The sequence below is a fragment of the Pipistrellus kuhlii genome, unplaced genomic scaffold (genome assembly GCF_014108245.1).
Source record: "Pipistrellus kuhlii isolate mPipKuh1 unplaced genomic scaffold, mPipKuh1.p scaffold_m20_p_20, whole genome shotgun sequence".
NCBI classification, from domain to species: Eukaryota; Metazoa; Chordata; class Mammalia; order Chiroptera; family Vespertilionidae; genus Pipistrellus; species Pipistrellus kuhlii.
This window is the reverse complement of record NW_023425516.1, coordinates 8,812,320-9,079,770: the sequence shown is the minus strand read 5'-3', so window position 1 is coordinate 9,079,770 and position 267,451 is coordinate 8,812,320. Positions and strand designations below refer to the sequence as shown.

Here is a 267,451-nt window from a genome sequence, read left to right as displayed (position 1 = left end):
TCCAGAGTTTCTTCTGCTCCGTGATTCATTCTGTGGCCATGGGTCAGGCTGACCTGACTGTCCGTTGGCCATTCAGCTGTCCCCCTGATCCCAGCACAATGGAGGGCTCAGGAGCAGAGACTGTAACGCAAAGCAGAGTGGGAGCCAGGCCCTGCGACACCAACCATGTCACCCGGGGCAAGTCCCTAGCCTCTCACCCTCAGAGGCCTGGGGTGGGAGTGAGATAATGGATGTGATGTACTTGGCACACACTTGGCATTGAGTAAACATTCGTGAAAACCGACGTACCCACATAGCAGCTTTCTCTCCTCCTTCCCACTTGATGCCCTGGTATTCTCTCTCTCCCTCTTACACTGAGAGAGAGGAGGTCTCTTCTCACCAACACACCCCGACAGGTACCACCAGAGCCATGGTCGGCAAACTGCGGCTCACAAGCCACATGCTGCTCTTTGGCCCCTTGAGTGTGGCTCTTCCACAAAATACCACGGCCTGGGCGAGTCTATGTTTAAGAAGTGGCATTTGAAGAAGTTCAGGTTTAAAAAATCCTGGCTCTCAAAAGAAATTTCAATCTTTGTACTGTTGATATTTGGCTCTGCTGACTAATGAGTTTGCCGATCACTGCACCAGAACATCAGAAAACAGTCTAATAGGAAGCTGCCCTTCTGGGCTCAGGGAGTAACAGGGGGTGGATACGAAGAGGCCACACATCTCTTCACTGTCTATTTCCTCCACTGATGACCACACAAGATGATACTGGGTGACCCATCTACAGGAACCCACGGGATGGGAAGAGCAGGAGGGCTGCGGAGTGCCCCCCCCCACCCCGGGCACTGTGGCCAGTGGGGTGTGGCCAGTGGCTCGGACGCCCCTGATTGCACAGACTCAATGCGGCATGATTCCCACAGGAAGGAGCGAGTAGAAACAAGTGCATAATTACAAGAAAAAAGGAATTTTTTTTTCTTCAGGATACAAATTTTGTGCTAACTTTGTTAGTTATTTTAAGTTATTTCTTATGTTATTGTGAATAGAAGTGTTTTTCTTTTATTATATTATTCATTGAATTTATTGGGGTGACATTGGTTAATAAAATGATCTAGGTTTCAGGTGTACAGTTCTATACTATATCATCTGTATATTTTTTAAAAATATTATTTTATTGGTTTTTTACAGAGAGGAAGGGAGAAGGGTAGAGAGTTAGAAACATGGATGAGAGAGAAACGTCAGTCAGCTGTCTCCGGCACACTCCCTACTGGGGATGTGCCCGCAACTAAGGTACATGCCCTTGACCAGAATCGAACCTGGGACCCTTCAGTCCTTAGGCCGATGCTCTATCCACTGAGCCACACCGGTTAGGACTCATCTGTATATTGTATTGTGTGTATTGTGTGTATTGTGTGTATTCAACACCCCAAGTCAAGTCACCATCCATCACCATGTATCTCCCCCCACCCCCACCTTTACTCTCATCTACCTCCCCCTCTGCTTGTCATCACCATGCAGGAAATTTTATTTTCAAACACTTAAGTATAATCAGTTGTTACTGCAAAGGAAAAGGAATAGAGCGGTTGTAAGTAAGACGTCTCACTAGCATTTCCGTGTGCAGTTTGATTGTCGGGGAGCTAATCCAGGGAGCAGCAAGCGGGACCACGGGGAAAGAAGAGAGAGTCAACGCTTGTGCTAACCATGACATTTCCTTCCCAGAAGGTCTCCTGTGGGTGCGCTGTTGCCATCCTTGCTCCCTGTCCCCAAAAGTATCTCTTCCCTCTCCACTGTGTGGCCCTCTACCACATTTTGGGGTATCCACTCTACCTCTCAGGGTGCCTCCCAGCCCCAGGCTCACCCCTTCCCGATGGTGAGCATCCCTCCAGTGGGTTGTGGGGCCATGGAAATGCGCCCTGAGCATGGGGGTCTGGCCCTGCTTTCAGAAAAGGCTGAGTGGGGCACCAGCTCGAAGAGTCCTTGGTTGGAGAGGAGGAAGCACCCCCCACCCCCCAGAGCAGCTCTCCAGGGGGGCTAGGATGTGTGAACTCTGGGGAGGGGATGGATATGTCAATTGTCCCTCCCTTGGATCACCAGTGGTGGCTCTACTGGCTCCTGCCCAGCTTGGTGTCTGCACCAAGGGCTGGCACTCAGGCTGTTCCAATGGCTGGAGCTCTCAGAGGCTTCAGCAGGAGAGGCATTGGGGTTGTTGGACCCCCCGAAGGAGACCCCTGCCCTGACCCAGGATCAGCGACGACCCAGTCAAACGCAAGAGACGGCACTTGATGCAAACAGCAAGAGGGTTTATTCCAGCGCGCTGGGGCCTGACCTGTTACTCACAGGAGCAGCCAAGTCAAGTCCCGAGCAGAACTTCTTACAGGCTTATAAAGGCAAAAACCGCAAAGTTAGAACAAAGGACAAGGGGAGGGGGTCTTCCAGAAAGAGGGACAGGAATTCCTTGAGGGGAGGATAGACATTATCACAAGAAACAGGGTGGAACCGCCGCAGGACATTGATAATACATCCAGTTTACTACCTCTAGGGGCTGAGTCTGGTGGTCTGGTGCTGTGTTGATAATACCTCTAGGGTAGGGGTGTCGAACTCAATCAGAGAAGGGGCCAAAATCTAAAATCCAGCCTAAATCGTGGGCCGAATGGTTTACTGAACAGTCATAAACTGTCATTGTGATGGAAACGCAGCGGAGTGCAGTGATGACAGCGCGGTGCGGGCCACATTGCAAGGCCTGGCGGGACGGATTTGGCCCGCGGGCCTTGTGTTTGACACATGTGCTCTAGGGGCTGAGTCTGGTGGTCTGGTGCTGTGTGGCTCATACCCTGTTTTTCCTGGGGCAGTTCTAAAGGTCACATTCTCACGGGAAGTCTGGGCTAGCAGGGGAATTTTTCTATATTATTTCTTTCAGCCTCTACAGGGTCTCAGAGGACAATTTGGAAAAAGGGCTTTCCCCACCCAATTTCCAGAGGGATTGGGGGGGGAAGGCTGACTTCTGTGCTTGAGTTGTGGGTTCACCCTCCATTCACCCACTTACCCTCCTGAGGCCTGGAAATACACACAGACACCCACAAGCCCAAGCCTCTTGTAGGTAAACATCAATTCTCAGAGACTTAGGAACGAATTCCTAATGAGGAAAATGAATGTTTTCTTAAGCGCCTCATTCATTTGCAAGGCAGGTGCCAGCAGCAGCACAATGGGGCCAAAGGTCCAATTATTATGCAGAACGTGTAGGCATCTTACCTCAATCCACCCCTTGCCTCCCCACCTTCAGACGGCCCTTTGGGACCTGCTGGGAAAGGGGAAAGAGACCGTTGCTAAGCGACCACGGGGCGGGCTGGGCTGATGAGCCCCTTCTCCCAGATGCATCCTGTTGCTCGTGATGTGCAAGAAAAGACATTCCACCTGGTGGGACCCTGCACCTTCCCCCAAACCCGTGGTCCGCAAACGGAGGCTCGCAAGCCACGTGCGGCTCTTTGGCCCCTTGAGTGTGGCTCTTCCACAAAATACCACGGCCTGGGAGAGTCTATTTTGAAGTGGCCTTAGAAGAAGTTTAAGGCTTAAAAAATGTGGCTCTCAAAAGAAATTTCAATCGTTGTCCTGTTGATGTTTGGCTCTGTGTGGACTAATGAGTTTGCCGACCACTGCCCCAAACCAACAAGACTCAGCTCCTCAGTCTCTCCCGGACCAGGGTCTTCATGGAGCCATTCTGCCCCTGTCCTGCCCACCTGCTGCTCCTCCTGCCTCTGCTGTGCCTCTGCTGTGCCCAGGGAGCCCTGGCAGCGGGCACCTGCACCCTCCTGCTTCCCGGGCTTCATACTAGCCCCGCTGGTGGCCACCGGCCTCCAAGCACTGGCAGCCACAGCCTCTGCACTGAGCTGCGGAGCCAGGTCCACAGATGCTTTTTCTTTAAAGAAAGTTGGAACATTTAAAAAAAAAAAAAATATATATATATATATATATATATATATATATATATATATATATATATATAAATATATTTTATTGATTTTAGAGAAGAAGGAAGATGGAGAGATAGAAACATCAATGATGAGAGAGAAACATGGATCAGCTGCCTCCCGCAGGCCCCTCCAACTGGGGACCGAGCCCGAAACTCAGGCATGTGCCTCTGGCTGGAATCGAACCTCGTACCCTTCAGTCCGCAGACTGACGCTCTATCCACTGAGCCAAGCCAAACATTTCAAAGACATCCTTATGGTGATTAACTTCCCAGCAGGCACAGCGTGGATACACAGGAGGTCTTTGGAGGTGCCTGTGTGACTCAGGGGGGAGGGGGGCACACGACAGGGCAATCCATTCACTCAGGGACAAGTCTGAGGGGGTCAGAGGCCTGAACAGGCCCAGAAGCAGCTGGAGGGAAAGCAGGCCGACTTGGCACCTCGAACCCAGTCCTGGGTCCCAGGAGGGGGTGCAGGATGGATGATGGGGGTGAGAGTGGCCCATCAGGGCAGTGCTGCCAGGGCGCCAAGCAGAAGACGGGAAACAGCAGGAGGTGGGCGCAGCACACTGTGTGTGCTAAGTGCATGTCACAGGGCGCCTGGGTCCATGCTAACGCCCTCAGGGCTGGGTGTTGTTCTCCTCCAAGTGCCCTGGTCTCTAGGTCAAGCTCAGGCCCAGCTGTGATGCCAGGCCCCTCCGCCCATCGCCTCCATGATGGGGTTACCAGGAAGATGGCTACGGCCTCCCTGGGTGATGGCGCAGAGGAAATGAAATCTAAGAGAATTCTAAGTTGAAAATGTGGTGAGTTGAACAAATGTTGATTTTGGCTCCCTCCACAAAAACCAGGAATAAAGACATTTTTTAAAAATGTATTTAAGGCGAAATGCATCAAGACAAAGAACAGGAAAGGAGACAAGGGTGGTCAAAGGGACTCCCGCAAAGCTTTAGGGTGGGGGGGCGGGGGGGCTGGGAGACAGGGCAGGGCAGAGCAGCGAGAGCGGAACCCAAGGCCCAGCAAGGGAGATGCCCCTGGACGCCAGCTGCAGGCCCGCAGAGGCCAGGCTGGCTACCCAGGTGCGGCTGATGGCAGCTGCTGGGTGAGGCCGGAGCCAGGGAAATGGGTTGAAAGTCTTGATCCAAAACAGATTCTCCAGGCTGGGGTTTCCTCAGGAGCAAACAGCGTGTGGCTTTGTAAAGGGGCCTGTGTGAGATCTGCAGCCCAAATAGGAGATCCAGACCCCCTCCCTCCACCTCCACGCAGCACCCAGGGGCTTCAGGGCAGCCATGCAGGCGAAGGGCCGGGCTTCTCACGTGGAAAACTCAACAGCTGAGAGGAAAGACCTTGAGCACTGGCACCTGGGCATCGCCTCACTGGCTGGATCAGACACAACCTCCCTTTTCCCCTCCCAGCTTCCTAAGGCCAGCAGACAGGAATCTAAGGTGTTAAGGGGTGGAGAACCTTTTTTTTTTTTTCTGCCAAAGACCATTGAGATCATTATAACATCATTCTCAGGCCACACAAGAAGATCAACGTAAAAACCAGCCTGCCATATTTGGTCAAACATTTCATTAATCCACCCCCTAAGGCCTTATGTGGCCCCAGGGCCAGATGTTCCGCACCCTACAATTCAGAGGGAACAACCAAGACAAACCATAAAGGGAATTTGGAGTCACCAAGGCAAAGCAGGGAGTAAGATAAATTCTGAAAACCCACACTTAGCCCCTGAGAGAAAATACTATATTGTAGATATGAAATAAGAACAGGAAGCTGGGGGTGGGGGGAAGATTCTAAGAAGAGAGAGCACTTGAAAATTAAAAATATTATAGCAGATGAAATGATTGGAAAGCAAAGCTCAGGATTCTTTTTAAAAATATATATTTTAATGATTTTTTACATAGAGGAAGGGAAAAGGAGAAACATCAATCAGCTGCCTCCTGCAAACCTCCTACTGGGAATGTGCTTGCAACCAAGGTACATGCCCTTGACCGGAATTGAACCTGGGACCTTTCAGTCTGCAGGCTGATGCTCTATCCACTGAGCTAAACCGGTTAGGGCTCGCAGGATTCCTTGTTAAGGATTAAGGATAGGACTCATGGAGGAACCCTGCAGAGTGCCGCTCAAGCCAGGACAGCTGGGCAGAGAAGGAAGGATGGCCAGTGGCCTGCTCTTCACACTCCTCTACTGGGAGCTGGTCTAGGGTGGGGCCCTGGCAGGGCAGAGGCCCAGAGGACTATGCTGGGAGGTTGGAAAGCTAGAGGGCAGGGCCCTGGGGACTCCAGTTCTACATCGCAGCGTCCCTGGTTTGTCCCGTTGGTGCCTCTCACACTTTGTTCTACATTCTCAGTGGCTCACACATGTCCCCATCACATCAGAAGTCCAGACAAATATGTTCTCATGTCCCCAGCCAGTCACCCTCTGTGCTCACTGAATACTCAGGGGACGAGGGGAGGGTGAGGTGGCAGGCAGCAAATTCCCCTCACACAGGTACCTGACAGGGACTTGGGCCCCGGCTCACGCATTTATAAGGGTCAACTTCTTGTCTTGGGCACGCAAACCCCAGCTCTGGAAATTGCCAGCCTCTGCAATGACAAGGCGCAGTGCCCCGGGCCAGTCCCTTGACCTTGAAGTTGATGCCTTTTTAGCCACATGGACTGATGTGACTGGCCCTGCATCTCACCACCTGGCTCAGAGACCTGACGCTGTGGCACAGTCCTCAGGACCCATGGTCCCCAGAGGATGGACCTTGAACCCCAGGCCCTTCTAGAACATCTAAAATGGGGGTTCCAAAGAGAGGCTCTCTCCTGGGCCCCCCCTGTGACTTTGGGTGCTAGGTTATGAGGATTTCATTTGGGGGAGGAAAACCGCTTTAGAATAAGGTCCCCAAACCTCAAGGTGACCGCCTCAGGGAGCTTTGGGGAGTAGGAAAAACACTGACCTTGAAATCAGGACATCTGGGTTTGGAAGGGCTTTGCCACTTCCTAGCAGGGCGCTGCTGTGATGGGGGGGGGGGGGGGGGTGTTGGGGGAGGAGTGTTACACGGCATCTCTGAGCCTCAGTGTCCTTTCTGGGCAAGGACAAATTAGACTAATCAGCCCGGCTGGTGTTGTTCAGTGGTTAAGCATCGACCTATGAACCAGGAAGTCACAGTTCGATTCCCAGTCAGGGCACATGCCCGGGTTGCGGGTTCAGTCCCCAGTGTGGGGCATGTAGGAGGCAGCAGGACCCCCATTGTAGACTCCCTTTACCAGCCTCATCCTCTGCAGAACACTTTAGTGAACATTTTCCTACCGGGTCCTTTACACAAGGGAAAGCAGCTGCAGAGGAGGGCTAGGGATGGCCCGGCCTCAGGTTGGGGGTCAGGTTATTAGGTCTGTCCTCGTTACCCCAGCTGCCCTGTGATGAAAACAGAAGTGATAGGAACGTGGGCTCTTCCTGTTCCCCATCCCCATGCATGCAACCTTCCCCCTGCTCCTGATCTCACCCACCCCTCTGTCCCTGAGCCCACTCAGTCCTGGCCCGCAGGTCCTCAGCACAGGAGAAAATGCCCAGCCGACCACTCCCACCAACAGCTTTGGGGCTTGATTCCTCCCTTTGCAAAAGGACACTGGGGCAAGGTTCTGGCATGTTCTCCGGATGTAAGGGGAAAACTGCTCAGTATGTCCTAATGTTACTATCAAGGGAGGCAGGTGGTCTTTGCCTGTAACCCTCTGGAGCTCCACGGAGCTCAGGTGATTCAGTCCCCCAGCACAGTGGTCGGCAAACTCATGAGCAAGCAGAGCCAAATATCAACAGCACGACGATGGAAATTCCTTTTGAAAGCCAAGGTTATTTTTAACTTAACTTCTTTTAACGCCACTTCTTCAAAATAGACTCACCCAGGCCTTGGTATTTTGTGGAAGAGCCACACTCAAGGGGCCAAAGAGCTGCAGTTTGCCGACCACGGCCCTAGCAGGTGTGCCCACCATCACACAGATTGAGGGCCTCTCATACGGAACCCACCATCCCCTGCCCCGGAGAAACGTCACAGGGCCAAAAGGCCAGGGAGGGGCTCAGGGGCCGTGGGCTGGGAGGGGCAGGGCTGCAGGGAGGACAGAATAGGAACCTCCTCTGGACAAAGCCTAAGCCCTTTGGGTCCTCACGCAAAGACTGAGCTTAAGTACCTGAAGGAACAATGGGCCCAGGTGTGCGCTGTGAATCAGGCACTTTGTAGCAAAGGCAAGTCTCATTCCACAGACCTCAATATTTCAGCCCGTGAAACATGGCCTTCCTTCTTGTTCAATAGCCAAGGCCAGTAACCACCCAGTCAGTCTACATCCATGCCCTTTGCTGGGTCTGGGTCCCCCCAGCCATGTTCTGATCCTGGTGTGTCTTCCCACCCACTCTCTCCCTGTGGAGAAGTGTGTTGACCGTGCCATCATGGGGTTCTCTTTCCCAGCACAGTCACAGTGCCCCCCGGAAATGAACGAGTTAGCAGTCTCGTCCAGACATCAGGAAGCTGAGCTTTCATGCAGGCTCTTGGGACTTCCTTGTGCTTGCAGCCAGGTGACTGGATTTGCAAAGGGGGCCGTGGCAAATGGGAGACCGTGTCACCTTCTGGGGTCTCCTGAAAGACAGCTGGTGTGACCCCCTCGCATCCCCCTCAGCTAGGTGCCCTTTCTATAGACGCTTGTGTAACGATTCATCTAACTGCTCCCACAAGGGCAGTCGCCCTGGCAGGCCGGGGTCACAGCGTTATTCATCCCCGCACGTCCAGAACCTGGCAAGGGTCAACCAATGTCTGCAGGTGGATGATTAAAAGGGAATGACTTGAGTATAAAGGAGGTACATTAAAGAAATGCTTCTACTTTTGCTTTCCTCTGCAATCCCAGTGAAATAACCGTCTTTCAAACAGGCATGAACCCTCAAGGGTAAAGAGAACTAGACAGGAGACAATAGCAACATTTTTGAAAATCAGATGCATCCTACATTTGCACAGGAAAGAAGAAGAACAGGAACCAGCACAGGTCACACTTCAGAATCCCCTGAGCCCGAGCTACCTGCAGCCCTGTCTCCCTCTGGGGGGAGCGGGGTGGGGGTGGGGGGGAGTGGTTTGAGCAAAGCAGCTAAGAGAAGGCAGGCCAGGTGAGTCCATTTAGGCAAGACAGTAGTTAGACTTCCAGATCCCTTTCCTGACTCAGCGCAGGCAAGAAACTTCTCCCGGCCCCTCCTAGCACAAGACCGGAGATTCCTCCTCTGGTGAGGGTAAAGCAGAGGGCCTCCGCATAGAGGGACACACAGCACCATTAAGAATTGGCTTATCCCTTTGTCCCCGCAAAAGGAGGGCTAAGTACACAAATCCATAGATGTCAGGGCCCCCAATTCCCTTCCGCAACGTGAACTCAGAGGTGAGCAGTCAGGACTTGACCCTCCAACAGGAGGTTGGGAGAGCTGTCCCTGAGAAACCTGACTATCCCCGCCCCCCTGAAAAAAAAGGGAGACTACTAACAGGGGCCCCTGCAACGAAGTGGCCCAGAGTATCCCCCAGGGGCCCTGATGCTGTCAAGCTCCAACCTTTGGCTAAGAGCTTTCTCTTCACAGGAGGGTTTTTTTTGTTTTGTTTTGTTTTTTACTGGATTTCAGATGAAAGCAAAAGTAGAAGCATTTTTTTTTTTTTTTTCAGAGAGGAAAGGTGTGGCAAGCCAGCACAGCCATGGCATATGCAGCCCCACATTGGGTGCTTTATGTGCCTGCCAGCTCAGCCAGGTTCAGTGAGCCTGAGAGGGGGCGGTGAAGGATTGAGAAAAGACAGACGAGAATGAAAGCGGGTCTCGGTCGGACACTGTCCTCTCTGATGGAGAGCCTTTCTGATAGAGAGCTAGCAACAATGCCACGGACTACAAGCCGTGTCTTTATTTTATAGCCGATTCCACGAGGCAAAGTAAGGGCGTGGTTACAAAGTCCTCGTGGGTTTTGAATCTACTCAATTACATGCACCTGAACTCTATCAAGCCCACATCACTCAGGCACGTGGGGTCACGTGTTCAGACCATAGGTTCAAGCTCACAACTACAGCCATGATTGTGCTGGGAGGGCTCTGCCCTCCAAGCTGGGACTTGCACGTGGCCATGAGAGGACTGTGCCCTCTCATTAGTCTGAGGCTTGAACCTGTCCAAACACTGTAGCTGCTCTCCACAGAAAGGAGAGGGATAGAGAGACAGAAACATCAATAATGAGAGAGAATCGTTGATTTGCTGCCTCCTGCACGCCCCCCACCTGGGTTCAATCCTGCAACCTGGGCACGTGCCCTGACAGGGAATGGAACCGTGACCTTCTGGTTCATGGGTTGACCCTCAACCACTGAGCCATGCCAGCTGGGCTAGAAGCATTTCTTTACCAGATATTTGAGCAGCCAACACACACAGGAAAGAAGTGTCTTTCAGGGAACAGAGACTGTGCAGGGAAAAAGAAAGCTTCCAATAGAAAAGTGCTACCACTTTTTTAGAGAGCTAAGTTCCCATCTTCAATGACAATCTCTAAAATGGAAGCATCTGGAAGTATTACCACAAGTGTGGCATTTAGGGATAGGTGGTAAAACCGAGGGGAGAAAAACAGCCCAAAGAGATGAAAGTCGTAGCCCTGGAGATTGGGAGAGGGGGCAAAAGGAGACTTGACTGTTTTCATATCAAACTGGTTAGAACAGTGGTCGACAAACTGTGGCTCGTGAGCCACATGCGGCTCTTTAGCCCCTTGAGTGTGGCTCTTCCACAAAATACCACGGCCTGGGCGAGTCTATTTTGAAGAAGTGGCGTTAGAAGAAGTTTTAAAAAATGTGGCTCTCAAAAGGAATTTCCATCGTTGTATGGTTGATATTTGGCTCTGTTGACTAATGAGTTTGCCGATGATTGGACCGTTAGACCAATGTGATGCTTTGGATATATGCATAATTTACTAAAACAAAACTTAAAGGTAAAAACAAATGAATGAGTAAATACAGAGGTGTACAGTTTGTAGTACCTGAAACAGAGGATTTATTCTTGTGTTACTATTTCTTAATTATATCATTTATTTGTATTGCACCTGTAAACCTACATTTGCCTACCCCTGCAATGCAAGCCTCCTAGTCAGAAATCTCAACCACTAGATGGTGGTGTTGGCCACTTGTGGAAACGGAGCCAAGGAAGGGCCAATGCTAGCCAGACGGCATTTCCAGGGAGTTTTCTACAAAACAGAATAAAGTAAGATCTTCAGCAATAAACTTAGGAAGGGATGACATCGCTTATCTCCTTATTTTCAAATATCCCTCTTCATGGAATGGGAAGAAAAAATAATTTTCCCCTAGAAGTGCAATAATTGAAAGCTCGACTCATGGAGGCAAAAGCAGTCTTCTGAAACACAGGTGTGGAGCCAGTAAACTCTGCTGTGCAGCCAGCTGTGGTAAATGTCTCTCTCAGGCACTCAGGCCTGGAGTCATGCATAGGGGAATTCAGGAACAGGAAGCTTGCTTTAGGAAAACCAAAGCTATTGGCATTAATGACAGAAATCAATGAAATTGAGTAAAAAATGGCTTGGGGCCCGGCCAGGCATGCCTCAGTGGTTGAGCGTCGACCTATGAACCATGAGGTCATGCTTCCATTCCCAGTCAGGGTGCATACCTGGGTTATGGACTCGATCCCCAGGGTGGGGTGTGCAGGAGGCAGCCCATCAATGATTCTCTCTCATCACTGATGTTTCTCTCTCTCCCTCTCCCTTCCTCTCTGAAATCAATAAAAAAAAATTTTTTTTAAAGAAAGGTGGCTTGGGGATCCTCACCTGATGGGTGGGATGCATATCTATCCGGGAACAGAGGCGTGTTTAACACATTCCGCAACACTGATGACCTCTGGGTAACCTGACCAGTGTTTCGGTTCTTTTTCCTTGGCTCTGCTTCCCTTGACTTTTCTGGATGTGTGATCAGCAGGAACTGTGGGCACATCTTTCTTACCCTCTGCTGTGCTGAGCACATCTTCATTAGGTAAATACTACTATGTAAATAGTAATAAACGAGTCTGGTACACTGGCTGGAAGCCCAAGATCAAGGTGTCAGCAGGGTTCATTTCTCCTGAGACTGCTCTTCTTGGCTATCTCCTGCTGTGTCCCCACATGGTCCTGCCTCTGTGTGCACACATCCCAGTGTCCATCTGTGTGTCCAGTTTATTTTTCTAAGAAATAAAAAAGCATGAATCAAATTGGAGTAGGGCCTATCAAAATAGCCTTATTTTAAATTAATCACCTCTTTGAAGGCCCTGTCTCTAAATACAGCCCTATTCCCAGGACCAAGGTGTACAAGCTCCAGCATCTGAGTCTAAGGATTGGCTGGGGGTGAGGTGGAGACACACAGTTCAGCCTACAACAATGAGAAATGTAACCGCCATCTAACAAAACTGGGTTCTGAAATTCACTATGAAGAAATGTGCCAGCCCTGGCCGGTTTGGCTCAGTGGATGAAGCATCAGCCTGTAAACTGAATGGTCTCATGTTCGATTCGAGTCAAGAGCATGTATCTTGGTTGCAGGCACATCCCCAGTGGGGGTGTGCAGGGGGCAGCTGATCGATGTTTCTCTCTCATCAATGTTTCTGACTCTCTATCCCTCTCCCTTCTTCTCAGTTAAAAAAAAAAAATCAATAAAATATATATTTTTAAAAAGAAATGTGCCAATGGGAGAACTCTTTACTTGTGTGGGCCTCAGTTTTCTCATCTGAGAAATGGGGATGATTCTACCAACCTTCCTGGGTTGCTGAGAAGATGAAAAAAGCTTTTACTTCTGTGGCGCACTTTGCAGAGCTCCGCACACAGTAGTAGGCACTCAACTAATCAGAGCCGCTTCTCATCATTCCCCTGCACTTCACCTGCCCTTGCTCCCTGCGCCGACCTCTTTGCCTCTCGGGGCCTTTTCTCACACACCAACCCTGGTACTCAAATCCCACTCGGATGTCCTGACTCATTTTATGCCCTTTTGCTCTACAGTCAGCACCAGCCCCCAGCTCCCCCTCGCCCAGCTTTGCCAGTGGCATTATTATTATTATTATCTGTTCTCCACCACCAGGCTATCCAATTACCACCTACGAATTAAAACTCCAGGTTGTGAATTTTTCAGCTAACTTTCCCTGCACCTGGGCTGACCCTCCCAATTAGGATGCAAGGCATTTTAGATCAAAGCCCAACCTACTTTTTAGTTTTTCCCACAGCACCCATCAAAGCATTTCAAACAGAGCAGCCTTCGTGAATCAATTAAAAAAGTCTATGGATGTGAAAATACTTTAAAAAAAATGGTCAATATTCACCAGTGTGTGTGTGTGTGTGTGGTTTTTAGCATAAAGAAATCATGAGAGAGAAACACGGGATTCAGGTAACTCACTGTCTTTGGAGGGAAGAGGAGATGATGGAGCAATGCTGTGCTGTGTTTTTCAAGCTGAGTGATAATCGCACCATTATTGGTTATGCTCTTCTCACACCTTTTTGTACCCTTCCATATTGCAAGTTGATAGTTATTCATTGACTCTCATCTGCTGTTTGTACCTGGACTTCTTAACACGCACAAGTCCTGGGGGAGGGATTCTCCTGACAGGCGAGAAAACACTGAAAGCATTTGTTTTAGAAGAGTCTTCGTTCGGGCTTTGGAGTGTAACTCAGCAAAGCCTCTCAATTAATCTCCTAGCTGGCTGGAAAGATGGATGAGACATTATGAGCCTCACAGATGCAAGTGGATTTCTATAAATAGGAGGGAAAAATAATTTCCTGTGTGTCCTCATACAAAGGAAACTTAATTGGGAACGCATCTCTGGCTCCATGAAGGAAGGTAGGAGAAGCAGATGGCAGACAGAGCAGGGTTCTGCCCTCTCACTGACCTGAGAACCCACAGTCCTACTCCGTTGCCTTCCACACTTCCTCGTCAGTTCTCAGACAATGAAGGGCCAGTAGCATCCTCCAAGACCCCAGGAGTTCTTTATCATGTCCCCTACCCTCAGAGGTCACCTGTGCTCTTTGGGGAATGTAAGCGTGACAAAGTTAAGGCTCCTGTACATTTGCAAAAACCAGTCAGGACTAGAACTCCCATAATTCTCATTTTTCAGGTCTCAACCAAGAACTGGACCCAGGCGTCCTGTCTCCAGGTCCAAGGACTCATCACTGTGGGAATGACATTTCTAGACCACCCTCCATTGTGCTTCAAAACCAGCTCCTCCCCCTCTTACAGCCCTCAAAATCAGGACAGAAGAAAATTCGTGATCTTTATGCTACATCCAAAGTCACTGTCACCCCAGGAAAGAACACCTCATAGGCTCAGACATGTGTGCAGAGTGCGTCTCACCGACCATGGAGCTGCACAGCCACTGCCTCTCCCAAGAACTGGGAAATTAAGACACGAAGAACCTTTCTCAGAGCATTAAAGCAGCAGATCAACATGCAATGGATGAGCAGGAACACAGGCTACATCCCCTGAGGGGACTAATAGACAGCCTGGCTAGTCAGAAGCAATGCCAGCCACGCTGAGCAGTCCATCCAGCCCTCTACAGAGAGAGGGAGGGGAGGGGAGGGTTGAGGAGGCAAACCCTGACAGAGCCTCACCCTTGATCCGGGGAGGGTGCCTGGGGCGGGGGGTTGTGTGCACGCTGGTCCCGACATAAGGCGTCTCCAAACCCATAGAGAATGTTTATGAGCTTATTTGAGCCAAACTGACAACATTTGCTAGGAAACACAATCTCAGTGGAGTGAAAATATGCTCCGGAGAATGACAGTTTTACAGCTTATTTTATATGTTCGAATCAAAGGAGGAGATATGGGCGGGGGGGAGGGGGTTATATAATATTCATGGGTGGTGGGTTAAGGGGGTGGGAGAAAGCAGAGCAGGGATCAGGTAAAAAGGCAAAATGGAGAACCCATCCTTCTTTTACACCCGTAGGTGTGGGGGCAGTTAATGGTTAACATTGACAGCAGGTGGAGGTGGCATTCAGGAAACAGGATAACAGTGAGGGCTCTGTGGCTTCTGCTCCAATGCCAGTGGTTGTGTGAGAGAGTGGGTGGGGGGGAATTGGGGGGTCTGGAAAAGGGGATTCCACTGAGATTCAGTGGTCTGATCCCTTAGCTGCACAGGGCAATTACTGCTCTCTTCCGGTAAAGCTTGATCCTTGTCCAGGAAGCTACGGGCTCAAGACTGGACTACGTGCCACGATCTGCTTTTGGTTGGGGATCTCTATGTTCAGACCATCCTGTGTGCTTGCTTTTTGTCTCTGGTTGTGCAGTCCTCCTGAGCTCCTCGGGTTTGGTATGGGGCCCCCCTATTTCGCCCACTCTGGTCTATGGGGACGGCAAGAGGAGCCCTGAGGAGGCACCCTGAGACGGCCCTCCCTGTCTCTGGAGGCTGCTGTGCTTACAGAGAGGGCAGGCTTGGTGCACTGTCCCAGCGACCAGCATCAGTCCCCTAGGAACTTCCCCCGCCTTGTCTTGTTGACACTGTCCACCCCATAAATATTCATGGAGCACCTGTGCTGGGTGCAGGGCCACAGCAGAGAAAGAGACCGTCCTAGCCCCTGCCTGGTGCAGCCTTGGATCCGGGAAACACTGGTGTCACAGGCTGCATCACTGTGCCTGCTCTCCCCCCTACCCCCCCCCCCAAATCTCATCCAGAGAGACACACTCAGGGGTGTTGAACCCAGAAAGTTGGCAACAGGCAGAGCAGGGTCCTAGGGAGCACCAGCGGCTAGGAAGGGCCACCTGAGTGCACCAGTCCTCAGAGGAGCCTGTCCCTTTGCGGGGCGGTGGCATCAGCAGCCGCTGTGCAGCTCGAATTCATGGGGGGGGGGGGGGGGGAAGAAGCTCGCCTTCCTCTCTCCTGGCCTGGGCAGGAATCCAGAGGGAGGGAGCGGCCCTGCCCCGCCCGCTGAGCATTCAGGGAGGACTTCCTGTGCGCCTAGCAGAGCTGAGCTCGGATAGCCTTTCTCGCTATCCTAGCCCAGCCTGGGGCCACCTGTCCCTGAGAGAGCGGCCAGGGCCAGGGGGTGAGGGAGAGCCCAGCAGGCACCAGCAGACTCGCTTCCTGTCTCTGGACCCGCCCCCCCTCCCTCCGGGGCGCTCCAGACCCTCACTCCACCCACAAGAGCGAGAGCGTCCAGGCTGTGGCTCCCAGACTTCCCGGAGGGGGTTCCCTGCTGCCAGGTTCCAGCTAAAGAAACGCAGCTATGTCCTCCAATCTTTCTCTCTGAGCCCCAAGGAGCGACTGAGCAGCCCCTCCCAGACCCCAATCCCCATCCCTGCCCTCCTAGGTCCCACCCTCTCTCTGCAGGCTCCACCGCACCTTAACCACGCGCTCACACTCATGCCCGCACTCGCGCACACACACATGCACTTGCGGGCGCTCACACACATGCACACATGGGCACAGAGAACCTCCGCCATCAGCATCTGCAGGAGCAGGGCACACCCGAGAGCCAGGGGGGAGAGGGATGTGGCCCGCCCCTCGGGTTCTCCCTCCACCTTGCAGGTCTGAGCCACTCAGAACTGCCGGTATCCCCTGGTCACGTGGGAACCTGGTCCCCATCCTCCAGCCCCACCCCTGCGGTGCCCGTGGCCCCTTTAAATCAGTTATTACTCAGAAGTCCTTTCATACAGGAGGCAGAAGGGGAGAACAGGGGGGGGAGAGGGAGGGTGGAGGGAGAGAGGGAGAGAGGGAGGCGACAGAGAGAGAGAGAGAGAAGCCTCCAGTCCCTCGCCAGAGGAGGGAGTGACCAAGGGGCTGGTGGGGAAGGGACAGGATGGCTTGGGAGCCTCTGCCAGCCAGCAGGACGGGGCAGGCAGAGGCTCAGGCGGCGTCCCAGGCTGTGGTGATGGCGGGGGCTGCAGAGCCCCCTCCAGGGCCACGCCCGCCCCTGCCCAGCCTCTAGGGGACACCCCAGAAGTTAGCATTGGTGCCACACTGAGAAGCTGCCACTGCAACAAGTAAGTTCTCTTCCTTGGCTCCTCCATTCCTCCCGCCCCCCCTCCCCCAAGCACGTGGGGCGCCCTGTTCCCCTGGCCACCGGCTTTGACGGGGGACCAGCCTGTCGGGGGAGCTGGTGGGAACGAGGGAGGGTTTAGGGTGGTTGGGTCCAAAGTTCAGCCATGAATTCTGGCTGGGAGTTGGCCCTCGGAGGACTGTAAGCCTGCAAACCTCTCTGTCCCTCTCTGTCCTGGCACTCCAGCAGGGGTTCCTGCCCACCCCCCAGACCCCCATCAGGGGTGTTAGAGGCCAGGGCAGGGGACAGAGGGACATCATGCCCTGGAAGGCAGCTCTGCCTTCAGATGGGAGTGCAGGGGTGCAGTGGGCTCGGGTGGGGGTGGGAGGATGAGCTCCCTCAGCCTCAGATCCTCAGCTTCATCTTGCTTGCTTTCAAGTCTGGCCAAATGACTGTGTGGCCTTGCTATGCGTGCCCTCTTGTGCCTGGGCACTTCCTGCGTGCCTCCCCGGCTCTCTTTAACCATCTTTCCGATTGTGCTTCAAGGCCACGAGTCAGGGTTCAAGTGCAGGGAGAGGGAACAGCGAGAGGGAGCAGGGCAGGACATGGCCCTTATTCCCATTTCCCCAAACCCAGGGGTCCCCCGGGCTGCACCTCCCTTCAGACAGGCCTCTCTTCCGGGCTTCTGTAGGGTGGGCTCCCCAGACCCTATCTGAGCCTCAGAGGTCCAGGCCTTACCCCCAGCATTGGGTCAGGGAAGACCAGTCCAGCAACACCCATGGGTACGTCCGTGTGTGATTTGGGTCGGGCTGTGCCAAGTACCTTACTCTCTTTTGATCCTTTGAGTGGAACAGAAATGATCACCCTCCGTCTCCAGGGGAGGAGTCGCTGGGGCTTGGGGCATGCGGCTGAGTAACTTTGGGATGTTTGCAACTTACAGGGAGACTTTCACCCGAGTCTCACTCCCATGTTTTCACCAGGAAGCTATGTGCCCCAGGGCTCTCTGGCTCACAAAGCGCTTCCCACATGGGAGTGGGGGCGGGGGGAGAAGATCATATTTATGGTGTGGTGTCCTGGGCTGGACACATGCACGTGGCTTCACCTGGGCCCCGTCCTGGGCTGGTGGTCAGTTATCTCACGGGCTTTATGGATGACACCGGAGCCTGGAGAGTTCTGAGCACTCTACACCCTGTCCTCCAACTTTTTTTTTTTTTTTAATATATTTTTATTGATTTTTTACAGAGAGGAAGAGAGAGGGATAGAGAGTTAGAAACATCAATCAGCTGCCTCTTGCACACCTCCTACTGGGGATGTGCCCGCAACCAAGGTACATGCCCTTAACTGAAATCAAACCTAGGACCTTTCATTCCGCAGGCTGATGCTCTATCCACTGAGCCAAACCGGTTTCGGCTGTCCTCTGACTTCAAACCCAGAGTCTTTCTGAGATCCAGCATGGGGGTAAGGGTTAGGGAGACGGTTAGAGTGATGGTCCGGCACTGGGACCCCAAACTCCTGCTCTGACCTGAGATGGCATCACTGCTCAGAGGCGGAAGGCCAGGCTCGCCAGGGGCACAAGGAGACGGGGCATGTGCTTCTCGGCAACAATAGCAAGGAGTTGTCACGTACCGGTTGCTTACTGTAAGACCTTAGGCATCATGTATGTGCGAGGGGATTGTGTCTTCTTTTCCCAGCCACCACTCTTCCCACGCTCCTCCTCTACCGCACCCAACCCCAACCCCCAGCCTCCTGGACCCAAACTCTGAAAGGAAGTTCCCAGGATGGAGGCAGATAACCTAAGGCTTGGGGTGGAAAAAAAAAACAAAAACAAAACAAAACAAAACAAAACAAACAAACAAACAAAAAAAACAGTCATTCTTTTACCTCGGGAGGAATTAGGGGTTCGGGCTTTACCAAGTGTTTATGGTGTTTATGGCTTGTCAGACCTGCTCATTCATTCTGAGATTGATAAGAACGTATTACAACAACCGGAACTATTAATATTATACACAGAGGGCCACCTTCGGGAGGGAGAGATCCCAGAGAGAACTTGCTGCACACTCCTCCACGCACAGGGCCCACTCCTCCCCAGCCCCGTCCTAGATCCCCCAGCTTTCAGACAGAGAGGGGAGGTCCCACAGCCACAGGGGGTCCTGTCCTCTCCAAAAGCCGCTGTTCACTGTGCATCCTCACGGTGTGTCTCATCATGAAGTAACACGTCTAAGCAGAGAGAGCCTAGTGCCATCCAGCAAGCACTACAGCTAGGGGAGGGGAGGGGAGGGGAGAGGAGAGGAGGGGAGGGGAGGGGAGGGGATGCCTTCTCTGGCACTGAGTGGGGTCCCAGTGGCATCCCCAGCATGGGTGCCCCGATCCTGTGGGCCCACCCCAAGAGACACAGAGCTCTGTCCACTGTGGTCCAGCAGAGGCCTCACTGCCCTGCAGAGTGTGCAGGAGGCACTCTCCAGGGCCTCTGCCAGCGCCCACCTGGGCCCCTGTGGGAAGGGGCTCTGGTCACCTGGATGCAGCTAACCCTCCAGCAGACGAGAGACCGGAGGGGCCATTCTCCACGCTTCATTCGCTCTTAAAGGCACCTGCCTCTCGACACCGGTGGGCAGCTCGCAAAGGGTGCACTGAGCATTCGCATACCTCAAATCCACGTCTACATCTATATATTGGTTTTAAATCCGTTCCTCAGCCGTTTATTTGACCACCTATAAATGTGCCAGGAAAAATTCCGTCCTGAAAGCCTCAGAATGTGATCATTAGAGTCAGATTATGCCTTCCACATAGGAGAATGTTATCAAAAGCTTGCATCTTTGGGCCTAGCCGGTTTTGCTCAGTGGATAGAGCATTGGCCTGTGGACTGAAAGATCCTGAGTTCGATTCCTGGTCAAGGGCACGTACCTCCGTTGCAGGCTTAAATCCTGGCCCTGGTTGGGGGGCATGCGGGAGACAACCCATAGATGTTTCCCTCTGTCTCTTCCCTTCCACTCTCTCTAAAAATCAATGGAAAAGTATCCTGGGGTGAGGATTTAAAAACAAAAAAACAAAAAACAAAACAAAAAAGCTTGAGTTTTCTGATACTAGTAGAGTATTTAGCCTGGGGGTCGAGGGAGGGGGGAGGTAAGGAGGGGGGTGGATGATAAAGAGGAGGAAGGAACCCAGGCATCCATTCCGTAGCTGGCAGGTGCCCTTTCCACGGGTCTGGGCTACAGGCAGGCCTTTGGGAGCCAACAGTGCTTCTAAAAGGGCCCCGTCGTCAAATGTCTATTGAGACAGCCATCAGCCAGGAAGAAATTTTTGTTTTTCCTAAAGACGAGATAAGGAGAACTTGAGTGCAGATGCAAAGAATTACAGAGAGACACTTGGGAAGAAAATACCCGGATGTGTTTTTCTGGGACACTTGCAGAGTGGCTTTCTCTAGAAGACCAGAGCGGACAGCTTCCCCTCCCTAGACCCCACTGCCCAGGGACAAGGGACGGGGTGGGGGCCCTGCCCGCCCAGCACAGCTTATCTTGTTCCTCCCACCTTGACATTCTGATAAGGGAGCTATTCTCGTCCCTGGAGCCCAGCTGGCAGCGGCCCTTGTCAACAGCCGTGTTAAGTTAAATGTCAGAACCAGACCCTCAGCACATGACCCCGGGGAACCTGCCCGTGTGCCAACTTGAGGTTCCATTATCATTCCAGCCCCGAGTGGGCCTGGGGCACAGGCTGGGACTCATGGGACCAGCCTGGCAGGTGGCAACAGCACTTCCTAGTTATCAAGGGTCAACCCATCTGGCGGCAGGAGGCTGGGGTGGGGTTGACAGGAGACATGGATTGGGAGGGACAAGAGTGATCATGACAAGCACCCAGTCGCTCACGCTCATCTGCTGTGACCCACTTGTTGGGGCTACTCCTCTGCATCTTGTCTTATCATCCTCCTAACAGAGCCTTTTACAGAGCAAATGCTTTTTTTTTTTTTCCTTAATTTTTTTTATTAAGGTATTATGTGTACACATATCTTACCATTGACCCCCTACCCCACTCCCATACATGCCCTCCTTCCCCAGAGTTTTGCTTCCATTGGTTATGCTTAGCTGCATGCATATAAGTCCTTCGGTTGATCTCTTATCTCCTCCACCTCTCCCTAACCTTCCCACTGTAATTTGACCGTCTGTTTGTTGCTTTACTGTCTCTGTATCTATCTTTTTAGTCATCAGTTTATAATGTCCTTTATTATCCATAAATGAGTGAGATCCTGTGGTGTTTTTCTTTCATTGACTGGCTTATTTCACTCAGCATAATGCTCTCCAATTCCATCCAGGTTGCTGCAAATGGTAAGAATTCCTTCTTTTTTTTTTTTTTATGTCAGTGTGGTATTCTGTTGTGTGGATGTGCCATAGATGCTTTTCATTTTGATGAGGCCCAAATTCATCAGTTTTTTCTTTTATAGGCAAGGCTTTCAGTCTAAGAACTCTTTGCCTGCTCTTGATCTCATAGAGTTTTTCTCATATTTCTCCCTAGAAGTTTCCTAGTTGCATTCTTTACATTTATGTCCACGATTCACTCTGCGTTAACTTTTATTTGGAGTCTGAGGCTTAAAGGGGCAAGGTTCACTTTTTTTTGCCCATCCTCTGGTACTATTTGTTGAAAAGATCATCTTTCTTCCACTAAATCCCTTTGCACTTTTGTCAAAAATCAATTGAGCACATCTGTGAAGGCCTATTTCTGGGCTCTCTGTTCTGTTTCATTGATCTCTATATCTGCTTCTTTGCCAATACCACTGAGTCTTGATCACTGTAGCTATAGAATGCTTTAAAGTCAAGTAGACTGACTTCATGCATTTATTCTTTTTTAAAGGTGTTTTACCTATTTTAGAGCCTTTGACTTTCATATAGATTTTAGAATAATCTTTTCTATAGCTCCCAAAAAAAGAACTCATGTGAGATTTTTATTGGAATTATATTAAATCTATATATCAATTTAAGGAGAATTAGCATCTTTACTGGCTTGTGTCTTTCCATCTAGAAACACAGTTTGTTTCTCCATTTAGTCAGATACTCTTTGATTGCTTTCATCAGCATTGATGGTTGACAGCAGTCCTTTTTGATCCACCATGACCAACTGTGTGCCCTCATGTCACTTAGTTTCTCAGACCTTCATTTTACTTTCTGTAAAATGGGTATAATAATACTAATATGAAATGACATGGGAAAGGTTCAATAAGACAGCAAATGAGAAATGTCTGGCTTTATGTGTTCAATGGCTTATTTCCCTTTGACTGATTCTCTTACCTATTCGGTTCTTTTCTTCTTCCCAACTCCCATATTCACTTTCACTTCTCTTCACTGTCTTTTTTCTTCATTCATTGTCTTCTTAACCTTCTTTCATTCTCATCCCCTTATTCTAATTCTTTTCACTCTGTTCTTCTCTTATCTGCCTGGCTTTTCCTGTTTCATTGATACTCCCGAGATAGTTGTCAGATTCCTGTGTATTGAGTCATTTTGGGGCATTCTCTTTTCCTTGTTTTTCTTAAACCAGAGTTGGACCTCAGGGCTGGTCATCCCGTGTTAAAATCCAGATAAACAACACTAGCCATTTACTCACCATATCTTGTTTCTCAGTTTCTTCATCTATGAAATGAGAAAAACAGGACCTATCTCATGCCTTTTCTGAAATGATGAAATGACTTAATACATGAAAAACATTTAAAATGCAATCTGGCATATGGTAACCTCCCAGAGATTTCAGCTATCATGATTAGACTCTTACCCATGATGCCCCACGTCTCTGGTCCTTCCTCACTGGCTCCCTGACCATCTGCCACCTCCCATCTCTTTTACTTGCATATAAGCATATTCATGTTCACACCCTCTTGCTCTCTCCATCCTGTCTTCTCTGCACTACACCCATCTCTAATTCCCTAATTGTCATTGATAAACTGGCACTAGCCCAGGAAATGTGTCCCTTGGGCTGCAGAGAGGAAACAAGTGGTTTTTCATTTTGATTTAATTATTCATCTCCTTTATTATTTACCGCAGAATACATACTCACAGCCCAGGGTAACAATGAAGAGAATGTAGCATGGCTGTGCAGCTCACTTCCAAAGAGATAACAGGCTTACAAGGAAAAGTACTGGATACACAGGTACAATCCTGGGGGAAATGGGAAATAAATTAGATTTCCATGCCCTTTTATTCATCTTTTTTTTAATTTTTTTATTTATTTTTTTACACATCTTCTACAAGGGCTTGGGAGGGGGAGGCTGCCTCGTAGCCAGTAAGCCACGGCCAAGTGTTAAAATGAGTAGGTGTAATGCCCTCGAGTGGCCCACGGCAGCCTGTCAAGGAGGGAAATGAAATATTCCACCTAAAGCAAATGTGCATCAAACCAGTCGAGAGCCTTAGCCACAAGTACATTGGCTCAATAATTAGCTACACATGAATATAGCTATGATTTTATGTAATAGTAATACTGGTATTATTTCACACCTCATACCTGCTCTTCCATAGGTGCCTTGGCTCAATAATTAGCTGCATCCTGGGCATAAAACCAGCCCACATGGTCTCTCCCCCGCGCACCCCTCCCTCCTGCACACAGCCCCAACAGCCCTGTCTCCCCAGGATGCCCTCATTGCTAGCACTCAGCACCCATTACATCTTAGCCAGAAATGGCCCTGGAGGTGGCCTGCCCCCCCTGCTGTAGAGAGGGCCCCCCTCCACCTTCTCTGAGGTATTTATAGCCAGCAATCTCTGGGCATTGATACCACCTCCACCAGCAGGGGCATGGAGGCCCAATTGCTTACCCGGAGCGCCCTCGGCAGCGAGTCTGCAAGGGCTGCAGCTGGAGACGAGAGAAGGCAGCCAGGCAGCGGATGCTCTGGTGTCACGGCAGCCACCTGCACAAAAGAGGGGCGAAGGGAGAGGGAGCAAGGCTATGGACACAGAGACATGCTGTTTAGGACCTGGGAACCAGGATGGTGGGAACTAGGGGACTCCCACACCCTCTCCGCTATGGTGTGTGAGTCCCAGATTGGTGTCCTGGCTTCCTTTGTACTGAGAATTGACAGACTCATTAGCGCAAACAGGAAAGTGAAAACAGGGGCAGAATGTATTGACGTTGCCACGACTCCTAACACCACGCTCCGCCAAACTCAGAGTACAGCCTGGCGTGGGCCCCTGAGGATAGGCCCCGCCCAGAGTGTATATTGGCAGCTGACCGATTGAATCTGACTCACAGACATATTTTCCTAGGCTCGCTCGCTGTTTCATTTTTAAATTCGCTGGCAACATTTTTTAAAAAAAAGGGATTTCATGTGTAAAACTCATTCCTAGCTTTTCTGGAAAAAGAAAGCGGGAGATCTTGCAGCACCAGCTCCACCTCCTTGCATGGCGAGAGCTTCTGTACTTAGATTTCATGTGTGTTCAGCTCCCCTCAGTCCCCACCACTTCCTATTGTATGCCCCAAACCCAGAGCAAATTATGGTGGCATTTACCATGTAATGCTTTTCCTAAAATAAAGAGTTATACCTTTTAAAATCTTTTTCTCTATCAAGGCCTCTCATTTGGATAAAAGTAGTAAAAGTGTCCCATTCAATCAGCCAGCACCTGCGGTGTCTGTGTTGAAAGAAGAAGCCGCTATGGTCCCTGGCCTCCCTCCTCTGCCTCTGTAGGCGGCAGAGCTCGGTACCGACTTCATGGGTCTGGTGATTCCACTGCACACCCCACTCAGCTAAGATATTCCCGAGTGCCAATGTTCACCCCACTCCCGACAGAGGCAGACACACTTAGATGGAGTGAAATCCAGCCAGGGTTGTTAGGAATAAAATTGGTGGCTGTCCGTTAGTGGTCTCTTCCTTGTAAGGGGCCATATTGTTTGTTAAACAGAGACACTCCTGGGAGTTAGTGGTACTCTCTGATGATTCCAGGACAATAGATGTTCACTGGGACACGTGGACACCCTGTCTCTTTGGAGCAGTTAGCGACCTGTGGGCATAAATATTGCTGTAGTTAGAAAAATCCAGGAGCAGCTGTGAGCACTAAGAGGTGGCTTTTAGCTCTGGCTGAAAGCAGGAGGGTAGGGAAGGATACAGCCCCAGCAGGAGCAAGGGGGTGGTCCCAGCAGGGGAAAAGGGGCCCCCAGCTCTGCTGCCCAGCCTGGCCACGAGGCACAGAGCAGTAAACCATAACTGGTTTCCTGGCGCAGATCAGCACATGTCATCTGGCTGCTTCCTGGCCACGTGTGTCAGGGCCTGAGTCCAGAGGCTCACAACCACAGATGAGCTGGTCAAACCCTTAGGGTGGAGGAGGAGCTACCTCAGAGGGAGGCAGCGGTACTGCCATGAGAGGCTGTGGAGTCAGAAGGCCCTGTCCTGCCACTTAATAAGGGAGTGGCCTTAGGCAAGTCACTAAATCACCGCCTTGGTGGTCTGTCTGTAAAGGTGGCCACTAGTTGGACTTCCTTCGATTTAAGTGTTAAAGGAGACAGTGCACAAACAGCACCCAGCAGAGAAGACACAGTGGGTGCCCTATAAATGGGCCTCTGGGGTGGTACTGTCTGCTCCCAGGTTCTCAGGGCAGGAAGGCTCCTCTCAGCCTCCTACACCAGGCTCCCCGGCTCCTGCCCACCAGGATCCTAGCACCACCTGCCCCCCTGCCCTTCAGGCTTCCTGATCCTCTTAACTACCCTGACTACCCAGTCTCCTCCTGACTACCCTGTCCATCAGCTCCTCCTGCCCACCCTGGCCACGCAGAGCTGAGAGCTGCTCCTGGGTCTCAGTTACTCCGTGTTACACTGTTGCTTGTGTGTTACTGGCCATAACCTGAGCTCCTCGAAGGCAGAAAATAGAGCCGTGGCCCTCGGCCCAGGCTGCCTGTTAGCCTGGGGTCAAGTGCTCCTGCCTGGGTCTCAGGCCTCAGTGAGGGCCCAGCTCCCAGCTGATCAGGATGGGCCTGGATTGAGGACCAGGGTGGGGACTGGACTGAGGACCAGCGACACCCACATCACCGGAAGTTCCTTGAAAAACTGCAGGTTCAGGAGTTGACATAAAAAATGTCCAAACCTGTAGAGTTTTTATGAGTTCATTTGAGACAGATTGATGACGATTGCCAGGAAGCAAAATCTCGGTGGACTGAAAAAATACTCCAGAGAATGGCAGTTTTACAGCTTATTTTATACATTAGAATAAAAGGGGGATATTTAGGGGGGGTACATGATATCCATGGGTGGTAGATTAAGGAGGCAGAAGAAAGCAAAGCAGGGAAATCAGCTGGGATTAGATAAAAAGGCAAAAAGGAGAAATCCTTATACCCTCGGGTGTGGGGGCAGTTAATGGTTAATATTGACAGCAGGAGGAGATGGCATTCAGGGAACAGTGAGGGCACTGTGGTCTCTGCTCAGGTGCCAGTGGCTGTGCCCTGGGAGGTGTGGAAAGGGAGATTTCTCTGAGATTCGGAGCTCTGATCCCTTAGCTGCACAGGACAACAGACAGGCTGCCTTCAGGCAAAGACTGACCCTTGTCCAGGACGCTACAGGCCAAGGACGTGGCTGCCTGTGGGACGCATTTTTGTTTAGGAATTTTTACCTCTGTGTTCTCTGAGTTGAGGAGGCCACAGTGCAGGTGCCCCGAGGTTTAGGTTTTCCGTCCACACTGGGAAACCCGACTTACTGAGTCAGAGTCTGCATTTAGCAAGATGCTGTGATGGGAAGTGAGGGGAGGCTGGTGCAGCACTGCCCCCTCTCCTGCCACTGCCCCCAGCACCCAGCACAGTGCCCACTGGCAGAGGCTCTCCAATGGGGGCTCCACTCATTGACGGACTGAATGAATCTGTGCCAGTTTCCAAGGGATTTTCACACTTAATATCTCCTGTGCTATCACCTAGATTTTTTTTTCATTTTAATGTATTTTTATTGATTTCAGAGAGACAGGGAGAAGGAGAGAGAGAAAGAGGGAAACATTAATGATGAGAGAGACTCATTGATCACTGCCTCCTGCACGCCCCCCATTGGAGATGGAGCCTGAAACCCAGGCCTGTGCCCTGACGGGGAATTAAACCACGACCTCCTGGTTCATAGGTGGACACTCAACCACTGAGTCACAGCAGCCGGCCTCACCTAGATTTTTTTTTTTTTAACTCAAGTTCAAAAAGTAAGACCCTAAAACATCCAAGAATTAAAGACTAGACTCCCACCTAGGTTGATGAGAACAAATAGCTGCGAAGGGAAAAGGGTTTTAAATAAAATACCAGATGGGTTTTTAAAGATTTACTACGCCCGGGCTCTTTTCCATTAAAGCTCAGGATGCACAAACAAGAGCGGGTGCTGCTGCTGTCCTTGCCCTGAGGTCGGTGATGCTGGGAGCGGGAAACCAGGTCTGGCCCCCCGGGAGGAGCCAGCCCAGCAGTGTGCTTTGGGCACATGAGCCCTGGGTGGCTGAAGCCGAGGGCTGACTCTTCCCTGGCTAAGAGGGACTCGGACACCGGCTTCGGGCCTCCCTCTTGTTCCCGAGACAGGGCCTCCTGTCTGAGTGGGAACGCTAGAGGCCCTTCCTGCCTCCCTGGACCTGCCGCCTGGCGTCTACAGCTGGGCTTGGGTCCAGGAAAGACCCTGTCCCTCCAAGCATCTGATTAGGCCGGACCCATCCTAGAAGGGATTTCTTCAAGTCACCTGGGCTGTAACATGATCGAATCATGCCAAGGAAGTGCCCTGTCCCCAAGTCTGGGGGAATATCCCTGGGGAACGAAGGCAGGAGCCTTCTGAACATCTTAGAATTCAGCCTTCCTATACCTAGTACATAGTCTATTGCTAACCCCTTTAACTGTATTTTTATTGTTTAAACTTTAAACTATTACAGATTTTCCCACCCACCCCCTTGCCCACCTCTACCCAGCCCCAACCCCCCTTCCCTCTGGCCAACATCGCATTGTTGTGTGTGTCGATGGATTATGCATAGATGTTCTTTGGCTAATCCCTTCACCTTCTTTCATCCAGCCGTCCCGCTTCCCACCCCCCTGGACAGCTATTGGTCTGCTCCATGTATCCACGCCTCTGTTTCTATTGATATATCCTTCATCAGTTGAGTTTTGCCATCACGCCTTTAAGGCTCCCTGCTCACCTGGAGGACCTCTGAGGGCATTGGGGCAGCCTACTCACCAACCTGTTTGGAATATTTTCATGTCTTAACAACCAGTACGGCCATGGAGATTCCTATAGAACAGTGTACAAACAGCTTACAGTGTGAGATCTGAGTATGTTTGTTTCCCCCAGCCACTCTTCCTCCACCATCTCCCCGTACCCCTCATCTCAGAGAAGGCAGACTTGGACCCAGAGTAGGAAAGGAAGGAGGTGTCTGCTCTTCCCATCTTCACGATAGGGAAACTGAGGCTGAGAAAAGTCTCCAAGCCCAGCACACTGTTCAGGAAACCCAGCTGCCAATCAAGGGCAGCTTCTATCTAACTCCTGAGTTTTAAGAGCGTCCTCCACAGAGTCTCCTTCGCTGGGGAGGGAGCCTTGGAATTCTTCACACTGGCGTCCATTGCCGTGGATGTGACATTCGTTAATGTATCCCTTACAATGCAACTTCCTTTGATGTTGTCTCTTTTGATTCCCCTTGTATTTTTATGTCAAAGAGATGAAACCACTTTGTTGGACTTTTTCTCCAAGAGCTTTCATCATGTCTCAGCACAGCTTCCCACTCAGGGACACAGGGAGGACTGAAGATGAAGAGCAGGGAGGGGCTTGATGAGGTTTAATAGGATTTGCTCAAATGGGTGCCCCTCCCTGGTCCTGTGTGCGAAGTATGGGTGGGGTACCCAGGCAGGACAGTCTCAGCCTTTCTCCTTGCTCCTCCCTCCACAGGCAGTGCCCAGACCCCTGGGTTCAAAGAGGTGAGGCTAGAATATCAACTACACAGGCCTGCATCTGCGTTCATCTTAGTCAGTGCTTTATCTCCAGCTCTTAGCACAGGAGATAGACTGTAGTGGTTGCTCAGCTAATGATGGCTGAACAGATGCATAAATTAATAGAATGGCTCTTGAAAATCTCATGATACAATGTGATATGTCAGTTATCCTATCTAATAAAAGAGAAACATGCAAATTGACTGTGCCGCCACTATACCAACAAGCCATGCCCACCAGCCAATCAGGAGCAGATATGCAAATTAGCTCAACCAATGTGGTGATTAATTTGCATATGCAGGTGCAGAGAGAAGACTGAAGACAGCTTAGAAGGAAGCCAAGCACTGTAGAAGGGAGCGAAGCTGCAGAGAAGCAAGCAGTGTGGTGGAGACTGGAGGGAAGCAGGTGGGGCTGTGGAGAAAGGAGGGAAGCAGGCAGGGCTGTGCACATCTCCGCAGGAAGCCTTATTGCAGTAATCTTCCTGGTAAGGGCCTCTAGTCTATATAACAAAAGCCTAAGCAATCATTACAGCAGAACGACCAGTGGCTATGAGGCACACTAACCACCAGGGGTAGACACTCAATGCAGGAGCTGCCCCCTGGTGGTCAATGCACTCCCACAGGGGGAGCACTGCTCAGTCAGAAGCTGGGCTCATGGCTGGTGAGCACAGCAGTGGTGGTGGGAGCCTCTCCCACTTCTGAAGCAGCACTAAGGAGCAGCAAGCCAAGCATTAAGGAGTACCAAGCAGGTGGGCGGTAAGAAACAAAGAGTCTCAAGCTGTGAGAGGGCACAGGCTGAGGGAATCCCCCACCCCAACCCAGTGCACAAGTTTTGTGCACTGGGCCTCTAGTATCTCAATAAAGAAGAATCTCACTGCCCCTGAATATTCTTTTGATTTGATGGGCCATAGCCCTGGAGGCTAAGGTTTCTAAAATGCATATTTCACTTGCTCTTTCCTTGATAAAATCTGGGTAGTAGAGGCTCCAAGCCTTTCAGCTCCAAGCTTGCCCTGCAAATTGGGGTAGGGTGCTTTCCATTCTCAGATGCTTAGGCCTCTTTCTTCCTGTTTAAAATGGATTAATGGAATATTGTATTACATTTCAACTCAAGGAGAGTTGATGCGTATACATCTACATTTATACTTACATGTAGGTTCCTATTCAGATATTCTTTCCCTGGATCCCATAATGGCCCTGGGGACTGGACGGGCAGGGAATAGTATTTGCATTTTATAGCAGTACACGGAGGCCAGGGCAGGTAGAGACTCTGTCTTTGGATCCCAGAGCAAGTCTGAGATCATCAGGAAATGAGACCAAGGACCACAGCTTCTGGATGTTTCTTTCAAGTGCAGCTGAGCAAGACCCAGGTCTCACCTGGGCTGAGCGAGGAGCCGCTTCTGCAGATAAGCTCAGGCCCTGGGACTGGACTGGAGGGAGCCCCCTTCCCCATCTGCTGGCCACCAGTGGCTTCCCATCTGGGCCGAGCATCCTAGAGAACCTCTCTCTGCTTCCAGGACAGCACGAGGCCTCCTCCTCCAAGAATACATGAACATGTGTTTAAAAATAAAGAGGAAATAGTGCAGAAAATCGGCAGAAGGCTGTTTTCCCCAAAGAACTGAGGGCAGGAGAGCAGAGCACGCTTTCCCAGGTGCCCTAGCCAAGGACTCCTCTTGTGGGCCCTGCGCCTGCCTGCCCAGCTTCAGGGGTTTGGGGAGCCCCAGCAGCATTCCCATCTGGGTCCAACCGCTAAGATCCCAGGGGTATCTTAGCGGGGCCTTGGTGTTATTCCTGGTGTGTCTCACTGCTTCTGGGCATCTCCCATGGAGTTTTCCATAAAAGTCTCCTGCCGCTGAAACCGGTTTGGCTCAGTGGATAGAGCGTCGGCCTGAGGACTCAAGGGTCCCAGGTTCGATTCCGGTCAAGGGCATGTACCTTGGTTGCGGGTACATCTCCAGTAGGGGGTGTGCAAGAGGCAGCTGATCGATGATTCTCTCTTATTGATGTTTCTATCTATCTATTCCTCTCTCTTCCTCTCTGTAAAAAAAACAAAAACAAAAACAAAAACAAAACATATCTATATCTATATCTATATCTATATCTATATCTATATCTATATCTATATATATATTTTTTTTTTTTTAAGTCTCCTGCCTGGGACATAGCAAACTCATGCTGAGATCCTGCAAACAGCACCGAGCGCATCCCTGATTTGCCTTTGTGACTGTCGAGTCAGGAGCAGGAGCGGCTGGCCATGTGCAGAGTGGGAAATGGGCAGTGGATGTCCCACACAAGCAGCCTTCCTGTCCCCCTCAGTGAGATAGCTGGAAGCTGCTGCCATCGCCCATCAGCGAAGGCAAAGGTCTGCCAACATCAGCTTCCTCGCGTGGCCCATAAGGCAGCTGGCTCCGTGGTTAGGGGACATCCATCCAGGTTGTCCTGTCGGGGATGCAGTTTCTGGGGAAGGCGAGACCCCAGGATATCAAGAAAAGCTTGTTTATGAAGAGGTAGAAGGACTGACTTATAGCAGTCCTGGAGGTGGGTTCTCCCAGGATCAGAAGGTCATAGAACTTTCTGGAGGGAGCAGTTCATCAGTCTACGCAGGAGCCGTAGAACATCCACTCTGCGGGCCATGTACGGTGGGTGCTGGAGGGTGGGAAACTGAGACCCAAACCTCACTCAGCCGCTCTCTGCCTGAACTTCACTTTCTCATCGGATGTTGGAGAGAGAATGACAACACTGGTCTGACAACATTGTTGTGAGGACCAGAGATAATCTTCTGGCATCTTAAACGGGTGTGAGCAGAACATCAGGAAATCTGACGGAGTACCACAGCTTCTGGGTGTTTCTTTCAAGAGCAGCTCAAGCTCCAAAAACGTTTTTACAGCCTTTTAAAAACTTTATGTTTGAGATATAACTGACAGAACATTGCATTCGTTTTAGCTGTACAATATAATGATTTGATATATGTATGCAATGCAAAATCATTACCACAGGAAGTCTAGATAATGTCCTTAGCACTTCAGCAGACAGTCACAATATTTTCTTTTATGTGAGAGCATTTAAGAGCTACTCTCAGCAACTTTCAAGTATACGATGCAGTATTGTTACGTATAGTCACCATGCTGGACATTGCACCCTCGGGACCTGCCTTATAACTGAAGTCTGTGCCTTTTGAACCCTTCTTTAAAAAAATTATATATATGCGTGTGCACACACACTCACACACACACACACATACATTGGTTTTGAGGGGGGGGGAGGGAGAGGGATAGAGAGAAACATCAATGAGAGAGAGGAAGTCATTGATTAGCTGCCTCCTGCATGGCCCCCACTGGGGATTGAGCCAGCAACCCAGGTATGTGCCCTGACCAGGCGTCTGCTCCGACCAGGAATCAATCCATTAGTTTCTGGTTGACACTCAATCACTGAGCCAAATCAGCTGCCAGCCAGATGAACCCTTCACCCATTTCTCTCCCTCCCCCTCCCTCCTGCCTCCGGCAACCACCAAGCTTACATTCTAATGGAGGAAAAGAGACTATTAGAAGTAAACATGATGCATAAGCAAACAACGCAGTATTTATGACAGAGAGTACGAGATCCTACTCCGATGGGTTGTTGTGGATATAAGTAACAGCCCATGTATAACATGTAGGCCATGCAAAGAATTTAATAAGTTATTGCAATTGTAATTTTTAAATAGCTCCCAAATTTCTTTAACTCCTTTAACCATCATTCTAGTTTGCAACTAGGAACTGCTCATTGATTCCTTCAACAAACACCTATTGACCCACTATTATACCTCATTGATTCCTTCAACAAACACCTAATGACTCTCTATTATACCTTGACCCTATAATAGTCACCAGAAATACAAGTCAATCATTAAGAAAACATGTTCCCACCCTAACTGGTTTGGCTCAGTGGATAGAGCGTCGGTCTGCGGATTGAAGGGTCCAGGTTCAATTCCAGTCAAGGGCATGTACCTTGGTTGCAGGAACATCCCCAGTGGGGAGTGTGCTGATTGATGTTTCTCTCTCATTGATGTTTCTAACTCTTTATCCCTCTCCCTTCCTCTCTGTAAAAAAATCAATTATATATATATATATATAAAATGGAAACATGTTCCCGTCCCTTGAGAATCCCACAGTCTAGTCGACTGTCCATAGTGGAGTCGCCTTGGCGAGCTCAGAGGTGGGAGTGACCTTGAAGTCCTATGTTTCTAAGAATCAGAATAGTCCACTTCCTGATGATGTCTTTATTCTTAATGCAGGTGTCCCAGCGATGGCCGGGGACTCGAGGAATGCTATGAACCAGAATATGGAGATCGGAGTCACTGCCAGAGACCCCAGGAAGATCCCCAAGCAGGCTCGCGATTACGTGCCCATCGCCACCGACCACACCCGCCTGCTGGCCGAGGGCAAGAAGCCCCGCCAGCGCTACATGGAGAAGAGCGGCAAGTGCAACGTGCACCACGGCAACGTCCAGGAGACCTACCGGTACCTGAGCGACCTCTTCACCACGCTGGTGGATCTCAAGTGGCGCTTCAACCTGCTGGTCTTCACCATGGTCTACACCATCACCTGGCTCTTCTTTGGCTTCCTGTGGTGGCTCATCGCCTACATCCGGGGCGACCTGGACCACCTCGGGGACAGGGAGTGGGTTCCCTGCGTGGAAAACCTCAGTGGCTTCGTGTCCGCCTTCCTGTTCTCCATCGAGACGGAGACCACCATCGGGTACGGCTTCCGGGTGATCACGGAGAAGTGCCCTGAGGGGATCATCCTCCTCATGGTGCAGGCCATCCTGGGCTCCATCGTCAACGCCTTCATGGTGGGCTGCATGTTCGTCAAGATCAGCCAGCCCAAGAAGAGGGCCGAGACGCTCATGTTCTCCAACCACGCGGTCATCTCCATGCGGGACGAGAAGCTCTGCCTCATGTTCCGAGTCGGGGACCTCAGGAACTCCCACATCGTGGAGGCCTCCATCCGGGCCAAGCTCATCAAGTCCCGGCAGACCAAAGAGGGTGAGTTCATCCCCCTGAACCAGACCGACATCAACGTGGGCTTTGACACTGGGGACGACCGGCTCTTCCTGGTGTCGCCGCTCATCATCTCCCACGAGATCAACGAGAAGAGCCCTTTCTGGGAGATGTCTCGGGCCCAGCTGGGCCAAGAGGAGTTTGAAATCGTGGTCATTCTGGAAGGGATGGTGGAGGCCACAGGTAAGACACTTCGTCTTCCTTAGCTGTCTCACACCCAGGAGCTTAGGCCACTGGCAATGCAGAGGGTGGAAGGTCCCGCTTGAAAGTCCAGAGCTGGCAGAGTTCACCAGCAGCTCCCTAAAGTGTGACCTTGTGGCTCAAGGTCAAGCAATAACAACAGCTGGTGTTCATCAAACCCTCCCACCTTCCAGGCCCAGCTTTAAACTTTGCAACACATAAGATATCATGTAATGCCCTCCCGTAGCCCTAAGAGACAGTGTTCCTGAGGTCCCAGGTTAGGAAACAGAGGCACAGGCAGGCGAGTTATTATTTCTCCAAGGGAGGTGCTACTGAGTTGTAGGATCAAGATTCACACTGTGGCAGGGACCCTAAAGTTGTCACTAGTTTCCAACAGGCTAACACACCTGCTTCCTCCCAGCCTGGCCCCGGTGCCAACCCGAGAAGAGCTGTGTGATCTAATGACTTCGGGAAACACGGGGTTAAACAAAGGGGACCTGGTTCCTAACAATGGGACTTGAAGGCGGCTTTCCATGCTGTGAGGTGCTTGGTGAAGAGGAAAGGGAGCTGCATTTCCCAGACTCAGGGATTTCCCCAAGTCTCAGAATCTTTTCTTTTTTCTTTAATATATTTTTATTGGTTTCAGAGAGGAAGGAAGAGGGAGGAAGAGATAGAAACATCCATGATGAGAGAGAATCATTGATCGGCTGCCTCCTGCACTGGGGATCCAGCCCACAACCTGGGCATGTGCCCTGACAGGGAATTGAACTATGACTTCCTGGTTCATAGGTCAACACTCAATCACCGAGCTATGCAGGCCTGGCTCAGCGTCCTCTTTTTGAAGAGACACCTATGTGCCAGACCTATGGGAAGGGGGCTCTTCTGGCTCCTCCCCCTGCCTCCAGCAGCCTTCTCCCAGCTTCTGGCTCAATGAACACTGGGTGTGCAGAGAACTCTCCACATACGTGTAAGCCCAAGCAGTGCCCTCTCCACAGCCAGCCTGGCATCTCCCATCAAGGAGCCAGTTGTGTGTGCATGCATGTGTGCGTGTGCGCCTGTGGGGGGGGGGGGGAGGAGGGGAGGAGAGGAGAGGGGAAGAAAGGGAGAGGCATTTTCTGCCCAGGTGTGTCTATTCAAAACAATCCCCATATGTCCTAAATGCCCGTCTGCTTCTGTGTGTGCACTCACTCTGAATATCTTTCCCTGCCTCTGTTCTGTTTAGTCTTCTAGATCTCAGTGCTGTTTTCAGGAACCATGTCCATAACTCCGGCTGTTCCAGAATTATCCACTCCAGTGTCCAGGAGCCCATGCCAGAATCTTCCATTTAATTTGTTACTTTCTGTCTAATACCTTGAGTTCCTTCAGGGCAAGGACTATTTCTTATTTAGCTTACCACAAAGTAGATGTTCAGCAAATGCTTGATGAATGATCAAGTGTGGGTAGATGGATGGGTGGATAGATGAATGATGGGTGAATGGGTGAATAGATGGATGGATAATTAGATGGTTGGATGGATGGATGGATGGATGGAGGCATCAGTGGGAGAAGGAGTGGGTGAATGAAAGAATAGATGGATGATAACTGCAGGGTTGAATGCATGCATGCCTGTGGGCAGTCCTAGTGTAAGTACTCTCTGTTCTGCAGGCATGACTTGCCAAGCGCGGAGCTCCTACATGGACACAGAGGTGCTCTGGGGCCACCGGTTCACGCCAGTCCTTACCTTGGAAAAGGGCTTCTACGAGGTGGACTACAACACTTTCCACGACACCTATGAGACCAACACGCCCAGCTGCTGCGCCAAGGAGCTGGCGGAAATGAAGCAGGAAGGCCAGCTCTTCCCGTGCCTCCCCCCCAGCACCCCTCTGCCAGGAGGCTGTGCTCAAGCAGAGCTGGATGCTGAGGCTGAGCAGGATGGAGAGGACCAGCTGGAAGGGCTGAATGGTTCCCGGGAGACCAGGGGCTTGGTGTAAGGGCTGCACTCTCCCCACAGCCTCCCTCCCTGGCTTCCATGAGCTCAGAAGCTGCAGCGCCAGGGCTGGGGTGAACTCACTGAGTGCCATGTTTGGGGACTCTGTGGGGAGAAGTAATATATCCAGCCTCAGAACCTCCCAGCTCAGGGCCTCTCCAAACAGGTGTCCTCCCCGGATCCCCGAGGCAACGCTGCCTCTTCTCTCCCAGCCTCTGTGGGCCCTGGCTGAGGGCCAGGCCAGGATGGGATTCCCACAATGAAAGTGGCCTCTGACCCCATGCACCTCTATCAGCTAGCTTGGAGTTACCTCTCTCCTTGGGTCTCACAAACCAATGGGCAGCCCCCCTCTAGGATGGACAGGTAGGGAGGGCAGTCACTTCCAGCCCCTCATTCCTAACATCCCAGGCTCATCGTGGATTCAAAGAGAAGAGATTCTGCCCTCTTAGATGCTCAAACACCCATCCTAGACGGAGGTCACAGGCCTCATGTGTCAGGGTGGGTCCAAGTCACGCAGGGATGGCCTTTCTGATCTGAGACCCACAACCACTATGGGGCGCTGCAGAGAACAGGGCCTTGATGGTGTCTCGTGATCCGTGAAGGGTGTGTGTTTCCTCTGTTGAGCTCTGCGTGTCCAAGGCCGCCTGCTGGACCCTTCATCTCCGTAGTGTGACTCTCAGAGGGTGGCCTGGGCCACGGAGCTCCTCTGCGTACCTGGACTGTGTCTCGGCCCCTCGTGAACACCCCCAATCACACTGTGGCCTGCGCATACACCCCACTCCCATCAAAGGGAGAACCCAGATGCCCAAGAATCTCAAAGTACTTCTACCCTTCACCGTGGTTTTCTTCCACTTCTCACAGAGCCTGCGGTGGCTCCTGGGAGAAAGGAAGAATGGCGTCCAACCAGGGAAGGGAGAGGGAAGGACAGCAGAGAGAAAGGCAAGCAAGTAGCATTGCTAAGTAAAAGCATCAGCACTCATCATCTATCGTTGACTGAGGTGTCTAACTTCAGGGCTCAGCACATCTTTGTTAACCAGCGAACTAGGGGGTGGGAGGCAAAACCGAGAGGTGACTGCAGAGGTAGCTGCACCGACAAGCCCAGGAGGGACCCACTCTCAGCTGGTAGTGCCAAGAAACCCCAGGCCCGCCCTCCAGTGGACAGGGGTTGAAGAAGGCAGCGGGGCTGGGGGAGTAGGGATGGTGCCCAGGGAAGGGGGAGGGGAGGGCTGCCTCCTCCCATCTTGCAAACATGGGGTGAGAGGCATCAGTGGATGAACATTAGAGAAAAGAGAAGGGAGGAGCTTTGAAACTGACAGCTGTACAGTGTTTCTCTTCTCCCATAGAGATGGCTCAGAAAGAGGACAGGCGGATGGATGGACAGACCGACAGTGCAGATTGTCATGTTAAAGGTGGAGCGAGTCCATATGTGTTGAGGCAGACAGAATTCTGATTAGCTGACCTAGACCTGGAGCGAGATTTCAAAGGGCCCCCAGCCTTAGAGTTATGAAGGCCACACCATCTCCACAGTGCTCTACTGGCCTTTGGAAATAGAAGCATAATCCAGCCCTAAACGTGAAGCGCCCTCCCTAGGAGTCACAGCGAAGCTGCCCGAGGCAGAAGGTTGAGGCCCAGAAAAGAGAACTGCGTTTGGTCCTGGGGCAGGTGAGGACAAAGCAGGCAGCCCAGGATGTGGACTGGTGCTCCTGGCTGCCACCCTCAGGGCAGCGGGGCCCTGTGCTTGGGCACACAGAGGTGGTCTTCTCCAGGGGCATGGCACTGAGCCAGGGTTCCAGGCACCCTTTTTGGTGAAGCAGGTGTTGGGATGGGCTGGAACCTGCCCGTGATCTGTGACAACTGGCCACTTCTTGCACATGACTTAACCCATGCCCTGCCTCCCAGGAGGCCTTGGGTCTCTTGGAAATCGGGAGCCGTAGACACTTGGTTCTTTTTGTCCTGACTTTGCCCCAAACAAAAACAGCTGGCCTGCGGTCTTTTAGGAGCATGCCTCTTTTAGCAACACCTCTGCCCAGGCACCATTCCCGAGGGCTGCTATGTGCCCAGCGGTGGGTGGGGCACTTCACCTGGGTGGTTGCCCTTACATCTCAAGACATGGCAGAGAAGCCCTTAGAAATCCTTATTACCAATGAGGCAGCTGAGGTTCAGAGGAGTTAATTAGTTTTCTCAAGGCCACACAGATAATGACGGGTGCCACGCGCCTCCCAAACAAACCCAGATGGGCATCTTCCTGCACAGCACCCAGGTCTGGGGCATCTGGTGGAGCTCGGGCAGCAGGAATCGGATGCCCCGCCTCTCCAGATGGTGGGTTTGTGTGCTGTGCTGTGTGAGAGAGCAGCAGCCTCCATCCACCAGCGGAACCTCCTTGGCAGGAGAACTGGTACATGGCTTCCTCTGATTCCTAGAGAATCAATGAGCTGTGGGGAGACATTAGATTAAGGTGACCAGACGTCCCGCTTTTGGCGGGACGGTCCCGATTGTTAACAATTTGTTCCGTGTCCCGTGGCGTTTTAAAAAAGTTTTTTTAAAAAACAGTTTTAAAGTTTTCTTTAAAAAAAAAAGTTTTTAAAAAGTCCTGATTTTTGAAAAGAATCTTTCCAAAAATCAGGACTTTGTTAATATGCCGTGGGACACGGGATGCGGGACAAATTGTTAAAAATCCGGACTGTCCCACCAACAGCGGAACGTCTGGTCACTTTACATTAGATGGGGACATACTTCTCCAGGAAGAAGCCAGTTAAGCTCTGCTCAAGTGTTTCGCTCTGTGTAGGATTTGTGAGTCTTCTTACTAAAAGGAACACCACCGTGCTGTTGAGAATTCATCCAATAAAGTGGATTTGATCTTACCACACTCTTCCTCGTCTAAGCAGATGACCATGGCCTTCCCACTGTGTGAGGCGTGGCTACAGTGTTTGGACAGGTCCGAGCCTTGGGCTGAGGAGAGGGCACAGTCCTCTCGTGGCCACGTGCAAGTCCCAGACTGGAGGGCAGAGCCCCCCTCCCCCCAGCACACTAATAGCCAACAGCTGTAGTTGTAAGCTGGCACCTATGGTCCGAACACCTGGCCCCTTGTGCCTAAGGCTGCAAGTAAACAAAGCCTGATCAGGTGCATGCAATTGAGTGGGACTGAAACCCACCAGAATGTTGTAAACACCTTGACCAAGCCCTTACTTTGCCTCATGGAATCTGGCTATAAATAAAGACACAGCTTGTAGTCTGTGGCACTGTCGCTAACTCTCCATCAGAGAGGACAGCGTCTCACCCAGACCCAGCGTTCATTCTCTTGTCTGTCTTTTCTCAATCCTTCACTGTCCCCACTCAGGGTCACTGAATCTGGCTGAGCTGGTGCGGCACATAAGGCGCTCTGGCACTGAGTATGCCATGGCCGTGCTGGCCCGCCACACCAGGCCTCTAGTTTGTAATAAAAAGCAAGAACCTGAACCTTCCCCTCAGCAAACCCTCCCTGGCCCAGGAGGTCCAGGCTTAGCCCATGCCGGTCAGAGGACTGGCCTCGACACTCCCTGGCTGTCTCTGAGCACCGTGTGAGATGACGGCCCGGAAAGTATGTTCACTCCTTTACGGCAAATCCATGTCTAGGAGGGAGTTTCAGAGACAGAAATCCTGTCGAGGTTTTTCCAAGGGGACTACTTACCTTTCCTCAGGACTGCTGGGAAAGCGACCTGAGCCCCCGTAGTGGAGGTACAAAGCCCAAACCACAGAGGAGGGCTCGGTGAGAGTGGACACATCGGCCTACGCGCTGAGCCTCCCTCTTGCGTGGACAAGTTGCGGGCTGAGGGGGTGAGGTTGCTGGAAGTAAGAAAGTAGTGACGGGCACATGCAGTTAGGATCCCTTGATGGGCAGGCGCCTACTGTCACTGTCACAGTCCACAGTCCACAGGCTACGTTGGGAACCTCACAGCTTTCACAGCCGGAGCCTTGTTCTCCGTGAACCTGAGGAAGCGATCAGGGGGTCATTCGGGAATTCGCCAGCCTCCGTCCCCTCGCTGAGGGACAGCCCAGCTGGGTCCGCTCCGCAGAGCAGATGGGCAGAGGGGAAATGCTTGCTGAACCCAGACTGCATCCTGGGGGTGGGAACGTGGCTGCCTGCTGCCCTGTGCTTCCCACCCAGGAGCCGAGTGGGTGTGGCCCTCACCCTCCGTCCTCTTCCCAGTGAGCACCAGGCTGGGATTGTGCCCAGGGGACATGCCCCATGTCCCCAGGCTGGTCATGTGAAAAGAGAGACTCCTGCAAGGGAGCCGCTCTTGTTTCCCAGAATCCCAGCGGGACCACAGTAGCAGGAGGTCCTGGCCATCGGTCCCACCGCCGTCCATCTGTCATTCCCTCCGGGCCCAGCGGGGTCCTGACAGCGGCTCACTGTGTCAGAAAGCCTGGGCCGACTCCGCACAGTGGCCAAAGCGTCTGGGACTCTGCCAGGGCCTCAGTTTCCCTACACACTCCTTCACTGGACCACCACTGAGTGAGCGCCTCCTATGGGCAGGAAGCAGGAACGGGCACCAGGGACTCAGCCACTATCAAGACAGATATCCCCTCCCCAGTGGGAGTTACGGTCCGCTGGGGGAGGTAGAAAAGCACATAGACAGTGAGAGTTTGCAGTAGGGACATGAAGGACATAAGGGGGGCATGGAGGTCAAGGGCAGCAAGAGCACTGAGGAGGGACCCAGGGACTGTCCCTCCAAGGAGGGGCCTCGAGCTGAGGCGTGAACTATGAGCAGGAAAGGACTGATCAGGCAAAGTGATTGATCCTGTGCAGGGGAACGGCCTGTTAGAAATGCTCTGAGCTGGAAGAAAAGGATGGAGAGGCCGCAGTGCTGGGATTTGGGAGGTGGAGCGGGGAAAGGTAGGGGATTCAGGCCCGGCCTGCCTGGGAGATACGGTGAGTGTGGACTTAGTTCCCAGTACACTGGGAAGCAGTGGGAAGGATTTTATGGGAGCCGGGACCTTTGCCCTTCTACGGCGGCAGAGTGTGACTCAGGTGCATGTGGCCCTTTTGGTCCCCAGGGGCCCCAGGCTATCACTGGGCCTCTGTCTGAACCGCTCAGTCTGGCTGCACCCAACCTTGGCCTCCAAGACCAAAAAGCCGCAGCTAATTCTAACTACTCCTCTACAAATGGTTCCAAGTCATGCACTCAGCAGTCTTTCTGAGCCATTGAGAGCAAATGCATCGACTGTTACATGTCAGATGCTGATCAGATTGCTGACTTAGGAGTGCCACAGACCTCACCCGTGTCCACCTGGGCCTTCCCCACCTGTGCCTGGCAACAGCCTTCCTCCCGAGCCACCCACGCTGGTTGCCATGCGGCATGGGCTGGCTCAGCTTGCCCAGAAAGCCTTCCTGAGCTCGGCGCTGACCTTGGCAGCTCAGGTCTGCTTCAAAGAGGCGGCGGGCCCTTCTCACCGCCACGCTTCCAGGCAGCAGCCGCCAGGGAGAAGCGGTCTCTCTTCAAAGCCTCGAGCGTGTCCACCTCAGGAAGGAAATTTCATTCCTGCCTCCCACTCCCTGCCTGTCCTCCGAGAGCTCCTGCAAGGACAACAGGCCCTGGTGAGGTTAAACTCACTGTTCCTTCCTCCTCTGCATATGAAATAAGGCTGCACTTTTAAAATGAAATAGAGCTCTGCCAGGTTGCTCCGTTGCTTGGACCATCGTCCTGTACACCCAAAAGGTTGTGGATTCAGTCCCTGATCGCAGCATGTTCGCGAGGCAACCAATGGATGTTTCTCTCTCACATCGATGTTTCTCCCCCTCTCTCTGCCTCTCCCTTCCTCTCTCCCTAAGATAAATAAAAACACACCCTAGGGCCAAAACCGGTTAGGCTCAGTAGATAAAGCGTTGGCCTGCGGACTGAAAAGTCCCAGGTTCGATTCTGGTCAAGGACATGTATCTTGGTTGCAGGCACATCTCCCTCTACCTGTGCAAGAGGCAGCTGATCGATGTTTCTCTCTCATCGATGTTTCTAACTCTCTATCCCTTTCTCTTCCTCTCTGTAAAAAATCAATAAAATATATTAAAAAACAAAACAAAACAAAAAAACACTGCGTTATTAAAACTAGAATGCAATCAAAGAAAAGTCTGATAACATTTAAAAAAAAACAAAAAAACCATACCCTCGGGTGAGGATAAAACAATGAAATAAAACCTTTTCTGGATGGAAGAGTTCGGTGGGATTAGGTTGTGTCCATAAGTCCTTCCAGGCCACCCTTTTAGGCCAGACTTAACTCAAAACAATTGACTCACTCATTCAGCCAGCACTGGATGTGCACTGTCTGGTCTGAGCATCCTGCCAGGAGCCAGGCAAACAGAATTATATGGGATATGGTCTCTGCTCTTTGGGGGCCACGTTGGATGGAAGGTTCCAAATTGATCGCTCTGACCAGTCTCATTGGCCAATTACCTTCACGTTTTATTGGTGCAGACAAATGTTGGTGACTACATGAAAGAATCAGGTAAACATACATGAGTATGTTTGTGAAAAATTATTCAAAGAAAAGACTCAACATTCAAATTCCATCTATAAAAATCAATGACTTACCATCACACCAGTATTAATGATTTATACATTTAAAATGTCCTACTGAAAGATAGTCGTGCCCTAGATGGTTTGGCTCCGTGGATAGAGCATCAGCCCATGGACTGAAGGGTCCCAGGTTCGATTCCGGCCAAGGGCACATGCCTGGGTTGCAGGCTCCATCCCCCGTGGGAGGCGTGCAGGAGGCAGCCCATCAGTAATTCTCATGATGGCAGGGCTGAGCTCTGGCAATTAAGAAAAGGTGCAAAACAGAACAGAAGTTCAGGATGGTGCAGCTGGGAGAGTGGGTGTTGACGGGGCCCTGGTTCCTGTGTGAGTCCTCCTTGCCTCATCAAATGTGTCACACAAACACAGAGCTAATCTCAGAGGCCATTAGGAGGTGCTGAGAACGGATGAGGTGTGAACACCATGGAGGGGCTTTCATACCTTGACAGGCGTTAATCAGTAAAAATAGAGGAGGGATGGCAGATGAGAGCTGAATAACTAGCCCCAGGCAGCACAGAGCTCTCTCCTGGGTGGTCATGCCCCCGGCAGTGTTGATTGTAGGCATTTCTCACCTTCAAATAAGTTGTTTATCACATTTGTCTTCAGCATTCTAGGGGATGGTCGGGGATATTGAGTTTAAAAAGTTAATATTTGCCCTGGCCAGTTTGGCTTAGTGGGTAGAGGGTCACCTGCAGACTGAAGGGTTTTGGGTTCCATTCCGTTTAAGGGCATGTACCTCAGTGCAGACTCCTCCCTGGCCTGGGGGCTGCTCGGGGCTCGTGCAGGAGGCAACCAATCATGTGTTTTTCTCACATCGATATTTCTCTCTGTCTTTCCCTCTCTCTTCCACTCTCTCTAAAAATCAATGGAAATATATCCTCGGGCGAGGATTAAAAAAAAAAAAGCAAGTTAATATTTGAAAAGTGCTTAGAACAGGGCCTGAAAACATAATGTTAAATATAATAATAAAAACAATAGCAATAATAATGTTATCCTCAACAAGCAGGACAGATAAGCCTAGTTTTTCAGAGTTATCTACTAATAAGTCATTTAAACTCTGGTTTCTGTTTCTTCATTGGAAAAAATGAAAATATCCCTGCTTATCGAGCAGGGTTGCTGCGGGGATAATACAAAATACTGTTGTAGCCTTTGGCTCAGCCCAGCGGGACTTCGCAGAGAAGGGGAGGAGTCTCCCCAAGGTAAGGATGGTCTTCAACTAATGCAGTGTCTTCACCCCAGGAACCTTCCCATAAGCCACTGGGATGGTGAATTTGCATGTCAACCAGGTTGGGCCACGGTGCCCAGATATTTGGTCAAAGATTATTCTGGATGTTTCTGTGAGGATGTTTTGGATGATTAACATTTAAATTCATGGACTTTGAGTAAAGCAGATTGCCCTCTATAATGTGGTGGGCCTCATCCAATCAGCTGAAGGCCTGAACAGAACAGAAGTCTGCCTCCCTGAACAAGAAGTAAACTACAGCCCTTAGATTTGAGCTGCAGCATCGGCTCACTCCTGGGTCTCCAGCCTCCTAACTCGTTTTGCAGATTTTGGACTTGCCAGGCATGTGATCCCGTGATCCAATTTCTTAAATATGTACATATATATAATACGCATATGTTTATATATATACACTAGAGGCCCAGTGCATGGATTTGTGCATTAGTGAGGTCCCTCAGCCTGGCCTGCACCCTCTTGCAATCTGGGACCCCTCGGGGGATGTCAGAGGCCCAGTGCACGGTTTTGGCCCTATTCCGGCAGGGCAGGCTAAGGAACCCCACATGTGCATGAATCTGTGCACTGGACCCCTAGTATGCATATAAGATCTTTCTTTATCTCTTCCTGCCCTCCCCTCATCCCTCCTTCCCGCTGAGATTCACCAGTCTGTTCCATGTTTCCATGCCTGTGCATTAAGTGTCTACTTTGTCAGGTGGCAAATTGGAGGAGAGGCCAGAATGCAAAGATCCCTGAGGTTACACGGATGAACTGAGAGGACATCAAATATCTTCATTTGCTCACAGCCTGGGCCTGCGAATTGACTCAGTAAGCAGATTTCACACTCCAACCGGGTACTGGGCAGTCACTAGGGACCACAGGTGGCTGAGTGGAAGATGGCGCCTGTCCCCCCAGCCTCTGTGGCCTTGGGGACAAAAACTGAGTGCCTGGAAACTTGGGAGGACAGGGGAGCGAGCTGAGCCAGGACATGCCCTGCGGGGTGATTTCGGGGATGGTTTTTCCTTCTCCGATGGTTCATCCCCTCGGTATTCATGGCATCCTGGGGGCATTGCACCTCAGCAGCAGGGTGCCGCTGCCACTCTGGTTCCCATGGAAACTGAACTAGGACAGGAGGAACAAAAGGCTCTCCAAGGTCATCGGAGCAAAGGAGAGCTGAACAGAGACATCAAATCACCGGGTACCTTCCTCCCCTTCTCACTGAAACAAGGGCCCTCCATCAGCCCCATATGTCTGGGCCCCAGGCCTCTGGGGGTACAGGTGGAAGACACGGCCACTGCTAAGGTCCCCCACAGGGCACCACTGCTCCCCTGATTGGCTCACTGGTCAGGCGTTTCCCAGGATGTCCTCAGGAGGGGTATCCCACTTGCACCTGGCACCTGAACCACCAGGATGGAGGAGAAGGGGAGCCCCCCGGATGCCAACAGATCCTGGGAGGCGGCCTGGTAGAGTCAGAGGGAGCTGGGGGCAGGGACCAGCATGCTCTGCTCTCCGCTGCTGAAATCCTTCCCCTCCTGGTGGGGTTCACAGCAGTCCCCTTGCCCCTGACCCCGGGCTATGCAAGCCCCTCACACTGGCACCACCTGTTCCATTCCAAGGTCGGGGATTACAATGACAGCATTTTTTCCCCGTGGTGCTCAGTGTATGCGCAATACGCAAGCTGTTTCACCCAAGGCGCTGCATGATTTGCTTAAGCTTCTGTAACATCAAAACATGCATTAGAAAAGCCCATGTTATCTGCCTGGTGAAATATTCCTTAAAGAGAAATAATGAACAGGAAAGTGCCTGGGCCCGGGGAGGAGCGAGCCGATCCAGTCTGAGAATCTCCAATGGAAGCTCTCAGATTCAGGGACAGAGACAGAGGGGGTCCTGTCACAGATGAGAGCCTGACAGGACACTGTCCAGGGCCCGAGTGCATGAGGGAGGATGGTAGCCACCCCTCTACCTCCCACTTCTGGCTCCCTCTACCTCCTTCCAGTCCTCTGCCCCCCGCCCTTCCAGGGCAGCTGGCCCCTCCTGGCCTCCAATGGCCCCCTGTGTGCCCGCCCCGCTGCCTGGAGGCCCCATTCTTGCTCCCTCTCTTACATGGGTCTCTAGAGCAGTTCTATCTGGAGCCAGAGCCTACCCCTCCCCACACCCCAAAAAACAACTCCCCACCCTCAAGCCTGGCTCCTGGCAGGCCTTCCCCAGCACCCATGACCTCCCAAGGCCCCCCTGGAGGAACTGCTCTGCTCACCAAGGTGCCCAGAGAAAAGGCCAGCGAAGGCCACCAGGCCCCTCTGGAGGCGAGGGAAGCAGCAGCCCATGGAATCACAGGCAGGCAGGCCCCAGGGAACCTGCCCATAAACAGCCTTGAGAATAAAAAGTATGTCAACAGCACCACCTGGTGGCTCCTTCAAAATAGACGCATTTCTAGGTAGTTTGCATGGTTACAAAAGATAGCCCTTTCCTATAGGGCTAAGCCTAGGCAAAACAAAGTTTTCTCAAGGTTATTGTTGCCAATGATCTCTTTCTTCCTCTGTTTTATTCTGTCAGTTATGGCTTACACTCAATATTATTCTGTATTAGTTTCAGGGGTGCGGCATAGCAGTTAGACAATCATGTACGGTACAGAGTGGTCACCCCGATATTACAAGTGCCCACCATAGTTACTATATTATCAACCACATTCCTTATGCTGTGATTTACATCTTTGTGACCATGCTGCAACTGCCTATTTGTAATCCACCCTTTTTCATCCCGCACCCCCCCCACTCTTTCTTTCTTAAACATGACTCATTCATTCACATTCATTCAGTAAACCTATTTGAGAACATACCATGTGCCAGCCTCTCGTGGAGCATATAAACCAATGAAGAAATAGAGACAACTCATAGATAAACCAATAAGTAAAATGAATGTCTGAGGGGGAAGTGCTATTTGCAGAATTAAGAGGGTGATGCGATTGCATGGCTACCTCAGGCTCGATCCTAAAGGAAGTGGTGAGATCTTAATGAAGAGTCAGTCTCCTATCAGAACATTGTAGGCAGAGAGAACAGCTTATACAAGGAACCTGTGAACAGGCTTGGTATAAAAGGAAAAGAAATGGCCAGTGTCATCTGAATTCTAATGGGGGGGGGGGGGTAGGGAGAAAGAGGGAGGGAGAGAGGCAACAGAGAGAAGTCGGGGCTGGGTTGCTAGATAGAAGAGTTTGGATTTAATTGTAAGTGCTATTGGAAGACTTTGAATGGGGCAGATGCCAGGATGAGGGGTAGGGGAGAATGGTGCACTGGCTCAGCAGTAGAGTAGGCAGCTCCCAAATGACCCACAGGTGGCCTAGGCCCATGGTCTGCAAACTCCGGCTCAGCTCGCGAGTCATGTGCAGCTCTTTGGCTCTTCCAAAAACACCACAGCCTGGGCGAATCTATTTTGAAGAAGTGGCGCTAGAAGAAGTTTGAGTTTAAAAAATGTGGCTCTCCAAAGAAATTTCAATCGTTGTACCACTGATATATGGCTCTGTTGACTCATGAGTTTGCCAAGCACTGGCCTAGACCATGGCTGCTTAGGATTTCACAAATACAACAGGGCCTCAGGGGTGGGCGGGGCTCCAGACTTTACTCCAGTAACACGCCCAATGACTCAGTCCCACCCACAATTCCTTGCCCAGTGTCACCCATTGTGTCCATCACTTAGGATCCATGAGAACAAGTCTAAGTTCTTTTCTTCTAAGAGTGCTGCATATATTTAGGTTGACTCTCCTGGGTACCACACCTCCTCTCCTCATTGCAAATGGGTTACAGGTTAGCTGATGAGCAGGTGAGCAGGCGCCCTTCCAGATGCTAAGGAGGTAGGTCTTTGGCCAAGCGCCACATTCTCTAAGATAGGGGACAAAATGTGTCCCTCTTTATAAGGCGGGAACATCCCAGTTGCCCTGGCCAGGTAGCTCAGTTGGTTAGAGGGTTGTCCCCATACGTCAAGGCTGAGGGTTCGATCTTGGGTCAGGGCAATACAAGAAGCAACCAGTGAGTGTGTAAATAAGTGGAACAACAAACCAATGTGTCTCTCTCTCTTTTTCAAGTCAATAAATAATTTTTTAAAAGGAAACATCCCAGATATCCAAAAAGATTACCTTAACAAAGGAGATGATGGTATTAGTAATTCTTAATCCCTTTACCCTTTTTCATCCAGCCCCCCCCCCCCCCGCCACTCTTTCTTTCTTAAACGTGATTCATTCATTCAGCAAACCTATTTGAGAACTTATTCTGTGTCAACCTCTCGTGGAGCATACAAACTATTTATTTGCAGTGTCGCAAAGTAATTTTTTAGTCCAACATTGGATGCTTTTGCCTCGCCCCTAGGAAGCTGCTCTACATGTTTTAATTGGTTTGTTCAATGTTTGGCAGAGAACATCTCTAATCCGAGCATGGACATCACTCAGCGTCGTCCTCGGTGCTATCCACAAATAGATGGATATGCTGAGTAACTACAACATATTTTTATTATTATTTTTTAATGTTTTTGTTGATTTTTAGAGAGGGAGAGAGATAGAAGCTTCCATGAGAAACATCATTGATCGGCTGCCTCCTGCACTCCCCCTACTGGAGACTGAGCCCACTATCTGGGCATGTGGCCTGATTAGAAATCAAACCAGTGGCCTCTTGGTTCATGGGTCAATGCTCAACCACTGAGCCACATCGGCCTGCAACTGCAACGTATTTTTAGAAAACAGGGGCTTCCCTAATGCTGAGTCATGCTGCCCCACTGGGAAGTCCTATGCCAACTCCTGAACCATGTCCTTGCCGAGGCTCTTCCTGCAAAATGTACCTCAACCGGGTGAAACATCAGCTTTGCAAGCAGATTGAGCTGACTAGATTACATCCTTGGTGATATCTATAGAGGTATAGATGCCTAATATGCAAAGTGTCCCTTTGGGAGTTTGACTGACAGGGAATTGGGTTGCTTGCTATGATATGTGCTGACCATCAAGGGATGGCGAGGAATGAAGGGAGCCCCTTTGGAATAATAATCCATTATTTAAATACTAATCACCCCCGTCCATCACCCCATCTCGTTTGTGATCACTCCTATTGGGTCAAAAAGGAAGCACACACAACGAAGTCTGTTTTAACCTGAAATAGTTTTGTTGATATTGGAGTTGCGTTCCAGTGGGACATTTGCTGGAAACCACAGAATTCTCCGTCTGGATGATCATAGTACAAATGCCCTTCTCTCCCCTGCCCCGACCCTCCTTCCCCCCCCCAAAAAAAAACAAAACCAAAAACAAAGAAGCAAACAAAACCCCAAACCCACAACTCGGCTTCCAATGAGTTTTAAAGAAATGAGACACTAAATATTTACATGGGGACCGAGAAATAAGTCACAAAACTATTTACAAAAATACACAAGCCATATAGGCAGTTCACAATGTACACGGGTTCACAAAAATATTAAGACATAAAAAAAAAACAACTATATAAATTAAAGTGCAAGAACTCAAACGCAGGGTCTACGGCATCCTAGGATGCTTCTCTCATGCAGGCCATGGTTGAAAAATCAGGTTTTGCTACCTCGGAATCTACACTGTAAGACAACCATTTCAACCTCTGAACACGTTACAGCGTGGATTGGACACGGCAGAGGCCCACACACACAGCGTGTCTTGTGCAGTTAATGCACCATCCCCAACATTTTGGCCACACACAGCGCTGAAACTCACATGCCTCTCACCACCGGCAGTAACCTCCTGCCATACTCTTGCTATCATTGCACACTCCATTCAGACAACGCTTTGCCCATACTGGATGGATGGGTGGGTGCTGGGCCAGGCAGGGGACAGACACAAGGCCTAGGCAGGCTCCTGTCAGCAGAAGGGGCGGATTCCAAACCCACATTCTGTGCATCGACTGCCGCCTTACATGTGCGAACCGCCTCTCCACCCCCTCCACATCCTGTACAGGTGAGTCCTGGAATTTTCAACCTGGCCCTGTGTTCTAAAAATGCTCTCTTGTCATTATAAATATGTGCAGTCCTCCCCGGGGGGCCATCCAGGGGTTGCATTTAAAAAAAAACACAAAACGAAGACAGTAAGCGATAAGGCTCAGATGAAATTTGGTGACAGGAGAATGGCACCTCTGGGACCATAATTTATATAGTTAGCAACGACTCTGGCCGAGACACCCCGGGGAATGCTGATTCTGACCAAACCACGTACGGTGGCAACAGGATCTGGCCAAAGAGAAAACCTGGGGACGGGATTATGGAAATACCAATAGAAATAGGGGTTAGATTATGGAAATACCAATAGAAATAGGGGTTAGATTATGGAAATACCAATAGAAATAGGGGTTGGATTGTGGAAATACCGATAGAAATAGGGGTTGGATTGTGGAAATACCGATAGAAATAGGGGTTGGATTGTGGAAATACCAATAGAAATAGGGGTTAGATTATGGAAATACCAATAGAAATAGGGGTTGGATTGTGGAAATACCGATAGAAATAGGGGTTGGATTGTGGAAATACCAATAGAAATAGGGGTTGGATGCATAAGGCAGCTCCATTTCCTTGGTTGGCATGTTCCACGCCACTGCGGGAAAGGAACGATCCTTCATCGCGCTCTCTGGGAAGTCGCACAGGCGGACTGTGCTCAGGTAACCTGGCTCACAGTGATATGCCATCCGATTTCTACCCGATGGCCTTGGAAAGGGGAAGACGCGGGCAAAGTCCCTTAAGTAACAAACTGAAGTTAAGGCTGTTTCTACACACACCAAGTGCAACAATGCTGGACTGGACCTAGAGTTGGCATTGCACACCCATACGGGTAAAATGAGTCATTTCTCTCTGATCAAAATATTTACGTGATATGTTTGAGCCCATAGGACAGGAGTAAAAGAACTGCTTTGAGGAACTGGCCGTCGCGTTTAGGAAAGACTTCGGTCTCAGGAGTCTATGCGTGTGACCGCAAATCCACGAGGATGAAGACTGGAGAGGAGTGGGGAAGGGGGAGCCCTTCTGGACTCACATCCTTCTAAATCCTTTTTCTTTATACTAAAAATAATATATATCTCTATATATATTGCTTTGGGAGAACAAATGGTATGAAATGTTTTACCAGGATGACACTTTACCAAATATTGAGGGGGGCGGGGGGTGGGAACACCTGTCATTAAAGCCACCTATGTCCTCATCACAGCAGCTCTCTCCGACGGCCATGCTGCCAGGGAGAACTCAGGGCCCTGTGACCACAAAGGGCAATGGGCTGCCTACTTGATAAAAAGGTGGTTAAAGTAAAAAATAAAATAAAATCAGCGCCATCTATTCATCAAAGACCAAACTCCTGGGTACTGAGCGGGAGCCCGCCAGGCTGCCTAACTCAGACTCTGGGACAGCAAGGGAATCTGTATCTTTAAGGGGCCTCAGGGTTTCTTCTATCAGGATCCTGACGGAATCCCTCTGATCAATTTGGGGGCGGGGGAGAACACTGGAAAACCTTACCAAGTACTTTCACATATAAGTAAAGTGTGTTCTTCTTAAAACTTTATTTCTTTTCCTAAATATAAACCCTTAAAATGCACTCACACGTTTTTTTTTGTTTGTTTTTATTAAATAAAAAAGGAACTGGCATGACTCCTAATCTTTATACAAATTCACAGCAATAATAGCAGCATAAATTTAGCCTCTTAAAAGATTTCTTCCTTTGCTCTAAATACAATTCCAAGTTTTTTCTTAAAAAAAGCCAGAGCAGCGACCATCCAGTGAATGGAATGAAAGCCCCCAGGTGTGAATGTATAAAAATCAAGTGTCCCCTAAGAGTCCTGGAATGAAATGACAATCGAAAAACGCGTCCTTGGGAAGGCTCGCACGCTGGGGGTGAGCTGAGAAAATGGAATCGCGTTGGGCTGGAAGGTGCCCCGTCCAACGCGAATCAGGAATGCGGGCAACTTTCAAAAGAAAGTTCTGGGAGAGGGGCATGTGTGACATGCCCACGGAGTTATCAGAATGGGACCGGAAATGCTGGTGTCGATGGCAGTTACAGTAGACTGTGACAGCGGAGGGAGTGAGCAGACAGTGCGCCATTCCTCAGGGCAGACACGTCACTGCCCGGAATGGGAATGCCCACGGTGCCACGGGGCTGGGCACTACCCAGCTATTGCAGGTTTGGGAACAGGGACTACGGAGCTACTTTAAGAACTCCCGGGAAACCTGCGGTCCGGTTGAGAAACAGAAAATGAACGTGTAGATTTGCCATCGTGATCAATTACGTGTCTAGCTAGTCAAACCATGCTGGGGGCTGTTTTTATTTTTAATGGGGAAAAAGTTGCTTTAGGGAAACAAACGGTGTGAAATGTTCTTTGCTAGGGTTACAAGTCAACTAACGCTCGTTAAGAGAAAGGGAAACTGAAGGCAGAGGGCCCACTGGAAGCAGGGATAGGGCTCTCTGGTGCTACCAGTGGCCACCCTGGCGCCACCTGGGAATGTCTGCTTCTGCCTTTGACCTTCTCTTCCCCGGGGACCTGAGCCTGATGGAGATCTGAGCCTGATGGGGATCTGAGCCTGTTCTCGGAGCCGAGACACACCTGTGAGAAATAAGGATGGGCAGGACATGGGGCAGCGTGGGCCGACACGGTGTGACTATGATGACTCTTCACTAAATGCTTAGTCTGACTTCCTGTATGTTTTAGTCAGATTCTACTAAAGGTTCCACTGACTTAGCGGAAGGATGGGGGGTGGGGGTGGGGAGTTCTTAGTTGGAATTTAACGTGAAACGGGGAGAATGACGTGGGAACGGAGTGCCAGCCTGAGCCGGCGACACGGGCCCGGGACACACATCGGCAGGAATGCAAAAGGAAACGATGGCAACTGCTCTGAGATGCACAGCCGGCACTAGGAAGGACAAAGCCATGTCCAAACGCAGGCAGTCCTCGGGCTGGGCTCTCACGGATTCGCACTACCGGGTGGCGACGGGCTCCCTACCAGGTTGTCAACACCCTGTGCTTGACAGCCACTCGGATCTCATCTAGTGACAAAGCAATGAGTCCTTAGAGGCGGAAATGAAACAGGAAGGGGAGATTTCTCTTAACTATGTTTTGTTTCTGAATGTGGTTGTGGGGAGTGGGGGGGGGGTAGCTTTTTTTTTTTTTTTTTTTTTTTAATCTTTTTGGTTACTGAAAAAAAAAAAAAAAAAAAATAGAACAGTCCACTGTCCAGCAGAGGCTGCTTCAACTCTATTGCTCTCTCGGGGGCTCATTCCGCATGGACCTGGGTTTCAGGGTGCTGCTGCAGGGCCAGCTCCGCGGGCAGGAAGGCGCCCTGCCCCAGCGCGGTGGCGTAGGTCCTGCTCTGCGGGTGGGCGAAGCTGGGGGGCAGGTAGGCCCCCACGGCTCCCCCCGCGAAGCCCCCTCGCTGGAGCTGGGGCGGCGAGTGGTAGCCCTCCAGGTTGTCGTACTGGGACACGGTGGCCAGGCTGCCCTGGCGCCGGCCGTGGGCCGGGTACTGGCACAGCGCCCCGGGGTCCCGCTGCTCCCCGCTCTGGGTGTGATGGAGCTTCAGGCTGTGGCTCCGCTCGGGCTTCGGGGGCGGGACCGACGCCTGGCCGAGCTGCGGCTCGTCCTCCGTATAGCAGTCTCGGGGCTGCCTGGCCCGAGGAGGCCTCTCCAGCTCTTTGCAGAGCCTCGCCGCCTCCTTGTGGTTCAGCCGCAGAGACTCGGGGCCCAGGGTCATGTACTTCCCTGCAGAGTTGTGGTGGTAGCTGGCGGGCTCGCAGGCGTCCGGGCTCCCTTTGGACCCGTAATCCAAGAGGCCGGCCCCCTGAGGGTGCGGGGGCCCATTTCTCGGCTCGCATGGGTGCCTATGGCTTGCTTCCTGGGGTGCCCTGTGCTCGGGGAGGCCGCTGCCGCCGCCGCAGCCAGTGTCGTGCAGCTTGCGGTTCCTGAGGCTGCTCTGCTTCTGCGGGAGGGACGGTTTCTCTGGCTGCCCGTTGCCGTGCCCATGCCCGCCGTGCCCATGCCCGTGGTGATGGGCCCTGTCCAGCTCGGCCTCCGGGTGTTTGCGGTAGAAGGGGTCTCCGCCCTCGGGGCTGAGGGCCTTCCCGGGGGGCCGGGGGGCCTCCTTGCCCTCGGCCACGGAGAGGAGTCCAGTTTTCCCAGGATCGGATTTGCTGCGCAGGTGGATGACATAGATGCCGCCGCCCAGCTCCTCCTGCAGGGCGCCCGGGGGGCCCATCATGTTGTCGTACTGGGACATGACGGGCCCCTTGACCTTCTGCCGGGCCCGGCTCTCCCTGCGGATGGACTGCAGGCGGTACTTCTCCATGTCCTCCAGGTCCCACGAGGTGTAGGCGTGCTTCCCCTCGCCGGCCGGGGACACGCCCACAAGGCCGTGGTCATTCCCGGGGAAGTAGCCGGCCAGGGCGGCCCGGGGCCGGGGCGGCGGGAGCCCGGCGGCGTACCCGTACCCGTACAGGCCCTTGCCCTGCAGCCGGGGGTTGTGGAAGGCGAGGTCACGGCCGGGCAGGCGGTGGTGGTGGTGGTGCAGGGGCCGCAGCTGCACGGTGCCGTAGGCATCCAAGTCGCACAGGGCGCCGCTGCCGCCGCTGCCGCCATCGGGGCCGCCGTAGTAGGCGGCGGCGGCGGAGGAGGCGGCGGAGCAGCCGGAGGAGTAGGGGCTGTAGCGGTAGTGCACCCGGCCGTTCTCGAAGTAAGGTTGTAGCTGCGTGACGTGGTAGTCGGAGGAGCGGGCCTGCGACGCCGGGTATGGCTTGTACGGGTACAGGGGCCGCGGGCAGTAGGCCGCCGGCTCGTCGTCGTCGGGGGGCACCTCCGTGCGGGAGATGGGCACGGAGCGGATCACGGCGGCGGCCGGCGGGGTGTGCAGGGACTGCACCCTCCGGATGGTGGGGTACACGGAGGAGATGTCTTCCGGGTAGCAGCCGCCCCGGACGGAGGAGCTCAGGGAGGACACGTACTCGACCCGGCCGCACGGTGGCTTGGAGGGGGGTCCCGAGGAGGACGCCGCCGCCGTGCTCCTCCCCGGGGCCACGTAGGTGTTGTAACGGGGGCCGCCCAGGGAGGCGGGAGGCTCGGACCGGACGCCGTAGGCGGCGGCGGCGGCGACTACGGCGTGGGGCGGCTCCAGGCCGCTGTGATGGGGGGGCACGCTCTGAGGTCGGTACTGGTGGCAGTTTGCGGGGGTCATGTTGAAATGTACACAGTTTTCTGGACCGAAGGGCTCGGGGGCGATGACATCGGGCCTCGTGAAGGCGGAGTAAGGGGCTTTCGGAGGCGCCGCGTGCTTCGGCTGCGGGACGGGGAGCGGCAGAGGCAGGACATCATCCCCGAAGGGGTGGTACCCGGCACCGCTGGCTGCCTCCACGCCGCCGCTGCAGTGGATGGAGGCGGCGGCCACTTTGCTCTCCATCGTCCGGGCGGGGGGCACGGGGGCCGGAAAGCCGCAGGCGGCGTGCACGGGGGCGGACTCCGCGCGCAGATGCAGAGGGGGTGCGCGGGGGCCTTCCCGCAGCTTCTCGGGGAGGCCTGGCTGGGCAGCAGGACACGCGGTGGGGGCCGAGGCGGGGCACGGAGTGGCAGCCCCACAGCCGTCCCCCGCGAGGCCGGGGGCAGGATCCTCTGCAGAGGCCCTGGGTTCCGGGGGCCTCTCCGGAGTGGGAACGACTCCTGGGACCTACGGAGAAATGAGGACAAGCGTGAATGTGTCTTCCGTGCTCCCCTCGGGGGAGTCAGCACCATCACAGGGATGACTCACAAGCTGAGGCTGGGCGGGCAGCAGCCTGGAATTCCCCTTCCAGAACCACAGGCACCCTGTCCCCACAGCAGGGACATGGCCTGCGGGGCCACCTGACAGGGCAGCCACCTTCATCGTGAGGTCTGCTCTAGCTGCTGATGGGTTTGAGATGGGAGAGGAGGTTTCCTATGACAGTCTTAACGTGCAGACCAAAACAGAGGTTTAATCAAGTAATAGTCACGCTTCAAAATCTATGCCGGGCCGAAACCGGTGTGGCTCAGTGGATAGAGCGTCAGCCTGCAGGCTGAAAAGTCCCAGGTTCAATTCCGGTCAAGGGCAGGTACCTTGGTTGGGGGCACATCCCCAGTAGGGGGTGTGCAATAGGCAGCTGATCGATGATTCTCTCTCATCGATGTTTCCAGCTCTCTATCCCTCTCTCTTCCTCTCTGTAAAAAATCAATAAGATATATTAAAAAAAAAAAAAAAAATCTATGCCGACTCTCTGTCCAGCTCAGGCTCGCCAGCAGCGGGAACAATTTGCTAAAAAGAGAGAGGGGTTCTCTCTGGAGAGATGTTTGAAGTGAGTTGTAAGCCCCAAGGGGCACTAAACTCTGGGGTGGCCGCAGAAGCTGAGGCTGCCAATACCCCAGCTTGAGGTGCAGCTGTAGAGAGAGCATCCTTCCCCTGCAGAAGACTAGACAATACTTCAAGGTGACCACAGAACACCTCGAGCATTTTTTTTTTCCCTAGGAAGAAACCTTAGCATTTTGCGTACAACATTGTCTCATCAAGACTGGTGCTCGCTGGGCTGCAGAGCCTGCTGCTTCGCGTTGAAAAAATGAGCTCACACTTCTAGGAAGTCTGCAAGGCAGAACGCCTGACACACGTCCTGAGACTAAAGCGCCCGTATCGGGCACACGGGAAGAACAGGCGGGCGAGGCTCAGTGATTTCAGTGACTTGCCCGAGGTCACCATGAGTCAGTGCCGGTGCCGGGAGAACCACCGTGGCCCAGATACCCGGAGCCCCGTCTGACTCACTATCACCCCTGGTATCGCTCTGAGGAAACTACCCAGAGGCTGGCTGGCGGGAGGCAGGAGCGGGCAGACGCGGTTAGGCCAAGGCCATTGTGTAACTGCCCCTCCTTCCTGAGAAAAACCGGCGTCGAGGAAAAGGCAGATCCCAACCTCCAAGGGGAAATGCTTCGTGAATACCTGCCTGAGGACTGGAAAATAGATACAGTGCCCGACTCCGAGGTAACACACCCTGCTGAAAAGTGACAGACCTTTGCAAAAAGTGCCTTTCCTTTCCTTGACTCCCCCGCCCACCTCCCCCCCCCCTTCTTACCTTGTGGGAATTATTGAATCCTACGCAGGCGCCTGCTGGCCCCTGCCCCGGGGCTGGTAACGGCTCTGCCGGTCTCTGGGACGGAGGAGCGGGAAGAGGGCGGTGGGTTCTGTGCGGACGCTGAAGGGTGGCAGCAGCGGCAAAATCGGAGGCGGCGGCAGGCTGCTCCGCCGGCTCCCAGCTGGCTTCCCAGGCGCCGGTGTCAGCCGCAGCAGCGGCTGCGTAAGCCAGGCTGGCTGTACCCACAGGCTCCTCGGGGGACCCGGCAGGAGGGTAGGGTCTGTCTCGAGAGGGTGTGGGAGATTTGTCAGTCAGTGGTGAGGCGTGATGGGGCTGATCCACGCTTGCCCCGAAATAAGAAGGCGGCTGATCATCGCTGTAGAAGTGAACTTGAGTCTGGTCCTCGTCCGCAAAGGAGACGGTGGGCCCCGTGGTCTTCCCAGGCTGGTCGTCCTGGAAACCGATGATATGCTCGTCAGACTTGGAGTCTCTTAAGGGAGCTGCAGTGGCGCTGGCCTGTCCCGGGCCACCCGACGTGCAGGCCGGATGGGGCTGCTGCCCGGGCTCGGGGGCGCTGGGGCGGGCTTGGTCCCGGGTGGCGGCGGCGGCGGCCGTGTCGGGCAGGAGCTGCTGGCAGCTCCCGGGTGCGTGGCTCGGGAGGAGAAAGTGCTCTGCGGGCCCGTCGGCTGGCACAGGGGTCTTGTCCAGGGCCACATGAGGGCGGTAAATAGGCAGGCTCTCTTCGGCGGTGGCAGCCACCGCCACGTCTCCGTAGCTCGCAGGCTGGCAAGCGCCGGGCCTCTTCAGCGGCTGGGTGGAGGAGGCTTGCTGTGCGGACTCGGCTAGTGCCAGCGCCAGCAGGCGGGCGACGTTTTTCGGAGGCGGTGGCGGTGGGATAAGAGACACTGAACTGACGGGAATGGCCTCCTGAGGGGGGTCATGGGTAGCTGCTCCTGGTGGGGAAACTGGGAGAAAAAAATGAGAGTGAAAAGGCAGCTGTGTTATCCCAGATATGGAAAGCCAGCACTCCCCGCTTGATCCCTAAAAAAAATAATAAAAATAAAAATAGGTGCCTTCCGCATTCCACGGTCTTCCGTCCCACATGCAACATCTGCCGCAGAAACATCTGTTCGGAGGAAAACTAACACCGAGAATGGGGGAGGCCTGCCCCTCCTGAGTCCCCCACGTGGCTCAGGCAAGATGGCTTATCACACAAGCTCCGCGTGCTTGCCGATGGCTTAGGATGGTTTTGCCGGTGGAGGCTGGCTGGTGAACACGGAAGGCTAACCGACAGGCATTTTTACCAGAAGAGGAAACAGAATCAAGAGCTAGGAAGTCGTGCAAAAAAAAAAAAAATCCAGGGATTCCGACTGTCCAAAGAGGCCCGTGGACTCTGTGGAGTCGGACGCGGGACCAGCGGCCCTTCTGGGGTTTTGTGTGATTTTTTAGCGTTAAGGCTTGGAGCACTGGGCACCGCCCGGAGCCACAATCTCTTGGACTAAAAGGGCAGGTGCGAAGTGGAACTCTCCCTTACAAGGCACAAGGTGGTGCACGGACATGAAGATCCTGCTTGGCTTAAGGAAAGAGTGGAGGGAAGCACACGGTACCTGTCGGAGCCTGTCCAGAAGGGAGAGCCTTACTCTGACCGTCGGACACGCACGGCTCCTCCTCTTTCTCCTTCGCCGGCACCTCTGCCTCCGTGGCCACCGCTGCCGCCGCCGCCTGGCCTGGGGGCTGGACTCCGGGCTCGCAGCACCCGTCCAGGGCCTCCCTCTCGTCTGCCTTCGTCTTTCCTACCCGGGGAGGGGACCTAGTTCCCACTCCGACGGCGCTTTCGTCGGTACCCGTGTGCCAGGCGGGAGGGGATCGTGTCTGGGCTGCCGTGGCGGAGGCAGTGGTGGAGGCTGTGGCAGAGGCCACGCTGATGACCTCGGACACCCGAGGAGGAAGGGTCACGGAGATGGGCTCAGATATGTTCATGGAAGGGGATTTGCCTAACTTGCGTCCGATGTTGGGCGAGAAGGCGTAGACGACCTTCTCGGTGAAGGAGGACGGCTTGGCCGACTTCTCCTCGCCCGGGCTCAGGTCCAGGGTGAAGAAGGGGCTCGGCGTGTCCGGCAGAGGCGACACGGGCTCGGAGCTGGCAGTGCTGCCCGGCGTCTGGGCCCGGCTGCCGCCAGCGTCCGGATCCTTCTTATTGGGGCTCGGTCTGTCCTTGGGGTGTCCCGTGGGGGAGTCCGAGAAGGCAGCGGCGCCGCCCTCGGGGCCCTCGGCCTCGGCCCTCGGGGGGCTGCACTGGAAGGACATGGGGTCGAAGTCCAGGCTGGCCACGCCCATGTCCGGCGGGCTCAGGTCCACGTCCTCGGCGGACGGGGGCGACACCAGGGCGGGGATGTGGAGCAGGCCCAGGTCCTCCTCGCTCTCGTTGTCGTGGGGCAGGTTGTCGTAGGAGTTGCACCGGTTCCCCAGCATGTCCCCGTTGAAGGAGGCGCTCAGGGCGTCGCTGCTGGACCGCGGCCTCCGGGGCCGGAACAGCTTGGGGTCACCTGGCGGACAGACAACACGCTCTCAGTGTGCACGTCACAGGGGCACCCCCACCGGTCACCTAGCAGGGGACACACGAGGGAGAGGGCACTTCTCCTTTCTTTCTTCCTTTTTTTTTTTTTTTTTTTTTTTTTTTTTTTTAATATTTTATTGATTTTTTTACAGGGAGGAAAGGAGAGGAATAGAGAGCTAGAAACATCGATGAGGGAGAAACATCAATCAGCTGCCTCCTGCACACTCCCAACCGGGGATGTGCCTGCAACCAAGGTACATGCCCTTGACCGGAATCGAACCTGGGACCCTTCAGTCCACAGGCCGATGCTCTATCCACTGAGCTAAAACGGTTAGGGCCACTTCTCCTTTCTTTCTTTCTTTTTTCTTTTTTTTTATTTATTTTATTGATTTTTTACAGAGAGGGACAGGGATATAGAGTTAGAAACATCGATGAGAGAAAAACATTGACCAGCTGCCTCCTGCACACCCCCAACTGGGGATGTGCCCGCAACCAAGGTACATGCCCTTGACCGGAATCGAACCTAGGACCCTTCAGTCCGCAGGCCGGTGCTCTATCCACTGAGCCAAACCGGTTTTGGCCACTTCTCCTTTCTTACAGGTCTCTTGGGGCTCCCAGACGGGGCTCCCAACCCAAATGCTCAACAGGCACCTCTGACTGACGTGATGGGAGGGAGAAGGCAGCAGGTGTCCGTTTCCATCAGAAAAGGACTCGGAGGCGCCAGGTTCTACCCCTCGCCCAGCACTGACTTTTCGGCAAGTTTTTTAAATTTCTTTTTGTCTTATTTTATCACTGACCTCACACATGACTTGTGAGACAAAATCAATCCCTTTATTTTTATTATTTATTTTTAAAACATTTTATGGGTTTCGAAGAGGAAGGGAGAGATAGAAACGTTAATGGTGAGTTGATGGGCTGCCTCCTGCACGCCCCCTACTGGGAGATCAAGCCTGAAACCTGGGCATGTAGCCCTGACAGGGAATCGAACTGTGACCTCGTGGTTCCTAGGTCAATGTTCAACCACTGAGCCACACCAGCCGGGAGGAATCATTCACTTTAAATAGTGCTTTGGATATACAGCAACAGAAGAGGTTTTTGTTTTGTTTTTAGTGGGGAAAATCTTCATAACCTTCAAATTTCTCAGTTTAAAAAAATCCCTACAATTCTATAAAGTATTAGCATCTGTTTAGTAAGAATTTCGTTTCAGATACTTAAACAAAAATAATTCCCTTCCTCCCGCCCCCACCCCTTCCCGCCCCCCCACCCCCACCCCTTCAGAGCAGGCTCTACGTCTCTCAGGCAGGCAGTCCTCAATGCCAAATGCTTTGCCAAGCACCCTCACTGGGCATTAATACATATAAATGGTTAACTTAAACCAATTCGCCCATTCTTATGCAAATTGAATAGCAATTATATCAAAAGTGAAGAAATTAGAGACTGGTACTATATTAAAACATCAATGGAAAACACTAGATAGATGCTAGTATTCTTAAGAAGTGAGGCTCTGTGGCCTCTTTGTTAAGCATGTGTTTATAAAACATACTTGCTCGTTACGTTCTTTTCTGAAATACAGAATAAAACGACTGGTGCGTTTCCTCTTACCATCGACTGCATGGAGAGAAGTCAGAGACTCTTCGCTCTTAGCGGATCGGAGGGTTCCCTCGGCCCTGCCACCTTCAGAATCAAAACCAAACAAGGCGAGTGTTAGTCTTTGTGACGGTGAAAGGGAGCAGTGTTTTTCTCTACAACATACTTACACTTCCCAGAGGGGTCAGTGTACATTTTGACAACCATACTCAAGTCAGCATCATGCTACCTAAAGTACTGTTGTTCTCAAGTGGTTGCCTTTAGGGGAAAAAAAATCCCTTTTCTAAAGAATTACAAACTCGAGCTTAGAGATGCATTTAAAAACATCCTCCTTTTATAGTTCCTAAAGAGGAGTGTGAAGAGTGATGCCATACTGGATTGAGGCTAGGTCCTAAACCCAATGACTGGTGTGGCGTCCCTTTAAGAAGAGCAGACACAGGTGGACAGAGGCAAGTGCCCTCTGAAGATGCGGCGGAGACTGGAGGGATGCCACCACAAGCCAAGGGATGCCGAGTGACACCGGAAGCTGGAAGAGGCAAGGCAGGGTTCACACCTAGACAAGGCCCTGCTGACACCGTGACCTTGGACTATAGCCTCCAGTAGACAGCATATCCTATCGGAGCGAGTCGAGTACAGGTTCAGAGAAAGAAGAGACGCCACAGCAGCAGGAGGAGGTGACCCCTCAGCGGGCCAGCTGCCCTGGGCCAACACAGGACAGGGCCGGGCACTGACCTTTCAGAGCCATGGCCTTCATCTCCGAGGGCTCACTCTCATTGCGCTGCAGCTTCCGCTTGGAAACGGACGACGACTTCCCCAGGTTGAAAAAGGAGCGCCAGCTGCCCACGGGGGACTTTTTCATTTTGTTCTGAGGCCTCCTCCTGCGAGAGGGAAACACTTTCGTACTGAGATATCCAAGGGGGCTCTCTTTACTCGGAGAAAATGAACAAGTGACGGGAAGGAGCAGAGCCAGAGAGCACAGCTGAACACGCACCCACGGTCACACGCACACGCTCTGAGCGGGCAGCTGTGCGGGGCAGCTGAGCGTGGAATGGGAGCTGACTGCGTGGCTTTCCATACTTAGCCATTAGGGTCACAAGGGAGTTCTCACACAGACTGCCACACTTAGCACTACCCTCGCAATCCGGGAAATAAGCAAGAGGAAGACGTATCTGGGAATAGGAAATAATAAAACTCCAGAACTGGAGCTAAGGAAAGTGATCTTAGGTCTGAGTAAAGTGAGGGAAGTCAAAAAACGAAGAAAAGGAGTAAGAACAGTAACTGGCATCTATGGAATGCCGGGCACTGCGCTAACTGCCTCCATGGTCATATCCCACTTAAATGAGATACAAGCATATGAGGCAGTTGCTACATTCTCCTTTCACACCTAAGGAAGTTACCACACTGAGCCACTCAGTGAGCCGCCTTAATGGTATAAAGCTAGTCAAAGACCTGTATCATTTTTCCTAACAATTTTCCCCGTACAATGGACTCTCTCTCTCTCTTTTTTTTTTTTTTTTTAAGACGACGAGGTGTTGCCATGCTTCTCGAGAAACACGCCTCTCAGTCCCTAGGACCGTGGTTGGCAAACCGCGGCTCGCGAGCCACATGTGGCTCTTTGGCCCCCTGAGTGTGGCTCTTCCACAAAATACCACGGCCTGGGCAAGTCTATGTTGAAGAAGTGGCATTAGAAGAAGTTTAAGTTTAAAAAATGTGGCTCTCCAAAGAAATTTCAATTGTTGTACTGTTGCTATTTAGCTCTGTTGACTAATGAGTTTGCCAACCATTGGGCTAGGAAGTCTCACTCACAGCCAGAAGAGCACGGGAATGATTGCCTGGGATGGCCCGGAACCAATGCAAAAATAGAGAGACAGGAGAATACAAAGGCAAAGGTAAAACTGGGAGCACACACACCATGAAATCACAGGTACGAGGACTTAATGAGCGCTACCTTTCCAGCGGGAAATCGATGATGGTGTGAAACTTCCCCTGCAGCGCGGCAGGTCCTTCTCCGACTTCAATGTATTTGTTTTCCGTCACGAGCGGAGAACTGATCTGAGCTTGGGTTCTGGCCTGGGCTTCCTCCAATGTCAGCAGCTTGGTGGATGGCGAGGAAATGAGCAGGGACTTGGGCCTGGAGAGAGAAGCTTTGGAAAAAAGAACAAGAGAGTCAAACGTTTCTGCCTGGGGGGGAAGTGTAAATGAGTGTGTGTGTGTGTATCTCAATCTGCTTATCTATCTATCCATCTATTATACCTACCTACCTGTCTTGTTTCATATCTTCTTCATTCCGTTTTTTAAATGGCAAAAATAATAGGGCTTTATACTAAGTGAGGAATAGAAGGTGACATTCCAGATTGTTAGCAATCACACACACACACACACACACACACACACCCACACTTAGAATTGTTAAGTAATGTAACTATTTTCCTTTCTTAAGGCCTTGCCTGGTATCACCCAGTACTTTTAGTTATGGAAAGAATTTTTCTGCTGCTGCTCCATCTTACACCTTCACATCCACCAATAATAAGTAACAGGGCATATTTTTTAATGTATCCTGAACGTAACTCACAAAAGGTCTAATATGTAGCATTAACAAAATAACTGGTAAATTGTGCATTTTGGGGAAATAGCCATAAATTAGCTGCTTTCTGAGAAAGACAGAATCATGAAACTGAGATTTTAAAAAATGCAGGTTTTTCCCTAGCTGGTTTGGCTCAGCCGATAGGTCAGCCTGGGAACTGAAGGGTCCCGGGTTGTGGGCTCAATTCCCAGTAGGGGGCATGCAGGAGGCAGCCTATCCATGATTCTCTCTCATCATTGATGTTTCTCTCTCTCTCCCTTTCCCTTCCTCTCTGAAATGAATAAAAATATATATTAAAAAAAGAAATGCCGTTTCCATGGTTCTAGAAGTGGAGGTGCACATTTCTGCCAGGAACCCACTCTGGCCGAGCCGCACCTGCCCCTTCCTGGATGACCTCGCTGATCTTCCCGCTGAAGAGGACGTCCACGTGGTTGAGGATGAACTCGACGACCACAGACTGGATCCTCACTTCCATGAAGGCCGCTGTGCCGCTGAAGCAGGCCGACTCGATCTGTTTAGATCTGTGGGGCGGATAAGATTGCCATCAGCATCAGAGATAGCCGCCTTAACGGGCATTATTTTAAACATGCAAATCCTTTTTTAAAAAAAATTTTTATTGACTAAGGCATTACACATGTGTCTTTATCCATCCTTGTACTCCCCGACTCAAGCCCTCACCCCCGGGTGTCTGTGTCCATTGGTTCTGCTTATACTAGTTAGTAGGCATGTGTACAAGTCCTTTGGTAAACCCCACAACAACCAGAGGAAGAAAAATGCTTTCCCTGGTCTCGGCTAAGTGCCACTGGCCTGTTTTGGGGAGATGCATATGAAAAAAACAGACCAGTTTTACTTGAACAGGAAAACTGAGGAATTGGACTTAAGGAACACTGATGAACTAGACTCTCCAAGACGACTGGATCTACTTAAGGCCAAATGTCAAATGCAACTTACCTGAGCAGGTTTGGAGCCCAGACAATTGCCAGGTTTTTTGCATGCATATTTGTGATGGAACAATAGTCAGCTAGAAGTGACAAGTGTCTCATGAGGAACTCCAGTGTCCTAGAAAACGAACCACCACACATTAGCAACAACGATAAAACCCATCATGGAGCAATATAGAGCATAAAAGCTCTACGAACTCGTAAGTTTCAATGACGAAAATGGAAAAAGAACCATACAAACTCCAGCAAATTGTGTGCTGCTCACTAGGTTTAAACATTATTACCACAGAACTAACTGTCAGAAGATGAGTATGAATTTTATACCTAGGTATAATAGCCACATCTACAGAATACTGAAGAAAACGTCTAAGGCAAGAAACAAGCTTCTGACAGGACTGGCTCTGAGGAAACAGCCTGAGTTTTTTTTTTTTAAAAAAAACCCTTTAGGAGTATTTACTCCTGAACCCGCCCCTCCAGCTTCTAGACAAACAATTCCGTGAAGTTATGCTGCTCTAGTTGTAGCAGACACACTCTGTGTGGCTTAGACACATTTTGAACTCCAGGGTGGCTCAGTGGATGTGTTCACCTATGAGCCAGGAGGTCTTGGTTTGATTCCCGGTCATGGCACATGCCCAGGTTGTGGACTGTTTTTATCTCTTTCTCCCTCCCTTTTCTCCCTGAAGTCAATAAAAACATTTTATATATATATATATATATATATATATATATATATATATATATCTGGTCAAGGTCATTTACCTTAGTTTCGGGCACATCCCCAGTGGAGAGTATGCAGGAGGCAGCTGATAAGATGTTTCTCTCATCAATGTTTCTAACTCTCTATCCCTCTTCCTGCCCCTTTGTGAAAAATCAATACAATATATCTTTAAAATTTTTCTAAAATAAGGAGGGCTACAAAAAGGAAACCAGCAAACAGACACCCAGCAGTGAGTCCATATTTTGGATTCAAGCAATTCACAAGTCTTCACACTTGTGGACAGACATCCAGTACCTTCAGCAGTATTTCTCAGTATCGCAAAACAAACACACAAAGGAATAGGTTTAGTCAACCATCCATTTGCTCACTCATGCATTCATTTATCCAACATTTATTAAAGCCTATTGCATGCCAAGCACTGTGCCAGGCCCTGGGATACAGATAAATAAATATGAACGTATGGACAAATTGCGTGGCTCAGTGTTTGAGCTTTGATCTGTGAACCAGGAGGTCACAGTCAGGGCACATGCCTGTGTTGCAGGCTCAATCCCTCGTGGGGTGTGCAAGAGCAGGCAATCAATGGTTTACTCTCATCATGCATGTTTCTCTCTCTTTCTCCCTATCTCTTCCTCTCTGAAATCAATCAATCAATCAATCAATCAATCAATCAATAAATAGTTGCAAGTCCAAGAAAAATCAACCAGTCAGAAGCCCGTAGGATGAAAACACGTGGCTGGAATTCTGCGTGGGGTTTACCTGTAGTGTGGTGGGGGCAGCTGCTGGATGACGTCATGAATCTTGATCAGCCTTTCTTCATCTGTCGCTGCTGAGACAGCATCCTGCAACCATCGTAATGCAACATCAACCAGGGGACTTTGTTGGCAAAAATCAAAGTTCTTCCCTTTACAATTTAGCTTTCTTCATGCTCAGATAAATCATTCTATCTACTCTTTGGCGCTGAGTGATGAGGAAACATCATGTGTAGCATCAAGGAAGTAAACTTCCCCCCAACAGGTGTTCATTGAAATCTATTAAAAGACTAATTTTTTAAAAAAAACTTTATGGTCACCAACATTAAGTGTGATAAGAGAGTTAGTGGTTCAACGTCAGAAACTAAAAGAATGACCATGTGAAATCAGCCAAAACTAGAAACCAGCTAGCAATGACTGTTTTGTTGTTTGTTTGTTTGTTTGTTCCTTTAAAGGAGTCATTTTAGGCATGGAACTATTTCTTACCTGGCCAAAACCATTTTTTTACACACTTTTGAACAAAACTCCACACAGGACTTGATTTAAAAGTGACTGGTACTCACTGAAAACTTCTCATATAGCTGGTAGGTGAGCAGAGGGTTGGGGAGCTCTCGGAAATACAGCTTGCAGAGGGAGCCCACGGAATGGATGTCCTGGACGTAGGGTTCTTTTGTCAAGTCGGGGACATGTTCAGAGTCAAACTCATGGCTAACAAAGACAGCAGAGCGACAAAACTATTTTATTAAAGGCAAAGCAAGAATGTTTGGAAAAGCACAGACCCAAATATAAAACACAGACAAATAAATATAAATGGATGGACAAATGTGAATTGATATTTTTATCTCAGGGAATTAATGGGTTTTTTTTCCCCAGCAGTTTGATCATATGTGTTTGATCATATGTGTTTTTCTATGTGAAAATTAAGGGCGTAGCTTTAATATTAAAATGGACAACAATCACATAAGAACCGACCCAGAGATAAGGAGCCATGGGTCAGACTGTTGGACCTCAGAGGGAGGGTGGGAATAAAAGGGAGAGATCAACCAAAAGACTTATGTACATTCACATGAGCCTAACCAGTAGTCAAGGACAATAGGGGAGTGGGGGCATGAGTGGGGGGGATTAGAATAGGGGGTTGAGGACAAATATGTGATACTTTAATCAATAAAAAAAATTAATTTTAAAAAAGATGGACAACAATCTCTGAAATGCATATGAATGAGCAGCTCTTAATACACAGATCTAAAAACAGGACTCCGTTCCTCATAGTTTGAATATGTGTTATTTCAGCAATTTTGGAGACTAGGATTGAGTGGCAGCTGGTCTGTGAGTGAATAGCCATGCCCGGAAACTGCTCAGCTATAGGAAGTATGGCCCAGGGGTGGTTTATTAAAGACGGATAAGGAAGCCAGAGACAATATCCACCAATCCCCAGCCACCACCACATGGCAACAGACGGTAAAATCTGTAGCGCTGATTTTATGGAATAAAGGTTGCATTCAGAAAGCCAGGGACGGTTACGCTCAATCTCCAGGAGGTTAATTAATATTAATCTACAGGCACGAGACCACTCATCAACCCAAAGGATTAGTGTTTGTGGACTCATTAGTGAATGTGAGGTTTGCTGCAGATGAAAGTAAAGACTGAAGCTGTCCTTCGTACCAGAGTCAGGTGAAGTACTTTCCAATACGTATTCCTGAAAATAGAGGTGAGCTCTGTGGTCAATTAGGATGTTAAAACCTAATTGTACAGTAAACGGCAATTTCCATGCACCACCGTGAAAATTAAAGAAAAATAACACATTAATAATAGCCCAGAAGCGAAGAGATGGAGTAAAAATAAAATCTCGATTGCTGGTATAAAGGACACCGTGATCTTTGTCTGGGGAGATGATGAGAGGATGTGAAATACATAACACGTGCCTATTTGAGCATAGAATACAAAACAGGTATCCAAGGAGATTAAAAAGTTTCCCTCGACAATTTTAATTAGGAATGAAAGACTGATTCTATTAATGCTATTAATTCTATTCAGATAACGTAAACTTCATCTGTCATGGTTGTCATGGGTTCAAATTCAATGGCTAAAGTCATCAACTATTGTAAAGAGAAAACATACAAGGACTGACAAGGGGAAGGGGACGTGGTGTTCTGATACTGTAAATGGATATAGGAAAATATACACACACAACAGTATGTGTATTATTGCCTATTTTTTTCTAAGCTATCTTACTGAATGACGGCTATCCATGGAAGAGACTTAATTCTGAACTAATTTCATTTGAATGAATGGCAATAGGAAGGAGAAAGGAGATGCCACAGGAGGTCTTACCGAAGCCTCTGGATATTGGAGGCAACGCCAGAGAGGCGATATATCCCGTCCACAATGCCATATCTCTCGATGAATGCCGTGCAGCTCTGAAGAACCTGGGGGACTGGAGAGAAATTGGAAAGGCGCCGGTTAGATTGGGAGGGCTCCCCGGAGAGTCACCAGGAAATGAGGAGATCTTAGTTCTCATCAGCAAAATAAAATTTGTGAGTTAAAGTGATGGAAGTGGAATTTTAATCTACTTCAAAAAAATGAATAGGGCATGTTAACTTAATCTCACGTCTCAACAAATAATTGCCATTTTTCACTTTTAAGAGAGTTTATTTTATCTTTTCATAGTTCGTGCTCCTTCTAATTTTATCTAACAAACAAAACACCAACATAATGCAAAGGTCGAGGCAACTTCAGGAAGATAAGACCTTAATTTCCTGCCTATCTTTACATTATAAGTTCTGACCTTTTGACTTAATATTATCAGCTCCTTAGAAAGGGCACCCCAGCAATACTAAGTTGAAAGAAAAGATGGGGACTGTCTGGTTACTTCAGTGAATATCTGACACCAATGGCCAACTATTCGGGGCCGACACTCTTACAAAGGACGTTCAAACCATATGATAAAAGTTTTTTTACATAACCATTCAAAAATGTACCACAGCTGAAACTTTAACTTTGTTTTGCAATACAGACTGGTAAATTCTTTCATTTGATGGTATTAGTTCAAATCCCCGAAAAGAAGTGCTTGGACGAACACTATTTGCAAAGAACGTTGCTAAGGGTTCTGAAATGACATGTAATGGAATCAGTTTTACCACAGGCTGATTGGTCCAAACAAGAGTTCCTACACCGCATCACACCCACATGATAACAAAATGCTGCTGAAAGAAGTGATGCTAATCCAGGACCTGCCGCCCATGTATAACTGCAGACTTTTCCTGGGTTTTTCTGTCTTCTGTTGTCCTTCCCGCATTCTACCTTTTAGATTGTCAGATCCTGTAACTTACATTTCAAGCAAGCTCCTTAGCTTTAAATGAGTTTTTAAGCAGCTGTATTATTGAGTATGTAATATGTGCCAGGCTAGGTGCTCTATAATGGACACCCTCACTTAATTCTCATGGAAACCCTATGAAAAAGTCGTTTCATCTCGGGATGGCAGCTCCCAGGCCAGCAGCATCTGTGAGGCATTATTAGAAAGTGCATCATCGTGAATTTTTGTTGGGAAAATATAATTAACTAAGGAATTAATTTCAGAGGTTTTTTGGACCTTATTTGTTTGTTTGTTTTTTTACCCCAGTGAGCTCTGATTACAAAACCCCTGGTTGTTTTTGTTTGTTTGTTTTGTTTTGTTTTGTTTTTGGTTTTTTTTTAATCTATTGTAAAAAATAGCTGGGGAAAAACTCGAACACAGAAATAAGTTCAGACTACAAAGTTTCCTCACCTTGAGTTTTAAAATAGATTTTATATTTTGTGCCAAATATCATTTTACCGAGTTTCCTAGAGTTCTTGCTTTTTTGTTTAACAAAATCTCACTTGCAATTTCACTGTAAGAAAATTCAGTTTCACATATGTTCAACAAAATAAAACAAGTCCTATACGAAACCGATGACATTTGAAAACTCTGTTCCACTAAAAGAGATCTTATCATAGTTAGGGAATGAAGGAACCTATAGTTATCAAACCTGCTTGTTGACTTCTTAAATCTTGGAAACCATCCTCTCCTATTGTACTTATTAAGAATGAAAACGCACCAGAAACTTCTAAGTACAACTAAAATGTGCTGAATCGATGTGTGAAAGCTAATGAGCAGAGCAAACTGGAAAACACTCCCTCATATGAATGATCGCATTCAAGCAAGCTTGAACGAAAAGAAATACAAAAAAGAAAAAAAACCAAAAAAATCTGACTCTATCACTCAGGGTGCCCAAGTAAATGACAAATTAGTTTGATCTATCCCAAAAAGGTGCCATATGGGGAGATTTTTTTGAAAAACCGGTTCTGTGAGTAATTGTGCTATAACCTTTAATTAACTCAATTATAAGCATTATGGTTTGTGGGAGCTGAAATTGTAAGATCTTCTTGAGTGAATTCTGACACCGGGGATCACAAATAAAAAGAATTCTTAAAACGCCTTGTCAGGCTCCTACACGAATTCTTACAACACCCTGCTACAGAAGAAACAGGTCAGGCTTTTCTCCTGATCCCACAGGGAGGTGCTCAAAAGTTCACAAAGTGTTAACAGGATAAGCTTTCTATAAAGTCGATTATTCACTAGGAATACAATCCCTAGAATGAGTCACGTAGCAAAACATTATACTGATATGGGCTTCCTTCTGGTGCATAATCTATTTTATATATTTATATTTTATATATTTTAAAGTCCCAACTAACAGAGTAATCATGGGAAGAATGATCATACACATTATATACCTATCCATGTTTATATCTCCTTTCTCCTCACAATTACATATGTAAAATATGGACATATCATTCTTCCTCCTCAGGGATATTCTGTTTTTATTTAGACTTTTAAATATCCTATCCCGTTTAATAAAAAGGCTAATATGCAAATTGATAGAATGGCCACTATGACGCGCACTGACCACTAGGGGGAAGACGCTCAATGCAGGAGCTGCCCTGTGGTCGTCAGTGAACTCCCACAGGGGGAGCACCACTCACCCAGAAGCTGGGCTCATGGTTGGTGAGCGTAGCAGCAATGGGGGGAGCCTCTCTCACTTCCACAGCAGCGCTAAGGGTGTCCGACTGCCAGCTTAGGCCCACTTCCCATGGGGAGCGGGCCTAAGCCATCAGTTGGACACCCCCCAAGAGCTCCCAGACTATGAGAGAGTGCAGGCCTTGCCGAGTACACAAGCTGCCGAAATTAAAACAGAAATTACTTACCTAATCTATTGCACAATTGGTTATAGAAAATCAATATGCAGCGGTTAGAAACGAGAGTCATAAGAATGGGAAATGTATGTTTACCTTCAAAACCGGAATTGAGAAGGTGCTCCCCCAGGTCACAACCAAACACCCTCTCTTTCAAGATCCCCCGCTGCTTCAGCTTCTGTTTTGTTGGTCGAGACTTCATGAATGTGCGTAAGAAAGTGATGAGCTTGCCGTGCTTTTTAGATACTGTAAAACAGGGAGAAGGGAAAAACATCTGAGCTGTGGCAAGAGGTGACATTTTTTACATAGTACGAAAAGCAATGGAGGTCTTGACAGGTGGACCGCAACATCGTGCATTAAAAGTACACTTTATAGTCTGTAGAAATTTTTAGCAGTTTAGGGGACAGTTATGTACAATATAAAGAACATCACAATTTTGCCCTTTCTTCTCACCAGCCTGTGATTTTACTTGATGGGAATGTGAGCAACTATAAGTCTTGTAACCCACGACTTCTAAATCAAATGGTAAGCCAGCCATTTCCCCAATGCATACCTACGGACACCCCCGAATTATGACCGATATCTGAGCTTCACTCTAATACACATGTGTCAAACACAAGGCCCGCGGGCCAAATCCTTCCCGCCAGGCCTTGCAATGTGGCCCGCACCGCGCTGTCATCACTGCACTCCGCTGCGTTTCCATCACAATGACAGTTTATGACTGTTCAGTAAACCATTCGGCCCGCGATTTAGGCTGGATTTTAGATTTTGGCCCCTTCTCTGATTGAGTTCGACACCCCTACTATATCACTTTGGAGATCTTCATAATAACTGAACCTGAAAACGTTGTGAATGTGGTTTTACTTTCTAGTCAACTTCTAAAATATTTTACTTGGTGATTAGGAATGTTCATGGCGTTTATAATCTGGAAAGTAAAACAAAAACAAAACAACTCCCTCTTTTTCATCTTATGAAGAGGACAATCCCATGAGGATACAGAACATACTTGTCAAACTAACTGCTACATAAACACAAAGCACACACCCATAAAAAACAAAACAACAACAACAAAAAAAACATTAGCTCTTCCATTAACATTCATCTTCTAGGGTATGCTAAATATAACCTTAAGTCCTCTATAGATGAAGGCAAGAGATAAGTAAACAATATTTCCACTGGTTGATACATGAGAAAGACAACAGTGACAAAACTGAATGCAAACAAATCTCTAAATACAGCTTACAGGGTAAATTCCTCTAAAATTCCACACACAACAAATATAAGCTCAGCTGGACAGAAGACTGTGTTGCCCCTGAAGACCTGCCCATGGGACATGGACATGGACTTGGAAGTCAGTGGTACTGATTATCTAACCCTGTGTAAACTTAGGCTAGTGTGTGTGTGTGTGTGTGTGTGTGTGTGTGTGTCTTTATTTTCACAGAAGAGTTTAAAAACTAAACTAAAATAAAAATAACGATTTTATAGAAAACGAGTTAGTAAAATTATCGTTAGAGGAACAGAAATCTGGAATGCCGTCAATAATCTCATGAGACTTCCCTGAAGGAGACAGCGTGGGAGTTGTGTTAGACAGCCAAGTGCTTATAAAACATCTCAACAGAGGAGACTGCACTGCAGCCACGGGTCTTAAGGTCAAAGTCTACCAAGTACGCTGGATTAGAGACATGAAAATGATAACGCCACTTCCACAGAAAAAGTACCTCAACAATAAAACACAATCACTCCGACTTCTATTCCATTTTCCTGTTCTAGAGTGAAAATGGGACACATGCCCCAATGTAGCTGCCTCCATATTAGATATGACAGATTTCACACCCGCCATCTCTCTTCAAACCTGAGCTGAACCCAACCAAACCGGTCTTTCCAGTGGCTGAGAGCTTTAACAGTATGACCACAGTATCTCCAACACAAATCTTTATGACACCAATATCCAGTTTACAGAGCTACCCTCACAGCAGCTCCGTGAGCCCCAGTGAACTTTGACATGGAGAAATGGGGCACTGGGTGTCTTAAATGACCCAAGGAAGACATTTCTCTAGCAAAGCCCCAAATTTTTTTCTTTCTTATAATATTTCACCTAATCTGGAGTTCTCTAAATCCGGTCTCAGAAACCTCCTAGACTGTTTTAAACTAATTTCTCAGTACATTAAAGAAAGATGTTTGGGCCAAAACCGTTTTGGTTCAGTGGAAAGAGCATCGGGCCTGCCGACTGCAAGGTCCCGGGTTCGATTCCGGTCAAGGGCACATCCCCAGTGGTGGTGGTGGGGAGGGGGGGTGTACAAGAGGCAGCTGATTGATGATCTCTCTCATCGATGTTTCTAACTCTCTATCCCTCTCTCTTCTTCTCTGTAAAAAAATCAATAAAATATATTTTAAAAAAAGAAAGATTGATGATTGGTGCCTGTTGATGACCTCAGCAATGTGATTATTTGATTACATGCATCACATTCTAAGATCTGTAGCAAATTCAGAGTCAAGCTGACAGGCAGTGTCAAAAACATAAATTAGGCTTTCTAAGTCATCTTAGAAAGGGCTGGCATAAAAACTCAAGATAGACCTTTTAAAATGCTGCTGTTTTATTTATATTAAGTATATTAGGCTTAGCACTTTTTAAATTATGTATTTTTCCCCATGAAAACTTAAAATAGTAGTAAGGAGCCCTATTATAACTATTTTACACAACATACTTACACTATTTCCAGGACTTAGTGCATAAGTGTACTATCTTCTTTAATTGTAAAAGCCATTTGCAGCTGTTGTTCAAGCCATACAATACGGCTACTGTTCGTTTCACTGATTTATTTGCTAGGAAGACCTTGGTGAACAATATAATGGTCATTTCTAATATTATTTCTATACTAGAGGCTGGGTGCCTCAGCTCAGCCTGCCCCCTCTCTCATAGTCTGGGAGCCCTCAGGGGCAGAAGGTGACCCAGGTGATCAGGGTAAGGTGACGGCCCCATCACACCTCTGCTGCTGCCACTGCCGGCAGTGCAAGCCTTGGCTGACCCTGGGCGGCTGGGCAGCCACCACACGAGTCTTGCCTGCACCTCAGCCAACCCTGCTTGCCTGAGCCTCAGTCAGTGGGGGATGCAAGAGGACTCGAGGCCCCACTGAGCTGAGGGGACTCTGGTGGCAGGCATGCAGAGCGGCCGTTCCCCTTCCCCCCATTGTGTGCGCCACAGTCTTGTGATGGTGTGATGGCCAATTTGCATATTACCTCTTTATTATATAGGATAGATGCGATATATTTTATAGAGGTTAATTTGTGAACTAGGTTTAAGAATTCACTCTAGGAAAAGGGGGGAAAAAAGTAAATATTATCTATGTAGGTTCTGACTTTAGAAAACTTGCATCCCACCTGGGTGATGCTCAAATCCCCAGAACCCTCCTGCCTCTCGGAGAGCTGCTGCGTGTGGTCTCTGTTTCAGAGCAGGAATGCAGTAGCTTCAGGCTTGGATGCCATCTCTCCACACCTCCTCAAGATGTCCAAAAAAATCTTTAGGAACATTTGAGTGTTAAATCTTGATATGCGGCTTTAGTTATTGTGGAAGAAAGTACATAATTGTTTTTATCACTGTTTTATAAGCAGCTTTGGAGGAGAAGAGACGTCCATTCTCCCAGTGCATAACAGCTGCACGCGACTATGGGGACTTGTCTCGGGGGCCAGCCCAGGGATGACGTCTGGAATGGGGACGGCTGTAACAGCTCTGCTATCTGCACATTCCATCCTCAGAGGGAGGACACCAGGTATTTGAGAAATGTCATGAACACCCAATGCTAAACTAAAAATAACATGGACAGTAATGGCTCTTGGCTCCTGGTTGAAAAACCAGGAAGCTACTAACAATCACATTAATCAAATCGGCTTCCACTTACTCACAAGAGAGAAGAGGAGGTATTTTCAAAGCCCTTAAAAAACAAAACAAAAAACACACACATATATTTTTATTGATTTCAGAGAGGAAAGGAAAGGGAGAGGGAGATAGAAACATCAATGATGAGAGACAATAATTGATTGGCTGCCTCCTTGCAGGTCCTACACTGGGCAAGAATCGAACTGTGACCTCCTGGTTCATAGTTCTACCTACACTCGACCACTGAGCCACACCAGCTGGGCTGAAGCCTTTGCTAAGGTATGACAGCAGGGATCCACAATACAAATCTGTAGTAAGTTTTAGAGAAGATCTTTCAGACGCAGAGATAAGAACCATTCACCACGAAAAAGAGAAACAGAACGGGAGCAACTAATTGCTTCTTTAGATCGGTGGTCGGCAACTCATGAGTCAACAGAGCCGCAGTTTGCAGACCACTGCTTTAGATTATCTGCCACCACTCCTATGTGGCCAGACACGCTGATGGCTAACTAAAATATTTGGGTATTGGAATGAAAATGGATCTTTCTTCCCCTCACTTAAGGATGAAACGAAAGCATATCATGCTGCAGCTCTCCCTAGAGGACACAGAGTGATACATGAGAGAGGACATGCTATGTTAGACCTTAGGAGTCCCTGTTCCCTGGGCAAACCGGTCACAGGTTAAAACACCCTTGTTATTTACAGAATACATTTGCTTTCAAGGCGCTACGCATTTCCGTAATAAATATCAAAGAAGGTTCAGCTGAAACCGGTTTGGCTCAGTGGATAGAGCGTCAGCCTGTGGATTGAAAGGTCCCAGGTTCGATTCCAGTCAAGGGCATGTACCTTGGTTGCAGGCACATCCCCAGTAGCAAGTGTGCAAGAGGCAACTGATCGATGATTCTCTCTCATCGACGTTTCTAACTCTCTATCCCTCTCTCTTCCTCTCTGTAAAAATCAATAAAAATATATTTTAAAAAAAAAGAAAAGAAGAAGAAGATTCAGAGTTAGCTTGAGTGCTTTTTTAGGGAGATGTAAAGAAGCTATGCATTTTCTTTGGTAAAACTGATATTGATTTTTATTTTAAACATTTAAATAATAAGGGGTTGGTGTTGTTCCTTAACTTTATAAAAAGAGCAAATTAAAAAAAATTTGACGTGGTGACTGTACCACCTCAGTTATATAAGACTGACTAAATAGCACTTCTAAATGCAGAACAAAGATTTGCATTTGAGCAGAGGCGAGTGGGAAGAGACAAGATGTGGGTATGAATCCCGACACTCAGATCCCAGCACAAGAAGGATGAATATGATGTAGGCTCTGAAAGTAACTCTGCCAAGGATTTTTAAATAATCCGGTTCCTATTTTTCTAAGACGATCTAGCACCGTTTGACAAAAGTTTAAAAACTAGTACTTCCACAGGAAGACATGTATTTATATGTTTCCTGTTATAAAATTTAAAATAACTATACCGTCTTGGGAATTTGGTAGCATCAAAGGTAAAGGACTATCCAAAGTAATATGTGAATTTCTAGATGTCTGAAAACTTTGGTCCTTAGGCTTAACAGTGTGAAAACTCTCTTGTCTGGAAATTTTATTTTATTTTATTTTTTGCTTTCTTTTTTTTTTTAAATAAATCTTTATTGTTCAGATTATTACAATTGTTTCTCCTTCCCTCCCCATAACTCCCTTCCACCCCACCCTTTGCCCTTACCTCCCGCCCCCCCCATTGTCCTCATCCATAGGTGTACGATTTTAATTCAGTCTCTTCCTGCACCCCTCATACCCCTTCTCCCCTGATAATTATCAATCCACTCCCTTTCTTTGCCCCTGATTCTATTATATTCACCAATTTTAAAAGTTAGACTAAAAAGGAGTCATATTCACTCTGATGTCACACTCTCGCACTTGGTTAAGCTATGGAGTTTGGTGCAGAGCGCTGCTATGTACGTGGTTTTTATTTGCTTCTAACGTTGGGTTTTTTCCTTTTCTTTTTTTCTTTCAGGAGCTGGAGGGAAACGTTTCTATATTCCAGAGCATTGAACTGATGATGAAGACTATCAAAAGCAAACATCTTGGAATTTCCCCTACGAAAGACCTCACCTTTGGCTTAGGGAACAAGGACACGGGCTTCTGTCTGACAGACCTGAGGGTTCGAATCCTCTCCAACAGCTTCCCAATCTCCAAGATATTGAGCAAATGACCTAGTTAAGTCTTTCTCAGCTCCCTCAAATACACAGTGAGAATGACAATCATAATACACATCCCTCAGGGTTACTAGGATGCTTTCGTGAAATGACATATGTGCCCAGCGCTCACTCAATAATTGTGGATCCACAGGGGTGATGTTGATGACTGCAGTGTTTCTTCACCTTTGCACTGAGAACCTGTAGGATCCTGCATGGTGCAGAGCTAGCCAGAACCCAAGGCTTTGCAAACCAGGTGCCATGGGCCCTGGGTGCACCTCCCCAGTCAGGACTGGGACCCTCAGAAAGGCGCACACACAGTCACTTCCCAGCCCTCCTCCTGTCATGCTCTTACATGTAAACTGAACCTCAGAAATCTCCGACTTCTGCCCTCTTCCACTGAATTCCTTATGAAGTATTACTACACACACGGTAGATACTGTAAAAACGTTCTGGTCTCAAACCACGAACAGGAGCTACACGCATAGGGGATTTTAAAGTCGAAAGTGAAAAAGAGCTCTAATGTTTGAAATCCCCTCGTTTACGGTTTTGAACATTAAAATATTGGTATTATTTAAACAGTAGAACTTTCCTGGCGGGGGTAATTGGGGGGTTGCTCAAATTCTTAACAGGGTTAGCTGACCTGGGCTTCAGAGAAAACTCTGGTGTCCCTGCTGTGTTCATGAAAGGGCTAAAGAAGGTCCACGGAGTCGCGGACTGCCATCTCAGGGGCAGAAGGTCCCTGCAGGAAGACACAGACTCGCACAGGTATTGTATGGCCAGAGCCAGCGAGCCTCACTAGTGCCAACGAGGAAAAAAACCCACAGCGCTGGAGGTAGAAGGGCAGGAGGACGACTTCCTCGTGCTGATCTGAGCAGCCTCTGCCCAGTCCTTCTCAGCAAACCCTGTGTGCTGCCTCTGGTACACTAAGCCACCGGGAAAAGATTTAAATGCGTTGTAGACTGGGGGCTTAGGAAGCACAGGCTCTCTTCATCATAAAAATGTTCATGCCTTCACTTAAGGTCTGGAAAACATTAAGGAAGAAGCTGGTTTCAAAGAGAAAAATGGGTAAATGCCCGACTAGGAAAGAGATGCATTGCCCAGTATGTATGTGATACAACCTAATTCCAATAATAATAATAATAATCATCATCATCATCATCATCATCATCCCTCTACCATCATTAAGGCTCAACGATTCCATTTCTGGACACTCCAAGCACTAACCAACCATTCACTTAAAAGCAGCCAAGGACACACATGCCCAAATAAAATGCAAAAACAGTTACCGTGAAGCATTCCGGATTCTGTCGAGGGAACCTCTGAGTACCCAGTTGAGGGAGCCTTACCTTCTGCTGTGGCTCAGGTCTGAGGATCAATACCTAAGGCTATTCCAAATGGCTGCACTCAGCAGGGGATCCACCGGCACCGGCAAGCAGCAGCTCTGCAGTCCGTGCAGATCGCCTGCTTAGACCTTCCCAAGTCCAAGCTCTCAGGCTCCCACTCGCTCTGTCTCCAGGGCCCCCATCGGCAGCTTTTAGCTCCTAGCAAGCCTCGCCCACTGTGTGGGGGGTGAGAGCTCACTGTGTGGGGGGTGAGAGCTCCTGCCTGCAGGGCTTAATCCTCCCTTCTCCTCGGGTCCTGCTCCGCAGCCTCCCCCAAGAGCCCCGCCCAGCACTCCCACTGGCAAAACAGGCTGCTCCCGCCCAGCCCTGGCCCAGCCCCACCCCAGCCCTAGGCCTCGCCAGGTGAACTTCCTGCTCCGGAACCCCCAGCAGAACTTGTTGTTCGCTGTTGTTTTTACTCTTTGCAAAGCTACCCTTGGGCTGGGAGAAGTGGATCCAGGGGACAGGATGGCACTGCAAGCCCCACTAAGAGAAGCTATGGATGGTGCAGGAAGTATGGCCAGTAAAAGGCTCACTCCTTCCATGGTAGCAGTGGGCTAAGAAAGCATACCCTTCCATATCTCTGCTGATAAGAAGCTGCAGCTGTTGTTCTAATAACATGTTTTAAAAAGTGTCCATTCGGAATGCCTCTGTGTGAAAAACCCCGACAGACAGCAATCTCTTGAGCATCTATTAGAGGGTATAATATAAGTTGCTTGTTTGTGTTTTTTCCCCCCAGAATTGAAAATCTAGAATTAAACAAATTTTCCTGAGTGAGGCCTCCTCCTTTACACACTGACCAACTGTTAAAACTGCACCTTGACTTATGTAAATACTTAAGAGAGAGTCAATATTTATAAGAGGCACTGGACTGTTAACCCTGTTCGAATTGTTGGAAGAAATAAACGAACTGGGAGAGATGGACATCTTTTCTGTTCCAAAATGACTTTTTTACTAACACCAAGGTAAATCCCCATCGAGGAACGTGTTTGTAACAGACACAGGAGCGTTACACGGTGCACATTCTTTATAAAAAGCTTCATTACAACCCTAGGAAGCAGATTCCAGCATCCCAAACCAGAGGGATCCAGCCCCTACTGGGCCTCACAGGTAGGAGCTGTCTGACTTAAGATCCTTAGGACCCTGCTCAAGTCTTCCCCTACAGACCAGGCTTCCTCTTACCTTCCTCTCCACATACAGCTCTGAATACTAATTGTTTATAAATGGTAGGGCACAGTAAGGGGGGGGGGGGGGGGGGGGGGAGGAAAACAACAACAGTGAATGGATGTGATTTTAAAATATGAAAGGCCATAGAGAACTCTACTATGCAGCAGGAACAAAGAAAACATGTTAACTCTGACCAGTGCAGAGGCTGTGGAGCTTCCCACTTTACTGGTGTAGGAAATGGGGCTCTTAGGTTTATTCAGGATGGAGGACTCAAAACCACCCTTCTTTCGTGGACATTTAAATGAGAAGCACCCCTCCTCTCACCTTTTTCTTGGTCAAGGGATGGGGGGCCAGGGCAAGGGAAAAGAAAATCGAAAGCTGAAGAAAAGGCAGGAAGAAGAAGGGGGTGGGGAAATCCATGCAGTAGAAAAGCTATCCTGGGAATACTTAGCACAACGCATAATCCCCTCCTGTAACCCAACATACAAACACAGGGCGGGATAAACCTCCTCCACAGCGCTCTGCAGAATTACTTAGTAACAGGAACTTGAACTTGAAGCCCAAAAGGCTGCACTCTCTCCGCCACCTGGAAATGCGGGGTAAGAAAAAATGAGTGTGCAAAGCTGGTGACTCCAGAGTGAGGTCTGTGATCTAGCTCACCAGGATTTGGACAATGCCGGCTTTCCGGTTTTGGTACTGCCTTATATAGTTGTGTGAGATGTGACATCCGAGAGAAGTTGAGTGTTTTGAGTGTATGGAACCTCTGGGCTGCTCTGGCAACTTCCTCTGAGACTAATAATTAGCTCAACAACGTAAGAAGCTAAAATATATGGCGGACTGAGAGGCATTCTGCTCTGTCACTGAATAGATGATGATGGCACAGGTGAGGTCACTTGTTACGTTTCTCTCATTGTTAGCAGACTGTGTGGGTCCTGTGAAGGACTGTGTAACTTCCGCCACCACAGAACAGGCTCAGGCTCCGTGACTTTGAACTCTCCCTGCTTATGGCGCTCCATGGTGTAATTACACATGGAGACCAGGCTTCCTCACCCGAGTTTGTGAGACTCGTCCATGCTTCAGAGAAGTCTACTGAGTAAGCAGGCCTTTATTTACCCGCTCCTCCGCGGACATACCTTTGAATTTTTCTAGTTTTTTGACAATTAGGAATAAGGTTGCCGTGAACGTTCTATACAGACCTAAGAGTGTATATAAAGAATGCTTGTCCCACCAGCGGGGTATGAGAATTCCCACTGATTTATATCCTTACCAACTTTGGGTGTTGCTACTCTGAAATGTTAGCCATCCTGGTGGGTGTGTGCATGAGGCAATAAGGTTTTAACTTGCATTGTCCTGGAGATGAACAATGTTGAGCATCTTATCTCATGCTTAGTGAGCATTTGGGACATTTGCTGTGAAGTACCTGTGTAAGTTTTCAGTCATTTAAAAAAAAATATATCAGTGTATCTGTCTTCTTATTTGCTTCTTTCCACAGCCTGGCTGCCTCATTTTTTTCAGATACATGCACTGCCAGTATGTTTCCACTTTGTGATTTGCCTTCCTCACTATATATATTTTTTTAAATATATTTTATTGATTTTTTACAGAGAGGAAGGGAGAAGAGATAGAGAGCTAGAAATATCAATGAGAGAGAAACATCGACCAGCTGCCTCTTGCACATCCCCTACTAGGGGTGTGCCTGCAACCAATATACATGCTCTTGACTGGATTCGAACCTGGGACCTTTCAGTCCGCAGACCGATGCTCTATCCATTGAGCCATACCGGTTTCGGAGCCTTCCTCACTATTTTATAGCATATTAAGACAGTGTTCTAATTTTAATTTTAATTACTAAGCTTTTTAATTATGTCTGACTTAAGATCGTGAAAATATGACATGAGGATAGTCTACTGCATTACTTTTCAGTAGTTTTATCTTTCATATGCAGATGTATAATTCTCCTGGAAAGGGTTTTCTGTATGGGGTTAAATAAGAACCAGATCTGTCCAGGTGACCTAACACCATTTACTGAAATGACTGCCTTTTGACAACGCAGGGCAATGCCACTTCTATTATAAATCAAGGATCTGTGTACACATGTTCGTTTCTGTTCTGTTCCACTGATCTAACCGTCAATCCTTATGTCAATACCAGTATCTTAATTAGGGAAGCTTTAACAATAAATCTTGGTATCTAGTATAGTAAGTTTCCCACTTTCTTGTTCTTCCAAATGGTCTGGAGTATTTCTGGTTCTGCATTTCCATCTACATTTTAGAATCAGTTTTCAATTTCCACAAAAATCTCAACTCAAAGCTTGGGACATTTATCAGCCACTCCACCCTCCTGGGCTCTGAGCTCCAATTTCTGTTCCCCCAGCAATGACTCTCTCTACTCTACCAGCAGATACAGGAGGGAAAGAAAGTTTCCATCTCCTAGTCTCACACTCCACAAGATTTCCTTCTGCTTAACCTTACTCAGTACCTGCTTACTGCCTTATTCATTCTCAAATGCTTCAAAGAGAGAACTTCATTTTGGTCCAAATTTGCTAACTCTTCTCAAGGAAGGTTTGTCTAAATTCCCTAGTCCTTCATTTTTAGAAGTTCATATGTCAAGAGTAAGCTTTGCTTTTATTCTGTCTTCACTTTTTCTCCCCCACTGTCCTCACTCTCTCCTTTCCTTTCCCGACTCCTCGTTCTTTCTTTGTGGAGGAAAAGGTAAATAATATCAGAAGATGGGAGAATTCATCTTTGGAGACTATAAAAAAAAGACCCAATGTTGATCCTAGAAATGAAATGACTGAGATGAGAATGTAAGAACTTATTAGGTGCCTTGAGAGATGCTTACACAGAGGACAGAGTCCGTGAACTCTAAGACAGGTCACTAGAAAGTACCCAAACCTGAAAGAGAGGATGTGTGAGTCAATATCAAAGAACATAACTGAGCACTGATGTGTAAAGGAAAAGGGAGACAGAGAAATGCACAAAAGAAATAAATGAAGAGATAATAGTTGAGAGCATGAAGAACTTGAAGAAAGAAATCAATAAGCTCAGTAAAGTCCAAACAGGACACGGTGACCCATTAATTTTACTTTTATGTCCACGAATAATTTAACATTTGGGAACGTTAAGAATTGCTCCAAAGGGAAACTGTTTCCTATCACCCTCGTTGTGTGGTGATATAGGGAGCTTTGCATTTCAGTATCAAACTATAGCTCCATCTCTCAGATCTGGCATCCAGCAGGGACAGATGGCGATGGTAAAAATAAACTGCAGGCAAAGACCGTTTTAAAGTGTGAAACAAGCCTGAGGCTGGCAGAACTCACATCGTCCTTTACAAAATGTATCAAGAAGGTACATTTTCCCAGGACAACCCTGGATGTTGCTCTCAGAAGAGAAGACATGAGCTTCTGAAGGGGTGCTGTCACTCTGCGTCATTACTGATTTTAGAATTAACAATGCGTTACGAGTCTATTCATAGACACCCGTTTCCCAGAAACACCAATAACTGATTAACTCGCTCACGTTTTAAAAGCTTCTGGATGCTATCACAATTAGAAATGTCACTTTCTCATTCAAAACACGAGAAAGTTTTTAATTGATACAGTTTAATACCAATATTAAACTAATATTTAAAAACTCAATTTATAGTATGTCTCTGAGGCAAAATGATCAAAGATGAGGCTTCATAGCTAAGAAAGTTAAGCTTGTAGAACAAAACTGTGTAAAATAGTGTACAAGAAATCACAATAAATTTGTGATGTTAAATTGTAAGAACTTCAAAGCATTGACCACACTGTCACATTAAAACGTTCCAGACTAAATACTCTATAGGATTTGGCAAGATAATATCACCCCCCCCCAAAAAAAAAATTGGCATTGCTTTAATTATTTGTAAAACAATTCCACATATTTATATTGCACTATACACATGCTATATAAGAAATGCTGTTTAAAATAGTTTTGAAATTCACAAGCACTGATTAACTATACATCCCCTTCATCTGTTAAGTTTTAGTTAATCATTCTATTTCCATGTCCGTTCTTTGAAAGTATTTTTCTTTTATCATTCTATTCATGAAGAAACTATATTTCTACTATGTACAATAATTGTAAAAACAAATAATGACAAACAGTTCTTTAAAGTTGTCTACAAGTTTGAATGAACATAAATCTTGGTGAGATGACCAATAGAGAAATTAAAAATCTCTTAAAATCAAAGCCACATAAAATTAAAGAATGCATACTAAGTCGATGAATACAACGTCTTGCAAACAAGCTCCGTGTTTGACTAAAAGAGAGAGCCTGTATCTTTAAGCAGCTGGTGAAATACTCACCTGGTTTTGGCACTGAGTTGGTCACTGACTGGGGGACTTTCTGATTAATTAACTCCACACAGTGTCCAGGGAAGAGTCCCACCTGAGAAAAGCAGCAAAGAGATTGTTCTAAACCAGAGAGCAGAGCAGTGTGTGACCAGCGCCAATTCAATTCCCACAATGACTCCAGAGTCCCTCCCAACAGACCCTATTATTCTAAGACTAGATAACAGATGATACCAATTACACAAACAAATAATGAAACAATCTGTTGCTATGAGTATAGAGCTGTGTGTTTCAACTGTAGAAATAGCTAAGTCGGAGCTTTTAATTTTCCACACCTTTTTACACCAATTAAAATATTGAGTCTATACTAACCTATGCAAATATTATTTATCATGTTTACTTCTCAATAACCTACTCTGCTGACATTTCAATCTAGTTGCATTACTATCTCTACTATGAATTTTTCTATTTATTATCTTCCCTATGATTTTATGGAAACCTACATGAAGCCAAGTTCAAACTTTTTGTACATTTTCTCTTCATTCTTCCACAAATTCATGAAAAAAAAAAATGACAAAACTAAAATAAATGGGTTAAACAACTGCTCATTTAAAATCCTGGTTCTTACTGTTATTGAAGAGCTAGTGGTACGTGGATAAGTGGGAAAGCAAGAGAGAGGAAAGAGCCAATCTCGCAGGGGTGGCAGAATCTGGCTTTGAGAAATACACCACTGCAACCTGGTAGAATTACTCATGGCAGAGGTCAAATCCTAAGACGATCAAATCCTGGGAAAATGCTGAGCACCAAGTCACCCAGAGAGACTGTACAGTGCAGCCAACAGAATGACTACAGAGAGAAACAGCCTGGAAACGAGAGAAGAAAAAAAAAAAAGGCAATCTTTCCCCATGTTTATTGATGTTTCCTTCGAGAGGAATATAACCGAGCTGCCACGCAGCAGATGTGAAGGCTGGAACATGAAAATCACATCACTCTGCACATCGCTCTGCTGACAGACTCTGGGGAGGCATGCAATGGTCTCCCGAGACTGTGACTCATCCTGGAGCAGCAGCATTCCCATCTGTGTAGGATTATTCTCACGCACTCGTTTGCCGCATTACCGTTTCAATTTCTGGATCAATACTTTATGGTTGTCCTTAAAATTATAAAGATGGAACCAACTATCATGAGCAAAAAGGGGGTTATTAGCAATTACCAGTTTGGTCGGAAAGATCTGAATTGGGGATTATTTGTTTTATTCTATATCACATTTCTTTGAACTTCCTATTGTACTCAACAAGCAGAAATTCTTCCAAGCCTGGTTAGAAGCAGATAAGAATCAATGTGACAGATCCTTCCCGTTCTCTCTTACACAAATCAGTTATTGCGAGAAGGCATGTGATATAACAGTTAACAAGCACAGCCTCAAGAGGAGCAGCACATGGGGTCAGCTCCCGGTCTGCAGCTTACTCCACCGGTTTGTGACAAAGATTCTCTGGTTCAGTTTACTCATCTAAGCATAATGATAGCACTGAGTTCGTACAGGTTGTTATAAGGATTAAATGGGTCAGTGTAAGGAAAATATACACAGTAAGCACCTGCTAACAGTTAGCATTATTCTCCCAGGGTGTTGGGTGCGAGAAGACCTAGAGGGCTCCAGCTCCTTCCTTAGATTGTGGTCGGCAAACTGTGGATCGCAAGCCACATGTGGCTCTTTGGCCCCTTGAGGGTGGCTCTTCCATAAAACACCACTGCCTGGGCGAGTCTATGTTGAACAAGTGGCGTTAGAAGAAATTTAAGTTTAAAAATGTGGCTCTCCAAAGAAATGTCAATCGTTGTACTGTTGATATTTGGCTCTGTTGACTAATGAGTTTGCTGACCACTGCCTTAAATGAATAGGGGACATAATACCGCCTTTTACATGTGTGTATCAAGTGTCCTCACTATCAAATATTTCCATAAAAGCCTAATTCATGTCCATTTATGAACATTTCTGCAATCTGCTATGGAGAAAAGACCAGGCTCTAAATTAGCTCACACATTCACTAAGACGCTGTGATCTGGAGCAAATGTCTGATGCTCTGTTTCAGTTTCTTATTCATTTGTAAAAGTCGGGATAATATTAGATAATTGTGTGAAAGCAGCTAGCCCAGTTTCTGAATTCAAGGCAGCCAAGGGGAAAAAGACAGTAACCTACAAAGGAAAGCTACCAATCAAAAGACATAGAGTAGCAGAATAGATTTAAAAAAAAATAACAAAAAATAACCAGAATCCAACTACACGTTGCTTTCAGGAGAGACCCTTCTCAGCTACAAAAGCAACATAAGCTCAATGTGAATGGGTGGAAGATGATGCTCCAAGCAAATGGTATCCAGAGTAAAGAAGATGAGCCAAAACCGGTTTGGCTCAATGGATAGAGCGTCGGCTTGGGAACTGAAAGGTCCCGGGTTAGATTCCGGTCAAGGGCATGTACCTTGGTTGCGGGCATATCCCCAGTAGGGGGTGTGCAAGAGGCAGCTGATCAATGACTCTCTCTCATCGATGTTTCTAACTCTCTATCTCTCTCCCTTCATCTCTGTAAAAAATCAATAAAATATATTTAAAAAAAAAAAAAGAAGATGATGCAGTCACATATATACCAAACAAAGTAGATTTCATGACCAAAAAAGGGAAAAGAGACAAATACGGACAAGTTATAATGACAAAGGGGACAATCCATCAAGAAGACATAACATTTACTAATATATAAGCACCTGCCCTAGCCAGTTTGGTTAAGTGGTTAGTCAGTCCACAAATAGAAGGGTTCTCTCTATCTCTCTGTCTCTCCCCCTTCCACTCTCTCTAAAAATCAACAGAGCCCAGTTGGCATGACTCAGTGATTGAGCATCAGCCTGTGAACCAGAAAGTCACAGTTAATTCCCATTCAGGGCATATGCTTGGGTTGTGAGCTTGATCCCGTGTGGGGCATGCAGGAGGCAGCCAATCAATGATTCTCAGCATTGATGTTTCTCTCTCTCTCTTCCTCTCTCTCTCTTTCTTTCTGAAATCAATAAAAAATATATCTTTTAAAAATCAATGGAAAAATATCCTTGGGTGAGGATTAACAAAGCACAACAACAAATATATATATTGCAACTTCAAAGCATTAAAATATCTAAAGCAATTATTAATAGACCTAAAGGGAGAGATCATTAATGAATAGATCATCCAGACAGAGTCCAAATGGAAACACTGACACAGAGCAGTTGGACTGAGTAGATGTATTAGACATTTCCATCCAAAACAACAGAACGCACATTCTTCTCAAATGCACATGGGACATTCTCAAGGACAGACCATATGTTGGGACAGAAGACAAATGTAATAAATTTAAGAAGACTAAAATCATAACAAGCATCCAGTGTGATCAAAACGGTATGAAACTAGAAACCAACAACAGGAAGGAAGCTGAAAAAAAATCACAAACGTGGAGATTAAACAACATTCTATGGAACAACTACTGGGTCAAAGAAGAAGTAAAGGAAAAACTACAAAAGATACATAGAGCCAATGAAAATGAAAATATGACATACTGTAATTCTTGGGATGCAGCAAAAGCAATACTAGAAGGAATTTATAGCAATACGGGCCTACTTCAAGAAACCAGGGCATATACAAATAAAAACCCAACATTACAACTTAAGGAGGTAGAAAAAGAACAAACCCCATCACTGGCCGGTATAGGTCAGTGGTTGGAGCGTCGGCCAGTGGACCAAAGGGGAAATGTTTAACAATAGGCTCTTCAGGGAGAAAGGTCTTGATTTGTGGAATTTGCTGTGTTTACAGCGTAAACACTCCCACCTTGGCTGGTTGGGAGCAGCCAGCCCAACACAACTGGATGTGGAGTTGGGAAGAGATGCAGGACAGCCCGATGTGCAGCATTTTTACCATTTTGTGCATGAGGGGAAGTAATCAGTACAGATACCAGGCAAGTAGCTAGCATGTCTTTAGTGTATACTCTCTTTGTGTTTAATAATAACTCATTTACCTATAAATGTATGTGCTTTATTGTTTAATAATGGCTAGGGTTTGATAACTGTCCTACAAAATTCCCAACAACCACACCGCTGGCTCCAGCTCACCACTACTCTATTCTACTCTCAGGTCTTGCGCCTGCCCTGGAAATAGGCTCCCAGCAGCTTGACAAGAATCCGCGCTAGGAGAACAAGGAAGGAACTAAAGGAAACTAAAGTCCTGATTCTTCTCATCTTCGACCTGGAGGATACGCTCACATTAGAAAGAATACAGGTTCCGCTACAAAAAAATGAAGACACCATAAACCATTTTGGTACAACCTAGAGCAATGGTCAGCAAACTCATTAGTCAACAGAGCCAAATATCAACAGTACAACGATTGAAATTTCTTTTGAGAACCACATTTTTTTTTTTAACTTAAACTATACAGGTAGGTACATTGTTATTAACTTAATTGGGGTACTCCTAAGTTGGCCTTTGCTAAAAACTCAAGGGGCCAAAGAGCCGCATGTGGCTCGAGAGCCACAGTTTGCAGACCACTGACCTAGAGGAAGTGTTGGATACGAAGCTACTGCAATAAAATAAGCCTAGAACCTCAGTGGGAAGGTAGAGAGATGGCTATGTAAGGAGGAAGCCTACGCCTCACTGTGGGCTGTCACCGAGCAACATCTAAAAAGGAATTTCAACATCGCAATGTGCTTACCGCTAACTTTGTCCGGAATTCCTGCCTCCATGGTTTATTTATTTAGTTTATAGCTAGTGAAACTTTAGGGCTGTTAGCATCACAAAATATTTTTTTTAATTAAGCTTAGTCATGTACTGCTCTTGCTTCTAGGGACATGCAGGCATTTTCACCAGTGGAAACCGTTTGGCCTCAGTTTCCAAGTTCCTCATTTTCTGAGGACAGCTTCCTACCGGGACAGGCCTCTAATGTTCACATTCCATAATGAGTGAAGTTCAAGTTCAGAGACTTCCCAATCCCTGCCTTCCTGTACTCCCCCCACCCCCGGTACCTATCTCCCTTCGGATCTCTTTGCTTTTATGGCCAGGATGAACCCTGTGATAGTACCCTTCATTTCCTTGTAATATTAACCGTCTGCCAAACCAATCCAGCAAAGCAAAAATGGAGTCAACTAGAGATGGCACGCCTCTCTATAGCTGGAGAAAAATCATATCACTGAGGAGATTCAAACAGAGACACATTCATAGTCTCTCACCTGAGACATGCCGGTTATGTCTCCCCACTTCCCAGACTTTCTCAGAGATCCCCTGCTCTTTGGGGTCTCCATCCAGTCTTCATCAGACCACAATTTAAGGAGTCAATCAGTCTGTCTCTTAAGATTTTTAACTAAATCGGAATTTTTAAAAAAATATATTTTTATTGACTTCATAGAGGAAAAGAGAGGGAGAGAGAGATAGAAACATCAATGATGAGAGAGAATCATTGACTGGCTGCCTCCTACGCACCTCCTACTGGTGGATTGAGCCCACAACCTGGACATGTGCTCTTGACCAGAGTCAAACCTAAGATTCTTCAGTCCACAGGTTGACACTCTATCCACTGAGCCAAACCAGCTAGGGCACCAAGTCAGAATTTTTAGTCATCTCCATTGAGTTGTTAAAAAAAAAAAAAAAAAAAAAAAAAAATATATATATATATATATATATATATATATATATATGTATATATATATATATATATTAGTTGTTATGATATATATATATTAGTCATCTCCATTGAGTTGTTATAATATATATATATATTATATATAATATATATAATATATATTTTTTTAAAAAAAAATTTTTTATTTAATAGGATGAGGCCAAGAAGCAGTAGCTGCTATAAGCAAAATGTAGAAGCAAATTCCCTCAGTTCCTTATTTCCCAGTTTCTGGTTCCATTTGCTTATGGCCTAATCATTCTTGCTCTGGGCTTTTTAAAGACAGTCCTATTTATACCTCCCCTGCTCTTCACTCCCCCACTCACACCCCCAAAATACCACATTGCTGCTGGTTTCTTTGCCTGATTTATACTTCTCTAAACCTGAAATGCCAGCTCCCTAATTTCTCCTCTTGGAAACATTACTTTTGCAATAGAACATACAGACTTGAGACTCAGAAACAAGGTCAGGGATCAGGATATAAATTTGGGAGTTGGGTGTATAGATGGTATTTTAAGCTAAGGGAGTGAATAAGACAGTCTAGGACAAGGAAGGTAGAATGAGAAGGCAGTCCAACCCTAAACTTTCAGGTCAAGTAGAGGAGGACGCGATGCAAAAGAAGACTGAGGAGATAGGACTCTAAGAGGGTGGTATCATGTCCATCAAGAGAAAAATGTGTCAGGAAAAGATTAATCAAATACTGATAACAGTTTAAGTAAGAGGAGTAATGAAATGTTATTTCTGCATGAAGCCAAACAGAGGCCACTTGATGCAAGAGAAGAAAACACTCTCTTGATATTGTAGCTGTACTCTGAAAGCATAATAATTTGGACACTCAGTATATATATATCGCTTGGTGCATGAATTCATGCATAGGTAGGGTCCAGCCAGGCTGGCCAGGGGGAGGGAACATGGGCGGTTGGCTGGTCTGCCTGCTAGTCTAACTCCTGTTCAGGGGGACAATTTGCATATTAGCCTTTTATTATATAGGATATACACTGAGCGGCCAGATTATTATATATTCAGAGATCATAATAATCTGGCCCCTCAGTGTTTAATAAGTCTTCAATTAGGATTTGTTTAGTCCTCCAACCTTTTCTTCTTTTTAAGATCTATTTTATTTTTTCTATTCTAGTCCTTTGCATTGCATATGAATTGTTTCATCTGCTTATCAATTTCTACAAAAGAAGTTTGCTGAGATTTTTACTGGGATCAATTTAGGGAGAAATTACACCTAAGCAAAATAAAAATGTCCAACACACACACAGGGCGAAACTCTCCATTTATTGGATACTAGAGGCCAAATGCATGAAATTTGTGCAAGAGTAGGCCTTCCTTCCCCCAGCTGTTGGCACTGGCTTCCCTCGGTACTGGCTTCCCTCTGGCACCCATGACCCAGCTCATAGCCCTGGCTTCATCTGGAAAGTCATTAGGTTTAATTAGCATATTACACTTTTTAAAAAATATATTTTATTGATTTTTCACAGAGAGGAAGAGAGAGGGATAGAGAGTTAGAAACATCTATGAGAAAGAATCATCGATCAACTGCCTCCTGCACCCCCCCCCCCCCCCACTGGGAATGTGCCCACAACCATGGTACATGCCCTTGACCGGAATCGAACCCAGGACTTTTCAGTCCGCAGGCTGATGCTCTATCCACTGAGCCAAACCAGTCTCGGCAGTATATTACACTTTTATGGTTATAGATTCTTTAACTTCTCGCAGGAATGTTGTAGTTTTCAGTAAACAGATCTTTCGTTTCTTTTTTCAGATACATCCCTAAGTATTTCATATTTTAATGCTATTATAAATGAGTTTTATTATAATTTCTGACTGACATTAATGCTGCTAATCTATAACAAAATTCTCACACAGTTGTCCCAGTATATTTTAACTATATATTGTGTGTTTTAAATACATAAATTACTTTCCTTTTTTCTTCATTGTATTATATGTGAAAAATTAAGCTGACTTTTTTGAAACTGTGTTTGTAGGTAGTTATTTCATTTGTACATTTATGTCATTTGTACATCTCACTTCAGAATCTTAAAGAAGGAGTTTAGAAAATATTTAGCATAACAAAAGCATTATAAAAGTTAAGATGAGTTTAAGAACTATTGCTCTGAGCCATTTAGTAAATAGTTTTCATGAAACTAAATGTTAAGCATCATTTGGTAGGACACATTCTGATGCTATAAATTAGCAAAAAGCTATCAAGGAACAAAGTTATATCTATGGCAGCTGCTAATGGCTCCGCTAAGAAAAATAAAACCAGCAACAAGAAATAATAGAAGAAAGTAGTTAAAAAATGTGCATATTTTTTGTGATTCAAGGGGGGAAAAATATAAAATTGGAACTCCCCAACCTTGTGTTCTGGTCCTGGCAATACCACTACCTAATGTCTTTGTGAGTCAGCACAATGTATCCAAATTCCTTTAGCTCTGGAATTCTGTAATTTTTAAATGACAGTGTAGGCCCATTTGATCCACTATCTTCTTCTTCACTACAGAAACCCATGACTCACACAAGTAGACAAGGAGAAGCCACAACTGGCTCTTCAATTTACTTCTATGACCTGTTCTTTGCCCAGAATCCCTAGATTTCTAAGGCTCTGACACCAAACAGCAGAGTAACCCTGGTGAGATGTTTCACCCTTCTCTGCTTCTGTTCTCTCATCAGTAAAACAGAGATAATCATGGTACCTCTCTCGGAGTTGTGAGAACTAAAGGCTAAAACACTTAGAACAGCTCACCCGAGAATCGCCCTGCAAGTGTTACGAGTCACTTCTATTCACAGTGGCACACACCTCCTCTCCCCTTGAAATTATATAACGTTACAGATGAAAAATTACAGTACCCGAATCCCCATCAATGAACTGGAAAGGAAATATTCTGCTCTATTTAATTCTGAGTAATGAAAAGTGCAGCTCTGGATTCCGCACGTACAGATGGTGGGCTTTATATAAATAATGAGGCAAATAGGCCTTCTTCCCTTCAACTACCGCAACTGGGCAAGGTTTCCGAATATCTCCATGTCGCCTAATGAATACTTTTCTGAAAATAAGTTATTGGAAACCACATTAAACTCCTGAGATAAGAAAAATCTTATTGTCCAAGAATTGCTTCTCTGAGACTTGTCCACAAAAGCACTTAAGAGGACAGCTAGCTGTAACTGCGAAATAAAATAAATAGCTGGTCCTTGACCACCCGGTGGAGAACCAGGGGAATGCGAGCTGTGTGAAAAATCTGCCCATCTCTCAACGAAATGTATCCGCTAGGTGAGCCCCCCAAATGTGTTGTGAGAAGATGTTTCTGGGGGAGAAGAGAACATTGGCTAAACTGTGCTGGATTTCTTGCTTGACCTGGGCACAGGTTACACAGCCAGGGGCTAGCTCAGGGATTCTCACATTTTGCTCTTCAGCTGAGGAATCTGATAAAATTCAGATTCTGTTCCCCACCCCCCAGATTCTGATTAGGAATATCTAGCTGTAGCATGGTTCTCAGCTCTTTCTGATGCTTGTGGCTCCCAAAGAAAAGAGACAAACCAAGACATCAGGGTGGTACACCTGTGTGATGCCTTTAACCTACCAAAAGAAGGCTTCCCACACTTCCAACAGGAGTCTATAGAAAGCCACAAAAGCCAATGCCATTTAGTAAAAAAAAAGAAAAGAAAAAAGCAAAGTGTATTTTTTGGCTAAAGTACTTTCTATGATTAAATACCTCGGAAAACAAAAGATTCAATACTCCTTATGAGACAAAAAAAAAAAAAAAAAAAAAAAAAAAGAACAGATTTCAGAATTTCAAATTACTATAGTGAATATAACACTTCCTACTCCCAGAGTTTAAGAAAAGACAGGGAGTCGTGGTATAATTTAAACACAGGGATGAACTAATCCTTCTGTTCCCACTGCTAAATGATGACTTAGGCCTGTTGTCGGCAAACTGCGGCTCTGGAGCCGCATGTGGCTCTTTGGCCCCTTGAGTGTGGCTCTTCCACAAAATACCACAGCCCGGGTGAGTCTGTTTTGAAGAAGTGGCTTTAGAAGAAGTTTAAGTTTAAAAATTTGGCTCTCAAATGAAATTTCAATTGTTGTACTGTTGATATTTGGCTCTGTTTACTAATGAGTTTGCCGACCACTGGCTTAGGCTAAAGCAATACTCAGACTAGAACTTGGGAAATGCCAGTCTCTATCAAGCACAGGCTGACTCGGAGTTCACCGATAGCACAGAGTCAGCACCGAGTATAGGAGACTGGACTGAGGAACACCTAGACCGGAATCCCATCCCACAACCACTGAGACAGACTTGAGGGGATTAGGTCCTAGGAGTTTTATATTTTAACATGTTCTCCTGGTGATTCTTAAATACACTGCAGTTTGAGAATCTGGAGAAGGGAGAATGGAGAGAAGCATTGGCAATGGAAGGATGAAGATGGCAGTATAGCATCTTTAGTATATTAATTAGTCAGTGCTTTTCCTTGGACAGACTTATTTGCAAACTAAAATGACAATGCAACACCACTACCCAGCTTTTAGGATGGCTAAAATACAAAACCACGTGCAGCTATCAAATGCTGGGGAGAAAGCCTAGCAGCAGCATCGCTATGGAAATGACAAGGTGGTATAACCATGCTGAAAAACAGCTGGGTAATCAGAGGCTTCGCATAGGACCCAGCAATGCACATTGAGTCTTTGCCAGATCTAATGCACTCCTGGAGATTCATCCAACAGAGCTGAAAACTTATATCCACACAAAATCCTGCACACGGGTGTTTACAGTTAGAACAGAGTTACTCATAATTGCCCCAAACTGGAAGAAACCAAGAAGTCCTTTAATAATAAACTCTGGCACATCCATAACAGTGAATATTAGACAGTGATTTAAAAACAAGAGAGAGAGATAGACCATTAAGTCCTAGCTAGTGTGGCTCGGTTGGTTAGAGCATCGTACCAGTACACTGAAAGGTGGTGGATTCAATTGCCAGTCAGGGCACATTGAGTTTGTGGGTTCTATTCTCAGTCAAGGCACATGCCCAGGCTGCGGGTGTAATCCCTGGTCAGGAGTGTATGATGTGCCTCTCTCACATCGTTGTTTCCCTCTCTCTCTCTTAAATCAATCAATCAATCAATCATATTTTAAAAAGAGATTGGCAAACCATAAAAAGATATGAATAAAGCTTAAATTCATTTTGCTAGGTTTGAAAAAGCAACATACTGTAGAATTCCAACCACATGATGTTTTACAAAAGGCAAAGCCATGCAGACAGTAACTGACCAGTGGTTTTCAGGGTCAGGAGGAGAGTAAGTGGCACATAGGGCATTGTGTTCAGTGAAACATAAAGCAAGATGTTAGTAACAGAAAAAACTGTGTACGTGTGGTATTATATGACACTGGGTACTATCTACTCGATTACTGTGTAAATTTGTACTAAATCTAAGTCTATTATTTGTTTTGTAAAATAATAGTAAAATAAAGTCACAACACAGCGATGGTACGGCATCAGTTGCCACACATAGTCATGCCCTGACAGGAGGCCTGAAAGGAAATAAGCAACCACGTGACTGAGACAAAAGACCAAGTAGAGTCCATGTGAAATGTCAGAGCACATCAGCTGGGGCGGACCTGCGGGTGGGGACACCTAGGACCTGCATGTCGACAGCGCGCAGTGAGAGCAGCACACCTCAGTCGCCTCCACCTGGGAAGCGGCGGTCACATCCTAGCAGAGTGGTCTGCTCTCACTGGTCTCCATCCTTAGGAAGACCACCGGCCATGCCACCTCTAGGCCAATCCAAGCCCTGTCTCCTCCCGCACTATTAGGAAAGACAGGCTTCCTGTCCCTGTGCTTCCTCTTTGATCTACTTCACAGAGCCCAGTCAAGCTGGCCATCCAATCCCAAGGGCTATTCTATGTCTGGCCAGTCCACCTGGGGCATGTGGACATTGTGTCCTCAGAAGACGTACACAAGACTCAGCACTCAAAAGCCACTTCCTTCGAGGACCTTACAGGGAGCTTTCTGGGCTCTAAGCCTCCACTCTTCTTTGAGTACCAGGGCCTGCCTGTCCCTTTGGACTGCTTCAGGGAACAGTGCCCAGCGCCATGAAGACCTCTGTCATGAATGAAACAAAGGCCTGACACCAGCCTGTGAGCTTGAGGAGGGCAACTTCTGAGACGCTGCTCTGCTCGGCCTCCTCCATGCCTGGAACAGCAGGGGGGCCAAGTCCACAGTTGCTTAATCTTTGTAACATTCTAGTCTGCAGTCATGGCCAATGCCCCCATGCTCTGCCCACCCTCGGCCTAGGGCCAGCCTGGCTCAGGGAGGGCCCTGCTGCTTATCAAGTCTGCGTCAGAGTCCCTGACCGCCTTCACACCAGCCCCAAAGGAGACCTCAACCACCTCGCCATTCATGACTGGCTGAAACCTCTTGGCATTTTGAAGTCCCAGCCCCTGCCTAGTATCTCAAAATATATTCAAAGGTAGGGTCTTTAAAAAGGCAATTAAAGTTAAATTAGGTCATTTAGATGTGTCCATTCTAATCTGTCTGCTGTCCTTCTAAGATGAAATTAGGATACAGGGACTAAGACACTGAAAATGAGTGGACACAGAGGGGAAAAAAATGCATGTGAGGACAGCAAAAAGGGACCACCTGAAAGTCAAGCAGTGGGGGTTCAGAAGAAACTGGGCTGACAATAACCCTGACCTTGGACTTCCAGCCTCCAGAGGCTGAGAAAGTAAACTTCTGTTGTTTAAGTCACTCCGTGTGTAGTTAGTGATTATGGTAGTCCTAGCAAGTAGATGAACCTTAGAAACAAAGCAATCTCACAAAAATAAAAGATGATGATTATTCGCATTCTGAATCTACAATACATCAGAATATATGAAACATCAGGAATTCCAACAATTTACATTATAGAAATTTTTAAAAAGTCAAATTCACCTTTCTAAAAGGAGTCACATAAAAAATGTCCTTATATAAAGAACAAGTTTATCTAATAATCCCTTTAGCATGTTAACTGCATTTTTTTGTTGTTGGTGGTGGTGTTTCTTTTGTTTTGTTTTTGGCATTTTTATCCTGAATAATCAGCTGAAGACTAGCTGAAGAGAACCTTGATAACCAAGGATGGAAAGTAGAGACTTCATAGAGACTAACAGGAAGAGAGGAGGCACAAAAGAGCTGACCTGGCTCCCACAGACAGTAATTGAAGTTCTGAAGAACTTTCTCAAATGTAGGGGTTGCCACTGAGAACTCTGGGATCTAATCCCCAAACCGGGCCCCCAGCAAAGAGAACCAGAACTGAGAAAGGTGCCACATAACATCTGACTATGAAATGCTGCAGGGTTACTGTCTGTCAGGGATAGATGGCTGGATATGCAATCACCCTCTTAAAGGGCCAACACACAAAATTTTGTGTATAGCCTTGGGCTGTGGCAGAGGGAGGGCAGAATTGATGGAGATATGTGAACAGAAGCCAGAGTTGGGGACTCTAGGTTTAGATCTTATAAGGTAGGCACCCAAGTTTCCTGTGCTGAGTCATTCCCTCACAAAGTAGAGGTCATCTTTCCAGGCAGATATTTGCTATCCAGGAGATTTTTGCTTGGGAGGAAGACAGCTGACCCAACCTATTGGGAACCTTCTAGCCACACCTGTGGATGATTGCCTGAGAGCTACTCAAGACTAAATCCAATCAATCTGCAGGCAGAGGCAGGTCTCTGGAAGCTTTGAGTCTTTGCCAGATCTAATTAGTCAGAAACAGCTGTCTTTCGCTAGAAATTGGGAGGCATAATAGATCTACCTATTACATAGACACAAACTGAAACAGGCATCCAAAATGGGGAGACCAAAAAACAACCCCCAAATGAAAGAAGATAATTCTCCAGAAGAAGAGATGAATGAAATGGAGATAACAAGTTTATCTGATATAGAATTCAATTCAGAATAATGATGGTAAAGATGCTCAATAGTATGAGAAATCATACAGTTACTATGAAAAAGGAACAGTCTGAAATAAAGAATTATACAGCTCTAATAAAAAAAAACACATTGGAAGAAATACACAGCAGATTAGGGGAAGCTGAGAATCAAATCAGTAAATTAGAACCCAAGGTTGAAAAAAATCACTCAGAGAACCAAATAAAAATAAAAAATAAAAAAACTATTAAAAAACAGGAAGACAGCTTAAGGGAGCTGTGGGACAACATGAAACATAACAATATTCTCACAATAGGTGTGAAAGAAGGGGAAGAAAGTGAACAAGGGATAGAGAACATGTTTGAAGAAATAATGGCAGAAAACTTCCCTAACATGGTGAAGAAAAAAGTCACACAAATTCAGGAGGCACAGAAAGTCCCAAACAAGAAGAACACAAACAGGCCCATGCCCAGATACATAATAATAAAAATGCCAAAAATTAAAGACAAAGAGAGAATCTTAAAGTCAACAAGAGAAAAGCAATTTGTTTCCTACAAAGGAGCCCCTTAAGGCTGTCAGCTGATTTCTCATCAGAAATTCTATAGGCCAGAAGGGAATGGCAAGAAGTACTCAAGGTAATGAAAAGCAAGGATATGAAATCAAGATTACCATATCCAGCAAGGCTATCATTCAAAATAGGTAGTGAAATAAAGAGCTTTCCAAGAAAGAAAAAAAAGAAAAAAAAGAAGAAAAAAAAAGCTAAAGGAGTTGATATCACCCTCAAGCCAGAACTGCAAGAAATGTTAAAAGAGCTGCTGTAATGAGAAGAAGAAATAGAAAGAAACCTTTAACTGGCTTTATAAAAAGCAATGTTTTTATTGGTTTTAAGAGAGCTAGATAGAAACACCAATGAACAACAAAATTGATTGACTGCCTTCTGCAAAGCCCACAATCTGAACCTGGCACGTGCCCTGACTGGGAATCGAACTAGCTACCTCTTGGTGCATGGGTCAGTGCTCAACCACTTACCCACATCAGGTGGGCTTAACTGGTTTTTAAAAGTTCAAATTATAAAATAGCCTTTGACATAATATATCTACCACAAAAATATAAGGAGTACTAGTAACCTAAACTAGTGGTTTTCCAGCAGTGTTACCTGTATACGCTCCACAGAGGCCCCTTTGGGGTGTCGCAGGAGGTCTAAGAGAGATCAATCAGGCATGTTCCATGGGGCATAAGGCCCAGAGTGCCTGACCAAACTAACCAGGACAACTCCCCCATTACGTGTTCTCACAGTGAAGTTCAATGTAAGTTACATGTTTTCACAGTGAGGTTCAATGTAAGTTCTGTTTGATTAAAAGTTCCATTGTTGTTGTTGTTGTTTTTTAATTATGAAAACCAGTGGACTAAGCCATTATTCCAGTTATTTCAAATTTAAAACTCAGGATAGAAAAAGGATCTAATCTATGATTATCATATACCGAGGTCCTGGAACAACATGGTTTCATTCAATGTCATTTCATTTCGTTATAAAGTTGATGAGATGCCGTAGGAATATAACTGTTCATAACAAATTAGCCTGTGGTAAAACAAGCTTTGTTATAGAGTTTCAATTGAAGTCCCAGGACCTATTGACCAGAACACATGGGAAGTGAGTACGTGGAGTAAATTACGACTATCTCCCTCTCCCTCTCTCAACAGAATATCTGAGACGAGATCAGCATATGCTCAAAATTTTACCTAACAGGAGTAAACACTGTCACAAGTAACCTGAAGAGGATTTTTTCCAGAAACAAGGTACTAGTCATCATGTAAAAATGTAACCCGTGGTAACAGCGAAGTTTCCACCAGCAGCCTGAATGTTTTGCAGCCCACGGTTGCTTAATCTTTGTAACACTCCTGTGGACTGCAAAGAAAAGATGTTTCTTCTCTAGAGTAGGAAAGTGAGGTGGAGAAGATCAATAAGAGGAGAGTCAATGTAGGAATCACGCTCAATGCTCTTCAGACCATGTGACTAAGCAGCCCCGATTAGAGTCAAGGGTCCAGAGGTGGGGAACATTCAGCCACTGCATGCAGAACTCTGATGGCAAAGTCTACTGCCAGTCCATGCTGTAAAGCAAAATATTACCCAAGAACCAAGAAAAACTGCTCTTTTGCCTTTTCCACACCTGATTCTCCACTGCTCACCTGAAATCCGTGCTTGCCTCTCCACCACGTGCTCAGCACTTTCGGGGGCATGTCGATCACAGAAACGATGTCGCCCACCTAGGAGAATAAAACATAAGGGAAATGTATTCAGTCAACTTTTAAACCAACTGTTAGGACTCGAATCTAACCTGAACTGGAATGCAAGGGTCAAAGCACCATCTTCTTCTCTGGCTAATTTTTCTGAAAAAAAAACACAAAAAAAAACATACTATCTCTTTTTATAAAGAGGTTAATAATAATGTTAACCATCTGTTAAGGAGAGGGCTACAAAAAGTAACGCAGCACAAAGACTGGGATCAGGCATCACCTGAGCAGTGACTGCTGGAAGCCAGCTTGATGGCGTAAGATTTTGGAAGGGTTGGGCATCACACCATTAGCTGTTACAATCCTCTCTTACTGCTGTTTCTGAAAGTGACCAAATCTATGTATATATATATATATATAAAAGCCTAAGTGACCGGCCAACCGGCAGATCAGCCGGTAGCTATGATGCACACTGACCATCAGGGGCAGACGCTCAATACAGGAACAGAAACCACAGGAATGGAAACATGGAACAGACTGATGAATCGCAGAAGAAAGGAGGAGTTGGGAGGGGAGAGGGCAGGAAGAGATTAACCACAGATCTTATATATGCATACTAGAGGCCCAGTGCCAGATTTGTACACTGGTGGGGTCTGTGGGGATCAGGCTGAAACTGGCTCTCCAACATCCCCCAAGGGGTCCCGAATTGTGAGAGGGCACAGGCCAGGATGAGGAACCTGACCAGTGCATGAATCCATGCACCGGGCCTCTTGTTCACTATAAAAGGCAGATATTCTCATATTTATAGCAGCAGCAGCTTCTGTTAACACCACAGTGAGCAAGCACTTGCCACGTGCCAGGCACTGAGCTGAGCACTTGACATTGTCTTAGTTAATCATCTACGACAGGCCTAAAATGTCTACAATCCCTGGGTTATTCTTAGTAAAATTTGATGACAACTATACTTCTTTCCATAGAATGTACAATAGCTTATCCCCTCACTCTAAAAACAAACAAACAAACAAACAAAAATAGAACTAGTGAGTTTGCACAAACTTGCACAAAATCATAAATATAAAAAGGCAATAACCATTTTTAATACCCTATTTAACGGAAGTTACATTCTTCAATCAAAGCAAGTGAAGCTCTCTGTGACAGAGCAAAGTTAACTAATTTTAGATTCTACCCAGCAATGTGACTAAGGTGTCTCATGTTGCTTTAGCAATTTTTCACAATGAATATTATAAGTCAGGGAAGAGTCACCTTCCCAAAGCCACGTTTGCTAACAGACTTGGCATCTTTCAAGATCTACATTCCTCGGTGTATAGAACCTAAAAATTAAGTTTGAGAACAGTTCAAATTCTATACAGTAAAAATTTAGATTGATTTTCCTTCAACCGAATAACTGTTAGCATTTTGGTTTTTATCTCTCATTTGCCAATATTAAAGAAAGGAATGAATTCCCCTCCTTTTGCATTTGAAAGCAGGAAATGTTCATTTCCCTTCCCACCCATCCAGCAGCTCTGTCTTTGAACAAACAATGAGAAAAAAAGAAGTATCATTGGGCATCATTTTTGAGGTATGAAAACATAAAATAAGCAAAAAAAGACTGAGACCTGGCTTTCAAGAAGCTAACAGAGACCAACAGAAGAAGAATTACGAGTGGATGGAATTCAGTGATACGTCGGTGATGAACCAGGCGAGTGGTTCAGAACGGCATTCAATCCAGGCTTTGGGTGGAGATGTGTTTGCGTGGACTAGGGAAAGGAGAGCAGGAATGACTTTGAAGACAAGGAAGTCGAAATTTTCAAAGACGAATACAGTCACTTAAGTGAAAATAAATGGCATGCCAAGCAAAACCATAGTGAGGTATGAAAACCTGGTGCTTTTCATTAAAAAAAAAAAAAAAATGATTAACACGGTGAAGGATGAGGCTGAGCTAACACAGAGCAGCCACTTTAGGCGTTTTACCTCTAAGGTGAGTTCATCGGGGGCCCGAGCAGTGTACCTCTTGATAACATGGGCTGCACCGACAGCAGGAGTGTTGATAGACGATTCTTCATGGACCAGAAGGTGATTGCCCTTGTTATCAATCTACAACAGAGACAAGTGCTATGAGATGGTTAAAGACATGACACTTGCAAAAGTTTCTTTGGCATTCAACTTGATTTAGGGAAACTATAACCCAAAAAATCTTCTGAAGAAAACATATTATCATTTACTGAATGCTTAATGTAGGACAGTCATTGAGCTATTCATATGACATTATGACTTAATTTAATCCTCATAACTCCAAAAGATGTTAATCATCATTCTCCTTATTTAAAGATGAAGATGCTAGAGCTAAAAGAGGTCATGTAATTTGCAGCAGATTAAATCATTTGTCCGAGATCACCCAGACAATAGTGAAAGAGCCACCAACATCTCAATACAAGCTGATGTGGCTCTAAGTTCTGCAGTCTTTCTACTTTCCATCCTGCCTTCCAGTTTCCAATGGGAGAAGAATAATGTAACTCTGCATATGCAAATTACGAAAATATATGTAACGTATTTTATTGATATGTAATAGATATTGTATCACCCAAGACTTTTTCTTTTTTTCTATTTTGTTTATTCTGCTTTTTAGATTCTACATGTAAGGGAATTCATGTATTTGTCTTTCTCTGACCTAGTTATTTCACATACCATAATAATTCTAGGTTCATCCATGTTGTCACAAATGGTGAGATTTTGTTCTTTTTATGGGTCAGTAACATTCCACTGTACACATACCATTCGACTAGCAATAAGATACTTAGGTTGCTTCCAGACCTAACCTATTATAGATACTGCTGTAAGGAACATAAGGGTGCATATATCTTTCCCAAAATTAGTGTTAAGAATTGCAAGGTCATATTTTTAATTTAAGTGCAAGGTTCTATTTTTAACTTTCCGAGGAACCTCCATACTGTTTTCCATTGTGGCTGCAACAATTTAAAATCCTATCAACAGTGCACAGGGGGTTCCCTTTTCTCAACATCCTCGCAAACACTGGTTGTTTCTTGATTTATTGACAGTAGCCAATCTCACAGGTGTGAGGTGACATCTCATGGTTTTAATTTGCAATTTCCCTACTGATTAGGAATGTTGAGTATCTTTTCATGTGTCTACTGGCCATTGTCTGTCTTTAGAGAAATGTCTATTCAGGTCCTCTGCCCATTTTTAATTAGAGCATTTTTTGTATGTTTTTTTTGGGGGGGGTGGGGGGTTTAATTTGTAGAATTCCTGATATATTTTGGATATAATGTGTTGTGTGGTTCGCAGATATATTCTCCCATTCAATGGGATGTCTTTTCACTTTGTTGATTTCTTCCTTCCCTGTGCAAAAACTTTTTAGTTTGATATAGACCCATTTTTTTTTCTATCATTTCCTTCAAGTACACAAAAAAAAAATTGCTAAGAGCAATGACAAAAATGTTTACTGCCTATGTTTTCTTCTATTAGTTTTATGCTTTGAGGTCTTACATTTAAGTGTTTAATCCATTTGAGTTTATTCTTCCATATGGTGTAAGAAAGACATCCTTTCTTTCTTTATTTTTTTCTTTTTTTGCATGTATCTCTCAGTTTTCCCTGTACCATTTATTGAAGAGACTGTCTTTAGCCCATTGTATATTCTTGCCTCCTTTGTCATGATTAGTTGACAACACAGACATGGGTTTATTTCTAGAACCTCTATTTTATTCCACTGATGTATGTGTCTCTCTTTATACCAATAATAATGCCACTTCTATTATTATGGCCTTGTAGTATAATTTGATGTCAGGTACTGTAATACCTCCAACTTTGTTATTCTTTCTCAATATTGCTTTGGCTATCCCAGGTCTTTCTGGGTCCATGTAAGTTTTAAGGTTATTTTTTCTAGTTTTATGGAAAGTGTCATTGGCATTTTGATAGGGATTGCATTGAATCTACAGATTGCTTTGGGTAGTGTGGACAACAGGTAATTATTCTTATCCATGAGAATAGTATGTGCTTCCAATTATTTTTATCTTCTTGAATTTCTTTCTTCAGTGTCTTAGGCACTGATACCTTGGGCTGCCAAGTCCAGTGTAAGGCTAGGACCACTTGCTCCTAAGGGGAGACCTGCTCAGCTGAGATATCCCTCCCAGTTTGTAATTGCCACATCACAGGTGCGGACTTGCCTGTTCCACATCTCCATCCCTCCTACCCATCTCAACATGGCTTCTTTTAAACATCCTTAGTTATGGAAATTCTTTTTCAGCTAGTCTTCAAGTGGTTCTCAAAAATGGCAGTTCTAGAATTTAGCTGTAATTCTTACGGCTATGTGAGAAGGTGACCACAGAGTTTTCCAACTCTGCCATCTTGAACAGAAGGCATTCGAGACTTCTTAAAATCAGATCCTTTAAAAGGTTAGTTGTCACTTGTTCATAAATAACTGGAAAATATTTTCAATTACTAACCAACTGAAAATATATATACACACCCTTCTAAACGTATACATTAATATGTTAAGCACCAAAATAGTATTAAAATTAGTTGCCTGGATTAGCAAAGAAAGATTTCAGATGAAAAAAAATATTGAATGTGTCACATCTATATCCTTCCAGAAGCTAGAACAGACACCATTTCTTTGATTCCTTAAATTTAAAGTTATCAGAATTAAACTATTGTTAAATTTCTTAAGTAGATAATTTAAAAAGAAACCTTAGTGAGAGGTGAATTAGATAATACCTCCATCCAAGTGAGGGCAGGTCCACAGTTGATCTTGTTGCCAGCGATAGTTGAAAGCCGGGACAAGTAAGCCATAAGCATCTGAGTGACAGACTGAAAGGAAAGAGAAGATACAGTGGTAACTCGGAGTACAGATACTACTCTCTGTCAGAAGAACTGCTGCAAATTGGTTGTTTTAAGGGAAAGGGCAGCTCTACAGATTTCTTGGCATTTCCATAGTTACAGAGGATTCTTCCCAGAGAAACAGTTCCATGAACTGGAACCACAGGCACATACATCGTAATCCCCTGCATTGCACAGAACTTTGGCTTCTAATTTTATTGTTTTTTCTTTCAACTTTTTGTATTGAAAATATAAACAATAATGATAGCAGAGTCATAGTAGGCTCCTGCCCAGCTTCTCCCAGCTATTCTGAGACTCTTTCTCTGTAATATCCCAGCTATAGCAGGACAGCCATGTTCATACATGGTTCTATGCCGTGGGCCAGCTGATTGGTCCAGGAATGTGACATCACATGAACAGGGCTAGCAAGCGTGACTGTAAGGAATCAGGAATTAGGATACAAAATTTCAGCTCAGTCTGGCTGCTGTCTTAACATAGACAGAAACCTGGGACCCACTGGTGGTGACCATGTTCAGAGACAGTATGAGAGAGAAAAATATAGCATACAGACAGATATGGGAATGGAGACAGAGAAGCGCCCAGATTTTCAATGACACGAAGGAATCAGTGGCTCTAAGATGTTCCCTAGACTCTGGTGTAGGGCCAGTTCCCACGTGACTGATGATGTTTCTACCTTACCTACATCCTTAACTGCTGTGGAATTAATTACAGAATTGAAATGGCTTCCCCTCAGGACTTGGATGAGGTTTGGTAGTGTTTCCAAGCATCCACTGCAGCCGCAGAGGCTTGTTCTTTTGAGAAAATCTGTGTTTTGCTTCTAGAAGCTTTTCTGGTTCGTGTTCTCTCTCTCTCTCTCTCTCTCTCTCTCTCTCTCTCTCTCTCTCTCTCTCTCTCTCTTTGCATTTTGAAGTTTCACTACATGTTTCTAGAAGTGTGTCTTTTCCCTCATTATATCAGCACTTAATGGGGCCATTTAATCTGAAAACATGCCTTTTTTAGCTTTAGGGGACTTTCTTATATTATTTATTACTGACTCCTGATGAGAGGGAACTAGGGACTTCTCCATCTAGTCTCCAGTTTCCTGACTATTCTCTTACGTTTTATTCCTTTTGGGGCTGTAGTCTCATCAAGCTTGATCTTTCAGCTCACTCATTCTCTCTTCATCTGTGTCAATGTTGTGTGTAGTTCAGCTATTCAGGTTTGTTATCATTAAAATTAAGTTAGATTACTCTGTGTTCATTTCTAAGCTATTTTATTTTGATAAAATTCTTCTCTCATTCCATGAATGTGATTGCTTCACTTTCTCTCTGAGTGTAAGAATCATGCTCCTCAGAGCCCTCAGTCTGCCCCTCTCAAGTTATTTTGTTGACAGTCATGCACCTCTTAACTGATGGGGACATGTTCTGAGAAACGCATCCTTAGGCGATTTCATCAGAGAGTGCACTTACACAAACCTAGACGGTACGGCCTATTGCTCTGAGGCTACAAACCTGCACAGCTTGCTACGTACACAACAACACGAGATTAAATCAAGCCCAAGAGAAAATGAGGCAATCGAGAGACACGATAAATATGAGACCAGTGAGGCTGCTGCCGGGATGACACGGCATATTGTTTTATAGCAAACTTTTCTTATAAGTAAAAAGAGTTCACTGTAAAACAACGATAAAAAGCATATTACGATAAATACATAAACCGGCAACATTTTTATTATCATGATCAAGTGTTATGTACTGTACATAACTGTACGTGCTATACTTTTATTTTTTATATGGCTTTTTATTGATTTCAGAGAGAGGAAGGCAGAGGGGGAGAGAGAGACAGAAATATCAAGGATGAGAGAGAATCATTGATTGGCTGCCTCCTGCACGCCCCCTACTGGGGAGCGAGCCTACAACCAGGGTATATGTCCTGACCAGGAATCGAACTGTGACCTGTCAGCTGGCCATGTAGGTGCTATACTTGTATGTGACGGGCAGCACAGTAGGTTTGTTCACACCTGTATCACCACACACATGTGAGTAATGCATTGCATTCTAATGTTATGACAGCTATGTCGCGAGGCCTTAGAAAACTTCAGCTCCATTATAATCTTATGGGACCTCTGTCACATATGCTGCCCATTGGTGACCAACTATTATCATGCAGCTCGCAATTTAACGCTATTTTTTACCTATAAGGTTTCTAGCTTATCTGTCTTCTTGCACATGTATTTTATGCTATAATTTTTGTCCTCAAAGTCCTTATCCTCTGTACTTTCAAACATTCTTCACATTTTTTTATTTCTGATGTCATATTAAAAAAAATCTCTTCCCTTTAAAAAAATTTATTTCATTCTTTTATATCTTCACTGAAATTTAAAGTTATTTAAATCAGGAATAGTTATTTAAAATTTAAATCAGAAAAACTTGGCAGGTGTGCAGGCGGATGCAAAGACATAGCCGGTCATAAAAACTACGCAAACAGGATTGTTTTAGATAATATGCATTTATTTGATTATTGCTAAAGTCAATTTCTTTCCTTATTTTTGCTTCTATATTGTATATTCTCTTTGGAGAATGGTCTACTCATTTATATAGTGCAATCTGAGGGTTTTTTATTTGCTTGTTATAAGATTATACATTGAACCTACTTTACTAAACATCTTACCCAGCATTGCTAATTTTTCAGTCATGAAACAAATAACCCCAGGAATCACCCTGAGTGTTCAATCTAAGATTTTATTTGGTATGCAAGCAAAAATGTCTACTCATTTATGTAGAGTAATTACCTCTGGACTGTCCTTCAGGGCATCAGAACGGGGAAGCTCTGAGAGCTGGGAGAACCTTCGGTCATAAATACACAGATGAAGATGCTTGTCAAGTACTCGAAAATCTTCGTAACTTCTTTTAACAATCCAACTTTTGCCCTATGGGTAAGCAAAAAAGGCTCCTTTATTATGAACCAAACCTTTATTATGAACCAGTCTTTATTATGAACCAAATCTTTTTCTAAAATGGCATTTCATTCAGAGGATTTTAAATTTAATAATGGAAAGCTTCTATTAACTTGATAATAAGTAGTTAAAATCCAAAACAATGTACACATGAGTTACATGACAAGATCAAGAATAAGGCCCAGGCATTCCCTTTTATCAATGCTTTTCAACACTATACTATAATTAGTAGCTAATGCAGTAAAGACAAGAAAAATAAATAAAAGATACAAATTTGGAAGGAAAAAATAAAACTGCCTTTGTACACATATGGCATGATCGTCTAGGTAAAATATGCAAAACAAAATTGACAAAAAAACACACACAACAACTCCTGAAGTAAATGATTGAACAATAAAATTCGAGGATAAGGTACAAAAGCATATTGCTTTCGTATATGCAAGCAATGAGTAAGTGGAATTTTATTTTATTTTATTTTATTTATTTATTTATTTTTTAAATATATTTTATTGATTTTGTACAGAGAGGAAGGGAAAGAGATAGAGAGCTAGAAACATCGATGAGAGAGAGTCATCGATCAGCTGCCTCTTGCACACCCCCTACTGGGGATATGCCCGCAGCCAAGGTACATGCCCTTGACCAGAATCGAACCCGGGTCCCTCAGTCCCCAAGCCGACGCTCTATCCATTGAGCCAAACCGGTCTCGGCAGTAAGTGGAATTTTAAATTAAAAACACAATACTGTTTACATAAGCATCCCTCCCTGCCAAAATGAAATACTTAGGTATAAATCTAACAAAAAGTGTCCAATATAAGATCTACATGAGGAAAACTTCAAAACTCTAGAGAAAGAAGTAAAAGATAAATAAAAGGAGAGATATACCATTTTCATGGATAGAAAGACTCAATATTGTCAAGATATCAGTTCTTCACAACTTGATCTATACATCCACAATGCTACACAATCAAAGCCCCAGCAAATTATTTTTGTGGATGTCGACAAACTGATTCTAAATTTTATAAGAAGAGGCAAAGACCAGAATAGCTAACAGGTTGTTGAAGCAAAGCTAGAGGACTGACATTATCCTACCTCAAGATTTTCTGTAATGTGAGATATTTACAAAAGAATAGACAAACACAATGGAACAAAATAGGCAACCCAGAAACAGACCCACCTAAGCATAGTCGAATGATCTTTGACAAGAAGCAAGGTCATACAATGGAGAAAAGACAATCTTTTAAACAAATGGCACTGCAACAATTGGACATCCAAACAAAAACAAATGAATAAATATACTGGTAGACATAGACTTGACACCTTTCATAAAAACTAACTCAAAGCCGAAACCGGTTTGGCTCAATGGATAGAGCGTCGGCCTGCAGACTGAAAGGTACCGGGTTCAATTCCAGTCAAGGGCATGTACCTTGGTTGCAGGCACATCCCCAGTAGGGGGTGTGCAAGAGGCAGCTGGTTGATGATTCTCTCTCATTGATGTTTCTAACTCTCTATCTCTTCCTCTCTGTGAAAAATCAATAAAATATATATTTTTTAAAAACTAACTCAAAATGGATCACAAAATGCAAAACAATAAAACTCCTGAAAGATAACATAGAAGAAAACATAGATGATCTTGGTTTGATGATGACTCTTCAGATACAAATCAAAGGCACAGTCCATAAAAAAAAAAATAAAAAAAAGAATTGATAAGCTAGACCTCACTGAAATTAGTATTTCCCACTCTGTCAGAGGCATTGTCAAAAACAAAACAAAACAAAGAGAAACAACAACAACAATAAAAAGAAAAGCCACAGAATTGGAGAAAATATTCACAGAAGACATATCCGATAAGAATCAAAAATATTGAAAGAACTCTTAAAAATCAAAGATAAGAAAACAAACAACTGATTCAAAAATGAGTCAAACACCTTAACAGACAGACACTTCACCAAAAAGATAAACAAGTGACAAACAGGCATATGAAGAGATGCTCTTCACCACCTGTCATCAGAGAAATGCAGACGAAAACAACAAGGACACACCACCGCACACGCATGGGAATGACAAAAATCCAGAGCACTGATAACACGGAAGCTGGAGAGGGTGTGACCAACAGGGACTTTCATTCATTGCTGAAATGGCACAGCCACTTTGGAAGACAGTTTGCCAGTTTCTTACAAAACAAAACATGTTCTTTTTTCTTTTTCTTTTTTTAATATATTTTTATTGATTTTGTACAGAGAGGAAGGGAGAGAGATAGAGAATTAGAAACATCGATGAGAGAGTCATCGATCAGCTGCCTCTTGCACACCCCCACCATGGATATGCCCGCAACCAAGGCACATGCCCTTGACCGGAATCGAACCCAGGACCCTTCAGTCCCCAAGCCGACGCTCTATCCATTGAGCCAAACCGGTCTTGGCAAAACGAAACATATTCTAACCATCAGGTCCAACAACTGCACTCCTTAGTGTTTACCTAAATGAGCTGAAAAATTATGTCCTGTCTACATAAAAACCTGCAAATGAGTATTTATAGCAGCTTTAGTTATAATTGCCAAAACCTGGACGCCATCGTCAGCTGATGAAGGGATAAACTCTGCTACATCCAGACAATGCAATGTTATTTGGCAATAAAAAGAAGTAAACTACGAAGCTATGAAAAAAAAAAAAGGAAACTTAAAATGCATATTACCAAGCAAAAGAAGCCAACCCGAAAATGCTACATGTTGTATAATCCCAACCATTGGACGTTCTGGAAAAGTCAACACTATCTAGCCAATAAAAAGAGCTGTGGTTACCAGGAGTTACTGGGAAGTGAGAGACCAACAGGCGGAGCACAGATGACTGTCAGGGGAGTGAAACTATTGTGTGTGACACGATAAGGGTGGATACATGTCATTATAAATGGACTCAAGCCCATAGAATGTACAACACCCTGACTGAGCTCTTGATGACATGTCAATGTAGGTTCATCAGTTGTAACTAATGTACCATGTTGGTAGGGAATGTCCGTAGTAGAGGAGGCTGTGCATAGGTGGAGACAAGGGGTATAAAGGAAACCTATACTTTCCACTCAGTTTTGCTGGGAACCTAAAACTGTTCTACAAAATAAAGTTCATTAATTTTAAAATGTAATCCTGTTCTCTTTCACCTAAGCCATCTGTTGATAGAAATAAATATCAACAACCAACCACATAAATGCAGTAACCTTCACCGTCCCAACAAGTCAATGATGAATATTGGAAACCAAAATTCATCTCTTCATAGATCAGTGAATTGATTCCTTTCAACTTTTTAAAAATGCCTGTGTGCCAGCAAAAGTCTGCTTTTTATAAAAATTTTCATTAATGAAATTAAAAATTTAATGCATAATTTACAAATCACCTAAAATCTTATTAAATTCACCAAGTAAATTGTAAAAATAGTAAAACATCCCACTTTTGGCAGATATAAAAAGACTTTAAATTTCATATGTTAAAAAATAGCCTTAATCACCCAATTTCCAAAATGAATGAACAAGGCAGCTGATCAGAGCATTTTAGAAATTCAATTATTATATAAAGAACAAAACAAAACACATTACATACATCTGCCTAAATTGTAATTTGCTGCTAACTTCTAACCTTAATAATTATTACTATCAAGCAATTATTGGTATTCACATGTAGCAAAAATCAACAATTCTTGACAAGGCTGTAAAAGAAGATAAGAGAAAAAAAATATATCCCAATGTGAATAGGATCACATTTCTAAGACAAAAATCTGTTCTTCTTTTTCTCATTCATTCGCCAGATATTTCCTGAGAAGCTAAACAGAATTGCACTGGAGTAAGCATTAGAGATGCAACAGAGAAAGGACCATCAAACTTCCAACTTCTTAGAATTTATTTCTATGAGAAAACAAATGTTTTTATTGGTTATTGTTTTATTTTATAATTGACAGTATTACAGATGTCCCCCAATTTCCCCCTTTCTCCCCTCTTCCCAGCCCGTCTCACCACAGGCCTTCACCACACTATTGTCTGTGTCCATTGGTTATGCATAGATGCATACAGTTCTTTGGTTCATCTCTTTCCATCCCCCCAGCGTGGTCTCTCTGAGACCTGTCAGTCTGTTTCATGCCTCCATGCCTCTGGACCTACTTTGTACATCAATGTATTATGTTCACGAGCTTCCACTGATAAGTGAGATTATGTGATGTTTGCCTTTCTCTGTCTGTCTTATTTCATTCAGCATAGTACTCTCCTGGTCCATCCATGCTGTCACAAAGGGTAAGAAATTCTTTTTAACAACCGCATGGTAGATATTTTTGAAAGTAAATATATACATAAATGAAATACTGATAGTTTTGTATATAAAGAAATAAGCAAGAACCTACTTCATTAAGGGTGGCTGGAAAAAAAAACCTTCTGAGGATGTGATTCTAAACTGTATCCTGGGGGACCAGGGAAAGGGATTGGGTAAGGAAGGGCAAAGCGTGGGAAATGGGAAATAGCTATAATAATATATACATGTGTGTGTTTGTTTTTTTTAATGAAAACTGGGAAGGAACTAGACCCAGCAAGCGCTCAATGTGAAGAGTCAGGGGCTGATCGAAGTTCAATGCCCTGGGCAAGAAGAACTCAGGGTCTCCCGGGAACTGACTGAAGCCCGTGAGGCCCAGCAGAGGAGAGAAGGCTACGGAGACACGATGGAGAAGAGACAGGCAAGTCCAAGGGTGCAAGGTCCTCCCAGGCCTTGCTAAGCAGTAGCTTCAGTTTCTAAGTAAGGTGAAAACCTATTGTAGAGCTTTAATCACAGAAAGAACATATTTCAACTTACACTTTACATCAGTTTGGCAGTTTAGACGGTTATATTGGATTCCGGGGCGCAAGCACACATGCTATCACAATGGCTCAGCAAAGAGGGAGTGGCTTGTGCTAGCTTGGTAATATCAGAGAGAGAGAGAGCGAGAAACAGAGACAGAGGGAGAGAGAGAGATAGAGAGGAATTCTAGAAATATGTGTTCTTTCTGAGCACAGTCTTCACCCATGTCCTGGGAAATCTCTTTATCATGGGAAATTTATCTGGGGGGAAACGGTGTTATGAATCGCATTTCCCACGGTAGGGTGAAGTTCAGGGATATGAGAGAGACCTGCTTTCAATCTCAGCCTGGCCGTGTCCTGGATACAGGACGTCACACAAGTTATGTAACACCTGTGAGCAGCAGCTTACTCATCTCATCGGGAACCTGGGAAGAGCACCACCTACACGGCACAGAAGAGGTGTGAGGTTTAAGTAAGGAGGTTTGCATTTTGCATCAGCCTGTACATGGTGTGAGTTCAGAGGCTCTGCAAATGTCCATGTGCACGCCCCGCCCCTTTAAGAACCGCATTTTCCAAATGGGCCAAGTGGAGGAAATATTTGATACCGAGAAATACATTTCTAAGGGTGGGATTTCAAGCACCAACGTACAGGAGATATTTCGAGATAGGAAAGCATTCCCCTAAAACCGTTTGCCTCTCCAACCAGGGCATAACGAAGCCTTCACATTACTGTAAATATTTATAGAAAACTGGATCTTCAGAAAAGTAAACTATTATATTCATGAATTCTGGCTAAAATACAGAGGTAGTTAATACAATCCAGCTGATTCAGCATGAAACATTCATTTCAACCATAAGGCTTCCTAAGAGACAATAAATACACAGTGTTTTATGAAGCCAACAATTATTCTTACAGTGACAAAACTGTACTTACAGAGGGTAAGTTCAGAATAGGATTTTCAATAGAGCACACGATAGAATAAATTCTTGCAATAGCTAGGTTTAAAATTGCCATTTTAAAATTAACTTTTAAAGGCTGATGTTTGCTTATTTGCTAAAGAATAAGACAGTAGACTACAGAATGCTTTTAAGACTCACTACCACTGACATTTCACTTATAATTGCTTCATTCTATGTAATGCTTCACTCAATATAATTAGTGGCAGGGTTTATCTAATTTTAGTTGTGTGTTTTTTTAATTATTAAATTTTCAACATCTGGGACAATGAAAGTTTATCCTACATCTACCTTGACATATTCCTGAATTTCCTAAGATATTTTAAAGATTTCATTGATTTCAAACCATTATAGAAACATCGTTTCCTAAAAAGTGGGTAAAATGCAGAGAAAAATTAGTATGATTTTCAGAAAATAAAACAAAAAAACACACAACATATTCCCATTCAGATAAACATCATGATACAAACTGGAAAAGCATTGCTTCGTCCACATTAGCTAACTTGTTTTTTCTACCTAATACTTTTTTCTTCCATTTTATTTACTTGGAAAATAGAATAAAAAGATGAGAAAGGAAATATCTGAACCTATGTTGGTTAAGCCAACTTATTCTAAACTAGAGGCCTGGTGCATGAAATTCATGCATGGGGTGGGGGGCGGGGTGTCCCTCAGCCCAGCCTGTACCCTCTCACAATCTGAGACCTTTCAGGGGATGTTTAGGCCCGAGCCCACAACCGATAGTCGGATATCCCTTTAGAAATCCGGGAGTTCTGGCTCCTAACTGCTTGTCTGCCTGCTTGATCACCCCTAGCTACTTGCCTGACTGATTGCCCCTAACTATTCGCTTGCCTGCCTCATCACCCCTAACTGCTCCCTGAGGGGCAGGCCAGCCTGGGAGAGGTGTTCTGGTCTCTGGTTGTCCCACATTTCGGTTGCTGGGCTTTTATTACATAGGATAATAATTCATACAAGAGAAAAGCGAATGAGAGCTCAGGCAGGACATTAAACATCAATTCTTCAAGGCATCCAGGAGAGCAGTGTAACCCGTGGTTACCACTGGGCTGAGCCACACCAACATGGATAACTGAGGTTGTATGACAGTATCTGCTCAACTGCATCGGGCCCTGCCATGTCAGCTGTTAACTGGTTTTACATCACTCGGCCTACATCGCCTCTTGGCCTGGAACATAATCCAGCCGGTCTCACTTCTCCCTCTGATGCTCTTCATTTGAAAGTTGCAGTTCACATTCTCTCTGCAAGTGTCTTTATTCATATATACATGCTACCCACACCTGTCCACTTAAGTCATTCAGAGAAACCTAGATGGCCAGTTTGGGTCCCTTTATTAATATTTGGGATATGTTCACAAAGTTCACAGTAGCCACCCAGGTACAAATCATATTAGAAAATGGTGAAGGAATGAAGGGGAAAAAAACCCACTAGGCTAAGGTTTAAATCTTGGTCTTTCTCTTTAAGTTAACAATCCTGAGTCTTGGATTTGCCATCTGTAAAATGGAAACCAGACTATGAACCTCACAGGTTGTTGTAAGAATGAAATGACAGACTGCATGTCAGAATATCTGATTACTACACACAGGTGCCCCCAAATGCCCACTGACTCTGGACCAATTCCCTAGAAGAACATAGTTTGCATGTATAGGGTCACAATTTAAAGAGAAATTAAGACTTTAGAGGGCAGAGGCAAAGGCACGATTAGAGGGTTCGAAGATAAGACCTAAAGGAAGCAGTTAGCACTTAACTTATAGGAAGGGAGGTCACTATTTAATTGGCCATTATTTTTTTTTAATATATTTTATTGACTTTTACAGAGAGTAAGGGAGAGGGATAGAGAGTTAGAAACATCGATGAGAGAGAATCATCGATCAGCTGCCTCTTGCACACCCTCTACTGGGAATGTGCCCGAAACCAATGTACATGTCCTTGACCAGAATCGAACCTGGGACCCTTGAATGTGCAGGCTGATGCTCTATCCATTAAGCCAAACTGGTTTCAGCATGATTGGCCATTATTTTTAAGATAAAAAAGAGAGTGGGTTAAGATGAAGGGCCAAGGATTTGGGTTAAATAAAAAGAATTTCAAGAGCACATTATTAAAGTGAGAAATTAGCAAAGATACAAAATGTGAATAAATAGCTTCTGAGATGAATAGATCCCATCAGTGGTATGAGCATATCTTACTTGAAGACGAGGCAACCCCTCCCCTGCCCCAAACACACACACACACACACACACACACACACACACACACACACATCTGTTGTTACCTGGGAATTCCAAGGAGAAGCAGGAGAAACTGGCAATCGGAGAACTGAAGTCCTCAGCAGCTCCTGCTCAGATTCCCTACAGCTCAGAAAAGCCACTTCAGGCATTTGGGCCTCAATTTCCTCATTTGCAAAATTAGAGGGTTTGATTGTGAGTCTCTCTTAGTTATTAAAAAAAGTAGAATTCTCGTTGAATATGGTTTGTGGCTGAGCTACATGGCAAGAATACAGGAGGTGAGCCATGGGCAGGCAGCAATGACTGCTTACGCTGAGGCAGAGCAGTGTGGTGGCATTACTACAATGCAGTAAATTATGGCTTTGGTGTTCTAAACAGCATACCAAGGAGTCTAAAATTTTCTAAGCAGTTCGGCAAGATGTTCACTACCAGGAAACAGCCTACCTATCTAGGTCACTGCTCATGGCAGCATAATCAAATAACAATTATACATTCTACTTTGTGTTATCAAAATACCACAGATTACTTTTGAAGGTCATTTTGAAAAACCAGCACAGATATTACTGACACTGTATTTTGCTTATGAGAATAAAAAAACATTCGCATTGTCAGAACATGTGGAAATTAATAGTGAGAAAAAAAGATGCTAAACAGTGCTAGACTATAGAGGGATGAATTCATTATGACATGTGTCAACCAGGTACTCTAGATAAAGAAGTTATGTTTTTCTCATAGATGTAGATGTAGATATATAGATATAGATATAGATATAGATATAGATATAGATATACAGATATAGATAGATATCAGAGAGGAAGGGAGAGGGAGAGAAATCAGTGATGATCGGCTGCCTCCTGTACTCCCCACACTCGGGATCAAGCTTGCAAACTGGGCATGTGCCCTGCCTTGTAATTGAACTGTGACCTCCTAGTTTATACTTTGATATTCAACCACTGAGCTACGCCAGCCGGGCAGATGATATGTTTTTTATTCGTCTGTTAGTAAAGGTTCATCATCAAAGCTCTTAATATTCTCACTGAAAATTTAACTCACCAAATAAAAATATTTTGTGAAATACAACATGAAACTTAGTGGTTTACAGTTGAGAGGACAGTCAATCCTATATAATAAAAGGCCAGCATAATGACGGGAACCACCAGAGACCTGAACCACCACGGCCCCTCACATTAGGTAGGGGCATCAGGTAGGCAGGCAGAGTGGTTAGGGGTGATCAGGAAGGCAGGCCAGCAGTTAGGAGGGATCAGGTAGGCAAATGGCCCCTCTCTGGGCTTGCTCCACCTCCCAGCAAAGAAAGAGGGAGGTCCAGGCCACCTTCATCAACTCTGTGGCAGGTGTGCGGCCGACAGTGATCACCCCATAGAGCACATGTGTCAAACACAAGGCCCGCGGGCCAAATCCGTCCCACCAGGCCTTGCAATGTGGCCCGCACCTCACTGTCATCACTGCACTCCGCTGCGTTTCCATCACAATGACAGTTTATGACTGTTCAGTAAACCATTCGGCCCGCGATTTAGGCTGGATTTTAGATTTTGGCCCCTTCTCTGATTGAGTTCGACACCCCTACCATAGAGGAAGGCCTAGGCCAGCTAAGCCATTGCACCCCATGCCTGTCACCTGCAGAGGGAAGCCACTGGTGGCAGGGGAGAAGGGGGCAGCACTACACAGATGGCAAGCAGTGGCAGGAGCAGGAATGGGGCAGGCTGCCTGCAGCCCAGGGAAGGAAAGCCCCAATAGTCTCTGATTTCAGGCCAGGTCTAGGGACCCTACCCGAGGGTTCCCAGATTGTGAGAGGGTGCAGGCCGGGCTGAGGGACCTTCCCCCACCCCGAATGCACAAATTTTGTGCACCGAGCCTCTAGTAGAACATAAAAGGAAAACTCACTTTCCAGGTGCATACTCTGACACTTAAAAGCACTTAAATAAAAGAGCACTTAATTCTGAAAGGCTTTCCTTAAGGTTACCTGGACCACATGTGTCAAACACAAGGCCCGTGGGCCAAATCCGTCCCGCCAGGCCTTGCAATGTGGCCCGCACCACGCTGTCATCACTGCACTCCGCTGCGTTTCCATCACAATGACAGTTTATGACTGTTCAGTAAACCATTCGGCCCGCGATTTAGGCTGGATTTTAGATTTTGGCCCCTTCTCTGATTGAGTTTGACACCCCTAACCTGGACTAAGAACTTCAGCATTTCCCATATGAGATAAGCCTTAGACTTTCCCAGGTTATTTAATTTTGAACTTCAGGTACATAAATAATACTTTGGGAAGGAGGGGTAAAATAAATGACCCACAAAAAAAACAAAACTAAAAACTATGTATACAAGTAAGTTTTGGCTAATTCAAAAACAGGCAAAAGGCTCAATAAACATAAACTAAAACTATATTAATTGATTATTTGGTAGAGGAAATAATCAACGCTACAAGTAACACATCTTAAATCTCATTAAAAGCAAGTCAAAACTAGCACAGTTCTAAAACAAACACACATTCTACCATTACACCAAAGTGGAACTCACCATCCTGGTTAGAAACATGAGCATCTCAGGCAGAGATGACTGTGAGCTCTTGGCATCTAACCATAAACAATAGATTCTCCTCACTCTTACAAAAGGATTTTCATTGAAGTTTGTAAATTAAACATCTAGAAAACTGATTCTTTTAAACTGATTGTGTCAAATCTGAGTACATAGAGAAATGCCAAAAAGACTACGAGAAAAAAAACAACACGCGTGTATTTCCATATTCAACTCTTTCACACTCACAAGTGTCGAAAGCCTTAAAACTTTCTGAAAATGCAAAGACACGCGAGCTGTCATATCAACTGTGCATTTCACTTGGTTCTGTATGAACGCATTTATTCCCTTTTTTTTTAAAGGACACCAGTCATTTTCTTTAACAATAGCCATTCATCGCCCAATTTCCTTTCAATATTGTACAAGTAATTTTCTGTGGATTCTATTAGGCAGTGTGAGAAAAGCATTCCAGAAAGGAATTTAACCGGGGCTCAAAACTATCCTTAGTACATCTTATGTGAAATGGAGAACGCAGCCACGAAATTACCTGGCAGGCGATGTGCACGAGGTAGACCAGCTCTTTCGATTCACAGCCGTTCTTCGTTACGTCATTCTGCTCTTCTGACAGGGAGAGCTGTGGCAGAGAAGGAAGGGCAGAGGGAGAGAGATGCCGTGATTAGTGAACAGGAACAAGCGGAGCGTTCAGTAATACTTGCGTTCTCACATCACCTTGATTTCTACTACTTTAAAAAGAATTCTACTACTTTAGGGCAGATAAAGATTTTAAAAAGGATGTGATTCTAAAAATGGTAGCTTATATCTACACAAACATGTGCACAATAGCAGCAAATAAGACACATCTGCTCCAGGGCAGGTCTTCGTGCCCTTAATTAATTTATTTATTTTTATTTTATTTTAGAAATAATTTTAATTTTTTTTTAAATATTTTACTGATTTTTTTACAGAGAGGAAGAGAGAGGGACAGAGAGTCAGAAACATCGATGAGAGAGAAGCATTGATCAGCTGCCTCCTGCACATCCCCTATTGGGGATGGCCAGCAACCAAGGTACATGCCCTTGACTGGAATCGAACCTGGGACCTTTCAGTCCGAGGCTGATGCTCTCTCCACTGAGCCAAGCCGGTTTCGGCCATGCCCTTACTTCATAGCACAGCGGGAAGGAAGGCAGCGGGAGCCACGGAGAGGCAGGTGACCAGCTGGTCTACCTGGGCTCAGCTTTATTACAGAGACTGCGGACTGGGGGTCAGAGAACAGCGTGGGCTATAGATAAGTTTTACTGTAGACTCGCCATGCAGGTCTGCACACTGAATTTTATTTTTATCTGAACCACAAAATAGCATTTAGAAACTGAGTGGTGTTATATGGAAAAATATATATATATATATATAGATTTCTAGGGATCAAGAAATCTGAAGACCCATATTCTCACATGGGCAACAACGGGCCAGAGCTGAGAGGTGACCGGGCCCTGTGAATGTGTGCTCCAAGAGACTTTGCCACCGAATTGATTCCTCTTTATTTCTTCATCGACATCAAGGCTGAATGTTCACAGCCATCCATCGTGCTGCTTGCTTTGCTATTTCTTAGCCCACTCACAGCACTCACTCACTCACCTTATCTGCCTGCCCTAACGAGGGGTGTGCATTGGCAAACTCTGTGCCAGAATCGGACAGCCCTGAGTTCAAAAGCAGCTGGTTGTGTAATATTGATCGTCCTACTTAATGTCTCATCTGGAAAATGGAGATGATGTCACCATAACTATTCTCGAGTTTTTGAATATTAAATAATATTAATTAATTACTCACTGAGGCACCTGGCACTCAGTGAGTTCCTAATAAATGTTACCTATTATTATAGTTAAGGTTATTAGAAATATAACAATGATGAAGATATGTTCTCTGTGTTTTTATAATATATTTTATTGATTTTTACAGATAGGAAGGGAGAGGGATAGAGAGTTAGAAATATTGGTGAGAGAGAAACATTGGACAGCTGCCTCCTGTACACCTCCTGCTGGGGATGTGGCTGCAACCAAGGTACATGCCCTTGACTGGAATCGAACCTGGGATCTTTCAGTCCGCAGGCTGACGCTCTATCCGCTGAGCCAACGCAGATAGGGCTGTTTTCTGTTTTTGAAAGCAGTATCACAAAAAGTATTTTTTTTAAAAAACAAAACACCTTTATAAGAGATAAAAATCATTCTCACATTAACCAAAATAAATCAGATGAACTACGAAGTCATAGGGGATTTTTTAGATGGAAAAAAAAAAATGAAGGGTGAAATGAAACCTAAATGAATTAAGTTGAAGAAAGTGACAAGACTTTCATGAGACCAAAGAGGTCAATGGATGTGTTTGGAAGCCTGGAAAAGACACAGGAGGATCAAGAACCTGCCTCAGCCAAACCCTGACCGGCTGCAGAACACCTTGTAACAGAGTCCACACCCACCCACCCACTGATTTCCACAGGTATTCATTCAAGTGTCTGAAGTCGGTCTATAAAGCACTATAAAAAAGTAGCTTTATGCCCACAGGATGGGGAGGAATTTCTTGGCTAGAGCATGGATAGGGAAAAATAAGAGACTGATCATATCAAAAATTTTAGAGTTATCACAAAAGGGACACCATAATCCAACTGAAAAGATGCGTTACCAACTGGGATAAAAATATTGGTAATACACATTTGGCAGATTTTTAAACTATCACATATAAGGAAAAAATGAGATAGGTAATATGCCTAACCCAAACATCTTGGAATTTAAGTAATGGTTACTAATTATTTGATGAATGACTGAATAAACAAACATTGTCTCATTGGAACATAATACTCACTTTCAAAACTAAACTCATCATCTTTCTTCACATATTCGCTTCTTCCTCCTTAATTCCCAAAGTAAATCAATAGTATAACATAGCTGATAGTGGGGAAGGACACATAATAAGAATAGAGTTACAGTTATTTAATAACTATTCACCTATTAACTCTAGATGAGAAGTTTCCTTACAGATTCTGGGAAACTGAAGGATGAAAACAAGGCTATCAAAAGATAAGATGCCTCCTCAATGGGTCCATTACACAGAAAAGAAACACATTTTGAGAAAAGACCAACGACAGGACACGCATTGATTTGGTTGCTGTGCCCAAACCCTGACCGCCTTCAGGAGTTTGCCTTGGGAACAATTCTCCAGTCCAGGAACGGGCCGAGCTGTTTGTAGCATCATAGAAGATTTAGCCACCTTACTATGGATCTTTGAGCTCCTGAAGGCCCAACTGCAGACCCTCCCTTCCCCTCCATGTTACATTCACAGCTGCACGTGGCTATCTTCTCCCTGGTGTGTTTATAATCAGCCAGCTGGCAAAGGGAGGTGGTCAGAGCAGAATTTCCAGGGTGACAGACTGCTCTCCCATGCTGCCAGCAGTAGTGGAATAAACGCTCATATATGATTCTACCCTGTCTCTGTTTAATTTGGCTCAAGTAGTGACAGGCAGCCTTGGACCCATTGTGTCTGGTTTCATAACCATTCGCTGTTAACCAACCTAATCATCCCAGATTCATCTACCACCCGGCCTCTCCACATATCCTTTCTTTGTACATTCCCAGGGTCAAGATCTTATCTCAATTGTTGATTCCCCAATCTCTCTCTTTAGTCTCCCAAAACTTGCCTCTTACCCCTCACCTGTTCCTTTTTCCCCATTCCCCATTGCTTCTCCCCTGGGCCTGGGCCTCACCGTGTCTGGTCTAGACAATCGCAGGCTGGACATTCACAGAAGACTTCCAGATGGTCTCTCTCCATTTCCCTCACACCCTGATTATGGTCCTTTCTTTTCAAAATCTCTCAATACTTTCTCAATTCCTTCTACAAAGGTAATTTAAATGCCAAGTCCAGAAGCTTAGAGGAGCTTTGAAGAAAGACACTTCTCCAAAGAGCTTCGAAACCACGCTTTCCCATAATCCTTCCAGTGTTTCCCAAAGTGTGGTATGCGTACCCCCAGGGGTACAGGAAGAGTTTGGTGGGAGTACACATTGCACTGGAGTTTGGTGGGGATATGCACTGCACCGTACTTAGTTGCGCCTAATTCTACGTTCTCATGAGTACTCAGCGTTACGAAAATTATAGAAGGGGTACACATACTATGTCAAAAGTTTGGGGAACACTGGTTAGATTCGAACCCATTCATCCCCTCCCCTCCCAGGTGCCTTTGTCTAAGCTGATTTTCCTTGTCTAAATGCTCTGCACTTCTCGCTCTGCATCTCCCAAATCTATGCAAGCTCCAATAAAGTATTCTTTTGAGTGCCACAGGAAGTAACTTCTCTTGCCTTTGAATGCCTATACAAGCACTTCACAATAGGTATTACAGTTTTCTTAGGTGTACTGGTATATTGCTTGTTTCCTCCTGAGGAAAGAATCTCTTACAAGGTCTTCAATAAAAGCATTCCTGATGAATTGTCTGTTGGTTTTAAGACACCCCATGAACAAGTCAGAATGGCAAGGTTTTACACAGCGCCCACACCACATGTGCCAAGAGTACACATCATAAACAATTGGGCTATGTTCGCTTATTGAATGACATGAACGTAATGATTTACATTATTTTTACTTCCTCCAAGTAAAACCCCCTATTTCAGTGCTTTGTCTATAAAGAAGGGAGAACAGAATTTCCAAGTGCCATACTTCTAGATTCCTTACAAATCTATTTTTGGAGTTATTTTTCCTATACTGAATTCACTTTTCTATCACCATGGTAACCAATCTGCAATTAGTGTTGTTAGGATCTTTAAAAATAAAACCCTATCCAGAAAGCCTTCCAACATTCAGAAAAGTCCTTTCTCTACATGGAGCATGGAAATTGGTATTGTAAGTCAGGGTAAAAATATGTAACCCCACCCACATAGGTCATCAAAGCCTAATCAACAGATTTCAAATGGGGTAAAGAGAGTCCCTTTATTCATCTTCTATTTAGTTCTATTACGGTTGCAACTGCACTGTGACATACCTCTGGAATTGGTTCATTTCACCTCTGTAGCCTATACAAGGTGTGGAAACATGAAAAATATTTGTTTCACAATATGATGTGGTCCACACACTCCCACTGTCAACATCCTAACACATTAAGAGTGACAATACTGCCGAAACAGGTTTGGCTCAGTGGATAGGGCGTCAGTCTGCGTACTGAAAGGTCCCAGGTTCAATTCCGGTCAAGGGCATGTACCTTAGTTTCCGGCACATACCCAGTAGGGGGTGTGCAGGAGGCAGCTGATCGATGATTTTCTCTCATCAATGTTTCTAGCTCTCTATCCCTCTCCCTTCCTCTCTGTAAAAAATCAATAAAATATATATATTTTTTAAAAGAAACATTAATTTTAGCTTCAGATGAGCAAATAACAGGAAATGCAAACCACACAAATGTTTTAGTGTCCTCCACACTAGGTGGCGTCACCACACCAGCCACAGCCAGATGAGAGTGAGGCCTCAAATGGGTAAAACAGAGGGAACTGATCACTGATATTTGCATGTTACAAGAGATATTTCCCTTCTCCCTGAAAAATATTTTCTGAAATTTGAATAAATCTTACTTTTCGGACAATGGAAGATGATACAACAAAGAGAAGTGCAATAAAGAAAATCAATTTACAAAATCTAAAACTATATATGGTTTTACTTAAAACAAGAAGTCTTTCTAGAAAAGCTCTCTCTCTCTCTCCCTTCCTCTCTGTAAAAAATCAATAAAATATATTTTAAACACACACACACACACACACACACACACACACCATAGCATAATATTGTAGTAACTATGTATGGTGTCAGATGGGTACTAGACTTATTGGGGTGATCACTTGTAAGTTACATAAATGTCTAATCACTATGTTTGTATATCTGAAATGAATATGTTAGTGTAACACACATTACGCTAGCATAGTATATGTTCATGTGCCCGGTTTATTCCTGAAAAAAGAGTCGTGAAGAACGAACGACTCCGTACGTAGGAACCCCTTCACACATACCTGTATGCTGCCAAACTCGACGTTCTCGTAGTGGAAATGGGCGCACTCCGCCATCTTCGGAAAGTGGCCTTTGGTGAAGGGCAACCTGAGGTCCATGAAATAGATCAGTCAGACGCAAGACACCGAAACAGTGGAGAAATCGCTAAGCCTCAGGGGAAAATAAAATGGGTTTAGGAGCTCATGCAAGCAAACTATTGAAGAAGCACATGCGCATGAGCACACATATACCCACACACACCCTTTCAGAAATTCACTGTATCAAAGGAAAGCTATGTGGAGTGCATGGGTCAAAAAAACAACAACAAACATTAACAGGCATCGCTCTCCTCTCCTCATCGTGTGCCAAGTCAATGCCCACTATGGTGTCGGTGGAAGTTATGGAAACTGCGATGAGCCAGCTTCCAGCCAGAAGCAGCATGCCCACCACAGGACACACAGCCGGGCGTTACCTGTGCACGTTGTCGCAGCCCATCAGTCCTGGAGGGGTGGGTCTGGATGCAGAACGAACATTTTTATCCTGGTCTTTTCTATTCCCGCCATGCAAACACAGCTAGCTAACTCTCTACCAGCTGGCAGGGTGGTTTTCTGCTTAAAACTGAAACAGGTACCTAACGGTACTTCACGTGGGAGCCAGCTGCTGCCACCCATACCCTTTGCGAAGGCAAAGCTGAGATACGGCAATTCTCATAACTCAAACAACAAACTCGGTTTTTCTAAATGGGTGAGAACACCTGCTGAAGGTACCAAGAAGTGACATGTACACATAAGGCCCTGTTTGACATTGAAACTAGTGGCCCAGAAAGAAGCTCACTACAGACTGATTCATATGCCTTTCAGCATAACGATTATTGCTTGTCTCATTTTTTATTCTTAGTATATTTCCAGTAGGACATGATCTCACTCATCTAGGGGAAATGGTGAACAACATAGACTGATGAACAAGAACAGACCCAGAGATAAGGAGCCATGGGTCAGGCTGTTGGACCTCAAAGGGAGGGTGGGGATTAAAGGGAGAGATCAACCAAAGGACTTATGCGCACACATATGAGCCTAACCAGTGGTCAAGGACAACAGGAGGGTGGGGGCATGAAAGGGGGTGGGGGATTGGAATGGGGGGTTGAGGACAAATATGTGATACCTTAATCAATAAAGAAATTAATTTTAAAAAAAGAAGGACATACTTAGCTTTTTCCTGCTGAACAAATAGGAAAAAGCAGTCTAATAGGCAATGACATAAAGATGCGAGAACAAAATCAAAGTGTTATTTTTAGACCAGAGCTAATCTTCAAACCTAGCCCACTAACTGCTGTTTCGTAACATAAGGCATCACAGTACAGTTCAATGTATGGACAGTAACAGCTTAGTCTTTAGGAAGAAATCTAAATAAAGGTTTACACAGAATCAAAGTGAAGAACTCATTTCCATTTATAGGCGTTCGTTTCAAATCTGCGGTCAAGTTAGACTTACTTTTTCACATGTTTAACCTTCATGCTCGCTGTACTGCCGCATGTCTTAAGGCTGAGGTCTCCCGGAATCTCAGGCACATCTGCTCCTCTTGCCTTAAAAATAATAAAGAAAACGAGATTTATGACTATGCCTTGAGTATGAGTATGTTTTCAAAAGCAGAGTATAGTTCATTTTAATGGTTCTGCTGACTCTGTAACAAGAGCAATACATATTGATTTAATAATCTCTTCTTAAAATTATAATTAACTGAGTTTTAATTATTAAGAATAAGGACAAAATGTTCACTTAATTTAAATACTTAACCTTACTGGATGAGAAAAAAAAAAGTTCTGTTAAGAATTTTCATGCTCTTATACTCAAATTTCAAAATCAGCTATTCTGCGTCTCACACACACACTTAAACCTCCCCAGGGAGCTGGTGGAATACAGTAACCTTGGTTACAATGATTAATAGAAGGCAAAATGGTAATCGGAACATAATTAGGGGATTACAACATGTGCTTCTCACAACAGAAGTTGAAAGTGACATCTATGTAATTCTTCCAAATTTATTCCTTCATCTGACAGTTTTCATGTCATGATTTTTTTTTAACTCTAGTGACACATTCAACTGCAAGGTTCTTCACATTCTGAACAAAATACACAGCAAATCTAAAAATCTATAAAAAACATTTATGTATATTACCCATGATTTGTAACCTTAATTATTCTAGCCAATGCCACCTGATGCAACAGGGGAGAATAACATGGGCTGTGCAGTTGAACTGAGTTAAGAGGAGGTTCACAAAGATGTGGTAAATATATGCAATGGAATACTACTCAGCCATAAAAAAAGAAATCTTGCCATTTGTGACAACATGGTTGGACCCTGAGGACATTACACTAAGCAAAATACATCAGATAAAGAAAAACAAGCCCTGGCCAGGTAGCTCAGTTGCTTAGAGCTTCGTCGGAATACTCCCAGGTTAGGGGTTTGAGACCCGGCCAGGATGCATACAAGAATCAACCAATGAGCCCTCACCGGTTTTGGTTCCGTGGATAGACCATCGGCCTGTGGACTGAAGGGTCCTAAGTTTGATTCTGGTCAAGAGCATGTACCTTGACTGCAGGCACATCCCCAAGTAGGGGTTGTGCAGGAGGCAGCTGATCAATGTTTCTCTCTCATCGATGCTTCTATCCCTCTCCCTTCCTCTTTATAAAATATATATTATATGCAAAAATAAGTGGAACAACAACTTGATATTTCTCTTTTTTCCCTCCTCTCTCTCTAAAATCAATAAATAAAAATAGAAAGACAAATACCATATGCTATCACTTATACTAGCATCTAACAATATAGACCAAAAACCAAAAACAAAATTTTATAAATACGAAGAAGAGACTGATGATTGACAGAGCAAGGGATAGGGAGTGAGTAAAATGGGTGAACAGGGTTAAAATGCACAAATTTCCAGTTATAAAATAAAGAAGTCACGTGACTATAGTTAGCAGTACTGTGCTGCATCTGTGAAAGCTGCAGCTTTACTTAGTCAAGCTGGACATGTGGGAACACTATTGTTGCTGTGACCAGACAGGGATCGGGCCTGAAGGAGGTCTGCCGCGGGTCAGCCTGTCGTGTGTGGGTTCTTGGCTTCGTGCAGGGAAGACTTCACAGCACGAGTCCAGGCGATTTTGAGAGTGAGTTTATTAAAGCTGGGGTAATGACACAAGGAAAGGCTTAGGACAGAAGGAGCAACAGGAGAGAACCGGGGCTTTTCCACAGGTACCCTTTCAAGGTCACGGTCTCTACTGCTTGGTCAGCGCCTTAGTCACTGCAGCTGGTCCTGGCGTCACCCACCTGGTTTGCTGATTTTCTGGGCCTGGAGCTGGAATGGAGGCCTAGAGGTTATCTCTAGGGAAAAAAGGTCAGGGGGTCTAAAGGACACCAAGGGCTTTCAGCCCTGGTGACTTTCCGTATCTGGCTGTAAGGTGTTCAGACCAGTTCAGTCAGCTATCTGCCTCAGTTTCCCCATTCCACTTGCAAGGAATTTTCCTAGCTTTCCACTGTCCTGGCTCTCTATATTGATGCACACTGCTAAATAATCCTCCAGAAAACACTGATCCCATTTACAACGCTACCAACCACTTACAGGGATGACTATTCTCTCACAACCTCACAGACACTGAATATTATCCATCTTTAACACTGCCATCTAACAGGACGACTTCATCTTTTTTTCTAATTAAATAGATAAAAGATTCAATAAAGTCTCGCACTTTAAGTGGGCATCTGTATTATTGTGTGTGTGTGTGTGTGTGTGTGTGTATGTGTGTGTGTGTATATATAGTTAGATTTTGGTTTTTAGATTTTTCAAAGGAAAGAACATTTTTAAGTTAAAGCTAGTCATCTCTGTCTGACATATAAATATCCAGATTTAATAGCTTGCCATTAAAATTAATAACCTGGAAGATCTAGTCCGTACACTTCCTGATTTAAAGACTTACTATAAAGCAATAGTAATTTAAGCCAGTTGACACTGGACTGGAGTAAGGAAGGACAAATTAAATAAATATAAGAGAAAGTCCAGAGAAAGCCCACGTATAGACAAAACTTGACTTGTGAATAAAAGTAACAATGAAATTCAAAAGAATACTAGTGTGTCAATAAATAAGATTGGTGAAATTTTCTAAAGTATGCAACATAAGAGTAAACTTTGAACCTTCACAAAATCCACTCAATGTGAGGGTTAATAATGCTGCTAAAATTAGAGACAGAAGAATAACTTTAACATAAGTAAAAAGTGCCTTAAACAGGAAATAAAAAAGTATTACTTATAGGAAAAAATTAAATTTGATTACATTAAGATTAAAAACAAGTCATTTAAAAAGAGCTCCTTATAATATATTAAAAAACTAACAACCCAATTTTTTAAATACCAAAAAATCTAAACAGGTATTTCATAAAAGGGATGTCAAATGGTCAATAATTGTAGATACTCAATGTCATTACTCATCAAATAAATGCAAAATTAAACCGTAATGGGATAATACACACTCTCCAAAGAGCTAAATTAAAAAAAAAAAAAATTAAAATACCAAAGTTGGCAAAAAAAAAAATGTGGAGCACTAAAACTCATTTATTGCTGATTAAAGTGTAAAATAGTAATAACCACTTAGGAAATTTGTTTGATAATTCCTATTATGTTAAACATGAATCTACTACCTATAATCCTACAACTACACTCCCAAATATAGACCCCAAAAATACTCTATATGTACACAAATAAACATGTACATAACGGTCATAGCTTTCTTATAATCAACAGAAAATTGTCATTATAAAACACAAATGATACAGAAAAACAGAGGAATAGCAGAATAAACTATAATGTATTTATGCAATGGAATGCTGTGCTTGAAAAAAAATTTATTAACATTAAAAACATGAATAAATGTAGGCTTTACTACAGTATGTGATTGTGTGTGTTTGTATTAAAAGAAAAAAATGTCAATAGGAATTTTTGTGAAACTTCAGCTGGTTCTACATTTGTCTAAAATTGTTATAACTGGGAAAGCAATGAGGAGTGAGGAAAGAATCGTATTTCAGAGAACATTTTTAAAAAGACTGTTTTCTAACTTATTCTATAAGTTAACAGAGACATCAAAACCACCCAAGAGACTTTCAACACCAGTGAGGGCACGATTAAGAAAAGCTGTATAAATGTATGAACCAACTGCTTAAAGCACTCAAATTCCACCATACAGAAAAGACATAAGGCTATGATCTTTAAAAGGAACAAATTATATAAAGTAAACTCCGTATTCAGCCAAACCCCTGATAAAGAGAAAATCTTAAGGGGAGAAAAGCACATACACACATTACACTCACAGGACTACATATGAGAAAAGCAGAATATGTGGAATGAGTTCTTTCCATTGCTTTTTAAAACAACTGTCAACATTGAATTCTATATCCAGCAAAATTTATGTTAAAATAAAAAAAATTTAAAAAGAATGGGAGGCTTCTAGTTTCTTCTACTGTTTGTAACAAAAACTCGACAGAAAACAAAATAAAATAAAATACAAACAAGCAACTACCTGAGAATTCTTAAATATTTAATTAGAGTAAGTGGATTGGAATGCAAAGTCAAGACCTGAAGAATGACTAATAATACGCTGGCAATGTGTTTCCTGGATTCAAACCTTCCCCCCGGCCCCCTTGCCCTTTACCTCTTAGAATTGCCTAAGGAAAAGCTGAATCATGATATAAGGAACAAGCACGACTAGTAAGTAAAATTCTAAGGAATTACAACTTCCTGACTAGAATATGATCCTTGAATATGGAAACAAATAGGCAACAGCTTTCTTTTCTTTCTTTCTTTTATTTATTTTTTTCTTTTCTTTCAAGGACAGACTTGGTAGCAACACGTCAGCTGTATCATGGACACATACGACCCTGAGTGAAAACCCATTCTTGTGACTAGAGAAACAATCAAAGGGGACCCGTTGTGTAAAGACTGTAGGGATATTCCTTGTTATTTTTTTTCTCATTTTCTCTCACTGCTTAGGCCTGATGGCAGCCCCAGTCAGGAAAACCTGTGCACTACAGAGATTAATACTCCTGGACAACTCCTTCCTTCCAGCCAGAGAAACCAGGAACAGCATCCTTTGGGAGGAGACAGTGGGTACCAAACCGAAACTGAACTGATGCTAAAACCACCAGCTAAACAAGTCCAGATAGAACCTTCAACCTAAACCCCACCAGGTTAATGCCAGGTAAGCCTGAAAAGTCGACATTCTCCAGAGGATTTCAACAGGAGACAGTCTCACAACATAATATTCAAAATATCCATGGCACAATAAAAAAAATTATTTGATACACCAAAAATCTGTAAAACATGAGCAATTCCCCAAAGAGACACAGATACCAAATATGAGATGAAACAAACGTTGGATGTACCAAAGACTTTATATTTATAGCATATACTAGAGGCCCAGTGCACAAATTCGTGCACTGGTTGGGTCCAGCTGGCATGCCCCAATGCGGGCCATCGTGGGGGGTGGGGAGGCGCCCTACTTGGGGATGGGGCCAGTCAGGGCAAGCAGCCACAGGCATTCTGGTTGTTCTACCATTCAGTCTATTTGCATATTACCCTGTTATTATATAGGATCACAAACATATTGAAGAGACAAAAATTTCTGGGCGAAAATTGTAACCTTCACAAAAAGTCCAAATTGTTAGGTAGGACCAGGGTCCCAAGGTTTGAGCAGTTCTTACTAAATGCTCTTGTTGCTAAATGTTAAGATGCAGCACAGTATTTTGTAGCTGCAGCTGTAAACAGAATGAGCTTGACAGGAACTCAACTGGATCATGTAGCCAACTGTAAAGAGAGCAACATGTTATTAACCAAATAGTATGTGGGAAATAGTTTTACTCCTATCAAAATATGAAAAAATGGCCGAAACCGGTTTGGCTCACTGATAGAACATTGGTCTGCGGATTGAGAGGTCCCAGGTTCGATTCCGGTCAAGGGCATGTACATTGGTTACGGGCACATCCCCAGTGGGGGGTGTGCAAGAGGCAGCAGGTCGATGTTTCTCTCTCATCGACGTTTCCAGCTCTCTATCTCTCTCTCTTCCTCCTCTCTGTAAAATATCAATAAAATATATATTTTTAAAAAATATGAAAAAATGTTTGAATGAAAAGATATGGCACAAAAGCCACAAAACATTACTGCCTGGAATACAAATTAACAAAATCTTTTCATACTCTTTAGATACCTACCCATAAGATAATAGCAAAAGACAAGGCAAAATTCATCATAAAGATACTCATCAACAAGAAAAATATAAAACAAACTCAAAGTCCTACTAATCTATGAAACATCAATATGTCCTATATTATAGGGTATTATGTAGCCATTAATTTTGTTTATTAAGAGTTTTTCATTTAGCACCAATTATCTATATAATAAAAGCCTAAGAGACTATTACAGCAGATCAACCAGTCTCTATGATGCGCACTGAACACCAGGGTTCAGACACTCATGCAGGAGCTGCCCCCAGGTGGTCAGTGAGCTCCCACAGTGGGAGCACCACTTAGCCAGAAACTGGGCTCATAGCTGGCAAGCACAATGGTGGTGGCAGGAGCTTCTCAACAGCCAGCTTAGGTAAGGAACAAGGGGTCCCAGACTGCGAGAGAGGAGTGGGCCTAAGCTGGCAGGTGGACATCCCCCAAGAGTCCTGGACTGCAAGAGGGCTCAGGCCAGGCTGAGGGACCTCCCTTCCCAGTGAACAAATTTCATGCACTGGGCCTCTAGTGAATATATAAATTTCTCCCACGCAAGTTTTTTGGAGTATTGTTTTAAAATTTTCGTAATTTCCATTAACTAACGTTATCATATATGTTAACTCTATCATGAAGTATAAATACCAGAGAGAAACTATATAACACTGTGGTAGGAAAAATTCTAAAGAGAATCACCACCAAGATTCCCACATCACTTCCTGGCTATTCAAACACTAACCTGAGCAATGCTGGGAAGAGATGGCTTAGAAATCATTATAAAATTCCAGGTCAGTGGATCTTAAAGCAGGAAAATTATCTGGGTGGGCCTACTTCCTAGTCTCCCAAAGCTTCTGCTGAAGCATCCCTCGGGAGTACGTTGCTCATGAGAAGGCAAGCCCTAGAATTAAGTGCAAACTCTGCAGGTAGAGTAGGTAACTGGTAGAAAAAACACAGAGCTGACTCAATGCAACAGCCATCTCTTCTTCTCCCTTGCAACCATGTATTTCCATGCATGTGCATGCTACAATCTGCTCCATATTCCATTTTGCAGATCCCAAAGCCCTCCCTATTTTCTCCTAGGGGAAACTGAATTCCCTTCCCCCTTCACAGCAATGTTTTAACCCCCTTCCAGGTGTCCCCACACTATGCCCAGGAGCTAGTCTTTGCTGGAGATCTCTTCCTTCCAGTGAACAAGCAATTCTTGCACCTATGACACTTCCCATGATGTACAATGTGAAACATTCAAGGTTCTCTTAACTGCAGCATCTTAATGATAGGGTGGAATGTGTATGTTAAGTAGGAAGGAGAGATAAAATTGTATAGGGTTTACAATTATAAATCACAGTTCCATGCCTGATGGGAAAGGGGGGTAGATAAACAAAGTGTTATTCTTTAAAACTAACAATTTGGAGCGTTGTATGGAAGAAAAACATGTTTATATGATGTTAAATTTACAACTCTCTGCATTGCAAGAAATCATGAAAGAAATATACCAAAATAATCTCTTCACTGTGCAAAATGGGATTATGTTTTGACTCTCTCTCTCTCTCTTTCCCTCTCTCTCTCTCTCTCTCTCTCTCTCTCTCTCTCTCTCTCTCTCTCTCTCAATTTTCTACCTTTTCTATATAAGCATGTTTTGTGTTTATAAAGGAGAAGAGAGAAAAAGAAAGCAGGCTAGCTAGCTTTTCCCACCTCAGCATGTTACCTGCTTTACAACAACCATTTGCAAATGTATAACCAATTGCCATAAATAAATTGAGATTATCTATTCTATATAATTCTAATGGACAAAAATAGGTATCCATATTTAAGGAAGAATAAGAATAAAAACACATTTATAGTGGGACATACCCATACATATATACAGTCAACTACAAAAGCAGAATTTGATTGGAAAATTCATTCTTCCAGGAAAGGCAAACAGGACTGCCAGTTTGCAAATGCAACCATGGTTTAATCACAGTAAATAAATGCGACCATCTCTGTAATGAAAAGTTTACAACATTTTAATTAGTCTAAGTATTATTCCCTTTCTTGCCAAGAAGAGACAAACGGGGCAAAATCTAATAATCATCATCCCAATATATCAGAAAAGCTAAATTTATTAAATCTACGGTATATTACATTATCACTAAAGTGATCCTTAAAGAATATCACAAAGAAATCCAATTAACTGAGCTATGCGTGAATATTTTCAAAAGAATTTTGTACAGAAAAATACGCTCGATGTTAAAAACATTACAAAACTATTTCCTTCACTTATTTCCTCCAATTTGTTATGTAGACCTCCCAATGTGCATGTGCTAAATAACAGAAATAGGACTCAGAGGAAGCAGGCAGGTGTAAGTATCTGGAAAATTCGCAAATCATACAAGTAGCTATCAAATGAGCCCCAGGAGTGAACTATATAGTTACTCCTATTTAATTCTCTATTTTTGATGAGGAACAACAGGGTGGGAATACTAAAGCAAAAAAAAAAAAAAAAAAAGGTTTCTGAAACTGATTATAAAACTATTACTTTTGCAGCAAATGAGTTGCCTTTAAAGTTCACTTCTACCAAAAAAAATCTCCATGGAAAGAACATGCAACAAATTCTCTAGGCAACAGCTGGGCAGTCAATTTAAAAGTGAACACATTAAATCTTAAGACATTCTGAAGTTTCTACTTTTCTATAATACAGATTTATCTATCCACTTCTATCTGCCCCAATCATTAAAGATAATCCTACTGATTCAGCAGATATTTTCTGCTGAAAACATGGGTTTCCATTTTGTATATACTTTTACCAGACATTTTATGAAAAGATTCCTGGGAAAATCTAAAAACAGTATGATTGACTTTGTAGGTACTTTATTCAGGTAAAATATTGCTATTCTTCTGTGCTGCTAGAAAATGTTCTGTTTCTACACTTGAATTTTGTGCACCAGACCTACTAGTAAAAATGTACATATAATGTCTAAACGTGTATTATGGAAACATAAAATGTGAATTCTTCCTGGAATAGGCAGGGTATGAATAGAAGGATGGAAGGGGACCAGGAACCACAAATGATGGAGACACCGAATTGGAAATATTCTACTAAAGGAAGAAATGGCAAGATTCTAGACTACCCATGACACCCCATTCTTCTAACTGTGTTTTATGTACTTCTTCCTTTAATATTTTACAAATTTAAACATTTTTTTGAAAAGTCACATATACAAATTCTATCAGTAAAAGTAACATCCAGAATCACTTAAAGTCTTAAAGAGCGCAATATATGTAATATCGTTTTTAGTTTAATAATTAACAAATAAATGCTGAGTTAATGACCAGTTCACCAGTTCAAAAGATTTTAGGCTTACCCTTATAAAACTACCCATTTCCAACACTCTTTTTTACCTATAAAGTGAACGAGTTCATACATTCAACCTAATATAAATCCCAGAACTCCCAGTAGTGCATTAATTACCTTCCATAATTAACACTGCTTAATTCATGTCAGAGAATTCCCACAATTTTCAGCCAGAACCGAATGCACCATGGGAGAGGGTGGGCTTGGGGTTGTTGATTGAAGAGCATTGAATATACTGGCAGAAACTCAAAACCTGGGCTTTGCATATTAATCAATGGGTGCTTTTGTGATTGTTCACAAAGCAACTCTAAACAAAACATTCTGTTTTTAAAACTGAAATGATAAACACCATCAGTGTCTCTGAATTATGAGAAAATTCATCCATCAATCAAAAATGAAGTTAAACATCACACAGTAATAAAGAGATAAAGAAACTCATGGAAGGAGCATGGGCAAAGACTTTTCTTTTTCCTCTTATTCAAATGGCAAATGTTTTTATAACTGATGGGTAAAAGGAACCATCAAGAGTAGAGCAATATACAAAAGACACAGCTCTTCCAAAATTACCTCTTCAAGACTATTCAGGAAGAATGACTATTCTATCAATCCACTTAAGAAAGCAGGCAATGTTCAGGGGTTAGAGTCCAAATACAAAGGGGATACTTTTGGAAAAGCTAAGAAAAATGTAAGGGTCTAACTTTAGATTTAAAACAGAAATTTAAAAAAATTAAAAAAAGGGAAGAAGAAAACAGAAAATTCATATTAACAAATGAAACAAAGAAAAGCAGGGAAATTAGGGTGTTGTCACGGAAAAAAACAACTGATTCAATTTGTCCAGAGAATGACAATTTCATTCGTTCAAAAAATATTTACTGAGAATTTACTATGGCAGGCACAAGTGACAGAATGGTAAATCTAAGTGACAAAGTCCCTGAATTCAAGGAGCTTCCAATCTCATGGGAAAGAAAGACAATTTTCATACACATATTTAGTATTTCCAAACACTATGGAGAAAACTAAAGAAAGATAAGGAGGGCACGGTTATTATTTCATCAAAGGCGGTGAGAGAAGGCAGCACTTAATTGTAAAGAGGGAATTGAAGGAAAAGAGGGAGCAAGCTTTATTGATTAAGAGTTTTTCACTGGCCCAGTGGGTAGAGCCTCAACTTGCAGACTGAAGGGTGCCGGGTTTGATTTGGGTCAAGGGCACATGCCAGGGTTGTGGGCTCGATCCCCAGTAGGGAAGGCACTTACAGAGAAAAAAAAGAGAAACTACAAACACAAAGTCACTGAGGCAGCGAACGCTTGGTGTAGTCCAGAAATAAATAGCAAAAAGGTCGATGTAACTGGAGCAAAATGGTCAAGTGAAGAAGGGCTTTGGCTTTTAAGGAAAATGAATGAAAACCATTTCATTTCTAACAAACCACAAGACCTTAAACCTGGGTGACTGAAATAAAGTTAGTGCTGTTAACATGACCTGTGAAGTTAAAAGGAAGCTCAGTGAGGGAGCAGGAAAGATGAGATTTAGTGAAGATCCACAGCTCCTGGCAGCCACAAGACCTACAGCTGGGAAATGGATTCTTACAGGGCTAGGGACACAGACATGGAAGCCATCTGTATGGAGAAGACAATTAAATCTGCAGGAACAGCAAGAAGTGGGAGAAGCAAGCATGAAGAGATGAAGTACAGACCCTGTGAATGCCTGCTTTCAGCAAGTGGGAAGAAGAGAGACAGAGGAAAAGAGCCCATCCTTGTTTGAGAGAGAGAGAGAGAGAGAGAGAGAGAGAGAGAGAGAGAGAGAATGCATGAGAAAGCACATGCTTATGCAGATATAAGTGTTTATGAGAGAGGAAGAGGAGGGACAGGAAGGAAGGAAGGAAGGAAGGAAGGAAGGAAGGAAGGAAGGAAGGAAGGAAGGAAGGAAGGAAGGAAGGAAGGAAGGAAGGAAAGAGGGAGGAAGGGAGGAAGGGAGGAAGGGAGGAAGGGAGGGGAGAATCATTCATGGACACACACACACACACACACACACACAGAATGTTGACAACTCCAAGAATTAACTTTGTGTCTTTTAAATTTTTTCGGTATTTTGGAAATACAAAATGTACACTTATTTTTCACGACCCTAGTTGTTAGCATATAAGATCATTTTAGGCCAAGACCACTGATTTTATTTGATCAATAACAATTTCATTTGCTACAAGACCCACTTCAGCCCTGAGCCTTGAACACGTTAATTTTAATAGTAGAAAAGATAACAAGTGAGAAACTGTTCCTAACAAAAGAAATTGAGAAATAAAAAGACATATTCTGAGAATACTGAAATGATGGATACTAAAAATAAAATGAGTGAAGAAACACTAAGAAGTATGATGATTAAAGTGGTTTTAGTTAAAATATTCAAACTGGTGAGAGAATTCCTCTTACTTCCTTTTTATATCTTTTATTTTTTTAAGATTCTAATGTTTACTTATTATATAACTAATTATTAAATCATTGCAAATAAATATTTTACTCTTCATTTTTTAAAACTCTTTTTGATTTCTTAAGATAACTCATTACTTTGTTACAAGTCGATGAAGAGAATAAATAAATCATGAACTATACATCAGAAAAGGAGAGAGTCCTAATTTATCATTTGTTCTTTCTGTTGTGATTTTAAAATGACTATTTAGAACAGACCAAATACTAAAAAGGGGACAATCAGTAATCAAAAGCCTCCCAATAAATAAAACTCCAGGACTAGATGGCTTCATTGATACATTCTTCCAAACATTTAAAAAAAAAAGTTAATAGCAATCCTCCTCAAACTCTTCCAAAAAAATAAAAGAAAACTTCCAAACTTATTTTATGAGGCCAACATTACCCTGCTACCAAATCAGACAATGAAACCAATAACCCTGATAAACACTGATGAAAAACCCGCAATAAAATATTAGCAAATTAAATTCAACAATCCATTGAAATACACCACGATCAAATAGTATTTAATGCAGAAATTCAAACATAGCTCAGCACCCACAAATCAATCCATGTGGTACACCACATTCACCAAACGAGTTACACAAAACTTCAGATCATCTCAGTGCATGCCACAAAAGCATTTGACAAAATTCAACATTTATCATGAAATCTCTCCATAAAGTAAACATAGAGGGAAAGTACTTCAACATAATAAAGCCATATAAGGCAAGCCCACAGCACACATCAGACTCAAACATGAAAGCTTTTCTTCCAAAATCAGGAACAAGACAAAGATGGCTCCTCTCTCTCACCATGTCTATTCAACATGGTCCCAGCCAGAGCAATGAGGCAAGAAGTGGTGTGTGTGTGTGTGTGTGTGGGGGGGGGGGGGGGGGGGAAGGGAGGCATCCAATTTGGAAAGGAAGAAATAAAACTGTCACCATTTGCAGGTGACATACAGAAAACCCCAAAGGTACCACTGAAGAACTGTGAGTACCAATAAATGAATTCAAAGTCACAGGATACAGAACCATTATACAAAAATCAGTTGTGCTTTTCAATGCAAATAACAAACCATCAAAAAGAAAAATTAACAAAACAATCCCATTTGTAATTACAGCAAAAAGAATGAAACATCTAGAAATAAACTTAACCAAGGAGATGAAAAACCTTAACTGAAAGACATGTCATTGATTGTTAATTCTCACTTGAGAATCTTTTTCTTTTCTTTTTTTAAAAATATATTTTATTGATTTTTTACAGAGAGGAAGGTAGAGAGATAGAGAGTTAGAAACATCGAAGAGAGAGAGACATCGATCAGCTGCCTCCTGTACACCCCCCACTGGGGATATGCACGAAACCAAGGTACATGCCCTTCACCGGAATCGAACCTGGGGACGCTCTATCCACTGAGCCAAACTGGTTTCGGCGAGGATCTTTTTCAATGGGAAAAAGATCCTCAAGTGAAAATTAAAAAACAAACAAACGTACACATGAAGAAATTAGAATACCAAAATAACAATACAGTAAGGTGCTACCACATCTATAATAATAAAAGCGTAATATGCTAATTAGGCCAGACATCATTCCAGACAACCTTCCGGATGAAGCCAGGGCTGTGAGGGAAGCCCAGGTCTCAGTGAAGCCAGCAGCCGGGAAAAGGAAGGCCTTCTCTTGCACAATTTCATGCATCGGGCCTCTAGTCAGATATAATTGGTAATTTCCACAAACAAATCAATGTGGACTCCAAAAAAGTATAAGTCGTTAGCTTTCTATGCATGTAGCATGTGACATTTTAATACAAAACACCGTATAATAACAGATAACACCTTCCTTCCCATTCAGTAAATTCAATGTAGGTTTGGGGGTGGTTATAAGAATTGTAGGGGGGAAATGTGGAAGATTTAAAAATGGCAGAGATTACGGAACATCCTTTCCATGGAATGCCGGCACCTCCAGGGATTACCTGATTCCACGGGGGTGTGGGGCTTGCTTTGTCAGCCTGGCTATTTTACACCTCCGCAGAAAAGTGAACTGGTAGAAAGAAAACTCAGCACAGCACAAAGAAGTCGTGTCCATAAAAATGCAAACTGTGCCCAATGGAACTGAACAGTTTGCCAGTCTTGCATCCCTCTGCACCAGTTTTGAGATGGTCTGTAAACATCGAATTCTCCTTTGAACTAGTTGTAACACCTGACTGACTCCTTCATTAATTAATGAGTTATATCCCTTTGGTGTGTGTTCATTTTATATTTGTCTTGAGGGTCATGCTTATATCCTCATCTAAACTTCATCCTTCAGTAAAATGAATACAAAATGATGCCTATGCCTTCTCAGAGATCTCACAATACGGTAAGGAAAACAGCCAACTAGGATGAGAGTAGGTATTACAATAGAGGTATGTCTAGCCAGCTAGGGTGAGAGTAAGTATTACAGGAAAGAGATGAATAACATATGACAAGTAAAATAAAAGCATTTTCGGTCTGAAAGGTTTAAGAGAGTCTTACCCCTTAAGTTACAATTATATCACAAGAATCCAGGGCCAACCCACCCACTGCCTGCTTCTGTGTAGCCCAAAAGCTAAAAGTGTTTTTTTTTTTACATTTTTTTAATGTTGGGGGTAGGGGATCAAAAGAAGTATGATTATATAAGGACATGTGAAAATTACATGGCATTCAAATATCAGTGTCCACAAATAACATTTTATTGGGACACAGCTGCACTCATTGATGTATTATCTGTGGCTGCTCTCATGTTACAATGACAGGGCTGAGTAGATGCGAGAGACCTTGTGTGGCACTCATCAACCCACACTGCCCATCAGCACACCATAAACTGTAGTATCTATGGTAATAAAAGCATAATATGCTAATTAGATCAGATAGCCAAACGACCTTCCAGGTGACCTTCTGGATGAAGCCGGGGCTGCGAGGGCCGAGGCAAGCCATCATGGCTGCGAGGGCCAAGCTCCTTGCACAGTTTCATGCATCGGGCCTCTAGTTGGATTATAATTCAACAGCATTTCAAGTTCCAAGGTATCACCATACCACATTTTAAAAATTACCACTTCTGCCGAAACCAGTTTGGCTTGATGGATAGAGCATCGGCCTGCAGACTCAAGGGTCCCAGGTTTGATTCCGGTCAGGGGCATGTACCTTGGTTGCGGGCACATTCCCAGTGGGGGGTGTGCAGGAGGCAGCTGATCGATGTTTCTCTCTCATCGATGTTTCTAACTCTCTATCACTCTCTCTTCCTCTCTGTGAAAAATCAATCAAAAATATAAAAGATAAATAAAATTACCACTTCATGCAGATCATGTAAAAATAAGAAGAGACAACTGCACTTTGTCACTCCTTTAAGGCACAGAAGAGTATGGGTTTTGTCAGCAAATCAGATGGCAGCACACTGTGCTTACGGCCCAGTGACACCACAGCTGTGCTGACAGATAGAATAGACATCAATATTACCAAACTTCGCACTCGTCACGATATTCTCAACTAACAGGAAAGCCATGATCTGAAAAATTCAAAAATTCTCAAAGGGTATTCTCACCACCCAGGACTTCTTCACAAAAACAGAAACAAGATTGCATCCAAAGTAAAATTTCCAGGTGGCTCATTGGTTAGCCAAGAAGGAAAGTCACTTACCACTTGCCAGTGGTGGACCCATTCAATCGTATTTGACTGCAGCCGACAAAGAAATGCATCCACAGAAAACAAACTGTTTAAGCCCATTAGCCTTTTGGTCAGAATGGCTGTTTGAAGAGTTGAGGTTATTTTTTAAATATAAAATCAATAGTACATTTAAAAAAAATATATGACTGCAGTTGGCTTTCCTTGACTCTTGATGAGTCAACAAACGTAGCCAATATTGCTCAATGGCAGAGGAGTCAATGCCAAGTTTAAAGTGGCTCAAGAATTAGCCCCTATGAACAGGCTGCATGGGAAAACTGCAGGTGACAACATTCTCAAATGAACTCAGCAAACCTTAGCCCAGTACAACCTGAAGTGGAATTTACTAAGATACACTGAAACTGATTTTGGCACAAAAAAAGCATGTGTGGAGCAGAGAAAGGACTGGCCATCCTTTCAGCCTCTGTTACTGAACACTAAATGGCCTTTGTCGTCAGTTTTTGCTGCAGATTTGGTGCTGTTTCCTAATAAATTTTACCTAAAATTACAAGGCAAAACTGACACTGGGGTGATACTGTCAGAACAGCAAGTAATCACGAGCTGATATATTATACATACTTCCAAACATGAAACCAAGATCGGAGATCATCACCATATCAACTTGCAGTGCATATATGTTCCAAGCTCAAACTACACTTCCAGCAGGTTTTTTTCAGAATATGTTGCAAAGTAAATTTCCACATTGCAGAATCCACTTAACTGTGCAACTAAGGCACTTCCTTCTAACCTTCAAATGGAAGTTTGCAATGTTATGCTAAAAGGCAAATAGTAAACGAAAAATCTAATAGAATTCTGGAAATGCCTTCTGAGCAATGAATACGCTCAATTAAAATCACATGCTCACAAACAGATGTCGGTATTTGGCAGTACCTATTGGAGTGCAAAGGCATTTTCAAAAATGAAATATGTAAAATCTCATTACTGATCGGCATTGACAGACGAGCATTCGCATTCAATTCTCATGATGAGAAACACCAACTTTTGATTACAATGAAATAAAATGTTACTTTCCACAGAAAGATTTCATTGTTCTTATTAGGAGACCGGAATTATGTAATGTTATAACAGATTAAATGGGTATTTTAAATTTTTGTGGAAAACAGGACTGCATGGGATGGTTCCACCTAATCCTCCAACAAAAACCGCTTTTCCAACATCTCGGTGAATGCAAACTCCGTTCTTCAGGTTGATGAGGCCAAAAACACTTGAAGTCACCCTTGACTTCTCTCTATCTCACTCTCTGTATCCCATTCATCAGCCAAAACGGTTGGCTTTATATGTAAAACTATATCCAGAATCTAACCATTTTTCATGGTATCTACCATCCTGGTTCAAGGCATCATTATCGTTCATCTATTATAGTAATCCAGGTGGTCACCTTATTTTCTCTTTTTCCTCCCCAGTTAGCCTATTCACAGCAACCAGAGAATCCCTTTAAAAATTTAAGCCAGCCGAAACTGGTTTGGCTCAGTGGGTAGAGCATCAGCCTACGGACTGAAATGTCCCAGGTTCGATTCCAGTCACCTTGGTTGCGGGCACATTCCCAGTAGGGGTGTGCAAGAGGCAGCTGATCGATGTTTCTCTCTCATCGATGTTTCTAGCTTTCTATCCCTCTCTCTTCCTCTCTGTAAAAACTCAATAATATATATTTTTTTAAAAAAATTAAGCCAGATTATGTTACTTTTCAGCCAAAAATACTCCAGTGGTTTCTCTCTCCCCTCAGCATTAAACACACACACACACACCAACGACCTTCTGATGGACTACAAGAAACTACATGATCTGCTCTCCACCCACCCAAACCCCTTCTCTGACCTCATCTCCCTCCATTTGCCCCCAGCTCAATTTCAGCCACAGGTCCTGCTTGGGGAGTCTGTTCTAATGCTTTTTAATCCTCTGCCCCACACTTGAACTTGTCTTCCACTGCCTGAAATGATCTGTTCCAGAGAAGTCACCCAGAGACAGTCTGTGCCCATCCTGCATAACTAGCAACTATCCTTTCACGCTGCCCTACCCTCTGTACCCCTGCTACTCTGCATTCATTTTCTACAATAACAGGTACCACCACTTGGCATCCAATATATTTAATTAATCCCATCTCCTCCTAGCCCGTTAAAATATAAGCTCCACGAAGGCAGGAAATGTGTGTGTTTTGTTCAGGGTTCTACCCAAGGACTCTAAACCAGCGCCTGGAATAAGTTATTTGCTCAGTAAAAAAACAAAGCAGCAACAGCAACACATTTTCTGTAAGTAGCGCTTCTTCAGCTCCTCTTTCTTATGTAAGGAAAATAGGCATGCATCCATTCCAGCAGGAAGTGACATTTATCCATAGACATATTAACTAATTGCAAAATATCCATTTCAGGAAGAGATGCATTTCCAATTTTATTTTACTCTTTAATTAAGAATTATTTGCCCTAGCTGGTCTGGCTCAGTGGACAGAGCATCAGCCTGCAGACCAAAGGGTCCCGGGTTCCATTTCCAGTCAAGGGTATATGCTCAGGTTGTGGGCTTGATCTCCAGCAAGGGGGTGTGCAGGAGCCAACCAATCAATGATTTCCCTCTCAACACTGACGTATTCTACCTCTCCCTCTCCCTCTCTGAAATCTATAAAAATATATATTTTTTAAATGCATGCATCCATGTTCATAATGCTGATTTACCATCGCGCTCAGTGTCTCCTCCCAATCGGGCCGCTCTCGGGGGTGGACATTTCTGTGTAGTTCTGGAACAAAATCATCCTCTTCAGAATGTACCGAGGACTTCATCTTCCTGGAGATCAAAACATGAGAGACTCTGATAAGGATTTATGCTTCTCTAAAAAACATTTCAATGGCAACAACGCAAAGAACAGAAAATTATGTGAGATTTAAAGTTTAATTAAAAGAGCTTTGGTGGTTGGTATTTGTTCCTCTACTTCTACTCTAGTTTTCAGAGACCTTTTCTGATGTATCAAACACCTGCTTTTATTCCAGGAGATAAAGCTAAGGTCTTTAACTTGTTAACCTTTATGATCTGGGATAATTATTATATAATGACTGATTGCTATCAGTTCAACATAGTTGGTACCTTGAGAAGATTTGCAACAGCGAGCGGTCAATATTTATAGAACTGTGCTAAGCATTAGTAAAATTTCAGGATGAAGGGGCAGATACAGTACTTTTCTTCCCCAATTTATGGAGGACAGTGTATTAAACTAGCACTCTCAAGGAGAATAACTATGAGTATTAGACAAAACATATAAAGCTTCTTGCCTGGAGGCACAAGACTATACAAACCAATAATTAAAAATAAAAGCCAATGATAATCTTACAGTGTAACTAGGCTGAAGAGGCAGAGGTTGGATGTTGGGGTCACCGAAGCAAATGGGGATTCAGGGTAAAAAAAAATGCCACCCCTCGAAGACCTGGAGAGGAAGAGTCCAAAAATAGACACGGAAATTCCCCTCAAATTGTTAACTCATTCCCCAGCTTGTAAGTATGTGGGACAAGATGCCAAGAAACCTATCAAAAAACAGCTGCTGGGTAACTGATGGGCCCAGCAGACACTGCACAGGCTAGCCATGCTGAGATGGAGGTTGGCAAGCAAACGCTGCTCAAAACAGAGGGGCACTGAAAACAAAACAAAACAAACAAACAAAAAAAAAACCCACAAAACAAAAACCTTAGACTTTCCACTAAGAAGCCAGAAAAGCCCTGCCTCAGGACGAAGGACAAAATAGCAACAGACAAGCTCAAACCTAGCCCCAAACCAAGCCTCGGGCATGATCAGAACTGTCAGAAGAAAAATTAACTCTCTTCAGAGGAAAGTAATGTTCTACAGGCCCCTTGCAAGTTTTTCATCCACCTTGTCTGGTAGATGAGAATTAGAAGGCAAGCTTTAAGAAAACAGGAACAAATGAACAAATCTTGGGGAGGGGAAACGCAGTAAAAACAGAGAAAGAGTCACGTTTGATTCGGAATTTAGAATGACCAGAAAGGGACTTAAAAATGGCTCTGACGGATTTCTGGCTTCTGGCTATGATGTAGAAAGCTGTAAAAAGCAGCATTCCCAGCCTAAGAACAAGACAGATAATCTATGAAATCATAACTTTTCTTGAACCCATCAAAAAACTGAGGTCTGGTGGCAACGCACTGCTAACCTAAACTCTAAGGAAAGACAGGAATATCCAAGATGATCTAAATCACAAGCAATCACTAGGACAAGGCATGGGTAGAAGAGAGAGCCACAACTGGTAAGAAGGATTCAGTATCAAGCTGTTAAAAGTATTTATAATGAATGGGTTCAGAGTAAAGTATGTTTATAATAAAATAGATGACAAGATAAAGTACTTCAAAAGAAAATTATAATTATGAAAAACAAAAAGAATGTTCATCCTAAAAATAAAATATCTCAAATTAAGAACTCAAAGGATGGGTTTAACAGAACAATGGACATGGCTAAGGAGAAGATTAGTGAACTAGCAGATGGTTCTACACTGAAGAACAAAGACAATAGGAACAGAAATGCATAAAACACAAGAAACTTGGTAAAAGGTCTCAAATATGTCTAAAACTAGCAACTCAGAGACAATATAATGAAAGAGAGAAAGGGACAAAAGGAATATTTGAAAAATAATGACCAAAACTTTTCAAAACTGATGAAAGTCATTCAACTACAGATTGAAGAAGTCCTCAATCAGGATTTTTAAAAAGCATCTATTTAAAAAGCAAAACAAAATGAAGATATTCTTAAAAACAGCTAGAGAATAACAGACAAGTTGAGCCCTAGCTGGTCTGCTAACTGGATAGAGAACCGGCCTTTGGACTCAAGGGTCCAGGGTTCGGTCCCACGTTCGATCACAGTCATAGGCACATGCCTGGGTTGTGGGCTCAATTCCTAGTAGGGCGTGTGCAGGAGGCAGCCGATCACTGATTCTCTCTCATCACTGATGTTTCTAACTCTCTCTTCCTCTCTAAAATCTATAGAAATATGTTTAAGAGTCTTCTATTTTTTTTTTTAAGTGAAGTAAGTCCAATCTTAGAGAATTCAATAAGTCAAAGATCAAAGTTGCAATCTCTACGGTAACAACTAAAAGAATAATAAATAAATGTATAACTAAAAATCTGATAGAGAAGAAAATTTTGAAAACTAAAACATACTTGATTAATCCAAAAGAAAGCAGGAAAGAATAAAAGCACAAAGAATGAAAAAGGCAGATAAAAAAAAAAAATCAAGATGGTAAATTTTAATCCCAGTACCTTAACTGTAGTTTTTAAATTGAATGCACTAGTAAGCAAGCATGTGGAGAAACTGGAACCCTCACTCACTGAAATGTCGCAACCAATGTAGAAAACAGATTGGCAGTTTCACAAAATACAAATACCATATGATCCTGCAATTCCATTCCTAAGGTATTTAACTGAGAGAAATAAAAACATATATCCACCAAGAACTTGTACATAGATATTATACCCATATTATTTATCAATATAACAGACAAAAAGTCTGAACCACCATAGTGCCCATCAACTGAGAAATGAAGAAACAAAATCTACCAGATCCATAGAATGAAATTATCCAGCTATTAAAACAAAGAATGAAGGGCTGATTCATGCCACCGCATGGATGAATAGTAAAAGCCTTTTGCTAAATGAAAGAAGTCAGACACAAAAGGCCACATAGTATTTGATTCCATATAAACAAAATGTTGAGCTTAGTCAAATCCATAGAGACAGAAAGTATATCGGTGGTTGCCAGGGACTCGGGGTAGGAGGATATGGGAGAACTACTACTAATGAATAGGAGATTTCTTTCTGGAATGTTCACAATTAGATCATGGTGGCAGTTGTATAACTTTGGGAATATATCAAAAACCATTTAATTGCAGAATTTAAAAGAACAAATTTTAGCATATGAATTATACCTCAAAAACAAGTAAGTGGACTTAAAAAAAAAGTTCATTAAAATAGATAAAGGAAAACACATTTCATAACGATGTGTCTAGCGAACAGGGTGATATAATAAAATCTGTATGTGACAAATAACACAGCTTTAAAATACTTAAAACAAATCTGAAAGAACTAAAAGGAAAGGAGATAAACCCACAATTACAGTTGCAGATCTTATTAAACATTTCTCAGTAACTGACAGAATAATCAGACAGAAATAAATGCCATAAGTATACAGAATATTTGAAACCAGCATTCCAATCTGAACTAACATAGAACATTAAACCCAACTACAGTCTATGCATTCTTTTCAGGTACATCTGAAACATTTACCAAGAGACAATATGTAGACAATAAAGTAAATCTCAACAAGGAATTTAAATTATGAAGTGATTTGTGATCATTATAGAATTACACTAAAAATCAATTACTACAAATGATGACTACAAAAGATGACTACAAATTCTCCCAAATGTTTGGAAATTAAGAAACACATCTCATTGTTTTGCCTCAAACTTACACAATGTAATGTTAATCATAGCTCAATAAAGCTGAAAAAAAGAGTAACTACTGTATAATTTTATTTACATTAAGTTCAAAGACAAACAAAAATAACCTATTGTGACGAAAGTCAGAATAATGTTCCTTTGGGAGAGGTACTGACTAGAAGAGGCAAGGGGCTTGAGAAGTGCTGGAAATAATTTGTATCTTGACTGCGTTGTGTTACCTGGGTATATACACCAATATAAATTCTTTAAGCTCTATATGCTTATGATTTGTGGACTATGATATGCAAATTATATCTAAATAACACTTTATTGGCAAATGTTACACGTTATTTTAAAAGGTATAAAAACTGTTTATATGCATTGGGTCATGTAACAATGAATCAACACCATAAACACTTAATATCCATTTATTTGATTCTTGTTCTCTTTAAATTATGGACTTATTTAACCCTTAAAGTGATTAATTATAGTTTTATTAATTATTGTTTCATAAATTGAGCCACACATATTTTTTTGCTTCCCAATACATATAAAAGCTACATTTACATTATGCTATAGTCTACTGGGTTGCACAATATCATTATGTCTAAAAAAAATGTGCATAACTTGATTTTAAAAATATATTGCTGTCTGAGAGGTATGCTAAGTGATTAGAGCTTCAGCCAAAACACTGAAGGATGGCAGGTTTGATTCTCGGTCAAGGGCACATACCTGGATTGCATGTTTGATCCCCAGTCCAATCAATGTGTCTCTCTCACATTGATCTTCCTCTGTCTCTCCCTCTCCCTCCTTCCCTTTCCCTTTCTCTTTCTCTTTCTCTCTCTCTCTCTCTCTCTCTCTCTCTCTCTCTCTCTCTCTCTCTTCCTCTCCCTCTCTCTCCCTCCCCCTCCCTCTCCTTCCCTCCTTCTCTGTTACTCTCTCCCTCCCTTCCTCCCTCCCTCTCTCCCTCCCTCCCTCCCTCCCTCTCTCTTCCCCCAACCCACCTTCCTGCCACTCCCTCTAAAATTCAATGGGAAAAAAATATCCTCAGGTGAGAATTAACAACAAAAAAGCACAAAAAACTTTATTGCTAAAAAATGCTATCCATCACCTGAGCCTTCAGTGAGTCATAATCTTTTCACTGACAGAGGGTCTTACCTTCAATTTGTACAAAAAAAAAAACAGTATCAGCAATGTGCAATTAACTTTGTCTGTATATATAAACATATAGAGAGAGATTGTTCATATATATTAAAGAATACATCCACACAAAACAAAATATAAAAACAATGTGTAAATATGCTACTCTGAGTTTAAAAAAAAAAAGGGGGAGAGTAAGTTTTATTCCTCCATTCCCATCCTACTTTTCACATAAAAAGTATGTGTCCACACTGTTGCATAGTTTTCTAATATACCCTTGAGTACGTCCCACATCTTATATAATAAAAGCCTAATATGCAAATCGACCAAACAGTGGAATGACCAGTCACTGTGACGCACACTGACCACCAGGAGCAGAAGCTCAGAGCAGAAGCTGAATCCTGGTGGTCAGTGTATTTCCACAGGGGGAGCAACACTCAACCAGAAGCCGGGCTCATGACTAGCAAGCACACCAGCAGTGGCAGGAGCCTCTCCAGCCGCCGTGGTAGCGCTAAGGAGCAGGAGCAGTGAGCTGAGAGGTAAGGAGCAGCGAGCAGGCAGGCGGACATCCCCCGAGGAGTCCCCAGCAAGAGGGCCCAGGCCAGGCTGAGGGATCTTCTCCTCCCATCCCCGTGCATGCACGGGGCTTCTAGTTAGTATACAAAGAACTTCCTTGTTGTTTTCACTAAATAGATATTCCATTTATTTAACCAGTCCCCTGCTGAATAATATTTGAGTTGTTTCTAACCTTTTGCTATTACAAACAATGCTACAAAATAAGATTGTAAATATGTCACTACTACACGTGCACAAGTGTACCTGAGAATTGTCATCAATGAAAACTTATTTTCATGCATTAGCCCATTTTTCTACTGGGTTGTTAGCCTTTTTAAAAATCTATTTTTAGTTCTTTATATGTATATTAAAGAGATTAGTTCTTTATCTGTGTGTTTTTCCAGGATATCATTTGTCCTTGCTCATTTTATTTTTTTATAATACATATGTTTTATATTTAATATAGCTGAATTTCACAACCCTTTCTTTTATTGGTTTGCATTTTAAATCATAGTTCAAAAATGCTTACTCTGATCCAAAATAATTTTGTAAAATTTCCCATGTTTTCTTTTTTTAAAATTATGGTTTCATTTAATATACTTATATCTTTGATCATCTGGAATTTATCCTTGGTATGAGGTAGAACTCCAATTTTATTTTCTACAGATGCGCATCCAGTTTCCCACAAAGTATTTATTGACTAGTACATTCTATCCCATTGGTTTTTGAGAAGGCATCTTTACCATGTCTATTTGAGTACATTTCCAAGCTTTCCATTCTACCCCATTATGCTTACTATTCATGACAATACCACAAGGTTTTAATTATTGAGACTTTCTAAGTATAATATCTGGTTGCACTAATCATATATACCATCCTTGCTTTTTTTTAAAAAATATATTTTTTATTGATCTTTAGAGAGAGGGAGAGAGAGAAACTTTAATGTGCAAGCAGAACATCAACTGGCTGCCTCCTGCATGCCCCCTACTGGTGATTGACCACACAATCTGAGCAGGTGCCTCAACTAGGAATGGACTGGCAACATTTCAATGCCCAGGACAACACCCAACCAACTGAGCCACACTAGCCAGGGAAATACTTGCTTTTTTATATTTTCCTGAAAAGGTTTCTTGCCTAAGTTATTAAGCCAAGATCAATTTATTTCTAGATCAATCTATCTAGGTTTTTAAAAAGCATTCTTATTAGCACATTAAATTTATAATAAATTGACATTTTCATGATGTTGAATATTCCCAGCGATGAGAGGGTCGGTCCTACATTACCACATTTGTCCACCATCCAGAACTGAAATATCATTGCTGACATATACACATAAATTGGGTCTCAAAAGAACTGGTGGCCCAGAAAGAAACTCACTACAGACTGATCATTTGTCTTTCAAGATAACCATTATTGCTTGTCTCATTTTGGGTTCTTATAAGTGTATTTCTAGTAGACATGATCTCATTCATCTAGGGGAAATGATGAACAACATACTGATGAACAAGAACAGACCCAGCTGAAACTGGTTTGGCTCAGTGGATAGTGTCGGTCTGCAGACTGAAAGGTCCCAGGTTCGATTCTGGTCAAGGGCATGTACATTGGTTGCAGGCACATCCCCAGTAAGGGGTATGCAGGAAGCAGCTGGTCGATAATTCTCTCTTACTGACAATTCTAGCTCTCTATCCCTCTCCCTTCCTCTCCGTAAAAAAATCAATAAGTATATTAAAAAAAAATAATAAAAAAATAAAAAGAACAGACCCAGAGACAAGGAGGCATGGATCAGACTGACGGACCTCAGAGGGAAGGTAGGGGAGGGTGGGGATAAGGGGGAGAGATCAACCAAAGGACTTGTGTGCATACATATGAGCCTACCCAGTGGTCACGGACAACAGGGGGATGGGGGCATGCGTGGGGAGGGATGTGGGATGGGAATGGGGGGATGAGGACAATTATGTGACACCTTAATCAATAAAGAAATAAAAAAAAGAAAACATCAACCAAATAACTGAACTAGAACACATTAAGATGGACAATGAGAAAAAGCAGAAGAAACAAGAGTAAGCACTGAGCAATGATACACAGCACATGTCCCCTTTTTGCACTTCACTTGACTGTGCTTCGAGATATTCTGCTTTTTACCAATTGAAGGTTCTGGTATGTAGTTTCAGAGATTGATATTGTTATATATGTCAATTCTGAAACCAGTTCTACTGGTGGTAAATGTTATCAAATAGCATCACGTCCTACAGAGAAGTCATTTGTGAAAGGAAGAGTCCATCAATGCAGCAAATTTCATTATCGTACACTGAGAAATTGCCACAGTGACCCCAACACTCAGCAACCACCACCCCAGCTATCAACACAGAGGCAAGACACTCCATGGGCACAAAGATTATGACAGTTATCATTTTATTATTATTATTATTATCATTGATTTCAGAGAGAAAGGGAGAGAGAGAAGCATCGATGATGAGAGAGAATCGTTGATTGTCTGCCTCCTGCACCCCCCTCTACTGGGGATTGAGCCCACAGCCCAGGCTTGTGCCCTGACCAGGAATCCAACTGTGACCTCCTGGTTCATAGGTCGATGCTCAATCACTGAGCCACACCAGCCTGGAGATAGTTAGCATTTTTTAACAATGAAGTATTGTTAATGAAGGCAGGTACTACATTATTGTGTAAGCATAACTGATATGCACGGGGAAACCAAAACAGTCATGTGACTTGCTTGAGTGCAATATTCACTTTATTGCAGTAGTTTGGAGCCAAACCCACAATATCTCTGAGGTATGCCTGTATAATTAAATCTGAAGGAATGATAAAAATTTTAAATCTCAACAAAAATCCATGATTGTGGTGGGGGAGAGTGGTGATAAAGAATGCAGAAAGTCTCATCTAGGCAGAAGGGAAGTGAGAGAAAGAGGAAGTAGGAGTATTCTGAAAATCTTAGGAGGGAGAGAAGAGAAGAAAAGAAGGAGCTATAGTAGGAAAAATCAGCAGACATGGGTAAAGGCTATGATATGATTTTTCCGTTAATAATGGAGAAAACATATACAGAAATATGTCAGCATGGAGAGGGAGGCTAACCATTAATGAACAATAAAATATAACAGAACTGCTAAAATGAAATATTTACAAAGGTGCTAGGCTAGTCACATGATATATCTTTTTAAAAAGGAAACTGAGTATATGACGTTTATAAACATAATTGTAAATGTTTCAGAAATTTTTATTTACTAAGTTTGAACATACAACTGACTGTTTTGAGCAAGTGTAATGTTTGAGTTGAATGCAAAAGTTAAGGAAAAATAGGTTTTTAAATTTTTAACTGTGCATAAACAACTTCATAACTAGGAAATTTTCTGTAGTTTCTGTGCTCTAAGTCCTGTCTTGAACTTCAAAAACTTTATACAGACAGATATTAAAAAAAAAAAAAAAGGCTCACCTTAGATTCCATCGCAAAGAGTTTAATGCCTGAAATACCAAGAAAGTCTTGTACTAGCATGCCCCATGATTAAGACAGATTCATTTCACAGATTACAATGGCAGTCAGGCTAATGGCTATACTCCAATATGGCATAAATTATTCTGAGATAAAGCAATGTTCACATAAGACTCTGCTGTTTACAATCAAATTTACTATTTATTTTCTAACACTGGTAGGGGTATGGTAGGTGAAAGTTATGTTTAGTATTAAAAGAATATGTGAAGGGCTAAAGTATACTCTGGATCACACACAAAAGGTTATAAAGTAATATATTTTTTTGCAAAATACACATTTTTTTTGCAAAATACACATATTTTTGGTATTGTACATAATAGATTATTAAGGATAAGTAGTTTCAGAGTGTAATATTGGCATATAGGTCAATAGTTTCTTACTAATGCTATCTCTCTATCCTTCCAAGCCCATAAAAACTGATTGAGAATGCCCAAATCAAGAATTTCTATAGAAGACAAAGGAACAGTCACGGTATCAAAAGCAGGAACTTCCAGAAGAATTTAGCCATTAAAGTAAACTGTGGTCAATGTGATTGAAAACAAGAATGCAAAGAACTATAACACCACATTCCAAGCCCTTGTTACCTATTTTTACTGCTGCCACATTTAACTTATGGCACCATTTTAAATAAGGCAGAGCATGAATACAGCAACCAACCATTCGAGTTCCTGGACTGTATTAGTCCTGGGATGCTATAAAGCAATAGACATGCCAAGAAAATTAAAATATGTTCACCAAATCATCTAGTTTAACTGAAGTCATAAGTCTCTTGTCTCGTTTAAAATCAATTACCTTACAATAGAGATAAAGTGAAGATCTGATTGAGAGATCCGGGCATCTGCAGACACTGACTTTAAAGATATACAAATTCTGCCTTGGCTCAGCAGTTGAGCATCATCCTATGCACCGAAAGGTTGCAGGTTTGATTCCTGGTCAGGACATATACCTGGGGTTGGATTCAATCTTCACTGAGGGTACGTACAGAAGGCAACTTACTGATTGATGTTTCTCTCTCACACCTCTCTCACTCTTTCTTTCTTCCTTCCTTCCTTCCTTCCTTCTTTCCTTCTTTCCTTCCTTCCTTCCTTCTTTCCTTCCTTCCTTCCTTTCTTTCTTTCTTTCTTCTCTCTTCCTCTCTCTCTCACTCTAAACATGTCCCCAGTTGAGGATTAAAAAAAAAAGAGAGAGAGCCGAAACCAGTTTGGCTCAATGGATAGAGCGTCAGCCTGCGGACTGAAAGGTCCCGGGTTCGATTCAGGTCAAGGGCATGTACCTTGGTTGCGGGCACATTCCCAGAAGGGGGTGTGCAAGAGGCAGCTGATCAATGTTTCTCTCTCATCAATGTTTCTAACTCTCTATCCCTCTCTCTTCTTCTCTGTGAAAAATCAATAAAATATATTTTAAAAAAAGAGAGAGAGATACAAGTTCTAAAAATGTGGTTCAATTATGCACCATATCATCTCTGTAACTGTTTCAAACTATATGTCCTTCTTGCCAGGCTATGTTATCTGCCAATAACAAGATGTCAGAGAAGACTAAGAAAGATTCTATAAAAAATAAGAAAGATTATATAATAACCATTTTACCCTCAAACGCCAAAGAACTAGAACCTTTCATGATTGTGAGTCAGAAATGATTGCTAGGTATTCTAGAGGTCATAGCTTTACAAGGTCACATGATTGTATGCATTAATTCACTTTTATATTGGTTACATATCTATTCACCATGGGTGCTCAAAAACTCCTCACAGAAGATATTTCAGAACTGAGCTTATCTGTTACAATCTCTAGGAGTTATTACTACTGACCAGAGCATAACACTTAGTAGCAGACATATCAAAAATCTTTCTAAAACTAATCTTTAACTTTCAACATCAGTTACACCTGAGTTCAGAATTTTGCTCAACTGTATTCTGATAATAAGGTCAATTGGCTTTATGAGCTTTAATTTTTTTTAATCTGTAAAATAGGTAAAATAAGACTTACTGTATAGGAGTAGATAATGAATATTCTGTATATAATAACATATTTGGGTTAGTTACACTGCATATAACAACTCCTGTGTAAAATTTTTCTTTCTTAAGAGATTAAAACATTTGTTTTTCCTTTTCTGCCTCACCTTCCCCTTCTGACAATGCCTAAGGACTATTCTATTCTAAGGATTCTAATGATCTTTAAATATTCAATCCAAGAACTATCTTACCATAGAGAAATGGTAGAGATTAACTTCCCCCTACAAGTAAGAGATTAGAAAATGAGAGATTGATGACTCAGTGGTAGACACCTTTGAACTACTGCCATGAAGGAGACTGGGCAACTTCCCGCAGTGCTAGATTGTAGGAAGAAGTATCCTTGTCCGGCCGGTGTTGCTCAGTGGTTGAGCGCTGACCCAGGAAACAGGAGGTCACTGGTTCTATTCCCAGTCGGGGCTCATGCTCGGGAAGGTCTTATTGCCTAACAAGTTAATGGAGGCTCAGAGCTTCCTTTGGCAAATACCCCACAACTGTAATACCGGGTCAAACAGTATCAATGCAAACAAAATAAACACTTCACTCCTACTGACTGGCCGTGAGAATGACCACCCTGAAAACTAAGGAATGTGAGTGACTCCAGCAACCTTGGGAGAAAAAATGGCACCCTCGAAAAGAAGGCTAAATAAAGTCACGGAGAGAGTGAGAAAGTTCACACAAGAATTCCAGATGCTGATAGCATAGTTCCTTTGAGCATTCGATTATTCTGCAAAATTCCAAACCTACGTCTTATTCATTTTAACCACTGATGAGCTAGTTTAGGGTGAGTTATCAAGAGATCCTAATATCCAACCCCTTTTGTCATTTAACCTAGGCTTGAAAAACAAAATCTGTGCATACAGAAACCCTTCACCTTTTGAACACTAAACACAAAGACAGGATCTGATGGGTATAATGGTATGTTCACCTCCCCGCGCGCTCACAGGTAAAATTATAAACGATGTTTAATTGCCCATGTGGGTGGCAGTGATCATCTGTGCTACACACTCTTCCAGGGATTGCATTCATGCCTCCGAAAAACCTGAATCTGCTAAGCCTTTCTGAGAAGCCAAAATCAAGCCTCCTAAGACCTGTAACAGTGCGACAGAATCAATAAACAAATGGCCCCGTATCCACAGGCTGGTGAGACCTCTTTGTTCACCGCCCCTGAACTTGAAGAGCTGCTTCGTCAAGGCCTTCTCCAACTTGGAGACTTGTGGAGTTACAGCCAGCGATCCCAAACCAAGACTGGTTGGGGGGGGGGAGGGCAGGAGGAGGGAGCCATAAGGTCAGAGCTAAGAGTAAGGATAAAAGCCATGAAATAATGAATTTATGCTTAATGAAAATGCTTCATACACATGAAAAAGGCACCAAATGTAGACACACACAAACACACACACACACACACACACACACACTCTCTCTCTCTCTCTCTTTCTCTCTCTCTCTCTCTCTCTCTCTCTCTCTCTCTCTCTCTCTCTCTCTAAAAATAGAGAAAGAAAGTCCTATTATATTCAAATCCAGATTAAATCTCTCCGATACAAATCAGGCACAGGAAGGGGTAGCAGTTCACTCCCCGAGTCTCTACCTGAAATTCCTGAAATGCCGCTCCAGAACCTGTCTGACACCCTCTCTTCCTGGTGTTTCAACAAGTCATTTCTCATGCATTTTACAAGCTCAGGGCGAGCTGGGGAATGAAGAGCATGATATACAACTAGAAACCTGTCCTCTCACAGCACCAAACCGGCCCCCGGAGAACAGAAAGTCTCACTGAAAGGAGATGAAAACACAGAGGATGGGAAGGAGGCGTGGGGGTGAACAGAAAAAGGGGGGAGAGAGAGAGAGAGAGAGAGAGAGAGAGAGAGAGAGAGAGAGAGAGAGAGAGAGAGAGAGAGAGGAAGAGAGAAACTGGGGATTCCATAATTACCTGCAAGTTTCTTCCCTTCCTCCCCCTTCACTGTCAGTCACCTGGGTGACAGCTTCGGAATCCAACCAAAAGACACTGTCATCCCCCGAAGTGCTGCTCTCACTCTCCGTCTCCATCCTCACGGCATGGAACCAGGAGCGCCAGTGTCCAGACTGTTGAGCTCTATTTACCTGCACTCGGGTGTGTGGCCGGTACACCAGTGATATGTGAGCATGCCGGCCAGAATCTATTACGCACCGGGCTAGGGCTAATTACAGTGGGTAAGACAGGAAATCACACACCACATACTCACAGCACTGACTGCTACACCTGTGACATCAGACCCCGCCCACTGCCCGAGGCCCTGGGAGGTGACCTACATAACCCAATGCAGAGCCCTAACCGAGGGGACGTTTCAGTCCTTCTTGATTATTGACTTCACCCCCATTTGTCTCTTCTTAGCTGCACGTGACCACGTAAGTGAACATCAGATGTTCTCAACGTGGCATGCTTTTCTCACTTATATCCTTTTGCTATTTCAGACGTAAGAAAAAATAAGCAGAAAAACTAGAAAAGATAACACTGTGGGTGAAGCTCTCCTGGGCCAACCAGGCTGAGAGGCGCAGTTATAGATCTCACAGTTAAGGAGGATCACAATTTATAGACGAGCTAAGTCTAGGGACCGGGCCAACCTCATGCCTTCTAATGTAACACACCCATCTTTCCTTCCCCTCAGCAATGCCTGCCATGTACACCCTTGCTCAGGTATGCAAAGTAGGACACTCACAGCCAAGCTTGTCTGTCCATGGCTTACAAAAAAAAAAAAAAAAAAAGGCATCCTAAGTTAGAAGATGTTGAAAATTATATAAAATAAAAAACATACAAAAAAATTGTATCCAATAAAAAGCATGTGGCATTTTTTGCACATAATTTAATATAGAGGTGCCAATAGCAGCAATAAATGAGTTTCTGGGAATGGAGTGAAAAGTATAGCATCTATAAAACAGGCAACAGCATGCTGTTACTTAGAAATCGGCCATACTGCTACCATCCACTGCCATGTCAGATCGTCACAGGTTTCTGCCTTTTAACGGAGCTCTGATTATCTATGAAATCTGATCAGATAAAAAAAAAAATTTTAAGGCATCCACTGGGATACACTTGAAAATAAGGAAGAGAGACCTCCTAGCTGACTTTATTTATACAATACTGTACTTTTTTCTTTCCTATAAAATTATAACTTATGTAATGTGTTACTGTATTAATCTTGCTGCTTTAAAACTCTGTATAATTTTAATCTACTGACTGTGGTCATCAAATGTATTTCTGCAAGAAACCAAAATTTGGTTTTGGAATCTTTACATATAAAAGCCTAATATGCAAATTGTCCCTGGGAGACCAGGAGTTCGATTGCTTGCTATGACGTTCATTCCAGGAGCAGCTCGGAATGAAGGAAGACCCTGGCCAGCAGCCAGCAGCCAAGGAAGAGAGGCCTTGGCCGACAGCCAGAAGGCCCTGATCAGCCCTGATCACCAGCCAGACCTACGGACCTTACCCATGCACAACTTTCTTGCACCAAGCCTCTAGTACATTTATAAAACAAATGGTTCTTGACAGCAACAAATATGGAAAAATCCCTAAACAATTTACACAGAAATATATTGCAAACTAGTCCAATAATTTCCACTCCAGACAACTCCATAGCAAATTTTGGCCTGAATAATCATTTTAAAAATTAACGTATTATTGAGATCTCTCTATGCCATAAATCCCCTAACATATTCCAAAGATTCAGAAGAGATGAAATTTAATCCCTCCCTCATTCCATCCATCAAAATAAATTCCCAATGGATCAAAGATTTAAATGTAAAAATAAAACCATAAAAAGAATTCATAGGGAAAGCTTTCATCATCTCACAGTGGGAAAGTCCTTTCTAACTATAATTTTAAGAAGCCCTGAAATCATTAAAAACTGAATCATTTACAAAGTTTACAAATTTTAAAATCTTTCCCAAACAAAAAATATGTATTGGAGATATATACTAGTATTTAGCAAATAACACACACACACACATACATAGTAAAAAGTAAATAATTGAGAAAAATATTTGGAACATATCACATTTAATTTCTCTAATATATAAAGGGTTCCTACTTATATGCAAGACTCAACAACCCAGAAGATAACAGGCAAAGAGCATACACAGAATAATAATAGAAAAATATAAAAGGACCTTAAAACATAGTAAGTATTTAATTCCCCTCATAATAGAAATGCAAAAACCACAATAAGATGCCTTTTTTCAATTTACCAGGCAAAGATTTTTAAAGGTTTTAATAAACTGAAACAAGATGTGGGAAAGCAAATGTAGACTGTTGATGAAAATATAAAATGACATAACCTCTGTGCCAGACAATCTGACAAAAATCTACTCAGCAAATCCTCTTCTAGGACATGACCTTATTTTTACATGTGGAAATAAGAGATGGACAGAAATAGTAATTGTAGTAAACTTTACAATCACAAAAATAGAAATAGCAAATACAATCTTGCTTACCCATTAACAGAAAACTACATAGTTCAATTATGGGCTAGCCATAGAATGGAATGCTACTTGTGTACAGTTAAGTGAGAAACGCAAGGCAGTCCTACTGGTCATAACATGAAACAAAACCCTAAGACCACCTTAAGGCAACGAAGAAAGAGATAAAGGTATGCCAAAACTGGTTTGGCTCAGTGGATAGAGCGTTGGCCTGCAGACTGAAAGGTCCCAGGTTCGATTACGGTCAAGGGCGTGTACCTTGGTTGTGGGCACATCCTCAGTAGGGCGTGTGCAAGAGGCAGCCGATCGATGATTCACTCTCATCAATGTTTCTAACTCTCTATCCATCTCTCTTCCTCTCTGCTAAAAATCAATAAAATATATTAAAAAAAAGAAAGAGATAAAGGTATGGATGGGTTTATAGGAAGTGCTGCAATTCACATGTTCAAAGAAGACAAAGAAGCAGCATGCATGACTACACATGTGCAGGATCTCTATGGAAGGATGGAGCCAGTGACAATGTGGTCTCCAAATGAAAGAATACAGCCAGAGAAGAGGAATAAGAGGGAGACAGTTTTTCACTATATCATGCACATATAATCCTTACAAAAAACCAATAACTAATTTTAAATATAACCTTTTATACCCCTCAGTGTAGAACTAGATTTTTAAATATTATCTTAAGTACCTAGAACTTCTTTTTCTTCTAAACAATGTCAACTCCTTTAAGATGTTTCTATTAATCCCATGTTTCCTTTCAACTATTTCTTTTGCTTCACCTCACTTCCTCAAGCCCTTTCAAACCCAGGAAAGTGCACTGCCAGCACTATTTGCCACAGAACATGAGGGCAGTCTGACTAACCCTTCCCACGATCTGATGTATGCACCAACCAGACCCTCCAGGACTTGTTCTCACAGGGTTGATTGACTCTGCTATTCAGAGTTTTAAAGATTACTTTTAACTTCAAAATCAACGTGTTCCATTGTCTTTTCCCTTCTTTTGGAGCCAAAGAAAACCTGGCACAAACAGAAGGTACTGAATAACAGGAGGGAGGAAAGAAAGCAGTCAATCCAATCCCTAAGACTGTGTAGTTCCCAGAGGCCTCTGCTCCTGAAGACCATGTGGTTACCTTTCCTGATTGGCTTAAAACCTGATCACCAGGAATTAATATGAATGTAATCCCTTCTCTATATATTTCCCACCCCTACCTATGAAGACCCAAATCCATGGTATTTTGCATCTCATTGATAAAGGAATCTAATGTCCATAATATGTCTGTTATGCAGAGACTGCATCTACTTACTGTCAAACTGATAAGCCACATCCCTCTCATATATCATATATAAAATTGATTTTTACAGAAAGGAGGGGAGAGGGATAGAGAGTTAAAAGCATCAATGAGAGAGAAACATCGATCAGCGGCCTCCTGCACACCCGCTACTGGGGATGTGCCTGCAACCAAGGTACATGATCGGAATCGAACCTGGGACCCTTCAGTTCACAGGCCAACGCTCTATCCACTAAGCCAAGCTGGTTAGGGCACATCCCTTTCTTTTACTGCTTCCCTGTTCAAAAGTTCACAAAATCCAACCCAGGAACACTTTGTCCCAACTCTCAAGAGGCTCAAGGTATTTTCATGCCAAGGGGAGAACGACATAGTATCAGCATTAACATATTCTACCAAATAAATTAAAGTAGTTAGAGACTACAGAGAACAACGCATACAACTACCCAGCCATAGACACACAAAACAAGAAAATTGTCTTAACTTCAGCATTCCTTTGGCTGAGTCAGTAAGTAATAAAAACAGAAATGCTTGCATTATCACATACATTAGATTCCAGAGATCTCAGGAAATCTTCACTGATCTGAGGGGGTACTCATTTTTGCTCTCAATATACACACAGAAAAAATAAAAACTATATAATTGTTAACATATAAAGGTAAAGCCTAAAATAAGTTATAACTATCCTAGCAATGAGTTAAAGACCACAAAAATACAACATCTACATATAGTGATTAAATGAAAACACTGGCAAAAAGAAATTTATCTTTTTGAATACGAATTCAAATGAATTTATCTTTTATGAATCAGAATCATTCATCTTTTTAAATGACCATTCAATACTAAAACAATAGTTTTATCTGTAGGACTATAGAAGGAAGTGGACCACAGTTAATCAATGTAAAAGTATAGTGTTGAAAATTCAGAATTGATTATGTCACAATTGGTATGTAAAAGGTCTTGTAAAGATAATGAAGTCTGAATGTTTAATGAAAGGAACTATTTTCTGAGATAGAATTTTGACTGAATATTCCATAGTCAGTGAGCTACAGTGCAAGAAGGCTACAACTTTCATAAATTCGGGGCTAGAAAATTATGATCTTGGCAGAAACTAAACTGTACATATAGTACTTCTGGTTACCATTGTATCAGAACTCCTAATATTAATAATATTGCAAAAATGCTAAATATGAATTTAGTAAATAATCAGAAATGATCTCTCTCTTTCTCTCTCTCTCTCTCTCTCTCTCTCTCTCTCTCTTCCCCCCTCCCCCGCCCCTCTCTCACTCTCTCAACTTTTAAAAAAAAGTTTAAGGAAACAATAGTAATAATAAAATAAGTATACTTCTATTCTGGTATCAGTAATTCTTCAGTTTTATTATCCTAGAAAGGAGCGCTAAGTTTCTACCTGCTCATTTAAACTTATTTCAGGAGACAGGCATTTTTCCCATTATCTTTTGTTATAGAAATGTCTTCTGGTAAAGCATATCAATTGCAAAGATAATAATGCAAAACTTTTGAAGAATAAAATATAATAGAAAGGTTTTTTTAAAAGTTAATATATGTAGCTCTTTAAAACCATACAGACTTATATTTAAATTTGAATGACACATTAGTTAGAAATTGAATATCTGCCTATTTCTTCTGATTTTGCCGGAGCCAGACATTAAGGTTATTATCTGTGGTGCTTTTCATCTGACATTTCCCAAAGATATAATGAATGCAAAGCACATTTTACAATGTCTCAAACCGAACTGGCAAAATAATGAAGCCATTTTTTTTTTCCAATTCAGCATCTCCAAGTTATATCATGATTCCCTTGTGGTAAGGTAAGTGGGTTTAGAATCTAACCCATTGCCTATTGGCATGCAATGCATTAGCTACTGTTTCACCATTATAAATAGCAGTCAAGTTAAATATAAAAGTAATTGAAAACAACAGTAGAAATTTTTACCAGTAGTATTTTTGCATATCCATAGTTTCCATTTTAGAAATAATAGTAGATAGTTTTTAATTTAATGAAGTGCAAATGATTCAAATTCCTTCTATGCCACTTATTATCTTAAGTAATCTCCTTATGATCTCTTTAAGTTTAACCAGCAGCCTGAGCCTGAGTCTTGGCCTTCTTCACTGAATAACATGAGCTTCATCCATCACCTGCTCCAGCTTCTTACCTGACCCTGGGCGCCAGGCAGTTGCCCAGCCACCAGCCCAGCTGGCAAACAGCAGGGCCAGTGCCCATGCAGGCACCAGGGGCTCGGGCTCCAGGATTTCCATGTCCCACTCCACCAGTGTCCATTGTGGCTGGGGGTCCAGAGGCGTGGCCGACCAGACAGAGAAGGAAACTGTGCAATGCCTGAATGACCACCTGGCCTCCTACCCAGAGAGAGTGAGGAGCCCGGGGGCTGGTAATCAGACACCACAGAGCAAAATCTGGGAACACCTAGAGAAGAAGGGACCCCAGGTCAGCCACTGAGGCATTACTGTAGTCCATTGAGGGTCTGGGAGCTCAGGTCTTTGCAAGTTCTGTAGACAATGCCCATCTTGCTGATGATGACTTCAGGATCAAAAGAGATGGAATTGGCCATGCACCAGTCTGTGGAGAATGACATCAATGGGCTCCGAAAGGTCACTGATGGCACCAATGTCACTTGACTTCAGTCAGAGACAGAGGGTGAGGCTCTCAAGGAGGAGCTGCTCTTCATGAAGGAGAGCCACGAGGAGGAAGTAAAAGGTCTATGAAACCAGACTGCCAACTCTGGGTTAACCGTGGAGTTGGGTGCCCCCAAATCTCAGAACCTCAGCAAGATCATGGCAGACACTTGGGCCCAGTACGATGAGCTGTCTCAGAAGAACCAAGAGGAGCGAGACAAGTACTGGTCCCCACAACAGTGGGCACCTCACAGACCACTGAGATAGGAGCTGCTGTGATGACAGTCACAGAGCTGAGACTTCTCGTCCAGTCCTTGGAGATCAACGTGGCCTCAATGAGAAAACTGAAGGCTAGTTTGGAGAACAGCCTGAGGGAGGTGGAAACACGCTATGCCATGCAGATGGGACAGCTCAACAGGATCCAGCTGCCCTGGAGTCAGAGATGCCCCAGACCGGGGCAGAGGGGCAGGGCCATGGCCAGGACCAGGAGAAAGAAACTCTGCTGAACATCAAGGTCAAGCAGTAGGTCGATCAACACCTACTGCCACCTGCTGGAGGAAGGGGAGGACTTCAATCTTGGTGATACCCTACAACAACTCTATGCAATCCATCCCAAAAACTACCACCAACCACCAGCAGGACTTTGAACAGCAAAGACGTGTATGAGGTTGACCCCAAAGTTCTGAGGCAATAAAGCTTCAGAAGCGAGGAACACCCTAACCTTCTTGTGGTGCAGTGGGCAAATAAGAAGTTCTGAAACCATTAAACATCAAAAAGTCAATAAAACAAGATCTCTGATGTTCAATTTTCTCATCTGAATAGAATAACCATGATTAACCATTTTGTAATCAAGCATCAGATGGAACAGTACATATAAGGTATCCATGCAACATAATATTTATAAAAAATAGATGCTGAAAAAATAGAAGGCATAATAAAGAAAGATGTTTCATAAATCTAGGTTTTGGGTTTACTAAAAAATGTTAAGCCCCTGTAGATAAGAAATCAAAATTCTCATGAAATTAAATTACTAAAATATCAATATCTCACTTAAAGATATTAACCACCAATCCCTTAATATCATAAATATGCAGTCAGTGTACAAAGTTTTCCAATGGCCAGGAATCCTTTTCTTTAACAATTGATTTGTTTAAATCAGAAAGTCCACATATGACATTTAGCTAATAGATCTCTTAAATCTCTGGTGATTTAAAGGCTTTCCCGCCTTTTTCTGTCACATATTTTTAACAAAGCCAGGTCTGATATAATCTCTAACAGTCTGGATCTTGCCGATTATATCCCAAGTGTTGTTCTACAGGTTCCTCTACCTGTCATATTTCCTTTACAGGCACTAATTCCTGAAAGCTATAGTGAATGCTTTCATTTTATATTATCTGCCTTATCTAACAGCCTTCTAAAAAAAAAAAAAGTCAATCGAATGAGCAACAAAATGGTAAAAAGATAGAAAAAAATAACCAAAGGGCTACAGATAACCTTGCAGTGACTTAATCAAGTAAAAGTGGGGCAGCTCTCCACGGTATGACATAATAAGAGGTTTCAAGTTGTTTGACTTCTGACCCAAATGGGCTCTTGCACCCTCTGCTGCCTTCAATGACATCCTGTGTCCTCCTACATGATCTGCTGTGGCCAATAGTAACACCCACACACATCTGAACCATCTCTGACTAATCCGAAGACTCTAACCAGCATGCGTGTCATTAATTAGTTCCTACTATTTTAGAAGGACCACATAAAAGCTGTGTGGACTGTGGAATATCCTTAAAGTGGAGGACAGAAACATCATAAATCAATCCCACTTGAGCAGGAAGAAGATACGATTGACATCCCAGAATAAATGATCAATTATGTGGGGGGGGGGGGGGGTTGAAGTGCAGGGAAATCCCATTCTAATATACTAAACTTGGTTCGCCAACTCATAAATATTTGAAATTAAATGATTGTAAGAATTGGATCAAATAATTACCTGTAACAGACTCATATCTGAGAAAACATGGATTCATGACATAATGTAACACAAAGGGGATAAACATTAATAAATCCTCATGAGCTTGGACAGTGGCCGGCAAACTGCAGCTCGTGAGCCACATGCAGCTCTCTGACCCCTTGAGTTTTTAGCAAAGGCCAGCTTAGGAGTAGCCTGATTAAGTTAATAACAATGTACCTACCTATATAGTTTAAGTTTAAAAAATTTGGCTCTCAAAAGAAATTTCAATCGTTGTACTGTTGATATTTGGCTCTGTTGACTAATGAGTTTGCCGACCACTGAGCTTGGAAATCCAACATGTTAGTAACAAGTGTCATAGATTTGCCAAGGAGAACTAGACAATCTCTTCCGCCCAACCCCAAGCAAGTGCTGTTACTATCTGGTCAGTGCATCGGAATCTCCAAGTCAAAGAACAGTTACCACAGTAAAAGATTCTACAGATACCAACTATGTCCATGAACTAGCAAGGAGTTTTTGTATGAACAAGTGGAAAAGACGACTCAACCTTCACTGGTAGGGTCAACCAACCAGCCAGTAATAAAAATACCCCCCTTAAATTAGTACAGCCATTTACTGTTTCCAAGCACTGTGACAAATTTCTGAGCCAAGGACACGTGACAAAGAAAAAGTAAACCAGGGAAAAGGAGGGAATTTTATGTATTTTAGATACAACATTAGATTTTAGAAAACTAAACTTTTAGGAGAAGAAAAAGCATTGAGAATTCATTATAATCTTTCAATAACTACACAGTCACGTGAAACAGCTTAATAGTAAAAACAGGTGCGCTGCGTTCCAGGAAATGAGGATACAATGAGAAAACAGGTCACGTGCAGCATTGTTTTCCAAAGAAAAAGAAAAACTAAGGCTGTTTCTTCCAGAATCTTTTCAATAGATTCTCAATCCTTTTTTCTGCCCCTGAAAAGTTCAGGATATGTACACACTCACTGATAACAATGACTCATAACTTATTTAGGGATTTATTTTGATTAATAACAACTGAAAAAGTAAATTATCCTTGAGAGTGTCAAGTTGGTTGAGCATTCAAACCTTAAGGGGGAAATTATTTCAACTAGAACCTAGGACAATACGAGGGGAAAAGTAACAAGGCAAAATTCTGTTTCTAACTCTCTAGCTCTCTCCCTTCCTCTCTGTAAACTTTGTGTAATTCCTTAAAAACTCCCAGATGAAACAGACGTAAGCCATTAACCAGAATGTCTGCTGATATCAGGAAGGTACCAATATCTCCCCAGGACATCCTGTAAATGACACCCAGAGACACAACGATGGCTGGCGTGGCCCCTGGTTATGAATCAATATGGGGACCATTCCTATGTGGCTGCTGATATTTTTGTTAGGCCATCACCTCTGCAATTAGGAATATTTGCCAAATGGAGTATCTGATACAGATGTCTAGGAGGGTGAAGAAGAACTTGGCCAGTGGCTATGTCCCACTAAAGAGAATGAAGGGCCAGAGAAGTATTTGTGTCACAGAACATAAAGAACTTCAATAAGCCATGAGCCCTTAACAGAAATTTCAGAGTCAAATAATCTCTAAGCTAGAAGAAACCTGGAAGCCCATCTATTCTGAAATTCGTAAACTCTAGAAATTCTACCTTGGAGGGCAAACAGCTCCATTGTGAGGCAGCCCAGCTGCGGAAGAGCTCACGTGTGTTACAGTCCAATTAGGAAGCAGCATGGCTGTGAAGCAGCACAACTGAGAGGGGGCCCCTCTTGGGTTAGACCAGTGGTCGGCAAACTCATGAGTCCACAGAGCCAAATATGAACAGTACAATGTTTGAAACTTCTTTTGAGAGCCAAATTTTTAAACTTAAAACTTCTTCTAAGGCCACTTCTTCAAAATAGACTCGCCCAGGCCGTGGTATTTTGGGGAAGAGCCACACTCAAAGGGCCAAAGAGCCGCATGTGGTTCTCGAGCCGCGGTTTGCCGACCATGGGGCTAGACAGCTCTGCTCTTAGGTGGAAAGGGAAAGAGTGCTCTCTGAGCCAGAAAGGTGCAGAGCTGATTTATAGAGACTGAAGTCTCCAAGCCCTGGTCTCTAATCGGTCCGTCTCCAAATCCATGTACGTTGATTGGCCCCAAAGGCACTGTCCTATATTGTTAGAATAGAGCCACTCTAATTGGTTGATGAAGATGCTGTTGGGGACATAGATTGGGGCTACAGATGCACAGCTCCAATTGTACAGGGAAAACCTCAGTCCTATTGGTTGAAAACAATTCTAGGAACACCTTTGTTAAGGGCTGCTCAGATGGCAGGGGCACAGTGCAGGCAGGCAGTTCAGCTCATGAGGCAGGCAGCTTAGTCAGGCTTCTCCCTGAAGTGCACTTTGGGTGACAGGCCCCCACGCGGAAATGGCTGCGAGGCTCTGTTTTATTTTTAATTTGAGTCCAGTTAGCCACCAGGAGTCCTTCTTGGTAGGCAATGCTTTCGCAGGATCCACAGTTATTAGGTCGGCTACTGCTATTTTTAGTGCTCTGAATACAAAGCTGTAGAGATTTTGAGTTATTTGTGCAACCCTATTTTTACCAGACCTTTTCTTCTTAGTACATGATTTGTAAAATCACAAGATTTTTTTTTTAGAAATACATACATCATGTTATAGCAAAAGCAGTGTGCAAAAAAAAAAATGATCTTTAAAAATCAATATCTATATTTACTATGCATGCTTTTATGAGCAGTCAGATATTTCAAGTCTTACTACAAAATAAAAGTCCTCCCATAAAAAATACAGGGCATTTAACACAACAGAAGAGCTATTCCTTGCCTACGCATCTCAGTACCTTTTACGTAACCCAAAAGCCAGGAGTTCCTCAGCATGTATTTAAGAGAACTACATAAAGATGGTATGACTGACTACCAAACTTAATTGGGCTCCCCTTGAGTAGCTTTTAAAAAAATGCAGGTTCGCTGAAACCGGTTTGGCTCAGTGGACTGAGCATCAGCCTGCAGACTGAAGGGTCCCAGGTTCCATTCTGGTCAAGGTCATGTACCTTGGTTGCGGGCACATCCCCAATACGGTGTGTGCAGGAGGCAGCTGATCAATGTTTCTCTCTCATCGATGTTTTTAACTCTCTATCTCTCTCCCTTCCTCTGTGTAAAAAATCAATAAATTTTTTTTTTTTAAATGCAGGTTCTCCCACGCCCACACAGATCTACTGGGTTTCCAGAAACCAGATCCTAGACTCTTTACTAGAGCTCCTTCAGTTCATTTGATTTACCCAACAGCCCGCTGGATCATGATCAGGCATTTACATAAGAAATAAGCACAAAAATTAAGCCGCCAAATGATATGCTTTTACTTTCTGAAATGACCAATAATTTAAGCACAGGAAATAGCATTCCTAAATAAAGAGTATAAAAATTATATAAATAGCCATTTCTAATCCTATAACTCAGAATTGATCAGTTGGAATATGGAGGGGTTGTTCATTAGCCGCATGTGGTTAAGACAAGGCTTGAAATGAATGAAATAAAATAGTAACATCGCTATCAACTTTAACCTCTACCTAGTGGCCTGGCATACTGTACAAGTAAGGCCCTCTCTGTGCAAACGGGAAGCACACCATGGTGCTTGTAACATATGCACATGTGGGAAGTCGTATTTTCTTAGCAGAGAGCTCTGGCAATCTGAAAGAAGGAAAATCACCATCTTCTTTTAACTGCTTCTTTTGGAATTCTTGGGTCTGTGGGGGCAAATTATTCTCATGAAGGCTATACCAATAAAATATACATGATTACAAACCATACTGCTTAATTTACCTCAAAATAATTTATACTTATTTTAAATGCTAATGACTCCACTGCAGTGTTAGAATGGTATACATAGTACTAGAGGCCCAGTGCACGAATTTCGTGCACAGGTAGGGTTCCTAGGCCTGGCCTGCAATCAGGGCCGAATGGGGTCTTCTTTCCCTGGGCTGCTGTCTGCTGGTGGGACCTTCTTTCCTCTGGCTGCCTTTGTTCCATGCTGCTCCCTAGTGGTCAGCACACATCATAGCAAGCAGTCAAATCCCAAGGGGATGATTTGCATATTAGCCTTTTATTATATAGGATAGTACATAAGGTAGTACAATTGTAAACATTCTAGGTGACAAGTAGAGCAAGGTCTGCTTACATCAATGCCCTACAGAACTCCATAGCATTTGCTTACATCAATGCCCTACGGAACTCCATAGCATTGTATGTACGTATACTGTATATGTGTGCTTAATTAAGATGTATTTAAAGGTGTGTAATCCCGAATACTTATAAGAAGGCAACAAGGTTCTAATTTGGGGGCTAAGAAATGGCTTATTCTACAAATCAAGAACAAATCTATTTGGGCTACCAAATATGATTAATTTGGACCTCAAATTATATTTTCATCTGAACTTTACCTTGTTGTTCCCAAATGTCTTCATTTTATTCTCTAAATCCCACCAAAAGTTTATATTTCAAATAAAATAGTCTACTTGAAAAAAATCTCAGTTTTCAATTGTCTAAGCCTCAAGTAGTTTTGACTCAGTTGGTAGTTCTGCTGCTTGAAATTTAAATGATACAAGTTGTATTCGGAGTCATTAAGAAAGGTCCCCCAAGGAAGGAGCATGATCTTATGCTCAAGGAAACTCACATTTCATTGACAATTGACAATATCACTGCTGCAGCTAAACCAGAAAAATACCCCAGGAGGCATCTGGCACAAACGATGTGGCTTACCACCTCTACCACCTCAATTTGAATCTTCCATTTGCCAGAATTAACTTGGCAAAGGCAAAGGCCAGCACAGCATGCGCTAATGTGCTGAAATTTCCTGCAAATGGCAGCAGGTGGTGCGACAGTGAAGGACAAAAGTGGCTGATGCAAGAGTCCAAGACGTCACCGCAGCCTCCTTAGGATCCTTTTGAATAACATTATTGCAGAACGTGTCAAAAATAGTGTGCTTTATCTCAGCTGCATTATTGAAATATAAATACTAGGCTAAACCTCCTGAAAACATGACAAGTTTTCCTATCCCTTGAATTAAATGTTAAGTTGCAGATAATATTTTTAATAGTGCAACGTTTTCATAATGCTACATGAGTCATTTAAAAATATTTATTTCAAATATGTACAGTGCTCTATGATAGCCAAAATGATGAATCTTACATGCACACAATAGGGATGATAAATTGAGACAATAAATGAGGGCAGAAAGGGTTATAGGTAATGAGACTGAATATATGTACTCTAGTTTTGTGGGATAAGTGGATATGTGATTTGTATGATTTTAAATAAAAATGATAAAAATCTTGAAGGTAAGACCGGGGCATCATCCTGTGCACCAAAAGGTTACCAGTTTGATTCCCAGGCAGGACCTGGGTTGTGGACTCAATTCCAAGTAAGGGACTTGCAAGAGGCAGCAGATAAGTGTCTGGAGATCACATTGATGTTTTCATTCTCTCTCTCTCTCTCTCTCTCTCTCTCTCTCTCTCTCTCTCTCTCTCTCTCTGTCTCCCTCTCTCTCTCTCTCTCTTTCTCTCTCTCTCTCTCTCTCTCTCTCTCTCTCTCTCTCTCTCAATTTCATTCACATCTTCTTGAAGATAAGTTGTTTCCTAATTAAACTTTTTACCATTGGCTCAAATATCCAACACTCTGATTACTAAAGAACTAATTAATATTATTTTTACATTGTGTTATGCTAAAAATCTACCACCGCCACCACCATGGAGCAACCCCAAAGACTGCTGCCTTAACTACCAATTGAAGATTGGAGGTGTGTAGATACAAGAGCATAAAAGGTAGTGTAGCCAAAACCGGTTTGTCTCAATGGATAGAGCATCAGCCTGTGGACTGAAAGGTCCCAGGTTCGATTCCAGTCAAGGGCATGTACCTTGGTTGCGGGCACATCCCAAATAGGGAACGTGCAAGAGGCAGCTGATCGATGATTCTCTCTCATCGATGTTTCTAACTCTCTATCCCTCTCTCTTCCTCTCTGTAAAAACCAATAAAATATATATATATATATATAATTTTTTTTAAAGGTAGTGTAGTGGAGAAGTTATCAGCAAGGTTTGGGGCCACTGGAAAAGAATCATATCAAAATCCCTTAAAATATGTCGATATTTTTAATTAAATTACTTAAAGGTCTTAATTTTTATCACTGTGTCGAGAACAGCCTGCATATTAAGAGATACGGATATAATATTAATGTGGCCAAATAACAAGGAACAAAACTAGGTTAAGCTGCTAAGTGAAATACTGAGCTAGCTGCTAATAAAGAATTGGAACATCAGGTGGCAGTCTTGTGAAAGACATAATTACTGTAACAGAGACACAGAGCACATGAACCTACAGTTTAACATTCTACTGCTTAACCAATCAGATCATTTTATGAAACATACTTAAAAAGAAACTATTTGTTGTTTTCCAATTCCACAATCCATATCTTTGAGAAAATGCTTTGATGCTATGGAGAAACACTATTGTTTTTGTACCTGGATAAAAGTGTTTACTCTCCTTAATCGCTCCCATTTGAGTTTATAGTAAAAACCCAGGTAAAACATGCAATGAATGATGCCACTATCTGTATTCCATACATATTTACTGCTTGTTCTATTTACTTTTTTTAAATTTCATTGCAAAACATCTTAAGGAAAAACATTGTTCCTGGAATATGACAGGAAAGTAAGCAACTGTTTAATTTAGGCATTTCTGTCCTCTACAAGCTAAATTTGAGACATCACATTAAACTAGAAAATACTTTTAATATTTCTAATGAGTAATATAACATAAGTGTGTGCCTCCTAGTAAACCTTTTTTAGAAAACGATTAAGCTACCTTTAAACTAAATGATTTCAAAAGAATGATTTTTGCTTGAGATGTTCAAATACTACATTCAAACCAATTCCATGATTGGCTAACTTATAAAATATAAGCCTAAAATTCACTAAAATTAAACTAAAATAATTTCTCACTGTTATATAGCACATAAATACTTTATGGTCCTTGTGCAAATATTTATTCTGTTGTGTTGATAGTCTTGTTTTTTTAGTTTTTTTATTATTATTATTGAATTTTAGAGAGAGAAGAAGGGAGAGGGAAAGAGAGAGAAACATCGATGTGAGAGTGAAAAATTGATCAGCTGCTTCCTGCTCACCCCTTACAGGGGGATCAAGCCCAAAACCCAGGTATATGCCCTGACTGGAATTGAACTGGCAGCCTCTTGGTGAATCCATGTATCTATTTAATGTTCTGTGTAATGAAATGGGAAGTATGCATAAAAGCACTTTAGATTTCAAAACACAACATGTGGTTGTATTGAGAAAAATCACTTGAGTGCTTACGATGCAAGATGAACAAGCCTCATTTTTCACTGACTACCAGGATAGATCATCCAAACAAAATATCAATAAGGAAATACTGGTCTTCAATGACATTTTAGTCCAAATGTACATAATCAATATTTACAGAGTCTGTTATCCCAGTGCAACAGATTATACCTTGTTCTCTAGTACACATGGAACATTCTCAAGGATAGACCATATGTTGAGACACAAAACTAGATTCAACAAATTTAGTAAGATTGAAATCACACCAGCTTACTCTCCAACCACAATGCTTTGAAGTTGGAAATCAACTGCAAAAAAAAAGTGGGAAAGCCACAAATATGTAAAGATAACATGCTATTAAACAAGGCTATAATTTAAGTCAAAGAAAAAAATAAAAGAGATCAAAAGATACAGAGACAAATGAAGATGTTAATACTACATATCAAAATTAACAAAAGTGGTAATTAGAGGAAAGTTTTATCATTACAGGTCCATCTCAATAAACAAGAAAAATCTCCAAAAAAATATATAAATAAATAAATAACCTGACATTTCACCTTAAAGAACTAGAAAAAGAAAAACAAACAAAGCCCAAAGTTAACAGAAGGAAAAAAAAAATAACAAAAAGTAGTGCAAAATTTCATTGAATACCATTTTTATTTGAGAGTTTCAAGCCAAAATATGATTACTCAAACTGTGAGATATGGCAGATATTTTCTCAAAAATGAAATGAGCCTGTCACTTAAAGGAAAATAATTATCAGTATCTGTGATGATAAAGTTTGAACTTTCAAGGAAAGCTGGATTTTTGGAAAATTTGTAACTGACATCAAGAGCTTGACAACTTTTCTGATGAGATCAGTGATGATATTAACCAATGTCTCAGGAGGGTTTATGGCCACAAAACAGGGACAGTGATAGAAAATGTGTAGGAAAGGACTGGAGCTAGGCCCAGCTATACTTTCACATTTGCTGGAACAGCCCAGAAAACAGATTCAGGTGGATGAGTTAAAAAAAAAAAAAAAATCAGTTAACACTCCTAAAATCACTGAGCAAATTATTTAAATCAGAGAGAAAGCTTGTAAATAATTTTTTTTTTTAACCATTAAGGGGCATGTTTTCTACATTTTTTTACCATTAAGGGGCATGTTTTCTACATTATACCTACCGAAACCGGTTTGGCTCAGTGGATAGAGTGTCAGCCTGCGGACTGAAAGGTCCCAGGTACGATTCCGGTCAAGGGCATGTACCTTGATTGCAGGCACAGCCCCAGTAGGGAGTGTGCAGGAGGCAGCTGACAGACATTTCTCTCTCACTGATGTTTCTAACTCTCTATCCCTCTTCCTTCCTCTCTGTAAAAAAAAATCAATATATATTTAAAAAAAAAAAAAAAAAAAAAGCTTATACCACCCTAAAAATCCAAACCTAATTTATCGACAATTCTCATCACTTTATCTAAGACATATCCTGAATCTCACTATTTCACTGCCACCTTAGTCTAAGACCTCATCACTATCTACCTAGACTAGCAATTGCTTCTAATGAATCTCCTTGTTTTTACTTCTGTCTGGTATTCGTTACCAAAATGGTAGTGAGAGTGACATTTCCAAAATTTTAGTAAGCTCGTGATCACTCACCTATTTCAGTTTTTTATGGCTCTTCATTGCACTGTCAGGCTTTGGCTCTGCCCACCTCTCACTTCCCTCATAACCACATGGGGTTTTGTAGTTGTTGTTGTTCCTGCTACAGTCCCTGTCCATCCCTTCCCCAGGGCCTCCAAACTAGCCACACCTGGAGTCCTAGATGTTGACGCAGCTGCCTCTTCGTGATCTTGCCTCACATGTCCTTCCCTGAGGCCTTCCACAATCACACTGACCAAAATGACCTCTACCTCTAACAATGAGAAACTGGCTAAAGACCTTCCATCGCCCAGCTCCCAACCCCCCTCCCCCTGCTTTTTTGTATAATACTGCAGTAATTCTTGAAATGCCTCGTGTATTTATTTAGCTAGGATATAATTCCCAGGAGAGTAGGAACCCTTATCTGTATTCATAACACACAGAAGCAGAAAGTTATTTGCTATAGCACAGGCGCTCCGGTAAAGAGATTGACACTGTTTCCTGAAGTGGAAAATTCACATATGCTATAGCCTAGCAACTCATTTCCTAGGCATGTAACTGAGAGAAGCTCGTGTACATGCACAATAGGAAACAAGCATGAGAATATCATTTCAGAAGCACCGTTCACAGTAACAAATAAAAATGGGAGAATCAAACCAAGTATCCACAAACAGGAGATCAGATAATTAAATTCCGGTGATGGTCATAGAGTGAAATAGACATAACAATATAAGATGAATCAATATTTAATGAGAAGTAATAATACGGAAGAATTTTAGCAATGTAACAGTAAATGGAAGAAATCGCAAAGACTGGATCGCACATCATGATCTTTTTATAAAATTTAAAACGAGTTCTTGAAACGGTAAATGTATTTTGGTACATAGAGATGTAATAAAATTATATTAAAAAGCAAGAAAATAATGAACATAGGAACCACTGCTTAAACTGTTTACAACTAGTTTTTTTACTATTATTACTAGAGGCTCAGTGCACCAGTGGGGTCCCTCAGCCTGGCCTGCGGGGATTGAGCTGAAACTGGCTCTTCGACATCCCCTGAAGGGTCCCGGATGGCGAGAGGGTGCAGGCCAGGCCTTCCCTTGCAGCCCCAGCTTCATCCAGAAGGTGGTCCGGAACCACGTCTGGTCTAATTAGCATATTATGCTTTTATCATTATAGATTTTGTACACTCACAGTCGCGATAACAAAAACACTGTCCACACAGGAAGAGTATGCTCTTCAGAGGTTCTCACAGATCTTATTTGAAGATTTTTAATAATTTTAAATTATGTTTCAAGTCAGTTAACAACTCTTCCCACTATAGGAGTACTAAATTAGGTTGGTTTCTTTCTTTTTTGTAGCCTCTCTTCCAGCTTGAAAAAAATGTATATCTATTGTCACCAGAACTGTACCAACAACCAGCATCAACTCATGTCTATCTTTTGAATCACTAGTGAGGTTAGTTCATCTTTTTAACTGGGGGTAAAACAAGGCCTTATTTGCTTTTTTATAAGAATTGTGGGGAAGTTTCCCCTTGGTGCTAGATAATTTACATCTAAAATAACTTGTAATTGCCTTTGTTCACCATCCACAGACTACAAAAGCATGTGTTTGAAAGTGAAATAAAAGCTGGCTGTACATCCGAGTGTAAGACATTTCAAACTATCAAGCTTTAAACCCGATAATTAAATCAAAACCGACCCTCAGCCCCTTACCCTTAAAACAGAAGCACAATAGCCAAGTGCCAAGGAATTCACAACGTTAAAATGGCACCTCACCTGGGGGTGTCAATTTGACATACTGTTATATTTCTATACATGTGAATAGACTAAGCTGTGTGCACTGCAAAAGTCATGTGGAGCTGAAACCGGTTTGGCTCAGTGGATAGAGCGTAGGCCTGCAGACTGAAAGGTCCCAGGTTCAATTCCGGTCAAAGGCATGTATGTACCTTGGTTGCAGGCATATCCCCAGTAGAGGGTGTGCAGGAGGCAGCTGATGGATGTTTCTCTCTCATTGATGTTTCTAACTCTTTATCCCTCCTCTCTCTTCCTCTCTGTAAAAACTCAATAAAATATGTTTTTAAGAAAAAAGTCATGTGGATTTGTAAGATAAGTAAGAAGTAAGAAGTAAATGCAAGGCTATTTAACTCGCATTTATTGCTATGTGTCCCTTGGTAAGAAAGTTTGTGACTCACTACCCTACCATCCACTGGTTTTATTCTAGTTTAGTTAAAAGGTATACAAAAAAGAAACTAGGATACTTATAAGGTCTTTATTTTCCCCCCCCCAAAAAAAAAATCTGCATTTTAATTGGAAAGAAGTTAAGATCACAGATCAACCTCGCAATGCTTTCCAAAACATTCCTGATGTTGGCTATCAGTGCTCGTTAGGTTCCCGATGGGTTGGACTAGCACTAAATGGCGATGACATACTTCCTTCCTTGACAGGAGAGCCTGTGTAAGATTCAGCAGAGTGTGAATGCAAAAACCGGCAAAGTAACCTTTTGCTGTTCTGCTGTAATGGATATGTCTTCCTTGCTCACTACCTCGGAGTTCCTTTAAACATGATGCTCTGGGTCTGTCTGGCCTTTTCATTATGCCACCTCTTTAAAAACGGCTCATGTCCTTCCTTTGCAGTGTAGCTCTTACACAAAAGGTGCAATTTGCTGTGTAGAACAGGAACATGGGACCCTATTCCTAAAGCCCTAAAAACAGCACTGGTGACCAACCACCTTTATATCTGTACTAGAGGCCCGGTGCCCAAAATTCATGCCCGTGGTAGGGCAGAGGGGGCCTTGGCCCAGCCTGCACCCCCTCCAATCTGGGATCCCTCTCACAATCCTGGACTGCTGGCTCCTAACCACTCACCTGCCTGCTGGCCTGATCCCCCTAACTGCTCTCCCCTGCTGGCCTGATCGCCTCCAACTGCCTCTGCCTTGGCTCCGCCACCAAGGCTTTGTCCAGAAGATCGTCTGGAAGGTCGCACAGAAGATATCCGGTCTAATTAGCATATTACCCTTTTATTAGTGTAGATGTACAAAAATAAAATAAAATGATAAATCATTTCCACACAGATAAAGCACACATTCTGCAAGATGGCTACAATTGCAACCTCTATTTCTTTTAGTCCTATTTTTTTCAAAGGACTTCCTCTATGCAAACACTGGTTGCTACTTCTTAGACTGATTTCCCTGCTACTGTTTTTCCAGCGCTGTGTATTTTTATCCCACATGGCATCTCAAATGGTACTTCCGCTGCAGTAGCCTCCAGCAGTACACCTCTGTGTACCGTACTTAAAAGAGTAAACTATCCTGAAGACCCAGCGTTTGCATTTACACTTGCACAAATCTTTATAACAGTTTGCGAAATTGCTACATACTGCGCATCCAGCTTACTCCAAGGCAACTTTCAAGTGAACTGTCCCCTTGAGTTAGCTCCTGATATTTACTCCTTTTCTCACCCAATGACTCTGCTTCACTACACACACAGTTTTACATTTCCCTCCACAGCTAGAGAGGGGGAAGGTACTAAGAAAGAGTCCAAGGATCTTTTCTACATAAAGTATTTTCTAGAGCTAATGACACAAAAGTGCCATTTAAGTGCTATATCGAATAAGTGGCAAACAGCTCAGTATTTTTTAATCAGTCATTATTGCAACGGTGTTTTTACAAGCCAACAGGTATATCTTATCTGCCTTCTTTGATCATATTCGGAGGACTCGGGAGAAATAATGTTTTTCTCACTGTTGCCTCTTGGTTCATTAAAATCTGAATTTCATAGGATGAAGCTAGTTATCTGACCTGAGAGATGCAAGACTAAAAAGCATCTAAGGAGTAAAACTTACACCACAAAACATTAACCACAGGCAGCTGCAGAAGCGTGAAAAGGCTGTCTAGTAAAGCTGATAACTGCACCTCGAAAATTTCAATATGTAATTGTATTTCACTGAGCCATAGTGCACACTTGACTTAAGCTAACATCATGAAGTGACCAAGAACATCCATAGTATAATTTTAAAGTTCAGTTACAGAGAGAGCTTCAATAATATAGATCTGAACATTTTGTAAACCTTCAAAAGCAGAAATTGCCACTTTTTCATATTAATAACTTATAGTACTGTTTTAAGTAACAATTCAAAATATACGTGCTGTTTAAAGTTTAAAAAATGCAAAACAAATTGACCTGATTTCATGACAACTGAATGGATTTAAAACATGTCAGCTAATATTGTCAGATACCTTTGGAAAATTAGAAGTAATATATCAAAATTATCAAAATATGAAAAGAAATGGCTGGCAATCCATGCATATAAAATTACGATGTAATATATCTACCATTTATTAGGTACCAACTATGTGATACAAATGTCTTATTTAATTCATACATCAACCCTGTAGAGTAGCTAGGTAACGATATACCTATTTTACTCATTAGAAAAAACAGACTCAAGACAGGTTAGATAACTTGTCCAAAGTCGCAAAGAACTAGTAAGAGAGAATCCATATTGAACTATGACAAACCTCAGACCCTTGTTTTATGCGGTTAGGGGTGCTGGGTACCCTAATAATCCCAAAGATCATTCTGGTATTTGTGAAACCGAAGGTCCTAATTTAATGTATGATTTTTATTTACTATGTAGCACCAGTTTCTTCAGAGCATGCCTGTAAGCCCTAGCCCTTCCCCCTTCTAGTCATGAACCCCATGGGGGCCAGAAGCAATGCCGTGCCTTGACTAAGGGTCACAAGGTGTGAGTTTCTAAGTTCCAGCTCCTCAGCTCTAAGGTGGAATGACCTCTGGCTACTTTTCCATTAAACCAGAGACATCTCAGACCCAACCTCAAGGCCTGAGGGAATGACTGATTATCCTTATCTCACCTCCAACCAATCGACTTCCAAGGGGAACCCAAACTCCTAAGCCACCTCTGTCTGGTGGTTTTGCCCCATAGAATCTGCAACCCACAAGCCATGGGGGAATAGGGGCTTTTGAGCATTAGCTTCCTACTCTCCTGAGTGGGGCTTTCATAATGGAATAAGCCAATCCCTTCTCTGGGCCATTCTCGGACTAGTGCTGGGCGACCAACTCTTTCTGTTCCCTAGCATTTGCTATGTGGTTTTCACTTAGACATTTAAGTTCAATACAATTATCCGGTATTTGGAACTGAAATTTTTTTTTTAATTTTTTGAGGGAATAAAGTTTAGGGTATTTAATAAAGATTCTCTGAACCAATACTTCATAATCATTTACATATATGTTTCTTTATTGATTTCAGAGAGGAAGAGGAAAGGAGAGAGACAGAGACAGAAACATCAATAATGAGAGAGAATCAATGACCGGCTGCCTCCTGCACACCCCCCACTGGGGATCGAGCCCACAACCCAGGCCCGTGCCCTTGGCTGGAATCGAACCTGGGACCCTTCAGTCTGCAGGCTGATTGATGCTCTATCCACTGAGCCAAGCCGGCTAGGGCTGGGACTGAAATTTTAAACGTTTGTCAAACCTTGGTCTAGAGCTGAATCTGTGGAAAGAAGGACCATCTAAGCAGGGGGCCAGTAAGTGTAAAGGCACTGGGGCCCAAGCAGCTTCATGGCTAGTGTAGTGTGACAGAGTGGGCAAGTGGAGTGACCAGGAGAAACGGCTCCAGCAATAGACCATGTGGGGCTTTTCAAGCTGGGCTACAAACCCCTGAAATAGGGACAACTGAGAGGTTTGTGTACAAGAGGAAGATGGCCTCCAGTCGGCATGGCTTAGTGGTTGAGCGTTGACCTGTGAACCGAGATGTCACTGGTTTGATTCCCCATCAGGGCACATTCCCAGGTTGTGGGCTCCATCCCCAGTAGGGGATGTGCAGGAGGCAGCTGATCAATGATTCTCTCTCATGACTGATGTTTCTCTCTCTCTCCTTCTCCATTCCTCTCTGAAATCAATAAAAAATAATTTTTAAAGAGGAAGATGACCTTGCTTATGTTAAAAAGGAGTAATCTGATGTGTGAGAGACAGTCCAGCACAGGGCACAATTCACACAAGAAGACTAGCTCGGGACTGTTGCCTTGCTCCAGCCAATTGGGTAACGACTCACAGGAGAGGGCTGGCGATGGAGGAAGGGGGAAGTGGCCAGGTTCATGATATATTTTGCAAGTAGGGACAACAAAGTTCGCTGATATAGTGCGTATGAACCAGAGAAAAAGCAGAGTCACCATTGACCCCAAGGTTCTTGATGACGCAAAGTCATTTTCAATTTTCTCAATTACAGCTGTGACTAAGCCTAATTTTTCCTGTAAGCTTGGATAAAATCAATTCTCCCGGCAGACAGGGGACCGGGGGCCGCGGTTGGAGGGGCCGGGCAGGGGCATGGAGGATGGGCTGAGACTCTGCAGCTTTGCTCATGCGCCTCATGAAACATCATCTCATAGTTTTCCTTCCCAAAATTCTAGTCATCCTTCAAAGCTCAGTAAAACTGTTACCTTTCCATCTCCACAAACCTAAAGTAATCTGTGATCTTCCCTGTATTAGGGCTCTCATAGCATTTGTAACCTTCTTATGTCACTTGCCACATACTGATCTGTAATTAAAATTACTTATAAATATATTGTAGTCACCAAATAAATTTCAAGTTCCTTGTAAACAAGAACCACAACTTTTATTTATCTCCCATGGAACCTAACTCAATCATATAAAATTCTCCAGAAAATGAGGGACCGATGCATCAAAGATAATAAAACACAACAGCAGTAGCAGCCAAATTCAAGTGCTTTGCATATGCTAAATACTATGCCAACATTTCATGTATCCTTTACAACATGAGAAAGGTGCTATGATTATCTCCGCTTTACAGATAAGAAAAATGAAGCAGAGAAATAATTAACTTACTCAACATTTAACACTATAATAGTCTTCAATTGCGTAAATAATTCTGCAATTAACTTCTTTCTATATATAGCTAGTTCTTATTCTGGACTACTTCATTAGGCTCTAAAATTATAACGTTGAGTCAAACAGTCTAGATGATTTGATGGTTCCCATACTTATTTTTTTTAATCTTTTCTAAGAGGATTAACCATTTTATAAAGTCACCGACAGATAATGAGGGTGACAATCTTCCTGCTTCCTGTCAGCCTAGTTATCACCATGATTTTCCCATTCTCCTAGTTTAGTGGTCGGCAAATTCATGAGTCCACAGAGCCAAATATCAACAGGACAACGATTGAAATTTCTTTGGAGAGCCAAATTTTTTCAACTTAAACTTCTTCTAATGCCACTTCTTCAACATAGACTCGCCCAGGCCGTGGTGTTTTGTGGAAGAGCCACCCTCAAGGGGCCAAAGAGCCGCAGTTTGCTGACCACGGTCCTAATTCAAGCAGGCAACGCATTACATGCCTAATTCTAGATCTTAAACGATGTGCTACACTCACCGTTTCTGACCACTATGGTAGGGTGGTCATTGCTATATGTCACAAGTGATGTTTTAGGAGACATTATGCCTGAATAATTTACTGGGACTTATTTAATAGTATTTACATAGATAAAAGAAAGTCAAGCACTTCATCTAACTCAGATATTCATGAAGCCTTTGACAATATCCCATTCATTCATGTATCCAACAAGCCAGTATTAACAGCCCGCCGGAATCTGGTACTACACTAGACCCCGGGCATAAATCAATACAATGCAATCGCTGCCTTCAAAGGGATCACAGTTTTTCAACATCAGAGCCATGCTTGGGTGAGCTGGTTCATGGATCAGAAACTGACTCCAGTCAGTTTTTAGTGCTGATTCCAACTAAAAGTGCTTGAATTTCCACAGAGAGAAACATCCAAATGTGACAGAACTAATGGAGGGTTCAAAGAAGTTCAACTGAGACCTTACTGGCATGGCTCAGTGGTTGAGCATCAACCTATGAACCAGGAAGTCACGGTTCGAGTCCCAGTCAGGGCACATGCTCGATCCCCAGGGTGGGCCATGCAAGAGGCAGCAGATCAATGATTCTCTCTCATCACTGATGTTTCTATCTCTCCCTCACCCTTCCTCTTTGAAATCAATATATATAAAAGAATGCTTTAAATAAAAAAAGGAAGTTTAACTAAAGCATCATCAAATAAAGGAGTCTGAAAATAAAAGTCTTCAGTTAGAAAAGGCAATGGCTAGCACCAAACACTCTATAAAGAAAAGGTACTACATAGATTTGAGTTCATCAAATCCAAAACTGTCATTTCAGTAGTATCCTTTGATGACGAATAAGGTAAGTAAAACAAAAAGGTTTACATTCTATTTCCTGCAGTATTGAACAAAATTATGAAAATCAGTACTTAAAAGGCAATAAATAAGATATAAAACCAACACAAAGTCTCTGGGGGGAAAAACTGAGACAAAGCTATAAATCACTGCTCAAAGAAACTGGGCAATTTTTTCCCCCATACATCCAGGGGAAGTAATGAACAACATAAACTGATGAACAAAAACAGACCCAGAGACAGAGAAGCAACGATCAGACTCTCAAACCTCAGAGGGAAGGTAGGGGAGGGTGGGGGTACGGGGGAGAGATCAACCAAAGGACTTGTGTGCATGCATATGGGCCTAGCCAGTGGCCACGGACAACAGGGGGGTGGGGGCATACATAGGGAGGGGTTTGGGATGGGAATGGGGGGATAAGGACAATTATGTGATACCATAACCAATCAATCAATCAATAAATAAAACAGGGCAAATATTAACCTTTAAGAAACTAACAACAAAGAAAACCATGATCTCCCATAGCAGTAAAATCTATTCTTAACTGTAAGTCAACAGTGGCAATCAAATACTATTGTAATATTAAACCACCACTCTAGCAATTTCTAATTCAACCTTCTGGCTCCTTAGGCATTTCAAACTAATTTGCCAGGGTGATCAATCAGAACACAGGGATGAGATTTTAAAGGGGCCTATCCTTCCTCCTGCTCTCCTCTCAAACTCCTCCCTACCATTCACCATGCTACTAGAATGGGTCTTTAAGAGATGCATACCATGACATCCATGTTTCAGTTTGGAACTTGGTGATGGTGGCTAACCTCAGTGTCGTCTCAAAAAGAGCATCTCCCCCGATTCAGTAACCCCTTTTTCTGTCCTCACCCAGGTCCACCTTCCACATTCCACTGTGAATACACTGACAGGCTACCGCTGATTCTAATCCATCCCTCCCCTCTAAGCCCAGCAGCACCCTGCATCCAGCAAAGGGTCAATAGTGTTCACTCCACTGACTAAAAACAGCAATAAAGTGCTTACTCCGCAATTCTCAGAAGTGAGGAGGACGTTATCACACTCTCATGTAAACAACCCAATGCTAAATGTTCGTACATTAAAAACGGAACCGATGCTGACCTAGTTCTAGTCGCCATTCAAAGCTGGATGAGGCCAGCGGCCAGGAGTCATAAGATTTGTAACTGATTAAGTTCAATCACAGGTTTGTCTTCCCATGCATTCACACTTCCTGTTTGGTGACTTCAAAGTACACTCGGAGGCTTTTTAAAATTATTTTAAAGAGCCCTTACCAACGACATACATCAAAGGGGGAGAAAAAGGCAACTTTTCTGACATTATTTCCTCCAGAAGGAAAACGGTACCAAATTTTATTAATATGCCCTCAAAGACATTGATAGGAAAAAAATTAATATTACCTTCCACTCTAGCAATTTCTACCTTGGAAGACTTCCTTTTACAACATCTAAAAGGTATAATATAGCAATCTTCTGTCCACCTTTTCAAGTTCATTCATAACACATTAACACACTGCATGCCTGGCCAGTGTGGCTCAGTGGTTGAGCATCAACCTATGAACCAGGAGGTCATGGTTTGATTCCATAGGTCAGGACACATGCCCGGCTTGTGGGCTCGATCCCCAGTAGGGGGCATGCAGGAGGGCATGATCAATGAACGAATCTCATCATGGATGCTTCTATCTCTCTCTCCCTCTCCTTTACTCTCTGAAACCAATAAAAAACATATTTTTTCAAAAAGAAATTTTACATTTAACAAAAAGCATTGAATTGGCATTTATACTGAGGTTTGTATTCCTCATAGACCCTCCAGGGGAGAGGGCTGGCGCCAGGTCACGCTGGCAGACAGTTAGCTGAGACCCCGCTGCTGACTCAGAGTCACACGCCAGAGTGGTTTCCCCCAGCACCCGCATCCCCACCACATGAAAACCTACCCCACGCTCTGCTTCAATGTGGCATTCCTGAGGGCTGCAATTCAAAGACTGGAAGAAGAGGACTAGAAATGGCATCAAATGCATTCACTCGAGAAATGTGACTAAATAAGGAAACAAATGGAATAGTAGAAACACTTGATAACCACTAACACGTCAAAAAAATATTTTTTTTTTATGAAAACATCCAGAGGCAGCAATATTAGAGACAGCCACGTGGTTGTTTCGAAGCCCAGTGTACCCAGAATTAGATGCCACCTTTGCCACTTCTCTGACTGGGAGGACTCACCTTCTTCTGTAAGCCCATGACACCCCTCTGCATGCAAGCGGCATGTCCATGTTTCTATTGTATTTCCAATCAACGTTAAGAAGAATACATTCGTGAACTGCCTGGAGAATTTTACGTTGGTGTCTGTTTCCCCTCGTTCTCTTATGCCACTGAAATATTAGCTCTGAAATGAGTGGAGAGGTCTCACTTTACATATCGAATTGCTGCCACAAGGCTTTTATTATCCTGAGATCCTAATGCTTTCGGTTCTCCATATTAACAGTCACGATGAACACAAATAGCAATTTACCTCCGACGTAGCTTTTGAAGAGCTCATTCTGTTAAACCTGTGGGGAATGTTTAAAACGATGCTTAAGAAAGCCACGTGACAACGAACAAGTGGTTCCTACGGAACAGGGAGGCCGTATGCCTGCCTCTTCCTACATGGGAAGTGAAAGACCACACCTCTTTGTTTTGCTCTGATGAGTGTTCTCACTTTCTTTCCTGAAGCGGCGTTATTTCTAAAACTATCACGTCATAAGCTCTTCGACGATGCAATTTTTGAACACACTGGTGTTTCTGGTCATAGTTTTATGTTATTTTTCACGTTTGGAGGAGTTTTAGCTATGCTGTCATTACAGGCAAAAGCAAGGCCGGGGGAATGTAACATATACTGAGCACCACATGTGTGTCAGGTGCTGCAAAAACTAACCTACAGGTGTCATAGCTTCTTTACTCTTCAAAGGAAGCTCGTGGGACCAGGAAAGCAACCACCTTAGCCTCCGAAGTCACCCAGGGGGTCAAGGGCGGGGCCAGGGTCTGAATCCAAGCAATCATTACTCCAGACAGCACTGCTATTAACTGTGATAGCAGCATTTTTTTAAAAAATCTTACTGATTTTTTTTTTCCTGGTTATACAAATAATACCTGCTCATTGCCAAAATTCTGGAAAATCCAGAAAAGTACAAAGAAAATGAAGAACTGTCTGAATTCCTGCCTCCCACAATAACCAATGCTTTTGTGTTCGTGAATATTTTTCTTTACAAGATAGGATCTTTTTTGTGGGTTTTTTTTTTCATTTCTTACTTTAAATTATAAATTAATATGGGATTATCCTTCTCGCTGTTAAAGTCCACACAGGAGGTAAAGTGGCTCCATTCCAGTCTCTGCTATTAGTATTAGACTAAACAGACTTTTTCCGATGCCTGTACATGCCCATATAGGAACGGCAATATGGCTCATTTATAAATAATGGTCCTTTTATAAATATCATACTTTTCTTTCTGGGCATGGGTATGTTTATGACTCTACACCTTGCTTTTTTTGCATTTAATGTGCCCTGATAATCTTTCCAGGTCTGTATACACAGGTCTGACTCATGTTTTTAATTGCTATGTACTATTCATTAAAGCTCAACTTCTTATAGAGGTCTCCATACCTTTTTTCACTTACCATATCGTAATTTTTCCTTATTATTAAATAGTCTTTAGAAATAATCTCTATAATAGCTAAGTAACATCCCTCTGTATGGAAACACCGCAATTAACTATTTCTTGTTGGACATTATGATTTACCGAATTTTCACCATTAGATATAATACTTCAATGAGTATCTTTGGTTAAATCTCTTTTTTTTTTTCATTTATATTACTTTGTTAGGATACTATCCAAAAGTGGGATTACTAGGTTAAAAGTAACATTCCAAGGCTCTTGATACGTAACCCTAAATTGCCCCTGAAAAAAATCACACCATTTAACACACCCATATCAATGTATGAATTCCATTACATTAGTTTTGCGTTTTAAAGAGGTATTTATTCAAGAAGCAGATTTTTAGCCCACCTGGTGTAGCTCAGTATTTGATCATCAACCCATAAACCAAAACATCACCAGTCCAGGTTGCACATGCCCAGGTTGCTAGCTAGATCACCAGTGGAGGCAGCCAATCAATATTTCTCTCTCATCATTGATATTTCTAACTCTCTTTCCCTCTCCCTTCCTCTCTGAAATCAATAAAAATGTTTTTAAACAAATAAAAATAAAACTAGACTTAAAAAAAAAAAAAAGAAACAAGTTTAAAAGTTACACTGATTGCTGCAATCCAACCTCCAGGTTCATTTAGATCCCAGAGGTTATGATTTAGACTATCAAGTCATGATTTCTTTGATATTGGTTAAGAGGACTCTAAAAGAGCAGACAGGAAAGATAAGATCCTATCTTGAGGAGGCACCACTAAGTAACTGCAAAGGTGAAGGCGATAAGATAACATCTTATCTGGTTTACTCTCTCCTTCTCTAAAGCATCTCTCCTTTAACGAAATATGGTGTGCTCCAATAGCCCTCACTGGAGAATAATATTCTGCTCGATGAGTTATTTTTCCATCCACCTACATCACAAAATCTTGGAACCGTTTCACTAAGAAAATGTGCCTCTCGATGTGAAAAACACCTGGCAGGAACTACACATGTTTAAAAATAACTGGACTCTACATATGAAACACAGAACATGGGATCTAATTTGCTCAAGCTCAATGTTTAAAAGCAACTACATTCATTGCCACCATCTACCAGATATCATTGCTGACATGTACACATAAGGAACTATTTGACATTGAAACTGGGTCTCAGAACTGTTGGACACTGAAATTGGAACTCAAACATTTTTTGTTATTATATTTTTATTTCTAATCTGCAGATACAAGATTTTTTAAAGAAAATAAATGGGGGGGGAAATTTAAAAAGCAACTACATTTTGAAAGTATACATTTGACTGAATTTGCCTAATGATCTTGCTGAAATACATCAAACAATATATGAATTATACATATCTGTAACTAAAATAATATTAAATAGAGCAGAAGATATTGAAGGTCAAAAGCAACAACGAAGGACCTTTACCACAAATGTGCCATTGTGATTGCACATTAGCAGGTTGGTCACCACCATAGAAAAGGAGACAATGTATAGCTTGGAACCAGTTCTACACGACCATGAACTTCACATCTGCAGTGCACTTAAGAGGCAAGCTGATTGGCAGATGGAACCTGGGCTAACTGTACTGCTTTAGGATGCTGCCTGTGCCAACATACTGCTTCATCCAACTGGCAACTTCATCCTCAACGGGGGATTCCAACTCATCAAGGATATTTGATGAATGGGCAAAATATTGAACACCATTAGAAATTAGTTACTTCTATTTACCAAGCAAATACTCCAAGGAAGTGTTAACGGTAATGAGCATGAGTTGGCCAGTGTGGCTCAGTTGGTTGGGCACCATCCCATGGACCACAAGGTGGCCGGTTCAATTGCTGGTTTGATGCCTGGTCATGGCCCATGCCCGGGTTTGCTGGCTCGATCCCTGGTAAGGGGCGTACAGCTGATGAATGTTTCACTCTCACATCGATGTGTCTCTCTCTGTGTGTCTCTCTCTAAAAATCAATAAAAAATATTCTTTTTTAAAAAGTAACAAGCTGTTAGATATAACTGGCCGAACTTCCAAATTCAACTGCGTAAGAAAAGCAAAGTTTAAGCGTAGTTGTAATTGAATTAAAGCAAGGATATACCACCATTAGCATGAATGATTTTGCCAGCATACCTAGAGGTAAATGATGATTAGGTTTTTTTAAATAAATTACATCTTGCCCTAACCGGTTTGGCTCAGTGGATAGAGCGTTGGCCTGCGGACCCAAGGGTCCCAGGTTCGATCCCAGTCAAGGGCATGTACCTTGGTTGCGGGCACATACCCAGTAGGGAGTGTGCAGAAGGCAGCTGATCAATGTTTTTCTCTCATCGATGTTTCTAACTCTTTGTCCCTCTCCCTTTCTCTCTGTAAAAAATCAATTTAAAAAAAAAAATAATAAATAAATAAAATTACATCTTTCTGGAGGGTCGTCTCCTGAATGAGGTGAAGCTGCCATGGTTACCAGTAAAACACTAATGCCCGTGTAAATGCTATTCCCTCTACCCAGCACCCTTTTGCCTCTTTCTGGGCCCAAAACTAAACCCAACCAGGGAACATCTACTGAAGGAGCTCCCTCGGCATGGACATCTCAGTAAAATTAATTCGGCTTCAAAGTGGAGGAAGAATAGACAAGCTTTATGCAGGGAGGGCAACAAGAGGCTACTGCAGTCGCTGGGAGAGGGAGAACATCTAGCAGAACTAGGGTAGAAGCAGTGGGGGTGGGAAAGGCAGCCATATTTGACACTGGCTTGAAAGGGGTGAAAGGAGAACTACATCCATCAAATAAGCCCAGAGGTGCTTTGGCGGAAGGGCTGGGTGAACCAGAGAAGTTAAGAGGGCAAAGGCTAACCTCTTGGATTAACAGAGAGGAAAACAGAAAACGAACAAGGAAGAAAGAGGCAACACTCCTACCTAACTTTGAGTGAAACTGATCCTAATCTTGCCCTTCTCTTAGACACCTAGGGAGTCATTATATAAATTTTGTCAGATAAAGATCGACCAGTCTCCCTCTCATTACCTTTTGCTTTGCTTCTTAACCAGGAACTTGGGGATATAAGTAGGCAGGTCACATCTATAAATAAGGACAGACTCTGTGTTGCCGAACATGGCCCCAGAGTATGGCTAGGCGAGTCTTCATACCAGTATTCTCAACATTTTCCAATCCAAGCAAAGCAAGCAGTAGACAGGAAGTGTGCTATATAAGGAGCATGCAGTGCACATTTGTTTTGGTTGCTCATTTCCACGAGCATTCATGAAACAGGCCTACTCTCAGATAGAATGTGCTCTGCAGAGAGAGTGCAAATAGCCAATATGTGAAACTCTGATACTAGCACACTGTGCTAGAAACGTTATACTTAATTGGATCGATTTAAGTAAGCCTGAATTCTCACAGGGCCATCAAAACATGTATCTACTCATATGGCCCTGGCCGGGGGGGGGGGGGGGGGGGGTCAGTTGGTTGGAGCATCGTCCTATATACCAAGCATGTGGCCAGCAGGCTGTATGCCTCATGTATTTAGGCATGTGGCTCACCAGCCACGAGTCTGACATGCTTGCTGTACACCAAAAAGGTTGCGAGTTGGGGCACGATGTTTTCCTCTAACATTGATGTTTCTCTCTCCCTCCTTCTCTCTCTAAAAATCAATAAAAACATATTCTCTGGTGAGGAATTTTTTTTTAATTATGTACTCATAGAAACAGAGTATATGGTGGTTGCCAGAGGTAGGGAATTAGGGAAATGGGGAGATTTGTGATGACTAAGTCCTGGGGACCTGAGGTACAGCTTGGTGACTATAGTTAACAACATTGTGTTGTATCCTTGAAAGCTGCTAAAAGAGTAGATTCTTAAATATTCTCACCAGAAAGCAACAACAACAAACAAAACACCTGTCATTTTAAGAGGTGAGCAAACCTTATGTGATAAACATCTTGTAATATATTTGTGTTTCAAATCATAAAATTATACATCTTAAACCCACACAATATTCATATGTCAATTGTAATTCAATAAAGCTGGGAGAAATATATTAATCGTTACCAGTATGCAAATACACCTGAGGCACACAACTTTAGTTGGAAAGTCCCGTGATGGCAGGAATCACACCTTGTTTGTTCATCTTTGCAGTCCCGGCGCTTATAAAGAATTTGAAAATCAATATGCGCTCAATAAATACCTGCAAATTAAATGCTGCCCCTGAGATCTTTAAGCAAAAAGTCAGGCAAGTTTCTCCCCGCCAGGAGGTTGTATGAAGGGACTGCTGTCAGATCTGAGAGCAAATTTGAATTGATCAGCCATTCTAACTCAAACAGGGCATCATTACGTGATTCTTAACTGTTCATGCTTACATTAAAATTTCAATAAGTGAAATGGCACATTTGTCATGAAAGTCAGATAGGTGTCTTTAGAGCCTTATATGGCTACCTCGCATTCCGTTCCAATTTCTGAATCAAACATGAACCCTTCCCTGTAACCCACTGTTTATTCATTGAAAAGGGTGAAAAACTCATGCAGGCCCCATATGCTGACCACCAGGCCCCTATTTTAAACACTAGAAAAAAAGCTTCCCCAAGGTTAGTGTAATGACCATATATTTTTAATTTCTCTAGATAGTCTCCATTTTAAATATTGTGTCATGTATGCTAAGGGAACACATAATCACTGTATCCAGAAGGTTCCTTACTTCCTCATTCCTACTCCCCACTCCCCAAAGAAAATAAGGAAAGTCGTGAATGATCCATTTTGAGGGAAAATAATTATTTTACTCTGCAAGCATATGATGTCCCCCAGTTGAATAAACATGAAATGGAAAAGGAGAAGGCAGGAGATCGGGAGAGATGGTTTCCGATGGACAACATCGCGTTGTAACAAAGATTGCTGCCTGCAAATGTCACGCACAGATGATTCATCCTTCCAGATGGATTCGGCTTATTTTTATTTCACTCTCCCCGTTTCATCTTTTTGAAGCAAACTAATCCCCAAACATGGCATCCGCAGAGCTGGTCATAATAAACAAAACAGCTGATTACTTACAAATGGGAAAATGAGACATCGGGGCAATTAAAGGCACACATTTAAACTAAATATTTGATTGCTGCACACACTGCAGTGATTTAGGCTAAAAGTGAGCAGTGATTAAGTGGGATGCATTGTGTGTGTACCAAGAAATTATTGTTTACTCAATAAATCTGAAACTCCATTGAGAGGTTAGAGGTCCTCGCTGGGTTCTCTCGATAACTGAGTGGGTTAAGCCAGTATTTCCGTCAGTGGCTTGAGGGATGTATGTGGCAGAAGTGATAAGGCACACAAAATGAATATTAATTACGATGGCCCTATGCGACCATCTTAAGGAACAAAGCTGGAGAACTTAACCCTAGCAGTTAACGAAGTCTGTTATACAGCTATAATAATTAAGACAGCGTGGCATTCGCAAGAGGGTAGATAGAACAGAATAGAGTGCAGAAACTGATTTGGTTACCGGATTTACAACAAAGTTGGCACTGCAGTGCAGTGAGGGAAAGGATAATATATTTTTTTTAATCCTCACCAGAGAATATGTTTTTTATTGATTTTTAGAGAGAGAGGAAGGGATCAAAAGAGAGAAACATCCATCGGTTGCTTCCTGCACACGCCCTGACAGGGCTCAAACACACAACCTAGGTATGTGCCCCGACTAGGATTTGAACCTGCAATCTCCTCGCGTATGGGACAATACTTCAACCAATTGAGCCACCTGGTCAGGGCAAGGAGAGTCTTTTTTTAACAAATCATGCTGACTAACTAAATATCTATATGGGGTGGGGGGGGAATGTATTGCGACACGTCTGCCCCATTATCCTAGAGAGAGGGCAGATCTAAATATAAAAGGTAAAATAATCAGATATAAACGGTGAAACAATAATGCTCCGTAAGCAAAAACGTGGATCATCATCTTTGTAATTCTGAAATAGGCAAAGATATATTTTTGACAGGACCCAAAATGTGCTAACCATAAAGGAAAAGCTGATAGAATGAGTAAGACCTATTCCTCAAAATATTCTTAAACAACAAAAGAGTAACTCACAGAACAGAAAAGATATTCACAGAACAAATATCTGACAAAGGACTCCCACAAACGATAAGAAAAGGCATACAACTCAACAGAAAAATAGGCAAAAGACTTGAGCAGGTGCTTCACAAAATACACACCCACCAGCATGAGTCAGTTAAAAACAATGGCATGAAGTGTTAGTGAGAGGACAGTGGAGCTGAAACTCGCATACACTGCAGATGCCCTATGACTCAGCAATTCCACGCCAAGATATATTCCCAACAGAATACTTGCATATGCTAACCAAAAGGCATGTGAGAATGTTCTCAGCGGCAGTACCCATCATTGTCAAAACTGTATGGTGATCACGACGTAAGGTCTATAAATCTCTAACCACTGTGTTGTACACCGGAAACTAACACGATACTGTCAATTGTAACTTAAAAATAAAATAATAAGAATAAAATTGAAAAACTGGGAACAATGCAAATGCCTACAAACAGTAGATGAGATAAATAAGTGGGATATAGTCACTCAGACAATGAATTGCTACACAACAATGGGAAGGAGTGATGTATCCTATATAATAAAAGGCTAATATGCAAATCAACCAAGCGGCGAACAACCGGTTGCTATGACATGCACTGATTACCAAGGGGCAGATACTCAATGCAGGAGCTGCCCCCAGTGGTCAGTGCACTCCCACAGGGGGAGCACCACTCAGCCAAAAGCCGGGCTCGTGGCTGGCATGGGCAATGGTGGTGGTGGGAGCCTCTCCCACCTCCGTGGCAGCACTAAGCATGTTTGACTGATGGCTCCCGGACTACCAGAGGGTGCAGGCTGGGCTGAGGGACCCCATCACCATCCCCCTGAGTGCATGATTTTCATGCACCTGGCCTCTAGTAATGAACATAATAAAAGACTAATATGCAAATCAACCAGACAGAAGAATGATTGGTGGCTATGACATGCACTGACCACCAGGGACAGACACTCAATGCAGGAGCTGCCCCTTGGTGGTCAGTGCACTCCCATACGGATAGCACTGCTCAGTAAGAAGCCCGGCTCATGGCTCCCACCTCCACAGCAGTGCTAAGATGTCAGACTGACAGCTCCCAAACTATGAGAGGGCACAAGCCAGGCTGAGGGATTCCCCACCCCACCCCCAGTGCACAAATTTCATGCACCGGGCCTCTAGTTATATATAACAATATGGATAACTTATCAGAAAATTTGGAGCAAAAGAAGGCAGACAAAAAGCCTTCATACTATCTGACTCCATGCATAGAAAGTAGAAATACAGACAAAAACTAACCTATGCTGCTTCAAGTCTGGATACTTAATATAATCCACGAGGGCAACAGATGAATTTCCTTGTTTCTTCATCAGATGCTGGTTACACACATATTCAGCTTGTGAAAGGTCACAGAGCTGTGCGTGTATGGTCTGTGTGCTTTCCCTGTATGCATATTACACATGAATATTTTTTAAAAAGGGGGAGGGGCAAAGAAGATAATCTCATAGTTAACCTTGGTTGAGGGAGAGCAGGCCATCGGTCAGATTCCTGTCCTAAACAATCCAAATGACCCTGACTGTGCTAGAACTACCTGAAACCCCTTCCTTCAGAGGGAGCTCTAAGAGTTTCCATACAGATCCTGCAGCCCAATGAAGCCAGGGACTTGAAATGAAAGAGCGGGTGAAATGACAGTGGGAAACGCTATGCTATTTATGAATACGCCTGCTTTTCCTGCAAATCTCTCGCGGTAACCAGCATCCATCAATCTGGACGTACAGCTGGTCCAATCAAATCTAAAAGAATAATTCCAAAAATCCCCAAGTCTTCTGGCTTAAGTTATCACAAGATTCCAAATCTCCTGAAGGCATGTTATAATAGGCATGTATATTATTATATCAGTTAGGATTAATATTCTGAGGCGTGTAACAGGAAGTCCAAATTATATGGCTTAAACAAGGTAGTGAAACGGAAGTTCAGACAGAGGTACCTACCCACAGCTCAAGAATAGATGGGCTGCTGAAACCGGTTTGGCTCAGTGGATAGAGCATAGGCCTGCCGACTGAAAGGTCCCGGATTCTATTCCGGTCAAGGGCATGTACCTTGGTTGCAGGCACATCCCTAGTAGGGGGTGTGCAGAAGGCAGCTGGTCGATGTTTCTCTCTCATCGATGTTCTTAGCTCTCTATCCTTCTCCCTTCCTCTCTGTAAAAAAATCAATAAAATGTGTTTTTTTTTTTTAAATAGATGGGCTAACATCAGTGTAAATCTCTCAGCTTTTCTCTAAATGTCTCTAGAACATCGGTCCAGCCCTAGTCCTGTCTAATTTCCAGGCAGGAGGGAAAAGAAATGGGTAAAAAGGCTTTCCCCGAAACTTCATCCAGAAATTTCTGCCTGCAGCCCATTGGCCAGGACTGTCGCTTGGCTACTCCAGCTGGAAAACAGGCTAAGAAATGTATGGTTTTATAACCAGGCTCACTTCTGCTTCTAACAAAATGTCACCTTCTGTAAGAAAGCAAATGGGCAAATGGGTCTGAGAGAGGCAATTAGGAATCTCTGCCACAGTTACGATATAATGAGTTTACTAATGATGTGCTTACCAATACTGAAAAAAAAAAAAAAAAAAAAAAAAATATATATATATATATATATATATATATATATATATATTTTATTTTTTTTTAATTTTTTTTTTAATTAGCAACGTACAAGTTTGTGGCTCCATTTTTCTGTGCTACAGTTCTGGCAAGTATTTTCCCAAAGCATTGTTCATACTATTTACTATGGGAAGAAATGTAAATGCACTATCATATGAAAAGCCAGTTACAGCCGCCATTTCTTCAGCTAGCAGCAACAGGTCAGTGTCCAGATTGTTGTCCTTTCATATTTTGATTTTGGTATGTTATGTAGAAAATTACATATCTACCGGCCTTATCAGTGCATAAAACGACAATCATTAATGCCGCTATTTTTGTAAGTGGACACAATATTTTTATAGAAACGATCACTTTGGAATATGAATATCCAATGAGATGTAGCTGAATGGACATGAGATTCTTGTGAGACTCATAACAATTACTTCCAATTAAGCTTTTTGCTTTTTTGGTTTTGGGTTTTTGGTTTTTCTGGAGTAGGGTCATTCAACAATTCCGGAGAAAGCATAGCCCAAGTCTTCTGGCACAGCTTTTCCCATCCTCAAACAATCCCTTGTTCAGATACACAGCCACAGAAGTTCAAAGGTCACTCGTCTTTATACTCAGTTCCATGGCAGTGACAAACACACTTTTGTCCCCATTCCTTCAAGGCCATGGGCTGCAACTTTTTCATCTGAGGCCTGCATCAGCATCGCTCCGCTGAAGGGCCATAGGATGTCATTTATGCTTCAACCATCAGTTATTAAATCTCTATTGTGAAATAAAAGCATTTATTTTCCTGGGCATAAATGAATGTTAATTCCAGCCAAACACAAAAAGCATCACTGGCAGTAATGGTCTGAACAGTTTTCGTGTTATAATTATCCTACTTCCTATAACATTGATCTGTAAAGCTTTGTCCACTCTGTTTTTTGGGATTTTTCTCCTCCTTGTTGTCCTTCTCTATTTTAATCCAGACATGATTTTTAAAAAATAAATGTATTATGGGTTTTTATACAGAATTATATACCTTAAAGTTCTTTCTTAAAATAGGACAACATACATAAGTACAAAATCTCAAAAGTTATCAATTTTATTTTAAAATAGAAAAGAGCCTGAAATACACAGGGGTGGGCAAAGTAGGTTTACACTTTGCTACACTCCCTACTCCTCAGAGAAAATGGATCCGAACTCCTTTTTCCTTTCATTTCACTGAGTATACAGTGGAAAGGAGCAAAAGAGAAGAAATCACATAGCAAAGATCACAGAAATGCAGAAATGTTGGTGAAGTTGAGGATAAGGTGGCTCTGAACGGGGCTCCCAGAAGGAATAGAGTCCAAAGTAAAAAAGAAAAAGAAAACAAAGAAAAGAAAAAGTTACTCAGATTTTGTTGCATACAGTCAGTAACTCAGAAATATCCCTAAACCACTGGTGCCTTTATAGTCTCACTTAACCAGGAGTTCCTTTTTTTTTTTCTTTTTTTTTTCTACTTCTAAAGCCCTTAACCCTGAAACACTGAGAATATGGTGATGCTTTTTACATCACTGATCAAGCCAAAAGTAACCTGGGAGATTTTCTAAAACTTTTCTCCTCTTTCAGACAGTCCCCTCCTATTTTCAAGAGGCTAACCTATAAGAGAGCAGTGACAGCCCCTGAATTCATGAATACGGTTCTCTGGGTGCTCCAGCCAGGCCCCAATGCTGATTAGGCAGGAATGCTGCAGGAAAGAAAGCCAGCGAAAACCAAGCGTGTTTCTGCTTCCAACTTCTCTCTGATGCCAAGCGAGCGGGCGATGAGGAATCCACCAAATAGTTTCCAGCAAATACACGTAGGAAAGCTGCTTCCTACCAGGAGCAAAGAGTTGATAAAACAATGTCTTCTGTTAACCAAAGCAGTTTAGGCTTTAAACGTCTCACTAAATGACTCCCAGAATGTTAGTAATATAATTTTTTGAAGGTGAAACTATATTAGAATCTTATTTAGTAAGAAATGAACATGCTACCAGCAGCAACATAGAAATTCTTTTTACTACTGTTGTAGCAAGAAAATAAAATCTTCAAATTCTGGTGATTTTTATAACTAAACTTGTGTATGTGTATCCATCACCCTATCTCCGTATGAAAAATGAATAGAAACCTTTATATAAACTGGGAAATTTGTCTGCCCTTCACATACAAATTAAGAGAGATTACGAAAATCTGACAAAATATTCGTACATAATGTTTACTTATGAAATAATAATTTGGGCATGTCAAATATAAAATAAAATAGAATTAAAATATAGCCCTTGAGCTTTGAATTTTTATACAACTTCTACAAATGTTTGTACTAGATTATATCTGAAATCATTCTAGCTCTCTTATGTTTGTTTTAATTTCTAATAATACAAACGGCATAAGGAAAGTCCCTATTTTTTATCCTCTACAAGTCTGCTTCCAACAGATAAATAGTAAATATTTATTGAATTGATGCTGAGCTGTCAGTTTCACCAATGGACAAATAAAGAGCTGTAAAATCCGGCTAGTACTACTATTTTAAAATCATTTCAAAATAGTTTTATACTGAAGGAAGTTTTTAAGATCTCAGGTCAGAATATATTCCCACAAGACTGAACAGTTGAACATACAGATGGATGTTTCCCCAAATAAGGCAACAACAAGGTCAATTATTATACACTACTTTTTTAAATACACCAAAAAAATTTTTAAAAAAACTGATTAAAAAATGGGCAGAGGACTTCAACAGAATTTTTCAGAAAGACGACACAAAAGTGGATAGCGGGTACATAAAAGACGTCCAATCATCAGGGAAATGAAAATCAAAGACACAAGGAGGTATCATCTCATACCGGTATAATGGCCATCATCAGAAAGACAAGAGACAAGTATTGGCGAGGCTGTGGAGAAAAGGGTACCCTGGTGCACTGTTGGCGGGAAGGTAAACTGGTACAGCCACTATGGAAAACAATAGGGAGATTCCTCAAAAAACTAAAAACAGAACTACCATACGATCCAGCAATCCCACTTCTGGGTAGAAAAAGGACATGAAATCACTATCTCAAAGAGTTCTCCGCACCCCCATGTTCACTGCAGCACTATTCGCAGTAGTCAAGACATGGAAAGACCTAAGTGGTCCATAATGGATGCATGGATCACATATATGCATTGTATATATGCACAATGAAGTATTATTCAGCCATTAAAAAATAAAAGAAATCCTTCCTTTTACAACAACATGGATGGCCTTGACAAATACTATATGTTCTCATGTATGAAATCTTAAAAAAGACAATTTTGTTACCCAGATAACTTACTAGTATGTAAGGACTTGAGAACAGCTCCTGCATATCAATACTAATGAAATATTGTTAGCAATAACAGTAGCTACTGATATTATTTTTTAAAATATGTTATTATTGATTTTAGAGAGAGGAAAGGAGGGGGAGAAACAATAACATTTTTTTTAAAATCCCAGATTCTCTAGGAGCAATACAGAATGGAAATAGATAAACATCATGCTCCACTCTCACGGACAACCTGTTCCAAGTAGAAAGGCAGGTAAGTTAGGAGATAAACCATGGAGGCACAGAGTTCCCTATCACTCATGCATTCCAATACCTATCACCGTGATCGTAAGCTAAATATGCAAACACACCTCAGCCACTCAAAACCCTTGAAGCAGGGTGTCTCAACCTCACACGACTGACATTTACACCAGAAAATTTTGAGGGGCAGAGGGAGGTGGCAAATGTCCTGTGCGTGAGCAACATCAGAGAATTCGGTTTTTTTAAAGGTAAGAACAGAAACCTGGGAAAAGTCACTCCCGCAGCCCAAATGGAATGTTTACAGATCATTTCTAGGGTAACACAGAGGGAACTGTCAGTCACAGCGGCTACTGAGGAAGGAGCAACACTGAGCGAGGAAACCACAGGTACTTTGAGGTCACACAGACCTAGATTCGAATTCTGAGTCGATCCACCGCCAAGCTGGGTGGCGTAAGCACGTGACCACACTTTCCTGAGGTTTAAAGATCAATACAGAGTGGGCACTAAATTAAAGGAAGTGAATTTACCTTTAAGTGCCAGGATTCTATCATCAATGGTCTATGAAAAAGCTATTTCTAAGAGGTAAGTTGATACAATCTAACTTTTTAAAAATATATTTTATTGATTTTTTTACAGAGAGGAAGAGAGTGGGATAGAGTTAAAAACATCAATAAGAGAGAAACATTGGTCAGCTGCCTCCTGTACACTCCCTACTGGGGATGTGCCTGCAATCAAGGTACATGCTCTTGACTGGAATCAAACCTGAGACCTTTCAGTCCGCAGGCCAATGCTCTATCCACTGAGCCAAACCGGTTTTGGCCAATCTAACTTTCTATAAATGACGTGGGGTGACCATTTCAGACAAACATCACTCTAATCTATGATAATAAAAGCATAATATGCTAATTAGACATGTCATCCTTCCAGACAACCTTCTGGACGAACCTGGGACTGCAAGGGAAGCCAGAGTCCTGGATGCCAGAGGGAAGCCCGTGTCGGCAGCCAGGGGAAGGAAGGCCTATTTTGCATAAATTTTGTGCACCGGACCACTAGTAACTAAATATAACACTAATCTAGAGAAGAGAGCTATCAAAATGGATAAGTCTCAAGACACCTATTCAATTGTTTGACTCATACAAAAATAATACCATGAATGGGGATGAATGTCAAGTTGAATCTTCAGGTTAAAAAGCAACAATAAAGTAGTAACATAACTGTAGGGAGTGGCTATAGGGTCAAGCCTTGAACTGACCTGTGCCAGAGCCACATACAGGCAAGTCCCAGCGTGGAGGGCACAATTAAGCTTGACCTTACAGTCCTCCCTTGTTCCTAGGTAGCTAATGGGCTGTGGGAGGTGCAGCAAATGCTGCCAAAACAAGGCTTGAGTAACCAAATAGATTTGAAATTCGCAAGAACATTATAAACATGTTGACCACTCCCCTTGTTTGCTTTGATCTGACAGTAAAATAGAGCCTCGGCTTACAAGCTGTGTCACTGTTTCCTCATCCAGGCACAGTGATCCCACCTGGCCCCAACCGGATTCTCTTGTCTGTCTCCTTTAATCCTCACCGCCCCTCCTCAGGTTAACCCCTGGCCATGCTGGACGTGGTTCACATAACGTAAACTGAGATAGGAAAACTCTGATCAATGTAATTGCCTACATGCCCTAAATGAACCTGAAGTGATAGGTTGTCAAAAAAAAAAAAAAAAAAAAAAAAAAGTCCAAGAATAACGATTTGGGTTAGTAGAAAGACTAGCCCAAAAAAAGAGCCAGAAGAATGGTGTTCTAGTTTCCACTGCCCTACTTGAGTGAGAATATGTAGCCAGATTAAGCCACTTAGCCTGGATTTATATCCTCATTAATAAGAAGGACGCACACCTACTTTGACACCTCCAGCGTTGTCAGGCAGAACCAAATAATGATGTTGATTTTTTTTTTAAAGGCTCTTAAAGCTGTATGAAAAACACTTTAGACAATGAGAGCGGCACAGTCACCCCACACCAGTCTGGAACAGGGCTTCCCAGTCTTTTTCATGGATAACACCTTCGGAAAATGACTGCACTGGGACAGGCACCGGGGATCAACAAGCCAGCTGTTGCTGGCCAACGGGGATCGGCCTAGAGGCTCTTGTCGCTCTGTGGCCGACAGCCCTCTCTGAGGATTAGGGAAATCAGTATTTCTGGCCCATCAGTAACACATTCAGAGCATTACCCAGCCCACTAATTAAAATCGTGTCAAATTTGGAATACTGTAGGAGGGAATTTAACATTTTCCACCATGAAAGGCTCTGAAGAGAATCAAGACCAGAGTCTGACTGTGATAGGACAGTCCTATCTTGGACTTCTGTCCGGGCCCTGAGTCTGTGGAAGGCCAAGCACTGGCCGCTCTCTGGCCACACCCTTCACCGGGGGGCCAGTGGTTCTCAGGGTCTAAAAGGTGTGCCCACCTGCAGCCTACACACCCAAGCCCTCCTCCTGCCCAGGACCCAGAATGTCCTGCCTACCTATAGGATCTGCTGAGGCCTCTCCCCTGAGTACATCCTTCAGGTTCATTTGGAGCATGTAGGCAATACCTCGTCAGGATTTACACCCCCAGACCCAAGTCAAGCAGCTGCTGTCTGAAAGGGGTGTGGGATGTATGTGCTAGAGCAGCGGTTCTCAACCTGTCTCATGCTGCGGCCCTTTAATACAGTTCCTCATGTTGTGGTGACGCCCAACCATAAAATGATTTTCGTTGCTACTTCATCACTGTAATGTTGCTCCTCTTATGAATCATAATGTAAATATCAGTGTTTTCCGACGGTCTTAGGCGACTCCTGTGAAAGGGGTCATGACCCACTGTTGGGAACCGCTAGCAGGGTCGCCTAAGACCGTCGGAAAACACAGATATTTACATTACGATTCACAACAGGAGCAACATTACAGTGATGAAGTAGCAACGAAAATCATTTTATGGTTGGGGGTCACAACATGAGGAACTGTATGAAAGGGCCGCGGCATGAAAAAGGTTGAGAACCACTGTGCTAGAGGGTCCACATACATGCACATACAAAGTCCCTTGTGCAAGGAGCCTGCAGTGAACAGGGGACCTCAGGTTGGAGGCTGGTCCTTCACAGAGCACAGGCATGGCTGAGAATTCTGTTTGCCTCGATTTGGGCCATTATGAAGTTTGGGTAATGCAGGCAGTGGAACAGCTCTCTCCGTGAGTTTGGTTCAGAACTTGTACATTGTTAGACTGGTGGCATATGGACTCCCATTTGTATTCTTGCCCCGAGTCTCCCCCCCCCAAAAAAAAAAAATGTTAGGAATGGGCCTGGAAAAGGAGCTGAAAACCTAGTCACATGAGGAATCGTGGAGGAAAATGAGTGCATTTAGTCTGGAAAGAAAAAAGGCTGATGGGAGGATAAACCAGCCAGCCATTCTTCCCATGACAGCGAAAGAGCTATCACGTGGAAAATAAAGCAGAGCTGTGTGGCGCTGGAAACGCAGGGAGCTGCTTTCCGCTTTCATAAAAGGGGGACGTTTTCAACAGGAAGAGCTTTTAAAAAAAAAAAAAAAAAAAAGATCTGGGCTGTCATGTGAGTAATTGGCTTCTCAGCTGCTGAAAACGCAGAAGCATGGGGCCGATAGATGATCCTCTTCCAGGGAAAGTCTGGAAGGAATTCTGATACTGGGAAGAGGGAAGACAACATTCCCGAGAGGCCGCCACACGGCAGCACTCAGCAACCTTAGGAAGCTGTAGGTCTGCTGTACATGCAAAAAACAGGTGGTCCGAGATGCACGGCAAAACTGAAGTTAGATCCTGACGTGCCCTTTCTTTCTTCAGACGTCCCTGCTGTCAGCTTACTCTTGCCATCGGCCTCCTCCTAAAATGGGGGTGAACTCCTCCATTCTACAAAAGGAATCCCTTCCATGATAGGAGATAAACAAACAAATCCAGACAAAAATGGCAAAGGTTAAAGCCTAGAGGCTCTTGCCAGCCTGCCTCAAGGGTGTTGTTAGTTTGTTTTTTTTTTCCTTCCCCCAGAAGTCACAATTACCCCTCCTGCTGCCAGTTGAACCCTCTGATTTATCAATATCACTGAACACCTTGTTATCCATCCCCACAACGGACTCAGGCACCCCTCCGTCATCAACAAGTTATTTATTAAGTGGGAATGCTAAGGAAGCAGCAGGTAAATAGTGCATGGAGAGGGGGATTATAAATTACTGGTACACATATAAGCAAATAAATAAGTTATCATTCAGAATTGAAGGGCAGATGAAAAGCTTCACAGAACAGAAAAAGCTAAAGGAGTACATCACCACCAAACCAGTATTATATGAAATGCTAAAAGGTGTTCTGAAAAAAGTAAAGATAAAAATTATGAACAACAAATACATATCTATCAACAAGTGAATCTAAAAGTCAAGTGAATTAAAAATCTGAGGAACAGAATAAAGTGGTGAATATAATAGAATCAGGGGCACAGAATGGGAGGGGATGGATAATTCTTAGAGGGGAAAGGGGTATCTGTGTGGGGGGCGTGGGAAGAGACTGGACAAAAATCATATACCTATGGATGAGGACAGTGGAGGCGGGGGAAGGTAAGGGCAGAGGGCGGAATGGGGACCAGGTGGAGGGGAGCTATAGGGAGAGGGGGGAAGGAGAAACAATTGTAATCATCTGAACAATAAAGATTTATTTTTAAAAAAATAAAAAATAAATAAAATAAAATATTAATTTAAATAAATAAATAAATAAGGCAAATGGGATCGTGTGGAAAACAGCCTGGGATGCGGTCCGTGTCCAGGTCATCACAGAGGCCTCTCCGGGGAAGGAAAAAAAGCGGTCATGCAGAGCTTGGAGGGATTTGTGCATTCTAAACACAGGAGCAGCACATGCAGATCCCTCAGCTTGTCCGATGGGTAAAAAAGAACATCATCCACTGCACCCCTGTGAGAGAGGCCAAGATCCGGAGCACGGCCGTGACACGGGCCAGAGAAGATGTGGGGCAATGGGAGCATGCACTCCTTGCTGGTGGGAGTGGAAAACGCTACGGCCACTTTAGAAAACGGCTTGGTGGCTTCTGATCAAACCAAATACACTCTTATCTTCCAACCCCGCAATCCCACTCCTTGGTATGTAACCTAAGGAGGTGAAAAGTGGTGTCTGGAAAAACTTGGCCAAAACTTGGACGCAACCAGCAACCAAGATGTCCTTCAGCGGGTGAATGGGCACACTGCTGTACCAGTACATCCAGACAATGGACTATTATTCAGCGCTTAAAAAGTAATGAGCTATGCCGAAACCGGTTTGGCTCAGTGGATAGAGCGTTGGCCTGTGGACGGAAAGGTCCCGGGTTCGATTCCAGTCAAGGGCATGTACCTTGGTTGTGGACACATCCCCAGTAGAGAGTGTGCAGGAGGCAGCTGATAGATGTTTCTCTCTCATCGATGTTTCTAACTCTCTAACCCTCTTCCTTCCCCTCTGTAAAAAATCAATTAAAAAATTTTTTTTTAAAGTAATGAGCTAACAAGCCTTAAAAAGCTATGAAAGACACTTAAATGCTTATCACTAAGCGCCAGAAGCCAATCTGAAAAAGCTACACACAGCATGATTCCAACTACATGACATTCTGGGAAAGGCAAAAGTATGGAGTCATCAAACAGATCACTGGTAGCGAGGAGCTGGGGGCAGGGGAAGGGAAGGAATGGATAGGTGAAGCATCAGGGACTTTCGCGGCAGTGAAACTACTCTGTACAAAGCGTATGGCACCAAGAGTGAGCCCTAATACACACTATGGACTTTGCGTGCTCGTGTAGGTCCCTCAGCTGTAGGTTCCACCACTCTGGGAGCCGCTCATGATAAGAGAGGCTGTGCCCATGTGGAAAACCTCTGTCACCCTTTGCCCAATTTTGCTGTCAACCCAAAACTGCTCTAAAAAAAAAAAAAAAAAAGTCCATTAAGAGAGAAAAAGAAGACCATCATTGTGCCTGCAGCCCAGCGAACAAAGAGGGAATAGAAGATGCGGCTGGAGAGGCGGCCAGGAGCCAAATCGTGCCCTGCAGACACGCTGAGCTACATCACTTCTGTGGCTGGCGCTGTCTCGCGCGTGGTGGGATGTTTAGTGGCATCCGGGCCTGTACCCAGCAGACGCTGGCAGCACACGCCCCGCGTCACCGCCACGCCACACCCAGTCCTGACAACCAAAAATGTCTCCAGGCGTCACCAAGTGTCCCCTCAGGGCCAAAGCTTCCCCAGCTGGGAACCATGGATACAGGGCCTGGTAAAAGCGGCCAAGATGGTGGTTTTGTTTCCATGATGGAATTCTGACATTTTGGTTTTGGAGGAAAGTGTATTAGAAAGCCAGTAAGCAGGTAACGGGACCAGATTAACATTTAACATTACCTGGACATGGGCCACATGGAAGGACAGAGACAAGGCAATTTTCCAGAGGACAAAGGCTTCGAACCTAGGTGTTTGTTTGTTTTGTTTTGTTTTTATAAATATACTTTATTGGTTTTTTTACAGAGAGGAAGGGAGAAGGATAGAGAGTTAGAAACACCAATGAGAGAAGAGACATCGATCAGCTGCCTCCTGCACACCCTCTACTGGGGATGTGCCCACAACCAAGAGACATGCCCTTGATCAGAATCGAAACTAGGACCGACCTTTCAGTCCACAGGCCAATGCTCTATTCACTGAGCCAAACCTGTTAGGGCTAGTCTAGGTTTTTAATAGTGTGTGTGTGTGTGTGTGTGGCGGGGGGTGGGGGGGGGGGGGGCGCCTGAGATATAGTCAGGTCCTTTATATTTTGAAGTTGGAGCTGAGAAGACTTGACACGAAATGAAAAGGGGAAAAATGGAAGATGACTCTGAGGGTTTGGCCTGCACAACTCGGTAGATGGTGGAGCCACTTATTGAGACAGTGAAGACTTGTGCGAGACAGGAGGAGGAGTAAGTGAAGGAAGGAGCAATTTAAAGTTTGTTTTTGTTCATGTTGCATTTGAGGTGTCTTTTAGACAGCAAGCGGAGGAATGAAGTTAGATGAATCTAGGGCAGGGGGATCATCACTAGAGACAGTTTAATCCTCATCAGCAGATAAATGGTATTTGAAACCATGAAAATGGATGAAATCACGTGAGCACAACCCGGGGTCATCCCTAATTTTAGAGCCGGGTTAAGGGAAGAGATAACCTGGCAAAAATCAGAGCATGAGCCGGTAAGAGGTCAAAGGAAGTTGTCCGTCATCCGATGTAGAACGCTGGTGAGAGGTCAGTAAGATGTAGACACTGAACTGATCACTGGCATTGGCAAGATGCAAGCCACGGCAGTCGACGTGGCAAATATAAGCACCTCTTGCTCTAAAAGGGAACAAAGCAATTGGGCGCTAGCTGAAGGGACGCGTCAGGTGGAGGAGAGTGTGGTATAAGAAAGGTGAGTTATTCAGCTAAAATATTAGGGGCTCAAAGAACATATAGGATTTTATCCTTCTCTCCCTTAACCATCCGGAAGTGAATGAGCCGTCCGTGGCTGGGAGGTGGCTCTGCTCCAGATCACCAGAGGATCCGTCTTATTGGTCCACAGCCTCCCACGGGGTTGCTCTCACCTGCAGGGCTGTGCATGTGCACCAGCTCTACGTTCTCCTTGGCAAAAAGGAGGAAAGAGAAGCAGAAGGCAACTAGCTTCCTATGACCAGGACCCAGCAACCACACACATCACTTCTGGTCAGATCCATTTGGCCAAGAGCCACATGTGGCTGCAAGAGAGAGGCTGGGGAATGTAGGCTGGTTGGCCTGCCCTGTGCCCAGATAAAACCTGAGGGTCCTGTTTACTGAAAGGAAGCCACAGAGAGTGGCATTCGGTTAAAAAAAAAAAAAAAAATCAGTCCTCACTGCCACAGGTAATATCGATATAAAGCGTGTCTGCATACTAGAAGAGATGATCCAGTAAGGACAGAATGGTAACTTGAGAAAGAAAATAACTGCAGAAGTAGAGGCCTAAAGAAGGGGGAAATAGCCTTAGCCAGTTTGGCTCAAAGGATGGAGTGTTACGTCCGCGGACTGAAGGGTCCTAGGTTCAATTCAAGTCAAAGGCGCGTACCCCGGTTGCAGGTTCAATCCCCTGGTTGGAGCATTTGTGGGAAGCAACCAATGATTGTGTCTCTCTCACATTGATGTTTCTTTGTCTCTCTCTCCCTTCCACTCTCTAAAAATCAATGGGAAAATATCCTTTTTTTAAAAAAAAATCACAGCAAATGAGTGTAAAATCTGGCCTGCGTTGAGCAGTTCTCACGTGGGTTATCTCCATCACAGAGAACATGTCTACCGAGGGAGTCTACTGAGTTCATTGTACAAATGCTCAAGGCCACAAAGTATCCTGTCCAATGGTACATCCAGGTCTTCTCACTGCCAGATAAGCGATCATCCCACTGGCCCCTCGCCCACCCTTTTAGAATATTCCTTTTCACAAAAGTTTATCTTCCCAAGGAGGGGAACATTTCCTGAGAGCAGGGAGTCCCTCCTTATATCTACTTTCCGCTGTCTTTGGCCTGGTACAAAATACACAGTGTGTACTCAGAGGATACTTTTGCTGATAAAAAGGCTATTTGGTTTCCCTCATCCTACTGGAGCCAAGATTGCTATTGAGTCTAGAAGACCACCGGATGCAAAGCAACCAATAGAGACTGTCCAGTTTCCCTGGGGTGGGTCTAATGGAAAGTAGGCAAGTACAAGATGATGGTCCCTACTTAAAATAAAGTTTAAAAAAATCAGAGAATCATAGAACTTTGGAGCAAGAAAGGACTTTAGAGACCTGTGGATCTCTCTGAAAACCAGAATCCAACTTCTGCAATGAACATTTTGGTTCGTAGATTTGTTATGAGAAAGTAAACCAAACACCTCGGTTCTCACTTCCTTTTACCAGTCCTAAAACAAACCTTCTTTAAATACCCTCTAGTCCAGATTCACTGTGAAACTCTCAACAGCTATCTTACCGAATCTTTAGGACCTTGGGTGATACTCCCGCTCAACCTTATCTCTCAGCTAGGAAACTAGTTGATTGTAGGGGAGTTGTACCTCAAAAGAAAATACCATCTCCTACCTGTCAGAATGGCCAACATCAACAAATCAACAAACGACAAGTGTTGGCGAGGTTGCGGAGAAAAAGGAACCCTCGTGCACTGCTGGTGGGAATGCAGACTGGTGCAACCACTGTGGAGAACAGTGTGGAGTTTCCTCAAAAAACTGAAAATGGAACTCCCATTTGACCCAGTAATCCCACTTCTAGGAATATATCCCAAGAAACTAGAAACACCAATCAGAAAGGATATATGCACCCCTATGTTCATAGCAGCACAATCTACAATAGCCAGAATTTAGAAACAGCCTAAGTGTCCGTCAGCAGATGATTGGATCCAAAAACTATGGTACATCTACACAATGGAATACTATGCTGCCATAAAAAAGAAGGAATTCTCATCATTTGCAGCAACCTGGATGGAATTGGAGAATATCATGCTGAGTGAAATAAGCCAATCAATGAAAGAGAAACACCACATGATCTCACTCATTTGTGGATAATAAAGAGCATTATAAACTGATGAACCAAAAGATAGATATAGAGACAGTATATCAACAAGTAGACTGTCAAATTACAGTGGGGAGGGGAGGAAGATCTGGGGGAGATAACAGATCAACCGAAGGACTTTTATACATGCATATAAGTACAACCAATGGACACAAAACTCTGGGGAGGGAGGGGATGTGTGGGAGAGAGGGAGGGGGGCAAAAAAAATCAATAAAATATATTTTAAAAAAATAAAAATTAAAAAGAAAATAAATTAAAAAAAAAAAAAAAGAAAAAGAAAAGAAAATACCATTTCCTCATGATAGTGGGTCTTCTTTACCTTTCGGGGTGCTGCCATCAGAGCCCCGCAGGTTAGTTTCCCAGGTGCTCGGTTCGTGCCTCATCCACCCCAGGGGTCCATCAGGGACAGTGTGAGCACATGAATGCCCTTCGGTATCCCTCAGATCATCCCCCTGCATTTAAGCATCCCCCAAGGCATGAAACTACATGATTTGTTGGACTGCGGGAGCCACAATGACCCCAATTCTGGTTTGTGGGTGTGTGTTTTTTCATTTATTTTTTCCATCACCATTTATTCCCGCTATGTCCTCTTCCACCTCCACCCCTGCAATCACCACACTGCTGTCCGTGACCATGAGTTGTCTCTATTTTTCTTTGCTCACTCCCTCCACTCATATCCCCCCACCCCCACCCCCAACCCCTACTCTCTATCTATGAATCTGTCTCTATTTTGCTTAGTAGTTCAGTTTGTTCATTAGATGTCACATATGAGTAAATCATATGGTACTTGTCTTTCTCTGACTGGCTTATTTCACTCAGCATGATGTTCTCCAGGTCCATCCATGCTGTGGCAAAGGATAAAATTTTCTTCCTTTTTTCGGCAGAGTACTATTCAATTGTGTAAATGTACCACAGCTTTTTTATCCGCTCATCTACTGATGGACACTTGTGCTGCTTCCAAATAACACTGCAGTGAACATAGTCTTTCAAATTATGGTTTGGGGTTTCATTGAGATAAATTCCCAGAAGAAGAATCACAATGGGCCATAAAGCAGCTCCATTTATAATTCTTCTCAATTCTGTTTTAACTCAGAGCAATGGCCTGTGTTTATTTGCTCACTCTCAGTTTGAGGTTAATGTTAAATAAACCAGCACTCAAAGGTGAAAAGTACATCCAGTTTTTCAATTTTAAAACAATTTATTTTTTTATTGATTTCTTTTTTTGTTTTTTGATTGTTTAGAGAGAGAGAGATATTGTTGTGAGAGCAAAACATGGATCAGCTGTCTTTTGCACGCCCTCTCCTGGGGATTGAACCCGCAACCTAGGCATGTGCCCTGACCGGGAATTGAACCAGCAACCTTTTGGTGCACAGGAAGACACCCAACCACTGAGCCATGCAAGCTAGGGCTGTTAGATAATTTAAACCAAAAACTTCAAAAAGCAGCTTAGTAGTAAAGCCTCTAGATTAGGGGTGTCGAACTCAATCAGAGAAGGGGCCAAAATCTAAAATCCAGCCTAAATTGCGGGCCAAATGGTTTACTGAACAGTCATAAACTGTCATTGTGATGGAAACGCAGCAGAGTGCAGTGATGACAGCGCGGTGCGGGCCACATTGCAAGGCCTGGCGGGACGGATTTGGCCCGCAGGCCTTGTGTTTGATACATGTGCTCTAGATAGTCAAATAGGTCTATCTTTAGGGGGGAAAAAATTAAGTTTAGACTTAGAGTGTCATATAGCTATAAGGAAAGTTATCAAACCCTAGCCTAATTAAAACAGGTTTATCTCACATATCTTCTCAAAGGAGAAAAATAAGAAGCAGTACCAAAATAACAGTGACATTTAAATTGAATTTGCAAACACAGACTAGTATGGAAAATTATCAAAATCCAGGATCTCCAGAAGACAGAGCAAAACTATTTTTCTACCCTTTCTTAATCATCTAAATAAGGGACTGATAAAAGTACAACACAACATCTGGAGAATTACTCGTTATTCCAATCATCAGCTGTTAACTGAATGAATGGTCTCAGTAAAGGAGAAACATCAATAACAAGTAAGCATACCACTCAGGAGAACAATGTATGCTATAGGGGCAACGGAGACGGACGTACAATTATTTTAGGCTTATGTTTAGATCAGAACGTACAACCATCATCATCTACAACGTCCTGAGTGCTCCCTACACACTTACTCTGTATTACAACCTGCCATGTACCATGTCTCATTGAATCATCACTACATCCTTCCAAGGTGGATTCTATTATCATTCTCTGATGACAAAGGAGGTACCTGGGGCAGAAGGATGTTAGTTTGTGCAGGGCTGAGGTGATCCCACAGCTGGCATTCAAACACAAGTCCATGTGGCTCCAAAGCAAAAATCAGTATCTCCCCAGGGGGTCTGAGCCCTTTATGGGGAATGCTATGACAGGAAATAAAGCCTGTACCAAGGAAGGCAAAGATTTTAAGTCCTAAATCCGAGTTTGGCACACGTTTTCTGTCAAGGGCCAGACAAGAAATAGCTTAGGCTTTGCAGGCAATGCTAGCTCCGCCGCAAGAATGCAACTCTACTGCTGACCTGTCAACACAGCCACAGACAACCGTAAAGGGAGGAGGGGGCTGCGTGCAAGCTGACCTTCTCTTACAGATACTGATGTGTGCATTTCATATAACTTGCACAAAAAAATGTCAAAAGAAGAATAATGTGTCTTGGTTGTTTTGTTTTGTTTTTCTTATTGGGTGAATGGGAGCCTGACCCAGAAGCTTGACATTTGCTCCTTGGACTTCAATGTACAGGAAATAGAAGCTAGATATATTATATATATATTTCATATAACTTGCACAAATATTATTCTTCTTTTGATATTTTTCAAGCACTTACAATTTTTTAATCATTCTTGGTTTGTAGGCCCTACCAAAAAAAAAAAAAAAAAAAAAAAAAAAAAAAGCAAGCTGCAGACCGGATTTTGCCAACTTCTGTCCTAAATAATGGAGAAAAATACAATTTTTTCCCCCTAACTTGTAACCTTCCTTTGATATGTTGAACTGACGCTTTAAAGAAGCCAAGAGTCTCTATCAACTTTGCCATCTGCCCTAGAATGATCAAAAATTTCAAAAGTTCTGAAAGGTAGGTACTATGGTATGGGTTTCCTAAGAATAAGGTAGAATCCCAGAATTTCGGGACCGGAAGAGATCGAACACCTTCTCATCCCTTATGAGGTTTAAACAATGAACAGCGTCTCATTCGTTTCGTGTCATTTTTCTTCTGAAGGAAACAGCAACCAGCCCCTGACACTTGTGAAATGTTATTTACAGTCCACAATGAATCTATATACACGATGCAGACAATACACCCAGGCCAGCTCGGAAAGGGGAAAAAGACTGTTAGGTCATCTAAAGAGAGAACAAGAAGGAAAGAGAGAGAGAAGTGAGGATGGATGTATGGACACATTAAGATCTCAGATGATAGCCTCTGGTGATTGGATCATGCCGCGGGGGGGTGGGAAAGGAAAATAAAAGGAACATAACGACTGGAATTCAAACCAACATCAAAGACTCGCGTGGCAGTGGAGCCTGCCCGGCTGCTTCTTAGTCTATCCCTGGAAAACAAAACAGTTATGTAACTGGAAAAAAGAAAAGGTCCTTTGCAACTCACATTTCCTCTCTGGGCCACGTACCACTGTCACCCACCTCTGGCTGCACCACCATCTGGTAAACTGGGCTTACCCCCCTGCTCTGTCTGGACCAGCCTCTGTCCAAAGTGCTGCTTTATCCCAGGGCCTGCTCTGAAGTCGATGGGGAGGAGATAGTGGTCTGGAGCACCATTCCAACCTCCCACCATCCCAGAGACTTCCTCTCCTCAGCATCGCCGCAGGGCCAAGTTCAAAACTAGACTAGACTCCAGCTCTTTCCGAACACGGAAATCACAGCAGCCTCCAACCCCGTCTTCCCAAACAGCCCTATTCAAAAAAGAGCCCACACCAATGAGTAATTGAAAAACTTTGAGATTGTGGTGTAGCAGCAATTAAAGCTTCCCTTTCCTGCACGCTCAAGTCCAAGGAGCAAATGTCAAGTTTCCTGGTCAGGCTCCCATTCACCCAGTAAGAAAATAAAATAAATAAATAAATACATGAATGAATCACAACCATCCCTACTCAGAGATCTTGCAACAATACAGCAAATTCCAAATACTGGGCCAAGCTAGCACATTTCTCTGGACTCTTATGACAGAAACACTGTCCCCTGGCACCATATGCTTTTTCCGCTCCCGGTAAGAAATAGGAATAGAGACCACGTTTCCAAAAAGCGAACAATGCATCCGAAGGTGTTCCCATTCCGCCTGACCTAAAAGGTCCAAATCTATGCCAAATAAAAGGCCCGAAAGAACAGGAAATAAAAGAGATGCTGACAACAACGCAATGGGGCCCAGCTGCCGGCTTCCCCATGTAGCATCATGCAGTGCCCCGAGCATTGCAAATTGCGATTCTGCGTGCGGATCAAAATTATAATTATCCCAATTCTGTTTCCTAAAAGCTAACTATTAGGCTGCATCCCAAGCATCCGGCTGGGGGTGTGTGTGTAGGGGGAGTTGGGGGGGGGGGGGCAGTATCCTTCTCAAAACCCTTCACCTTCTTTAAGCTTCAGCAAGAGAAGGTGATGTGAAAAAAGGGGTCTAGACTAGAAGTAAGATTAAAACTAAGAAATGGGGCTGGACTTACTCTTCCTACCGGTGTCTTGGGATCTGTTTGCTAAAAAATCTTCAGCATAACTATTTGAAGCCAACCAAATGGAAAAGCTAGATAAGAGGGTGGCGGAGAGTTGGGGGGGAGGGGGGAGAGAAAGACAGGGAATGCATTGCACTAAGTCACCGGTGTCGTCCAATATGTAGCAGCAACTTCAGCCAATTGGGACGATGAGAGGGAAAACTCCACGGGAGTCCCCGCGAGCTGAGACCTGTCACCCAGCCTGCCCCCCCAAAAGAGGGGATGGGGGGGCAGGCTGGGAAGGATCCCGGTGGTCCCCTGCAAGCCGTGCCCTCTGCTACCAGAAGCCTGGCAGGGAGCCCTGATCGCAGCCCCGCAGCGGCCAGACCCGCCCGGCCCGGGCTGCCCAGGCCCCGGGGCCCCGGGAGATGCTGGCGCGAAAGGCCCAGCCGGTCCTCCCGGGAGGGAGGGAGGGAGGCTGGGGCAGCGAGCGCGGAGGGACCGGGGGAAACCCGAGCTGGTCTAAAGCACATTCGATCCGGAATCTTGACTTTAAAAAAAAAAAAATAGCTTTTTTTTTTCCTGTTTCTCCAAAAAGGAAAAGCAAGGCCCCCCGCAGCCTGCCTTCCCCGTGGCGCCGGCCCACGTCACCGGCGCCCCCGGCCCGCCCGCGGCCCCCGCCTTACCGAGCCCCGCGGCCCCGCCGCGCCGCTGCGGCCTCGCTGCGCCCCGATCGCCGCTCCGTGGCTGCCCTCCGCGGGCGCCGGGCCCGCCGCTCGCCGCTCCGCCGCCTCCTGGTCCTCGTCCTCCCGGTCCTCGCCGCCCGCCGAGCGCCGCCCCGGAGCCTAGCGCCGCGCCGCCCGGGGAGGCAGCAGCCGCCGCCGCGGAGGCTCGGCCGGGCGCCCCCCGCGCCAGCGCCTCATCCCGCCGGGCCGCCCGCCCGTCAGGCTCGGGGGGCGGGGACGCCGGGCTCCCGGCGCGGCCTCGCTGTCCCCGCCGCCGCCACCGTCACGCGCGGAGTCGGCCGCCGGGGTCCGCGATCCTCAAGATCCTCGGGCTCAGGAGCCCCTCAGGCTCAACCCGCCGGCCCAGAGCCGCCCCAGAGCCGCCCGCCCCGCTCGCCGCGCCCCCGCCCCGCTCGCCCCGCGCGCGCGCCCGGCCCGGCCTCCGCCGCCCGCGCTCCGCCCCCGGCCCCGCGGCGCCCGCAGCGGGAGAAGGGGCGCGCGGCCGCCGCGGGCACGAGGACGCGCGGGGGGGAGGAGGCGGGCGCAGCGCGCGCGCGGCCGTGGGCGGCGGGGGCGCGCCCGGGCCTCGCCTGCTGTTGTCCCGGGAGCGCACGTGGGCTGCGGGGGCCGCCCCCCCCACCCCGGAGCGGCGGGGCCCCGAGACCCTGACCTAAGGGTTGGGGCGCAGTCCTGCGCCCCTGGTGGCTGCGCGGCGCTGCGGTGCGTGAATAGGAACCGAATAGGAACCGGACTGCGGCGGCGATGACACTGGGAAGAGCCCTCCTCCTTGTAGACTAAGGCAGTGGCTCCCCTCCGCTCCCGCTGACCCCTGGAGACTGTCACTGTGCGGGGGAGGACGACGGTGAGGGGGGGTGGGGGCCGTAGAGAGGGGACTGCTTCCATCAGGAAGCGCCTCGCCTCTCGATCATCTCTTGTGCATTTTTAAAAAAAAATTATTGTATTGATTTTTTACAGAGAAGAGAGAGTGATAGAGAGTTAGAAATGTCGATGAGAGAGAATCATCGACCAGCTGCCTCGTGCACAACCCCCACTGGGGATGTGCCCTTAACCAAGGCACATGCCCTTGACCGGAATCAAACCTGGGACCTTCCAATCCACAGGCTGACGCTCTATCCACTGAGCCAAACCGGTTTCGGCCTCTTGTGCATTTTGATTTCCCATCAGCTCGCGTCGGTTATGATTGGGAATGATGAGGGGTCTAAATAAAAGTATCTTCGGTTGCTTCTCCATTCAGTTATGGTCCAGGAGATGGGAAGTGGCGTGGCAGGGGAGAGGAAAGGAAGGGAGAAAGTTGACCTGAAGAAAGTAGGTGCGTGGGCAGACTGCGAAGACACAGAGGACCTCCTGTCTGTGGATGGCCCTCACCTTGCTGCTTCCTCTGTTCCTTTTGTTCCAGCCCGGACCCCATACAGAGGCCTCCTCTGCAGAAACAACCATCTATGTAACAAAATACTTGACATCCTACCATCTTCTGTTTTCATTGTTTCTTTTACCTTCCACTCCTTCTGACCCATTTGATATCTAAATGTGGGCAGGAGCGGAGGTTGGGGGAGGGGAGGAAGAGGAGGACCCAGATAACCTACATAATGTAATTCTTAGTCCCACATCCGCCAATGTCACTGCAGTGATTCGGGCCCACCCAGCACTTAGTCATTTCGGTGGGAATTATTTGGCCTTCCTTCCCTTGGCTTTCAACACAGGTTTTCCTCCAGCACTTGGGACCCAGGCCTTCACTCCAGCAAGAGTCTGCCATCTTCATCTTCGTTGCAGACTTGTTGTCTTCACTGTGGCCAGAGTGCCACTCCTGTAGATCCCTTTGTGCCCCCCCCCCTTTTCCCCACATAGCAGGCATCCTGCCCAGCCAGGCCACTCTGGGCCAGGAGCAGCTGGGTGGCTGCCAGCTTTGGCCTTCTAATTTGCATATTCCCTCCTGATTGGCTGATGGGTGCAGCAGAGTGATGGTCAATTTGAATGTTTTTTTTTTAGTGTAGATTTATTTATTTATGTGATATATTTATTTTTATTGATTTTTAGAGAGGAAGGGAGAGGAAGATAGAAACATCAATGATGAGAGAGAACCATGGATCAGCTATCTCCTGCACACCCTACACTAAAGATCAAGCCTGCAGCCCCAGGCATATGCCCTGACTGGGAATCGAACCGTGACCTCCTGGTTCATAGGACGACAGTCAACTACTGAGATATGCTGGCCAGAAATAAATGTGTCCTTTTTTAAATAAATGTGGCCTGCTATATACCCAACTCCTGGGAAAAGGTGCAGTTAGGACCCATAACTCTTAATGGGTCCTAACTGCACCTTCCCAATGTCCTAGGGAAACAGCAAAGGACTTGAGGAAAACAAGAGACCTTCCATTTCAACCTAAGCCCAGGGTTTAAAAATGACTTTCTCCAAACGGCAACCATTTCATGGTTACCTCTTTGGACCACAGAGAGCCATCCCTGACAGAGAGGCAGGCATGCTTGTTTGGAGCCCTGACATGGTGACACATTTATTTAAAAAAGGACACACTGCCGAAACCGGTTTGGCTCAGTGGATAGAGCGTCAGCCTGCGGACTGAAAGGTCCCAGGCTCGATTCTGGACAAAGGCATGTACCTTGATTGCAGGCACATCCCCAGTAGGGTGTGTGCAAGAGGCAGCTGATGGATGATTCTCTCTCATTGATGTTTCTAACTCTCTATCTCTCTCTCTTCCTCTCTGTAAAAAAATCAATAAAATATATTTTAAAAATAAATAAATAAAAATAAGGACACATTTATTTCTGGCCAGCATGTCTCCGTAGTTGAGCGTTGACCTATGAACCAGGAGGTCACGGTTTGATTCCCAGTCAGGGCACATGCCCGGGGTTGCAGGCTTGATCCTTAGTGTGGGGTGTGCAGGAGGCAGCTGATCCATGGTTACGAAGAAGACCTCCTGCAATGTTGAGAAGGAATCAGTATAGGACATTAAACCACGTCACCATAGGAAGCAAGTTTTTCCCAGGGCTGTGTAGTCCCTTGACTACTCTCAAGTAAGACAATGATCATCTGTATTCTCTGCATAAAGCCTTCTTCACATCCCAGAGTTTGATCATCTCATCCCAAAATCCAGCGGCATGGGCTGCATGTTACGTGGTTTACGGTCAGCCGGTGGGAAAGGTGAAAAATATAAAAGGGAGCGAAAACCCATGCCTACATTGGATGACAGATATTTATTTCAGTCTCCAAACATGCTGGTGTGTGTCCCTCTCCCCTCCCCCTCCCCCTTAGTATTACAGCTCGTGCAAAGAAAGAACAAATGGGTTCCTTAGGCGTCTTCCGGATGCCAGAGGTGTCTGAGTCAGCTCCAGGGGGCTGATGTGCCTCGCTCTCCCTCAGAGCCAGCACTCCGACTCCCTGGAAAGAAGCATTGAAATGTCCTGTGAATCACTCGTTGGTCTTGCTAACCCTGCAGACAATCTGAAGGCCGTGACTTCCGGACAACTCTGCACCATCTGCACTTACCGCTTCAGATGTTTGCAACCCATGGCCTCTAACCTCATAATACCCTTAGAAATTCAATACAGGTATCCCAAAAACTGCAACATCCCCCCCCCCAAAAAAAAAGCCTGTGCAGCTATAAAATAATGTACAGTAACTGCATTTGTTAGGGTTTGATTTGAGGTGAGGGGCAGGAGGGGAAAGAAAAAGGCATATTCATTTTCTCTCTCCCTCCCTCTCTCTCTCTCTCTCTCTCTCTCTCTCTCTCTCTCTCTCTCTCTCTCTCTCTCTCTCTCTCTTTCTCTCTGTGTGTGTGTGTGTGTGTGTGTGTGTGTGTGTGTGTGTGTTGGAGGCCTCAGCCTGGCCTCCTTTCTCGGCCTTGGCACTGTCCTCTTCTGCTGGTAGCATCTGGGCTCGCTCCTGGCACCTTGGATCAGTGGCACTGCAGTCCCCTCCAGGCACTGAGCAGCGTCATGGTGCAGACAAGGAGAGCCAGCCAGGACAGCAGCCACACAGAGGACTGCAGCACGCTTGCCTAACCTTGACGTTGAGAGCAAGCCTGGGAACGGAGCAAGGCACAGACACAGCAAGCTGATGCTCATCCCCAGATTGGAGACTCCACAGCTGGCTTGAGGAAAAACGAGCTGCTGAAAGCAGGCCAGACTTTCATAGAGAATTTTCCCCAAGTGACATTTGACATTGCCTTGTTTATTTTTTTTCCCTGCCCGAAGGGGCAGTGCCAGATTGTGTCCCCGTGAAACAGGACGGCAAAATACACTTCAAAAAGGCGTGTTGTCGGTGTGTAGCATTCTCCTAAAGCTCAGGGGTGGGGAACCTTTTTTCCTGCCAAGGGCCATTTGGGTATTTGTAACGTCGTTCTCGGGCCACACAAAATGATCAACTTAAAAATGAACCTGCTGTGTTTGGTCAAACATGTAATTAATTCACCCTTAACGCCTTGGCAGAGCCAGACCAAATTATTTCGCGGGCCTTCTATGAACCACAGGCCAGACGTTCCCCCCTCCCTCATCCTAGCTAATATGGATGCTCATGGAGTAGCATCTCAAAACACTGAACCCTTCAACAAAAGGTTTGCAACAAAACTACTATATTTTTTAAATATATTTTATTGATTTTTTTTACAGAGAGGAAGGGAGATAAGAGAGTTAGAAACATCAATCAGCTGCCTCCTGGACAACCCCCACTGAGGATGTGCCCGCAACCAAGGTAAACACCCTTGACCGGAATCGAACCTGGGACCCTCCAGTCCGCAGGCCGACGCTCTATCCACTGAGCCAAACCCGTTTCAGCACAAAACTATTGAGCAATACTGTAGGAAGTAGTCAGTAATCCTACTCCCTGCATATGGAACAGATCCCCTGGGATCTGAAATGATCATTTTCCCCATCATCTCTCCTCTCCTGGTCACATTTCGGTTCGTTATTCACTTTCACGGCAGTTTAGAACTTTTGCTTGTTCTCCCACCAATAATTTTTTTTTTTTCCATTCTTAAAGCTTAACACCAGCTGTACCCATCAAATGTCTGCTCCCGAATGGCTCAGACAGTAGCTCCTTTTCTATTTCCCCCACTAGCAGAGGTCTTTCACCTCTCCCAGAATTCTAAATGTTGACTGCCCCCGGGTTCTGACCTTCAGCCTTTCCCATTCTCTTTCTTACTCTCCCTTCCAGGGCAGTCCCCCAGCAGCCCTCGGTGGTAAATAGCCTCCATTCACTGATGTATATCTTTAACCTTGACCTCTCCCCGGCAGCACTCCAGGCTCAAATATCCAGCTGCCTATAGGACATCTCCACTTGGATATCTCCAGCTTCGTGTGTCCACAACTGAACTCTTGATTTTTCCACATTAAAAACAAAGCCCCAAGTTGCTTCCTGCAAGTCTGCCCCGTCTCAGAACAAAGACAGCCCTTTCTCTCAAACACCACATTCATTGTAGCAGCAAATCCTTCCAGTCCGACCTTCAAAACATACAGAATCTAATCTCTTTCCTCCCTCTTAACCACGAATACCTACATCTGTGCTTTCTCTCCCTCCTGGGTGACTAACTGGTCTCCTTGCTTTCATTCTTTCCCTTCCAAGGTCTCAACTCAGCAACCAGAGAATTTCTTTTAACACTCTAAATATAATGTCATTCTCCTCCCTCAAAAGTCTCCAGTGCTCCATTGCTGCTAATCCCACTATGATAAAATTCGAAGTCCTTTCCCCAGCTATGCAAGCCTTTTGGCCCTTAGTCCCCTCTCCAGCCTTTACCTCTTTTATTTTTTATTTTTTTTAATTGATTGCAGAGAAGGAGATAGAAAAATCAATGTTGAGAAAGAATCATTGATTGGCTGCCTCCTGCACACCCCACACTGGCACAACCCAGACCTGCGCCCTGACTGCGAATCAAACTGTGACCTCCTAGTTCATAGGTCAACACTCAACCACGGAGCTACTCCAGCCTTTACCTCCTAACACTCTCTGTTCCAGCTACCAAGGCCGGCCTCCAGCTATTCCTTATACCAGCAAGGGACACACTTCTCCCTGGCTTTTTTATTTATTTATTTATTTTTATTTTATTGATTTTTTAAAGGGATCGAGAGTTAGAAACGTCGATGAGAGAGAATCATTGATCAGCTGCCTCTTGCACACTCCCTACTGGGGATGTGCCCACAACCAAGGTACATGCCCTTGACTGGAAATGAACCTGGGACCTTTCAGTCCGCAGGCCGATGATGCTCTATCCACTGAGTCAAACCGGTTTTGGCTCTCTCTGGCTTTTAAATGAGCCTTTTCAGCCACTAAAAGAAATTTGCCGTCTGTTCCCTTACTCTGCTGCTTTCTTTTTTTTTTTTAAACAGCCTTTACCACTATAAGATTGTGTTTGTCAATAATTATCGATTATTTGCCTCTCTTGCTAAAACAAAACCTCCATGAGGGCAGGAACGTGGTTAATGGGCCATTGTATTCACACTGGCAAACAAATGAACAAATAGTACCGTCAGCATACAGAATCTCTGTGCTCGCTTATTGCTATGGATGTGTCTTTATGCTTATTACAACTGGGGACAACTGCAAATTATGAAATTATATCATTTGTGATTCATGACAAATCCAAACAAATTATGCTGAAAATCTAAGAAAAGACCAAGATTCAGCAGAGACGAGTACGTATTAAATGAGTAAGGCAATGCCTCTGAGGCAAAATCATAGACTAGCCTTGCAATTACGTTTTGATTGTGTCAAAGTTAAAGGTACAGAACATCGAAGCCAAATTACAGGAAGTGTCTCTCGTTCCCGAATGAGGTGATCACTGTGTTGGAAAGGAACGTGGTAAAGTTTGGGAGCTGTCACTGGCCCCTTCCCTTTTTTATCTTGCCCCGATTATGTAACCTTGAACAAGTAAAGGAACACGGCTGTGTTTCCATCTGTAAAATGGGCCTGCCCTCTTCCTTCTTTAACTATTCGATACTATCATATAAGATACAATTTAATTATTACAAAAAAGCTTTAGAAGAAAGGACATTTAAAGAAAGGAAATCAGAATACTTGTTTCCCAAACTTCATTGTTTTAATACTTATTGTTGAAAGTATTACATGTGTACCTTTATTTTTTTCTCATTGACCCCTCCTAGCCCACTCCTGCCTCCCACCAAAGTTATTGTTTTTAAGTGGTTTTTTTTTTTCTCACCCAAGGATATTTTTCTCATTGACATTTTTTTTTTAGAGAGGACGGAAAGTGGGGTGGTGGTGGAGAGACACAGAGAGAAAGAGAAACATTGATGTGAGAAAGTCAGATTGGTTGCTGGAGACTGAGGTATGTGTCCTTGACCGGAATTGGATCTGGGGGAGAGCATCCGTAGGCTGTTGCTCTAACCACTGAGCAACTGGCTAGGGCTCCCACACTTTTTTGGTCTAATAATTTGAACATGAGGAAGAAATAAATCTATTTTTGAAATACAACTGATGATGTATGGAAAACCACTCAGCATTTCTAACACGATCAGGAAAAAAAATGTCTGAGGCAGTAAAGCCATCTGAGTTGCAGGGCACATCACCAACCATCTGAGGGGTCCCCCCGGCATCACCTTCCAGTCAGACGTGAACTTCAACCAGGAAGTGAGAGGCAACACACTGGGATGCAGGTGATTGTATAAAGCGTTCATTCCACCTCTTCTCAGACAACATTAGATGAAGGCTCCTGGGCGAATGAACAGAGGCAACAGTGACATTCCTGTATGTGAGAGCCTTGATGTCGGGGACTTTTTAAACCTCTATTTCCTCAGTACCCTTGCTACTTTATATACAGATGTATGTTTGACACACAAAGGGAAGGTCCTGTGAAGGCTCAAGAAGAAGTCGGTTATCTGCAAGCCAGAGAGAGACGCCTCGGAAGAGACAAATCTTGCTGACACATTATCTTGGATTTCTGGACTCCAGAACTGTGAGAAAATCCCTTTCTGTCGTTTAAGCAGAAAAAAAAAAATGTTTAATCCAGGTAACTTAAAGGAAGCTACATCTCCCATTGGTGGCTGTGATAATGGTGAGATGTTGCCACACACACACATGCATTTACACACACACACACACACACACACACACACACACACACACACTGTACACCATGAGTGCTCTGCCCGGCTCAGAGCTCTGCCTGAATCAGCACTTTGCTCTGCGGCTTGGGGATGCTCCCAGCCCCAGAGCTTTTTATTAGATCTGAAGAACTGAAACCAGGGTGAGGGAGTGCATGGGAAAGGGGCTTGGGAAAGAGAGATCAAAGAGAGGTCATTCCACCCCAGGCTGCCGCTTTCCCAGGGCGCTCCCTGCCCTTCCCTTCCCACAATCTCATCTTTTATGGCTCCCAGTCTCCAGAACTCCGTGCATCTCGGAGGCTCTAAGACATCTGTGCCTTCCTGTTACGTGTTGGGCTGAGGATGCACCTACGTTACTGAAACTTAGCACAGTAGGTGCTAAGGTTTCCGGGGCAACTTGAGAAGAACGGTAGTCGATAATTCAATATGCCATTTTATTATGTTTTAAACATCGGTTCCTTGCACTTGGCTTTGGAAGTCATTTGGTGTTTAGCTTTTTAAGTGGGAAGGATCCCGGGAAATACTGGGGGTGAGGGGGCCATCATATATCAGAAAAACAATAAAACGACTCTAGCAAAATATTATCTCCCCATCCCCCACTCAATTTTTTCTCTCATGTAAAACAGACAGCTGAAAACAAACCGTATTACTCCACAGAGGGATATAAAAGGCCCGTCTTAAGCAGAGCTGAGAATAGAGACAAACTTACTGGTTCAGTTCTTTCCTGAGTCATGACCTAATTTACAAAGTATTCCTCTTTAGTGCTTGCAGGATTTTAACAACAACAACAACAAAAAAAGCAAGAGTAAACATCTTACTCATGGTAGCAGACTTTGTTCAAGAGGACTTGCCCTGGCCAGTGTGGCTCAGTAGGTTAGAGCATCATCCCAGTCTACGGCCATACCACCCTGAACGCGCCCGATCTCGTCTGATCTCGGAAGCTAAGCAGGGTCGGGTTAGTACTTGGATGAAAGCATCATCCCATATACCAAAAGGTGGTGGGTTCGATTCCTGGTGTGGGAATGTGCCCAGGTTGCAGGTTTGATCCCTGGCTACCACAACCGATGGATGTTTCTCACATTATTGTTTTCTCTCTTTCTTTCCCTTCCTCTTTCTAAAAAAAAAAAAAAAAAAAAAAAATCAATAAAATTTTTAAAAAGAGCACCTAATTTGATAGAAAGTTATAATTTAGGTAACTCACAGTTTTTCATGCTTTGTGGAGGGAGCGTCTTTCAAAAGTCACCCTTAGGCCAGAACCGGTTTGGCTCAGTGGATAGTGCATCGGCCTGCGGACTGAAAGGTCTCAGGTTCGATTCCAGTCAAGGGCATGTATCTTGGTTGCTGGCACATCCCCAGTAGGGGTTGTGCAAGCGGCAGCCGATCAATGTTTCTCTCTCATGGATGTTTCTAGCTTTCTATCCCTCTCTCTTTTCCTCTCTGTAAAAACTCAATAAAATATATTTTTTTTAAAGTCACCCTTAGGCTTTATCCACAAGATAAAGGCACTATTGAGAGAAACTGAGGCTCAGAGAGATTCAAATTCTGAGTAAAATTCAATCTGTACTTAATCTTTATTACCTATTCTTTTAAAATAAATTATCTAACAGCCAGGTCACATGCAACTGGACAAAAATGTTATTTAAGAATAATGTTATCTGGCCCAGCCAGCATGGTCAGTGGTTGAGTGTCAACCTATGAACCAGGAGATCATGGTTCTATTCCCAGTCAGGGTGCATGCCCAGGTTGTGGGCTCCATCCCCAGTGTAGGGCGTGCAGGAGGCAGCCGATCTATGATTATCTCTCATCACTGATCTTTCTATCTCTCTCTCTCCCTCTCCCTTCCTCTCTGAAATCAATATATATATATATATATATATATATATATATATATATAGAGAGAGAGAGAGAGAGAGAGAGAGAGAGAGAGAGAGAGAGAGAGAGAGAGAGAATGATGTTATCTATACATTGCAGGAAAAAACCCAACCAAACATAAAATCCCTTTTCCACTCTCTCTCCTCCCCTTCTCTGCTAAAGGGGAGAAGACTAGGGCTGCTGGCCTTTGCATCCCACCACTGCCTCCTGGAACTGTACCCAGTGTACCCCCAAGATGACAGTATCAGAAACAAATACACACTCGGGTGCTGTGACTCAAGCTAAGGGCTGGTATTAGCCCATCCACTGGCATTCCACATACCGGGTCCTCTCTCAGTTTTTTGATGGGCAAGTAAGTCTCCATAAGAGAGCGATTTTTCCAACCCAACCCATTCCATACGCACTAGCTCTGCTTCCATGCTAGTTCTCACATCCTACTCTCCCCAAATCCTCTGGTGCTGTTTTCTGGGGCAGATAAATCCTCCTAAACCTCACCTTGATTCTATCATGGTATCCTTGCAAGAAGAAGACAAAGTCAACCATCACATTTTCCCTAAGCAGCTCAGAAAATTAGACCCTTTTTTTTCACCAAGGGAGAAAAGTGGGTGTTTTTTTTTTTAATGTTTTTTTAATCTTCAGCCAAGGATATTTTTTCATTGATCTCTAGAGAGAGTGGAAAGGAGGAAGGTGGAAAGGGGATAGGAGAGAGAAAGAGAGAAACACTGATGTGAGAGAGACACGCCAATTGGTTGCTTCCCACACGCACCCCTATTGAGGCTGGAGAACCTTCCACCGAAGTACATACCCTTCACCAGGAATCAAAACCAGCTCTCGGGCCGACACGCTAACCACTGAGCAACCACCGGCCAGCGCAAGAACAGTAATCTTAAAGGAGATGGCTGACTCTCAAGTTCTCATCTCTTTATCGATATATACTACCATGTCAGAAGCTGGGAAAAGGAGAGTGAACTTAGTGCTTGGAGTTTAAGATGGATCACATCAACAAAGGCTAACCTGTGGGCTCACACAGACATCAAACAGCTGTGCAAACACCGGACAGATGCATACATTAAGTATAACGTAAATAAAGTATTTGCATTCAGTGAAAGTCGTGCAGCTGCCATTATTATTCCCCGTGAAGGCTCAGGCGGGAAGGAGGCTCTCTAGGCTTCCCAGATTGCCTGTTTCTGTCGGGGACGGTGTCAGCAGGAAGGAGTGGAAAGGTCACGCATGGCTGCAGGAACAAAGGCGAACTGTTACGTAAACTGGTGTTTGCTGGCACGCAACCTCGAAGCTGGGGCTTCTGGCTGAGGTGGCTCTCTGTTTCCCAGAAATTGCTTTTACTTCCCAGACTATGCTTTTAGGAATCTGTGTCAAAACTAATTTTTTTTTTTTAATATTCTAATAGATTTTCAGAGAGAGGAAGGGAGGGAGGGAGAGAGAGAAACATGGATGTGAGAGTGAAACATGGATTGGCTGCCTCCTGCATGCCCCCTACTGGGAATTGAGCTAGCCACCCAGGCATGTGTCTGGACCACAGTTCAAACCAGCAAGCTTTCGGTGCTCAGGACAATGCCCAACCAAATGAGCCACACCAGCCAGGGTAGTAACCAATGTTAAAAGGTCAGAGGCCACCCCAGTGGCCAGCAACAGCAGGAATCCAAAGAGGTAACCTGAGAGATGCAACAGGGACTGTCCTACTTGAGAGAGTACCCTGCCATCCTCCCTGGGTCCAGGGTGAGATGACAGTCCCGAAGTGCAATCAGACACTCGGCCTGGTCGCCAGGCACCGTGGAAATTTCCTGCCTTCTCTATGGAGGAGCCGGGGATGCAGCACGGCTTTATTTAGCCTGGATTCCTATACTCGACACCTGCAGCATAGGAGACATGAATGATTGATGAATTCCTAAGTTGCTCATGAATCTCTCCTTACTGTGGGAGGTGGAAGGGAGTGTGGCCCTTTGTGCTTGTTTTAAACACCAATGTTATTTTTATTCAGAGACATTGGGCAGTGTTCTATCTTTGAAAAAAAAAAAAAGAATAAAGATGATTAAAACAATACAGGCTCATTGTTTAAAAAAATTAGACATGGCAGCAAAATAGAAAAATCAATCCTATAATTCAGAAATAGTCAATATTTTGGTACATGTCATACACACACACACACACACACACACACACACATACACACTAGAGGTCTGGTGTATGGATTCGTGCACAAGTGGGATCCATCTGGCCCACCCCAATGGGGTCCCATCAGCAAGACCAGCCATGGGAGGGCTGTGGGGGGTCAGACTGGCTGTGGGGGCTGATTGGGGCCTGAATCAGGCCAGCAGGTTACCGCAGTGCACTCATCATTCTGGTCATTCTGCTATTACAGTGCCTGGGCTTTTATATGTATATATAATGTTTATCAGAAACAGGATCATATTGAAAATAACGTGCACAATCTACTTTTTCCCTTAATGTTTTCTTTCACTTTTCATGTAAATAAATATTTACCTACATTTTTATATGACTATACCATACTTCCTCTTTTCCTGTCTCTCACTAGTGCTGGCTGCAGGGTCATCCTTGCTGCTAAATGTGTGTCCACACCATGGACCTTTGAGAGTTGACTGTCTTTTTTCACCTCCTAGTTGATACCTAACCTCCCCTGCTGAGGGCCTCAGCCCTTCGGCTTAAGGATTTTGTTTGGTTAAAGAGTGAGAACCCCAGGAGAGGTGTTTCTTAAGCACTATCCAACACACATTTCCAATTTTTTCCTTGAGAAGTCCTGAGGAGGATCTCAAAGACTGATCTACACTCCGACCTTGGCCCTGGGCCTTGGCTGCTCAAACCAGCAAAGTTCCATAGTCCACACCTACTTCAGTAGAACTGTTATCCTATATAATAAAAGGCTAATATGCAAATCAGCCAAACGGCAAAACGACTGGTTGCTATGATGCACACTGACCACCAAGGGGCAGATGCTCAATGCAAGAACTGCCCCCTGGTGGTCAGTATGCTCCCACAGGGGGAGTGTTTCTCAGCCAGAAGCCAGGCTCACGGCTGGTGAGTGCAGTGGCAGTGGTGGGAGCCTGTCCTGCCTCAGCAGCAGCACTAAGGATGTCCATCAGTCAGATATCCCCCAAGGGCTCCCAGACTGTAAGAGGGCACAGATCAGACTGAGGGACAGCCCCCTCACCCCCCAAGTGCATGAATTTTGTGCACAGGGCCTCTAATACTTTTATAATTAACTAAAATCCCAAGCAGTTGGAAAAACAGTTAATGCTGGCTGGCACTAATTACTGCCTAAATTTAGTTTATTATAGGAAACGTTCAGTCTTAACTCAATTCCCTCAATACCTGGTCCAGATACTCGTTTTGATTCTCGTGTGTTTTTTTACATATTACTTTTGTTTTTCTGTAAATAGTACGTCTTTTTGCCTTACAGTCTGCCTTCATTTCTGCATAGTCACTGTATTAACCTTCCTGAGACTCAGTTTTTATTTTGCTTCCAAGCAATAGGTGCCACATTCAAGGCAGGTGCACTCTATTCCCATAGAGAGGGTCACAGTTCGATTCCCCTTCGGGGCGCATGCTCAGGTTGCAGGAGGCAGCCAATTAATTACTCTTATCATTGATGTTTCTATCTCCCTCTTCCTCTCCCTTCCTCTCTGAAATCAGCAAAAATATATTTTTAAAAAAGAATGAATTAGCTGAGACTGGTTTGGCTCAGTGTATAGAGCGTCGGTCTGTGGATTGAAAGGTCCCAGGTTCAATTCCAGTCAAAGGCATGTACCTTGGTTGCGGCACATCCCCAGTAGGGGGTGTGCAAAAGGCAGGTCATTGATGATTCTCTCTAATCGATGTTTCTAACTCTCTATCCCTCTCTCTTCCTCTCTGTAAAAAATCAATAAAATATATATTTTTAAAAAAGAATGAATTAGCTTACAGTTGGTGTTTTGAGCTTCTGTGGGAACATTATGAGTTCATGCTCCTTTCCTATGCTTGTATTGTCACTAGGCCATTGAGGAAGGACAATTCTGCTGGACATGTTGCTTTTCTAATCTTGCTGTCTCGAGAAGAGTACCCAATTGCTGAGGCTTAACAAGCCTACAAAGTTCACCCAGAGAGAATGAGGGAGAGAGAAATCACAACCGCCCACTCACACTCACACATCCTTGGCATTTCGGGTTTTGAGCGGTTAATAACCAGCTCCTTTCCTCAGAAGCTGTCACGCTCACAATGCGGGTTTAATTGTTCTCACACACCCCCCGAAGCACACCTTCTCTCCTGCAAGGGCTCCGCACAAGCCCATGTTTCAGCTTGGCAAGGCAAAGGGTTGGCTTGGTGTTGACAAGGAAATACAAAAGGCGTTCATAACTCGGAGGAAGGGGCAAAGGTTCTCACTCGGGGAGGCCAGTATGTTTAAGTCAATCCTCTGATTGTTCTATTGTTTGCTACCGCTCCTCCGTGCCTGTTCACTGAGAGTGTGGGCTGAAGGTGTGGTTTGTCCGGATTCCCTTCCTCTGACAAGGGATGGAAGAGTTCAAGGGAGAGCCACGGGAAAGAGAATGGACGGGGGAGTCTCTTACAGAGAACGGTGAGTCATGCTAAAAGGCAGATAGCACGCAGATTCAAGAGAGGCGAGTCAGCAAAGGGCGCCTGGAGAGGCCACCGCGTTGAGCAAAGCAGCCGATATGGAAGTCAGAGAGCAGAGCTGGGGGCAGAGCGACCAGAAAACCAAGGCAGGGAGCAGAGGGGGCAAGAGCTACGGGGAGGTTGTCCTGGGCAAATACTCGGGACAAGAGCGCAGATCCGCTGGCTCTTCTTTGCTCAGGGAGTGTGAGGACGGCCTGCTCCTGAAGGGCTGAATGGGACAGTCCCGTGAGGACAAGCCCGTGGATCTGCAGCCACTCAGGATGCTCTGATCTTGAAGAAGTTTTATCGAGGTGATGGCAGACACCATCACTAACCTATACAGAATGCTTACTCTGCTCTATGCTAAACTTTGACTATTAAAATATGGTGCTTAATACTTACAACAACAATATTTTTTTAAATATATTTCTTATTGATTTCAGAGAGGAATAAGAGTGTCATTGATCGGCTGCCCCCTGCGCGTCCCCCTACTGGGGATCGAGCCCACAACCTAGGCGTGTGCCCTGACCAGGAATGGAACCGTGACCTCCTGATTCCTAGACCAACACTCAACCACTGAGCCACCACGCCAGGCACAACAGCAATATTGAATAGGTGTGAACACCCCTGCTTTGCATCCCAGTGTACTGAGGTAAAACCACGTGTCTAAGATAGCACAGGAACCGGTGGCAGCGCGATGGCCTGAGGTCTGGTCTTTGTATCTTCAGAGCCCTCGTTCTTTCTTCTCAAACTTGAGATAATTAAATATGCACATTCCTCCCAGATATTCTGACTCCCTGGCATTGGGGCCAGGGAATCTGGGTTTTAACTCACATCCCCAGTGTTGACAGAGGGATGCAGGTCCCCGTTCCAGAGCCTCCAAAACACTACCCTGTCCGGGTGCAGGGAGCTTTGCTATCCAGCAAAGTTCGGAAACAGGCAGACAGGAAATGGGAAGAAAATAAATAGGAGGGAACATGTATTATAGAAGAGGTTTCACCTGCTGGCCTGGGATAGAGAGTCCTGATAGTGTAATGCCCAAGTGTCATAAACCCCAAAGACTACCAGGGAACCGAATCCGATGCAATTGCAGAAAGCCTGTATTTATTTCGGACTAGTCCGAGCCCAGTCTCACCTACACCAAGGAGGGCATGGGCGAGAAAGAGAAAGAACTTAACATATCAATGGGTTTTATAGGGAGGGTGGTGCCGCTACCTTGGCTGACCTGATTGGTTGGGTTAGGCCTAGGGTCCAGTTACCTGGAGCTGGACCCGCCCCACCCTGCCCTCTCACCCCACCTGCCCTCTCGCCCTGCCTGCCCTCTTACCCCGCCCTGCCCCCTCACCCCTCCCTGCCCTCTCAATAGTCTATTCATTTTCCCAAAACTTTGTTTCCTGCCATTTGAAAATAGTGAAAAGTATTCAATCTGGTAACTGAAGATCAAGCTTCCTCCTGAGGTTAGGAGTTCAGGTCTGCAAACCCCAATCCCTAGTTCCATTCGGATTTGGGATACAAGAGCACTCCTCTGACCATCCCTGGCACTGTATTCTTTTTTTATGTTTTTAAATCTTCACCGGAGGATATTTTTTTCCATTGATTTTTAGCAAGAATGGAAGAGAGAGGGAAAGACAGAGAGAAACATCCATGTGAGAGAAACACATCGATGGGTTGCCTCCTGCACGTGCCCTGACGAGGGACTGGGCCAGGGAGGAGCCTGTCACTGAGGTATGTGTCCTTGACGGGAATCGAACCAGGCACTCTTTGGTTCACAAGCCGACACTCTATCCACTGAGCCAAACCAGGGCGGGCCCTGGGCAAAGCTCTCAGAGCAGGAACATTGGGTATTGTCTTTTCTCATCTGTGAGAATCCCATTTCCTTGGTCCTCACCAGAATAGAAAGAGAGCAAGGACTGGACTTTCCAGCCAATTCTAAAGACAATTTTTAGACAAAGGGAGTTGTTCTCCGAATTACCCACCAGACAAAGCGCATTGATAAAAATCGCTGCTGGGTTTCCCAGCATCATTATCATGCATGGACAGGCATCTCTCCCGCTTGGGTTAAACCCTCGGATTCTTGGATCAAGCTTCACACGAGAAATCTGTCTTGCTCACGATGTGTTTTCTCATCTCCGAGAGTCCCACCTTTTTAGGGCTGATAACTTTCTTTTTATCTAGATTTTTTTTTTTTTTTAAGGGGCTGGGAGGCAGGTTCCAGCAAGCGAAAGGAGGTCGTAAATAGTTCCTTTGCAATTTTCATTTCTCCACATGCCATTTGCATAACTCACCCTCGGCATCAGCTGGAAATGTTCTTGTGAATTTGTTTATTTCTTCTCACAGGTTCCTAAGTCTTCTCTCCTCTGTCTCGGCGGCCCTTCTACTCCCCGTTCCGTCTGCGAGCGCCTTTGTGGCCTCCACGGCAGGCCTCCAGCCAAGGCCAAAACGGATTCTTTTCATCTATTCAAGTGTGATCTGGGCCAGACAAGCCTGCTCCCCAGGCAAGAAGCATAGAAAAGTACTCTGTATTCAGCTTTCAGCCCCGCAGACTCTATAGGGAAGGCCCAGCCCCTTGGCAAGGCCGACGCGGTGACCAGAGCCATTTGGCAGAAGCAGAAATGCTGTCTGCTTGGCCCCTTCCCTTCACCTGGACGGAGCGCCCAGCAGACAGCAGCAGAAATGAGTGTGTCCTGTTCCAGCCGCTTCCTCACGCCCAGCTTTAAAAAGCGCCTTCTAAGAGATCAGCCATGGGACTTGTATGCATACGTATAAGCATCACCAGTGGGCAAAAGACATTCGGGGGGGGGGGGGGTGTGAGGGCATGTGCTGGGCGGGTGGGAGCAGCAGGAGAGAGGTTAAGGCGAGGGAAAAAGGAGCCCTATGTAATACTCTAAACTAGGGGTGTCGAACTCAATCAGAGAAGGGGCCAAAATCTAAAATCCAGCCTAAATCGCGGGCCGAATGGTTTACTGAACAGTCATAAACTGTCATTGTGATGGAAACGCAGCGGAGTGCAGTGATGACAGCGCGGTGCGGGCCACATTGCAAGGCCTGGCGGGACGGATTTGGCCCGTGGGCCTTGTGTTTGACACATGTGCTCTAAACAATAAAGAATTTAAATAAAATTAAATAAATGAAAAGCACCTCCTTTTACCTCTCAAACCAGCAGGGGTGTGTTTGTTTGCTGGCTCGTTTGTGTGAGGTGCCACATAAATTTCAAGAGCAGTACAGCGGTTACATATAGACTTACTTAATAGAATAATAAGCTGGTATGTTGGCATGTAAGAATCAAACAGTGCTGAAACCGGTTTGGCTCAGTGGATAGAGCGTCGGCCTGCAGACTGGAAGGTCCCAGGTTCAATTCTGGTCAAGAGCATGTACCTTGGTTGCAGGCACATCCCTAATAGGGGGTATGCAGGAGGCAGCTGATCGATGTTTCTCTCTCATCAATGTTTCTAACGCACTATCCCTCTCCCTTCCTCTTTGTAAAAAAATCAATAAAATATATTTTTTAAAAATAAATAAATAAAAATACCTTCTCTTTGAGTCTATTGACTAAAAATATACATCCTGGTTGGGTAGCTCAGTTGGTTAGAGTGTCATCCCAATATGTCAAGATTGTGGGTTCGATGTCCGGTCAGGGCACGTACAAGAAGCAACCAATGAATGCATAAATAAGTGAAACTACAAATCTCTCTCTCTCTCTCTCTTCCTCTCTCCCCCCTCCTGCCAGCCAGTGAATTGACTCTCCCCTTTTGCCCAGCCCTGCCCTTTCCAATCTACTCATCACTCAAGCCCTAGTAATGCTATGCTTCAACTCCCATTTAAGCCAGCTCTTTGTCTTTAAACTCTGTTGGCCACAACCCTGAAGGTGGGGTGGCGTGAAGGATGTGTCTTATAGTGACCAAACCATTCGTGTTAGTCCTTCACACTGAAGTGAAACTGTTGTTTTGGGGAATGTTTTGGCTTTTTTGGTGAAGTCTTATGAGTCTATAAAAAAATTCCTATTATTTTCCCGTGTTTTTAGAAGTAAATTCATATACATCGTTGACACGCAAAGTTGTAGCATCTCATTATTTATATTTTCTTTGCTGTCCTAATATTGCCTTTTGGTGTACCAGAGGAACATGGAACTGAACGAATCAAGAAATTTGAGATTTCCTCCCCAACAGGACCCTGGCTGAGTTTTCTCCTTTGTAAAAATGAAGATGATCCAACTCAGATTCCTTTCTGCTCTAGTTCAATGACTTCTGTTTCCTACATGCTCTCCTATAGCTCTTGTTTAATACTGGCAGTGTCACTATTGGGGGTTGGGTTAAGGATACCAGTCACCCCGACCCTAAGGCTCTTGATAATAGAATAAAAACCATAGTGGCCTGGCCAGTGTGTCTCAGAAGTTGAGCATTGACCTATGAATCACGAGGTCACCTTTCAATTCCCAGTCAGGGCACATGCCTGGGTTGTGAGTTCGATCCCCAGTGAGGTGCGTGCAGGAGGCAGCAGATGAATGATTCTCTCTCATCATTGATGTCTCTCTCTCTCCCTCTCTGAAATCAATAAAAATATATATTTTTAAAAAACACACCAAAGGGTGGTCTCAAGGAGAGTCAAAGCCCGCTGGTAACAACCACACGAAGAATGTATGTAATTCTTATTTAGACCAGGGTTGGTTCCTGACTGACTCAGAACCCTAGTCTAACCCATTTCCTTACTAAATTAGTTAATCTCTCCCCACAGATAATTTCCAAATCTCTCTTTAGCAGTCTTTCCTCTTGGACTACCACTCCAACGTTCAGGAAGCTTGCCATTCCTGATAACAATATGCAATCGTAACACAGAGATTCAGGTCCCTTTCCCCTCATCATAACAATTTGGAGCTTTCCTCTTGGCCATTTGGTATCTTCTTCAGGAAGAAAACAAAGGCTGGGTGTCCACATCGCCCAGATCTCAGCCAGAAGTGGAAAGTTCAGTCACTCAGATGCAGTGCCTCAGAGTCTGAAACTCACCTTCAGGGGACTGCTTGAAATGTTCACTTTTCATTCCAGTGTTTGTGCAGGTAGATAGCGCTGGAGTCCTTTGCTGTAGCGTTGACCAACCAAGCAGCCCTCCTGCCATTGTGGGAAGAGAGATCAAAGAACAGTCTAAAATCTGCATGCAGCCGAAATCTGGCTCAGTGGATAGAGCATTGGTCTATGGACTGAAAGGTCAAGGCATGTACATTGGTTGCAGGCACATCCCCAGTAAGGGGTGTGCAAGAGGCAGCTGGTTGATGTTTCTCTCTCATCAATGTTTCTAGCTCTTTATCCCTCCCCCTTCCTCTCTGTAAAAAATCAATAAAATATATTTTAAAAATAATAAATAAAGAAATAAATAATAAATAAATATAATCTGCATGCATTTGCAAGGTTTGGAAGGAGATATTAAATGTTCAGTCTATCTATTTTGCAGTGTCTACCTGATTTAGGACACAATAGCCCCAGATTAACTAGGAGCAAGTGTCTCACCTGGAAAGAGGGTAGGATGAGCCGTTGAAAATAAAATAATTCTTATTTGTAGCAAATAAAACTGTTGTTGAACAAATTAAGAGGTTTTATTTTATTTTTTTTCTCTTACGTTGCAAAGCACCAAGAGACAGATAGTCCATAGTGGGTGTGGTAGCTCCATGATGACACCAAAGACTCAGAATCCTGTTACTTTTCCATCTAGCCATCCTTAGAGGATGCTTTCTCCATCTTCATGATACCAAAACGGTACCCATTCCATCCATCCTCCTACCCCCAGCCCAGGCATCATGATCACATTCTAGGCAGGATAAAGAAGATTGGATAGCAGACAATGGTGAGTGTCAACTGAGTTATTTCTCTTTATTTGAACATTACAGAAAGTCTGACTCAGTAACTTTGGCTTGCATCTTAATGGCAATAACTGTCATGCAATTCCAATTGCCACACATATTGGGAAATGGAGTTTGATATCTCAGTCCATGCCATCCCATATAATGTCAAAGTCCTGATTATAAGAAAGAAGTCATTCTTTTTTGGTTAAACAACTAGTCATTTTTGTTACAATGTGGAGGGGTGTGTGTGTGTGTGTGTGTGTGTGTGTGTGTGTGTGTGTTGTGTAAGAATGGAAAATAGCATAGAGTAACAGTGGTGGGAAGGGGTATTTCTTCCAATTCATTTCACTTTGGTGGATGGATCATGGGAAAGAGATAGAAAGAGCTCATTTTCTGCTAGGAGTCCTGGTTGCTCAGGGAACGAGCAGGTGTCTGGTGAAAGATCACAGATGACAACACCTGCTGGGAACTGGCTGCGGCTCAGCACAGGGTTCCACAGAAGTCCCTGGGAACCGCCTCATACCTTTCAATTCCACAGACAATGAGTCAGTAGAGGTCTGCATAACTGGTGAGGGAGGAGTTTTGTAAGACTGCCTGCACGCAAACTTTGCAGAAGAAACGCTTGTTATATACACTGAGTGGCCAGATTATTATGATCTCTGAATGCATAATAATCTGTACACTCAGTATATATATATATATATATATATATATATATATATATATATATATACACACACACACACACACTATGGAATAAAATGCTACAGTTTGAAACACTGAACTAGATATACATTAAATGACAGGATCGATATTAAAAACATGGTTTGCATTTAAAAAGTAAGGAAGAGAATGAGATGTAAGCATGATGCCTCTTAGGAGAAAGCACATACTAGCACACTCACATGAAGAAAACATATACACAGAACATTCTATCACTTAGAGCTAGGAGATAAATGGGAAGAGATCAATCCATCAATCAAGTGAGGAACCTTCAGACACTAATGATAAAAGCCTGTGCTATGGACTCGCCTCTCTGTGCCTACAGTTTTGCCCCCACCTCTCTTACCCACAGAATAAACCTTTAGACCTCCCACTATGTTTAAATGTAGGAGTCGCACATGAACATATATTTCTCCCATGTGTCAAACTGCAACAAGAAGAAGAATCTCAGTGGGTAGTGAGAAAATTTAAGGAAATCCATTAGATGCCCAAACGGAGCCACTCTCAGAGAGGAGGTGTCAACTGGACTTGCTGTGACCTTGACACCAACCTCATGGTGCCTGTGTTCTATTCCTGCCTCAGCGAGATGGCGAATCGTCACATCAGGAACTTCCAGCGTCAAGCAAATTGTCAACACTACGATCAGTATGACAAGTCCTCAAAGGCAAGGGTATACAGCCCTGTTTGCTGTTGACTTCAACCCCACAGAGAAAATAATGTAGCTATTGATTTAGGTTTACGGAGACTCATCAACACCAACCCAATATTCTCCCCTGTGGTCAGCTGTAGCTCAGCTCAGTGCTCCTTTCTGACTGTTACTCACCGGAGAAGGCAGTCCTGCCAGTTGAACGATTACCAGGCGGTGTGAGTGGGGAGGCAAAGGCTAATGTAGCCAACAGACACTGCGGGATGGAAGAGACTGGCCAAAGTTTAATGACCTCACCTGGCATTGGATCAGATGACAGGGATTTTGCTGGCCTTTGGTCAAAGGTCTGGAACTGTGCACTCAGGTCTTTGGGGAACAATGTCACGCCACAGTGTAATCTGAAAAAGTAATTGGGAGCATACCACGGAGGGTAATGTAGGTATTGTTTGTAGCCAAGTCTACAAAGATTAGAGGTTTGAGAAGCATGGCAGTGTTCTATTACAAATACATAAGTGGTTCTGAACATAGTCCAAGGCCTCTTAAAATTAAAGTGAAATGTGACCCAAAATTCTTTCCTATATAACTACTATCCAGCCCTGGCTCAGTGCGGCTTAGTTGATTGAGTATTGTCCTATGTGCCAAAGGATCACAGGTTCGGTTCCTAATAGGGGCACAAGCCTGGATTATGGGCTAGGTAACCTAGTAGGGGGTGTGAAGGAAGCAGCTAATTAATGTTTCTCACATCGATGTTTCTCTCTTTCTTTCCCTCTCCATTCCTCTCTCTAATATCAATAAAATATATTTTAAAATAAAACTACTATCCATGCAAGAGGAATAGTACTTTATTTTTCCACCCAATGAAGGAATTTTTAGATATCCTATCTCTCCTGCAGTACATTATTCATAAAGTCTGCAAATCCTCTATTCCTTATCTTCAAAAAGGTGGGACATCTTAAACGACTTGATAAACTTAAAGGATTCTCATCTATCTACTGTAGACGGAGATTCCCAGTGTGGGGCGTGAAGGAGACAGCAGATCAATGATTCTCTCTCATCATTGATGTTTCTCTCCCTCTTCCTTCCTCTCTGAAATTAATTTTTTTTAATTTTTTTAAAGAAGCAACATACTTAAAGCACATAGAACAGAACAGTGCCCAGCTCATAGGAAGAGCTCTGTTCAGTGTTTGGTAATGAAAATACAAGGTTTCTGCTCTCTAGGAGCTCTCTGTCCTTCGTTTAGACAGCCAGCACATGGGGGACAAGCAACACTAGCCTATCTAAGTAATGTTATGCATTATTTTCAGGCAAAAATTTGTCTAGCCCAGTGGTCAGCAAACTCATTAGTCAACAGAGCCAAATATCAGCAGTAAAACAATTGACATTTCTTTGGAGAGCCAAGTTTTTTAAACTTAAACTTCTTCTAACGCTACTTCTTCAAAATAGACTCACCCAGGCCATGGTATTTTGTTGAAGAGCCACACTCAAGGGGCCAAAGAGCCGCCTGTGGCTCTCAAGCTGCAGTTTGCCCACCAACCGGGATTAGCTCACCAGTGAGTCATCCCACCTCATACCTAATACAGTGCCGGGCATGCGGTAGACTCAGTGTTTGCTGAATGGGTGAATGGCTGAACCACACAGCTAAAGAGTCAAAGAACAGGCAACCTGATAAGCAAATATTTGCACAAGACCTTAAAGAATGAAAAGAAGAGCAACATTTCTCCCTACAGAGAAGGGATGAGGGGTTTGAGGCAACATAAGCAGCAAGAACAGAGGCACAGGAGTGTGAGGGTAGCTGGTTTTCTTCCACCAGGTGCGTAGCCTACTCTTCTCGCTTCCTTCCTTTGAGGGGCTGGGGACTTAGACCACAGTGAGCCATGGACTCTGCAGCTCTCAGCTCCTGCTGTATTGTGTAGCCCCATTCCGGTAAACCAGGTGTGATGAAGATGCTCAAGAAGCTACCAGTTGCCCTGATCGGTTTGGTTCAGTGGATAGAGTGTTGACCTGCGGACTAGGGGAGGGTCCCAGGTTCGAGTCCGGTCAAGGGCATATTTCTTGGCTTGGTTGTGGGCACATTCCCAGTGGGGAGGATGCAGGAGGCAGTTGATTGATGTTTCTGACTCTCTATCTCTCTCCCTTCCTCTCTGTAAAAAAATCAATAAAATATATATATGTTAAAAAGAAGCTACCAGTTATTCTTTCCATTCAGAAGGAACTGGCTGATTTCAGAAAACCAGCAGGGATTAACATACTAAATGTGTATTTACTTAGCCCACCTCTTCATTGTGATTACATTTTATTGTTGTCTATTATATTTTTCTCCCATTGGATTCTCCCATTGGATTCTCTTCCACGAGGGACTAGATCGTTTTATAGTTACATGCAACGGAACTACATATAATTGGATTATCTTCCCTTGAAAATTTTTGACATGGCTAATCACCTGGTGGTTCTTATGACAGAGATATCTGGCTGTCCCCCAATATCCATTCTCCCTTCTTCTAAAGCAAGAGCATACTACTCAATTTTAAAAATATATATATTTTACTGATTTTTTACAGAGAGGAAGAGTTAGTAACATCAATGAGAGAGAATCATCAACCAGCTGCCCACTGCACAATCCCCACCGGGGACGTGCCCACAACCAAGGTACACGCCTTTGACCGGAATCGAACCTGGGACCCCTCAGTCCGCAGGCCGACGCTCTATCCACTGAGCCAAACCAGTTTCAGCATACTATGCAATTTTTGCCTAGTCACATGGACAGTCAGAATAATGATCACATTTCTCAGCCTCTCTTGTGTCTATCAGTGGCCAAATGACTAAGTAGACATGTATGTTTGGCTTCCAAAAAAATACATTTTAAAAGAGTGATAGCCCTGACTAGTGTTGGTTCAGTGGTTAGCGTACCAGCCTGCTCACAAAGGGTTGCTGGTTCGATACCCAGTTAAGGGCATGAACCTGGGTTGCAGGTTCAATTCCTGGCCCCCAGTTGGGCAGGTATGGGAGGAACCAATTGGCTCGTTCTCTCTCTCTCTCTCTCTCTCTCTCTCTCTCTCTCTCTCTCTCTCTCTCTCTCTCTCTCCCCCCCCCCCATCTCCCATACACATTGCTCTCTTGCATTCTCTTGAAAAAAATCAATGGGGAAATATCCTAAGGTGAAGATTAACAAAAACATAAATAAAAGAGTGACGTGTTCTTCTCCCTCCTTCATGTCCTCTTCTCCAGACGGAATGTGGATGTTATGGCTAGCATTAAAGCAACCATTTGACCTGTTGAGGTGACCTTGGGAATAGAAAATAAAAATGCTCAGGAGTTGAACAAGTAGAAGTCTGGGTCTTTGATACTCCGTGGAGTGTCATATGGGAGTGAAATAAACGTCTGCTTGATTAAGCTCCTGTTAGTTTAAGTTGGTTGTTTTTGTTTCTGGCAGCCACATCTAATCCTAACTTAATCAGCTTCCTCTTGCTAACCACCCTGACATCCCCTTCGCCCCTTCCAAGTCAGTTGTCCAACTCAGAGAATAAAAAATTGCCCCAGTTGGTTTGGCTCAGTGGATAGAGCTTCATCCTGCATACTGAAGGGTCCCGGGTTCAATTCTGGTCAAGGGCACATGCCCAGAGTTGCAGGAGTCAGCTGATCAATGATTCCCTCTAATCATTAATGTTTCTATCTCTCTCCTCCTCTCCCTTCCTCTCTGAAATCAATAAAAACTACGTTTTTCAAAAGAGCTGAAATACATAAACCTATTCACAACACTGTCTGGTTCATCCATAGTTTAGTGTCACATACTTGGGACGAGGAGCAGCAAAGATGGGAGCTGGGAGAAAGGACTGGACTGGAGGGCAGAGAGGGCTGAAGGCAGGTGGAGGGAAGGTGAGATTCCCCTGATGAGGTAAGGGTGGGGCCGACTGTCCGGAGGGCAAGGCAATGGTGTGGTGGGGAGGCGGTGCGGACAGGAGCAGCCTGCTGTCTGAAATAACAGAGCGTGAGTCAGTCAGTGGCATCCTTTTAATATGTGGTTAAGGGGGCAGGGGGGGGGTGCTCCAGCCTCCTGGTTGCAGATAACCAAGGGACTCACTGCAGCCAGAGCTCATCTGCACCAGCAGCAGCCTCCAGCTGACTGGAAGGCTGTAGGGCTCTGTCTGGGGGAGGAAGGACCCTGAGCTGGGGACGACATATTGGAAAGGAGGGGACCACACTCCGGGTTCTTCTTAGTGCTGCATCCTGAGCAGAGCAGACCAAAGGCCTGTGGGTGCCTGTGAATTCCTCCGATGGAACTGTGTGCGTGCGGTGCCTGCTCTCCAACACCCTTCCCAGCAGACTTCCTTCTGCAGTCCGGCCTGCAGGGAAGGCAGGTCCTCCCCCAAGGTCCTAGGATGCTATGCTGGTGCGCATCCCAAGGCCTTGTCCAAGAGATGCTCAGCAAAGTAGTGGATGTGGAGGAATCAGCAGCTTTTGACACGGGAGGCAAAGAAAGTTTCTGGGTTTCCCAATGTGTAATGCGTGCCCAGTACACGCTCAGCCTGGTTGGAAATATCAGCACAATGGAATCCACACATCCTTAAGCCACACAGACCATTTCCCCCAAGCTGCTGGGGGGGAAACTTGACACCTAAGACCCCGCCCACCAATAGGATGTCTTTGCAGAGCATTACATCATCAGCAAGAGAGCCCATTGGTCGAGTCTGCCCTCAATCAAAAGCCCATTTCTGGCAGAGAACACTTTTTTTTTTTTTTTTTTTTTTTTTTTTTGGTAAAAGCCTTTTTGGACATCAAACTCCAAATTTAGTTTTTTATTTTATTTTTCCTTTTAGTGCAAAACTTTAGTGCAGTGATCAGAATGGAGGTCCTTGAGGAGTTCGCTTCGGTCGGCTGGAGCTTCAGGCCAAATCTCTGGCATTGCTTTTCCCTGAGGGCCGGGCCCCATGTGGGCAGCGCCCTGCCTCGGTAGGTGGCAAACTGAGAAGTGGTTTCATGAGGAAACTTGCTACTTGGCTTCCAGACTGGACATGCCGATCGTGCTTTTGAGCAGCAGCCAAGGAATGTCCTCTCATCTCAGAGGCTCCTGCGAAATCCAGGGAAAGCAGCGCAGGGAGCAGAGGAAAGCCTTCGAATGGGAGATTTTAGGAAGCGCTTGCATGCCCTGCATTGGGCTGAGTAGGTGGGCCCTTGCCCTGGGGGGAAACACATATGCTCCTTGGGCTGCTTCTCTGGAGAGCTACTGACATCACAGGAGCAAGAGGCCCTCAGAGCAAGCATACAGGCTTCCTAAGGCGTAAAAAGACTAATTGGTCTTCAGCTGGGAACTAAATAAAAGGAAGTATAACTCATCTCCCTCCCCCACTCAGCGGCCCCACCCCACCCCTGTTCTTTTCTTTGGTCTTATTGGAGTCCTATTTATCTGTGTCTCTGAGGTTAAAGCTGCAAAGGCAGATACACTATAGTCATGTACACTGCTTCTCCCACTGCTTTGTTACTCTGTATTCGTCCCCATTTCTCCTTCCTTCTCTCTCTTTATTCTTCCCTCATTCCCTCCCCTTTTTCTCTCCCTCTCAGTATCTCCTCTCTTCAGTACCTCCTCTCTTCTTTTCTCTCTATGTCTTTCATATATATATATATATATATATATATATATATATATATATATATACACACACACACACACACACACACACACACACACCTATCTATCTATCTATCTATTTATTTATCTATATTATTGATTTCAGAGAGGAAAGGGGAGAGAGAGAGAGAGAGAGAGAGAGAGAGAGAGAGAAACAGCAATGATGAGAGAGAATCACTGATCCTCTGCCTCCTGCACACCCCACAGGGAATCGAACCGTGACCTCCTGGTGCATAGACCAATATTCAACCACTGAGCCACACCGGCCGGGCTCTCTCTGTCTTTCTTACAATACAAATGGGTCTCCTTGGTCCTTCCTTAGAGGATGCCTCTCTTTCCTCCAGATCAATTCCCTCCTGACTCTGCCTGCGGTCTAGGGAGAGCTGAGTTCCCATTCCTGAACTGAAGCATCCTCTGTTAGGGGCAGGGAGGGGCGGGGCCAGTTTCCCAGGGGACAACACCTTTCCCACAGGCCCGCGTCTAGGTAACCAAAGTGCACTTGCTAATGGGCGCTCAATCCAGGTGATGGTTTCCCAACACGCAGTGTGCAAAGGGAAACGGAGCAGGAGGCCGTCCATCCTCCCCCGGGAAGTGGGAGCCAGATTACATCACTGTGGGGACATTAAGGGTCAAGTGTGGATTTTCATGCTGAGGAACCTTTCTGTCTTCACAGGTTGGGTTTCAGAGGAGTAAAGATAATAATAGAAGGATGCGAGTTCCTCGTGATAGAGAAGCATCGCACCTGGGGCGTGGTGATGGTGGTGGTGGGGAAGGGAGTAGGTGTAAAAAATGGAAGGGATCACAGAGACAAATCACGCAGGTGGCTGCTGGCAGCACGTGAATTCCAGGGCATGAAGACGCAGTGGGGGTAGGTAGGGTGAGGTCAGCCCCAAACACCGAGGGAGAGGCTGCTAGGTCTCTGGTCACGCCTTGTTCTTGTAAACAGAGCCATCTGAGAGGCAGCCAGACTTTGGTGAGAATGAACTATCACCTGGCCTTACTTATCCCTGGGCCCTCCCTGGACCAGGCTCTCCCTTCAATTGACTTCCCATCTCCTGACATTCCTGTCCCCACAGGCTCCGGCCTGCTGCCTCCATATCCTGACATGAACCTCCCGATCACTTCCTCCAGGACTAATCTCAGCATGCCTCTCTCAGTCCAGACGCTGGCCCTTTAAATGCGGCCGGCTCAGCAGGCCCAGACTGGCACAGAAAAGGCTGTGGCAGACAATAGTGTTTATTCTAGGCAATTGTCCCAGACCGGTTCCTCCCTGCTTGCTCCCACCTGCTGCTGCTGCTGCTGCTGCTGCTGCTGCTGCTGCTGCTGTCTTTCCCAGCATCTGAATTTCTCCTCCCCAGGCGCTGGTGAAGACTCCCTCTCCCAGCCCACCCTGGGCACCCCAGGCCCCTGGGCCGGAGGAAGGGGCTGTACACAGCAGACCAGAGGTGGCTTTCCGCGTCCACTCTGCCTGCTCCAGGTACCAGCAGGCTCCGGGTCAGGGCAGGCTCCGGGTGCCGCCCCAGCGCTAACCTGGCCAGCCAGGTCCTCAGAGGGCACAAAGGGCCAGGCTTCAAAGCAGCTTGGGCTCACACACTGACCGCACTTCTACTCCCTGCCTGGAGGGAAGGGCGTTGGAGAGGGTGTCACGGCCCAACTCAGGTCATCGCCATCTTCCGGTCCTTCCTGCCCCCTGATGCAGGGTGCCCTGCCTGGAGAAGCACCTGCCAGGCGGGTCCCAGCACCAGCTCGGGAGCCTCGATGCAGTTTGCTCGCTGAGCATCAGCTGTGGTCTCCCTCTGCCTACATTGGGGTTCTCAGAGACCCGGGCCTCTGAGCCCCACCTCGGAGCCCTCCACTCCCCTCCCTTCTTACTCTGCCCAGCACCCTTCTCCTCCTGCACCAAGACCCCCTGCTTTCCCAGAGATTTTTTTTTTTTTTAAATCCTCACCCCAGGATATTTTTTCCATTGCTTTTTCTTTTTTGAGAGAGATGAGAGAGAGGAAGAGAGAGAGAGAGAAACATTGATGTGAGAGACGCATCAACTGGTTGCCTCCCACACGCATCCCAAGGGAGCCAGGGATTGAACCTATTACTGAGTTACATGCCCTTGACCAAGAATCAAATCCGTAACCATTCAGTCCTTGAGCCGGCACTCTAACCACTGAGCAGAACCAGCCAGGGCCAGGGATGGTTATTTTGAATCACATGGATTTGGAGAAAAAGGAAGAGGAAGGGCAGAGAATGGCTAGAGGCGGGGGATAAAGAAGCAGGAGCTACATGACCAGACCCCACAGCTCCGCCTGCACCTTTGCTTTCTTTCTCCTGGGGCCCAGCTTCCATCTGCATCTCCTTTTCTGGCCTCTAATGAAAAGACCCAGCCCTAGCCAAAACCGGTTTGGCTCAGTGGATAGAGCGTAGACCTGCAGACTGAAAGGTCCCGGGTTTGATTCAGGTCAAGAGCATGTACCTTGGTTGCAGGCACATCCCCAGCAGGGGGTGTGCAAGAGGCAGCTGGTCGATGTTTCTCTCTCATCGACGTTTCTAACTCTCTATCCCTCTCATTTCCTCTCTGTGTAAAATCAATAAAATAAATTAAAAAAAAAAAAAGATCCAGCCCTAGCTGGTTTTGCTCAGTGAATAGAGCGTTGGCCTGCAGACTTAAGGCTCTCAGGTTCGATTCCGGTCAAGGCAGCATTCCCAGGTTGCAAGGTCTGTCCCCAGTGGGGGGCGTGCAAGAAGGCAGCCAGTCAATGTTTCTCTCAGCACTGATGTTTCTCTCTCTCTTTCTCCCTTCCTCTCTGAAGTCAATGAAAATATACTAAATATTAAAAAAAAAAAAAAAAAAAAAAAAAGACCCAGAACTTCCACAGAATACAGTGTCTGATCCTAATTTATGAAATTTTCATGAGGAATTGAAATGCATATTCCAGGGTATAAAGGAAACAACCCGCCCCCCAGTAACCATGTGAAAACAGCCCAGTTAGTCACTCTATTGTAAGGTGACCAGATCGTCCCGGTTTTGGCGGACAGTCCCGATTTCGAACAATTTATTCTTTCCAAATATTGGGACTTTTTAAAAATATATATTTTGTTGTTTTTTTACAGAGAGGAAGGGAGAGGGACAGAGTTAGAAACATTGATGAGAGAGAAACATTTATCAACTGCCTCCTGCACACCCCCTACTGGGGATGTGCCCTCAACCAAGGTACATGCCCTTGGCCGGAATTGAACCTGGGAACCTTCAGTCAGCAGGCCAACGCTCTATCCACTGAGCCAAACCAGTCAGGGCAATAAGGACTTTTTAAAATGCCACAGGATGCAGAAAAAATTGTTAGAAATCGGGACTGTCCTGCCAAAAGTAGGATGATCTGGTCATCTTATGTCTATTGACTTCCTTCCCTATTCATCCTGGGTGCTACCATTTGCCTGATAACACTTACTGTGGACTTACTAGGTATCAGCTACTCCCTAAACCCATCCTTGCTGCCGCATTCCCATGTGGTCTGCGAATCAGCGCTATGGAGTCGCCAGTGCGATGCCCATTCATTCACAGGGGAAGACATGGAAGGCTAGAGAAGCTCATTCATCCGAGGCCTACCCAGTCAGTGACAGTCCATAGTCCCTGAACCTGCCCCCCAAGGTCAAGTTCAACTATCCTCTATTCACAGGCACCAGCAGGTTCCTATACAAGTTAGACCTGACTGTTTTCTTAGCCTTCTCCAACCTGCTCTCTAGAAGACAGAGGAGTCTTTGCGGATGTGGTTTTTTTGTTTGTTTGTTTGTTTGTTTGTTTTGTTTTGTTTTTGTGGGCGAAGAAAACACGTGCATAACTCTCTTCTGAACAAAGGGTCTTTGGCTCTAGCCTGCTTTTCACATCCGAAAGCGTCCTTCCTGCCCCAGGCCCTCCTCACAGCCAGTCCCTGCCTCCTCTCGGCTCCTAGGCCTGTCACTGATTCTGAGGGTTTCAACAAAAGAACTGGAACAGGAAGGGTTTTTAAACAGGCAGTCCCTTTCTTTAAATAATTAAAGAAGATGTTATCGGGGGAGATCAGGTTTTTATGAGCTCTTCTCGGGTTCTCTGTCACTCGCTTTCCTCCGAGGCAGGATTGAAGGCTGGGGTGGATGGTGGACATAGCAAAGCGCCCTAATTTGGACGGACTGTCAGGGAACACAGTGGAGAGAGTCTGGCCATTCACCCCCTGCCTTGGTTCCTAGCCAGCAGCATAGAGGGTGGGTTTGAATGGCGGGGTACGGCTCTTTGGAAACAAATTTAGACAAAATGAATGAACTGGGGGATGAATGAAATAATTGTTAGACCCTGACAATAGCGGGCGTATCGTGGGTAGTGAGGCTTTGAGAAGACTTGTTCCAGGCCTTGGAGAGAGCAAAGGAGCCAGATCCATGGAAAAACAAGCATCAGGGAAACGATTTCTAAACCGGGGACTCGGGAACCCAACTCCCATTCAAATGTGTCTTCGAAATTTCTACCTCAGCAGCACAGGCCCTGCATTTTTACTGTCTTGGTGCACGGAGCAGCCGGGGGGGGGGGGGGGGGGGGGGGGGGGGGGGGGGGGGGGGGCACTCCAGCCTCCCCTCCCCCCCATGCAGCGGGGTGCCTCACAGTGGCTTGCAGGACAATACGGAGGAAATTGGTTTTCCAGGAAGCAATTTCTCTATCAGCAGAGTGGCTCTGCATTTGCATAGAGGAGAGGTTAGGCTGACAGCTGGAAGGATTCCATCTGCCACTCGGAGTCCTGGCTCGGGAAGCCCCTGTGTGCAAAGGACACGAGGAAGTGCCGTTTTTAGGGTGGGAAGGAGGGTTGATCAAGGGGTTAGGGGCCTTCAGCCTGAAGGAACTGGAAGTGGACTTGCCCTGAGCCCTTGACCTGATTCTTGACTCTCCTTGTCTCTTACTAAATGTAAAAATGAGGTCAAACAGTTCGTGGAGCAGGGGTTAGGGGGCAAATGAAGATTTCAAAATAAATATATTTAATGACCAGCTCATTGCAGGGCTGAGGTAAATGCCTGTGAAATACTTGTCCCTTTGACTTGTTTCCTGATTTACACTAGAATTTAGAAGGCCAGAGGGGTTATTAGCTTATACCTTGTCATTCTAATGGCCTGTTTCTTGGAGGAAAAAAAGAAAGAAAGAAAGAAAGAAAGAAAGAAAGAAAGAAAGAAAGAAAGAAAGAAAGAAAGAAAGAAAAGAAGAAAGAAAGATAAAAGAAAGAAAGAAAGAAAGAAAGAAAGAAAGAAAGAAAGAAAGAAAGAAAGAAAGAAAGAAAGAAAGAAAAGACAAGACATCATCCAGGCCTGCCGGTGTGGCTCAGGGGTTGGAGCGTTGACCTGTGAACTAGGAGGTCAGGGTTTGATTCCCAGTCAGGGCACAATGCCGAGGTTATGGGCTCGATCCCCATGCAGGAGGCAGCCAATCGATGATTCTCTCTCATCATTGATATTTCTATCTCTATCTCTCTCTCCCTCTCCCTTCTTCTTCGAAAGCAACTTTCAAATAGGTATATAAAGAAAACATCATTTGGCTGAAACCGCTTTGGCTCAGTGGATAGAGTGTTGGCCTGCGGACTGAAAGGTCCCAGATTCTATTCCAGTCAAGGGCATGTACCTTGGTTGTGGACATGTCCCCAGTGGGGGGTGTGCAGGAGGCCAGCTGATTGATGTTTCTCTCTCATTGATGTTTCTAATTCTATCCCTCTCCCTTTCTCTCTGTAAAAAAAAAAAAAAAAAAAAAAAAAAAAAAAAAAAGAAGGAAAGAAAGAAAAGAAAACATCACCTACTTTCCCCAGAATGGGGCCTCCTGCAGGAAAACTACCTTTACTTCTCCAGATTCCCTGTAGCCTGGCTGCCTGAGTCTGCAATGAGTTCAAGCCCCCGACCTTTATCTGGCCTTTACTGTTAGTTCTGCTGTGGTTTTGGCCCACCCGCATCCGCTCTGGATGCTGCAGGCCCCGCGGGGTTCGGTCGGTCCCCTGGAGAAGAAGCAGGCTGGAACAATGGCCCCTTCTTGTCGTGTGCCACCCACACCCTGTTGACTCGACCTTCAGAGCTGAGAAAACAGAAAATATTTCTGACCAGGACCTCCGGCAAGTTGGTCATCCTCTCCGGGCTGCGGGGGCCCCCACTGTGAAACCAGGGAGACGGGGCTGGATGACCTGTCTGAACCACACAGCCATGCATCCCCTTTTCTGGGGCGGCCCCAGCTCCCACAATCTGCCCGCTGTCCCTGGGAGTGCACTTGGGCTTGTCAGGCGAAGCGTCCTAGTTTTGGGTTCTGAAAATAGGGTCCCTGTGTTTGTAAGATCACTGGGGCGCTGACATCCTAAGCCTCCAGGATTCTAAGTAGGTAATAGCCTTAAGTGGCTGCTTTCATGAGCTACTAGCTTAGGCAAGTCGGTGTCATCTCTCTGGGATGCAGGTCCTTATCTGTGAAATTAGGAATAATAAAATCTTGCTTCCAAGCAGGAAGCTGGATTAGAGAGAGAAAGGCCTCTTGCTAAAGCTTTATGATGCAATGACTTGGGGCCCATCGGCTGAAGCGAAGGCAGAGCTGGACCCCTGGAGGTTTAAAAGAGGTCTTCAGCCTGTCCCCCTTCCCCTCCCCTGCCCCCTCCCGGGGCTGAACAGAGGCACAAACGATGCCCCTGAGAACAATGTCCCTTTGCGGCTGGAAAAGGACCAGGCCCACCAGCCCAGCTGCTGACCGTGGGGAAGGCATTCCTGTGGTGAGATGTCAGTGGCCTCTGAGGCGAAGCTTCCTGTGCAGTCCTTCCCGGGATGGAGGAAAGCCTCTCAGGAATTCACTCTAAGTCCTAGGAATGTCCAAGTATTATCTCTCCTCCCCCGCCCCCCCCCCCTAGTATTTCTGTTATCAAAGAAAATGAGACAGAGGGGGTTGAGGGGGGGAACAGCGGGGATTCAGGGACTCTACACCTGCATCCAGTAACAACCTGTGTGATGCTGGGCGAGTCCCATAATCCCTCTGGGCCCAGGTTCCTCATATGAAAATGAGAATGTTTGATGACATGGGCTGCAAGATCTGTTTCGAGCATCTATGGGCTCTCCAATGGTAGTGTTCTGGCACCAAAAGAGGGTTCTTTGGGGGCAGAGAGAATTCCTTTCTCCTTCAAACCTCACGTAGGCAGTCATCCAACCACGTCCTCCATTGTCCCACCAGCCTATCAATGGGATGGGTCGTTTGAAGGGAAGGCCCCTGATGTTCATACCTTTATCCAGGTCTTCATCTATCGTGTCTAATCCTAGCCCTGTGTCTGGAGCACAACATATGTCTCCTGGTGATTCAGGTTTCTGCTTAAAAAAAGAAAGCAATAATGAGATGCTTTGTAAGTATTCCACGTTGATGCTTCATTGATAAAGACAGGCTGTCCGTCCTGTGCGGAGTGGAAATCAGGTTGAAGAACTGGTAGCCAGGCAACCAGCCAGGAGGCGGTGTACTAGACCCTGGGCAAAGCAGTGAGAGCTGGGAGTGCCACTGGCATTGACTTTTCTTCTTCTTCTTCTTCTTCTTCTTCTTCTTCTTCTTCTTCTTCTTCTTCTTCTTCTTCAATATATTTCTTTATTGATTTCAGAGAGGAAGGGAGAGGGAGAGAGAGATAGAAACATCAATGAAAAGAGAGAATCATTGATCAGCTGCCTCCTGTACGCCCCCTACTGGGGATCAAGCCCACAGCTCGGGCATGTGTCCTGCCTGGGAATCGAACTGTGACCTTGTGGTTCATAGGTTGGTGCTCATCCATGCAGCCACGCTGGTCGGGTAACTCTTGGTTCTTCTTGGTCTCTTATTCCTCACACCTGGGTCAACGTCAGTCCCTGTGGAGTCTCAGTCCTGGGTGGTTCTCAAATCTGCCCATCTGCCAAACATCACGAGGGCTCCCCCTAGTGGCTCAGCTACCGCAACTGCCTCACAGGTTCACTACGTCACACCTACCCCCTTCTGGTCCATTTCAAAACAATCGCGGACAATTTTGAGGAGAGTGGAGAGAACAGTTTCAAAACACTCAGGAGAGGTAGGAAGGTAGAATCTCAGAGGCAGCTGGGCTGGGTGAGGATAAGGCAGTCCGTTGTGTGCAGGATAGAGTTCAGGTTGAAGAACCAGACCTGGGCAGCTGAACCAGGAAGTTGCTGCTGGGATTAGGGCAGTGAGGGTGGCAGCGAAGGAAAAGGCACAGATGAGACAGGCCTCACCACTGAATGCCAGGTCAGATACACAGGTTAAAAAAAAAATTACTTTGGAAATGTCCCACGGCAACATTCTTTCGAATTCTGGGTCTAGAAAGCACTCCACGCGTAGTAGCTGTTCATCTCAGTTTGAGAAATGCCATTTACACCGAGGGAAAACTGTGCAGCCATAAAAGCAAAGGAGCTCTTCTTACCCTTTGAGACAGCATGGAGGGACCTGGAGCGACAGAAGCCAGTCAGAGAAAGACAAGTATCACATGACCTTGCTCACATGTGGAATCTAACGAATAAAATAAACCCATGAGCAAAAAGGATCCAGAAACACAGAAGCATGGAACAGACTGGGGGTTGGGGGATGGGGAGAGATGAACCAAAGAACTTGTATGCATAGATGCATATTCTGTGGACACAGACCATAGAGTGGTAAAGGCCTGGGGTGGGGAGTGGAGGGGGTTGGAAGGAGACAATGGGGAGTGGGAGAAGGGAGGGGGGGCATCTGTAATAGTTTCAACAATAAAGATTAAAAAATAAATTTAAGCCCTGGCCGGTTTGGCTCAGTGGATAGACCGTCGGCCTGGGAACTGAAGGGTCGCAGGTTTGATCCTGGTCAAGGCCATGTACCTTGGTTGCGGGCACATCTCCAATAGGGAGTGTGCAGGAGGCAGCTGATGGATGTTTCTCTCTCATCGATGTTTCTCACTCTCTATCCCTCTCCCTTCCTCTCTGTAAAGGGTCAATAAGATATGTTTTTTTTAAAATAAAAATAAAAAAATAATTTGAGAAATGCCACATATCTCTCAGTATGGAGAGCCACAAAGTCCATCAGGCGAAAGCAGTCTAGAAACGCTGCAGGAAAGGAGCATTGAAAACTGTGATAAATCCAGGATTTCTGAAACCGTTGGATCACAGGACATGCCCACCCCTCATCCCCCCAGCAGTCACATCACAGATTAAGGTCTTGAAGAAGAGCTGGTGTTCATGGGACCCTGTGGGATCCGCCAGCCTGAGCTGGATAAACAGAGCTGGAGAGAGAAGAACACACACGTTCCCAGCAGCTCTATGTTACTATTTTCCTTTCCTCTGTTCTCCCCCCGGGGCTCCAGGGGTGGGGAGCCCTGGAGGACAGTTTAAAATTACAGGCAGATTTCCCTTCCCTCCCCTGGTGTGAACGGTGATTGCCTCTCTCACCCTCCCTCCTGCCCCCTTCTTCCTCCAGTAGCATTGGTCTGCCCTAGAGGAAGCCATCTGGATATTCATGTTGCAATACTGACTGTTTCAAGGGACTCCTTTTGGCATCCCTTCCAGTTTGCAGCGACTGTCTCTCTTCGTGTTAGAAACTCGTCAGACTTCTCTCAGTGGTTTCTTTGGGAGGGTATCATTGTTACCACGCCGCCTTTTCTCCTCGCCCCCTGGAAGACTTCATGGCATTTCCGCAAGGTTTATTATTCTCTTGTGCTCGAAGTATGTGGCATCCTGTTTGCACTGCACACACAGTAACACGAGGATCACTCAGAGCCTTGGGGTCACTGAGGCTGAAAGAATCCCAGCTGTTGTGGGTCCACATCTGGACCCTGGCGGGAGACATGCTGGGCCTGGAAAGGGAGATCAGACTAGGGGAGGGGATGATGACCTTCCTTCCGGCTCCTGTTGGAGTCCTGAATGTGACCGGAAGAACAATGCAGACAGGGCCCGAGGGAATGAGGTTGTGTTAATAACCGTGGAGTCTGATGAACTTGGACAGGACAGCAGGCCCCACTTCTAAACCGGAAGCTGAGCTGTGCATGCTAGTTACTGTCATTGTCAGAAGTCACCTGGACCGATCTCACATCCCATGCAGAATCCCATAGACCGGTGGTCGGCAAACTGATTCATCCACAGAGCCAAAGATCAACAGGATGATTGAAATTTTTTTGGAGAGCCACATCTTTGAAACTTAAACTTCTTCTAATACCACTTCTTCAAAATAGACTCACCCAGGCCGTGGTATTTTGTGGAAGAGCCACACCCAAGGGCCCAAAGAGCTGCATGTGGCTCTCAAGCCACAGATTGCCGACCACAGCCATAGATAACCAGCCAGGAGACAGAGGCACCCGGTAACGCTTCAGGCTGGAGAAAGGATGCAGCAGGGAGTGTAATGGGGAGGAGAGGAATGAGAGTGGGAGATACAGTGAGAAGGGAAGGTGCCAGGGACTAGCTCAATAAATGAGTGATTGAGTGATCATTATATTTATTCACTATGAGACTGCCTCCCATGGGCCAGGGCCTGCTATACGGCCAGAAATAAGATGAATACTAGCTGGCCCTTGTCTAGTGAGAGATGGAAATTAAACACATCTTAATTAGGAAACCCTGTAGTGTAGAACCTACAGCTTCATGGCTTGCTCAACCCCTGCCTTTGGACTGTGTGGCTTGGAATCCCAGTTCTGCCGCTTTCTGGGGAAGCTCGGTCACGTGAACGGACCTCTTTCTGCCTCCATTTCTCCATCTGTTAAATGGGGATAATAGGCTTTTTCTTCCTCCTAGCACGGGCATGAAGATTGAATGAGTTGTTATACATAATGTATGTCGATCTCTGCCTTGCCCACCGAAAGTGCTATATGCCTGTTGGAAACGATGATTATTATCATCACAGATTAGGTCACCGTGTCTATATGGACACAGAGGGAAGAGCAGGTGACTCTCTGGGGAGGTCAGGGGGAGTGAGGGGGAGGCGGTTATGGAGGAGGTAGCATTTGAATTGAGCCCTGATCTAGTCGTTTGCTGGGCAGGCATAGGACAGGGTGCCTGAGAGGAGAATCCACACAGAGACAGTATCATACGCGTGGACAAGGGCTCTTGGAAGAGAATAGGGTGACTGGAACATGACCAGTGGACCTTTGAGTGCTTCTTACTTTTTTCTTTCATGGAATGACCAATGTACATGGAGAAAACATGCTGAGTGGCCAGATAATTATGATCTCCGAATGCATAATAATCTGGCCATTCAGTGTATATCCTAAATCAGTGGTCAGCAAACCGCGGCTCGTGAGCCACGTGCTGCTCTTTGGCCCCTGGAGTGTGGCTCTTCCACAAAATACCACCGCCTGAGCGAGTCTATTTTGAAGAAGTGATGTTAGAAGGAGTTTAATTTTAAAAAATGTGGCTCTCCAAAGAAATTGCAGTCGTTATACGGTTGATATTTGGCTCTGTTGACTAATGAGTTTGCTGACCGCTGTGCTATATAATAAAAGACTAATATGCAAATTGCCCCCTCGACCAGGAGTTTGACCAGCAGGCAGGCTGGCCAACTGCCCATGTCCCCTCCCCCTGGTGAGGCTGGCTGGCCCCCATCTATGCACGAATTCATGCACCAGGCCTCTAAAAAAAAAATATATATATATATATATATATATATATATATATATATATATATATATATATATATTGTGTGTGTGTGTATATATATATATATATATATATATATATATATACACACACACACACACACTCACACATACACACACACACACACACACACACACACACACACTGAGTGGCCAGATCATTATGCGTTCAGAGATCATAATAATCTGTCCACTCAGTGTATATTCGGACTGTGTTTTGTTCTGATGTTGCCCTGAATCCTAAGTGCGTGTGGCAGGTGGCCTCCAAAAGCTGAGAAAAGCTGTTTCCATGTGCACAGGAGCGTACAGAAGCCTACGTGCACGCACATGTCTGTTCCATGTGCCGAGACAATTGTCCTTTGTGGCTGGTTTGGAAACCATCCTCTCCTGATCTTGCAAAATGCACACTTGTTCTGATGGTAGTGATCATGGACTTTTCAACCACAGAGATGACATAATCCGACAACCTCGTTTTACAGCCAATAAGCCCAAGGCCCAGAGAGTAGCTTGCTTAGCATTACCACATCGCCCAGTTAGTCAGTAGGAGAGCCAGGGTATTGTTATAGGCTGAGTGCATATCCCCCAAATTCATATGTTGAAATCCTAATCCTCAGAGTCTCAAATGCAACGTGGTTTTTTTTGTGTGTGTGTTTTTTAAGATTTTAAAAATTGATTTAGAGAGAGAGAGAGAAAGGGAGAAGGAGAGAGAGAGAGAAACATCCATGTGAGAGCAAAGCATCAATTGGCTGCCTTCCGCACGCCCAGGGATCGAACCGAAAACCCCAGGCATGTACCCTGACCAGGAATGGAACCAACAACCAACAATGGAACCGACAACGGGCCACACCAGCCAGGGTGGAGTCAGGGTCTTTAAAGAGGTCATTAAGTTAAACTGAAGCCATTAGCATGAACCTTAGTTCAATCTGACTGCTGTCTTTCTAAGAAGAGGAGATTGGACACAGATCCCTATCGACAGGAAGCCACATGAGACAAGGGAGAAGACAATCATCTCTGAGTCTAGCCCAGAGTTCCCAGAAGAAACCAACCTTCTGACACCTTAACCTTGTACTTCTGGCCTCCAGAATGCTGAGCAAATGAATATTTGTTGTTGAAGTCATCTGGTCTGCGGTGGGTGGCTATGGTGGTACTGGCACTCTACCATACGGGACATCACCATAAGACCCAGGCTTGGGCACCACCTCTGCAGGTTAGTAGGATGAGGCTGGGGTGCCAGGCAGAGTTCTCTGTGAGTCCTCACTGCCGAGGGGAGGCTGGGCCTGTGATTGGCGCCGGGCAAGGCCTCTAACACAGTGGTGCTTACCCAGCTCTGGACTATTCTCAGGATGACTAGCACCACGGGTCCCACCCACACAATTCACACCTTCCCCCAATGAGTCAGGTTCTGGCCACCAGACTCAGAAGCAGTTTCACCAAGGTCAACTCAATGAAATGTCCAGACCAAGGGTCTTTTGTAATTGATGATGATGATGATTTAATTTGTGTATTGTGACTACTAAGAAGTATCACTTTTATTTGGGTGTCTAATTGTAGGCAAAGACCATAATAACATACTCATTTTTGTATTCTTTGATTATATATATACACACACACACACACACACACACACACACATATATATATATATATATATATATATATATATATATATATATTTTTTTTTTTTTTCCCAGAGAGAAAGGGGAATGGAGAGGAGAATAGAAATATATAAATTTTAATTTATATATTTAATATATAAATTTATTGATTTCAGAGAGGAAGAGGAAGGGGGAGGGGAACAGAAACATCAGCAATGAGAGAGAATCATTCATTGGCCGCCTCCTGCATACCCCATACTAGGAATTGATCCCACAATCCAGGCATGTGCCCTTCCTGGTTTATAGGTCGACACTCAACCACTGAGCCACACAGACAGGGCTATATTCTTTGCTCTTGATTTAAAAAAAACAAAACAAAACAAAAAATCCTCATTAGATAATGAGAAGAAAACTTCCCCTCAATAATCCAAACACACGGTGCCTCTGTTCAGGAATCAGAACAAAGTCATTGTCAGCTCCCCGTTGACACACTGCCACCTGGTGGCGCCGGGCCTGCGGAGCCTTTTTCACAGGCGGATGCTGCCTGCGTGTCCGGACATATGTTTGTTCTCCTTTCCCGCTGACTTTCCTGACAGCTCTCCAAATCCACGGGTGCCAGCCACTCAGGCCCAGGGCTTTGCAAACTATTGCAGGGGGGTCAAAATTGTCTTTGATTTTCCTCCTGCTCTGCCTTCAAATGCTGCTAGCATTTTGGTGTTTTCCCCTCCTCTGCATGAAATCTTGAGTTCCATTCACCAAATTAGCAGTTTTCTCCCTCTCTCCAATTCATTTTATTTGTGAAGAACTCACAGTTTAGAAATTGCTTTTGAAACTACTCTCTCGTTTGGTTCCCAAACAACTTTTTGGAATATTTATCTCATTCGGCAAACACTTACTGACGATGGGCTGTGAATATACTAGGTTGTGAACTAGGGATATGAAGATGCGCTCAGAAGGCCCCAATGCCCGGAGTCCACAGTATTTCTAGGGACTTTCAATGTTCAAAAATAGCAGAAGTAAAACCAATGAATCAGCAAAATAGTCATTAGGAAAAGCTTGGTGCAGAAACCAAGAAAGACAGTTTGCAAACCAGGGCACTCAAACTGAAACGTGGGGGTGAGGCCCTGGGGTATTCTATATAATAAAAGCCTAATATGCAAATTGTCCCCTTAACCCAGAGTTTGGGAGTTCGACCAGGGGGTGGGGCCAGCAGGCCAACATCCGGGGGAAGGGAGGCCCTGCCATTGGTGGAGGTGGCAGGGAGTCGGGGGAAGGGAGGTCCCAGCAGGCAGCCACTAGGGACCCTACCCATGCACAAATTTCGTGCACTGGGCCTCTAGTATTGTTATAAAGTAGCTTATATAGTGAGAAAGCAGTGACTGTGTATTCTTAAAGCAGCGATTGGTTACAAGATTATAATTTTCTCAAATGATAGGGAATTGGTCAGTGCTTACCTCATGTCAACCTTGGGAAACAGTTTAACTTTTGCTTATGATTTTCATAGGCATAAGCAAAGAAATGACCCAGATCAAGTTAGCCCTGCCAAATGAGCTAAATCAAGCTTCCTTGTCTGACTAAGCTGGCGGTGTCTGCTCAGGGAATTTTCAAGGTTGGCCTTTGTTTGTTTTTTCTATTTTAGCAAGACTCACCCAAATGCTTTAATTTCTTTGAAAATCAGAACGAAAAAAGAACTTGTAGGTGGAGGAGCATGTTTTACTCTGTAATAATAACATATTCACCTTTATGCCAATGCAAGTTTTTATTACAATTTTCATATTTTTAAAATATAATTTGTAGTATTTTTTACATATATATATATATATATATATATATAGAGAGAGAGAGAGAGAGAGAGAGAGAGAGAGAGAGAGAGAGAGAGAAGTCCACCAAAGCCAATCTGCCTAGGAACCACAATAATGAAAATGCAGCCCCAGAAAAAAAAAATAGGAATAAAATGAAACAGTCATTTATGCAAACAAAAGTAATCAGAATAAGAGGGTTTTCTTTGGGTCTGAATGGGATCGAAGCATGTTTGGCTGAATACAACAAGGAAACCAGAAAGTAAGTTGTGTGCGGGCTTAGGGAAACCCTGGGAGAGAGCCATGGCCACGGCCAGTGCTGGGGTCACATGTGCTGAGAGCATTGTTGAACTGTGTGAACGCTCTAGGGTTAGAACGCAGGGGAGTGTAAGGAGTTTCCAGGGAGAGAAATCAACTAAGAAAGAAGAAAATAGCCGCAGTGTGCTGAGCCCCACGAGAAAGTCCAGCTCGCCTGACCAGTTTAGCTCAGTGGGTAGAGCATCGGCCTGCGGACTGAAGGGTCCCAGGTTCAATTCCGGTCAAGGGCATATACCTTAGTTGCGGGCACATCCCCAATAGGAGGTGTGCAGGAGGCAGCTGATCGATGTTTCTCTCTCATTAATGTTTCTAACTCTCTATCCTTCTCCCTTCCTCTCTGTAAAAAATCAATAAAATATTAAAAAAAAAAAAAAAAAAAAGAAAGAAAGGAAGTCCCACTCACCCTCCTGATGGGAGAAACTCTTTATAGGATGCCTGGCACATGGGTTTATCTCCTGCCCATTTCTATGAAGAGCGTTAAAGTGATCCGTTCATTTGAGAGCACCTATGAGGCCCTGTTAAACTCTCAGAGGCACTATAGGTGGGGGGACCTCGCAGGACAGGCCTGGCATCTTGATGGGCATAAAGTGGCATCTCGCTGTGGCTTTCATTTCCATTTCCCTGATAATGAATGATGTCGAACATCTTTCCACGTGCTTACTTGCCATTTGTGTATCTTCCTTTGAGAAATTTCTAGTTAGATCCTTCACCTATGTTTTTAAGGTTTTTTATTTCAGCTTTACTAGAGGTATAGCTGACATATAAAATCATAATCTATTTAAAGTGTAAACTTGTTTTGTTAATCCTCACCCAATGATATTTTTCCCATGGATTTTTAGAGAGACTAGAAGAGAGGGAGAAAGGGGAAAGAAAAGAGAGGGAGGAAGAGAGAGGACGAGGGAGAGAAAGATTGATGTGAGAGAGACACATCAATTGGTTGCCTCTTGTGCCCACCCTGACTGAGGCCAGGGATTGAACCGACAACCCAGGTATGTGCCCTTGACTGGGACTCAAACTCGTGACCCTGTGGTGACCCTGTGGTGTGTGGACCTATGCTCCAACCACTGAGCACATTGGCCAGGGCAAAAGTGTAGATTTTCAATATGATTTGATATACAGATACGTTGTGAAAGGATTCTCCCCATCTAGTTTATTAACATATCTATTAACTCCCATATATGTACATGATGAGAAAATTTAATTTCTATTCTCTTAGCAAATTTATATACATATATATACACATATATTTTAACATACATATACTTAAATATGTTTTTATTGATCCTAGAGAGAGAAGAAGGGAGAGGGATAGAAGGATAGAAACATCAAATGATGAGAATTACTGGGCAAAGTGGATGCTCAATAAATATTTGTAGTATTAATTTACCTCTGCATTCAATTTGTGCATATTTCTCTCCACCACAGAATGGCAATGGGCAGCCACAATGAAAGCAAGGCAATGCGAGGCTTGGAAGAAAACAGTGCCATTCAGAAACACGGTATGAACTGCCCAGAACTGTAACAATATCCTATCCCCACACGCAGTTATCTGATTGGCAAGACGGCCATTAGGAATGCAGTGCCGCTCTCTGCCAGCTTCTGAATCATTGTCCATCGTTTTGTGGCAGTGTGAGCAAGTCACATGAATTGGCGTTTTTGTTTTGAAGGTTTTGTTGAGGGGGAGGGGTTGCTGTAGTCATATACCACTTGTTTTTCATACCTGGCAAGACTGACTGCTCTGGTTGACTCACTGCAAGAAAGAGAAAGACTGCCAAACTAGATTTTTATGGGATAACTAGAGGTCCAGTGCATGAATTCGTGCATGGGTGGGGGTCCAGCCAGCCTGCCCCGATGGGCGCCCATCAGGTCGGGCCAATGAGAGGGAGAGGCTGCAGGTGGTTGGCCAGCTGGCCCCGCCCCCAATTGGGGTGTTGGGGGCCAATCGGGGGCCATTCAAGCCAGGGAGAAGGGGGTAGGGGGAAGGGGCATCAGGGCCTGGATCACGCTGATTGGCTGCCACAGTGCATGGAATAGCCACCAGTCATTCTGGTCAGTCCACTGTTCTGGTTGCTAGGCTTTTATATATATATATATATAGATAGATAGATAGATAGATAGATAGCACAGAGATTTCCCTTCTGATAAGAAAACATGGATTCTTCCCATTTCTCTTTTTTATGTTTATTCTGTTATTATCATTTTCCCTCTGAAATCTTCCTTTTCCAGTCAGACCCTCCACTCTCTATTCTCAGACCTTCAGCTTTAACCTGAGCTAAAGAAGACCAGATGCCACCTCTACATTCACAGTGCCATAAGCGCACCCAACCCACACAAACGGCGTACATTAAGATAGGGTCTAAAGCAGACAAACATCTATAATTACATGTAAATGTATGTACAGGCTACTGAACATACGAGATATCTAGCACCATACACTAACTGGATCCCTGAGACTAACAAACTTGGGAAATTAGGCTTCGTACTTGTGGCTGAGATCTCCATCCTTAGGTCAGACTAAAGCTGCATCTTCGTCAGCTGTGGTATAGGGGTGCTCTGGGGGGCACGGCCCTGGATCTTGGCATTGGCGTAGACTTTCTGCTTGTATTATATGCTGCTTTCCTATCCTCCCTTGTTAAATGCCCCCTATTCCAGTGATTGTCAACCCTTTTTATCTCAAGGCACATATTAGCTAATTACTAAAATTCTGTTGCACACTCAAAAACACATTATGTTTTTTGCCCATCTGACAATAAATAAATAAATAAATAAATAAATAAATAAATAAGTATAGCCGAAACAGGTTTGGCTCAATGGATAGAGCATCGGCCAGCAGAATCCCAGGTTCGATTCCGGTCAAGGGCATGTACCTTGGTTGCGGACACATCCCCAGTAAGGGGTGTGCAAGAGGCAGCTGATTGATGATTCTCTCTCATCGATGTTTCTAACTTTCTATCCCTCTCTCTTCCTCTCTGTAAAAAATCAATAAAATATATATTTTTTAAATAGATGTAATTTTATTCATCCACACCAGACGGTTATTATTGTGTTGGCTGTTGACATTTCTTTATTGGACACTGGAAGGGGAAAGAGGTCAGGCTGTTGCATGTTTTAAAAATATTTGTGGTACACCGGTGGAAAAATCACTGCCTACTCACTGGAAGTAGAATTAAGTGGTGTGAGTTATTTTAGGTGGAGAACTTAAATCCGAGACAGTGAGGATCTTAGGACTAAACCTGGAGTTTAAGGCCAGCAAAGAGCCTTCCTTGTGAAATCTAAAAAGAGTCCCTTGACCTGCTGCACTAATTTGGGAAAGAAGAGCAACTAGTGACCTTTCTGGCACAGAATTGAGGTTAAGGGACCCTCCTCCCTGTCTCCCAGAGGAGAACTTGTTTGCCACCGACTGAGATGTCGGTGTTGAAGGCCCATCCCATGAGGTCTACTGAAGATCACCGAGCCTGCCAATGCCAAGAGAATGTTCTGAGACCAGCAGGCAGTCATGAATACAGACTCATTGCCTCACTAGAGCCTGTTTCTGATTTTGCAATGATTTTCTGCCAATAGAGGGAGACAGGATTCCACAGCACAGACACCGAACTGCCTGGCCATCCGGTAGAGGGCAGTGATGGGACACTTTCAGCTCAGACCTTGCTGCGCCCTTAAAACCTTCTGATTCCAGTCTTGGTCAACAGGCCACCCGTCAGATGCCTGGGCTGCATGGCTAGACGGTGAAAAACGTGTGAGGACCCAGATAAACCCCGTTGACAGTCCACATTCTACACAGTCACCAACCCATAGTCTTTGATCATGAAATTTGTTAGCCTGTGACAGGTGAGTGGGGGTGTCTATATTTAGAGGGTTACCCAGTAACCACAGCTGCAGAACTCGGTTTCCACCAGAGGTCTCGTGTTGATGGATCCAGACTGCAATGTATTTTCCTATCAGCTTTCTTAATATCCGGCCAATTTCATTTTCATCAAGTGCTTAACATCTTTTAAATGGGGAACATACATGGAAAATAGACATTTGTAAAGCTGGAATCCTATAATCCATGTATATGCTTAGTGGGGAAACATTGCCCAGTAGAAGGTTTGATGAACTTGGACTCAAAAAAAAACTTATGGCTGAAACTAGTTTGGCTTAGTGGATAGAGCGTCGGCCTGCGGACTGAAAGGTCCCGGGTTCAATTCCAGTCAAGGGCATGTACCTTGGTTGTGGGCACATCCCTAGTAGGGGGTGTGCAGGAGGCTGCTGATCAATGACTCTCTCTCATATGGATGTTTCTCTCTATCCCTCTCTCTTCCTCTCTGTAAAAAAATCAATAAAATATTTAAAAAAAAAAACACAAAAAACCAACAACACTTACATTTGAGACTAGCCTGCAACCTCAGCTGTGTGTAGGGGGGTGTCCTCAGGTGAACCACTCATGCGCAGTTTCTTCCTGTGCAAAACAGAAAGGGTAAGACGCCTCCTTTTTCATTCCCAGGGCTGTGTGAAGCTCAGGTGAAGTAAGGCATTTGGAATTGTTCTGCAAAGTGTTATGCAAATGTAAGGTACTATTGAAGTACCCTTTATGTTTTTGTATTTTAAAACAATATCTTGGGGGAATATGTACAGTGTAAAACAATTCAAGCCATATTCAAAGCTACAGAAAGGAAAGTAAGTCCCTCAAAAGCCTGCTGTCAAGAAATGATCACTGTTGCTCCTAACCATGGCTCGGTGGATAGAGCGTCAGCCTGCGGACTGAAAGGTCCCAGGTTCGATTCTGGTCAAGGGCATGTACCTTGGTTGTGGGCATATCCCCAGTGAGGGGTGTGCAAGAGGCAGCTGATCGATGTCTCTCTCGCATTGATGTTTCTAACTCTCTATCCCTCTCCCTTCCTTCCTCTCTGTAAAAAAAAAATCAATAAAATATGTTTTTAATAAAAGAAATGATCACTGTTAACATTTGAACATGATTTGGGGTATCTCTGCATGCACATATACTAATATACATATGTATATAAACAATGTTTCAACATTGGGATTGTAGTATACATTCGATTATTTTAATTTGCTTCCCCCTCAACACTTCAGTAATAAGAGCTGTTGCCTAGACCACTTATGTGAATTCTCATTTAATCTCGCAATTATGCCAGGAGCATGTGTACTTATTGTAAGGTAAGCGAACTGGGGTTCCGAGAGAGGAAAGAACAGATTTTGCAATGTTGAGGAATCTCACAAGTAACAGACTAGCTTCTGCTTATAGCGTTTCCCCACTTTTATGATCTTTTTAGCACCCTGACTGTTAAAAAGTAGTCAACTCAAGCGGGCTGCTGGTATAAAAATGTCAATTCTCTCACCTAATCGACTCCAGGGGAAGACACCTAGGAGCCGGAGCGGTTCAGCAGGCTCTCCTAGGAGATGGTTATGTGCACGATCATGTTTGAGAACCACAGCCTGGCTTTAAATTCCTTGGTCGGGATTTCTGGCTGGCTTTTGAATCTGAGACACAATGCTACACTGCCCTCCAGAAATGTCATACCAGTTTACATTACCACAGAGGGTGGGTGACTAATTTCGGCTCTTTTTGTTTTGCTTTGTTTGGGTCTTTGTATTCCACAGCATTACCTTGTAAATTCCTGCTTGGTTTGTCATCAGGAGAGTAGCCTGCTTGCAGGCTATGTACCCTACGTGTGTGTGTGTGTGTGTGTGTGTGTGTGTGTGTGTGTGTGTGTTCTGAAGGGTGAGTTTGAGAGGTTCTTTTCTTTAAGCTTGTTCGTCATTTTGAGGTTCCTGGGAACCTATCTGAGGATCCTTTGCGCTCTCTCTCTCTCTCTCTCTCTCTCTCTCTCTCTCTCTCTCTCCTCTCCCACACCTTCCCTCCTGCCTGGCTTCCTTTCTATTCTGCAGGGCATTGGCTTTGGGACCGTAACGAATAAAGGCATAAACTTTGCATAGTTAGTCCTTACAGGTGGAAACAAGTTCTGGTTCTTTCCACAAGAAGTCAACTATTGTACCATGTACCCTCCACCCCCATCCCCTGCCATCCGATGTCCCTAGTTTATCCTATTCTTAATCTAGAGTCCTGCTTAATCTGCAAATTAAAAACTCTTGATCCTCCCAACTTCCCATCGCAACGCCAAAATCATCAAAATGAAAGTCTCTCCCCTTCACTGCATAGACATCATTCCTTTGCTAGACCTGTTTGAGCTGTTAGCTATAATTTCTAGTTTTTCATCCAGTCAGATTCTCTTTATACTGAAATTCTAAGTAGAATCCTTTTTCTCTTTCTCAAAAATTATCTTTCTCCTACCTAGAAAACTGGATTTTTTAAAATTGATTTTGTACAGAGAGGAAGGGAGAGAAATAGAGAGTTAGAAACATCGATGAGAGAGAGTCATAGATCAGCTGCCTCTTGCACACCCCCTACTGGGGATGTGCCCGCAACTAAGGTACATGCCCTTGACTGGAATCGAACCCTGGGCTCTTCAGTCCCCAAGCCGACGCTCTATCCATTGAGCGAAACAGGTTTAGGCAGAAAACTGGATTTCTTTTCATTTCTTCATCCTTGGGTAAAGAGCCACTTTCTCTCCTAAAGGAGACAGAAAGCCCTTTTAAAACTAATTAATTCGCAATTAACTCAACAATTAAGTTAGACATTTAACAAGTGATAACAGACTTCAGCCTAAGAGGCTGTGTACTCTGGAATAGTCAGTAGGAGGGTGAGTCATCTCAGCCTTATTATCAAGTTTACATTAGTCAGTTATGGCAGTAATTACTTTTAATTGTCTGTGGCTTAAAAATACTTTAAATCAATGCACAGAGAACAAAGCCACAAAAATTAGACTGACAGGTTATGTGTACTTGATGTGACTCCCCCTCCCAAATGAATATAAAAATGTTTTCTTCCTCCAGTGAATTTCTTCAAGGGAGAGCTGCATTTTAATACAGATATCATCGTGGTTTCGAACATTTCAGATCAGAAGGTTTTTAGCCCAGGAAGGAGAATGTTAATGCCGAAGGAAAATGAGGTAACATGAACAGAATGCAGGGCTGGGATCCTGAAACTCGTGTCCCCTCCTCTGAGCATGTGTTTCTCTGTGGGGCTGTCTCGATGGGATCCATAAAGATAATGATTTGAAATTCCATGTACCCACAGATGATATCATATAAGAGACGAAAGAAATGAAAGGACAGTATTATTTTGATTTCATAGAGAAAGCAATGTTGTGCCACAGTGGCTCAGATGAAAAGCTGTGTTCACCAGTATTTGGTCATTCATATCATGCTTTAGATTTCCTTTAAGTCAAGACACACGGGCATAGGCATGCCAATGAATTAGAGGGCAATCAATACTATTGTGTGATCTGTGGTGCTGCTGCTTTTATTTTCTAACACTTAACGAGCCCCAGTCCAGCTTCATTCTGGCATGGCCCCAACCTTGAGAACACAGAGTTCAAAGGAACGCAGAAATGTCTTCATATCCACGACATTTTATCCTGAAGATCTGTCCATACACCTTCCAAACACGGACCGATAAAAATCACAGCCTCCTCCAGGAACTCTGAACTGTGTCCTGGTGTCAGAGGAGAAAACCCAAACCTTTTGAGCTACACCCACTGGTTCTCCACGCTGAGAACACAGCCCTCTGTTCTGCCCAAACAAATGACTAATTTGACTAATTTCCCACCCTGCCTTGGCCAGGATCTTGATTGAACTGATTGAAATGGCCAGATGTTTTGGTTGCGTATGCAGATGGAATCTAAGGGACTCGCTAATTGACTTAAGTACACGTATCAGAATGTGGACTGGCAATAGCACTGCGGATTCTCTGCTCCTATGATGGCTTCAGATCCTGATTAAAAGGGCAGGCTGCTCCTGTCATTGAAATGCACAGAGATTGGCACCATCTCATTCATTTGCTTTGGTAATTTGCAGCCTATTTAGATCTGAGCATCCCTGCAACGTGTGAAAGTAAGCAAGGCGAGCTCCTGCTTTGAAGACCTATAAAGTCGGCCTCTGAGGCTTCAAAGTGAAATGGGCATTAAAAAACAACGACAAATAAACAACTTTAAGCAAACTTTTATTCCTCTTAGATGGCCCAGCAAATGATCCATGTGCATTTCCTTAATGTTTGAGCATCTTAGATGCGAATGTTTAATACCAGGATTTTCCATACTATTTTTCAGTTCTTCCATTTTGCTCTGAGAATATTGGCTATGTGATAACCTCTATTGGTGATTTTTAAAAAGTCATTATAAATAGCTCACGAAGATCAACTTTGCCTTAAAAGCCTATCATCGCAAGAAACATATTATGGTTTTACAATATAAAAGAAAGAGTCTATATGTCATACTATGGATGAAAGCCTGCTAACCTACACTGAGAATTCGGCTAGACAATTCACTTGGCTGTTTTCTCTCTCCTCCCTAGAAGATTAAGGATGTCTCCTGAATTAGTTTAGTAAAGAAAAATATCAGATTTCTCCCCTTCCCTCCCCCCTCCCTTTTTTTTCTTCTCTTTGTATTTCCTTCCCCCTCTCATTCCTAAAACAAAACCAAACAAAACAAGGGATCCAGGCACAAGTCAACACACACCCGCTCTCTCCACTTTGACCTAAGTAGGTGCTTAGCACCTGTGTCCAGGAGTTTGTACAAACTTCCTCTTCACAACCTGGAGAGCAGACACACCAGTACCTTCTCTGATTGGCATACCGCACCCCTAGTTCTGGGTAAAATGCTGCTTCGAATGAGCAGAATAACAATCATGCCAGCGAACCTCTGTAATCCTGAAAGCTTTCTGCGAGTAAAGCTTTCTGCGAGTAAAGCTTTCTGCAAGTGTGTTTTCCTTTCGGTGTTCAGAAGGCAGACGGACTCTGTGCCAGCTGAAGCAGGGCCCTCTGGTCCTTGGAATCCGGGGGATGGAAATGGAGGACCCACCAACTCTCTTGTTCTCTTTGAAATCCTACCTCCTGTGGGTTGCCCACTGGCCCCATGTCAGGGAAAACGACAGGAATCTCACGGAAAACCTGACTGAGGCCTGTGTGAGGCAAAGGAGATAATTAAAAATATATATATACTTTATGAAATAATCTGGCTGCGACGTCACCCATGGGGGCAAGATCGTGGCATTTCTTTTGCAGACAATAAAAGCAAACAAAAAGAAGTGACAACTATAAATGAGCCAGCCTCTTGAAAAGTGCTGGCTGGAATGATTGACACCTGCAGATGTGCTGAGCCTGTGGTCCGGGGTGCCAGATGTTCAGTAGCAATTAGGGGACCCAGGGCCATTTCCTTTGGTTAACGATAGCCCCCCAACTCCCTACGCAGGCCCCTCCCTCTCTTTACTTCTTGGTTGATCCCGGGTGTTAAGCATGGAGCAAAAACTAATCCCAAACACGTCTGAGACAGCACAGGCGCTACCTTTTCAGATGCAGCTTTGTTTTGTGATTAAAATATATATATATATTGCAAGTTGCGTTTTTAATTGAACTCGAAGTAAAGGTGGTGGGAGACTGGCAAAGGATGAGTAAGTGCCATGCACACGAACTTCCATGGGTCCTTCAAGAAGCCTCTGAGCTTGCTGAAACCTGTTTGGCTCAGTGAATAGAGCGTTGGTCTGCGGACTGAAAGGTCCCAGGTTCAATTCTGGTCAAGGGCACATCCCTGGTTGGGGGTGTGCAGGAGGCATTGTTTCTCTTTCATCAATGTTTGTTTCTAGCTCTCTATCCCTCTCGCTTCCTCATCTCCCTTCCTCTCTGTAAAAAATCAATAAAAAATATATATTTTTAAAAAGAAGCCTCTGAGCTTATGGTTGAAGATGGCAGGTAAGGGAAATGACTAAGTGGGAATGCAACCAGATTTGTCTAGCTCAAAAGTTCTTTCACTCACCCACTGTGAATGTGAGTGCTTTTCATTAGTAAAGGGATAGCATGAGGGGGGTTGAGGCGGCGGGGGAGGGAGAAAGTCAAAACCAATGTTACTCCAAACTTCCATATTTATTTTCACCGCAGTGGAGGAGATTACATTTTATTTCCCTGGCTCTGTCTTTGGGGGAATTGAGACACACGGGCTATAGGCAGAACTAGGGCTGTTTGGTGCTAGGACAGCACAATCTGGAAAGGGAAATGGTGAGCAAAACAAATGATTTTAATCTGCATGCCAAGCTTTCACAATGTTTGAAGTATTTAAACGATTTCGCTGTGGTTTTACTCTTCCTGTAAATGTCTGACCCTCTGCATATATATGGCCATTGTCTTTTTTCCCTGTTTAACCTTCCCCTCCAGGAAGGTGTGAAAAAAAGAAGGACTTCCCCAGTCCTTTCTAAGCCCTGGTCCAGTGCCCTCTCTGGAAAGGATGCTTTGCGCTGTATGAGGGCAGGTTTTGTAAAGAAACATCATTGTGACAACGCAAGCTGGGCTCCTTGTCCACCTCCTTCAGCTTCTCATTCTGCAAGTCTTCTGAGCCCGGCTCTGCACTCTGCAGCTTTAGCTTGGCCCCGGGGCCCGGGGGAATACTAACTTACAAGGCTTTCGCTCTGTTGCTTTTACATGTCTGAAACTATTTCAAAACTTAGCGACTGAAAATCAAGTGATTAAGGATACTTGACTAGAATGTAAGAAGTGTTTTTGTTCCCCTCCGCTTCCACCCCCCTGTTTTGGAGAGAAGAAAGTGATTGGGAATGAATGAGTGTATTTTTTAAGACATGTCCCGGCTGCTTCGGAATATCTACACAGACAAGGAAGCTGGAGATTCTAAAAGGTCAAACTAAAAATCAGGCAAGTGCTTCTAAGGCTGTGGTAGGCAAACTGCGGCTCGAGAGCCACACACGGCTCTTTGGCCCCGGGAGTGTGGCTCTTCCACCAAATGCCACGGCCTGGGCGAGTCTATGTTGAAGAAGGGGAGTAAAAAGTTTAAGTTTAAAAAATTTGGCTCTCCAAAGAAATGCCAATCGTTGTCCTGTTGATATTGGCTCTGTGAACGAATGAGTTTGCCGACCACTGTTCTAGGGGTAGATCCTAGGTGTCATGTAAATTCCACTCTATGACTCTCCAAGACCATTTTGTTTTATGACGTTTCTTGCTCTAGTTGAGTGGGGAGACTGGGTGTGTGCTGAAATGGGGAATAGGAATTCTTGCACCCCTTTTTCTGGCTCAGCCTTCAGGGAAGGAAGCAGGTGCCAGATTGGAGGGGGGGGGAGGGGTCTCACCTTCTGAAACCTCCTGGGGAGTGTGAATTTCCATTCCCCTCCATGCCTCCTAAGCAGCTGGGTGCAAATGGGGGGTCCCTCTCCGAGGGTCCCCTCCCCAGATGCAGGAGAGACAGACACTGCCCGGGTAGGGTCACAGGAAACTGGGAAGTGTCTGCAGGTCTCCAACAGCTGGAAAGATTTGCGTCTCTTTGGCAGATGTTTGCTGTTCCAGCCACTTCATTAATGTTGGAAACTAAACCCCCAACTCTTCCTGACCAAAGCCTCAGGTCGTGATTGACAGCTGGGGTGTGCTTCCCCTCACCCCCACAGTCTGAGAGCAGGAGAGAGGGAGCGAAAAGAGAGAGGTGGGAGCAAAATGGGGACTTTTTGCTAGAGGCTATTGCTAAACAACCAAAATATCAAGAAAGGAGAGACTCATTGGAGGAGAAAGAAATTCGGTGCAACCAGTTAAGATTTGAAGTTCCAACCTCTGCTTGGGTCTGTATAATTCTATAAGTATCCCACCTTTTACGCATTCATCAATTCAGGACACCTAGTGAGTG

The 267,451-nt window shown here is 44.4% G+C and overlaps 2 protein-coding genes across 8 annotated transcripts; one reads left to right on the top strand and one right to left on the bottom strand.

Moving 5' to 3' along the window:
* Positions 1–16,617: 16,617 nt before the first annotated feature.
* On the top strand, positions 16,618–36,771 carry KCNJ5 (potassium inwardly rectifying channel subfamily J member 5). 2 transcript variants are annotated; one of them, XM_045585448.1, is made up of 4 exons: positions 16,618–16,897; positions 22,914–23,019; positions 33,039–33,986; positions 35,628–36,771. In XM_045585448.1, exons 3-4 carry the CDS (start codon positions 33,050–33,052, stop codon positions 35,951–35,953), a joined length of 1,263 nt encoding a protein of 420 aa, XP_045441404.1. In that variant the 5' UTR covers positions 16,618–16,897; positions 22,914–23,019; positions 33,039–33,049; the 3' UTR covers positions 35,954–36,771. The 2 variants fall into 2 exon arrangements, with proteins under 2 accessions (XP_045441404.1, XP_036305400.1); XM_036449507.2 differs by lacking the exon at positions 22,914–23,019.
* Positions 36,772–52,453: 15,682 nt separating this feature from the next.
* On the bottom strand, positions 52,454–213,392 carry ARHGAP32 (Rho GTPase activating protein 32). Of its 6 annotated transcripts, none has more exons than XM_045585446.1 (23): positions 212,964–213,392; positions 143,606–143,714; positions 125,691–125,782; positions 124,673–124,714; positions 124,224–124,308; positions 118,745–118,831; positions 107,501–107,638; positions 104,608–104,700; positions 101,848–101,970; positions 99,832–99,909; positions 84,081–84,162; positions 71,235–71,384; positions 68,259–68,361; positions 66,491–66,635; positions 65,935–66,017; positions 64,471–64,578; positions 63,895–64,040; positions 62,884–63,079; positions 61,668–61,813; positions 60,951–61,022; positions 58,399–59,337; positions 56,792–57,756; positions 52,454–55,386 (listed from the first exon to the last, which is right to left on the bottom strand). In XM_045585446.1, exons 2-23 carry the CDS (start codon positions 143,708–143,710, stop codon positions 52,951–52,953), a joined length of 6,414 nt encoding a protein of 2,137 aa, XP_045441402.1. In that variant the 5' UTR covers positions 143,711–143,714; positions 212,964–213,392; the 3' UTR covers positions 52,454–52,950. The 6 variants fall into 6 exon arrangements, with proteins under 6 accessions (XP_045441402.1, XP_045441400.1, XP_036304757.1 ...); XM_045585444.1 differs by lacking the exon at positions 212,964–213,392 and adding an exon at positions 156,496–156,726; XM_036448864.2 differs by lacking the exon at positions 212,964–213,392 and adding an exon at positions 156,496–156,725 and having other exon boundaries at positions 56,792–57,744.
* Between the last annotated feature and the right edge of the window lie 54,059 nt (positions 213,393–267,451).

Bases quoted from the DNA above. Each gene is read 5' to 3' on its own strand.
- KCNJ5 (XM_036449507.2), top strand. From the start codon at position 33,050: ATGGCCGGGGACTCGAGGAATGCTATGAACCAGAATATGGAGATCGGA. The intron at 33,987-35,627 runs GTAAGACACTTC...TCTGTTCTGCAG, and splicing joins AGGGATGGTGGAGGCCACAG to GCATGACTTGCCAAGCGCGG.
- ARHGAP32 (XM_045585444.1), bottom strand. From the start codon at position 156,611: ATGGAGACGGAGAGTGAGAGCAGCACTTCGGGGGATGACAGTGTCTTT. The intron at 125,783-143,605 runs GTAAATCAGCAT...ATTATTTTTAAG, and splicing joins AGGAGACACTGAGCGCGATG to GCAAGAGGAGCAGATGTGCC. The intron at 124,309-124,672 runs GTAACGCCCGGC...CATGGACCTCAG, and splicing joins GGCTGCGACAACGTGCACAG to GTTGCCCTTCACCAAAGGCC.